We start from the raw sequence: 288,358 nt of genomic DNA, 5'->3' as shown, positions 1-288,358 counted from the left end.
ACTAAGAAAGAATTAAAGGTACATCTCCTGATTGTACTTGAAAAAGATGAAAAAGGGACTCTAGCTATTATAAATGGAGAGTCTTCAACATATAACACAAGGGTAACCAAAACAAATGTCAGATTTTTCACAAAGCCAAGAGCAAACATAGAATTCTGTGGGGTTTAATACTTGCTTCCTCAAAGTACTTTACATATCTCATCACTATTAACTTATTTCATTCATTAAAAAATATAAAAGAGAAAGTATAACATTTTTTGAATCACCAATATGGTCAAGGAAAGCTAGAGATATGACAGAGTTGTTACTGTTTCTGAGAACTGGAATGGGCTTTTTTTAAAGCCGTAGTACACACTGTCTTCTAGAAACCAGATATCACATAAGTAAATACCCCAATAAATCCACCCGTGGACTCTCATACAAACCCACTGAAACAGAGATAAATATATGTCTGCTGCCTGTGGCTTAGGATTTTATAAAACTCTTGCAAGTTCTATGTAGGTTACAGGCCACTTAACAATTTGTTTGAATTTTACAACTTATTCATATTAAAATAGACAATATGCTTTCCTGAAACAGGTACTTTCCAGTATCAAGATTCTTAAAGAAAAGACTAACATTTAGAATAAGATTACCTACTTCCCCAATCCTTTTCTGTTGGTCAGTGTAATTCATTGCCAGTCTGAGTAACCTTGGGAGGCACAAGAATTCCTACTCTGCAGCTTCTAATGCATATGATGTTTTAAATGTATTGTTGTCTTGTCCTCCAAATGTTTTAAATGCTCAGATAATTAACCAGAAAGGAAGGTAATTGCTTCCCCTTTTGCTAGTTGATTCCTCAACTCCTCAACTAGTAATTTGGTAACTCAGGTGAAGTTACAATTTTAAACAACTACCTCCCATTGTAGAACATACGTCAAACAAAAAGGTTTACAGAAAACCTAGTGTTTCTACAAGCCTATTGAACTAGTGCAGGTTTATATGTTATGTGATCATGATAAATAGAAGAAGCAGACACATGGGCAAGAATATTTCATAAAAAGTTCCTACTGGAATTTGCAACTTAACTCAGAAACAAAAATGACAATATAGTTTCTTTGAGAAAACAATTATGCAAATAATATATATGATTGAGTAGCAGTATAATGTCATTATTTTCCATCTTTGGATGGTAGTTTTCATAACTAATGAGCTGCACTGCAAGGAATAATCAAATGAGCTTCCATGCCAACTTTAATCTACTGTTCTGCTTTACTTTATTACATATCTCAGAAGCTTTTAGCAAATGTCTGATTTTTTTTTTTTTATTTCATCTACTTTAATCAGAACTGGCCTGTTGTTAATCTATGTAAAGGGTGTAAGGAAGAGTTCAGTTCCAGAAAAGAAATTAGATTCTAGAGCACAAAAATTGCTTTGCTCTTTTTTGTTAATCTTTTCCTGTTGGCATTGTCATACATATTTTCAGTAATAAAATTGTAAAAAAAAAAAAAAAAAAAAAAAAAAAACAAAACAAAAACCACCAGAAAAGATCCTTTGGGGAAAAAAAAAAAAAAGTGACTTAGTGTTCTCTATTTATCAAAGAACTTAGAAGTCTGATTGTGGAGATAAACCCAATGCTATTCCAAAACCGGGGAGTTGCACTGTTTGGATTTAGTGATCTCCTTGTTCTCAGCCATCACTGCATTTATTTCCAGCAAGTAAGACAGATATTGAACACATCTGACTTAAGGCATCTGCACTGTGGACGTTTACATATGTTCCAGTCATTGTAGGAGACTCTTAAGAGACCATAAAAAAGATATTTTCAGGGACTCTTCAGCTGACCAGTTTTAGATATCTGCCAAATAGGATGAAATGTGCATATGCAGTGGAGAGGATTTGCCTGAGCAACTCTGTTAAATGAAGAACTAAGAAAGAAAAGGCCAGGAAAGGGAAGAGAGCTATCCATAGAAAGGCATGCCATCATCTCATAGGATCTAAGTGAAGGCCTTAAGACATATTCAGTCTTATTCAGTAGTGGATGTCCAAAAAGTGAAATGTTTTCTAGAAGCAAATATTACAGATATTCCCAACAACATTTAGATGGTTTTTGACCTGAAATTCAGGTTGTGACTCAAGGAAGGCATTTATGAGCATGTAAAGGTGCTTAAATTTAGACACAGAAAAATTTCAGGCCAAATAATAATAAAGAGCTGGATACCTCTCTAGGTAGGCAATAAACTTCAGTGCTTAATTTAGGTACAACTTAGACTGCACCCTATCCTATTATGTCTACCTTTGAAAGGTAGAGAGTGAATAGTTATAGAATTACAAATCTAAATTCATTTTCTATAACAATACAAGAACAAATGTTATAGGCAAATATCTAGAGTGTAATGATGTGATAAGGAATGGTCAAAATGGGTTTTAAAGAGCAAATCTTATCAAACCAATCTGATTTCCATCTTTGATGAGGTAACAGGCCTTAGGATTGCTGTAAATGCCCAGACTCCTGTAAGATTTAGACTCTGCCTTATGTGACATATTGAGAAGCTATGACAAAAAAATGAACTATAAGAAGTCTGCAAAAAAGAGGATTCACTGGAAACATAGTGTTCAAAACATAGTGTTCAAAACATAGTTACCAAGTTCTCTTGTTAAGGGCCGTGTCCCTGGTAGAGCGGGTTACACAATGTTCTGAACTTGCATATATCCTACTGTGGCGGAAAAGGCAAATGTTACAGTGGGTTGCTTAAACTGGATTGGTATGAGTATGACACATAGCATAATCCTTTTTGTCTAGTTAGCAGTGGAAAACCCTCATCTGGAGCAGTACAGAAAGTTTTGGACACAAGATTTGAGTAAAATTATGGCTCAATAAACAAGGCTGTGTTCATGCAAGAGGCCAGGGAATAACAAAGTGATCAGAGAATGATTTAATGTCAAGAAAACATGATGAGGAAAACTGAAAGAGCTGTATTCTTGTAGTTACTTGGTAGGCAGCTGAGGGGATCTGTCTTTCTTTACACATGTGAAGGGGTAGGAAGGATAGCTACACTACATGCCATGTTTATACATAGGTGTGGTACTGCAAAAAGGAAGGACCTGTTTTGATATCCACCTACCTAGGAGAGATGCCAAAATTTGGTGCAGTTATCCCATCTCTTCTTTCCTTTTTCCAGTCTTCTGGACTTGCACACATTTTCTGCAAGTTCTTAGAAATAACCACTGACAGCTCTGAGATTTGCTTCAGCCACTCCCCTAACTAGCCTAAAATGAACTCATCTGGATCAGTATTTGAAAGCACACCAGTTATCGAGGTCCCTAACCTGATCTTTTCTTGCTCTACCATGGATTTATATACATTTAAGGATGTAATAAAAGATTGGACAGCTTCAATCAGAAATAATTTATTTCAATCATTTCAATCAGTTTCTATCATCTATCTTCCTATTTCTAAAGCTAGATTTGTGAGTGAAAACTAAGCAATATAATCAAATCTGGGACCAAAAGACCACACGTTGCTGCTCACTTTGTACTGGCATAGCTCTAAAATTATATATAAAAATCTGGGAAACAAAGCAAAAAAAAAGATTTCCTTAACCTAAATTTTCATAGTGCTGGAACAGTGGATACCTGAAATTTCTGTCTGGCTTTAGTTCATTTATAGATCTAGAAAATGGCAGATATTCAGAAAGATAATTATAATGCAGTTCTTGGGGAAAAATGGGACATAATTATTTGGGACCTACTTAGCAGATTAATTCTTTTTTATAAAGTGGATGATATCTCACACAAAAATGTAAAATACACTAGAGAAAAGATTAAAAGAAAAGAACAAAGAGTTGTGGATAATCCAGATACAATTATAGTGACATTTCAAAAAACTGCATTTTAGGAACTGGATGAGGAAAGAAAAATGAAAATCCTGTTTCATTTAAATTGGTAAGGAAAGTACAAAACTAAAAGTTTCAGTGCATCACTGGGAATTCTTTCATACAGCTACAGCATGCATTGCAAGAGATCTATAAGGAAATCAGTGGTCTAACCACTGCAGGAAGGGAAATTCACAGAAACATGCAAAGGGGAAAAAAATCACCTATTTTAAAATAGTGCTAATTATTTTCATGCTGTTTTCTCCTTTGCTGCCTTCAACATATTTTGTACCTCTCTATCCCAATTAAAATTAATGCCAGTTACATTACTTCATCTAGTGTTCATGTTTTGTACCCTGCTTTACACATTAGACTTTACATTACACATGTGTAAATCTGTATTGATTACAAAAAAAACTCAGCAAATACTCAGAACAGACTTTAGCTTCAAGACTGATTTATGGTGTTTGTAACAGAAATTTTGGCAAGAAACACCCACTCATGTAATTTTTGAATATGAACCAAAAAAATCTCACCAGTACTCCTAGATTTTTATCTGGTGCCAGTCACTAGGATAACTATGCTGATCTCTGCAACCAATTTAATCTCTGAGTATAAATCTAATGGAACTAAATAAATGGGAATTTTGAGTGAATTGCTCTGTATTTTAATCATCACTTACTATTTAAATGGTTAATGAAAAGTCAATTCCTCAAGGAGAAACTCAGGTTCATGCACGACTTCATTATACTTTCATTTTTTCTCACATACCAGAAGACTGCTCTGCAAGTAGTCTGTTAATCACCTAAAACTAAACATTAATCCTGTTAACCTACTTCCAGTGTTTGAAGCTTGTTATGTTAATGTCATAGCAATAATAATAAAAAAAACAGAAACCTTTTTGCACTCTCTCAAATGTTTTATTCCTCAGAGAGCTATTCATTGCTCTCAGAAGGTACAGTGTATTTGCAAAACAGAAGACTGCTTTCATTTGTGTATTTCCAGTATATCTAAGGTTTCCCTACCCCCTTTCTTTCTTTCTTTTTTTCCCTTTCAACTTTCAATAGGCTACCTTCCAAGAATCTGCTAACAAGTATTAACCAAAATCAAGATCACTCCTGAAACTGAAGCACAAAGAACAGTCCTTAAAATCAATTTGTACTGTAACTTCAACTCATCTTTAACAACCAAACTAATGCAAATAAATGTAATCAGTTTATATATGCAGAACTGTGTCATGGCATGCATTATGCTTTCAGCATAACTGTCAGGAATATGAACAGTTTTTAATGTTTTAAGTTTACAAAGTTGTTTAATAATTTCTATTCATAAGTATTCAAATAGGATGGGCCATAGGAGACACAGAACTTCAGTGTCAGTTTTTTGTGAAATTTAAATTTGTTCTTCAGGTTTTTAAGATTCCCTCTCCCTGCATGTTATTCATGAACTTCAGCATTTACTTAGAATTTGTTCTTGTTTTTCCAAATAACTCGACTAGCCATAATTCATTTTGAAGCAAGATGGAGACTCTTTAACTGTGTCTTATACTAGCATATTCCAGAGAAGGCAATAGTGTATTCTAGAAATAACTTCATGATTTCCATAGCAATGAAGTCTTGGCGTGTTCAGAACAGACTCCGTCAAACTCTGTGGAGTTTTTTCTTTCATAAATATTTTAGCATATTTTGTTTTACTCTGAAACATAGGAAATTAAAATCCTTAATCATCTGTTAGAACGTTGCATTATGAATGGCATCACTGTAAATTTTACAACCCACTGCCTCGGAGGTTTGTCAAAAACTTAGAGCACATAAGTAGTTGTTATATACCAATTAGGCAGGGTCTTAATGTCTGCTGTTGTTGTTATTATTGTTATTACTACTATTGTTCCCTTTCTTCTGTCTATATAAGTCAGTATGGCATAAAAGTGATGTGATATTAAAGACAAATTATGTATTTTCTTAGTATAGCAAATGGAAGAAAGTTAAATCTATTGTTAGTCTATTATTTGACAACAATTTCCAGCTGAAATTATGCTTTTCAGATAAAGTATTTTGTTTTGTTTTGTTCTGTTCTGTTTTCAGAAGATTACATACTGTGTAAATATACTTAGATGGATTAGATGGACTGTTGAGGTGTGTTCACTAAGCCCACCAATTGAGCTTCACCTCTCATTTTTCCCACAGCAGAAGTCTCTTCAAGGCACTGGTTTAGTCATCTAATATTCCTCTTGCATGGACCAAGAGCTACCATGTGCCCATCATGGACTGCCATCATAACTAAGTTAAAAACTTATGTACTTAGAATCACAGAATAGTTTAGGTTGGAAGGGACCTTTAAAGATCATCTAGTTCATCCCTTTCATCCCTGCCATCAGCAGGGACATCTTTCACTAGACCAGGTGGCTCAAAGCCACATCCAACCTGGCCTTGAACACTTCCAGGGATAAGGAATCCACAGCTTCTCTGGGCAACCTACTCCAGTGCCTCACCACTCTCACAGTAAAGAATTTCTTTTTTATGTCTAATAAAAAACTACCCTCTTTCAGTTTAAAACCATTGCCCTTTTGCCCTGTCACTGCAGTCCTTGGTAAAAAGTCTCTCTTCATCTTTCTTATAAGCCCTTTTTATATATTGGAAGGTTATCATAAGGTGTCCCCAGAGCTTTCTCTTCTCCAGACTAAACAATGCCAGCTCTCTTAGTCTTTCTTCATAGGAGAGATGTTCCAGCCCTCTGACCATTTTTGTGGCCCTCCTCTGGACCGACTCCAAGAGCTCCATGTCTTTCTTATACTGGGGACCCCCAGATCTGGATGCAGTACTCCAGGTAAAGTCTCACAACGGCAAAGAAGAGAAGAATCTCCTCCCTCAGCCTGTGGGGCCATGCTGCTTCCTATGATGCCCAGGGTATGAATGCTTTTCTGAGCTGCAAGAGTATATTTTTCATCCACCAGTAACCCCAAGTCCTTTTCAAGCCCTTCATTTTACCTACCTGCAATAACCACAAAAATGGCCAATAAAATACAGAGTCAATTAATAAGAGGTTTTCCAATGCAAAATGGATTAATGAGATGCAGAATTTGGGACTATTTGAAAATAGCAAAGTGTAGGGAAGATGCAATGGAGATGTATTTAGACGTTTTAGAAAGGAAAAAACATTCTTCATGAAAAGCAAAGTATTTCACTACATGGTACACCTTAGGATTTGACAATCTAGCCACACACTGGTAGCTTTGGAAATCAGTTTTTGACTAGAATGTGAAGAAATGAGCTACAGATTTCCTTATCTTTTCTGTTTGTTTTGAAAGGCTGTAGCACTTAGTGCTCGCCAAGAGTGGTCTTGCTGTTCAGTGGATTCAACGAGTGGTGATGTGGCACTGGACAAAGACATCTGGCACAGCTTGTGGAAAGGCTTTTTTTGGAAACTCAAAGAAAAAAAAATGTTTGTGTAATCCATGGGAAAGTTAATCCAACTGTGCATACTTACTTTCTGTTCATTAGCCAGCTTTTCTATTCCTGTTCTTATGCTTCTGACAAGTTCTTGTAAAACTCAGGCATCCTACGGAAAATTTTACTTGAGTCTCACTAGAAGTCATTCCTTCCACAGAACTTGCTTTGAACCTTAATACAAAGAAACCTCCTCAATTATTTTTAATAAACAAACTTTAGTAACTACTTGCAAGAAAAGTTCCATCCACAAATACAGTTTTTGGTTCTAATTGGAACTAGCTTTAGATGATGTTTCTACATCATCTTATCTTTTGAAAACGCAATGCCTCCATTTGTGTGCGTGGAGAAGTTAGTGAGTTATCTTCAAAGGAAGGGTAGCTGCGGGATAGAAGTACATTGCTGATGGGATCAAAACGTGAACTACAACAAAAAATCTAGTTGTTTACTCTTGTTCAATATCCTTGCTGAAATATCTGTGATGAGCAGAAAATGATAGAAAAGTAGCACTGTGTAGTCCTACTGCACTGTTTGTAACAAAGCAACAAGATGTTTACTAATTTCATTTTACTTAACGGCTACCAAAGCTTCTTCAGACCTTAAGTTCTCAATAGTGCTTCGATAAAAATTACCACTGTGGAGAAAGTTCTCAATGTATTTAAAAAGTCATACTATATATATTCATTTGAAATTATTCTGGACTCCTTTTCATAGTAATTTAAATAACTATATTACTTCTTTGGTTTATTTTCTTGATTTTTTTTCTCCTTATTCTTTTCCCCTTTTTCTTTTTTTTTTTTTTTTCTTATATGATAATTTGCAGTAAGATACATGTGGAACAAAAGTTGAATTTCCAATAGTTGATTAATTTCAAAGAGATAGCTCCATCTAGTGTCACAGTAAGACACCATTTTAAATCTTTATCTTTCCTGCACAAAGTAGAACTAAGCAATTATCACAGCTAAAATAATTAAGACTTCAAATACTGTCTCCTGTTAGAAGAACAAAATGTGAGGAAAGAGGTGAATATGGTATCTGAAATATTATACAAAACCAATTGTATAAAACATATTTCTGCATATACATTCTTCTTGAAGGGGCTGAATTTGCACCATACTATACTTTGTCTGCAATTAATTATAGGATTTGCTGACTCCAGATGCTCTTACTATTGCATGGAATAATTTGCTGGAGAAAAACATTCATCATCAATTCTCTAAATCATCATAACGTATTTAGTTTAGGAATGCTTCAGGACTCTGAATATGTATGTGCAAAGAAATTGCTCTAATGTGTCCAAGAAGGACTCTGCTCAGTAGTAACAGTCTGCAATAGAAAACATACTTAGGAAACCTGGGTGGTGGAATTTTAATATAATTAAGTGGTGGCAATCCAAAGATTATTGATTTCAGTCAGTCATTGATTTTGATGTGCTTACTTTTAAATTAACTAATGGTAGAATAATTTGCTTCCCTCACCTACTTGCAAATTAACTAATAGTAGAACAATTTGTTCACCTCACCTTAGATTTTGCTAGGTCATTTGAAAGTCTGTCAAAAACTCTTACTGGTACAATAAATCATGTTTGCCTGGATATAAAAGCAGTTATATGAAAAGCAAACCACCTGAATAACAAACAGAAAAGCTGCAATATATATACATTCTGAACTATTAGACATGAGATCTGCAATGAAGTATGCATAGAAGCTGCAATAAACCCCATCTTATTTAACATACTCAATTTTCTTGGGGAAGAGAAAAACACCACTTCAATTAGGTTTGCAAACAATGTTAAACTAAAGAGAATGTGGAGCAGAACTGGGAACAGGAAAAAAATGTGAGAGGAACAAGAAAAAAAAAAACAATATGAAAGCATCAAAAATGGGACTAAGGGTAACCAATGAGATTGAAAATGTCAAAATAATTTAAATGTGGGAGCATAATCCTAACATAACTAGCGAACAAAATTACTTAGTGATGGCACTAACAGCAGATTAGTTACAGACAAGTTCGCAAATGAGAACAGAGAAATCTTGTGTTAGGTCTCAGCCATACACAGAGTACCAAGTCATGTATGAGAAATGGACTTATTTCCTTCCACAAATCTTGATGAGCTTGGATGTCACACAGTTTAGAGTAATTAAGCTTTGAGCCTCCCCAGTAAGGGCAACATCAGATTTTCTATGATCTCCAAAGGTCATTGAATGAAACAGATGAACAGCATCTTGAAAACTAACATAGTTGTCTCCAACTGATTTCTTAGATTTCCATCAGTAAGACTGAAACTTCTTTCCACAGCTTTGGAAGAGTGCCATAGACCAGAATTTTTTTTTTATTTTCTTTGAATTAAGACTATATTTCTAAATCATTTGTTCCAGTAACGTTTTATGTTATGTTTGTAAAAATGTTTGTAGGTAAGGCGTTATATAGCCCAAATTACAAGCTCTCATGAAACTTTGCCTAAAAATTGTCATGTAAATTTTACCAGTGCTTTTTTATGCTAGAAGGGGGAAATATCCAGAAAATCTTTCAAAAATAGAAAAACACTATAGAACTTATCATTGTCAATATTTAGTTTCTTGATTCGATAAAACTGTTGGTAACTGAATAGAGTATACAATCCTGGTGGATTTTCACAAATACCTGGGCATATCTGTCCATTGGAATCAACAAAACCCAGAATCTAGGTTATTTTCAAAATTTTTACATCAACCTACAGGTTTGTGTATTGAAATACTAAATGTGTACTCCCATATCCCAACCGCATCTTCATTGTATTACATTTGTTCCCAGATTTACCATTCTTTTTTTAACGTATAAATGATAAAATTACATCCATGTCAAATAACATGGCAGATATTTTTCTTGTTTTTAAAGACTTTCACACAGTAGAGTTGAAAAAAAAAATAAAGAGTAAGAGCAACCTGAAGCTGATTTTTGTGGAAAGACTATTGATTAAAAAAGAGAAGTATTCATCATATATATGAGTACCTCATATGTACATATTTTATATATATATATGTATAAATTTACATATACACATCACCTTATCGCTCTCTGCAACTACACAAAAGGAGATTGCAGCGAGGTGTGTGTTGGTCTCTTTTCCCCAGTAACAAGCAATAGGACAAGATGAAATGGCCTCATGTTGCACCAGAGGAGCTTTAGACTGGGTATTAGAATAAAAGTTTCACCAAAAGGGTTGTCATGCACTGGAACAGGCTGCCCAGGGAAGTGATTGAGTCACCACCCCTGGAGGGATTTAAAAGCCATGTAAAAAGACAGTGTGGAGCTTAGTGACACGGCTTAGTGGTGGACTCGGCAGCATTAGGTTTATGGTGGGACTCAATGATCTTAAAGGTCTTTTCCAGTCTACATGATTCTATGATTCTATATCTTAGGTCTTAATTAGGAAGACAACTATATTTATGTACTCGTTTAGTTTACTGATATATAGACAAGGGTTACATGAACAAAAATTGTGATGAGATTATATTCACTTAAAGGAAGAAGAGGATTATTATTTCAAAACCTGCAACTGAAGAGGTCTGAAGGAAAAAACAGATTGAAAGTTGGGAAAGTGTACAGAAAACATACAGCAGCCAGTCAAGAACTTGTTGATATGTGTTGATTGGCATCTTTGTAACAGTAGAATTTCAGCTAGTCAAAGTCTGTGTGGTGTTTAGCTTTCTTCCAGAGAATCACATGATTTTAAGTTGAAGATGCCAAGAAATATAGAATCCACCTCCTCCTTTCCTAGCATATTCCATAGTTAAAATATTCATGATACAATTCCATACATATGTATATACATTTCTGAATATAATTTCTCTGCTCTTAGATCCCAGACAATGATACTGTGTTGTTTTTCTCATCTAGATTATATACTTTTCATATTTTCTTCTGATGACCATTATCCGATGCTATCAGGTCACATCTCTACTTTCTTTTTGGAAAAATATACATATATATATAAATACATTGACTGATCTAATCAGTCCCTTATCTCTCTAAGGTTTGGGGGTTTGTTTTGTTGTTCATCCATTTTTTTTTATTTTACTTTACCATTGAATTACTTTAATGGATCTTAGTGCTCCTTTCTCATTTTTAAATGCAATGTTAAAAATGTAAGAACCATAGTTTTGGTGGCAAAAATCAATTGAAAATAAACAAATTATTAAAATAGCAGGGAAGTCAATGTGTGTTGTGTGAATGCAACTGAGTGCTAATGTATTTGGGAAAAGGATCTCTCTTTTGCATTAGAGTCCGTAGGGATGGCTCTGAAAACATCGGTTGTTTCTCTCTCCTCTGGGAAAAGTTACCGTAACTTGTAATATGGTCGTGTAGTCTAAACCAAAATTTAGGTCTTTTTGTTTCAGTCATGAGTTGGTCAAAAAGGGTTTTCTAGAATGTTAAGAACAACAGCTCTCTGCCTGTCTACCTGAAAACTACATGTGGATGTTATTGCCACAAGAAAATGAATTTTAATGGACTATAAAAGGATTTTGTAAACAGCTCTGTTCCTTATAGAAGTGTGACAGAACTAGTTTTATATTTTTAAAATTACTTTGATGTAATAATAAGAAGTGTAACTAAATAATGTCACAGAATTATGAAATGTTATGTTTTACATATACAAAATGTTTTCACTTCAAAAAACAATTCAAATATGCAACATTTTTATATAGAAATTCTGTATGGACAAAATTAGCTAATTCTGAAGTACACTAAGATAAATGTTTGAAAAACTATTTTTTCTAAAAATAAGCCTAGAACTATATCTTGAAAACTGGATAGAATATTCAAAAATACCTAATTAAAGTGCTAGTGTTTTTTTACAAAATTCCAAAAGATATTTCCTATCTTTTTTTTCCTTCTTCCAGTTAGATGCCTGAACAATACTTTATTTATAATAATATTAAGGAAAAATATGTCAAAATTATTATACTGTATGAAAAGGAATTTCCTACATATACTGGCAAAGTCTCTTTATATGACTAAATGCTAGGAAGAGAAGACAGCAATAGCAAAAAAAAAAAAAAAACCAACAAAACAAAACCCTAAAAAAGTGATTTCAGACTTGACAGATTCAGTTGTGTTATATTAGGAATCAAAGTAGAAGATAAGATTTGTCCTCAGAATTTATCAGATAAAGCAACAACTTTACAAAACACTTAACCGAGGGCATAACTTCAGACATATTAATATTAGTGCATCCTAAGTAAATGAGGATGCAAAATCAGGCTGCCAGTGTAAAGCACAAATAGATATATGATGGAGAGGTGATAAATACATATGGTACACAACTGAAAGAGGAAACATGAAATTTGGATAACAAGTTTTATTGACTAAGTGATTTATGGTAGAGGAAGTATTCAGATCTGAAATAAGTATGTTCTGTGACAGACTTCCAACATCTCCAACTGTAGATGAAACATTAAACATTGAAAAGTGTAAGTTTTCAGAAAACTATGACAAAGAAGAAAGATGCCTATCTGAAATCCAAGTCAGGTCAAGGCCATTATTCATTGATACAGAATGGCCACCTAGTCTTTGCACAAAACTTCAAAGGCACAGGAATATCAAAGATGTTTTGAGATCTCCATTCTTTTGAGTATCGGAGAGTCTGTGCTTTGAGGATGGGGATCTTGGGGAAGCTATGCTAGTCTTACTTTTTCCCCTCTGATTTTCATGAAGCCAGTCAGTCTGGGGAAAAGGTGCTGGTGTACAGTATATACTATGCATACAGTAACCACAACGATATTTTAATTTCCCTTTTTATGCAAGCGATGTGTAGGGAAAATCTCCTCTTGCTTACACATTCTTTCATTCACAGGTGAACACTCAGACATCATTTGGAAGAGGTATTACTATCTATTTCTGTGTTTGTGTAATGTTCACTAATAGGGATTTTAGATCTTGATTTCATCATTTGAAAAACAGGTCTAGAGATGTGTAGACTGATTTTTCAGTTAACTGATCTTTTCTTTTCAGCAGTTAATCCCAATTTTTCTGCTTAACGTAAAAATTTACTTTAATCTGCAACGGGATATAAAAGGGGAAGATGGAAGTGAGGAAGAAAAAGGAGGAAAGAAAGAAGACAAAACTGTTGAAGACACATTCCTTCAGCTGCTTAATGAAATTTTGAGCATTACCATATAATGACATTCGCCTTTTTCCTAGATACAGATCATAGAAACAGAACAATCTTGACTTGTCCCAAAAGTGGTTGCACTTTACTCAAAATAAATAATTGTGGACAAAAGTGGAAGGGATAGTGAAGTTTGGTGGCTTTAAAGTAAACTGTCATTTACCAGGTTTAATGAATGATAAGGATTCCAGTTCTTATTCTGTATTTAAACTAAATGGGACATAGTTTACAGTAGAAGTCAGAAATCTTTTTACTGTGGTGGCTAGGAAGGAAAGAAAGATGCAGATTAATTCCATAAGCTGAATGCTGAACTGAATCTTGTTTCTAGGACACTGTGTCAATATTTTAACTATTAACATTTTCAGAAAAAGGGGAAACTGCTGTGTTCTTGTACTATTTTTTCAGCCAAAACTATCCAGTGAAGTTTAGTCAAATGGAAGGATTTTTTAAGAGAAGGGGTTTTGAATGACAGGTATAATATCTTTAATAAAGTCAATATCCCCGTAAAATTTTTACCTCAAGCTGTTTCTTATCTCTTCTTTGCTCAGTTTTGGGGTCTGTAACTTCAGAGTTTCTACAGTAAACAAAGAGAACATTTTTCCTAACTTCATCACAAACTCCTAAATCAGGAAAGTCTAGAAGGTATTAAAAAGCTTCAGACGAATTAAATAGATAAATTGATTTCTGGCTATGACAAGTGGTGGAAATTTTGAATTGTATTTGATAATGGCATATGCCCACATGCTTTGAAGATCTGCAGAGCTGAGTGACCTACAGGATTTCTGGGCCTGATCTGAGCCAGTAGGAACCCCACTGCCACATGCCATGGGAGCTGCTGCACCATTCCTGAGCACAGAGGAGCGAGCGACCCGCAGCACAGCTAACCTGGGCCGGCTCGGGCTGCGCGTGCCACGCTGCACCTGCAGCATGGTCTGCAGGGATGGGTTCTGCTGCACAGGTCGCTTGGAGCCAGGTTAAACTCAGCCAGCTCCTTCTAACAGGGGAGACTGACAGCAGCTCCTGTGCAGTGATGGCAATTACACGTCCCTACACCACCTTTAGCTAAAAGTGAAAAGATTGCTTCTGGTTTAGACTGTAGAAATGTTACTTCGTTGTAAGAAGCTTGAAAGATAAAAAAGGGACAATCTCTGTTATGGACACAGTCTGCACTTGATTGGGAGTGGGGTCTTGCCTCAGTGTCTTTCCCTCATACAAATGTTTTCTTTGATTTGGATACAGACCTACAAACACGAATGACTTACGCAGCTCTACTCAGAACTGTATTTCCATAGAAACACCAGAATTTTTTACACAGCCAAACTTTACTATACATAGGAGAATATCTTTCAAGAAAAAGCACCATCAGTTTGGATTTTGCCTTTCTAATAACTTTATTAGTTTATTCAGAACTAAAAGCAATTAAAAATGCAAGTAACATTAAAAATATTGGCATTATGTAATACAATATTAATATATGAAGTATGCATTATATTGTTAATAATTATCACTCGATATATTTTTAATATATTGCAATGTATAGCAATATGATGCCCTTTATTTTATTGGATAAATATATATATAGTCAAATATGTTTTACAAAAATTTTAAAGACAGAGAAAATTATAGAAAAATGAGGTAGAGAAGAAAGACAATGGATACTGTCAAGGCTACGATACTTTTATTGCCCCATACATTCCAAATAAGGATAATCTTTTTATGAAGACTTTTTAAGGTTGAGACAGATATGGCAAAAAATATTTCTATACCTACATGGGCCACAAAGAATATTTATTATTTTTCTTTATTTTCTTTCCTATTAGAAATCCAGTAATCTCTAGAATTTTATGTGACTTCATACAAAGCTGGTAATATACAAATGGAAAAAACTGCTTTTGAATTCCACAAGTTTTGGAACAACCTCAAATAAGTGCATATTTCTCTCAAGTGCTTACAGAAACGGATAAAAGGTCAAATGTGCAAATTACTTAAGAAAAGGAAACTCCTTAAGTAAGGGAAGTGTTATTAGCAAGTGGAAGGGATAAGAACATAGACACTTCTGGTCACAGTTTAAAGTTTCTTTTCAAGTGGTATTGCCAAGATTAAAGCTTTATAATTAAATTCTTATTTGACAAAGACGTCAATTAGTTTACTTAGTTGTTTTATGATTTAATTGATGACTATGACAACAGTTTATTTAAAACTTGAGCCATTTTCATAGTAAGATATAGGTTAGATTACTAACTTTTCATCCCACTGGGACCACCCTGTTATGAAAGGGCAATTCACTGTAAGACTTCTTTATGTTCAAACCTGCTCTCCCATCATACCGCCTGTTTTATAACTCAGCCATGTGGCTACTCCACATTTTTAAAAATAGCTGGTTTCTTCTCCTTTTTTCCCACTCTCCTTCTTAAATTTTGATCTCACTGTACCTGTGATAAAACTTTCACCACTGAACACTCCTTGAAGCAAGATTTCCCAATATATATTGGTGTCAGAAGAAAACAATAACTTCCTTCCCCTGTAATTACTCTTTGAAAAGTGCAGCTTCAATACAATGTACAGAAACATAAAAAAACAACTTCACAAGCAGCCAATTCAAGACACGTTATTCTTTTTCAGGCAGTCATGGTATGGTTGCTTGCTGTTTTTCCCTTTACATCAGTAAAAGAAGTACCAAAGTGATGCTTATATGAACAAAGCAAGCTTTTAGAAGTTTTTTTTACTCCATATGAAACATATTTATTTTTAAATATTTGTGAAACAGGTTTCACTCTGCATCTTCTGATGAGCCAGCAAAGAGTTTCTAGAAAAGGGGTACAGATCAAGGCTATTTCAAGCCTAAGACCCATATAGTTCAGCTTCATCTGCAGCAATGACACTCCAAGAAGAGTAAAAGACTCAAACTGCCATTTTGTAACTATTAGTGAAGTTCTCCAATCTAATGTCCTACTTTAGGAAGAGAAGCTTTAGGAAATACCCTGGGTAATCTTAGGCATTACAGCTGCATCTCTTCGCTGCTCTGAGACTGATGTCTCTGCTTGTCATCAAGCAGAATCCGGGAGATACCTCCAATGGAAAGAAATAGTTTTCTTTTCCATGAGTTAACAGAATCAGGAAGGACGCTCAAATGGAAAGACTTAGACAGAAAATAGATTTCTTTTCCTTCAGTTAATGGACATCACAACTAGTTCACCACTCTGGCTCACTTCAAGGCAGCAGGAATAGTAGGAAGGAATGAGAAGATGCTTATCAAGACATTGTATGCATTTTGGGTTTTATAACATTTATTTTAGAATATGTCATGACCTGAAGCTCCCTTGCAGGTATACTGAAGGCTGGTTTAGACCTTTCCAGAAATACATCAACCTCAGAAAGATTAATCCTTCCCATATTTCAGCTAGCAAAAAATGAGTTCTCAGATTTCCTGATGCCAATTGCAGAAATATTCCATTTGTTTTCAAAGAATCTGGACTTTTCATGAGAGGACTTTTTTTATTCTTTCTCCTATACACAAATTATCTGCAATAGTCTCTGAATTTTACTAATTAAATTATTATTCACAATTTTGTAAACTTACTATGAACATTACTTGGGGTTATTTGTATTTTTTTTTCTATCTTCCCTATTCATCTACTTTAGAAAAGGAATGAGGGAAAGGAAGAAACAAGAGTACTCAAAAACTGGAAAATGCTTCAGGGGTCATAAAACCTTTTCCTGTTGTTTAGTTCAATCTCTCTGTGATTTTTTCCTGTAAAATTCAAAATGTTCCTAACTACTCTAACCTAGGCAGATTACTATGTTGAATATATGCATGGAAGCAATGCAACAGAAAGTCCTTTATTTTTTGTAGGTAATATATACTTGTCAAGATAAATCATCTTGAACTGAAAACTGTGTAGGAATGGACATGTCAGTGATGACATTTTCACATTTTCACTCCAGAATTTCACAGTTCTGTTCATGAGGACTCAGTGAAACTTTAAGAAGCTGAACAGAACGATGATATTAGATACCAAATGCTTAGTTATTTGGGTTTTTTTCTTCATTTCTTTAATTTAAAGTCCATTCTCTATGAATCCTTCAGCTAAACCTGGCAGACTTTCCAAAATTATTGGAGTGCTTTGGAATATAGAGCAAAAATAGTCTAAGTAAATCCAACCATATGAAAGAAGATCTCTGTTCTGTGCCTCTTCAAATATTCTTTGATGACTGAAAGTTGGTGGCATGAGAGATGCCAGGACTTTTTTTGTTGGAAGCAACAGCACATAGTGTCTTCAACACCAAGCCTTTTGTTTCTCACTAAGCCTATTCCTGTTCCTATGTGACAGATACAGAAATTACTGTCTTACACATATTTAATTTTCATATAAAAACTTCTGTTCTGAAGATAAGTGCTACATTGTCTTCCTACGACATAAAAAATGCACAACACACTGGTACTAATAACTGCACCAGACACCAGAAATGTAATCTGATTGCTGATAAACAGAAGACCTAATGAAACACACTTACCTGAATTGTTACAGCATTGCAGAAATGTGAAATAAAGTGGATTGTCTGTCTGAACAGTGCCTCTTATTATTAGGTACACTTTCTGAGTTTTTCAGAATCCCTAACAAATGAGCATTAGAGATCTCTGTGACTAGGGAATTTAATTTTTTCATATGGATAATTTTTCTCAGGTTAAGATCTTTTGTTTACTTAGAAAAGCTCACTTCTCTAGAATTGCAGTAATTCTACTGCAACTTTACAGCTCCAGCAAATTGCTCTGCATGTGAATTTATGCAAGGTGTGAGAAAATTCTTACTATCTTTTCACACAAATATGAAATAAAAAGAGATGATGGAAGTTTGCTTTGGATAAAGCCCATAGGTAAAAGAGAACAGAAATAGGTCCTGATGTCTCAAATGCATATTCCTCAGGTACTTGCTGTAGATGGACAATTGCTGTAGGTAAAAAGCCAAAACTTAATCTCAGTACAAATCTGGCCAAAGGTGCAATTTTAAAACTATGTTTTGTGTCTATTTTGTGTTCTGTTGCTAAAAAAAATAAATTATCCAAACAAGGGCCAAAAGTTATGGAGAAATAAATCCCAATGTGAAATAAACCAGTCACTTTTAACTTTACTCAAGAACTGGGAATTTTAGATTAGGCATTCCAGTGTAGATATCTAGATATTTAAGATGAACCAGTCTTTAAGACCTCATTACCATCAACTGAGACCTATTCAATTCTGTCAGTAGTGCCAAGGCTGGTGCCAATTTAAATAGGTGCCTGATTTTGGTCAACTTCATAGCTTTTTTACAAAAAACATTACAGAGAAATAAAGTATTGTTTATATGAAATGCAAAAAGGAACTCCCCTCACTTACATGTCCAAAGCTCATTTCTCAATGGGAACTAAACTATATATGCAGGCAAATTTAACCTTGAAATTTGTGATTGAGAAAATTCTCATTTTATCAACTTTTCATAGTATTTCATGGAACTGTATTATGTGGGAACAATGTTTATTTATTTTAGAATCATCTCATAGATCTATTCAGATGAATTACTGTGTTCTCCAAGCTCTAGTTAAAACATTTAATAAAATTTCAAGATATATAATTTTGTTTCTAGAAAACTAATATCAGACTTTAAAGAAAAACTGAGATTATTTTTCCTGTAGAACTGAGTCCAAGGATTAACATTAAAGAATAAAACACAAACTTGTGTTCAGGTTACAAGCAAACAAGGGCAAATCACTTGTATACATTAATGCAGGTGGTATTTTGTATAAGCAAAAATTTTTCTCAAAAAAAAAGTAAAAAGGGTAAAAGTGATCATTTCTTTGCTGGCCAGTAAGGGTTTCATGTACCCTAGTTATACAATACACTTTAGTCACTCACAGGATATTAACTCCATCAGAAAGCTGGGAGGTTTTTTTCTGTACTGTATGTGCTTTGTAGACTTACTATCTGGACATAATCAGGGCTTTGAAATCATCAAGCCCATTTCATGTAAACTTGGAGGCTATTTCTCTCAATTTACTCTTTCTTTAAAAGCAAAAGTGCTCAGTTAGATTAATTTAATCTCTATTCTCAGTGTTTCACATGGAAATCCTGTATTTTGTGCATATAAACCCAACTGGTATTTTATACCATCAGCATACAGAACAAAGCTTCTACCTGCTACCACAGGTGGAAAAGAAAGGCATCAAAAATTATAAAAATAAAATTATTTGTACAGATGTATCGTATTGAATTCAGAGATGTTCTAAGTCTAGGACATTAGGATTAATTATCTTCTGCAGGGACCGCAAACTTGCAGTGGACACGTTTCAGTGCTTGTTGGTGGTGTGATCTGTTTAGATATTAACTGCTTATTTAAACTCATCATACTTTTCAAAATTTTCCATCTATAGTATGCATTCCCTAAAGAAAGGTAACTGATCTTGAAGTAACCAGAAACTACTTCTGAAAGGTGAGCTGTCCTCTGTTTTATCAGAACATCATAACAATAAAGTATTTTGTTTTCTGACAGTTTCAAGTTCTTTCAATTTATTGTATGGCAGGAATTGCTGTAAGGTGAATTTGCCCATATTTACATTTCCAGTTATGGAAGAGAAAGTACAGAGTTAGGTCAAAAACTATTATGACTTTTGAAGGACTGTTATCGTTTCTCCCAGCCTTACTGACCCATCCATGCTTTGTAGTGGGATGGACCCCATTCCTGTATGGTGTTGCTCTCCTGAGCACACACGTTTGGAAGATGTTTAATGTCACTGTGGCTTCTGCTCTCCTCAAGTCACAGTGATGCCTTCACTATTGTTCTTAGGTTCACATACAGAACAGAAATCTCCAGAGTCCCTTTGTATCCTCCATCAGTGAGGACAAACCACAAAGTTTTTTGTGAGCCTGCACTAGGATAAATGTGTATGTAATGAAGTCATATATCATGTTTAGCTCTGGTGTATTTTTCAATATCCGAGACACTGTTTTGTTATGCACCCATGCTAACAGAACAAATAGAAACTTTCCAAATCGTTCTACAGTGAGTCCCTGTTGAGACCTGAGAGCACCCGTATGCTCAGCTCCCTGGACTGGCCTCAGCACCCCACGTACTCTTTGGTCCAGGAGGTCTATCAATGCTCAGGTCTGGGCTTGCCTGAGCTGCATCACAGGTGCATGTGGTTCCAGTCCTGTCATCTGCTTATCTCAAATTTCCATTTGGCTTTCCTGAACTGACCTTGGACCTTTCTCTGAGGTTACCTTGTCTTTGAGGACCCTGGCCTGTTGGTGGGACCTGTAGCCTGAGTTGCCATGCTCTGCTCCCCTGCACCCTGGTCAGGGGGATTACTGCCCAGCTGTGCTGAGGGCACCTTTGGCTCCCAGCCCAGCTTCCCTGCGGAGTAGCCTCACTCTTGCAGCTCCTGACAGTGCCCAAGTAAATGTGCCCGTGTCTTGATGATATCTACCAGTACATGTTCATAATCACAATAATAACCTTGAAATATACAGAAAAATATACCTATTTTATGTGCAGAAATAGGGAAAGGACTGGGTAAGTGAACTGGGAATGTCTCTCCTTGCTTCACTTACTGAAGGCAACAGCTTCAGTGTCTTCACACTTCCATACCAACAAGACATTTGAAACTTTCAGTTTAAGAACGCAAATAGTCTGAGCTATGTTGGCAGTGTTTTGTGCCTGACTTTTGAACAAGAGATGGTATAGATACTATTATCAGCCTTTAGAAGTGATAGGCTATTGTAAATTTGTAAGGTGACAATGCTGTTTTTACTATTGCTCTTGCCTGGATTCATACCACTGCCTTAGAAATTTTTCCTTTTTTTCCTTTTCCTTTTTTTTTTCTTTTAAAGAGACTGTATATCACTACTGTGTCCCAGAACCAACCATTTTGCCACTTGGGGTTTCCTTCAGTCTTACTAATATAACTTATTTATTTGACAGAATTTCACATATCACCTATCACCTAGCTTTCTGCCAAATGTGGTGTTTGGTGTATCCTGTTTGTCACTCACTTCATTTTTAGCAGAGTTTAAGTTATTTGCAAGGAACAGTGCTGGAAAAGGAAACAGCTGAGGCATTGTACAGTCAGCCAGGAAGAACGGATAGTGGAGTCACTTATCTGTCTCCTCATTCTCCATACCTGGTTTTCTGATACACAGTGCAGAAGTGAAGAATTAAATTACATCTGCAGAAACACCAACAAAAAATTCATTTATGATATTGAATACGCATAATTACTACATTCTCCATGGAATACTTCATCTGACATAACATCAGGTAAATTATGTGATGGGAGAAGTAGCAGAAAGGACTTCATTTAAAGCAATATTACCATTTTAAGGCTGGTAGAAGAGCGGAAACCCAACATCTCTGCCTTCGGGTTTTGTATCCAGACCACATGGTTCCATCTTTCCCGCTTCAGTTTGGGGTGTTTTGGGGTTTTTTTGAGGGTGGTATGGGGTTGTCACTGCAGCTTTCTGATGTGGAGACTTCTGTTCCTCTTTGGCTTTTAGCTGTAGTCTTGTTGGAGCCTTAAATCCTTATGTATACACAGAGCTCCCTAGCTGACCCACACAGAAACAAAACTTAATTCAACCAGGTGATATACCTGTATTAACTTTCAGCTACTTTTGTTGATCTTTTCCTCCTTGTTTATCTCTGTGGTTTTTTTGCCCCCCAATGGTGTTCCATAATGCTGCCTCCGTTAGAGCTCACAGGAAAGTAAGACAGACCTGCTGGATGCATTGATGCCAAGGAAACGGTTTCCTTAGCAACAAAAACAAGGCAAAAGCTCCCAGAATTTTTTTGCTAATCAATGTAACTTCTATTCCCAGCTATAGACAAAGAAAAGGTAAAGAAATGGATCCATGAACTACTCTGTTACCACATCCTCCTACGTATCCCAAAAAGCTATATTTCAATGTTACTAGTACAAATTTCCATGTTTTGGAAGTATTTTAAATAAGAATTATCATGACTAAAAAAAACTTTTAAGTTAATTTTCACCATTTTGCTAATGAAAATCTAAAAAAGCAATAACTCACAATAAGTACATACACTCAGCATTCATATTGTGTCCAAATTGCCATGAGAAAGAAAAGGCCCATGAACAAGGAGTATTTTGTGCTCTATGACTAAGAACTAATGTAATTTCTAGCACCAAACTACTTTATGAGTTTCAGCACTAATTACGATTAATATTATACAATGATGAATATTGTTTGTCTAAGGGGAAAAAAAAGTTATTTTTCCATTTGACAGGCTTTGGAAGTGGCTATTTTCTTAGAACTTGTCGGGGAGGTATTCTCATCCCATTCCTTTCACAAAGAGCACTTATGAAAGTAATGAACTTTGAATATGTTTCCAAAAGGAAAAAAGTTAAAGCTAATGAAAATTATTTTGTCAAAGAAACTCTAAGAGCTATGCATAAAACTAATCATAATTTTTCTTCCTAAAGTTCTTACTTACCACATGTGCTTTATCACAGGAAAATGATCCCTAAAAATGACAGCTTTTAAATTCACTTAGACGAGATGCCATTAGATTGTAGCTGCTTACTCTGCTGCCAAAGCTGAATTTGGGAGCTGTTGAAAAACAGTGCTCATTTTCTTCTTCCCTCCAGCTCTCTCAACATAATATTTCCTCAACTCATTGCTGGGGTGTATCACAGGGAAAGCAGCCTGTTTTCAAGGCAGCAGGTGGAACTTTCTTTCTCATAAAATTTCCTAATTCCATAGAAGACATGAAACGCAAAGATCATTTCTGCATGTCCTATAAAGAATTTAATCCTGTGATAAAAAGCCTGTTCTGATATGGATGCTGTAAAGTGCCATGATGTGTAATGTAGAGCCAACATGTGTGGATTTGAAGGAAAAGTTACCAAAATACCTTTGAAAAGGGAAAAAGAAAAGTACTATTCAAATCTATTGGTATTCACACCCCTTGAAAAAAGAATCTGGGAACTGAACACTTGAAAGATGCAGGTGTAAATCTTATTGAGATCTGATTTTCCTGCTTACTTAAAATTCTTCACAAATTTAAATAAATTTAACAATTGTGACATTACTGAGTTGAAAATGGAGTAGATTCAAAATGTATTCTTGGAAGTATGATCCTTAGGTCCTGTTTACTGCACCTGGTTGATATACAAGATTTTGTTAAGAGTTGCAATGGACGTATTTTAGTTATAAACTAAGTCCTGTATTTCTGGAGAGTAAACAATGACAATATACCTTAAGGAAAAATTGCCATTTCATTAGTGCTTGCAGAATTTCCTCTTTGCTACAGAATTTTATTTATTTCATAATTTGCATTACAAGTCTGCTGCTCAGGTCCTACTCAACAAAATCTGTTTTGGAATGGGTTTTTTTCATCCTCTGCATAATCTACTATGGAAATCAAGAATCTTACACAAAGAAGTTAGGTGAACTGTGTAAGAGAATGTTTATCAGTATTTGCCACTGCAAGTAGTTATGAAATCAACGCAACTTCCTCACACACTTTGAATAAGAATTAGCAGAAATGTCTCAGTATATTTCCAAAGGTATTATCATTCTAGTTCAGATCATTGTGTTTCTAAAGTGAATCTCCTGGGTGTTGCTGCCTGATGTGCCTTGGGCTTACATCCTGAAGGATTCTCAATATGATCAGTGGATTTCTTCCATATTAAATTAGATACCCTTCAGCACCACATCTAATGTGCTCTAATTATTAATAAGTTTATAGTCTACTCTGAAATAAATAGCCCAAAAACACACTACTTATATGTACTGGCTGCAGCTGGAGTAGAGTTAGTCTTCTTAGTAGCTGGTGCTGTGCTGCATTTTGGATTTGATGTAACAATGCTGATGGCACACTGATGGGTTTGATTGTTGCTGGGTGATGTTTACACTGAGTCAAGGACTTTTTAGTTTTTCAGATCTTGCTAGTGAGAAGGTTGGAAGGGTATGAGAAATTGAGAGGGGACACAGGCAGGACAGCTGACCTGAAGTAGTCAAAGGGATATTCCATACCATATGATGTCATGCTGAATATATATAAGCTGGGGGCAGAAGAAGGAAGGGGAAGACATTCAGCAATATAGCATTTGTTTCCTGAGTAACCATTATGCATGCTGGAGCCCTACTTTCCTTGGGATGGCTGAACATCTGCCTGCTGATGGGAAGTAGTGAATGAATTCCTTGTTTTGCTTTGCTTGCGTGCATTGGTTTTGCTTTACCTGTTAAACTATCTTTATCTCAGCCCACGAGTTTTCTCACTTTTACTCTTCTGATCCTCTCCCCATCCCACTGTGGTGGGAGTGAGCAGCTGCGTGGGGCTTGGTTCCCAGCTGGGGTTAAACTATGACAGCATACACCTATACTGTGCTGCATTGATTGCTAATGTATGCACAACTTCAGTATAATGTCATATGAGAGGGTAAATGTTGACTTTGAAATAGTAAAATCCATACATTCATCAAGGTGCAAAGTGTATCACCTCATTTTATTGACATCATTAGACTGTACAGGAGATACTGAAAGAAAAGTGAATCAAGCCACACAAAAACTGTCCAAGACACTGTAATGACTGCTCACTGCATTCTTTATTTTTGTATGTAAACTGGTTTCAGTTATCAGTATTGAGAGTCTGATCTCACACTCTAAAACCTAGGAAAAGTCTTAAATATGTTCATTATCATTTATATATGGATTTAGTAGGAGGACATTATGCCATCATTACATTGTTATACTAACATTTAGATGCCCTGAAAGTTTCAACAGGGATGAGACCTACCAAGCAGGTGTAAAATATGACCAGAAGAGGTAAAAAAAAAAAAAAAAAAAAAAAAAGACTGTTGTAAGCAAGCATTGTAGTAAGACAATAACAGGTATCAATGAATCAGTGAACCAGTGCCTAGCCGTTTTAAAAGAATGTGTTAGGAAATGAGTTTAGATCTTGGGAAAATATATTAGAAGTGCAACAACACTTTTTCTTACCTCACTCTGTATGATTCTTTGAGAATCAGAGCTGCTAAATTGGATCAAAGTACAGCCAAACCATGCTTTGTTTGCCCAGAAGTTTGCTTGGTCTCACAGAGCAGTTCTCTGACTCCCTTTACTTATAACTATATGGCCTGGTATTATGAAGCCATTACTGCTACAGAACTTTGATAACATTACATTTACTGTCCCCCTTTCAGGATCACAAAGAAACGCTAACAAAAATAAGTTGCTCCAAATTATGTATAAACATTATTTTTACTTTTTTGTTTATTTGGTTAGTCACTTGTAAGATTGGTAATTTTTCTGTTTTACAAAAGATTTTGGGATTTGTACTTCTGTTTTTGTGACTAAAACATGCCTGAACAAAATACCAATCCATCCATCAAACTGCACAGCTGGTGCAAACCTGATACATCCAGGAGTCTAGCAATGTCTCCAGATGTTCAGAAATAACAGAAAAATAGCTAACTTTGTTACAGGTGAAAAATAATGCATTTACAGAAAATTCAGACATATAATAAATTTTTATAACTCAAATACAGATTATGTTCTATAATGAAGAACATACATGAGTCTTTTTTTTTGGAGGTAGATATGCCTAAATAGAAGCTAGAAAAGTCTGTATCAACTTGATAGGCTTTGAAAAAAAAAGCTATAATGTCCATTCCTAGCAAAAGGCTGTATTGTTTTTTGCATCTTGCCTGCATCAGGATCATTTCCTTTCTTTAAAGTTATAGAAGTGTTCTGGAGTTTGCTGATAAGAAGAATGTGAATGTCAATACTGGGCTGCTGTTAGAATCCTGTATTCCCTCCTGTGGCTGCACAGCCAGATCAACTGAGAGTCTGTCAAGGTACAGTTAAGACCCTTGAGAGGGGCAAAGTCTATATTTGGTAGAAAAAGTACCTCCACTAACCAGTTAATACTGCAACCAACGTTTCAGTGCAGAAGTGATAATTCGTTAAGTTTATTTGTTTTAAATCAAAACTTCCTCTAAGTAAATCTACTGTATTTTAACTATTGCACTGATAGAGGAACTTGAAAATTATCTGGAAGTTTTTATCTGCATCCTGTATGCATATTAGAGAACTGTGCATAATATATCTATGACAATCTAGCTATAAGTTTGTTTGTCAGATACTCCTAGATCCATATAATGAAATGTCTCTAAACCCTTTTTATTTGTAATACTTCAAATGCAGTACTGCCAACAGGAAAGTTCATCACAGATGTGTATTTTAAAAAGATTTTGGATTGTCCCAAACAATTTCTCATGCAAACAATGAAAAAAAAAACCAAACAAAAAAGAATCCCTAGAGTGTCTGAACTGGAGACTACATTTTTCGCTGGTTTTGTTGGGGGTTTTGTTGTTGTTGTTGTTTACCAGATTGTCTGCTTTTGAAAGTATTACATGCTTTTCAAGAGACGATACTGAGTATACCACTAATTACAACTGTGCAGTCTCAAAACTGGTTGTCATTGTTTTGCTTCAAATAATGGTTTCATTGCTGAGAAAGTACCCAAGTGGCTATTGTTTAAAGAAGCTATTGAAGCCAAGAGAAAGTGCTTAGTCTGGATAGATTTTCAAAGAGTGGCAAAGGTGACGTGGAAGAAGGCATATGTACAAGAGTAAGAAAAAGATACAAAGAAATTACTAAGGGAAATGTCATAAGAGCAACAGAGATAACAGGAGAGGAAAAGTACAGAGATCGAATTATATGCCATCTTACAGATTGCTTCCAGTACAGCATAGCACATTGCACAGGAAAATTTGAGCTTATGTTGCCATAGTGAGGGAGCACAGTGATATAGAGTATTAAACATACAGGACATTATTTTAATCTGTCTTGTTACATTCATGTAAATAAATCACTGGATCAGGCTGGGTACAGACAGCAGTGGTGGCTTTTCTGACAGCCAACTCCACTCTTGTTCTCCTCAGAAGATAAAAGTATGTTAAACTTTTCAGGAGGATATTATCACTCTTTGGAAAAGTACTTTTGATTTTGGTAGTGCATGACTAAATGAATAACAGTCTGCCAAGTCTTTATGCAATTTAACTGAGTAATTGCTGGTTGGTCATTACATTTAATGACTTTAAGATATTGGGAGCTTTGTACTGGGAGAAAAAATAAAGGCTAATCTTCTATAAGCAAGCTTTCCTCTTCTGCAAAAAGGGGGGCTTTACCTGGATTTTTATAATTTACATTGGTTTTTTAGACTGTAGACTGTGTGAATCTGTTTTTTGTGGCTCACTAGATGGTGCTGTGTTCCAACGTGCAAGAGCACAGCTCAGCATCGATGTGACAAAACCACTGTCACCCATGCAGACGTGGGCCGCTAGCTGGAGGTGGTCAGCATGCTCCACTCTTATGAGGTAATCAAATTATCCAGGAGTCTGAATTTAGGTGCCTAGTTTAAAAACAGTGGCCTGGATTTGGAGTTTTCATTTTACAAACAGTAATTCAGGGTTAAAAAATCAGGCCAGTATTTTTTCAAGCATGAGGAGCCCTTCTGTTTTGTCAGCACAGCTCTGAGTTTTCACTTAACTGTAGAAGCTGTCTGAAGTTTTAGCTCTTTGAGATTACTGTATGCGATGTGCATACAAAGTTATTATTTTCCTCTTGGTCCCATGATGACAGTGATTCTGAATATATTTCTAAGTAATAAGCTTGCTGAGAAACTTTGGAGCTACCCTCCACACCACAATCCAGGTAGTACATGCAGTTGCTTTGTTTTGCAGGGAATTTATTCGTGAAGTGTGTTGTCATTATCAGAAATATAGGCTTCAGCTCAGCAGAACACTGACCTATGGCCCTAAATGTCTTGCTAAATCAAAAACATTAGAGAGAAAGAGGAGTGCCTGAACATCAGAACAAGGTGTTCTGTTACCCCTCATTGAGTGTGCTTTTATCTCTTGCCAGTCATGTGGCAAACAGCTACTAAGAAATTTATAGCTAAACAAAGTTTTCATTTTCTGACTTGAAAACTCTTTGACGAGTCTGCTTTCAGCCTAACTGCGTGGTACAAATATTTGGGATATGACCTCTCTTAGAGCCTTTTATATCATGGTCAACTGTTTTCATTACGTTTTATCTGAAAGTATTCTTGACATAGCTCATATCAAGCAAACTTGCTGGCAAGATACATAGCTTGGCAGGGCTGTGAAGGCCACATCTACACTATTCTGTTAAAAGGCCCCAAACACCTGATACTAATTTCCCTAGCTATCCACACCATCTAAATTTTGGCAGCTGTTACACTGAAGACAAAACCTTGGGATTGCTTGGCTCCAAAGCATTACAACCATCTTTTTTCAGAGACTATTGATCAGAATATTCACTATCTGTGCCATATGGTTAGCCTTGAAGACCAGTGAAAGATTATGGTGAAAAAGATAAAGGATATATATGCTTAGGACAAGGTGGAAACAATTGCTTTCATGAGACAGAGGAAGAAACTGTTAAGGGTAAAATCAAAAATGCTGCAAGTGGTCCTCAGCAAAGAAGTTACTGTAGAACATATGGCTGTGGGTGACCACAAGGAGCCATCACTTACAAGGAAGAGAAGGAGAAATGAAGGCAGCAGTGAAACCAGCTGACCCGTGGCTGGTCACCCTCTTTTCACTGTTACATGACCAGTAAGCAGCAAACTTCCTGTGACTGGGTGGTACCACCCAGCTATGGTTGAGCAAAGATCACTACCAGAAGTCAGAAAGCTAGAGTTACAACAGTTTAGCAAGGCTGAACTTCCATCTTCAGAGGGGACTCCCTTGGCCCCTTTCATTGCTTATTTGGCTGCCAGAGATCTTAGCATCAGATGAGAAACCTAAAGTCAGCTGTAGCCAGTTTTCTCTTGCCTAGAGCAGTGTATCCTAACCTGAAGATTATAATTTCCTATGAACTAGATGAGGAAGAAGGAATTGCACCTCCCTCCTGTTCAGAAGTGCATCCTTGAGAGAAGGAGCATAGCTGTTTCCTTTGTTCCAAGCAGAACACACCACCCAGCTTACTTATGGTCCTGTGTTTTTTCCATAGAACCTCTTCAGAATGAAAGTAGAGAGCCAAAAGAACTTGATATGAACCTCCTAGTGCTGTAAATGGGCCTGGAATTAATTCAGCCTATCCCTAGAGAATGTCCCAAGGTGAGATAATTCCTAGACAGACTGCTGTAACAGGGACAGTGGGACTTACACAAAGAATGTTGCCTTTCTTGATCATTCCTAAAAGGATTGTTGGCTCAGTCCTATTGTAAAATAGCAACCAGTTCAACCAAAATCCTTATGTTGCTGCTTCCCAGGGCAGTGTAATCCCAATCATACCCCCTTTTGCCTAACAAGACCCGTTGTTTACTCTCGCAATGATATAGTCTTACAATGAACACTTCTTACAATGTGTTGCTGTGGTGACACCAATGTGGATGCATAAAGGTAGTGATATCATCACAACCATCATATCTACTGTCTCATGAATAGAAACATGAAGGAAGCAGATGAATGATGCCAGATATTCTGAGTAGAACATCTGTAGCCTAGATGTGGAAATATCTCAGGAAAATCAAGAATAGTTCCAAACATCATAGACTGGGTATTTTTCAGGAACAAGAATGTGTCAGGTGAGGCACACTACCCTGAAGAATCCTAGAAAGCAATCCAGTAAAGTCTTATATTCATCCCATTGTTATTTTTTAGGACATCTGTTGATCCAGATTTTGTTATTGATGAATACCCACTTTGTATAAATTTTCAGTAGTTTATCTGGACCTTTTGAAAGGCGTATAATTTTTTATTTCAAAAACATTCTTTACGTGATTGCCATCTCAAAGTCAAGCTGGAAGTTAATGCCATCCAGACATTTAGAATTGTAACACAATGTATAAAGTAACCATTCCCTTTGTAGCCACACTTTTTTTGGACTGTGCGGAGAGAACAGTCCAGAACAGTACACCAGATTACATTGACTCCCAAGCCAATTTTCAGATGTTGATCTCTGTCAGAAGAATCAATTTCCAGTAGGGTCCAGATCTGATGAAAAACATATATAAATTGCAAAGTTAGTCTCTTTTTTAATTTATTTTTTTCCCTAGATGCAATAGAAAAAGTACATCCATAGACTATTATGGTGTGTTAGCAAGATGAACACTTCTTCCTTCAAAGAAAGGAATTTCTGTGCTCAGTATTGCATCTTCAAATAATGTGTGGTTCAAGCATGTTTGCAGTTTTACTAACTCAGCCTTAAAGAATTTATTTAGTAAATATCATGTTAATTGGAAAAATCAGACTATGTGGGGCCTCCTGCCCTGTACTTTGCTGTATTGTTTTCTATTTGTTCTAATCACATTATCAGGTCTGCTGTCATTCTCTGAAAAGCGTTCGAGTATTCAAGAATAATCAATCAACTTAACTTAATCTGGGGGGGGGTGTGTAATCATCTTTCAGGTGAAGATTGCTGCATTTGGTGCTTTGAAGAACAAAGGCAAGAACCTTGTGGAACAGTTCTGCACTAGGAAAAAGTCCAGATGCTACACATAAATGGCTTCACAGAAATCCCATTAAACCTTCCCATTGACCTTGCTAGTATAAAATGTTTGATCATAATGAAAATTCTGTCTAGCTCCTAGCATCAGACAAAAATTACTGATACATACCCCTGGTTTCTACTAAAGAGAATACGTTATGCCAATGTGTGATGCTGCTTTCTGGTGGTGGCATCATGGAAACTGCAGGAAATAATATGCTTCAAGCTTTACTGTCTACTATGAAAGTTGAGAGGTCTCAGGTTCTTAGTACCAAAGCTTTCTATATTTGTTTTCAAATGCATGTTTATATATCTGTTATACTAAGTCAGTGAACAACAACTGACTACTGAAGCTAGGCTTCAGTTTAGTAGTTTATGTTTAGTAGTCTCGTTTGTCCTTCTTACAAACTGGCAGAAGCTTTTAAGGCAGAGCACTGAACAGTCCTACAAAAATCAGTTTTAAGCTTCTGCTCAGAGATGTTAAAACTAAGAGAATAAAGAAGCCTTATGATTTTGTGTTTTGAAAGCAAAACTCATTGTCTGACACTGTAAAAAATTGCAAGAACTTTAATATGCATATTCATCTCAGATAGCATGTTCAGAAAGTGGCTTTGAGGCACAGGCCATAGACCTGCACAGAGATCAAATAAAAATGAGTGTTCTCTGGATTGATGTTAAGCAGTTGGCACAGAGCACATGGCAGCATTGATGCCTATCTAAAGCCGAGGGCTAAAATAGACTTCTATCACCTTAACCTGGAAAGCGAGTTTTCACTGAAGTCTAACAAAAACTCAGACCTAACTTGCACCCTGTACTTCTCTTTCTTTTCAGGTGACAGTACTCCTAATATTTTCATAGAAGGGAAAAACACCAGAAGAACTTAAAAATAAAATGGTTATTTTATTCTCTGAATGAGTAGCCTGGTACCAGCAATATATTCCTTTGTTGCAGCCTAAATGCTCTCTACTTTTTCCAACTTTAAGCATAATTTACATAAAACTTATGCTCAAACTTCATGTTAAACTAAATAAAATTCCCATAACCCCTTTCTACTCCACGGTTATTGGAGCTTTGTGCTCCCATTTCCTTGTCATTAGAATGGATTGCATGGTATTTTTGAGTTCATTGGATTTTTAAATAACTGAAACACCGTACCTGTAGCTATGTAAGTCCTAATGTTTATAAATTTCTAGCAATGATCTGTCTTCTAAGCTGGAAGTCTTGTTGATGATACTCCAGACAATGCATTTATTCTAAAGTATTTGAATCTTAAATCCAATCAAAATGAAGTTGGGTTGATGTTTCCAGAGGAATCATTCAAGTAAGGTTTGTGCTAACTGTAAGGTTCCCTTATCTTACTCAACCTTGCCTATAAAAAGTCTGTTAGCAGAATAATCTGATACCCTTCTACTACTTTAGTTTGAGAAGAGGGTTAGGATCTTTTCAAAGAAGTTGTAAGGTCATCATCTCATCTCTTAAGCTGGCCAAACTTGTTCATCAGTAGAGGGGGAAAAAGAGCTAATTCATAATTTTAATTAGACTAACACAAATTACATTTATTCCTGCAAATGACTGATGAACATAGTCTTAGCCCAAAGCTAAAGAGTTCACTGGGAAGGTGGCATTATCTCTGTACCACATCACTGATGCTCAAGACCAGCAGTCCTTCTTGGCCATCTCCTAAGACATATACACTCGACAGCTTCAGAAACCTGCAGAAGGTAGGCCCAGAGCATGTATTAAACCCCAACAGAGCAGGCAGTGGGCTTCGTTTGAGTTGTTGGAGGTGAAGGGGACCAATTTCAGAATAGATATTCAGACTCAGACATTTCAGGTAGGAGCCCTGATCTACTGGGTATTACTGACATTTCAAGTATAACATATTTTTTTTCTTTCTTTCTTTTTTTTTTTCTTCCTTTTTTCAAGTCTGGTTCGGTCGTATTGGGATGAGAATTCAACAGTTTTCACAAAATATCTTCTCCTGTTCCCAGAAATAAAATCCACTACTTGGTCCCCATAGATTGAAGAAAATATGAGGTTACACAGATAGTTTTATATTTCCATTCAAAGGCTGATAACTGCAAAGAAATATTGTCTACTTTACTGTCAGTCCATGTGAACACATCTGGAGTGTTCAAATCCATTTCAGTTTTGCAGCATTAATCTCTTACAGTTTATTCACCTTCAATATGAACAGCGAAAAAAGGCAAGTGTTATGATAATGTGGGATGGATGGACCAGCCTTCAAATTTATGTCTTCATTATTTTGTCCTGTTTATGAATTTCCTAATTTGACTAAAATTGTGCAGCAAAGAATCAAACCACAGAAGCTGCTTTTTGTAATTGCAGTCTGGCCAGAATTCAAATGTAGACAGTTTTACAAAAAAATCTCAGTATTCTTTTCATAACATAAGCAGGAAGAATTGTTGGTAGGCATCCAAAATAACAAAAAATTAACCAATTGATCCAGTTAGTGTAGATTATTGATTATGGCTTTAAGAATTATTGTGTGGGGAAAAAAAGAAGCGGTGGGGAGAAAAGTTTTTTGGAATGATACCTTAAAGCATAGAGCTTATGGGAAAACATTTTTTAAAACATAAGATACAGGGTTGTTGGCTGCCTGCCTTTCAAATATATTTTTTTTCCTCTGCGATGTAGCCACAGGCCATTTAGGTGGCAATCAGATCCAGCTGTAACTGTTGCAGGTGAAGGGAGTAATGCTGTGATTTCTTTCTATGAGTCATCTGGGACTCCTGTAAGTTGTTGCTCCATGACAGATGACTGACAGCTTAGAGGTAATTGTTTCAATGGAAGGTGGAAATGATATAGATAGGTGAAACTACGATAAATTTTCTCTGAAGTCAGATAAAATGCTCTTCCCTACAGCAGCTGTTCTAGCAATGACCCCACCCTCTGCTCCCAAATGAAACATTTCAATGAAACCATCAGTATTTCATGAAGGTTCTTTCATTTAATTCTTTCATGAACACCAGAAAGGAATCTTAAAATCCACTTATAGTCTTTCATAGAAACAGTCTCTTGAGCTTTTAGCTTGGTTTGTGTGGGGTTTTTTGGTGAGCACCTTCATGCTTGCTCTGATATTCACTGGGGTGTTGGCATCTTTCTGTTGACCTCAGAGCCAGACGAGGCTCTCTCCAGTGGTTAGCAAGTACCCTTATCCCGCTGCAGCCTTCTGGAGTAAATACAAAACCTCCAATCTAACTTTTTACTTGAGATTTCCAAACGCAGTGTCGCTGCCTTACAGTGACACCTCGTGGAGGAAAGAAACACTCCGGCTTTAAAAATGTGTTATGCCTGTATCTTGTTTTTTTGAAATGCAAAGTGCACTGAAGTTATGTGAACTGCTTGATATAAAATACAGATCGGCAAGAAACTCATGTCAGTTGTGATTTCAGTTGAAAGAAAAAGCATAGTCTGATTTCATCCCAGGGTATTTTATGGTTCACACTTTTATTAGTAGTAGTGTCTGAACACACATCAAACTGAAAATTACCTGCTTCCTTCTCAAAGGACCATAGGAAGGAATAATGGTTTTGCCTAAAACTGTGGTAACCCTAGCAATTATATTGGGTTTTTACCTGAAAAGAAGCATTCGCAAAATCTGGCTGACCAAAACCTCTGCAGAAATCTAAATCTGCACCCAAACCAGGTCAAAAAGTAATGCTTTCTACCTTCACTAGTAATTTGGCCCAAAGGTGTAATCCCCCTTGCAGCTGAGGCTAGCCACCAAATTCGTCAAATCCTTCTTTCTGTTTCCAAAGTCTATTTTCAAGCTGCTCTAGTAAGTCTTCTATTGAAAAATTCATATTTCTATGATGAGAATTTCCCAGTTTCTTACAGGATACTATCCTGTCTTTTGTTTAACAAGAAGACAGATGATATATGTGAAATAAGTGTGATCATCTTGTGCCACTCAAAGGCAATGAAGGGAGAGGCACAACTGCCTGAAGTGCGAGTAACTACTCTAGCTATTTCTGTTTGTATTGATTGCTTTTTACCTCTTTCATAAGCTACATGAAAGTTTGATTACACATCTCTTTCTGCCAAACAGGCCCGGTAACACCAGCACAGTTTCCACTGCAGCTTCCTGGTGTATGGGTAGAGACATTAATCTATGTTATGATAAGCCATAGTTTACCTAGCTCAAGCCAGGAGTATTTATTTTTCATTTTAGCAGGAAAGCCTTTTTTTGGTACACAAAAGCGTTATAATCTGTGCTTAAGATACTTAAAATGCAAAAAGCAGAGGAGCTTATAAGGATTCTGATTAACAGAGATCCCTCAGACAAGTTATTTTGCCACTTCTCTGATCTCCCTATTTCTTTGTCTTGGCAACATCTCTCCTGAATACTGTTAAAAGTGTTTTTAACTTAGCTACCACATTCCAAACACCAAGAATAATGGTATGACTATGTAGTCACAAGGGAATTCAACTGCTAAGAGGTTATCTAAGACCTACAAGAACAATTACATTGCTTTTGTTGGCTATGCATGAGCCTGGGCTTTCAGTTAACCACAGCACATGGCTCTCACAAGCTGGGTTCATACTGCTAAGGTAGGCAGGATTTGAGTACATTAAATAAGAAGGCAGATTTGAGCATGAATATGAATGCTGAAATTATCCACTTGGAGAGGCTGCTTGCTCGAGGGGTGAGCTGAATTGTATGACATGGGTAGAACTGAGGTGCTCGTCTTGGGACCTGAAGTAATATAACATTCAGAGCAGGGAAGACTTCATTCTTTTTGTGTATCTTGAGGTTTCCTCATGCACCCTCTGATTGCCTGACTCCATGTTGTGAAGAAAATTTCTGTCAGAGAAACAAAGAACTTGAGCTTGGGGGAAAACAGATTTCCACCATAACAGCTGCTGTTAAGAGGGAGAGAAATATTTTTGCCTAGCAAGACATGGAGGCAAAAAGGGGTACAATCAGAGATCAGGGGTGTAATCATTCTCTCCACTGCCAGAAGGCAGAGCTCCCAGTCTCATTAGCCCTTCAGGACACACATGTCCAGAGCTTTCAAAAGCTGTTTTGTAGTGGTTTCCTTGCAGGCTGAGGAGAGAAGGAACAATGCTATAGAAGCCATTCCTTTCCAAGCCTGGCCTCGTGTCTGCATCTGGGATTACGATCCCTAGATCCTACAGCAATATGTTTACCTTTTGTGCCATGTTTTGAAGACAGGTGCTAAGTAAGTTTTGCTTTTCTGACAGTTGTATACTCTTAATTCAGTGGGACCCTGAGGGTTCAACATGTCTGTAAATCAGGCTATTCTGTTTTTAAATTGCAATTCTGTCAGAAAGCTTTTTACACACTCATAATTCAAAACCTTCTTTCCCAAACCAAAATTATGCTGGGGAACTGGATGAGTCATGGGACTGGAAATTGAATATGAAGCCTTTCATCTCTAGATCACAAGTTTAAATATGCCCTGGGTCACCAAGGCTTTGCCTTGTACTGGCTTTTCAGCACTGTAAGTTACAATGTATATGAGAATGGCAAAATTCCATTCTTCAGGGCTATGGAGAAATTGCACAAAGAGGGAAAAAGGCCCATGCTACGACAAGGTCCATTTGCTTTGCCTGAAAAAGCAGAGGGTGGGGCGGTATTTTTAATGGCTGCTTTTTTTTTTTTTTTTGGGGGGGGTGGGGGAGTGGAGTTGGTAGCAAAAATAAATGAATCTGCCTTGTGACTTGGGAAAATACAGATAGATAGATAGATAGATATACCTATTTAATTTAAAAGAAATGACACAACGTGAATTTTCCTCAACTTCACAGACAGTGGGGTGACTAAGCATCAGGGAGAATCTGACCAAAAGGGACCTGATAAACATGAATGGTTAAAATTAATTTAGGGCTATGTTACTGTTCTCTTATATGTGTGGGTTTTTTGTTTGGTTGGTTGGGTTTTTTCAATCTTGGAAGAAATCAGAATAAAAGTATTGTTGATTAGGAGTGTTATTATAGTTATCAATAATTTTAGAATTTTTTTTATTTGCACTTTATCAAGCCTTGCAGACTATATTTTTGTGTAGTTAAAACATTATAGATACATTTCTTTCAGCCCCCCTTTCCTAAAACACTGAAAAAGGGAATGAAGATCTAAGATGGAGAACAAGAAGTCAGGACACAATATTTATGATCTCATTCAACCTCAAGACGTTATCAGTCTGGAGGAGAAATTTAATCTTGAACATAAATTGCATTTCCTAAAAAAACATAATCTTGCCTTAAGATACCGAACGCACTGATTACAGAGAAGGTCTCTGTTTACACGTTTGTACAGACCATGCTGACTGTATTAGTGTCCTAGGAAACAAACTGTGCAGCATACAGACCTGCTCTAAGCACTAAGCAGAAAAAGAAATTTTGAAATCAGACCCTCTGATCTCTAAATCCTTTCAAATTCCTGAAGCACATTAGCTTTACTACTGCATGATGTGCACGGTAGTATTTCACCTAATGAAATCTGACTAAAAGTTTAAATGAGTTTAATGCATGAAATGTATAAATAAAATGTGGCCTTGATTAAATTTGGACGTGATACATAACTTAAATGGGTAGCACAAGAGCAGCTTCAGTATCATGTGTCCCAGCTATTTTTGGCTATGCTTTGTTAAAAAGGGAGTGAATTTTAGCATTTCACATACCTTGCAAAGAAAAAGTAATACAGGGAGGCTACATACAAACAATAAACTACAACTCACTTTAAAAAAAATAAAACTACATTTTTTTCTCTCATTTTATAATGTTTTAGAAGGGATTGTTATGTCAAAATGGATGATGTAATGTTTCTCCACCCACTTTGAAATAAAGTCTGTCTAGGACTGTCTGTGACACCCAGCTGACACACACCCTCCAAGCAGCCGTAGAAGTAGTACCAGCGCAAGATTTGTCACATTACCTCACTAATGTGTCTGAACCCTGACCTGTGGGAGCTCATTCATGGTGAAGAAGGTAATCCACCTTCTGTATCCGTTAAACCTTTGGCTCCTTTCCAACATCAAAACCAGGTTACCCATGCAGTCTTCTGTCGCAACCTGTGAGAAGCTGTCAATTCAAGTAATTTTACAGTGACTAAAAAGAAGGTGCTCTTTCATTGTTCATCTTTCACTGCAACCTCGGTGGTACCACCACTGCTAACTTCCATTCAGCTAAGATACTGTACCTAAGTGTCCTCCAACAGACAACTTTGTGCAGTAAGAAAATCCATGTGGCCAATTTTCAGTCCACAATTCCCATTTCATTTGTTAAATTTACATTTGGGCTATAATCAGCTACAAATTTCCTTGAGGTTAAATATTCCAAGGGGAGAAGGATTTTCTGGGAAGGGCAGAAAGTTATCCAACACTAACATGTATATTTTCTGTTACTGTCAAGCAGATATGTGACAATCACAATCTTGTATTTGGGAGTCATTTACTACACTTGTGAACACCCTCTGCCAGGACTTGTTTTTCTCAGCAAGTTCCCTTCTGGTCTCCATCAATTTTAACCTCTGTGTGGACCCAAAACTCAATCCTTACTCCAGTTCTGTTTGTCCTGTAGACCCAACACTGATTTTCAGTAACAGACCCACTTTTGAAGTTAATAAAAGTGAACCTGAAAATAGCACTTGCTGTTCACTGAGGAGCATAGAGACTTGCAAAGCAAATTTTACCTGCTGAAAGAAGCGTTGCAAATTCTCATCTAATGAGCACTTGATAATATTCTCTCCTCTGCTTAGGATCTTTGCTATATGGTTTGCACTCTACAGACAGTGGAAATGCAGATAGCAATCCCCTAATGACGGTAGAATTGACCAGGAGGAAAGTAAACTCATGTTCAGATTGTCCCAGGTGGTGGAGGTTCTCCTGGCACGTGTCATAAAGGCAGTAGAGATTATCTGAAACAAGCTAAGGGTTTTGTGCTACTAATGGTACTTTCAAAACAAAAGAGATGCTACTGTATTATGCAAATGGTTTTCAAGTCTGAAAGACAGCCAAAACTGCTCAAGCAACCCCATGAGGGGAAAAAACAGGTAATATTATACCAGCTTCTGCTGGTATTATTCTACACTCTGCATTCAAATGGATTTTTCTTTTCCTGGTAATCGGAAGTACTGTCTTCCCACGCACTATTTCAATAGGGCTCATCAGAGGAAGTACACCAAAATTTCCACAGACACACAATGCCATCCTTCAAAATTTTGCTTCTTCTGAATGAGAAGCAATTCTTAAAATAAGAATTATTCCTAACATCTTCAGAAACATTCTCCAGGTTACAGCTTCATACTAAAACTGTACCTTAAAAAAAAATGAGTTTGCACAATGAGCAGCTTGAGGTTTTTGTTTCTTTTCCTTTCTTTCTTTTTTTAAAGCTCACTTTGGATTCTGCCACTTCTGAAACAATGAACACTGTAAAATTGGATTTGAAACCACAGCATTAAATGCTTAAAATCGGATCCTTCTGTTGGGACCTGGGATAAATTAAGCTGATGTAGATTATTTTTAAAGAAAGGAAAAAATATGGGAAGCGGGTTTTGAAGCCCGAAGGCAGAGAACAAAACAAGTTATGCAGGTGATATAAACCATCTTATTTTCATTTTTTAAATGTTTTTCTGCTTCCATATGGTTACTCAGACTGGAAATAATTCTCTAGAAAACACATTTCAATGTAATAACTAAAATGATTTATATACATGTTTTACGAAATGACAGCAACTATAGCTATTGACTAAAATACACATTTTTTTCCCCTACAGTTGTGTGACTTCTAGCACATAGTGACTTTTAATATATGCATACCTTACAGAGATTGATCAAGTGCAAATGCAGATTGGTAAACAGCATTAGGTGAGATATTTTAAACTATTTCTCATGAAACTAAATTAATCATAGGATGAAATTAGCCGTGATTTTAATCCAAAATTTAGAAATATAAAACAAAATACCATCTGGCACTAGCTGTGATGAACTTCTGGGTGAAATGTTTGACAGTAAATTTTTGATTATTAGCAACTGGCTCTGTAATAAAATATTTATTAAATTATTATTAGAAAAGAATATTCAGAATATCAGAATCAAATCAGTGGAGAGTAAGGGAGAACCAGGATACCTGAGAGTCTTCATGCACTATTCCAAATTAACTATCTATTCCTTAAAATTAACTTAATTCAACACAGAAAAAATACTTTCTTCACAAATTATACTCAGATATTCAGGATGACTGTAGAATATTTAATGAATTCAGCATCACCACAGGAATGCTATTCTTCCTTCTTAGATCAGGAAAGAGAAAAATAGATTGGTTGAATTCCCATCTGTTGCCTTGCAAAAGGCCTGCACAGGAGCATGTTCCTCCACCTAGATCCTCCTGCAGCTCTGAATGGCTTAATATTTCTGTTGTCCCCAGTAATGCAGTTCCAAATCCCTTTCATGTGCATCATGCACTAACTATAGCAAATGGGATCCAAGAGTGCAGAGGATGCACATCTCAACCTTTCTATCGTCTCATTGCAGTAACATTTTGTTCCCAGTTTCAAGACTCACACATGCTCCAGACAATGGAACTTGCTCATAATCACAGAGCAAGTCTTGAACAGAGCAAGAAATAAAACAATCCATGATGCTGTTGCTGTTCAGAACTATGTTAGCAACTGAGAGAATCAATAGCTTTTAGATATCTGAAAAGGCCAAAATATCCATAGGAAAGAGATGTAAGAGTAGCCATAGGCTGGAAATCTTTCTAACTCCATAGGAGAATTAATATAATATTTGAGTATTCAGAAGGCAAATGTCTGAGGCTTGTGAAGGGGAACATAATGCGCCAATTCTGTGCAATAAGGATAGAGAGTCAGACATGCTGTTCTGGTTCTCACTGATCCATGTAAAATGGTTTGTATCCCTAGTCTGGTCCCAATTCCGTAGTCAACCATGGTTAATATTTTTAGCAGCTGCATTCTTCTGCCCAGGACCTAACAGAACTGGGTAGGATGGGACGACCTTGGTAGGAAGTGAGAGGAGGGAAAGGACAAGAAGTAAACGGCCAGGGACAGTAACCTCTTAATGCAGATGGTCAGGCAAGGTGGGACAGTCGCCTCCCCTGGCTGGAGCTGTTGCTCTGATCTCAGACTCAGTGCATGGTCTAGATTACACCGTGGGGCATACATCATTAGAAGTACAGATATGCTGCTGGAAAGGACAAGTCATTCCTGAATACAGCAAAATTTGTGAAAAATTGAATAACAAAGACCCACCATCTGAGTTAATTTATGGTCAGAGGGATATCTTATAATTGGTTCACCACTAAAATACCATATTTTAGATTTGTTTGAAATGCCTCGGTTTGGGTTTTCTATTTTGTTTTCCCTAGCTGCTAACTTTTAAAGTCTTTTCCAGCTTTGAGGAGTACTCAGAGTGCCAAATGGAAAGTGTAAATTTGTCACTAAAACTTTTCCAACTTCTTTCAGTAGAAGTTACGAGGAACTTTTTTTCTTTTCAAAAATGGCTAGATGAGGGTAAAAAACAAACAGAAGAAAAAGGGCATGTAGAGACTGGAACTGATTTTACCTTTAGTTAAAAAAGGGAAAAGGAAACAGAATTGCAAAATTCATGTTCCTTAAATATTTTTAACATATTTGAATTTCACAATAATACAACCATTTAAAAGCAACTCATGTTTTCAAAATAGTGTTATCCATGTTCTATACATGTTACATGACTACAGTGGTCTTGTTATGTATCTTAATAGTGATGATGTTGCCTGTTTTTCATAATACATCTACAGTGAAACCTCATATCCAAAATAAAAGGAGCATTGTAATTGAATTCTGTGGAGAAAAGAGCCAAGATATCATCCCTTCATAAGGGTGTTTTGTGTTTTACATAGGCAAACATTAAACAAATGGTGGTACAGAGCAATAACTTTAACAGAGAACAAATTCAAAATTAAGGAAGAGAACGTTTGAGAAAGCACTTAAAGCACAGTTCTACAATATATTGTGCCTCTTCAAGGTCCATTTGTAACCTTCTGTTTCATTTTTCAAAGTTGTTGTTGTTTTTTCAAAATCACAAAATAAAGTTTCCAGTAACAAATTTTTAATTCTTTGTGGTTTCAACAGCAGTGACAGGAACCATTCTGTACTACTTACATTTGAATTGTCACCATTTGTCTTCCCAAAAAATAAACTGAAGCATATAGGAGATCTGTGTTGCCCTCTTGTTATCTTGCATATCTATATATGTCTACTAAAGTATTTATTAAATTGGAATGGAATTTTTTTTTTGTTAAAAATTTCTGTTTCATTAGTATGGCCACCAATGAAAATTCATGTATTTCTATGAAACTTTATCTCTGCCATCATACGGTTTTGTAAAACTCAAGCCTACTTTGTCTTATAACAAAAGTCAAAAAATAAATTTAACAAAATGTTTTCAATTTTTTATTTTAAAAACAAGGTTAAAAATAAACTTTCCCAAAATAATTGATTTTTCCCTGTAGCGTCTTTTACATGGTTACTGTTGTGCTGTATGTAAACACCAGAATATAAATGAATTGTGGGGGTTTCTTAACATTTTGTCCACATTCCCAATAAACACTGAAATAATTTGTTGCCTGCAGTTATTTCTGGTAGTTCTATCATCTATGGGAAGCCAAAAGCTGTGAAAACCCCTTTTAAAAGTTTTTAACTTTCTATCATTAAGAAATGCTGTGCATTTGCCTCTTTCTTATGGAAGAAAATTATTATTCCCTCTAGCCTCCTCCTTTTAATCAAAAGCCCTTAGGAGTAAAGAGTAATTTATAAGGCAATTAATAAAATGTACCAGCATCAGTAAATCAAAATGAAGAAGCTGTGTCTGTGCTGGAAAAAATGGAGGAGGTAATTTCCTACTTTGACAATCTTACTTTTGGAGATCAAGACTGCAGAGCGATAGAATCATTTCATTGCTCTTGGCTTTGCACAGCAAAACCTCACCTCACGGGCAATTGTCACAGAATCTTAGAGTTTCATGGGCCTAAATGGCAAAATCGGGGTTTGAATTTTGTTTTTAAATATACTGTTTTGAACGTATTTGTGAAGTAACTGGGGACAAATAAATGACCCAAGATGTATATCCATTCTGTAGTGTCTCACTCTGTCTTGATTCACCATTTCTCTCGCAGATTTCTTGCAGTTCCCTTTTCTCTTTGTAGGTAAGTGTGGCTCAAAGCTAACATAATGGGTTTTCATTACATCCATGAACAAATGGCTAGTGAAAAGCAGCGTAAGCCTCTTCTTATACATTTTTTATATTCCAGAGGAAGCTACCCAGAATGACTTGCCATGTTGCCATTTGTCACATCGTATTACCTTGGCTACACTATGGTAACTTACAGCAAGGATGTGACTAACAATAACCACATGTAATGCTATGTAGTACCATCTTGTCTTCTAAGGAAATTTAACAAGGTATGGTTTCAGAGATCAAGACCTTTTTTGTAATTGCAGATTTTAGTAGCTAGATGACAGAAGTGGGGAGCCTTTAACCCATTAACAATCATCTTGTGTGCTTCAAAGGGTTCAGTGCTATTAAGCCTCATGTCCATATATACAATCTGTTTGTTCAATACGGCAAATTAAAAGTTAAAAGTGGAAGGAAATCTGGAGGCTGATCTTGCTCTTATTCTCACTGAAGTCAATGGGCAAACCTGTGCAAGTTCACCTGAAGAATGGGATCTCATTAGTCTTAAATCCAACAGCTCTGTAAACCTGAAGGAACTGTTGCTGCTTCAGGTCTTGAACTCCTGGAGTCAATGGGATATGAACCCACTATAGACAGTATCTAATTCCAAAGTGAGAAGGCCCAGATCCTCAGGTTAATTAAAATTTACATTTGCATTAAGGACCGTCTGGTCCTTAAATTAGATTTTGTTCCATCGGTGTGTGCAAAGCAAAATGATGCAATATTAAGCATATTCTGATTCCTAAATGTCTAAGGTACTCCTAACCTGTGTTTTCTAAGCTTGCTATGTAGTATGAAAATTGGTTGCTTGTCAGAAGTTAAATAAAATCAAGAGGATTAAATATATTCTTTAAAGTATTGTAAAATTTGCCTTGCTTTCTGTCAGTTAAACTATTGTTATTTGGTACACAGACAGGATTTAAGACGGCTCCTGCAGCATGGCAAGACATACACTGAAGACTGGCAGCTTGAGAAGAATGGGCTGAAAAGAGTTACTACTAACTGCTGCTTTCACAGGGTACAGAATTTTTCCCCTGAGCAGTTTCCCATTGTATGTATAACCTTCCTCGAATATAAAAACAGAATAATTTTGTTATAACCTTTTGTTTTATACAAAGCATGAAGTAATGACTTTCACTGCAAACCAGTTTAGTTGTACACATATGTACAATGGAGAGTCTCTCAACAGTAACTGGTCCTGTTTTCAGCCTTTATAATTTTTCAGATTCCTAGACTTGTGTAATACTTGTGTCACCAAAAGGATCACATGGAAAACAACAATACTGCAGATGTGATTTCAACCTTTACATAGAAATACTTCTATTTAGTACAGTTCTTACAGACTTCTATGCTGTTCTTTTTATAATATTAATTTAGTGATTACAGAGAATCTCCAGGAGTTAGAGCTTAGAAAAGTAAAACTAAATTTTGAAACTAAATCCCCAAATCAGGGAAAAGTGTTTTGAGTTTTCAGAAAAAAAAAAAAAAAATCAGTTGCCACGTTCTTATGTCACCACCGTTGCTCATTCCAGCATTTCCAGAAGAAAAGTCACTCAACTCATATTCTGTCATGGAAGTTTTACAGTGTTTTCTGATTTGTAAGGGAATATTTTATGCTTTTTCTTTCTTCCTGTTTAATTAATCTACATAAACTCTGACAATATTAACAGTGTGGCCATAATTCTCATTTTTGAAAAACTGTTCCACTCTCCCATAGTCAAGCAGTTCAGAAAGGTATCAAAACTTTTTAGTACCTCTTATCCCTCAGCTAATGAGTTTGAATTTTATTTGGATAACTCATATAAAGAAAGAAAAATTAAAATAGATTAAAGTGCCACTATGTGAAGGGGTAGGTTGGCAGGTCAGTAAATGGTGTGACTGACTTAATGTGCCCAAAATTTCCTTCCTACATACTTAGAAAGTTGCTTCTTCCTCTTTTTGTATATCAACTTCTCTTTTGAAGTCATGCTTTATTAGCTTTTCTTTTTCCAAGCTCCTATAATTTAATAGAGGACAGCAGAGAATACTTTAATCTTTAGATTATGCTCCCTATTTTATGTTCATGAGGAGCATATTAATTTATGTTGTCATCACTATTTGTTACCCTATGTCTGGTTCTGCCTGGTGCGGATAAAGTTTAATTTAAACTATTTTGGAGAACTGTTTACGTATCTTTGGATGTTTTTCTGATTTTTTTCCTAACTTTGTAAGAGTTCTAAGTTTTCTTGCCCAGAGGAGTATCTCCCGAGATGCTATTTTGTTACTGTACTGATTTCCCCTGAAGTAGGTTTAGCTTTCCTCACACCAGTTTGTATAGTGCTATGTTTTGGATTTGTGACCAACACCACTGATAACACACCACTGTTTTAGCTATTACTGAGCAGTGCTCACACAGAGTTAAGGCCTTTTCTGTTTCTCATACCACCCCTTCGGTGAGTAGGCTGGGGATGGGCAAGAAGTTGGAAGGGGACACAGCTGGGACAGCTGATCCCAGCTGTCCAAAGGGCTATGCCACATCATGTGATGTTGTGCTCAGCAAAAAACTGGGGGAAGATGAAGGGAGTGGAAGTGTTGTGGTATTTGTTTTCCCAAGTTACCATCACGCATGATGGAGACCTGGTTTCCTGGAGATGGCTGCACACCTGCTTGATGATGGGAAGCAGTGAAAAATTCCTTCCTTTTGCTTTGCTTGTGCACATAGTTTTTCTTTACCTACTGAACTGTCTTTACCTCAACCCACGGCTTTTCTTCCTTCTGCCATTCCAATTCTCTCCTCCATTCCTTTGCAGGGTGAGTGAGCAATTGGCTGTATGAGGCTTGGCTGTCTACCAGTGCTAACCCACAACAGTTAATCGCATTAGATGGTCAAGCAAATTATATAAAAATAAAATAGATTATGAATTGCATAAGTGAATCTAACTTAAGCTGAAACTTCTCCTGAGGATATTACAAGATTGTCGTATCATTTATTGCTTTATTGTTAATACCATTTTTCAAAAATTAGTAAACTTGTGAGGTAAAGAGACGCAATCAGTTTGTGAGGGCTCAGTCTGTGGGTAAAGGAAAGGTTCAAGTAGTTCACGTACCAGCTATTATTCAAGTACTTTGAACTGAGTCCTCTAAGATGTTCATTGTGAGGCTTCTACATACTGTAATAAAGTCATCCTATTGCTGTTGATCCTATACTACAAAAAGAGAGGGAACATCTCAACCACAGCTTTGGGACACATGAAGCTCCAGATAAACATCAGTCGATGGTCTAACTTATAAGAAAAATCTAACTGTAAATACAGAAAAAATTGTTGGAAAACTAACCCCAGCCCCACCCTGTCTGCCTGCAATAGGCTTGCAGTAGTACTCTATTTTGTACCATCACCATGTTACCCACTGCAGTATTTACAATACAAGGGGATTGCTTTTCAAATCCTGTCACTCTGCATTACATGCTAGATTCATACTTTAATTATATTCATATTCATGTGATTTCAGGGAAATTGTAGAATTTTGTTTTAAACTCATCAGGTTGTTGATTTGAGAAGGACGGACTTAACTTCTTTATAACTTCTAGATATTTCATAATTACTGGGTAAATACAATTTGAAATATCAGATTGTTCATAATTTATTGATCCTACTTAGAATGCATGAAAGGAAATTTTCAATAATTCATAGTAGATGACATTTGTCAGATTCCATTGCTGTAACAATTAAGGCTTTTCTTAGTATTTTTATTGCAGAGTAACTGATAGAAATTTAAAAACTGACAAAACAACAAAGAAGCCTGATGATAAATATCAGTAAATTTTGGTAGTCTTGAACCTCATCCCTTTGTAAACTTTAGTCATATAAAGATTTTGTTGGATAAGAATTCCATGCATGAGCAAGTTTGGAGGATAAGAGCTTTTTCTGACAGAAGTAAAAGTTTAGTTGTATCTTGTACCTACACAATACCAAATATATTGTAATAATGACATCATAAATGGGAAATAATGAAGAAAATGTCACAAGCTGTGACATTTCATTCATCTTATCTATGTTGACGGACAGTTTAAGGATGAGATGGAAGTTCACTGAGGGTCCAAATTTCTTACTATCTGCTAAGGTTGGAAATACAGAGTAATTAAGTTTGGGTTACATTGTGTTACTTGCCTTGCTTTCATCTAAAGTAGGGTGAGCTAATTTCATTAGTCAAATGAACTAATTTAGAAAACCTCCTAATTTTGGAGAGTAAAAATTGAGAATTCTTGACGCATGCTGAGATTTTCTGTCAGTATAGCTATTTGAGTTATTGAGATGAGGCTTTTGAATTTTTCTATGCCAGTAAGAACTTCATTCCACATAGTATGAACTTCATTCCACACAGTAAAAAATCATTTTCATATACATATCTACATATACAATTTCAGATACAGATACAGATACATGTATCAATTGAGGTGACCAACATAAGCTTGAATAAAAGGTAAAAATATAATTTTATGTTTTTATTTTTATGTTTCTGTGACAGTACAGTAGGAAGCTCCTCTCTGCATGTAGAACTGGCCATGGTCTATTTGGTAAAAAACAGAGAGTTAATACCCTCTTAAATGCTGTTAATTAGAAACAGGGACATTACAAGAAAGGACAAAGTAAGAATTCAAATGAGTGAAAAATCCCAAACAATCCTATGCAGTTTTTGTTTATCCAACAATACTGTAAATAGCAAGCTGACACCCCCAGTGTTACATTTCACCAGCTATCTGATAAACCAAAACAAGAGACACATTGGCACACTGGGTAGTCCTGTCAGTCACCCTAACTAGTACACAAATGGCTCCACAGGACACCCAGACTATTCAGATATATAGTTTAATCTCTATTGTGGGCAAGAAACATTTTTTTAATTAATCTTTTAAGTAAGTGTCTTTAAAGAAACATTTTAGCCCATTAAGCTGGGCCTCAAATTTAAATCTGAATAGTTCACTGAATTTTTATCTAACCAAATGTTAATAATACACATACATGCACACAACTTTTGGTTTGGTTAAACTTATATAAGCGGGTTTCCAGGAAAAAGACATTTGCAGAAAAAATCCAGGAGAGAGAAACCCTTTTACCTATGCTTCCTGGGGTGGAGGGGAGAAAAAAAGAATAAAAAAAAAAGTGTGCTACTTAGTGACGTGAGTGGATTTCAAATCCTGTTACTGAATGGATGTATAAGGAAAAGTTGCTACATGTAAGATGACAACATGTCCATAGGGTCAGGAAAAAAATTCAGATTGTAAAATGCTTTTCAAAATGAACTCTGAATCTTCATGGTTCCCCTTTTGCTCTGTGTTGTAAGCTGCCTTGTTTTATTGGGCATCTTACATCTATTTTCCTTCATGCCCTAAAACAGTTTTTTTGCTGATTAATCCTAAGAATTTTATGAATTATTTGGGGTCCTACCCCTCAATGCTTCTGGATATTAACAAAGACCTTTTAAAGGGGTTGCTAGATGGGGACTGTATTTTTTCAAGGAAAGCTTGGAAGTATTAACAAGGATTATTGCATACTTTAAATTCAAAACCAAAATAAAACCTAATACTAACTGAATGGTATTCAGAAATCAAAATCTTTAAGACACTATTGCTAAAGATGTCTAGACTAACTTGAAAACTGCATACTTGATACACATTTGTCATATTTAGCCACCAAATTAAAAATAAGACATTTTCAATTGAGATTAACATGCATTGTTTATTATTATTATTATTATTATTATTAACATATCCTGACACAACCTTCTGTTCACTAAAATTTTCCATTGAGGAGTGACTAGTGATATAATTCAATTCATAGAAAAACAAACACAGACTGGCTTATGATGGATTTTTTAAGACAGATATATATATATATGTTGTCATCTAACCTTTCACAGAGCAGGTCTACATGATGCAAAGCACCATTAGAGGCTTGACGTTATCACATTTACCGCTTCTAGTGTCTGTGCCTTTGTACTTCTACAGTGGGGGGATTCTATGACTAGCAAAATAAAGTAACAATCTGGTGTAAAAATCTTATGAAATACAGCAGAAAGAGATGAACATTTCTGTGAATTTTGTTCTATCTTGTAAGTACCAATAAATTACACTCCTTATATAAAAAAGTATATAATTTATAAATAGATACAGAATTTAAAAAAAGAAGAAAAAAAAAAAAAAACAAAAAAAAAAAAACCAACCAACCAACTGCAAGCCTTTAAGAAAGGAGAGTTTTAAAATACTTCCACAACTGATAAGTATGTTCTATAGACCACATTCTTCTGGCTTCTGGAAAAGGCCCATTGGATAAAATTTTTAATTCCATAGAAAGATCTGGTGGGTTTTTTTACCACAGTATAGAGAAAATTATGTCTATCAAGAGCAGCTTCCACTTATTCAGAGCTGTTAGGCTGTATTTGAAGCTGAGTGACTGCTCCCTTTTGGGCTTCAGGATTCACTAAGTAATGAAAAGATTACTGTGTTTCAAAAAGTGGCATTATTTGTTAATTTTACTAGACAGGAAAAAATACAAAATAATCTAAAGTAATAAAATGCTAATGCAATTCATTAAATAAATTTATATGAGTGGAGTTGGAACATAAATAAATGATAATTCCTGAAGTATGTGTATTTGTTTAAATTTTATTTTCATTGAAACACAAAAAATGATAAAGAATTTGTTTTGGTTTTCCATATCTTTTCAGTAAAACTGAACAACTAATATTGTAATTTTACTGACTTCAATGTTCTGAATGTTAAAATAAATTTATGCAATATTCAATTTATTCCTTTACACTAAGGGAAATAGAAGCTTTGCCACTCTGTAACTACCAAAACCTTTCTCAGATTTCTTTATAATATAGGATATTGACTTCACTAAGCATAATGAAACCTTCCTTCAATTGTGTTTCCACAGGTTTCTTTCCCCAGGTAAAGCTAAATTATTTTTCTTTTCTTTTTAAATGAACCAATACTGTGACTCTTTCTGGAGAAATAGATAACTAGAAATAATTAAAGTCTCTATCTCTCCTCTGAATGGTTTTTATTTTCTCTTTAGACCAAACAATAATAACAAATTAGAATTTAATATCTAAAATAAAGCTTGAGAAAACTTCCAGAGGGATTTAATTAGATTATAATACTGTAAGTCCTGTCAACCACTGCTGCATTCTCTTCCATAATGCTGTTAAGTAGGAATAATTATACTAAAAGTCTGCTTGCAAATTCCATAGGGCATTAGCCATAGCATATGGTTTTGAGTCTGGGTAGACTATTCCCTCATTTCAAAGTGCTGTATGGTATACATTTAGAAAGAATATTATTGCCTATAGTGTAAAACATATCTATCATTTATAGCTAGAAATTGCATAAAGACACTTTCCAAAATACATTTTTTATTATTCCATAAGATTGACTAGTAATTTCACAGTCTAATAAAACAGCAATGGTATTCCACACATATGTACTACCCAATAATGTTGATCATTTTCTTTTCCTGGCATCAGCTGAAATTAATTTGAATCTCTCATTAACAAGCACACTAACATAAACCAAAAACATAATGTTAAAAATTGGTTTTCCAGCAAATAAATAGGATCTCTTGCCCAGTGGTGATTAGTGTTCCCAGGTTTTTTTTCTGCATCTGAATGACTTCAATAACTTACCACTGCTCTGGAACTTATTGATTATGTAGGTCTTTTCACACCCAAGCTATAAAAAACAACAAATACTGTTTTTAATCAAAGCCACATTTTATCTACTTCTCTATTCTTCAAATTTTAGTAATTTGTAACATACATTGAAAAGGAATGTGGAAGTTTATTGAAACAAGTTTTGTTGCTTTAGTGTTTTCACTTTGAGTCATCCTAATTATTTGTGTATTACCAGTTGAAGTAGGTCATACGACAATGTTTGGTTACCCTGAGTGAACAAGGGAACAAAAAGACATAAATCACTTGTTCAGCACCGAGATCCATGGACTGTGGGTAATCTCTGAGGTCACTGTCAGTGGCCTGGTGCAAGCCCATGAATCCGTAGAGCATTTACATTGTTTTCAATCAGATCAGTTAAATGTTACACAAGCTGGTATGTGAGAAAGACTGAAGGTCAGCAGTGTTTTGGAAGTCAACGAACTAGATAAGCGCTATGAAAAAAAAAGAAGTTAAAATTTTACTAGGAAAGGCCTGGAGAGCTATAGCACAACCAGAAATAGTAAATCCTTCAATTGATTTGGGTCAAGTTGTAGCTACAGTAATAACTACACTTGACCTAGCCAGCAATCTGAGTTTGACTGTGGCATCATATTAATGTTGGCTTGTCCTTAGTAATTTAAAAGAATTGGAATATAACATTTCCCTGTTCTATATAATGTATTAAAGACATACACACAGTTCTGTGTCTTTACAGGTCTGTTACACCACCACTTATATTAACCCAGTTCTTTTAAAGCTAACTTGTCACCTGTTGAGTACATGTATGCTAATTTTGCTTGAGGGGATGAGGAAGGAAAGATCAGAAAGGTCTATTGTGAACTCTTGCATCATGGTTGAAGGGAAAGAGTGTTGACATTTTAACAAAGATATCTTTTGTCCGGAGAGTCATTAGATGTTGGATAGCAGTCAGCAGAAACAATAGACCTAATTGCTTTTTCACCCACTGAAGATCAAGATGACCCTACAGAAGTTAATTCATTTGGGTGGTAGAAAACGATGTTTATAAGGCTTGCAAAAGCATTTTTCTTCAAATTTTCCAGTGTTGCACTACAATTTGGATGGAGATGTCAATTACAATATGAAAAGAACTGCTGACATATTATCTGCTGTCTCCTCAAAACCTACGTTAAGCCATATGTCTAGGAGCTTGAGTCATCTCATCTAGATATATTTTAATCATACGAATCACTGGAGACAGACAGGAACACCTAGGCCAGATTCATTCCATCATAAAGTAGGGACAAAGGCTAAAATAGGTCAGGCAAACCCTGTCTTAGAAGTTCTGGCTTGAATCTGTTATGTAGTGGGGAGTTTAGTATTACTAACTCAGGTATAGAGATGCCTAAAGGTTGGCAAAACTTACCTTCACTATCAACTAAGTGTCCACAGCCACCTAAGCCCTTTCTTAGGAGGCTACAATACTTTTTGGCAATTTTTGTGTATATGAAGGAAATAATCCTGCCTTCCTTTTCCTCTTTAGTCTGCAGCCTGTGCCCAAGGAAGGAGTAACAGAGACACCAAGGATAACACCTTTCTTCAAGGCTGATAATGGAATGGAAAAGCTTTTTTTTTTTTTTTTTCTGAACACAGTTTCTGAGTAAAACATGTTGGCAAATCATTTGACATCCTAAAATCCCTATCACTTCTCTGCAGTTTTGCTCTACTGGCAATTCTGTTGAAATGCTCACAGCAGAACATTTCCATCATTCTTGAAAGCTGACTTTGGGCTCTTCCATGAATAGCAGAAGATTTTTAATTCATTAGTAATGCAGCGGTGAATATTTTGTCCCCTGTTAATTGCCCACATTTTTATAACTACCACATGACTTATTTGACAGATCATCTTCCTCACTGAGGGCATAGATTAAATGTGTTACTTAATAACTTTGCTGTACTTATTTGTGATGTGTAAAGTTTGTTACAAAATAAAGAAAAATGTGAACTAAGAATCAAGAAGTCTCGTTCTAAGAGTCACATGTTGTCTAATTCTGGAACCTACACATGCTAGTATGAGTAACTAGCTACCTTAAAATGTACTTGCTGAAATGTAAATGTTTTAAAATCCTAAAGTAATGGTTGTTAAGACACATATTTGAAACACTGTAGAAACTAATTCAAAGTGCATGTTAGTTATAAGCTAGCTTTACATTAGCCCTACAAAATAAAATCCCTAATTCAATTAACTTGACCAACCAAACTCAAGCCATGAAGTTCTTTTGGACAGATGTTCTACTTAACTACATTCTGATTTACTATATTAACTTGATATCACATACTGCAAGAGCAGTCTCAAGCTAATTTTTAATTAAAAGAAAAAATATGCAGACATAAAATTGGTTGTGTAGATCAGATCTGTTTAATTTAACTTCATGGCTTTGTCACATCATTTTCCTTCTTTGAAGCATGCTGGGTATGTGTAGTTTTCTTTCTATAACAGGGGTGATTCGTAATAATAGAGTGAGGGAGATGGTTTTTGGACTGTTTCTTCCCTCAGTTCTGTCTGTCTTCACATCATCACATTTCCAGGAAGAAGAATTGGCTGAAAAATGACTCTGAGTAAGCCCTGCTTAGTGCTTTTTCTGTGTAAAACTTAAAAGTGACATTATGGTATCAGGCAGCTGCTTTTTTTTTTGCTTTTTTTTTCCCCCCAGCCAGATGCAAGGGCAATGATATGAAACTGAAAGAAACCACAGCTCAATCGTCTGCCTTCCACTTAATTTTTCATACAAATTTAAGGTCAGGTTATGGCCTGGTAACCAGTGAGGTGTATGTAACATTAGAACAGTAATTCTCTGAAACTGATTATGAGGAGAAACCAGGGAGAATGGACAGGAGCCTGCTCTTGGTTAAACTAAAACTAGATCAGCTCCATTACTGTATGGAGTAATGGACTTCTTCAGATTTATGCTGCTGTTAAGTAAGCGCAGAATCTGTCAGTGGATAACAATGACACAATTCTCTTAGACTTTCAAGAAAATTATCTTTTATGTGCATGTACATGCATTTTATATACTTTGCATACTTATATATATATGTTTGGGTGTATAAAAGAGATATCTACATGTATCAAAGCATGCCAATATGCTATATGCTGCCACATATTTCTGACTAGATAGTAAAATCATTGTTTATAATAGAAAACTCATTATTTACACAAGCAAAAGGACAACTATCAGTACAGCAACACTTAAAGAGCTGCCATTGTTTTTTACATTTATTTGTTAAATAAAAGATCTCCCTGTGCTTGTTCTTTATGCAAACACGTCTCTCTTATTTAAGAAAATACATATATGTCAGGGATAAATATTCTTGGGGTTTTTTTCAGACATTTCTGTATTGACAGAAAGGTTATTTGAAAATGTGACAGGATCTATCGAAATGTACTTTCTGTCTAGCTTTATTGCAACAGTGCAATAAAGCAATGCTGAGCCTAAGTTGTGGGGATGTGCAGAGGCTGTTGGAGACCCCTCAGCAGAACTATAAAGGTTCATGTTGCAGAAACTAATCCTAAATTTTCAATGCACTGAATTTTCTTTTGAAGTCTGTGAAAAAAATTACAAAGGCTATCTATGATGGAATGTAAAATATTTCTGCTTTGATAAATTCATGAGGGAACCCAAGGAAACCTCAAAACTGTCCTGATTCTCTGTTTTCTTACTTGCCTTCTCTGAAGCTTATCTCCTGAGCTTCCAGCTGTGCAGGCTTCCTCAGAGATTTATATAGTAACTGTATGTACAGCTATATATAGCAGCTTCTTAGACTCCCTAACTCTCAAGGCCTGAAAATATAGCTAACTTGGGAATCCAGGAAAAACAGGGATCCCAGCTACCCTCTAGTCTCTGGCCTGAGCTATCTCCATGTACCCTGACTCTGGAATCCTGCAACTGAAGGCTGCAACAAAGAACTTGCAAACACATTTATGTAATTCTTGTCAGATATTGCCATGTATGAAAACTCATACTAAGCCTAAGCATACTATTAACAACAAAAGCCTGACAAAAATATCTGGCTGTTAGCCAGTGGTGAGTAACTGGGAGCCTGAGGTATTCTGCCAGCGCCAGGGAGCCAGTGCCATTCTAACAAGAACCAACAGGCCACCAGGTGCCAGCAGAGGATGCAAAGGACATACAGGCAGAATGTCACATACAGGCTCACAGTGAAAATAACACATTACAGTGTGAAGTGAAACAGTGAAAATTACTTTCTCTTTTTTTTTTTTTTTAATGTTTTGATTTTATCCTTGTATCACACAGGCCAAAAATTCTGCAAATGTGAGCATCTTCACTGAACCATAATGCCTTTTCCAAAAGTACGGCTGGCAAATCCACCCTTGCAAATAGTAGTCATTTCTTTATTTGACTGCAGAGAAACAAAAAGGGTCCTGTTCCTCTGCATTGCTTTGATTGATTTTTAAGACCTAAGTGTGAAGATCATCTCATTTAAACTTCAGTGTTAGTACGAACAGTTTCAGTGTTAATATGAGCTGTTTAATAATAATTCCTATCTGATTCTTGAGCATCAGTGGAGGGAGATACTAATCCCTTTTTACAATCATTAGATGGGTCTAAAATGAAAAAGTAGATCAGATTACAGCAGACATTTTAGATTTATGTCAAATCAGACAGTTCAGGAAAATATTCTGGTTAAGGCAGAGAAGATCCAAATAGAAGAGCTTCAAATGTAATATTGACTCTTCCACCCCTTCATTGACTGTGTACTGAATAAAGTTTATTTTACAGTGTTGCTTGTTTACAGTATCATACACTAAAAGGTCAGAGAAGAACTTAGGAAAAGGGACCTTGATAATGCATAAGATGAATCTGTTACTGTGTGAGAGAGTCTCATATTTATTCTAGCCAGTTACAGACAAGGTTCATCAGACAGACCAATTTTTTACAACTGAGTTAGTTAAAGACAGTGAAAAACAGAACTGGCTAACAAAATACCATGATTTTCTAGCATCTTCTCTGAATGAGGGTTCTGAAGGCAGAAAACTGCCCATGTTAAGATAATACTCATTCCTCTGTCAATGGGCAAAGTGATGGTGATTTTATTGCAAACATGTTCCCAGCCTCACTTACAAAACCTCAACGTTGCTGAAATAATTTTGATTTTTCCCATTAATTTCTGTGAGGCTTTAAGCTCCCCCTTTGGGCTTTTAGTACAATGGAAATGTTGTTGACATTCACAAAAGGTGAAGATATTGGTCAAAAAAGAATAACCCTTACGCTGTAGAAATTCAATAATATAATGCATCACAGATGAACAGAATAGCTCAAAAAGAGCAAATAATTTCCTGTTTAGATATTAAAGGAAGATCTAGCATTTCCAGCACTTTAAACAATACTGTATATAAGCTGTATAAATATGTAGCACATTCAACTTGCAAAAGTAGTGTATTTTAAGTGAAAATTTAAAAGTGCTGATATTTAATAGCTGGCTAATATATCCATACCATTTCTCGCTGTTATGCATTTTGTTTCAGTTCTGCATAATGATAACTTTCTTGTCAATCACTGAATGTCCAGGAATGCAAATAAGAAATTGCATCTGTTACTTGTAATTTCCCCAATCAAACTCTGAACTCTTTCCTTAACGTTTTCAACAATTCTAGCATGTGGTACTTGAGATAATCCTGAACCCGGTATGTTTTCCTGATGGCTAGATTTGCCTGTCACTAGTGCTTGCTTACCAGCAGTATCATATGAATGAGGTGAAGTTTCATTGGAAGAAGCATATTGAAAACGTGTGTGTATCCTGCTTTGCTACATCTGTGTAAAGTTTCCCCCCTCCCAATGCAATTGTTTTTACTTTCTTTTAATCTTGCAAAGAAATGTAAAAGTGGAATAACTGACCCCATGTTCAAAGTCATTGTCAAAGACAATGAAGTCATAGGCTTCTGTTTTTAATAATGTCTTGCAAAACACAAAGCATCATTAATCATATTCAGAGGATAAAAGACACACAGATTTCCTATTCTCAAACTTTTCTGAAGTCTTGAACATTTCAGTGTTGTAGATTTGCATAGATAACATCCCACAACGCCACACAGAAACTCAATCAGCAAAAGAAATGTGAAATAAAACCATTTTTATTCCGATGTCCAAAAACTGAGACTGTTTTATGCAAAGCAAAATAGACTAGAATGATTCTGTAATAGCAGTTCAACACCAGATGATGTCTGTAAATAGATTGTCTTATTCTTCCTTTGGGTATGGATTCAGTTAAACTACACCTACGAACATAAATAAGGGTGTCCATGCAAGAAATAAAACATAACAATCACATTGTTGTGATATTCACATTCTTACTTCTTTCCCAAATACTTCCACTTGCAGACAAGCCCTGTGTTTTATTGGTTTTAGATGAATGGCAGGAGCAAAACTGAACTACAAATTCCTCTAAATATCATTCTCCTAGCCAACTGTCCAGATTTTCACACCAAGCCAACTTGTGCCAAATCTGATTACCTTCAATTTTGAATTAATTTTGTCTGGAAATACAGTCTTAGTTCATTTGTGCATTAAGACCTCAGGAAAATAATTTTGCTCTAAAAGGAGGGAAATGTAATAGTACAGTTGAAATTTGGCCCTCTTCAACCCAGTGCATGCCAAGTTGGATCCAAAAGAAGAAATAACCCCAATACTGTGTTTAAAGATGTTGGTCTCAGTTCAGCAAAGTGTTTGACAATTGGCTTTACTCTGGCTTAAGCTTAAACATGTGCATAAAATACTAAGATGACTTAGGACAATGTTCTCAATATGCATGTAAACAGGTAGTAAAAAGGGAAATGTATAATGCACCTATAACATATGCTGCCTTTGTCTGATAAGCAAGAAAGACTCTCTAACTCTCCTGCAGTTACAGCTCATGTGGCCCAGACTAAAGGACTAGCTGGGTTCAGTGTAGTCTGCAGGGTGAAGCCTGTGTGTGAAGTCTTCTGCAGGGTGAAGTCTTCTCTGAAGCTCAAGTGAGACTGATTTCAGAACAACCAAGGTTTCACTTTCAGAGTGATACCGCTTTGCACTAGGATAGATACATCAGTAAAAGGTTTCCCAACACTGAAGTCTAGAGAACTGCAGTGTAATTTTTTTGCAGTGTAGTTGGTTGATAGGAGAGGGGGGCATCAGGAGTCATCAACAAAGGGGTGAAATAATCAGTATCAATTCGAGAAAGATGTAGGGAAAAGCCTCAGAGGGATTTCCACAAATTTAATTTTCACGTCCCATCATTCAGAAGCTGAGACCTCAACATGCTCCTCCCAGCACCTTGTATTCACACACACACCAGCACTCCACACACCCACTCACTGTTTTCTGTCTGTCCTCCAGTGGCCTTCACAGACCGACTGATTCATCTTCCACACCTTTACAGCAAGGAAGCATGTAGCACAGACAGATCATTTAGGTTACAGCATCCTACCCACATCTCTTCAGACAACCCACTCCAGCCTGCAAAGCTATCTGCTCACCACCTACAGTACTGTCTTGAGTCAGCTCAAAAATACTTTTTTCCATTTTCATGACAAAAATACCTCAGTCATTATTTATGGGTTGGAATGATTTCCACATAAACAGCTTTTGTACAGAAGTGTATTACAAAAGACTGTGACTCTAAATTAATGACTTGGCTTAAATGTATCAATGAATTAATGTTATGGATATAATTATTGATAAATATGTATTTGTGTGACTTCTGTATAGTGCACATGCTCAGATCTGTGAGAAAAAGAAGAAATATTTTTTTCTTCATTCTTGATAGCAGGAAAGTACATATCATCTACAATTTTATGCTATTTTTTTATTTACAGTAACCGTTTTCTTTATTAAATTATTTCAATTTAGTGTTAAATGGCCCTTCCTGCTAAATGACTTCTCTGTTGATATTTAGTAAGGTCGTAAAAAATTAGTAGGGAATGGGAAAATTCCCATTCCCTTAAATCTGAAGGGAAACATTTATTCATTGAAATAAAACTTAGAGGCCAGAAGTACAGAGGTTAAGTGAGAAGGTTCTACTTACTCCAAAGACTTAATGGGAAAAAGGTTTCATATATTTTGGTCTGGGTGTGTATAGTTATGGATTATTGTTTGGCTGCACGTGCTTCTCCATATTTACAGCAACTTTTGTAAACATTGCAAACACCTTCTGCAGCTGTCTTCAGAATTTGTAAACATCTAGACAGTAGTTTTATATATATATTGTGTTTATTCTAAGAAATTACTTTTTTGCATCTATAGCATTCAGTCACTATTAAGGAATGGTAATGGCAAGAAAAAATTCAAAATTGTAATTGTGCCTTTTCTCACTGAAAATCCAGTTCTTGGGATTGTCTTTATGCATTAAAGTAGTCAATGCATTGCATGATCTATTATTAAGTCAATTTGTATGATGCTATCATCTCAAGGTACTGTAAATCATGTAACAGATGTGTTGCCAAGTTTGTAAGATGTACAAAGCTATATTCAGAAGAAACAGTTAATAAGCTGCTATCAATAATCTAGTTAAATCATTCCTAACAACAAGCGGGATGAAATGCAAAATAAAACCAGATCATTGCTCTATGTTATCTATGCAACAGTTTATTTTTAACTAAAATATATAAAATTTGTGGCCCAAGCTCTCCCTTCCTACTGAATGAGTGAAGATAAAAATCATATTGCAGTGTTACAACATAAAATTCACAATGATGAGATCTTTAGATGTGATCCAGATTCAACAGCAGACTTTGGTTTTTCAGTGAAGAATAAATCTGTCTCTGAAAGCTGGGTTTCCAGAGAGCTCAGAATGTTTGTGGATGTATTGAGGAACTAGCTAACTGGGGTGGCTAAAACAAGGATGGGAAATGATTAAAAGTGGTGAAATTTCACTTTTTTCAAAATGTTTCTTTCTGGAATTCCACAATGCTTTTAGGGTATACTGTAAATTGTTTCTAGTTCAAAATACCATTTTTCATTTGAAAATTAACTGGGAAGTTTGGGGGGCAGGGAGGGGTTTCAATTTTTGGGGTAGTTTTGTTTAGTTCTTTGTTAATTTTGTCAAAAAAAAAAACCCTGGAAAATCTTTCTTTCCATTTTAGCAAAAGTAACATTTTCCTCCTACTATATTTTGTGGCTAGTTTAGTGCAGAGGATGCAATTTCTTTGCATCTCATATTCTTACTCATACACTTGAGGGGTTTTTGTGATTTTTTTACCTTGGTATCAAGTGCTTAACACCATTTTAAGGTCAAATATCAGTACATATTAAATAATATGAGCTGCCATATCAAGATTGAGAATCATTCATCACTATTTAGTTGTCATCACAATCGCATCCCTGTGGACTGAGTAACACACCACAGGGTGTATGTAAACATGATGGTGTTTTGCATTTGTGTGTACACTTGCATGTGAGGCCTTGCATAAACAAGACTAAAGACTGAGGTACATTCTCATTGGAAAAATTAATATAACCCAGCTTCCTATATTGCTATCTAACTGTACTGCAAGATGCAACTTTGATTATTCATGGAATGTCCTTAATCAGTGTTTTACTCTTTCTGAATTCTGTTGGGGTGTCCTTGAGTGTTTTAGACTTGACACAGATTAAAAAAAAAGTTTCCTGGGTCCCTTCATTGGATATTTTGCCAGAATTCAATCCAACCTATGAATATTTACTCAATATAATCAAAAATATAAATGAAGAAGTAGGCATGAGAGGATTTTTTGTTGTTGTTGTTGTCTTTAAAATGCAGGTTTTCTTCATTTCACCATACATTAACTTTTCATTTATTTTGGGCTCAAGTATTGTTTCTCACAGAACAAAATCTAAAAATCATATGCTGAATGGAATGAATGCAAGATGCAGTCTAGTGATAAGTAATTTGTGTTTAATAAAAACAAAGCTATTTTCTAATCACTTCATAATAATGATGACACAAATAAAACATATTCAATTTTAAAAAAAGACTCCAAAAGAATAATTCAAAAGTGAAAGAGTTAAAATAGTGAAAGATGGTGGGATGAAATAAACTAGTTGCAGTAGAGATCAGAGCCACAAAAATATAAGCTTCAAAAACTTTACTTATTTATTTCACAGGACTAGGAAATAGTACTGTCTTTCTTTACTGGGGATCACTGAGATATATATACTCCTGTTCCCATTAAGATTAAAAATATAAATTATAAAATCATCTTTTGCACTTAATCAATATTAATACAACTATGGGGTACCTCTGACTGTAGCTCTCTTTAGTTCTCTTTTTAAACAGTCCTTGGCACTAAAATAAGTGGTCCACACAAACTGCCCCCCTCCTCCTGTTCCCTGCCCCATGGAATAACAAAAGCATTCATTTGTGGTCAGCTGAACTGGGAAACTGGTCTGTGCTGACACTGCCTTTCTTTTTCTTATGGACTAGATACATTCTCCAGTCTGATTTATTGCTCAGCTACACAAGTGCTTGTGACACTGCAAAACTGAGGCAGTATGGGCAGGAAACAAGGATGTGGATAAAAGATGGGAATGCTTCTTTCACTAGCAGTAACTTTATGCCAGTTTAAAATGTACACTGAACGACTCTCTAAGGAATGTCAAAATCAAGCCTATGAGGGTGAAGATAAGAGATCTGCTGCCACCTCTTCTGCTTTGCTTTATTGTCAAATGCTACTGGTAAATATTGGGGGAAAATTTACACAGAGATAGCGTAATTCTTACTGGTGAAAAACTTCATGTTACACTGCAGTAAGTCCAAATAAAAAGGATATTGTTATGTTATATGTGTGAGCTCTTTTTCATCCAAATGAGTTTGAACAACAGCATCTGTACAATGAAAAACAAACAAAAAAGCCAACAAAAAACCCCACACCTCACCTAGGAGGATGTAATGTCTCTCTAGCCAAAGCACTGAAAATATATAGATGACTTTGTGAGTGTGGGTTCCATTCACAATATCATTATCTTTTTTGATGAGGGATTGTGGAAGGGACAGAGGAAATAGATCTCAGAATCTCATTACTACCCTAAGCTGAATGTTTTCATTTTTGCATTGTCCACTTACCAAACACTGAAAGTAGCTGAGATTCGGTTTATTACCGGTGTATTTCAGTATGTCATAATATTGCCTAGAATTAACATAAAAAGCCAACAGTGTTTGTTACAGATAATACCTGACTTTACTAAGAGAGAGAAAAAACCAAGAGTGATTATTCCTGAAGTTTCAGAGTTTATCTTCTTTTGAGTTTACTTGCGCTTTCCTTTGTCACATACAAAAAAAATCACATGATTCTAAACAACTTGTGTGCAGGTTTTCCGAATATAAATGTGGCAGAGTTGTTTTTTACCACTTGGCACAAGGGTCAGCCTTAGTCCATTACCTTTTTTCTATAGATGCTTGATTACTACTTGCTGATTTCTTTAACCTTGAACCATATAAATCAGTAAATCCTTTCTGGGAGCTGAGCCATTTAGTAATACAATGTTGAACATCTGTCTTTAGAAAAACTGTAAATTTATTTTATAAAGAGGCAATTCAGCATAACTAATAAATATGATTTCATGCTTTTTACTTCCCAGCTGGTTCTAGGCTCTGTAGTGTAATGAATTAGCAACTTCTGAAATCCATTGTAAGGGAATAAGCTACTAAATGAAAAAGAGAAGATTTCTGAATAATAACCTTGTACTTTACGGAAGTATTAAGGTGTACATTTCTCATGGGGACCACAAATCTTTGAGGCTTAGAGTTGTGCTGTATATCATCCTGACACTTTCTTAGCTGGTGTAAATATAAATGGTCTCAGTAGCTACAGTGAAGCATGTTTCCATAGCTGAATATTTAGCTTCACAGCTGTGTTTTGAATACCAGTTCTTTCTATAGTCTCATACCATTATTTATGTACCAGATTTCATAAAGAAACCTGATAATAGAGAAGTAAATAGCAAGTGATAGACCACAACTGAAATCTCATCCTATGGAAGACACTTGAAACAATCTGATAAATTGTGCTGTGAAATCGTTTTCATTCTTCAGATGGTATGAGACAAGCATGACCAGTCCAGATTTATGCCAGGCCCTGAAACATGGGCACCTACAGTTAGATAAGGTGAATTTCTCAGTCTCTGTTGAGAATGCATCACCCTCAACTCAGTGTTGAAGGAGAAGTGTTACTCTTCAGTGGCGGCAGCTAGAGTAACAAGAATGACTATCTTTGCCTCAATCCTCTGGCCTTAACATTTGGTTCTTTATTCAGACTTCTCCCACAAAACGTGTTTATTTTTATTTTATAAGTAAATGCCCTTTGAACATGAGAAAAGTCAGTCTAAACTTTATTCTTGTTTTCTTCTGATACCATTTGGAGACTACTTTTGATGTACAATGGTATTCCTAAGGAATCTTGTAATTTCTTCTCATATTATTGTAGGTGTCAGTGGTTTGGACTTGGCTGGGTTAATACACTTAGCCATGCTTCCCAGCCTTCAGGACCATTAACCTGAATTTGCTGTCTTTGTTTTCCCAGAGGTGAGCCATCAATTAGATGCATACTAACCAGAATAAGAGAGGGACTGGAGGCATTAGCACTTCCTTTCTAAAATGGGAGCACCTGCTGAGTGCTCAGTGGTAAATGTGAAATGGAGGAAAACGTCTAAATATTTGCTGGGTAGATACTTTGGGTAACTATCCATCCTGGGCTGCCCATTAGGCTTAACTGCAATTAGAGGGTGAGTGGCTATCACTGCCCTTAATTCGCTAAGAAAACACGAATTCTAATTAGCTTCAGGCAAAAGTAGGAGTCTCCCCAGAGGGGTTCTAGGTCCACAAGGAAGCTCCCAGTGGGATACAGCCTGAACATCCTCCAGCCTCGTAGCAGGCTGGAGACAGAACTTTATTAGAAACATCTCCTTTTCCCCACTGCTGTGCCTTCAGTACCACAAATAACAGCACATGGAGTCCGTTTTGTATAAATCCTGGTTTCAGCTTGTAAAAAATCCAAAGGATATTTTATGTTAATAGCAACATCATGGGCTCTGTCTTCTCAAGCTTTACTGGGGACTTCATAGGCAAAATTGCCATAGACTTGAATAGGTGATTTGCCTTTGAAAACTAGGCAAAGTAATTGCTTAAATAACTAATTTACATTTTCAAAGTATCCATAAAAGCATTCTCACTGCATTATTCTAAACTGTTTTAAGGGGTGGTTATGAACTACTGATGCTTTTTTAAGCTAACCACACTTTATTTCTTGGTTTGAATTGAACAAAAGCACTATTCGAATTTATGTGATTGGATTCCCAATGCTAAGAGTATCTCTGTTGCTTGTTGAGTGAGTCCTACCCAGCTTTCCTGTGCAAAATGGCTTATGAACAATTCTGCACCTAACACTCAGGGAATGGCATACCACTCAGATTATCAAAAAACAGTCTCTGTTCCTCACAGTCCTTTAACACACAAACTGTAACAATTCAACTTTCTAGAAATTTGAATTGCTCTCAGTTTCCAAAGGGATTTGCATATATTAATTTTATGAGCACAAAGATTCCGTGAAGTCTTTTTTGAGCCCTAGCTTGGAGTTTAAGTCTCAGTTTACCTTTATCAAAAAATGCTAGGGTCTGCCATTGCCTAGTTTGAGCTGTAGTGATTAGTGATTTAATGGTTCTTCAAATTTAATTATTCAGCCAGTGTGGTATTTAATCTTAGTTTTTGAATTGAACAGTTTCTCTTTCTTCAGCAAGATCCAGAACTCTTTAACTTTTTATCTTGAATTATCAGAGCATTAACCTCAGTGCTGGTGGACCCATAGTGGACTCTATGTGTGTATCCACCTGCTTGGGAGCACAAAAATGACACAAAGTACTTGCACTCCCCATCCCTGGTCACTCCTGCACTGGAAGGACAAGCAGAAAGCATGTCAAAGAGATCATCATGTCAGCAGGACACTGGAAGCAAAATAAAGAGTGAAGGAAAAGGTGGGACAGGCAGAGGAATATGTCTTCTGTAGAGATTACTCTTTGGCCTGTGATCACTCAATATTTATCATCCCCAAAAGAAATTTTTACACAAAGTCTGCACTCTTCTAAAATACCAGTCATTGCAAGTTTAGCAAGAACTGAAATGTTCAGCTACTCTTAGCAATCTTCCTAAACTTCTCCTGTTCCTCAGTTTCCACCATAAACTGCTGTCTTTTATATTCCTCCCAGTTTCACATACATGAAAGGATGTAATGGAGAAAGGAACTGCTGGATTTTTACATTCCTCCCATTGTAGTTCTTTGTTTTGGTTTTATTCAAAATGCGGACGACATGACTCCATTAATGCCATACCTCTTTCAGCCTAAGCCAATCACCCACATAATGATCAAAATCTTTTGCCTTTCATGTGGGACCTCAGCTGAAGGTTTTCTTACTCTCCAGAAGTTCTGGACCACTGGAACTTTAGTCTGACAATAGAAATTGGGAGGTATTTATGAATTCTGTACCCCTTTTACATCATTATTCAGATAGGAAGGAAGGGAATGAGGAAATGCAAGGGAAAGCAAGGCAAGGGAGGGGAGATCTTTTCCAACATAAAAAGTATCTGACATCAAACTGAACTTGCTGTTAAAGAACAAGGACAGAAAGATAAGAATCAATGATCTGCAGTTTTCCAGGACTGTTGTTGGTCTGTAGCTTCTTATCTTGGTTCATGTAACATTTTTAGAAATCTTTAATCCATGAAAATTGACAATACTAGATTTTATTTTTTAAAAAATGCTAGAAAACAATATAAGGAATATTGCAAAAGGTGATTAATTAGATGACCTATCAAACCCCTTGCAGATCTAGTTTATTCTAATTTCTTCACCTGGAATACAGACAAATGAGGTTATAAAAAAATCCCCTAAAATATTCAGTAAACTGGCCCATCTCTTTTCAGGTAGGTCAAGTGCTCTATGAATTGTCTATCCAGACAGTTAGATAATGCTTTGCTGCTGCCAGCAACAAGTGCCAGTATTTTGTAGAGAAAGATGAATGTTGTACCAGCTGAGGGGCAAGGGAAAATTAATTTTTTTTTCACTATTCCTTCTCTTCTTTTTGCTTTGGACAGAGACTTTGATGCAGCTCAGCGCTTGGAATGCTTAAGGTAGTCCAGGCAGAGATGGATGAATAAGGCAAGCAAAGGTGGATGATAAATATAGTTTATTTCTTGACCACATATGTGGTACATACTTCTTTAGGAACAGTCTGGCAGGGTCCCAGGTATATACTATTCATCAGTATATTACACTGTTGCATGAATGTACTTTTGTTTTCATTCTCCTATTTGTAAATCTAGAGACTGTATTTTAGGCAATTTTAGGGCAAATCTGTAAGCAGCCTTCCAAAATTTTGTATAATTTAACAATTGCATGTTGGCAATGAAAAGCTTTTGCAAAGTTGTAAACGCACAGCCAAGTAATGTTTTTAACTTCGTGAATAATATCACTTGTTTCAAAATGAATAAAGAAACGCTCAGGTATGTTCTGCTGTTGTGTAGAAAGCACTGATGAAACTGTCTTGGTCACAATTCAGAAAAAAAGTGCATTATCTAACTCTGGGCCTGATCTTTTCTGTTCCAAGCCACTTACATTCCTTATTTAGGATGCGCACTGCCTGCCCTTTGTGCAGGATGCACTTACTCTCAGGGATGCAGTTGGCTACAGAAGTCCCCAAGGTAAAATGTACAGTAAGCTGTAAAGGGACCAGCATCCTTTAAGTGCTGTGGGAAAACACCAGGATTATGTGCATGAACACCACCAGCGATTAGTTTTTCATGGATGGAAAATACTTTCCCTGAGGCAATAGAAACTAAATTAAATAAAATATAGTAATTCTGGAATCAGAGGGCATAACCAAATCGTTTCCTTACATGTATTTTTTGTTCAAACTTATTTCCGTTTTGAAGGACTGCCAAAATAGTCCAGCTTCTCTCTCCATAAAGTTATGTGCAAATCCCTCTGGAGTGGGTGTGGAAAGGGGAGTCAAATGAGGTATGTTATCAGGTAACATAAATAGTTTACAGTATTTAGAAATCATGGTGCCTTTATCTGACATGGGGAATTTTGCAAGTATCGGCATTAAAAGCAGGAAGAATTTAAATAAGATTGAATCCTAGCCTGCCAGAGGATGGTTCTTTATGATTTCACCCCAAACCTGCAGCCCCACTATTTTGCTTAAAAACATATTTTGGCTCCTCTCCATCTAAAATTTTGCTGATCCACTGTACTTGGCACAATTTTCTGTGATGATTTTGGCAGCCATTAGACATTGCCTATGCCTAGCATGGGAAAAAAAAAAAAAAAAAAAAAAAAGGGAAACATGGATATGCTTGACATAGGGTAATTTTTCCTTTCTCTTGCATTACTGATAGCAAGCACCACTTCATTTATCATCAATAAAGTGTAAGAAAAATTAATAGAAAAGATATTATGATTTTTTTTAATAAAATCTGACCATCTACATTACTGGATGCTAAGTAAGAGCTGCTTTTCAAAGCTATAGTACTCACACTACTAGTAGTTTACTCAAACTTTATAAAAATGTCTTTTATCAATTTGGATGCAGCAAAACTTTCCTAAGGCCTAAGTGACGTCATTATCTATCTGGCAAGTTCATGGTACATTCTAACAACTGAATAGCTCATTTATCACTCAACATAAAAAATGTGGAGTTGTGATAGAATCTTCTGCTTAGGTCCTATCAGTTTTTAGCTGCTCTTCCACACATTTCCGTTTCTTCTTCTCTCATCTATTTCTTACCTTTTGTCCTTGCAGTTGGTGAATAAAACCATGACATTAAGTCCGAAGACTACAGAGAGAAACAGATGCATCTTACTCATTAAAAACTTGGCCATTGTTGTAGAGCATCCCAGAAGACTACATTATTCACAAGTCTTACATTTTTCGTATACCAAAAACAAACACTGAAAATTTTAGATTAAAGGAAAGAGCAAATGAAAAGTTTCTCAAAGGGGGCATGAAGTTTATTTGTGGTGTCTCAAAATGCAGTAAATCAAATTATTAGCTCTTCATCCTCATTTTCCATCAAAAGTATGAAATCCTACATTGGGAGCACTGGGCTTGAGAGCAGAGCACTTGCTCATCACACTCGTCATTTTATGAAGAAACAAGGAAACTGATGTGACGCACAAAAAGGAAAAGGAGAAACTGGAGAGGCAATTGGAGTATATCTAAAGTTCAGCACTGGAATATCATCCTTATTTTCTGAGTTCAGATCTCTCTCAACTCTGAAACTATGGATCAGATTCTGATCACTGTTGCAGTCTGCAAACAGATTTATTCTCAAGTATGTCTGAAGTTTCACTGGCACTGGAACATGAACATGAGCCTGAAAGAGCATTCAGTAAAAATGAGGATGTTTGGCTTAGTCTTCAGGTTTGTCACACACAAAGAGACCTCTCATGGCAGGCACAGGAATCACCATGAAGCTACAATCATACACCTAGAAAAAAAGGATTTTACCTAAGCCAACTATGTAAAGAAAGTAGTTTCAAGTAAGGAAAATAGTTCCAAAAAAATCACAATGTTTTTATGTTATGTCTTGTTTTAATAACAGAATGCAGTGCAATCAAAATCAACCATAACTAGGTGAAAATCTTGGGAAAAAGGAGCATATTTGGTGAAAAAAAAGTTTCAATTGAACTACAGAAGGATTTATCAAGGTCCCATAGCAAGATTTAACAATTTCATGTTGCTAACCAACTCCTAATTTCCTTGTCATTGCCAGTGGTTTGTGGCTACAGTGCTGCAGTCAGCAAATATTAAAAGAGGTTTCATGCCAAAGCTGGGCTGGTCATCCCTCCATAGCAGCCAGTCTGAATATATATAGTACATGGCATCTCTCATGTATCCTGCTGATGATACAGGATGCATAAAACAAGTTAAGATCAAACAAGTAAAATGTATATTAAGATTAAACAAAACAATCTGTTATTTGTGACTTGATTTCAAACTGCCTTATTCAGACTGCTTCTATTTAATAAACAAATCACCTTTTAAACATTATCAGTGGGGAATACAATCAAATATATCCTGAAGCATGGTAAAAATTAAAATTTATGTGCAGCATGTACAGTTATTTTGAAGCCCATAATTTTCAACCAGTAGAAAATAGAATGTTGTGTGTAAGTGTGTCTAAAATCAGTGTTCATGATACAAGTCTTATGTTATGCACGGAGAAAATAACTAGCTTGGTCATTTTCTGTTAAAACAAATTCCTCCATCTTTAAAGAAATACTCTTGCCAACAGAAGTTCTGAGTCACTAGGAAATTCACAATTTAGCCAACGAAGAGTTTTTCTTAGAAAAATCATGGCTTATAATACATTTCTCAGCAATGTCATTTGTAAATTTAGGTGGAAGCCAGAAAGCTTGAACAAGATCTCAGAATAGGCAGTACTCCTAAAGGTTAGAGAAATTTTCCTGAAGAGCCAGCTTTGTGCAGTTTTTGAGACTTAATATTCTAGAGAAAAACACAGGCTGAGTGATGACTTTGATATGAAATCTTTCCCTCTTCCCTGGTATATTATTTCACTCTGGCTTAGCAAGCAAGTTTCTCAGTCTTTAAAGTACTCCCATTGAAACTATTTTGCTCTCATTAAATATTCATCGACAGCTGTTTCTGGAGAACTCCATGCCACACAGCAGATATATTCAAGAACTTGCTCTGAAACACAGTGTTAGATGATGAACCTTAATGGATGTGCTGTAGCTCAGGCGGGTATTTACTGCCATTTCCCCCCTTCCTTGTCTTGGAAATTCTTTCTTTTGAGATGTCTTCAGGTAGAACAAAAACAGTGGTTAAAACCTCAGAGTATTTCAACCATTCTTTCCCAGCCATACCCAGCAAATGCAAACCAAGTTCATTCTATGAGGGTGGAAGCAGCACAGAGAAGAGGTGCAAAAAAAAGAAAGTGTGTTATTCCATTCTGTTGATGATTTTTCATAGGCTTCTGTCATTCAAATTATCCTCAGATAAAGACAATAAGAAAATGGCTGATTTATGCATAATAGTTTCCTGCCTGCCTTTTGCATCTTCCCGCTATTTTAGGAAGCTGCAGGGGTATTTTGCAGCTCTTAAAGGAGAGTAGAGGAAGATGTGGCTTTCTCAGTCTTGTTCTAGTCAGTCCAGATTTTATAGGAATGCTCCTCTTGTTTGATAAGAACTGTCTTCTAGAGCAGGCCCACCAGGACATATAACTGGTAGAGAGTCCATACCATGACTCCTGGTGTACCTATGGGTGCATTATCCCCTCTGTCTTGGCAAGTCTGGGGAAGTTCTGCCAACATCCAGCAGCAGAAATACAGGCAACCATGGTCTGCCAGGGCAACACAACATCTGAGCTAGACTTCAAGTACCTGAAATTTGGACTTATGGACCTAAAATGTGAAAGTGTTACTCCTGTTCTTTTATGACTGTAGCTGCCACATTACTTATTCGCTGAATCTCTGATTAGGGCCTCCAGACAATACTGCAAATTAAAAAAAGACTTTGGCATGTAATAATTCTCTAAGAAAGTAGCGTAAATGCAGTCATCTTTATTAGTGCTCTGCCATTCCTGTCTGGTTTTAGTGGTTTGGGGTTTTTTTCTCTCTCTCGTGGCTGACAAACTTCATAAAGGAAGCAAATAGAGAAGTTATGTGACTGTGATAAGCACTTACATACTCTGACTGTTGACTCAGCAGTGTCTCTCCCCAGACTTCCATAACAAAGAGCAAAGAACTAACCCCTGGGGAAAAAAAAAGATTATAAGTGGTGTGTTGCTCTGTGAAAATAAACACTAAACAAAGCTTTTGGGGATATTTTCCATGAAGTTATTGTGTATAATTATCAGCACCCTAAAGAGAGCCAAAACGTAAAATCTTGGAAAGGTGCATATATTTCATGTTACCAAATGTACTTTGATGTACTAGGAAGTACAATTAACATAACTCAACTTATGAATCATCTTTCAAGTTGTTTATACTTATTTATTCCTACTCTTTTTTCCCCTTTAATTATTTATTCAGTATTCCCACAGAGAAGTATATGAGGGGGAAAGAATTATTTATATAATGGAGACCACATACTGTATAACGAAACATTTCATAAGTAGCACACTCATTCTTGTCTTTCATGAGTGTTCACAAAGAATGGTTTTATCCTTCATAAGGCATCCAAAGTAAACAATGTCCTCCTCGAGGAGTGTATGTTGACATGTTTGTGAAAAATGCACGAAGTCTGCAAGAGAGACATTGCCCTGGATTACAGCTAAAAGCCAATAAAGATGGATACTTTTGTGAGATGGGGAAAATGGTTGCATTGAGGATCTAATTCATGGTAAGCTTATTCAATTGAAATCTTTATATTTAGGAACAAATGCAGCATGTAACTATTAATCTTCATTTAGAAGGGGGTACTATAATAGCATTATGATAAGTGAACTGTTTGACTTCATTGCAGAAACAGTTGGGAATCTTTCAAAGAAACATTTTTTCATCTCCCTGCTGTTCATTGAGAATTAAATCACATGCTTCTAAACAGCACTGCACTGTTTCATGTAGGTGAATCAATACTGTCTCTTCGTCTCATTTCTCTGATAATAATCCTTTTTTCCATACTGGCTTATTTGCCCAGCAGTTGTGTTCAGTGTGTTTGGAAGCAAATTCTTATTTAGGAGGCAATTTTTTGGTGAGGATAGATTATTCTGTAATTATAAATGGTAAGATCTTTGAAAAATACTATTTCTATCTGAAAAGGCCTAAGTTAAGACTGGATTTATAAAAATCTAAATCTTTTTGCATTTAAAAAAAATGCATCTTTGAAATGAAAACACTCCACAGAATTGTGCTACTATTGTAGAAAATGCATACCAAATTCAGGAAATAAATATAAAAAGAGGTTTTTCAAAATACTCTACACTGTTGTTTCAGAAAAAAAAAAAAATCTGTTTGAGTGATCTTTGTGTTGAAACTTTCCATGTTGTGATGGAACATACAAGTCAAATTCAAATAAAACATTTTGACTGAATGAAAAGAAAACTTAACTGCTCCTAGCATTTTGTTTGTGGATTATATGGAAGTGCAGAGAGCTTGTTCTTAGTCAGAACAATCTCAAAACCTCATCTTCCAAATCGTAACTTCATTCTCCTGTCAGCTTTTGGTAAGGACCAAAAAATAGAATCAAATATTCACATTCACAAAAAATTATGGAACTTAGTCCTATATGCATTTCTGTTATATATATCTGCTCATCAACACTTGACTATTTAGCTGTATTTGATTCTTCTGTCATGATTTAAACACCAGTTCATTAAAATTTTTGTGGTTTCATATTCAGTTCACAAATGGAGGTCATCATATTAAAGAAATCATATCAAGAAATCAGAGTTTTGGTCAGCCCTTTGAAAAATAATTCTCTGATTTCAACTTTTTGCTTTCCATACTCTTGTCTGAAAGGGATGCCTTTTCACCTCCTCCATTATCTAGTTTTGGATAGATAGAAGAATGTGTGGGACTTTTTGTTCAGAAACCTAGGCAGAAATAAGACATTTAGACACCTCCAGAATGCAATGAATCTTCAAAAATCTGTATTTTGTATCTAGTTTTCTACAGTTACATGTAGGCAGTGGACAAGCATTTAGAATTCCTTGGTCCTGGTGTAATCCTCAAGTAATGGCAACACTCCATGCTGGGGCAAGAGTCAGCTTTGAAGCCACTGCCCTCACTCCCTAGTTCCCCTGAAATGCTTTTTCTGGACTTGCTGTCTTGTAAACAGTCACAGAGTACTCCAAAATGTGAGTGATCTGGAAAATTAGGCATCTTGGGGTGTGATTTGTGTGCTACACTGTTTAAATTTATTTGTAGCCTAAAGTTCTGGTCAGACAGCCCAGTTCCTTAAAAGTAGCATGCAAAAATTTTAGCAGCTAATTATGTCACCAATACTCTGTTCCTTACAATTGGCATTTAGTCTATTCTTTAAGTACTTTACCCATCTATAAGAAAATCTAGAAGTTTGGCGAAGTCAAGCCTTCTATTGGATACTATTTTGTTCTTACATAAAGCCTCTTGTCTACTATTTTTTCCTGGAACAATGAATATTCAGAATGCTTATAATGGGAGATATCTTGAGACATGTAAGAAATACACTTCATGAGATGAACTGGCATAGTTTAAATGAAGAGAAACAAATGTCCTGAGAAGCAGCTTTAGGGATGGGATCAGAAGCTAAGCACAGATTTTTTGGAATCAAAATCTTAACGAGGATTGATTTATGATTTATCATTGATTTGTGATCACAGTACAGATTATTATAAATTACCATCAGTAAATCTAGAGTGCAAATGAGCAAAAAACAGTAAATATATGTAATTCATGATGCTGCACAGCCAAAGGGATTGATTGAAAGAGATTGGTTTTAACCTAGCCTCTTCACTGCGCATAGCATCAGATTTGTTCCCTGGTGCAGCTCGCGTTAGCAAAGGATTGCACAAAAAAGGCCTTCACAACGGTTTCTTCTTTGTTTCATGCACAACAAAGCTAAGATTTCCAAAAGGAATTGAAAGCATGAGAAGCCCATCTGTTAGGCAGAAATCCTTATGGTGCCTTCCACATGGGAATGAGTTTTACTTGACACAAATAACCATGAAGCTGTTGTAATTGGCAAAATCTTTAGTCAGATAAGAAATGAAAAAGTTCACTTATTAGATTATATTTTTATTAGATGCAGTTTGGAATATTTTTATGTGACATGGCATAAGTCTATTTGACTTCAATAATGCTTCTGATATAAACTCTTTGCATTAAAAACTACCACCAGGTTTATTTCAAAAAATAAAGATGCCAGTCACTCAGTTTAAGGTGAATTTGTTGAATTTTTTAAAAAAATAATTTCTTCAAACCATCCTTTGGAAATATATGATATAATGCTAATGATCCAATGGATGAATTCTCAAGAAATGACCACTGAGCGTACCATGCTGGATGTACCACCCCATGGACATCAGTTTTTTTTATTTTGTTATTTCAAGATGTAAGGGCTTTTATGAGAACCAACTCTTCTGCAAGGAAAGTGTGTCTCCTTAGCACCTTTTGTAGTCACCTGGGAGAGAAAGGCTCAAAAATAAGCTTCAAATCTTTTATTTTTCCAATTGAAAGGCTACATAACCTTAAAAAAAGAATTAAAAAAGAAAAAAAAATCTAAGTACAGTGTTATGAAGTGTTGTCATAATGGTTTTCATTTACAGCCAAATGCCCTTTCAAGGTTTGTTTATTACTTTTAAAATCTCCCAAATTGATTGTTTGCTTGTGTGCATACGCAGGAATTTCTGTATATAGTTTGGAAGTGTTTTCTGCAGGGGAAGGTTAAATGTTTCCAATGTTTTCATGAACTACCATCAGATGTCTTCCAGATCACTACTGGTTCCCAGAGCACAGATTGAGGAATACTGCATTAAAGGAGACATTTCCTTTTTCAACTGACTGTGGAGGGATTCTAAGGGGATTTGGCACCTCAGGCTAAGGTTAACCTTTGTGAACACCATCTGTAGTTTAATTTTAGACACACATTTGGGGGGAGGGTGTTATGTGATCACAAATGGTTAAATGTTCATGGATAGGCAGTCCTTAAGCAAACAGAGCTCATAGTAAGAAAGAAATTCATCACAGTGGGCCAATAAAAGCTGCTATACAATACTCACACCATTATTTAGACCTTATTGAGGTCTTCATGAGACCACAGATAAAAGTGGCAGAGATGATTGACTAAGGCAGGGAAATAGCTACAGATTCTATATGGGCACAAAGAGCACCATTTGGTCTGCATTCTTGAATCTCTTATATTTAGCTTTTTGGGGACTACCTGGGCATCTCCAGACCTTTGGGAGGGACTACACCAGGGACCTTGGATGTGATCAGGACTACATATTAGCATACAAATTGACATGCTTCTGATAAAGTAAGTGGCATCTTAATCACTATGTCACAGTAGCTGTGTCTGGCATTTGCCACAGCTAGGGATATTGTAAGGCTTATGGGGTTTAGGAGCTTACAATAATTTTCCAGAAAACTTCCATCTACTGTGCCAGTGCTAGCTTTCAAACTAGAAGGATAAGGAACTAAACCAAATACATCTGAATAAATAGAAGCCACTACCCCAGAGCTTCATGCTCTGTTCACAGGGTGAGCTCAGGAAGCTATGAAAGCAAAAAGAGAAGAACTGGAATTGTATTCAGCTCAGTATGAGTGTCACAGGCCACCAAAAATTGTGTTTAAGTTCAATATCATTTGAAGAAATAAGGAAGAATTTGAAATTAAGTCTGGGAATGAGGTAAAACTTATTATTCATAATGGACTTTTCTCACTGAAATGGAAGGTTATAGTCCTTTTACACATGGAGTGGTTTTATTGTCTAACCAAAAGGGAGAACCACTTCAAAACACAGCGTGATATAAATGAGTGGTCAATAGTTGGCATGTATACCATATTTAATTCTTCTTTCAATATTCCCCCCTTCCCCCAAGCCCAGGTTTTTATGCTAAGCTCTGAAGTACCAAGACAGTTACTCTGCTGTTTCAAATTCCCACTTCATCTAGTCAGTAGCCAGAAAGCATGACGTTAACTGCCAAAATGAAAATCTCCAATAAAACAATGGGTTTGGACTGTGTTTCCTTCTCTATTAGAGCACTAGAGGTTAAATACATTTTCGTAAGTATTTGTGCCAAAGAAGCTTACATTTTCCTGGAGAGAGGAGTCTACCACATGCAGATATATCATCTAGGTCACAAAGTATTTTAAAAATTAATACTTCCTGTGTATGCAGAAACAAATGATACTAATCCTTCTTAACCAGCTACATACACATGTGCATATGTGAGCATATATCCCACATACAGTAATATATAATGAATAACATAATGTATAGTACACAAATCAGACTATTTTTATACTAACTTGACATTTTCAAAGCTGTTTACAAGGAAGAGGAAGGGAGAAAGCTTTTATTACTTGTAGGACAACTCATCCCAAAGATGTATCAGGAGGATAGGTACACAGTGTTGAAGCAGTGTAACTGTGCCAAAGCTGATAAGGGTTCAAGTCCTGAGCGACAAAAATGGAAGAAGGAAGAGACAAGCCCAGATAACTGGCTGATCAAATGGACTCCAAGAATCTTAACTAACAACACTACACTGATGAAGGGTAGAAAGACTGAGTCATCCTCTATAAATCACTAAGGAAATACCATGTTTGCTGTGATAATAGACATTAAAGCAGGTAAAAGAAGAAACAAAGATGATCTCTTGAACTTTTCAACAAAATACCCGATTGCTGCTGGGCTGCTGTTTCTTCTCATAATGACTCCTGTTTTTAGAGGCTGCCCCATCTCTCCCTTGTCCAGCTAACATGTCAGAGGCAAGACAGATGGAGCAGGTTATCAGTGGCCAATACTGTCAAGCTAGCACTATAACATACTCTTTGTAGCTACATCATCTGACACTACATTTTTGGTTTTCTCAGAAATCTGGACCTGCACTATACCATAATTTCAAGAAACATCATGTGTAAAAACTTAATCAATAACTAGAAACCAAACCCCTATTATTTAAAATATCTCAGACTATATACAGTTTCTTAAAAAAAAAAAAATCAGAGGCAAATTATAAAATCGTAGCTAATGGAAATGTTTCAAATATAAATGCCAGTGACACATCTGAAGGGCTTCTGGGCTATTAAAAGAATTGAAAGTTTTATTGCAAGATGATGACAAGAAGGAAAGTGCTATCATTCTGACTTAGGGTAGAGCTATTAGGAAGCCTGAAACCCTGAAACCAATGGAAAAAGGCAAGTCAGGCTCTAATATTTCTTCCATAATCACTTTTATATATACCAAAGCCACATGCTGTTCCATCAACATAACATCATACACAAAGGTGTTTCATTAGAGTGTAAGAGCTTCCATCTATGAGACACCATTCTTCTACTCTTTAACACGTGTGTAATGTTTACTTGCATGAGCAGGCTTACTAGTCTTCTTGGTGCAATTTGTACAGGCCTGGATGAGGTTCTGAGCAGGGATGTTTTCTCCTGTGGTCCTCGTTTAAGTGTATTTTATGTGTACTGTAAGAATTCCCATATCCACAGCTTTTTCCCCTGTATTTACACCAAGGGAGCAAAGGCATGATTGGTTTTGCTAGCTTCAGCTAGGAGAAAAGATTTTATTTGAAAGATGGGAAAAAAATCAGATTTCTGCCCAACAGTTCCTCAGGTAATGTCACTTTGGTTCATATGTGCATGTTTAAACTCTATCAATAAATAGATGAAGAAAAGCAATGATTAAGTATTTGTGAAACATAAAGCAGACATTTAAAGGAGAGTCATTAAAGACAAAGACAATTAGTCAGACTAAAAAAAACAAAACACTGAGATATGTATGTCTAGCCTAGATACACACAGTAGCTGCAGTCTGGAAGCATTTATCCTTGGATTACTTTTTATCTATTAATAACATTTGAAAAATTATTCTTACCCCAAGTCATTTTCATGAGGCAAGTATAATGTAAAAACTTGTACAGTCTCAAATGTAAATAAGAGCTACAGATGGTACTTGAAGAACTTTCCATATGTTGCAGTCTCTGGACTAAGGTTCCCATAGAATTTTATTCCTTAAAATTAAGAAAAAAATCCAGCTTGTACATTCTGAACAATAGAGAAAATGTGAATTTATTTTATTTTCTTTGCTGTAACTAGCTTTATGCAGAGATGAAGGGCGCTTGAAAAGAACAATTAGATGCACAAGGAATAGCCTAAATTGACATGCCCTGAAAAGGCACGTTATTCATAGCCTGACCCAAGCCCATTAAAAACAACTAGAGTCCTCTCACTCATCTGACTGCATTCTGAATCAGAGCTCTAGCCATGAAAAAGTACAAAATCATGCATAGTCGACTCCTAGTAGCTGATTTTCTTTTTCCTGAAATATGTGAAACTGCATGATCAGATCAACAGTGAGAATATAGTAATGAGAATGGTGAGGAAGAAAATCCCAGAGGAGTATATAATGTGGCAAGTCACGTTCATTAAAAGATCAAAACCAAAGGAGAGTGCGTAAATCACAAGGCAGCCTCACTTTGAGCTCTGGCTGTTAATGCAGGTTTTATTGCAACCCTTTTCTGTGACTTTCAATAAAAAAAGCATCTGCTGAACTATCAGCAGGATTTGATACATACACTGCTCCCAAAATACAGAGCACCTTCTGAAAGAAATGTGATCACCCCTGAGCAATTTGAACTGTTGAATCTTTTACTGCATTTTAAAAGAAAAATATGTTCTGTGTAATTCAATAATTTCCCCACTCCTTTCTTTTTCTTTTTTTTTCTCCTTTTAATGTTAAAGTTTAAAAAGTTATTGGTTCCTAAATCAAAAGCATACATATTGTTCATAAGACAGGGCACATAAGAGGAAGCCTGCAGATGCAGAACAGTAGTAATATGAAATATATAGCTCTTGCATCAATAGTGAGATTATAGCTTCTTAACTATTGTCTATGGAAGCTTTTTCTCACTACACTAATGGAAATGAAGTAGAGATGTGTGCCTTTCAACATCTTTGAAGGAGCAAAAGTATTACGTTAACCCAAGTATGTTTCCAATCTACTTTTCTGACAGTCAGCTCTGCTTTTGCATCTGTAGCCTTCACAGAAAGATACTTTCTTCTTCCTGTGTAAGCAACTTGAATAGAGCAGAATATTGTTAATATGCAAAATATTTGATGCTTCTTGATAAACATCATGGACAGACTTAACGTCCCAGCACTACGGGAGACACAGAAAAGCACTGTCAGTCCTCAAGCGATCCTTCAGCTTTTTGTTATGTTGTTAGCTGGCAGCTTTTCAACAGTATGCCAGTTACGGAGCAGGACCATCAGCAGCATGAATTTGGTGGCAAGCCCACTGAAATGCAGGGTAGAAATTACTGTTATCGTCAGGTACCATAAGAGATATAACATTACAAAGTCCTGAGGAAGCAAGTACTTGTGCGGATTATTTGCAAATAGGTCTGTTAGGTATACATAAGTAAATGTCTCCAAATGCACATAATTATCACTGTACTTTACATCTCTAGCTCTAAAATAATAACCATCACCAAAACACCTTGAGAGAAGTTCCTCTTCTGGCAACATTGAGCTTTTTGTGTGTGGATTCGTTTGTAAAACTAAAGACAAGGCTAGGGTAAGACAGTAAAGAGAGGGCTGAGGGTCAGCAAGGTTGTTTTGCTCATTTATTGAGAGAATCATAGCAGCTAATAACAGCCAGCAGGAAAATAAATGTACAAAACAATTTGGTAATGAGAGCTACTTCAGATGTAACTGGTTTTCTTCAATGAGCAGGATGGGTTTAATACAACTTTTACAAACCAGAAGGCTAGAGTTTACAGCTGTAGTAAATGACACTTTGAAATAATATGTACTGGTGAGACAAACATGAGGTTGTCCAGTAACTCTGCTCTCACTACTACAGCCCAAATTAAACTGTGTTATTGTTACAGGATGATTTAGTCTCCCTGAGCTGTTAAGTTTCACTGGTTTTCATTTAGAAGTTGCTGGGAGAAAGACCTAAGTGGAAGACTGCTCAAGAGAAGTGAACAGTGTGAGCCAAGTGTTTAGCAGAAAGTAGTCAGTGCACTCACTGTTTATGAGCTGGGTTGTGAACTTGCGTAGAAAATCATAGCTATATGCTCTAACATAAAGACCGAAAGAAAAATGTTGCTCAGCTTAAACAGCTGGCTTTTGGCTTGAAAAGGAACCTTAATGGTCGTCTTATTTCAATAGGAGTGCTGGCTGAAAGAGGTGTAGGTAGGGAAAACACCTGATTAGATGGCACACCTTTTGTTTAAGAAAGTTGACATTTTATTTTTCTTGTTAATAAATAGGAAAAAAAATCCAAAGATAATTAACTGTGTAATTGCCCTGTCTCCAGATGGAATAAAACATTATTTTGTGTAGTCTTTTAACTTAAAATAAGTTAAAATAATATGTATTATCTATAATGGTAGCAAACCTAACATGTTGCAAGCAGGTCTTCAAGACTTACTTGATATAAAGGGATAATAAAAATACTAATACATCGCTAAACCAGTTTGAAGTCACAGTGTCTCTCATTCTGAGTAAAATAAACAAGGAGAAGTACTGCTGTTATAACTGTGACAATCTCGAGACAAAAAAAGACTTGTGTGCCTGAATTGTCCAACATTTTTCAAATTTATCAGTTAATCCAATAAAAGAAAATGCTTTGTCTCACATTTATGTTTCATAACTACATTAGAAGGAATCATATATATATCAAATATATCAAATCATATATATGTAATCAAATATAAATGTGACCGAATTTTTGTGACATCAAAATAATATAGAAAAACACTTTTAGTCTTGATATAAAAACAAAGATTGTGACATTCCATCTATCCCTGTGTTGTTGTTTCCTCTAATGATTAAAATCACATGTTTAAAGCTTACCTGTATTCCAGAAAATGTCTGGAAATGCCAGGAAATCCTACATACAATCCCAGAATGTTTGTCAGGCAGAAGCCCAGTGGAACAAATTTTAGGGACATTTCAGACCACTGTGAAATCAGTGGGAAATTGCTTCTGGCTTTATTGACATCAAATTTTCATCTTCTATATCTCCATCCAATGACTACACAAAATTTTTTGTTTTAAAAAAAAATATTGTACTAATATAGTTGATATTTGTTTATTTTAAGCTATTTGCATGTCAGTGTGTATGTTCCTTACTGCAATATATGAGGCTCAATAATTGAATACAGTTCAAATTCAACAGACAAGATTTACTCACATAACTACCTTGTAAAGCTCCTTTAGAATGCAATGATGACAAATAGCTAGAATTACTGATGCCATTTTAAAGTAAAAAAAGCATTAAAAATACATTCTTGCCCAAATGCAAATAACTATGTTCATTTTCTAAAGCAAAGGGAATTTGTTGGAGTCTGCAGTAAACTCCTAAAAGGCTTTTGCAGAAAATGTAGTAGCTTACATTTGTTTAGGGATTCAGTTGTTCTTAAGTTCCAGTTTCATTGTTTAATCAAAAACTTGTTTTATGAGGTGATTATTTTTTTAGCACAGGATAAAACCATTACCTAACATTAACATAAAACACTTAGAAAAACATTTGACTTAACAAATGTGTTCATTTCAGTCCAAATACCTGAGTAATGACAGTTATTAATTTATGAACAGCCTCTTACCACAATAAAAAAAAGATAATGCGCATGATTAAACTATTAATTATTTTATTTCCTCCCAAATTACTTGCATCACACTTGGATGCACAATAAACTAGACACTTGGTGCTTCCAGTGGTTATAAATGGGAAGCCTTCAGCTTTTTTTTTTTCTTTTTCTTCATTGTGACTAAAATGAAACAAACCTGTTTAACATGATTAAAAATATATAGTTCTGTTACTTCTCATGACATTTGAATTGCTGGAGACATTCTGCTTTCCTCTTCTAATGAGGTGCATTAGTCAAGAGCTAAAAGACCTTTGACCCTAGGATCAAGTGCCTACCCTGCAGGGACAGAGCTCAGTATATGGGATTATGGGTTGACAGGAGACAGCTGGTAGAATTACCTGTGAATTCACACTTAAAGTAATCCCTGAGAATTGAATGTAGGTATGTGGAAATAACAATTATGTTCTCTAGTGATGTTCTCTAGTGAAAAGCCTTATAAAAACTTAACAAGAGTTTTGGGACCCCATCAATGGCTGTGCTATTGAATGAAGCAGTCAAGCATGTTTAACACTGTGCTCAACAGGAACTGAAGTTTTGTGAATGAGCTTAATCTCCAGTTGATTTTATTGCTGACTCTTTTCCTCTGCTAATGATGTCCTGTGTTGTATTCTAGTATAATACCACAGGATTTACTTGTTATCAAATAGCGAAAAACCAAATGGTTTATGTGTAAATGTTTTTCAGAGGAAAGTGATGACAGATACTTCTAAATGCTTGAGACACATGGATTGATGGATACATGGAAGTGGCAGAATAAAAAAATTTCTCATGCTTTCTGTACAGAAGAGAGATCAATTCTTAAAAACAAAATGCTTGGTACACTGTATATTTAATAATTCATATTTTAAAAATCTAGCTACCTTTTTTGAGTTATTTCTCCCTTTTGTTCACCCATTTGTAATTTATGACAAGAAATGTGCCATTTAAAAACATTTTAAATCATGATAGAATAGATTCCAGCAAGAATTCAGTTTTTTATTGACTAGTAGAATGAAAATATAGCAAAAAAATATTTTCAGCTCAACATAAGAATAATAACAAATAAATCTATTGATGAGTTTTGAACTTTCTGAGAGTTTAATTAAAATTAGTATGTTTTCTTTATTAAAATGTAATTGTAACCAAAATACCGAAATTTAAAGTCTTCCTAAATTTCCTTGAGATTTATTTAGGTTTTTTCCATTAAACTATTTGCTGAAATCAAATTAAGTTTGTCAGTTCTGCCAACCCTGTTCTTAGGGTTTTTTTAATGGGAAATTAATTACCTGAAAACATTTCTAAGTTTTACATAAAAAATTTTCTCTGGGACAAGACAGTGTTAAGAGCTCCAGTTTTTACATAAGCTGAAATAAGATGCTTCTGTCTGCATCTTAAAACTATACTAGAACCTCCCATACACCTTTTTTTTTTCTCATTTCTTGGGCTTAGACCAACCACTGCCATGACGTGACACATTTGTGTCTTTCCAGTGAAATGATCTGAGGCTTTTGCCCCTGCTCTGTACCTGAAAATCCTTATACTTCTTCAGATTACCTTAATTACAAAAGGCAAATCAGGAAGTCAAAACTGTAGCTGGGCCTGACACAAGAAGGGAAGATTTCTTTGCTGCCACTCTGTTAAACCAGAAGGACAGAGGTGAGCAGGATGCAGCTGTCTTCTCCTTTTCTTTCTGCTCTAAGGGACTGTCCAGCACTGAGACAATTTTCCAGTAGTATTATAGGGTCTGCTGATGTTGTAGCATGAAGCAACAATAAATTCCACCTGAGAAACTATTACCCAAACAATTGACCACAAAATGAATGTAGTATATCAATTCATTAAGTAGACTGTACATCTATTTACATTAATAGTACATTTACATATAGGTTGATTCAGATTTAGAAATATAAATTATTATTAGAAAAAATAAAATTAGAAAAAATTTATTATTAGAAAAATAAAATTACGTTGCTGAAATCCATAAGCCTCCAAAGGTCCTGGGGAGGTCCTTAAAGCATTTTATGGCCTTAATCGTACCTCCAGTTTCTAGGGAAAGAGGTGGTACAAAACCAGTCTGACTGAGTCAAGGCAACCAGAAGTTCCAGGAGGAAACTTGCTTTCTTGGCAGCACATTTTAGTCTTTTGTATTCAATTGCTGCTTGGCAGATCCAAGCACAAGTTTATCTCGATAGCCTAACGAAGTGTTCAGACATGATCACCATGGACTATTGCTGTTTCTCATGGAAAAGTACATCATTTTTTATATATTGTGTATACTTCAGGGTTGCCATTTTTAAAATTCAACTGTTTTAAAAACACAATCAGGATTTTGTCTCGAATGATAAATTACAATCTAAAGCTAAGTGAACTTGTTTTGTGATAATCCTCTAAGATCAACAGCTGCCTGGCTGTCTGGCTTACATTGGCTAAAGAAACCTAAATACAACCATATATTGCCCATTATTATAATTGCAGGGAAAGGAAGCAAATCTGTCCTCCTTTCTGGAAAACAAAATAAATTTGTTGCAAGGAGCACATTTATTTACAATTGCAGCAATCACAAGGATAGTAATAAAATAAATCCTGTAAACAGTGCAATTATTCTGTTTATTGTAAACTTGACATTGCATTCGGAATGAGCTCCTGAGAGACTTCCCTTCGCTTCCACAACTAACAAGATGGATGTTTCTGCACATAAAATGAAAGCTTCTGTCTGTGCAGTATATGTATGTTTGGATGTGGGTGGGTGTACCTAAATTCTTGGTACAGAAGCAAGTGGGTTAAAAAGCCACAAATTTAAAGCAAGTAAACAGAATGTTCCACGGAAGAAATGCATGGAATAGCAATACCTATTCTGCAAAATAAGACAATTTCAGGTAATCTTTTTACTAAAAACCAGCATCAGAAATATAGCATATTTAGGGCATTGACCGTATTAGTACTGAGGCCATCCTTTTTTTTTTTTTTTAGGTGCACTTATACACAAATAGTAGCATATAGAAAAATAACCCAAGTTGGAGTGATAAAAAGAGGAAAAGCATGACCTTAATTAACAAATTCTGGAGCACATCTCCTATGAAGACAGGCTGAGAGACTTGGGGTTGTTCAGCCTGGAGAAGAGAAGGCTCCAAGGAGGCCTTATAGCAGCCTTTCAGTACCTAAAGGGGGTCTACAAGCAAGCTGGAGAGGCACTTTTTGCAAGGGCATGTAGTGATAGGACAAGGGGTCATGGCTTTGAACTGAAAGAGGGTAGATTTAGACTGGATGTTGGGAAGAAATTCTTTACTGTGAGGGTGGTGAGGCACTGGAACAGGTTGCCCAGAGAAGCTGTGGATGCCCCATCCCTGGCAGTGTTCAAGGCAAGGTTGGATGGGGCTTTGAGCAACCTGGTCTAGTGGAAGGTGTCCCTGCCCATGGCAGGGGAGGTGAAACTAGATCATCTCTAAGGTCCCTTCCAGCCCAAACCATTCTGTGATTCTATGCTTCTACAATAAATATGAACATACCAAAAATAAAATTAAACTGATGTTGCATCCATCCTTCAAGCATTCTCCTCTGAGATATCATACATCTTTCCTAGTTTTTTGAAGCTATGCATAGGATTATGATGATAATCAGTGGGAAGGGACTATAACTGTTGGATTGTTTAATGGAAAAATAACTGAGGAGTATTATGGATTTCATTAGTCTAAAGCAGGCAGCAGCAACCCAGAGGAATCTAATGCAAGCCAGTCTTGCTGTCACAAACCCAATTCAACCCGGAAGGGTACGAGCTTTTCTGCAACATCTTACTATATTCCAGCCTTTACCAAGGGCCAAAACACCATCCTGGTTTCAGCTGGGATAGATCTAACACTAAGAACACAGTGAGGTAAATTGTGTGGAGATTTTGGGGGTTGCGGTTTTTTCTTGGTTTTGTTTGTTTGGTTGGTTTTTTTTTTTTGACTGGTCAAGTATCTTAGACAATTAGAAATACGTATTAAAAACATGTGTTTTCATCCCTGGCACAAATTCAATGATAAGGGTCATTAGAGAAAATTTTAAAATATTAAATGATTTTTTTATTTTTATCTGATAGCTTTGAAAGTTATATTTCCAAATATTTATAAATACATAAACATTTATTAATGAATTTAACTTTGGAAAAACTACTTCTTCCATTTCTTTTTTTAGTAAACAAATTTGTGTATCTTAATGTCAGATGTCACCTGTGCTGATTAGCATGATTGAAAAAACACAGGTAAAAGAAATTCATCTACTAACTTCTCCTAAACCTGTAACCTCTGTATGAGTTATAGCAGCTTTTAGGAGTGCATTCAGAATCTATCACATCCTTAAGAAAATTTTTCCAGTTGCTATTTGTTAAAAAATATATATATTTCTAGCTAGGGAAATAGAAATGTGCTTGAAGCAATGAAATTTTATGGCTGTCAGTTAAACAAACATCTTTGAGATTATGATATTATCAACAGTTACATCTCTTTGTGTATTACCAGTTGCAAAATTGAGCTATCTGAGTGTAAAATTTTTAAAACGTGATCTCTTCTCTTCCACAGGGGGCCAAGAATCAAAGAATCGTGATCTGAACTCACCATTCCATGGAAAACCAAATATAAAATATGTTCACAACAGGAGGAAGGTCACAATAAGAAAGAGACTTTGAAAGCCTTCAGAAATATTGCAAAAACAGAGGACTCCAACTAGCTTGTGCTTTACCTTAGCATTCTATACATGTTTCAAAATTGTTTCCTATGTAAATATAAATGGGCTAGTTTTTTCTTCAGTTTTTCATAATTTCTCCCCCATTGGTTTGCCTTTTAGGACTCTGATGTAAGTGCAGCTGTGGTTTTTTAAGAGGTGTTTACGCCATTTCTTGCACACAGCTCATCCATCACTTCACTTACATACAGCAAGAATTCCAAATGCAGCCTGAGTGGCACAACCTTTTGCCTTTCACAAAGCAGCTTAGCTGGACATAGAGCATCAGTGTGTCACCAACAGCACATTCCTGGATTGAATGCAGTGGTTTCTCCTGTATTCCAGAATATGTCAAAGAGCAGAAATACTAATGTTTACATATGCTATAGTGAAACTGGAGACTCATGATAGAATAATATCACTTCATACTCACCACAGGTCTTACAGGGGCTCTGTTTCAGGTGTCATCCTTGACACAAGAAGTTCTCCTTTGCTCCAACTTACTGTTCTTAATTGTTTCTAATGAAACAGTTTCTGGTAACATATAATCTGTTTTTCTTTCATATACAAGGCCATCTCTCTGGCTAAGTGCTATATTCAGATATTTCATAATAAAAACATATTATCAGTTTCTGACATGGCTCACTCCCTTAGACAAAGTTTGACCAACTCCAGTTAGAGCTGCTTCCACACACTGCTTGACAAGGCCAAAGAAGTCTGTCCAGAGTGATTAGTTTATATCTGAAATGGCAATTCACAAAAAATCCCTTCACCTTTGAGGGAAGTATACAGGTGGTACCAAATTCTTACCATCAGTGGGAGAAGATAGAGCAAAAATCTGTCCTCTGAAGTTATTGGATATGAAAATGTATCTGGTAGCGGCCCAGACTGAACACTGCGTCTCATAACCTGCTTGTCTTATACCAGGAAAAAGGCAGAATTTTGTCTGTATTTCCTTCTCCCCTTTTCTAAACTAAATTCACATCATAACTGAGAAAAAAATAAACAGTAATAAATAGTCTTGATCAGTCCTAAGAATATAGAATTGAAAAATATTATTTTTAACATTAATTTGAGATAATTGCCAATAATAGCATAATTTTAAAAGAAAAAAAAATAAGCAAAATCAGTCTTAAGTTACTTTATTATCTAATAGCTAGTGGGGAGCTTAGTGGGTGTACCAGCTGCAAGTCAAGGAAGCGCAAGCTCCAGATTGTTTTCCTAGGGACGGGTTTTCCAGTTTAGCTCAGGACTGGATATGCTTAGTTTCACCTCTGCAGAGGTGATTTCATAAGCACACCATTTAGAAGTCAGATTTTCAATACATCTCAAAGTTTTAAACTTGCATACTGCATCTCAGGTGCTCCTTCCAAAAAGGAAAATCATGGATAGCAATTTTAATAGAAGAATATAAAATCAAAAGAAATTCAGCACTCAGAGAAGGTAAGTGTAAATTAGAGATGAACAAGTGCTACAATATTGTCTAGTCTCTACCAAACAACCTGAGCCTGTTCTAGCTCAAGCTAAGAATCCTGGACTTCTAAATCTAACTCTAAGAGCTTCAACTTAATTCCAGGATGCTAACAAATATGTTCATTTTCACAGAGGAAGTGTTTGAACAAAATCTTCTATCAAGATAAGACTAACTAAAAACAATAACAATAAAATTATTATACAGTCACATAAATAAGTTTTTTAAAAAATCTAGAATGTGGCTTTATAATCTGCCATTTACCCTGTTGTGTTCTTACCTCAGAATAAATATGGGGTAGTATTTTGAGAGGAAAAGCCTGCATACAAGCCGACAAAGCTGGTAGGCTTTACACTGCTGGTGTGAACCATACATTACAAAGTAACCTTAAGAGGTACCTGTAAGGAAAAAAAGTAGCGGGAAAAAAATCAAATTTTTTAACAACCAAGTCAATTTAGAGAAACAAACTACATTTACATCAGAGAAATACTTACATTGTGTGACCATAGTGTTTTTTATCTAATACCAAAAGCTCAAAAGCCGGATTAATTCTATCATCAAACTGTAGCTCGCAAGTTGTTAGCTCTGAACTCCAGCACTTCAAATAATGATAGCTAGTTGTTTCACTGCTGAGCAATAAATGTGTGGTCATACCTTGAAGAACTGTTTCAGTGGGCATGGCAAATGGTTGGTGCATCATCTAAGTTAAGTGGTGAAATGCAATCCATGTTCTGTAAATGTTACAGAAAAGTTAGTGGGATTTGAAAAAAGTTCCAATCAAAAAGGAAAGAGGTAGTATATATTTCATAACATTCAAAGAAAGCCCACCCATAAAAGAAGAAGCAACTACAAAGCTGATTGAACTATAAATCTGCAACTATTAACACCACAATGAATTTTGGGGTTTGAGAGCAAATCATGCTAAGTAGAGGAGAAATGCAAAACCTTCTGCATTTGGTCTGTGGAAAACAATGTAAACATGCTAGGATAGTAGAGGTGACACAGAACAAGAATAAACGTATTAGGAATTGGGAGAGGTTTTTCTTTGATTTCATCTAAATCAGGATTTAACCTTCTCTGTTCTGCGTATATCTTCTATCTCCATTAAGAAGCACTGAAAACTTAAGGGCACTCTATTCCATATTCTTGTATTTAAGACTTTTAAAAATTGTTTTTAGGGTGTAATAGAAGAATAAATCTATGGACTACTTACTATCTGGCACTAGCCTATATAAGTACTTAGAAAATCTCTTCTTAAAAAAAGAAAGTAACCCCGAAGCAGAACATGCCTACATTTTCCTGAAGTTTACTTACAAATATGAAGTTTAAATTGCTTTTGTCCCCACTTCTTTATGTCAGTTTCTATATACAATTTCAGAATCCTTCTAAACTTTGGGGAAGTCCTGAACTAGATCCAAACCTTGGCTACTCTACGATTTAAAATGTAACAGAAATGTGTGCGTTTGTCTAATAGTATGGAAACGGTTCAACATGATTTAAGTACACATGCCACTTGAATTTATTACCCAGAAAAAACCTTCCTTTAAGCCTACCCCACATTGCCAGCTTTCAGCCAATTTACCAGCAGGGGTTTTTATTTATATTTTCAATAAATCATTGTTTTCTGCTAGCAGTTCTGCAATAAGCACTACTCATTTTTTCTGTTACATATATCTGGGAAACAAAAATATGAAATTACATGAAGATAGTCACTAAAGAATGAAGCACTAGGTGCCTTTCCCAGCACTGCTAGCTGGGCATGCCACTTGCCATGGTAATGGATCAGAGACAGAGCTGTGGAATTATCTGGGGTTCTGTTAGCTGCAACCAATGTGAACTCTGAAAGTACAGATCTCACCAGCATTTCCTTTGATTCCAGGCAGCTTTGTAGACAGCTAGTCTCAGAGTGAACCACCTTGGACAATTTTGATTTACTCTCTGCCAAAGGTATTTTTCTTCATATGGATTTGATCCTATGGAGCCATTCTTTTTTTTTTTTTTTTTCTTTTTTTTTCCCTCTTTTGGTGTTGCTTTCACATTTTAGGTTTGTTTAATGAGAAGATATTTTACAAAGATGGAAAGAAGCAGAAAACTCTTGTTCCCATCTCTCCATCCTACTTACCTTTCTTTAGTGAACTTTTTTCTCCTATCCAGTCTTTTTCCTTGTTTCTTCTGATCCTGCATAACAGTTATTAACTAGATTTTTGCTTTTACCTAAAGTCCTTATTTAAGAAGAAAAAAAGTAGGAAAAGAAATCTTTGACCAATGATTTACTGTCCAAGCCACTATCATCTCCCTTATCTCTCTCCACATATATTGCTCATTTTACCCAATCAAATTACAAAAGTTGCATTTGATTTCCCCTGTTCCAGCTGAGTTGTACTTAATACATACACTTGAGAAAAAATATTGTTTCCAAGTTATTAATGCTGCTTCTGATCATCTGAGCGCAGCTTGGGGCCTGCCTGTCTATGACATAAATTAAAATAGTCTGAAGATCTGTGTGCAACTGACAGTAGTAACCTTAAATAACTTCCTCCACTGTTGTTGCAAAGGAGAGACAGCCTCCTTGATCAGCTTTGTATTGACTAGAGAGCTAGAGAGTCACCTTACTTCAAAAGTGAGGCACCAACTTTAAGATTCTAGTAAATCACTGGAGCAGTTGAAAGGAGGTGTATGAAAAATCATGCTTGCAGTTTTTCTCAAGTTGTACTTACTATAAATATTGTTACACATGTATGCTACTCAATATATGCATCTGACTCAGTTTCATGGAGGAAAACCTTAGTACTTTGCTAGTAAGGTCTAGATTGGTTGGTCTAGATTCACCATTTACAATATTCTCACAGCATATGTCATATACTATATGACTGATACTCAACTACAACTAAAATGTTTTCTGTGTAGGCACATTTATTTTCCTTGAAGCAGACAGAGATCCTGTTTCTCCCACTTCACTTGATTAAACTGAGATGTCTGGGCACAGAAATCAGGGGAAAAAAAGCATTAGAAGACCTAAGAGTATATACCGTTTTGGCATAAGGCAACATTTATTTCTGAGAACAAGGAACTGTTATTCCTGACCCAGAGCTGGAGCCCTAGCCTCTTGTCTGCTCTGTGTCTTCTAAACTTGGTTTTATTAGCATTTTTTTTTAACCTTTGACTAGTTTCCCCTAGCTGGGAAATTGAAGAAATATAAACAAAGACAGACTGGATAAGCAAATGTATAGTTATAATGCACAGTTCTAAGTTTTTAATCTACATACATAAGGTTATTTCACCTGTCCTTAGGTGAGGTGGTAGTTTTTGTGAGACCTCCTCTTCTGCAAGACACTGACAAAAGAAGTGTATGTTATTGTTTATGCAAATTCCAAGAGGTAAGGAATCATAAAATGAATCTAGCAGAGTAATAGTGTCATGTTCATTATTGCAAGAGTCAAAGCACAGGATCAAAGGCTCAGGAAAAAACAAAGTTTGACAAAAAAGAATCAGTTGGGAGTAAGGGTCACAGTCAAACAGGAACAAAAGAATAAAGAGCAGAAGAAAACATCTGCAAGCCTTGCTTGGGGGAGGGGGGGGGAGATGGAGGGATGGGGGTGGAGAAGGAAGTAGGAAGAGGGAGGAACCTTTCCACATACTTGCCCTCAGAGGTTTGCATGTATTTGTGCAGTCCACATTGTTTGAACCTGATTTATAAAATAGTTGCATTTCAGAGATAATGTACATCACAGATGACCTCTCCAGGGGGGTTTCCCTTCCCCTTTAGGGACAGCGGGAGGAGAACTTTCTTGCCACAGAATGTAAAGACTTTTAGGAGCTTTAACCACATAACTCCCATAACTTTTGTGAGATATGTTACAAATGTAGAGACTGGGTCATGTAATTTGTTAAAAAATATAGTCTCCCTATTTCCTTCCAGGTTCTCATCTTAAACTTTACGTGTGGCTCCACTAAATAGCAGGGGCAGCACTATGAAAGAAAGAGCCAGAGGAGGCGAATTCATGTAGGGTGAGTAGAACCACACTTGCTCTGGCTCCTGGCAGAGACTCAGAGTAATGAGTCCCAGCCTGGGCAGCAACCAAGCACTTAGACAGAGACAGCATAGAATTCACCTTATATTTGTCCTTACTGCCCATAGTCATTTTGGGATAGGCTGCAGTAAGCCACTGCAAACCTAGGAAGGCTTTAATTTACACCAGTAGTGACTCTTGCAATCACCTTTCATTCCTGTGCCTTAAAGCCAGAAATATATATGTACCTTCTGCAAAGTAAGCCAGCGGTAAGGCCTTAATAAAACCATTAATTTCCCAAAGTGTTCACAAAAACTGAGTTCAGATAGCCAAGGCCAGCTTTCCTAGACTTCCTTTACAGCCAATGAGGTGAAAAATACTGGTTAGGAGTTTCCTTTAATATCTGAGGAGACTATCACTTTCTATTAATACAGAAGTTTCCTGAGCAGAAATATTCCTTTATACCACTATAGAATATTGCTGCTTCCTTATCTTGTCATGCTTATTTCCTGCAGAACAGGTTAGCAGTAGTAGATTGGTACATCTCCATGGACTAGTCATTACAGGAGTTGGAAAGTATCATATAACTCACTTTTTATCCTTTGCACTTTAGGAATGCATCAGGAAAACATCCTTTACATGTGCTTTCACAAATGAGTGTTAGAATATACAGAAAATGTTTAACAGGTAGAAATAGGGTAAACAATAGCACCCACAAAAGGGATAGTTCTTATTACTCCCTCTTGCATGACTGTTACGGTTTTACAGTGCATGTTTTGCTCCTTATAATATTTACTTGGCTATTTTTTTTATTCACCTACTCCTGAGGTAATGCTACTATTTGTGGCTAATGGGATGTTTAAAGAAGTGCAGTCTACTCATCAAAGACCTGCTTCTGCAGTATTCTTATCTTCTTCACCCCTGTAAAGTTTTGGAGACGTTTAATTTGTCACTGTGTGAGTCCTTTCACTGTGAATACTCATAACTGCTGTCAATGATTTCCAATATACTGCAAAGGAAAAAGAGCAAAATTGGGAGATGGTCTTTCTAAGATGTGACATTAAGCTCAAAATAAGAAACCTTTTCTTCAAACTCTGACTCAGACTATTAAAACCTCTTTTCCATCCAGCTCACCATAAATAGGTATTAGATGTGGTCACTAAGTAAACTAGAGTCACTAAACTTCCCTATAAAATCAATGGGAATTCTTGCAAAGTAGGACTGGTGAACTGTTTTGAGAAACAATGTTAAAATGTTTCACAATGGGAAGGACTGCCAAGTGGAACAAATTTATTGTGGGCAGTGGCAGATTTTTAATAACTTGAGATCTTCAGACTGATGACTGAAGAACATGTCTTAGCCAGACCCAGTATGTTGGGACCCAGAACCAGTTTGGTTATTGTGGTGGGCTAAGGTCGGCTAAGGGTCAAACCCCCATCCAGCTGCTCAGTCACTCCCCACCCCAGCATGAGAGGGGGAGAAAACAGGCTTAGAAAGCTTGCAGGTCAAGATAAAGACAGAGAGATTACTTACCAATTATTGTGATGGGCAAAATTACCTCACCTTGGGGAAAATTAATTAGGTTTTTTACCAGTTAAAATAGAGCGGTGCAGTGAGACAAAGACAAACATTAAAACAACTTTCTTCCCCCCTTCCCCAGGCACAGCTTTGCCCCTTCACCCCCAGCTCCTCTACTCACCCTGACAGCGGCACAGGGGGATGGGGAAGTGATGGTCAATATGTAATAGTCCCTCTCTGCCACTCCTTCCCTACCACACTTCTACCCTGCTCCAGCATGGACTCTCCCCACGAGCTTTAGTTCCTTCAGGAAATAACCATTCTGCCACAAGTCCTGCACAGGCTGCAATGGATGCCTGCTCTGCTGCCTGGTTCCACCTCCACCTCTTCCTCCTCTTCCTCTGATCTTGTTCCCTCCACTGTTTCTCATTCTTTTTGTTACCTCCTCTTCTCCCTGTCCAGCAGCATTGACTTTTCTTCAATGCTTTCTCAGAGGTGCCGCCAGCTTCCCTGATGGGCCCAGCCATGTCCTGCAATGCACCTGGCACAGGGCAGCCCTGTCTTCTCCCACAGAGGCCTCGCCTGTAGCCTCCCACTGCCAGCACCTTGGTGTCTACACACAACATGGTTGTCCACAAGGGAAGGGGGTAATATCCAGCAACTGGTACTAGAGCTGGAGCATGAGCTCTATGACATTAAAATTCTAAGTTAATCATACACACCAAGCGTTCTCATCTAAGCAAGTGCCAACTACTGATCGGCCACGGTTTGCACCCAATGCTTGTAATTGCTTACACCATTTATCTGTAGCTTCTCTGAAATGTGGAAAATAAAAACCATATTTTTATGGAAGACAAAGTCAGAAATTAAGATTAGTTTCTAAAACTGGATACAAATCCCACTTTAAGGCTTGTAAATATTGCAGATCATGTGGTTTTGACTGATCAACACTTTAATATAAATATCACCTATCTCAGAAAAGCCACATAGTTTCAATTTCTGCATTTTAATGTCATTCGCAAAACTTTCTGCAAAGAATTTGACATACTGTTTAAAATATATTAGAGAAATTTAAACATAAATATTTTATGACAGATAAAATATTTGCCTGTATATTTGGAATATATCAACAACATATTGTGTTATGCTGTCTTTGAATATTGAAATATGAAAAAGCAGCCTGGATGTCCTTAATCATGGTAACACTGTTTTATAAATATGGTAATAAATATTAAAACCTATGTAATGCACATATGGAAGATGTAAAGTTTTTGAGAGACACAGGGTCATTTCTGCTCTGCAAATCATGAACCTTAAGAGACACACCACTTAAAAGAGACAAAAGGGAGAAGAATTTGGGAGCAGGGTCAACATTTTATGATAGACCCACATAGGAGCTGTGGAAGATTTAGGTGTCTAGCTGCCAATTTATATGCCTAAATCTAAAGGTTACAACTCCAGCACCCCATCTAAGATGAAACCTAACCCAAGGGGTACCTGTGTCTTTGACTTTCAAGTATTCTAGGTGTGGGAGAAGCCTGTTCTGGGCATGTCCTTAAAGGCCACCTTCTCCCTAGGTTTCAGGAACACAAAGCATAGCTCACAGCTAAAACTTTCAGGATCTGCAAAATTCTTTGCAAAAGGTGGATCTGAATTTTCAGAGTATGTGAAAACCTCACACAGGTGGGTTTATTACTGGGCTCTGGTTTTTATGAGATAAGGCTCAGCTCCTTCTTCTATTTGAAAAACTATAATAATTTTTACCCAAACACTATGCTTGGAACAAGCAATTGGGTATTTTAGGGAAAGGTGTCCTTCTATTACCCTCTGTTGAAATCATAAGCTTAAAAAATCACCATGCAAGCGGGGAAATGAAGGAAAATATGAGTAAAACTGACTTTTTTTTATCATCTAGTAGGCTCTCATTTGAAAAGTTTTCCATCCTCTTCCAGCAATATTTGCCAGGTTCATGAATTAAGTATTTATGGGAGTAAAACTGGACTCCTGTCTTGAAAAATTTCATGTAGCAGAATTCACTTTGACGGTCTTGAGCTGAATAATAGCTCCATCATATCTCCTAATGATTTTTTCAGTCTTAAAGAATGATTCCTCTGCTTGAGACGTTAGTTTAAGTTTTCTACCAGGAGCTGGAAAGCCACTTCTCAGCTCCTATGATCCAGGCAAAGTAAAACCCATTGGGTAAATTCTTAGGGAAGAACAAATATAAGTCAAGTATACAGATTATGATTTCCAATTCTACCTTTAAAACCCTTATTTGTATTATTAATTAGAAAGGTGGGAGGACAATACAGTTTTATGGATCTGTAGCATAAGGCAGGAGAAATGCGATGGCCAGCATCTTTACTTAAAAATGCCCAAAAAAGGAAAATGATACATCATGGCTATTAAAACTAACAGGAAATCTGTTGTGTTCTGTGACATATGCAAAATCAATCGGTTCTATATGAATACAATATTAAAAAACAAATAAATCACCCAGCAGCATATAGTCCGTATAGTTCTTCCCTTTCAACTAATCTCTCCATATTCAGTATATGAACTTGTTCCACATGTTTGTTAGCCAAAGAGAAAGTTGCATGTAAAGGATCTCCTCAGGAGATATTTATGCAGTGATGAAGAAATCAAGTATTTTTTTTCTCATGCCGCTGGAATTTTTCTCATGCAGCTGGAACTTTGCAGAAAGACAACTGGTAAAGAACTAACCAGATCCAGGCAGGTGCCCATTGCTTGTTACTCATTGAGTGAGCAAAAATTTATAACTTATGGTTAATTTGTTTCTACCATGATTTTCCTACTACCAATATATTTGCAACATGAGTATGGTGCTAGTAAAAGCTAGAAGCTGACAGCATTTTTGTAGTAAACACTGAATGGAAGAAGTCTTTGAGTATGAATCACATATGAAAGAGCATCAGCAAAACCAAATAATGCACACACTTATGTGGAAAAATATGTTGGCCAGTACATGGAAACTGTATTAAGCCTGCAAGCAGAAAAAGGGACTAGGCTAATGAGGAGTGATGTGGCTAAAAAAGAAAATGGACTCTGTATGGTGATGAAGTGTACTAGTTTATAACAGTTAGGTTCCTGAATAGATGGAAGATATCCACTAGGAAGCAAATATAGAATCTTTATTCAGAATGAGAATTAAAAGTGAAGAAACTGAGAGGATGCATAAATCTGGTGACCTACAAAAATTATTTTGCATAGTTGTTTGTGCCAATCATTCTGCATAAAATTATTTTCTGCTTTGAGGTGTCACAAGCTGAACATTCAGGAAAACTAATGGCATTAGACCATTTTTGTATGAATCCATAGCATCCTACAAAACCAAGGAAGACAATTTAAAAGAACTCATTTTTGAGTCAGCCAAATATTGCATGGGAAGACTCCAATACTCTATCAGGGCTAAATAAAAGGAGTATATAAGTTTCCCCACAATAACTTTGCAAACATCAGTGAAACAGAGACAATAGGTAACAGCCAGCTTGCTTATTAACAAAATAAAAGCACAGATGTGTAAAGCCCTGAAGAGTTACAATAAACTTGATTTTGTTTTGACATACTACGGAAATGTAACAGAACTATTTTATATAAAAACAAAGAGCTCTAAACTTAAACTGTAAAATACCAGCTACACTTTATATATGCATATTAGATGCCAAAGGGGAATGGAGGTGGAGAAGTTAAAAATAAATAAAATGTCTTCTGTAGCAAGCTATTGCAGTTTATAGAATTCTTGCCTCTGACAACTTCCCAGGGTCCCTCAGCTGAATACTGACACACCAAAAAAATGAAAATAGCACCTTTTTATCCTAGGCTATAGTTTCCAGCAGAATCAATAAAGCTGAAGGACAACAGAAATGTGATTGCCCCATTAATCCACTGCCAAATTTAGCACAGCAATCATCTCTACAAACATCCTAATGAATTTTCAGGCAAAACAAAACTGTGACAGTTGATTTCAGGATGAATTAGTGCTTTTAAAGAAATTTTGAGACATAGTAGAATATCTTTCACTAAGTATCACCCATCTTGAATGTTTCCTGCCTGGTGCAAAAGAGGAGAGAGGGACAGATTTGTTTTTGTTTCATTTAAGACAGATAATAAACCATGTTTTCTTCTTTAAAAAAAAAAAAAAAAAAAGATTAATTTCTTCCCAGGGTAATAAAAATTTTCTGTGAACTCTGATCTTGCTCTTAAAGAGTGTAAACAGATGCGTACTTACAAAAAATGTGAGTCAAGATAAATAAGTTACATCTTACACATCAGGACTCAGTGAATTGTTCTTTGCTACAGTTTTCTCCTTTTTCAGTAACTTGTATATTTTAATTGTAAGTATACTGGGTCCAGGGCCCAAGATCCTGAGTCCATTCTTCCTTACACACCTGGAAATCAGAGTGGAGATGTGACTACAAAATGAGGGAAAATAACATCAGAACTGGGTCCCTCATCTCTGTATTTGACTCAGAAACACCCAGCAAACACTGAGAGAGAGGTGCATGAATAATGAATAATAGCTGTAAGAAGCAGGCAAGTGGCCTTTCCTCTTTTCTCAGCCAAATAGCAGAAGACCTTTAGAACCTGACCTACTGAAGAATAAGGCGTAAATCTGCTAAGCAGCTATGAATGTATGCAATATAGTGCCTTCTAAGGACTTGGGAAATTCTTTTCATTGTTCTGACCTCAAGAGGGTCAGCATTGTTATCTCCTGGCAATGAAACATAGTTGAGACTGTTGTTTTGTTTTTTGAACATTAAAGACCTTCTGTGACGAAGCAGGCAAGACTTGGACAGCATAGATTTCTCCTGACCTAAAATATGTATTGAGATCTTGGCTATTCACATAAGACTCATAAATGATAGAGGCTCCATGTCTTCTGAAAGCTTTGGGAAATTTAATGGCTTGAAAGACTCCACATACGGTCTATTAAAGCTTCTAAATATTAGAAGAAAGAGTTCCTTCTCACAGTCATCAACCCTAACTATGATTTCTAAAACAGTATCAACAAAACCTGCAGTAAAACATTATCACTGTGCACAGGCTTACTACTCTAGACTTTGAGGTATGTAGTAACTTCACCTCTTTTGTTTGGATAGATGCCATAGGAAAAGCGAGTCTAAGAGACCAGTGAATATTTTGGTCATTTGCCTTCCACAAATGCTCCACGATTCCCTTTCTGGAGACAGAGAGGAGATTATAACACTATTGGCTCTGCTGGCACAACTAAGGTTGATCCAGAGGGGGATGTATGTTCTAGAAGTTACAGTAAAAGCTTTTTTGTCAGTATGTAGCTTATACATCTAGTGAGCCTTTCCTCCACTTTGCCATGAAGCTGATTGCCATGGTATTGCCATGGGTTGGCATATAGTCTTCCTTTCCCACACAACAGGATTGTCTTTGAGCCACTGAAAATCCTTTTTTATTTTGCCTTTCTTACGATTATTGGACAGGACAAAAAGATACAGGTCATTGTGCTTTTGTAACCACTGAAACGCTGCTCCCACTTAAAAAGCACGTGTGGTACAGGCTTGGGAGAGGAAGAGTTAAAATTCCTACCTGCAGTTTAACTATCCTATTAAAAGAAGAAAAGCTACCAGCAGAAATGGGAGCACTGGCTGGTCTAAACAACTTCATAGCAAGTCATTGACTCTTCATATTCTTTTTCCAATACTGGAAATAAAATAGGAACACAATGAATTGATTTTGTTATCCTGCTAGTGTTCTGATAGGTAGATGCCATCCAATTTCATACTGGACACTATCTTCCATATAGGTGTTGCTTATACAAACAACATTATAATAATGGCAAATTAAAGTATAAATTTGTGCTCTGATAAATATGCTAAATATCAAATGGAGTTCTAATTTGGGTAGTGATCAGCAACTTTTGCCAAGAACAAGATAGCAAGGTGGGTGGACATATTTCTATGCAGCCTCTAGGGAGGGAAGTAACCCTATGCTATCCCACTCTTTCTAGATACATCTGTGATATCTCTCAGCACCCTATATTTCAGGAAGTCAGCCTGTTTGTGAAGTTATTGTAAGGTAGCAGCGGGCATAAGTAAAACACTGCTAATATAGTACTTGGCCAAAAGTAGCCTCCCCTGTAGGAGTTTGTTTATAAATTGCTTTGGTCCACTTGACAAGGTCAAATCCATTCTCTTAATGATGAATCTCATCTGTTCTGGTGCAGAAAGAAATGTTTTCTTTCACTTCTACGTGTGGTAAGAGCTCATTCATCTCTGTATGTTCTAAAGGGAAATCTAGCTACATCAGAGAGAGAAGGAGTATTCAGAGGGCAACTGATGGCCAGGAAGATATATTGAATTCACTTTCCTGGGACAGACATTCAAATGGTAACAAGTGATAGAAAACAGCTCTATATTTCAGCATGATGTGTGTTCTCTCTCTTATGATTAAACCCCCTGTGGGCCATCTGCATTTAATGGGTTAGAACTACTTTGTAGCTGCAGTTTTTTCCTTCCATGGCTCTTATTTATTTGAGAGGAGACCAAACTGCACTCTTAAAGTGCAGCATGTAGGAAACACTGCCAAAAGAATGAGAATGAAAAGGCAAATTTATGGGCCAGTGTTGTTTTAAGCATTTAGCAGTATAAATAGGAAGTGTAGATAAATGTAGACATATAAGTGACTTTCTGTTTATCTCAGTTACGCTATTTGCCTAAATTTCAGAAAAGAATTAGCCCAATTAGTTGATACAAGGGTTAATGCTCTGCCTCTGGACTAGCAATTTAGCATATGCATAGAACTGTTTTCAGACTAAAACTAACACTCCTCCTTAGAACAGGTTTCTATAAAAAGAAAAAACATTGCTCAGTCCATCTTTGTCTCTCTGATTCTTTAAAAAAAAAAAAATCAGACACAAATATGGAAACTATTGTAGTAAATTAGGTGTAAAACACTGATTTAATAAAATGCAGTGTTTTAAAACTAACAGAATGGACTACCTAAGAAAAAAACATTCATATAAACCAAGCAATTTTGTTCTAGGACAATTTGATTTAGCATTGTAAATCTATTCTATATTTATTCGGGATCATATTCTGCTCGCAAATGAAGTCATTGGCAAGATTCCCATTAACTTCAATTGGAATTTGATCATAAGGAGATTTTTGAGTAGAGTTAAGGAAATTTCATCCCTCTTTGCCAACACTGAGTTTTCTGGCTCTAAATATTCAATAAACTCCCAGCCAATGAGTGTATTTTACTCTTTTCTCTTTATATATACTAAAGCATTTGCTAAATAATACTCATTAACTCAGATCTCTGTTCCAGATTTTTTTCTAAAAGGCTTCCAAAATCATTCAGTGTTTTATTTACCCTATGTGTTTGAGTGATATCTGACAGATTTTTCCATATGTAAATGTGCATTTCATTATATGTTAAAATCATACTTAGCACTCTAGAAGCTGAGTTGTTCCCTTCTTATCACTTAGGAAAAAAAATGCAATGAACATGTTTTATATTGTCATTTTCACAATTAAAGATCTCCGTTGTTTTCCATTTTTAGTGATTAAAACAAAACCATTTGAGTAAATACAACTAGTTAAATACAGTCTTATAAGGATTCAGATACTTCTGGCCCTCTTTAAAGATATTGTTTTATGAAGTTTTCATTTTAACTATACTCTTGTCTTTCTCAGAAAGACAAAAATATTATGAAAGTGTTAACTAAGACCTTATTCCACCTACAAGCAGTTTGTTAATGAGACTGGATTTAACATTAAAAGAAGAAAAAAAAAGATTTTCCTGATTTTAACAAAAGAAGTCTTTAAGTCTCTTAGTCATTCCTCTCCATATGAATAAACTGCTATTCATATATGCACAGAGGAATTTTGGGGACAAGAACCTAAACTTTTGCATCTACTGGATTATAGCAGAAGACTTTGCCCAGCTGTAACGACAGTGGGATTATACTAAACTGTGTTTAGTACACATATGGATATTCTCACAGGAGTACAAGGCAGGGAGGATCAAGCCTATTACAATTATTTTTCATAATTAAAGGATGCAGAAACCATCATTGCCTCAGCTTCTGAAAGATGCAGTGGCCAGCTGTTAGTTACAGAGGGTTGCTGTAGTTAGAGCCAGAGCGTGGAAAAGCACTCATGTAACAGGCTCTTGTGAGCCATTAAGTTCTACCGTATAAGCCAATCAGAAAGCACGATTTTAGTCCTGATGTTATAACCTACAGTTTTCCAAATGATGCTTTTCATTGTAAAAGCATCATTTACTTTAACCAGTACTATTGCCTATACATTGATCTATTTATTAGTCTAGTCTACTGCTTATTCCTATGAGAATAATCACTGTAATGAAGGTAGACAGCATGAGCTAAGTTGAAGTTTTGAGCTATTGAGTGTGAGGCCTCAAATATCTCTTATTCTTTGAGAAGATAATGGATTTGGAAGAGTCACCTATTTGGGTGTTGTTGGTTTTTTTAATATATTGAAAAATCAATGATATCTCATGTGTGAACTGCATTTGAACAAGCAGATTTGGTGAGGTGTTATGTATTTTTTTATATTGTTATTTAAATAGAGTAAAAAATAACTAGAAGAAACAAACCAATATCTCAAATACATCCTATGTGAGAGTGTTGTGTTATGTTCTCTTTCGCATGCCAAAGCTGTACGAGGTTTAGTGAGTTTGTGGTGCAAAAGAGAACTACAGGAATATGGTAGAGTCACTGGCCCAACCATCAGCATGCTTTAATGTTCTGCCCTCGTGCTGCCTTAAAAATGCAGGGAAAGAAAACCTGGAATTCATGATTAGAGATGCTTCTGCCCAAAAGTACTCTTATATTTCCCAAAAAGTTTTTATTGGCAGTGATAGTCATACACCTACCAGCTCTGCCTCTTCAAGACTTATTTTTGTGGGGTTTTATACCCTTCTTTAAACCCATATTGTTCTTGCAGATGGAGATAGGAGAGGTAGCAATAAAATAAATCTTATGTTCACAGGTCCTCATGAGACTTAGATGGGGGAATTTAGAAAAGAGAGGGAAGGGAGGGCTGCACTGGGTTTAGTTTTCTTTCTTACTAAAGCACTGCACCCTGACTCTCCTCCCAGATTATTCTTCCATTCTCAGTCATCATACCACCACACTTACTGCACACTCCTTCTCTCATACCCACACCTCACAATCAGTGTTTGCCCAGCCTGCTGCATATTTTACACAACTTATATCTAAAATATGTTCTTTCAACTACCACAACTTTACATTCTGGATGTTTACTTAATAAGTTGGCTTATACCACCAATATTTCATATAATTCACCCATGTACCACAGCTGTTTTGTGTTGCACTGGAAACACAAATCAGTTGTAAGCCTAGTTAAACTAGATATATACTTCAGCTTCTTTGGGCTACTCAAAAGTGGTATAAAATAAATGGGTCCCAATCTTTGGATAACTCACTATGTCTCACTATCATTCTGATGTGAGCCAAATGTAAAAAGATCACTGTAGAGGGATAAGAAGGGTGTATTCTGTAGATGAGTGGGCCACTTGTTAATTGGGTATGAAAGTGCTGGGGGAAAAAAAGGTGCCTTGTCACAGGAAAAACTTCCCCTGGTTTTTAGAACTTTAGCAGTATAAGTGTTTTAAATGAGTTCTAACTCTGATTAGCCTGATTTCTAAATATCTCTGATATTTAGAAATTTGTTAATAAAATATTAATTTCTTTGTGTCATTTTGAAAACACTATATTTTATTCTTTGCAAACAAAATGAATTACTTCTATCATGCTAAAGTATCTCAGTATTAAATGACAATATTGGTCATATTTGTTAAATTATATACTTCAGGACCTTACCATGAAGTTCACAGTCAAAAAAAATGCCTTTAACATATTGAACTGGATTTTTTCAACACCTGAAAGTGTAAAATATTATGACAGTAAAGAAGTGAAGTGAGAAATAAAGTTCATTTCAGCTTATTCTCAGCAACAAAAGATGCCTTCATTGCTATGTTCCTGTGGTATGTAACACTACTGATTAAACTGTAGGTAGAAATCAGTTTTGTCAAACTTTTCTGACCATCTTTATGGTAAGGAGACTGAGTCTTTAGCTGCTAAATGCAGTGTTGTCCATCACTCACACGAGTCTTAAATCTTAAAAAGTACTTATAATTTTCATAGATAAATTTATATCTGTTCAAGAATTTGTTCAAATACAGGCTTAACATTTTCAAATTGTTGATGAATCAATCACTGGAAAAAAAACAACGCAGTGCTATGTCATCACAAATTCTTTACAGCAATAATTACAACAATATTTCACTTTCTCTTTTAACAGGATAGGGATTCTTTGCCCAGAAGTTCTATAAATTTACTTCTCAGCATTGCATGGTGATCACATATCTCAAACATTAGTTAAGGTACTTGGCAGCAAGGCTATGTAAATCACCTCTTTTTGTTTTTAGTGCATTTGCCACATGTTGAAGAAGCAGCAAAAAGATTAGTTGCTCATGCTAAGAAATCATTGAGTGGATAAAATCAAAGCACAAGAACACAAGTCCTGTCAAATGCGGGAGCATAGTCCAGTGGAAAATAAAATAATATACTTTTAATAGAAACTTACTCAAACTATTTACATATACTGAAATACGTTTTTTCTAGAATTTTCTTATTAAAAAATAACCCTACAAATAGCCCTGTTGGCTCTATTTCACTTTTTGTGGAATAAGGAGCTACTCATCTTGTTTAAAAAACCTGAGCCTGGCCTTAAGCCAGCATGGGCCAGATTCTGCCATCCTTACCAGAGCTGAATAGTACCTACCTTAAGCTGGGCCTGATTATGAACCAATTACTCATGTTGTGCTGAGCGGCTCTATGCATGAATGGGGCCATTGTGAATAAACATTTACAAGTGATTCACAATTTGGCCTATGTGAGTAGTCCCACTCACATCAATGCGTCTACTCATGGCGTAAAGCACTACTAAATAAAAGTGGCAGAATGTGACCCTGTTGTAGTACTTGACATCTAACATGAAGATACTTTTTCATTAGCTAAATGAAACACTGCAACCAACAGACTATCATTCATTCTTTGAAACGAGGCTGATGCAAGAGCACGACAAGCTTAATGCAGGCCTGCAACTCATCACACCTCAGGTTTAATGAAGGCTTGAATACCTGTTTGTCTAATGCATAAAGTTATGCTAGCAACATGCAACAAATAATTTCCATTGCTAAAATTGAGGATGAAGAATTAATTATAATTGTGTCCCTTTCACTTAATTAAAATCAGCAGGAAGGTGACATAGTATTTTATTTTCCACTTTGATTTTGGAGGCTTCGGGCATCTAAAAATATTGTAATGTTTTGAAAATAGATATTTATTCTCCCCAAGTACTCTGTCACTGCAATAAATTCCTAGGAATTCTTTAATTTTACTCTTGACATAAAAAGCCTTATAAAAATGAACTTTTTCTGGATTTCACAAGACGATGATAGAGAATTCTGCTATCAAAATAAGTAAGTAAATTGTAAGAGAGGTAACAATAAAATTGGCTTGAAGTTTACCAGCTAAGTTCTTGCTTCTTTATCCACTAATGATACTCTAATAAAAATGATCCAGTTTTCACTTTGACATGTTCTAAATTCTATACCTTAAAAATAATTATGTCAAAACTATGGAAAAAAAATTGTAAAAAAGATTATGTCAAAAAAAATAAAAGAAAAAAGAGAAACACACTTTGGAACTGGAGATCACTGACCTGCTTAAAAAAACCCTTGTATTTCCACCAATTCCATCCTTCTTTCTGCATGCGGCACAAGTGTCTATATAAAATTAGTATCTTTACCTGTACTAATAGAATTATTCTTTTGCTTTGAATCATAAAGTTCATTTTGCTACTGTCTAAACAGATCATAAAAAAGGAAAAGATAAATTCTAGCCAGAATACTGTTTCCCAGTTCCTCAGGCCAAAGTAGAAGTTAATTTTTGGAAGGAGAATAAAACTAGGAAACCACAAATTGGAGTATACGTATGTGTTAAACTCTGAGTTTATTACTAGTGGCAGATAGCACAACCTTCCTTTCAATCATTTGTGTAAGAATCTGCTGTAAAATTCCCATTTTCAGATGATCTTAATGGTTTCAAAGTTAAGTTTGTTTATTCCACTGGAAGATTACAGAATGGACCCATCTCCTATCCTTGTTTTCAAGTTTAGCCTCATGAGTGGGAGCAGAGACAATGTGGGGGTTCCTGTGAGTTTCTGCAAGTACTGATAGTTCTGCAGTTGCTGTGATGAAATGTGCTTCCCTGATCTTCCCTTCTCCCCCCACCCGCCCTCCATTCCTAACTAATGGCCAAAGAGAAAAGCAAGAAAGAGCAGGAGGTGCCCAGAGAGTCGTATCCTGTTCTAATCACAGCCATGCAAGTCCTTCTTTATTTCAATTAATTTACTTTGCCTTTATGAACCTGAGAGACTGTTGCTTTCAAAGAGGCTGACATTTCACTCATCTGAAGGAGCTTGGAATGTGACAGGGGAAAGGGAGGAGAAGTAAATCAAAGCAGATAGCAATTCTCCAGATGTAAAGTATTTTTCTTCTCCTCTATTTTTTTTTCCACCAGAAATGTCAGAAAGTCTGCTGACATTTTAATTCCTTTGTGATAGACTGGGAGCTGAGAGCCAAATCCTGCTGCCACTGCAGTCGAAGATTTTTCCTATTGACTTTAAAGGGAGCAAACCAGTCTTAGACTGAAAAAAAAAAAAAAAAAACTAACCCAAAACAAATAAGCAAAGTATCAACAAACTGTAACTAAAACTAAACTAAATGTGCTCTTAGAACATCTTGAGATCAGTTACAGACTGAAACTGGCAAGCCTTGTCAAAGTTTCCTCTTTTCAATTTGAAAAAAAACTAAAACTGACTAGTTTGGAAGTAACACTGCTGTTGTGGGTTTTTTCTAAATCTGGGTTCTGTAGAAAGTGTCTCAGTACTATTCCATGATCTCTTCTAGTCACCTCAGTTTCAAGATACTCTATCTGCAACCTTGAAGATTTTATTTAAACACTAGTTGACTTCCATAATCTGTGCACATCTTCTTCGAAAACTCTGTTATACACTGTGACCCTCCTTTTAGTGGTATGTTTGGAAAAAAATCTCATCTTTAAATAGGAATACACTCAGGCACATAAAATAAAGGAGTACCTTCTATTCTCATTACATTAGTTGTGCATTGATATAACTCCAACAAGGTCAACATGCATTTAGCAAAACAGCAGAACTGGCTCAGAACAGCAGCACAGTGCTGAGAGAGTTAGGTCTAGAAGTTCCACCTACAACATAAGCGATCATATATTTGCTTCTCTGCATGGTGTGCTTAGAGATTTACTTCAAGGTTTTAGTATAATAAATTTATTTTCCTTCACAGAGTTGTTCCCTTATGAAGTATTCAATTGTAAAACATTAATTAAAGGACTGCTAAAAACCAATGAAGTAGACATACTTGCTTAATAGTTTTATTCTTTCTTGCAGATTCTATAATCATATTTCATCAACTGGTACAACAAAACATATTTATATATAAAATCCAAGACAAAGAGGGCTTGTTGAGCTTGATGCATGGTAAATCTATTTGGTTTATTCTTGTTTTATTGTTAAATATTATATTGCATTTGTTTAAGCAGGTATTGTGTATATTGTGATTTCTAGCATTCCACACACAGCAGCTTATTGTTGTGTCATTTAAATATGAGAAATAAAAATGTTTTCAGCTTGCTATTTAAAAAAAAAAAAAAAAAAACCAAGGAAATTAAGAAAGGGTATGGCTGTATTACATGGCCCAGGAAATATTGGCAGCATGCTCTTTGGCTTTCATCCGTAGAACTGCAATGCTGGAGGACCTCCTTTCAAACTCCGGCTTGGTTTCAAAAGCATGTCCATTGGTTGCCCCAGAAAGTAAAGAGTCAGTGAAAAAATTATTGAGGGGCACGTGGCTGAACTGATTCTGGTGGTTTGAAAAGCCTGTGTAGCCAGAATCTGTCCGGGGTGAATGGGAATAAGGTGTCATACAGGAGGACGTATCTCGTGGCAGCATGCAGGAGGTAACCACAGAACCACTAGCCGCGTTCCCTGCCCACAGATTGTTCTGAATCTGGAACATATAAAATGAATAAGATTAAATTTAGAAAGTTCTTCTTTTGTTTTCTGCAATGCTTGGTTTGCTTAACACATCCATCATTAGTTCTCCTCTAAAACAAGCAACAAGTACTTAACTAGTTCTCCGCAATCATATTAGAAAATACCATGAAGACATTACATGAGTCAAAATATTGGATAATTCACGTAAGAGCAAGGGCTACCGAATCATATTCCTTGCTCTGTCATCCATTTGCTCTGTGGCTCTATCCTTGGCGTTTAACTATTGAACCTCAGGATGCCATCAGCCCAGCCAGTCAGTAAAATTAGTGGAAGCAAACAAATGACTTCAAAGAAAATATGTCATAGTTGATTTCACCATCAAAGCTTCTCCTCATCAGAATTCTTCCTTAGTGCAGTGGTAGGAAACAGTATAAAAGGGTGAACAAAACAAACCAGGATTTCTCAAGCAACAAAGCCCAACAAAGATTTGCAAAATTAAATACTGAGAATCCTTGCGTAATTACTTTAAAACAAATTAATCCATAAAATACAGGCACGGTTGATAAAAATTCAAGAGTTTTTCCTAAAGTTGTTTCAAAGATGGTTTTAAGATAAAAATCATTTTCATGATGTTTTTATACAAAATTATACTTGAGGGCATTTCTGTTTCAGCTCTCTCAGCTTTAACTGGCTACGCTGTGCATCCCTGGAAACGCTGCATGACAGACTAGGGCACAAACTTTGTGGTTACCAGCAATGTCTGCTGAAGATCTGGAGGAACCACGTATTCAAGCTTTGATGTATAATGCCTTCTTTACTTAGCAATCACTTAAAGCTTCATTCTGAGCCTCAGGCCTTCTACTATTTTCTATGCATAGATGCTACTTATGGATAGGTATTTTTCACTTATTTGTTGCTAGATGAACAGATAGTAAGAATTAGCAAGGCCTAGCACAAGTCAGCTTCTGTCATTGTTTCAAACTGTGCATTCTTTCATTCCTCCTCTATTCACTGTGCTTGAATCAAACTTCACACTCAGCAGCTGTCCTGTCTTTTTAAACTCTCCACTCCGTATGTCTCTGTCGGTACTACATGGATGTAATTTCTGACATACTCTAACAGTCATTTCTCACTTGTAGTCACCATTATAAAATGTACAGCTCTGTATTTCTTCTCCACTTTTACTTATATCTCTTTCCTGAGTACTGATTTTTTTAAATGTACAAATATCATGACACAAGACATTTTTAGCCCTCATTCATAGTACAGAACTTCTCAGCCAGTAACTATATACTTTTATGTTTTACCTCGCTAAAATTGTCTTCATCCTAAAAATCTGTTGTCTGTTCAGTGTATCAATTCTCTGATGCACTGGGATTGAGCCCACATGTCTTTGTTCTCTGCTGTACATTGAAGTAATTGCAATTACTCTTCAGTTAGCACTGTAAAGTGAATTTCCACTTCAAACTTAATTTTGTCTTCACGTTCCAAACCCATAGACAAAGGAATTTTGGCTTTCAGATATGTAGGTTATCACTTTAGCTGAGTGATTTTTTTCTGCCAAAGTAAGGTCAGGGGAAGTAATGAATTATGAAAGACACACACATACACAGAGAATGAAAACATATTTCTACTGCTGAGTTGTTTTTTTTCCCATTGCCCTATTACTTTCCAACAACACATACCCACCAAACCACCAGCAAGCTAGAGATAAATTATGGTTCACTGAACTTATCTAGCTGAGATCTAGTGCAGATAGCAAGGATGAGATAGTGTCTTATTTTAAAAGTTAGTATTTTGAACAGTTGTATTAGCAGCGGTCATCAGGAGCTTGCAAACTAATATGGGCTCCTTGGCAACTGCAGCAACAAAAAAGAACGAGAAAATACTCCGTTTTCATTTCCTGCAGAAGGCTGGGGAAAAGCCATGTTAACAACACATCTCCCCAAACTCTTAGTCTGCCCAACTCCTTGTTCGCACAGACGTGCATACATACAGGCACACGCACACTTCCACACCCACTCACATAAATGCAGCTTGCCTTTCCACACGCACACACACACACAGAGCTGGTTGGCCACACCTCAGTCATCTGCTCCTGCAGGTGATCTGCTGAGAGGTAATGGAGTGAAATAAGGTGCTTGGGAAGGATATTGAGAATTTTTCCTCCTTTGTGTGGGCCTCCTGAGATCTACAGGAGGAAAGAGGCTCAACTGAGAGTTTCAGAACTTTCTAGTTCCGATCCTTCCCTCCTCCGTTCAACAGTTTTTAGAAGACTTTCAAACAACAGCCCACAGGAGACCCTCTACAGCAGGGGTCCTCAAACTTTTTAAACAGGGTGCCAACACGCGGATGCAGTGGCAGGCAGTCATCTGCAGCTGCTTGGTTTCCCCCCCCCCCAACCCCGGGGGGGGGTGTGTGTCTGTAAATACTGGGGGCTGGATTGAGGACCCTAGGGGGCTGTATCCAGCCCGCGGGCCATAGTTGGAGGACCCCTGCTCTACAGCTTGTCATGACCCTCAGCTGCCTTATTACTCCTTAATTAACCCGCCTGAGCCAGTTTTGACTTATAATCAAACTTTTTTGCTCTTCAGAGAACAGGTGGTTTACCCGGAGATTAAAAGACATGTCTTATCTGGACATGTATGAACCACTGTCTTGCTTACAAAAGTTCGTTGCATTCAACCACACAGAATATTCCCAAAGAGAGCAGTACATCTCTAATGGCTCAAAATTCAGGGATTCTTTTGTGTCCTGTTGCCTGGAAGGTTTCTCCAATCCTAGTACAGATTTACAGATTACGACAAGAAGGAAGCAAGGGACCCTGAAAGAGCTGCAAAGTGTGGTAGTTAAGTGTGCAGCAACTGGGAGGTCATCTGCTAAGACTCAAAAAGCTTACTGCCTCCTCAGACTTAATGTGTTTGGAGCCACATAGAATAGAGTACAGAGGAAAGTAGTAAAAAATGTAGTCACTGAAAGCCTATAAAATCCAGAGAATATCTCCACTTTGCCTGAAAGCCCAAGCTGCACACATTCTTAGTCATGAACTGTGAAAATCAGAAAACCAGTTATCTGTAGAAAAATTGTTGTCTTTTGGGTTTTTTGTTCAGGAACATTAGAAACTTTTAATTGTACTTTTTAACTTGTACATGAAATGTATCATTTTGTGGGTACATATATGCTTCTTGCAACAGCATTGTTAAGACTAAGCAACTGTTGGGAGTGTTTTTTCTTTCTTCCTACAAAGCAAGTCACCCATTCCTATTTCTGGGCTGTTCCATTTCAGTTTGTTTTGCTGGTACAACTCTTTACTGAATTGAAACAGTGAGCTGATACAGCTAAAAAAGAATGTGGGGGGGAGTTGGAGACATTTCAAACACATGCACAGAGAACCTCATTCTTTTTTTATGTTATTTCCAGGCCAAATAGTCAGCCTTAAAACCTTCACAACAGGATGAATTTACCCAGGGAGACACTAGTTCATCTGTGAAGCATCTAATACAGAAGCTAATTCTGAAGGAGCTCATCATCTGCAAAGCTAACACACATGTGACAGTCTTGTCTACCTGACTTAATAAGATTTCTTTCTAAGAAACACTATGCCAAATGCTGCAGTTGCCCAGGCTGCACAGGTATAATTATGAGAAGAATTTTCCCAAAAAATCTGTTTAAATAGGAACGTGTATGAATTTACCTTTAATATAATCATGATGGGAAGACTTCAAGAGGTTCAGAAGCTCAATTTGGAAGTGCCCAATAACCTATGTGGTCTGGAGGCATCACAAAATCACCTTTTTCCCCCATATTTCTAGTAGTTTGGTTTGCAGCAAACTAAGTTTAGTATGACCAATTTTCCTGATATTTTTATCCTAGACAAATCTCTTTCAATTTAATTTCAGTGAGATTGCACAGGTGTAAATGAGAACAGACTACAGCTGCAAATCCTAAAACATACTAATGTCTTGTTAAAGAAATATGTGAACAAGTTATTAATTCCTAAAACTTTCAAAGGGATGCCCTAGGTTTCTTCCTTAGAAAAAGGAATCCAAACTAGAAAACTTAACTTGAAAAGTGTCACAAGTTGCTAGGAAAACTTTACATCTTCTCTCATGAGACAGTTATGTGTTTTGAAAGATTGTTTCAGTCATATCAATTTTCTATTCATTTTAGTTGGTCAGGTCACTTCACTTTTGACATTACATTTTCAGGTTTTAGCAAGGATTTACAACATAAATATCTTGTAGTGAAATTTAGGTGCAGAAGGTATTCCTGTATTAAAAATAAATACAGTAATGTTTTACAATAAGTCAAAATTATCAGACCTTCTTCTGGTATGTTGGAAGGAAAAGGGACATTATGTACATGAATTTAAAAAAAATATTTTTCCTCTTAAACTCTTGTGTGATCCATGAACTATATAAAAGGCAATTCAGAGACTGTGAATGAGGCTATACATACAGCACATCTCTGGTTTCTGTTAACATCACAAACAACTTGAGCTTTGCTCTTGTGGTTACCATGAAATTACCAGAGCCCTTCAATATATTTACCTACTGTATGTTTTATACACACACATACACACCCTTCCCAGTGGAAAAAAAAGAAATAGAATTTCATAGCTGTGACAAGAACATAACTGGAAAGTTATGGTTGTTAACATGGTTATGATATCATTTCCTAAGTATATGACCTTCTGCTTGACACGGCAGAGGAAAATTAGCTGAGGTAATTGGTCATCCCATCTGATGTTACTGCCTTTTTTCTGCTAAAATTTCAAGCTCCTGGAGCTTCAGTCTTCTTACACAGCACCTGGAGAAATAACATAAAGTCAAATCTCCAAATTTTCTGAGAGTTTTACTATCACTTACCCATCTTTGGTTCTCCCATCACCAAATGTCTTGACTCACACTATTTGAGCCACCTACCTATCCAGACTGGTGTCTGTTCCCAGCAGACACACATATAAGCCCACACAGCTTTTGTTTGAGTGGACATGCGGTTTAGTACTTCACATAGGAAATGTTAATCTCTTTTAAGATGTCTAGATATGAAGTAATAAATTATTATTGTTATTATATTGCATAATGTATGTTATGTTATATTGTACATTATTATAATTACTCTAGTAAGTAATATGGAACTACACATTGACTGTTTTCAGGCTGTTCCTGGGCATTGCAAGGGAGAAAACAGTGGCACTAACTGAAGAGTTAAGAATTTACCTAATTGTAGAAAAGTCAGGGACTGATTTGTTAAATTTTTGTCACTCCTCTCTTTATGTGAAGCAACAATCCTTGCGCTGCCAGAAAACATGAAACCTGTGCTTGAACAAGGAGCTACTTTAGGCAGATTAAATGAAATCGCTGTTTAACTGCTCAAAACTGCTAGTTTACAACTTATGACCTGCAGGCTACTTCTAGTCCATCAGCACAATTAATTTGGTCTGTCACTTGCTACAGTATTTTTTTTCTGGGGACCGCTTCAGGACATCCAAACTATGGGCAGAGATTTGCCTGTACTTCCTGAGTTTGCAGATTTGTAGATTCTCAGAATAATTTAAACTGACAAGGACCTCTAGGATTATTATTCCAAACCCTTGCTGACAGCTTAGAATTTAGATCAGGATACTGAAGCCCTATCCAGACAAGTTTTGAGTAGCTCCAGTTACAGAGATTCAATAACTTCTGTGGGCAACTTGTTCCAAGGCTTTACCACTCTCATTGTATTTTTTCCTTTAGACAGAATACTTCTTGGTATTATTTGTGATCATTTTATTGGAGCCATTGTACCTAATGAACACGAGAAGATCATCTGTACTGTATTGGATTCAGGCACATATGAGAGAGATGCAGCACCCCATTTTCAGATATGTCCATAAAATGCAGGTTGGCCCTTGGTAGTGAGAGGTTTAATGCTACAGTTCTAAAATAATGATAGATGCATTCAGTCCACATTTGGGCCTTACACATGGTGAACAAAATGACAACCTGTTCATTTGATTCCATGCTTAACAAGTTTGCTAAAGTGCAAAATAATGCAGGATTCAAAAAGTCATCAAGCTTTCATTCTTGTATGGGATGTTTTCTAGATAAACTGTAACTTCTCCATACTGCAATCTCAAGGCCAGTTACAATACAAATTAATTATATTTCACATTTATGATACAGTTAAAGACAAAATGCCATACTTTGAAAAATATTATTAAAAAAGTGTTTCTATCTCAGAAAAAAACGGATTTACCTTACAATTAAACCCCAGTTAAAGCTACTTACACACTTAAAGAAATACATGTTTCACAAAAAAAATATAACAAAGCGAGAAGCCGAATATTGAGACTGCAAGAAGGACCACATACAGTGATGATTTAGAACTAAGAAAAAAATTAAAGCACAGTGCACAAACTATTTTGTGTGGAACAGACACCACCCAAAAAGATTAGAAGTGTTACTCTTGTTGGAAGATCAGCCACAGCAGTGCAGCAGTCAGCACATATGCAGCGAGCAATGTACCATCCAGGTGGTGGCCCAGCCTGAGATCCATGCTGTCACAGCTAGACAGCATGAGTATATAATAAAACTTCTTTGAAGCTAGCTCAGATATGTCTACCACATCTACTCCTACTTAATCAGTGTACCCATAGCCTTAATGAACTATTGTGATTAACTGTCATTTATATGTCTATTACAGTTAAAAGAATTTTTAAGTCATATAACATGTGGTGTCTAATATATGCCATATGAAAGATTTAATTGGAGCATGTAACTTTGATTATTGCTAATGAGAATTACCCATATGTACTAAGGCTAGAGCAGAACTGTAATGATGATCCAAGGACTTAGTACATAACACATGTATACTGATACCATTTCTACACTCTTTGATTGCCAAAACATATCATGTGATGCCATGCTGTTCAACTTATTTGTTTTATCAGTCTGGTGGATGGAATGTAAACTTCAGCCTCTTCCTTCTATTTTTTGACATTTCAACACTCTCCCTTCTTTCTATACCTTCTGTATCACTCCAGTTCCTGTACCATTGAAATGCTTTTGTCTTCTTGGGATTCCCACCTGCACTAGGCTGTTTTTTTCCACCAAAAATAAAAAAGATTAAATTCAGTCCTATCCAACTATTGCCTGCATTTTCAAGTAAATAAAAGAATCAAACAATACCTTTTACATGTGATAGCCAGAGGGAAAGCATAATGGTGTGACAATATAAACCCTTCAAAAGAACTTAGAAGAACAATGGCAACAAATGAACCAGACTCAAAGAGCAAACAAGAAGAAAAGATGCAAAGTATGGAAAGAGTCTACCCAGGGGAAGAGTGTTGCCCCTTATACCTGCTTTTCAAGGATACAATTTCATGTTTATTTACATACTGATGCACTTACATTTATAAACATAACATCTTTATAAATTTAACTCATTCAGGGAAAGCTAGGTCTGTGTGATAACAGTGTAGGCTTTTGATCAAATTTCACTCTCGTGTGTCTGAATAAGGAGGGGATGCAAATGAAATTTTGTCTCAGGTATTTTGTTCCCTTGCTACTTCTCATACTTAAACATTAAACCTGAGAAGGTCAAGTACCCTTTATAACATTAGCCTTCTCACTAGGCATGGGACAGCAATAGTCAGGTAAAGACCAATAAAGTAAGAGAAGAGCAAGGCTAACTAATCATTTTATTGTTCCTTTCCTACCACACAATGTATAGATTTATGTAAGATGACTATAAATATCTGCAGTTGAACCAGGCATTGGAGAAAAATTACATTTTTAAAGATCGTCTTACCTATTTTACACCTTATACTTTAGGAAGAAAAAAATAATCTACTAGATTTTCACCAACTTTGAAGGGAACCGTCCCTTTGACTAAGTATTTGTCATTTGACTGAGCACAAATGTCTAATATTTATCCAATCACCAGCTGCCTCCCCCTGAAGGGTGTATCCTTCTCATAAGTCCTGTTCATCAGCACTGTAACAATGTCTCAGATATCCCATGACATCTTTATTAACACTAGACACTATATTTAGGTGATCAAATCAACTACTGCTTGTTTAGTGACATTTACTAGAATGAGTTGAAATAAACATCTCCATGAAGTGAATGTGCATTCATTTCCCCACTGATGTTAAGATGCCCCTCTCAGCTTTCATACCATCAGCACAATATTGCTAGTTGATGAGGCTCAAAGTGTCTGGGATAAAAGTTTTACCCAGTGAATTGTTTTCTGAGTGCACTTAAGATGACTTAGACTACAATGTCTTGCATCTGCAAGAGAAACTTGAAGCTTAAATACTGAAACTAATGAAATTTAAACCTTTTACTAAAATGAATGAGAAGTACCATATATAACACTTTCCTAGAAAAAAACTGATTTTTAGCATAGTGTTGTCAAAAGTTAGATATTTCATCTGAGTGAAAACTTAACAATGCTGTGGTATGTTTAATGCTGAAGCTAAATAAAAAAAAAACCACATGAATAACAGATGATTATCCTTCTCTGCAATCTAGGTGTTGCCAGTGTAATTAATAGAAGATGTATGTGTGCAGAATTTGGATAGTTTAGGACACACTGAACTTCTTGGTAGCCAGCTGAGCCACTACTTTGCACATTAAGTAGCACCTGAAGCCAACATACTGTGAAAATAATTAAAGTTATACTGAATTAGCAAAGCAAACAATTATGATCTAGGAAAAAACCTAAATTGTGTATTACTATTTTGAAGATAAAGATGTGTAATTTAATAGCAAAATTAGACTTGATTATAGAAATGTGGGTTGGACCAGGCCACCTGCAGAGACCTCTTCCAACCTCAAACATTCTCTGATTCAGAGCCAACCTTCTATCTGAAATAAGATTAAAAGATCGTTTCCTCACAAGAAAACATTTCAGGTTGTATAGTTGTACAGTACATAGCAGCAGCATGTTCTTAATCTGTACTTGATGAAGATAATTGGTAAAGAGAGTAAGCAGGGGTCTCCACACCCTCTGCTGACTGCAAAAGGGACTGATGTTTCTGCTGGAATGCAAGTGGGATGTCCATTTTGTGAACATAACATATCCACGATAGGATTCAAAACAGAAATCTTTAGAATGCAAAATCATATAATGCACACCAGAAATTCACATTTGTTCCCGTTCCTTCTGCCACACAACAGTAAATACCTCAGCTTGATTTGATCCTTTTTCAACATTCATCCTATATTTTTTGCCAGCAACAGAGTCTGTTTTCCCCTATGTTTATAAAGGCTTCATAAATAAGCTCTAGTGATCTGTGTTCCACAATCCTCAAGAAAAACTATTTACTCAAAAGTATGGCAAAGCTTGTTCAGTATTTACTGATTTCAGGGTCTCAATAAGAGTGCTTGTACATGGGGGCAGGGAAGGGGAAGAGAAGGGGAAGGGAAGGGAAAATATTTTATTTCTTTTCTTGCATTAACTACACTGAAATAATGGAATTGTTTGGGAAATCAATCTATAACACTAAAACCAAATATGCAGATAACAATTTTAAATAACTTTCTACCTGAAATGTGGGATACATTAATAGGTTTATAGCAAGTCAAGTACTGTATATTTATTTTCTTTAAGTGAGGCAGTTATAAATGATCATCTAGTTCAAAAGATTTGAATGTAGTGATGTTAGTGGTTGTTTAATATAGATTTTCATTCTCTCAAACATTCTCATTGGAAATGTTATTTATGTGATACAGACATGGTTTTACTGAAGGTGAGGATTTAAGAATGTGAAACTACGAAGAATTACCACCAGGTTAGCAAGAATGTGAACTTGCATTGACTCTTCTGTGATAATCGCCTGGATACCTGTTCATAGCCCAGTATACAGCAAAGGAGCCACCTTCTTCACTGAGGAGTAAGATGCCTTGTTTTTATCATGTAGCCAAACTATGCATGCAAGCACTCAGCTGAAACAGCCAATGTGAAGTGGACTCACTCCTTCATTTAGCTCCTTGTTCCTGTTCATGAAGTACAGTACAGTGCAGTACAACACAACTCTCACATGCAAGTGACCAGACTCAATTACATGTTTGTGCCTGTTGACCTGCAGTGTGTTAGTCAGTGATTGTAGGTGAGTACTACACATTTATGTTTATGAATGAGTATATATTTTATATTTCTATAAACATTAGTGATGCTTTATTTAAGATTATGGTACCAACATTTCTGTTTCAATGTCTTGTTTTTAAGAACTTATAAATTAATGGTAGAAAGTTTTGCCAGCCTGAAATTTAGTTCTGTCATCAGCCTACAAAACATGTTTTGTAACAAATTTATAAATAGAAATCCAATTAATTCACTCATCTTTTTAACAATCTGAAAGTACAGAATAGATATTTCATTTGGTTTAGGTTTTTATGATGATACTCTCATATAATTAAAAAATGTTTCTTTTTTAGAAACTTGAATTTTAGGACAACCATTTCAAGTGTTTACCAATTGTTTATATTATTCCATTATCTTATGCTCATGAAACTTCTGTCAGTTGGGTAAATTTCTAGATGAAGTCCTACTAAAATTACAAAATTAACTTGGAGACAGAAAATTTATTCTAAAGAACTGAGTCAGGCCCAAAGCTTAAGTACTATTCCTTTTGTCATCTGTTGTGATGCTATAGATAAATCAGGTAGCAAAAGATACTTGAATACCTTGAGTAAGATCTGTGAGTGATTGTGCATCTATGTCTTTGTGAATCTGCCTAGGAGTGCTTAAGGTCTTTTTGCACACCTCCACCTACATCGGTCTCCTCCTACTTAAACTTAAATACTGAGTGTGTCATGCAGTGGTTTCTGATGTAATTTGAGCTAATGCACAATTACATTATAAAATAAAAACAGGCAAAAGTGCCACCAAATCTGAAACTGTTGTACCCATATTCTGTGCTGCTGGAACACAAACCAGCTCTGTCCCAGGCATCAAATCTAGTAACATGCAACTTTTTCAGAGGTAAAGCAGTTTAAGCTGGGTAGATAACACACGGGCCCAAGGCCTCTGGTTCAAAACTAATCACATTCAGTCAATGTAGAGCATGACCAAAGCAAGCTCTTAAGGTTAGCAGAAACTCTGCTACCTAATGAACTAGAAGAGCACCAGGACAACAGCAGTGGAAGGATTCTGCCACAGGGACCCATACAAGATTTCTGCTTTGTATAGTACTTTTTTTTTTTTTTTAGTTATGTGGTAAAAGCGCTGGGAAGCTAAAGACATGAAAAACAATGGTTTCAGAATAAAAGTATTCAATGTACTAAAACAAGCAAGAAGAAAAACAATAGCAGAGAATGAAACAAGGCAGTAAACCAAGGGACTGGAGAACAGAGACAGAAGATTATGATCTTATTACACAGTATACCTTACGGGGGGGTGGGGGGGAACAACCACATGAAAACAATCAACTACTGTCTGAGAGAGCTTTTCTGTCTCTCTGCCTCCCTCTCCCAGATACATCCATTAAATTCTGATTGTACGTTGCCGTAGTAAGGTTTCATGCTAGGAGGAGACTACTTGTGTTCAATGGTCTGTTGAGGTCCGTAAAGAAATGGTGCCTGTTTAAAAGGAAGTTGTCTAGAGATCAGATAGTTTATGCCTCATCTTACTAAAGCATACAAGACCAGAGTTGTTAAGTGATTCAAATCCCTGCAAAATTTTACGTGCAGAGAAGATTTAGCTGCACAACCGCATTGCCAGCCATTCTCAGTACATAACTTATGCAAAACTCTGCAGCTCCTATAATTGTTTTAAAAAAACTTGTATTTTAAGAGTTAATTATTCATATTAGATGTCAAAACTGTTGTTCATGGTGGTAGGTTCTGTTGACATGGCTAAGGAACACTGAAACCTAACACAGGGACATCTTCATGCATCTTCTGTGCACATATGAGCCCAAGGATGGAAGAGAAGGTAAATGCAGAACCAAAGTACTACTGGTCTTTACCATACCTGAGGGTAGCTGTCAGTCCTTGGAAGAACAGATATGTCATAGGTGGCAGCAAAATGGCTCTTAGCTTGCTGGATCTGACCATAGCGTTCTCTTTTCCTCCATTTTGCTCTTCGATTTTGGAACCAAACCTATAGTATATGTGGAAACAATCACCAAGGTAAACTCAATTACATACTGTGCAAAGAGTTTTAGGAAAAAGCCAAGAGGTTTTGGACAGTAGCTTTGGAAATTTCTGTTTATCTAAGAAAGGGAAATTTTCTGTCTGAGGATGAACGTCTAGCAGTTTCAATCTTCTCAGTGTCAGACTTGCTTAAGTTTTTTCTGGATATTTTAAAAGTTTATATTATTTTCTTTCTAGCATCTAAAAAAAAAAACCGCAGAGGAAAGATCAGTCTGTCAGGAAGTGCTAATTCTGACAGAGTTCAGTTCTGTAGAGGAAAATCAATTAGAAGCAGCAAGTCAAATTGTAAAGAAACTTTCTCTTCATTTCACCCACCCACTGATTTGATATGACTATCTATGATCTGCCTCCCAGAGGTATATATAATCTTTACCAAATTCAGTAATGAAAAGGCAGGGAGAGCTGGCACCAGGACAGTAGTCTGCAATGCAGAAAAGGTTTCTATAAGGAAGGCTAACAGGGCAGGAAGATAAAAAAGAATTATGAGATCACTTTTAAAACTATTGTGACATTTTTTTCACATTTGTGTTAGGTGATAACTCTTTTTGAAAATCTAAAACTAAAGAATGACACTTTACATTTAGACTATGAAATAATTTAGACCTGAAACAATGTGTTCTTGTCAACTAAAAGCTATTTTCTTTATGCTTAAATAACCTTTGCACTGTTCTGTAATGTTTTGAGTATCAGACATTATCTCAAAACCTATTATATGCACATTTCTTGCTGTGTCTGATACCTGTCACTCTCCTGTGGTTTTCAGATTTATTTTTTTCTTTCAAACAGTTAAGTTTGGACTGGCTAAGGCTTATCCTTATGCATTAAATGGATTGCTAAAAAAGTAATTGTTCCTTTATAAAAGTAATATTATCTAACTAAGCCTTTATTGTTCAACTATGAGCAAACTCATTCCAACTTTTTTTAAATAAGTCACACTACTAACAGAACCATTACATTTTTTTTTTATGGAAACAATACCATTGGTTAGTCTTCCTGCTAAATAGATGGCGAATCTATTTGGATAGATACAGACAATAAACAATTTTTTTAATATATATATATAGACACTGCCTGTGAATCCCATTTTGAGGGGTATATTCTTATCCCTGATGGTAGGATATTTAAAATAACACTGGTTTATAATTCTGGTTTTGCCTTGATCTTTGGAGAACTCAACTGTCCTTTGATGCTGCTTAAGCATATGCTGTTTAATTCTGAAGGACTTGTTGCAAGTTTAGTATGTGCAATCTTTTAAAGTGTACTCAGCAATCAAAGCAAGGCCTGTGCAATATATGCTGAGTATATATTGTTAGGGACCTTGTTGGTAAATTTGTGTTATTTATGATGCCTGAGGCTCAGCAAAAAGAAAAGAAAAAAAAAATTCTGTCTCCACAGGAGGCATTAAGAACACACTAAGGGAATTTAATCTTGAGGCTTTTTCATTGAAAAAAGAGCTTGACAATCTCCTTAAAAAGGGTGCCAATTACTTCACTGACATGCAGCAGGAAAGAGAACAACTTAGATAAATTAGGTTCAGGTTGGCGCTCTCTGCGTGTATGCAGGACAAATATTAAATTGGATGTTGATGAAATGGCGGTGAAGGGAAATGTGGGTAAGGTATCCAGCTGATCACTCTGCTAAACTAAATCAAACAATTTGCTTGAATTTATAGAAACTAAAGGGAAAAAGCGCACATTTTTTTCCTTTGACAATCCCCCAAAATGTTTCTGTTTACATCACTTTACTAGAAACTGACTCTTGGCAGAGATAAAGTAACCATTTGCCTCCACAAAGCAATATAAAAATCTGCTGCTTGTTATCCTTGAATTGCCAGATGCTTGCCTCTAATGATGTAAGGCCTTTTAAATTGCTTAATCTTGTGACGGAATACTGTTGCTACTCGATAGAAATGATCACCGTTTCCTTTCATATTTAGCATACGAGAAATGCAAAGATCAATAATCTTTTAAGAAAGGGGAGAACAGGTTTAAATAAAATAGAAATAGATGTTCTGTGAAAGTTTGGTGCAGTCATACAGAGTCATAGTTTACTCTCATTTTTCATACTTTTACAATATGAAGCTTCTAAAACTTAGGGAAAAAAGGTGACAAAAAGTCAGTTGACCCATTTTAGACAAATTCTCCCCTCCCTCTTCTGTCAATTAATTTATTCTTGGACTAGGTCTCATTATTCCAGATTTATGCAATTGTAAGAATAGTATTTCAACATTATGCATTTCAACATTACGGTTGAATAGACATGAAAAGAACAGTTCTTTACAAATTAATCGGCTAAGTTCATTTCTGAAAGTGATCCTGGATTAATTTCAGTTGTATGCATGTGCACTGATGTCTATTTCTCTATATGCATGTGTGAGTATGTGTTTAATTACAAGTTGTGAAGTTGTTATCATATTCAAGTGACTAAATTAAAAAAATTAATCGCAGTCTATAAGAATCGACAGGACTTCCTATCCTCTAAATTGAAATTATGATTATTACCAGAATGGGGAATATTTCTAAAAACAGGATAGACTCCAAAATGCAGCTCACAGCCTTTTCTAAGAAAAGATCTCTAAACGGGTTAAGGGCTACACTTCCTGGATATTCAGCTTCTTTTCTCACCATTACACATCCAAAGCCATAAATGTTGTTGAGGTTACTGTACAAGCACATACCGCATGAATCGGCTTTGTAGGCAGTTAAGATACCCAAATACTGCACGAAGTGGTGAACAGCATGCTTTGTTCCAAAAATTAGCATAACATTATCCATCCGCTGTGCAAGTTTAAAAGACAACAAATGTACTTCCCAATTTTTTGATTTTTTAAGTTATTCCATTCAACAGTGATGAAAGGATTACATCCTTGCTTTACACAGACACATATATTTATCCACATTTATGTATGTGCAGTTTCACTGCATGCTCCTTAGATAGAAATAAGGAATTTGATTACTTTTTAGATTGTACTGTTCATGCCATAACACACACAGAATCCTCTGCGTCCTAATTCTGCATCATCATCTGTCTGAACTACATGCAACTCATCTCTTTAGCAGGATCTTTACATGTAACACACAATTTATTCACTGCCTGGAATGCTGACAGCAAAAAGGACTACCAGAGATCAAGACTGCTTTACTATTGATGTTATCTTCTCATCCTTTAAACAAGTTTCTAGAACAGCAAAACAAGCTATTTTTTAAAATAAGAAGTTATTTCAGTATTGCAGCATAACAGCTCATATCCATAAAGAAATAAAGCAAAACGAGCTATTTACTTCAGCTTTACAGGCTTTTGTACAAACCCCAAGAGTGTCATTTACTAGTTCCTACAATGCACAACTTGTCATGGAAATGCTGAAGTTTGGTTCCTACCTGGACTCTGGCCTCAGTGAGCTCTGTTCTGAGAGCTAGCTGTTCTCTGACATAGACATCGGGGTAGTGAGTTTTCTGGAATACTTTCTCCAGTTCCTCCAGCTGCAAACTGGTGAAAGTTGTTCTGTGTCTCCTCTTCTTACTGCTGGAGACATTGCTGTCACACTTATCACCGAGCTCATCCAGTTCCCCTTTCTCCTGCATCCCTTTCACCGGAGACATCCTGAGGTTGTTGCAATTGTCCATGGGCCTGCTCAGCTCTGTGTGAAGAGGCTGTCCTTCCACTTTAGTAATCCCATAGTTCACTGTACACAAGGTGGGGGAGGGAAATAACTAGTTAGAGAGGGGGGGCTTTAGATTCAAAAGTTCATATCAAACAGTTTCACAGGGAACCAGGTCCTATGCGGCTGCATGTTTCTATAAGAGATGGTGGAAGAGGAATCTGTAGCATTAACAACAGACAGGGTGAAAGTACTAAATCACACAGAATTTTAACTGAGAATTGTATCTGAAAATATCATCTAAAACCTTTCAGTATAAGGAGACTGCGTGAAAGTACTTGAGTACTTCTACTCTGCCACTAAACTGGTTAATAGTCCGTGAAATCAGCTTCAAGTATTGTTGCACAGATAAGGAACCTTAGCCCAAACAGATTTTCATATAAGATAAGTGGCATAAAGCTATTGACAAATGTGCCTTTAAACTTGGAAGCAGATGTAGAAAAACTATTTCTATGAGAGTAAAAAATAACTGTGAAGTAAACTAAATAGCTGTAAACTGACAAATCAAGAAGCGATTGAAACCGAAAATTAACTTTGCTTTACAAACTCAATAGATTCCATATACCTTCTTTCGGATTTGTAAAGTGGAATTGTTTCCAATTAAGTTTGTTATGCTTAGAAAATACAGAGACTTTCTGCAAAATGATAACTTATTAAAAGAGATCGTTTCATATACTTTGTATAAGGATTGCAGGAACTATTTGTCTTTAGGTAAAATCTGAGTAGGAGAGAGAAGAAATATTCCTCCGTAGCTTCTTAATCAGAAATGGAAATATTTCCTACTCTTTTCGATTTTTACACGTCTCACATCACTGAAAATGTCATGCGATATGTTACAAGATTCGAAAAGATTTTGGTTTTCTTTTTTTCTCTGACACAGGCGAAAAAAGTTTAGAACTCTATTGAATTTAAAATCGACAAAGATGGCATGTAGCACATGATAAGAAGCTTGCTTTGGGATTTTCTTACATTCTGAGTAATTTCTTTCCTTTCAGTCCGAGCTCATTTTAACCAAAAACAATTTTTAGACACTTGCTATCAGCACACATGTATATAGGAAATGCCCCAAAGCCCCCAAGGTACACATTAAAGAAAAACTTCAATGTATAAACCAATTTTCTGTAGGGTTGGTTGGTTGGTTGGTTTTTGTTTGGTTGGTTTATTTTTTTAAGTTGCACTTGCAGAAATCTGTCATTATTTCTCGCAAACTGTTTCGTACGTTCTGAAAAACTAATATTTCAATGCCTCTGTGAAGTCAAAACCTGTGAGATGTTGTTAGTCTCCTTACCGTAGCTGGTGTTAACCACATTTTCCGATTCTGCCAGGAAAATATTTTTAATTATTTTTTCTATACATGGTTTATATCCTGCTGGAAAAACGGGGGCTACCTTAAACGTTTCAAAAGTGAAACGTTCCACTTTCTCCGTGCCGATCATCTGGGAAAAAACACTCCCGGACGCTGGTGGCCGAGTTACCGAAGTCGTTTCGGTCGGCGTGAAGAGCCGCCGCTGCGCGTTATCGGGTAACGAGCCGAAAGCGGCCCCGCCGGCCTCACAGGGCGCCGCTAGGAAGCAGCAGGCGCGGCAGAGCGACCTCCCGCTCCCCCCGGTGCCGGTGCCTGGCCGTGCCCGGGGCGCCGCAGCCGCCGGCGCCCGCCGCTGCTTCCCCGTGCCCTTGGCGGGGCGGCCGCGGGGGACGTTGCACGGCGGCCCCGGCGCCGCGCGGAGCCGCACCGGGCTGCCGGGCCGGGCCGAGCTCTCCCGCAGCCGCCGGGCCCCGCGGGCCGCCGCCGCTCCGGCAGCGCGGGGCCGCCGCGGCCCACCCCGCCCGGTTCCCCGCCGCCGGCCTGGGGGTGCCCCGGGCGGGCGGCTGCGGGGCCGGGCGGTCCGTGGCTGCGTGCTCCGCGCTGCGCTGCCCGCGCCCCGTGCCGGCGGGGACAGGCCGCGGGAGCCGGGCCGGGCCGGCAGGGAGGGCGGCAGCCGGAGGGCAGCGCTGGAAGGAGCAGAGCGCTTGGAAGCGGGAGATCGCCTGCTCCCAGTTCCGGGTGGTACGATTGTTACTGTTGTTGCTATTGCTACTGTTATTACCGTAGTCATTATCATTATTGTTGTAATGATTTACTGCTACCTGACAGCCCCCGGCACGCCGGCACAGCGCAGCCCTGGGTCTCGGCGGGCAGGAGAAGCCCTGACCTCCCCGTCCATCTGCAGGAGGGGCAGAGCGTGGGAGCCAGAATAACCTCGGGATGGCAACTCACCGTTGTTGTCCTGGCAGGGTGATGTCCTCTCCAGCCTCACATGATGCTCAGCCCTTTGCAGAGGGTTGAAGGCCTGCACACATTTGCTGCTTGACGTTTTGCTATAAAAGGATTCGTTGTCCAAAGTTTCCATAACGTGCTCCAAAGTGCCTCCTGCTCCCATGTAAAAGTCACTGTTCTTGCTCGGCTGGCTCTTCAGGGCAAACTTCTCGCTCAGAAAATCCATAATCATCTAAGGCTGCTTGAGAGCCTCTTCCCTAGACAGAGGCTGGACTGTGAGCAGGAGAGGGAGGGAGAGTGGGTGACTGGATGGGAGGGAAGGAAGGAGGGAGGGAAAGTCTTTCGGCGCTCAGGGAGCTGTTTTGCCTCTGAGCCTTTGATTTGTCTCCTCTTGAAAGGGGGAACCCGAAGTTGCTCTTATATCTTGAAGCTCAGCGGGGCTCCTTATGCAACCTCCCATTTCTAATGAATATGAAAATAGGCAAGCCATGTAACTCCACCCCAGGTCCCCCAAGACCTAATCCCAACACAGGAGGGAGTTCCAGGCCCATTTTCGACAGACAGATCTGTTTCAGACAAACAGACACACACCATCCTGCGAAGAGGGTGAGGAGACACGGGGAGGGAGGGAGGGAGGGAGGAAGGACACATGAAAAGGACATTTCCCCTCTGCAACCTATTCACATTTCTCCAGGGATCCTGGAAAAAGAGTAATCCCTCACTTCCCTCCCTCTTCGCCAGCTCCCCGAGAGGCTTAGAGCAAGGTAATTTCAGGGGCACATACCCTCAAGTAAAAGATCTTCTTTAATCAATTTGACTGATACCTCGGTAGCTGCAGTCCTGTTCTCTGAAGCTGTAAAATTAAGAACCGGTGTTCCTTCTTTATGAAAAAGCTCAGAAGTTTGGTCCTAGAGAGGAAGTTTGGTCCTAAAGAGAGAAAGAAATATTATAGGCCGTTGTTTGTGCAGAGGGAACAAAGAATAGAGGAACTTCAAACTAGAAATCTATCCCATCAGAAACTGGCCTAGAAGAGAATTTGGCCACTGTCAGACAGACCTCCAATCTGCCTCTGTGTGCGTGTCTCTCTCTGTGTTTGTGCAAAGTGGTTAAAACGGCTTTTATTTTAAATCTCCTGAAATATTATCACTACCGACTTGGAAAAAAAAATACAGTTTCTAAATGAAAGTATTAAAACAGAGTCTTAGGTAATAAAAGAAAAAGAAATGAGCCATGTATACATGCATTCCTATGGATATTGAAAAGGCGCGTGGTTTTCACCCAAAGTGTGAGCTTTGAAGTGTTGAATTCCTTGGTCCTTTAGCACACAGACAGGATTTACAACACAGGCAAGAGAGAGATAGGGAACTATTTAGAAAAGGCCCACTTTATGGAAAAGAGCTGCTCCCTGCTTCCCGGTGAAAGGAGCGCTTGTTGGAGTAAAGGAAAACCGCGTCTGCAATCACTTCGGATGAGTATTTCGGCACCGTGGGCCCGAGCTTGTCTGTTCCATTAAGGCTGTTTTAGAAATAGTTTCAGTGGGCCCTTCCCCCATGTCCCCCGGCGCGGGGGCGGGGGGAGATAAGCTTTAACGAGCGGTTGAAGTATAGGTGCGGGAATGACCGGCCGGGACCACTGAGCATTCGACAGACCTGTGAGCCCAGCCAAAGGGAACGAGAAGGCCAGCTCGAGTCCCGCATTATCTCCCGGTGAGCAGCTCCTCTCCTTCCCCAGCTGGTCTCCGATTCGATGTTTCCCCGAAGAAACGGGTAGCCAAGTGAGGGATGATTGTTTCAGGTACAGTCGAGTACCTGCGAGCATCACCCGAGACAAGCACAGCCGAGCCTGCCCTTCCCCGCCGCCCCGCAGAGCCGGCCCGCCGCCCCCGCACCCCGCCCGCTGCCCAGCGCTACCTGCCTGCGGCTGCGGGAAGGCCGCCCCCGCCCCCGCTGCCGCCGCAGGGGTGCTCAGCCCCGCCGGGGGAGAGCGCAGAGGTGGCGCTCGGGGGCTCGGCGCTGGTCGGAGTGTTTTCGTGGGCGCGGGTGCTGCTTTGCCCGCCTGGGGAGAGGGAGAAGGGGCAGCCGTTCCCGAAAGCTCCCGGCGGAAGGGGCGCGCAGGGAGAGCAGTGCCCGCGGTGCGCGGCCAGGTGCGACGGGGGCCAGCCCGCTGCCTCCCCCGGGCGAGGGGCAGCGCTGGGCCCCGGAGCCGAGCCAGGGGTAATTACTGTCCCTGGATTTATTTGAAGAAGCGGTACGGTTCCTCCTTGCACCTATTGGAGCAACGCCTGCTCCAGCCTCGGGGAAATAGGTCCCGGCCCTGCCCCCCGGCCCTGCCGCCCGCATCTCCGTGTGCTGGCGTTTCGGCAGCTTGTGTATAACGGTGCCTTAAAAGCTCTAAATGCCTTGGGGGACGGAAAAAAAATGAGAAGAAAAAAAAGGAGCTCTCGGTGTCTTTTAAATGAAAGACACATGCAACGTCGTTGCAGCCTGCGATCCACTTTTGCCCCAATAAATGTCCCTCTTTAAAGGCAGCTATTAAACTCCAGGGGAGCCGGGGACGAGGAGCATCTCATGTGCCCGTAAAAAAGCCAAGAGCTCCCAGCAGCAGCAGGGCTTTTTCGAGAGCGGCTGAGGAAGCGCGGGTGCCCGCCCGTGGGGACACGCGTGTCCCGCTGGCGGCGACGAGCCGGCGACGGCGCTCGCTCCCTGCCGGGCGGCGGCAAACAGCCCCGCGCCTCGGCAGCGCCGCCGCTCCTCGCCCACCGCCGCGGCCGCCCCGGCCACCCCGGCGGCCGTGGCTCACCCGCAGGGCGGAGGCAGCGCCGGCCCGGCAGGGCACCGGGCTCGGAGCGGGTTGCGCGTCCTCTGTGCCCCCCGCCCCCCCGCTCCGCTGCGGAGAACAGGGCCCCTCCCTCAGCATCTTCACCCCGCGGGGCTGCGCGCGCGTTGCGCCCCGTCTCTGCGCAGCGCTCCCCGGCGAGGGCAGCGCCATGAGTTATGCACGCGCTCGCAGCGCCGGAGTATTGAAGGTAGAGAGCGACACGAATTACAACCGGATTTCAAAACCCGTCCCTCCTCCACCCCGGAGAAAAAAAAATATAAAAATCAGAGTAGTTCCACATCATTGTTAGCTCCAGGGGCCAAATTCTGCTCTCATTTACCTCTGCGCAACCCAGCTGACTTCAAAGGGAAGGGGAGATGTAACCTAGGGGAGAATTGGCGCCACGTATGGCGTTCGTTCTCTTTAAAAGCCTGAAAACAGAAAGCTGACTTCAGCGGGCTAAAACCATTTAAAAGGGGTTGGACAGATCCCGGGAGAGAAGGCGGCAAAGCAAAAAAATAAAATAAAATAAAATAAAATAAAATAAAATAAAATAAAATAAAATAAAAATCCTGTGCTGAGGTGAGACAGCTTTGAAAAGCATCTTTCTTCAGGGACTGACTCCCTCCGCCAGGCAGCCCCGGTTATTAAGAGCTGCGTGCAGATGTGCCGCTGTGTTTCCAGAGATGGACTATCTCCTAAACCTTCTGTGAAAGGGTGTTACGTGTGATGGAGAGACGTTTCGTGGCCAGAGGTGGTGTGAGGGAGCTCGCCCTTGCCGTGCCTAGGAGCTCCTCGGGGGAAGCCTGCCCCCGGAGACACGGCGGGCGCGCACACCGCGGGAGTCTTCCCCACCTCGGCACCGCGGGGCTCCTGCGGGGAAGGAGGGCTGCCTTCCCCCTCCGCTTTCGCATTCCTTCCCTTCCAGAACCAGAAGTTACAGAGACCCGAGCGCAGGAATGAGGATCCCGCATAAATCGCAAGCGTCTCGCTGCCGGAGAATGAACGGGTTTAGGAGCAGAGATGGGCGAGCCCGGTGCGGGACGGGCGGTGCGGGACAGAGCGGGTTCCCAAGCTGATGCTGCCGCGGCTGCTCTGGGCCGCAGTTCCCAGCCGAAACATTGCTGCTGCATGTTTGAGGGGTCTCCTCAACAGCCCTCCTCGCATTCTTGCGTTTGTGTATAGTGAGAACGGCATCACTGCGGGCGAGGGTCTCCCTTCCACATGCCCAGGAATCCCCATCCCCCCCGTCCCATCCTCCCCATTTCTAATACCGGGTTTTAACTATGGATGTCAGGACACAGAGAAGATACTTCTATTATTTAATTTATTTTTCACCAACACTTCTCGTTCCTCCAGAAAAGCTGTAACAGGAAATTTATTTAGGGACTGAATGGGAAGAAATCAGCGCTACCTGGGACTGGGCTTAACGAATTTTGGGGGTACTGTTAGCTTCCTTCCACTTACACACACTCCAGTTATCCGGGAAAATGGAAGGGGAAGCTACGCAGGTGAGAGCTGGGTGTTCCGGCTGGGGGAACAGCTCCAGCAGCGAGGGGCGGCCGTGGGCTGGCGGCAGGGGGAGAAGGGGAGAGATGCGCTTCCTTGAATGGGATCGAATACCCCAACATCCGCGGGGGAAAGGAGGGTCCATGAAATGCGAAGAGAACTATCTCGAAAAACAGGTGCTCAAATGGTTCAGTATTTCCACAAGCCTTGTTTTCTTTGGTGAGGCTTTACCTAGTTGCTCATTCCACGTTCGGACCCAGAGCTTTCATGGCGCTAGGTCGGTTCAGCAGTTCGGCTACAGAGAGACCCTCCGAGAGACCATCACCCCCGTTTCCATCGGACGGCCCTGGGAACGACCGCCCTGACCTGCGGAGGCGATAGAAGGTGTAGAAAGACATTACGCGACTTGCTCCACATCTCCCTCCCAGCGGAATGTGGCGAATTGCAAATTACAGATTCAAAATGTAGCTCGGCTGAGTTAGGATTTTCCAGACATCCTGTTTGTGAGAAGAATCATGTGAAGTATTCTTACTGCCAGCAAAGAAATCCTCGTGCAATACATCTCAATGAACACTGAAAGAAGCCGAGATTTGGGGGCTGTTAGACTTTTTTTGGGTGTCCCCCCCTTCCCCCCCCAAGTATGTTAGGCATCACTATCCTAAAGCCTAAAAGTAACGATTGCGTTTCGGATCTGCGCAGCCAGGCTGCGAAAAGGTCCCGATCCAAGCCCAGTTTAACGAACTTTCTTCTTAAAAGGCAGTTTATGTTCACCCCAGAAATCAAACAAACATCGGCTGGGGTGTGGGTGGGTACCCTTCCGCTTGGAAGGGAAGTGTCTAACTGACATTGGAATGATTGGAGTGACTTTACCAAAAACCTTGGGATCTGTATTTTCGGATGTAAGTGGAAGCGCAGGAGCCAACCGACTACGCTTCCCCTCGGTACTTCAGTTAGTTCTGCGGGGGCAGGGGACGGAACCGGAGAGTCCTGCTCATCTCGCACAGGGAAGACGATGTGTCGTTCCTCGTTACGCTGGGCCCGAGGCCGGGGCATATCCCAGCCACACTCGAGGCTCAGACGCTCACAGATTTTGCCCACACACCAGCCAACACGTAACGACAGCAGTCATTTCACGGTGCCTGCAGTTTGGCGCTTTGACAGCACCTCAGCTGCTCGGGATGTTTCCTGCGTGGCACCTGCGCAGATAAAATGAAGAAACTGCGGTGAACGGGAAAGTTGCCCCGTCCCTCTTTTCCCGTTGGGAAAGCGGGATGGCTGTCAGAGCTAGACAAACCTCGACACTTTCCTTCTTGCAGCACGTAATGACTCTTCTCAAACCGTCTAACATTTCTTTCAACACAAAGCGGAATGAGATAATATTTAGTGTGTGGATTTAATCTTAGCCCCATAGGAAATCTCAGCAAAGATGCTCTATAAAAGTATTAATCTCTTATTTTGATCTAGTCCAAATTATAATGAATCCTACTTACATATGTGCTATAAAAACAAATCCTACAAGAATTTAATCTCTGTGTTATCGGGCTGCTATTGTAGCCCTTTATCAAGTTTAGATAGGATTTGAAAGTCGGGCCGTGGGACTCAAAGCCCCGTGCAGTTTAACATTACCAGGAAGAAGAGATCTGTTCCTAAAGACGCTTCTCGCATCCGCTTTTTTTTTTTTTTTTTTTTTTTTCTCTCTCTTCCCTCTGCACTTCAAATCAGAGTAGGATCGCGCTTTCCACTCCGGATCATAGGGAAGACAGGCACAGACTTTCTCCCCCTCAGCCGAAGGCGCCTGTCCCACCCGCCTTCGGGGGAGGGAGGGGGGCAAACCTGCTGCCTGGATTAGCCCAGCCGGGTTTGTGCCCCAGCGGCTGCATCTGCCCTAGGGAAGCTGAGTCCTCCCCCCGCCCGCTCCGCCCTGCTTTACAGCAGATTACAGAGATACACGCAAGGCAAAAAACAAACACCATTCTTTATACCAAGAAACAGACGCCTTGGGAGAAAAATCCAAACGTTAAAAAGCTTACTAGTAGGTTACGCAGTATGTTATGGGTGAACATTGGCTTCTCCCCCCGCTCCCCGGAATTTATTTCCAAGGAAGAGGTGCTTGCTCCCCCAACGGAGCTGATTAAGAGTTTTAAATGTAGAAGTCTAATTAAATAAAGCTGTTTTGTTTTGTTTAGTTTTGGTTTTGGTTTTTGGCCGACGAGCTCATCCCGCTCTCCCATCGCGAACCGCTGCAGAGCGCTGACTGCAGAGCACCGAGAATTAGCGCACCTCTGCAAACGAGCAGAGCAGCAGAAAAGCCCTCCTTTGCCAGGTACTCCGTCTGCCCGCCTGCTGGCAGTTTGATTAATATTGGGACGATTCCGAAAATATACGGGCTACATTACCGGAGCGACCCCGCGGCTCTGAATGTATCAAGGGGCCTGGAGAGTGTGTGGGGGGCTGCCTTGTCATCTCAGATGAATTGATTTCTTCTAAGGCATGAAATATAGGTCGACATTCTGGTTTCTAAGCACGAAGCTAAAGGAAGGTGTGAGACAGAGGGACAGGGGCTAAGAAACAGATCCCTGTTCAGGTTGGAGGCACTAACAAACGGATGCATTGAGCTGCTTTGACAGGGACTGCTGGTTTTCAAGGCTAGCTCGTTTGAAAGAACCGTTGCTTTTCCCGCCCCCCCCCCCCCCCCCCCCAATGCGATGTGTGCTAGATCTGATTAAAAATGTGTAATTCAGCGATGCTGAAAGCCACAGAGCAATTTTATTCCGGTCTTTCAGCGCCCGGCTCTGTACAGTCTCAGCCTTATTTTGTCCTTTGCTGAGAGCTGCCTGTATCTTTTGAAACGCTAGCCTGCATTAAGGAGCATCTATCCTCGAGTCTTCAGACTCTCTGCCCTTCTTACCAGAAACAGCTAGATGAATACAAAAAAGGATTTAGTGGTTAACCGATATGCTGCTAATATTTCATCCACGGGCCTCCTCCTTCTCCTCCCCTTTTAAAACTTCAGCTCTTGGAAAAACAACATATTTTAAGTTTTCCACGTAAATATTGATATTGGCAAATAAAGCCAGCCCCCAGCCTATGGTTAGAAACAGTCTTCTTTTTGTTGCTACCCTGGGCAATCAAAATTAATCCAGTGTATTACAAATTGCCTCGGAATATTTCACTTTTCCTGACAAAACCCGTACTTGGCATATGTCACAGCCAGAGACCTTTTCCCCAGCCCGTTTGTGCGGTGGCTCTTCCTGGAGGGGTTCGGGCAGCGCCAGGAGGGGCCGTGCCCCAGCGGGCACGTCTCGCACTTGTGTCCGCATTCGCGCTGGGGCCGCGGGGTGTTATTAGGGACGGCGGGGGTGGTGCGAGCTGAAGCCTTACCTCGCCTCCTGCTGTCAGGTCAAGAGGTACCCTCCAAGAGAGAGAAGGTCGCCCTCTGGACCACTTGACACCACGGCCAGCACATCCCTCCAGAGCCGGGACAAGCCCTCCCCGCGCCCTCCGGGCGAGGCTCCCAGCTTCACCCGGCGCACGGCCAAGCTGCACGTTACCAGAGCGCAGCAGCCTCCCGAGACATCACCTGCAATAAAAAAAACCAGTGAAAACGGCACTAACGTGAGGCGGCTGCCCAAAGGGGCAGCTCTCTGCTATTGGTTTTTTGTTGGTTTTTTTTTTTTTACCCTCTTTTATTTTTTTTCCCGGCAGGGAAAGTCGCACAGAAATCAATGGGGTTGCACCCGCAATGAAGAATAAAGCCGTGGCTCGTAAACTGGGGAACGAACGTACTTGAGGACGCCCCAAACGCAGATCCCCCCGCGGGGTCCCCGTCCCCACACACACAGCGGCACCCCGCGCCCGCGCTCGGCCCTCGGTAGTTTTCACAGGAGCCGCAAATTAAGAATAAACTGCAACGGAAGAGAAAACGCCACCAGAAATTACCATTTCTTGGGACTGCGTGGTCGATATGTTCTCCTTTTCCCTGCCGTCGCTCGCCTAGCCGTGCTGTCCGCCCCGCGGCACGCCTCTTTTTCTCACATTAAGGGAACTGTTGTTTTAAAGGCAAATTGCTGGAGCATTTTATTAAATCGCGAGAACGGCAACGTATTAGGCAAATTAGAGACAAGCTTACGGCTGACTTGTGTTCTTGCAATGAATAACCTCTCGAACTTCCCACGCATGGCGATGGTGGCAGAAAACACGCAATTTTGAAGGGACAGCTCTCACCTAATTAACGGAGCATAGCAGGGAAATATAATTTTTTTTTCTTCTTTTTTTCTTACGTTCTCCTTTTCTAAGCATGGCTCTCACACACAGAAAATTAAGCTGTCTTGGAACAGAGGCATTTATCCTTTATTAGAATTTTAACTAAATAGCTATAGCGATCTTGACTAGAAAGCTGTCTGTCTTGTACCTCGGAATGTCTGTGGCGCACACCGGCTGTGGCTCAGTTAATTGCTGCTGCTTATTTGCGTTCAGGCTTGAAGTAGTGCCTCACGAAAAAAAAAAATATATGCTAACCTCTGGTTTCTTTGTCTAAGAGAAATTTAATAAATGAATGCACTAGGAATAAAGAAAACCCACCCCTCAGCTTTTAACAAACATTTTTTTTTATCATGTCTTAACTTTGTGAAATCGGCATTGGTTGTTATCAATACAAAATGCTCTTGCCTGCTTATTGTCAAAGAGATATCAATTGCTTTTCATCCAGAAGAAATTTTGCATCTAGCCGGGCATTTGAGTTTCTTTAGTGTTTGATGCAAAAAAATCCCCCCAAAACCTAGCTATATAAATAGCAATCAATCAACTAAGAAAGTAAGAAAATGTTGCTAACCCCAAACAAATCTATCATTCAAGTGAAGACCATGAGAGGAACAAATGCTAGTCCTTGGCAACTAGGTCTGTGCTAACCTCTTGTGTCAGCATCTATGGCTCAAAAATAATGGAGGAAGTCCATCTGTGCTTGTGAAGAACAATCCATTTGTCCAACTGCCTTGCAAATAACAGTGTAGTTCATAACATCATTCATTTCAACTTCCAGTCCTTGTAAGGATGTCCAGTCTGGGGCAGTTACACAATATTTCTACCAAAAATCTCTTTGCAAACTCAGTCCCTGTCCATTGGCCACCATGGAACTTAAAGAACATCTCTCCAGTAGGGATTTTAGTGCTAACAAACACTCAGCACAACTTGGTACCCAGCAAGTGCCTTGAAGATGGATCCAAGGACATGTGGTCAGCACTCCCCTGTACACCATCTACCTTGAAAACCAGGGAAGCAGTTCTCCAGAAGACCCAAAGCTGCTTTAGACTCAGCTATATCAATACTGGCAGGCCATACCTATATCTCTTTCCCTACTCTAGGAACACTTTTCTGCCCCTCTGTGAGAGGCATCCCATTCCTACTTAACTACAGCTACCATCCATGACCAGTTGGCATCCTGCTTTCATATATATTTACTGGACAGGTGATATATACAGGCTCTAACAAGTGCTGTAGTAGCTCACTGTGGGGCACGATTTCCATTCTCTAAGCCCTTATGCAATAATGAAATCAGTAGTGACTGTGATTCATCTGCTTTCCACAGACTACTGGTGAAAGCTCCCAAGCTTTTTGCAACTCCTATAAAAATAAAATTAGTTAATTTGTTTTTCACTTATGACTGTAAAAAGAAATAAACAAAACAACAAAGTATGCTGAAAGTATGCTGGTGTCTTCCCTGCCCCCCCCCCCCCCCCCCCCCCCCCCCCCCCAGCTAGTACAGCTAAATACAAACAGCTTGGATCTCAGATGTGATATCAGGCTACCCAATCTTTTATAATATGGTTGAGTTCCTCCTTTTTTGGGCCATGTGGTAATAGCTATTTTTCATATGTGTTTTTCTGATTAAAGAAAAGCATGCTAAGAAAGCACAGTGTCCCAGAATATTATCCTAGCTTTCATTAATGCTAATACGAGTAATTTCAGTGTGTATCAAAGATTGTACCTTCATGAATATACATTGTATTATCATAATGATATGACACTAAAATCAAAAGGATATTAATCCAGTATATTCTTCATAGTGTGTACAACACTTGTAGTGGGAGGCTAAGTGGCAGTTTTGCACCCATGTGTCTGAGGCCAGATTTAGACATCTCTTGTGGCATGTTTTTGAAAAATGTTAAACATAAAGTATGCTGGAGACTTCTTTAATGAATGTGTGTTTGAATAATAGTAAATAATTATAATTAATTATTCATAATCCTAAGTTGAAATGTGACACCAACTCACTTGCACCAAAGCAATGCCTAGGCTACAGATACATTGTCTCCCTGCTATTTACAGATCTGTTAAAACAAGAAATCTCTTTGAGCAATAATCTTTTGAGGCAGCACCCACTATTCAGTAAGAAACGTTTCCTCACAGTGTTTTGTCATTCAGGTACGGGTTATCTGACTACCATTAACACCTCATTTTCATTCGGAATATGCATTTTGGGGTGCATTTTCTCTGTTGCAGCAGGTAATGATGCTCCTAATGCCACGCTTCAAACGACTGGGGGTTTAAAGAATTAATGTGCAGACCTTCAGGTAAGTTGCACAGAGAAAGGCACTCCACGGATCTATTTAGGAGAGTCGCAGAAAGCTTTTTAATTCGGTTTGGCACATGACACCCATCAAAGGATCAATGCATAAATACACTTCGGTTGCATTTATGAAGTCGGTTGCTTCATTCTTATTTTTGAATGAACACCCTTCCACATTTCTGAGACCTGAGCTTCAAACATCCAAGGAAGGTTTCTTCAAGAGCTTATTCACATGAAGTCCCTCCTCTTTCATGTTAGACAATCTACAGGGATCAGAAAAATTTCTGAGGAGATGATGCTAGTGAGCTGTGAAGAGGTCACCACAAAGGCAGTAGTAGTGCATTTAGAAAACTGCAGTTTCAGGGATTTCTGGTGCAGGTTTTGCTGGGCTGTCACTGTGACTCGGGCGCTCCAACATCAGAATAGATTGCCAGAGAAACTTAACTTTTAAGAGCATGTTATTGTCCTAAATGGGAATCGCTGTATTGGGCGGGGAGAAAGAAAAAAGAAAAAAAGAAAGAGAGAGAGAGAGAGAAGGGAAAGAAAACCCAAGAAAGCATGGAACAGCTTTCTGCTGTGCAAAACAGGGCTTCATGTCAAATATGTCACCATGTGTAGCATTCGTGTTACCTCTGACCTTACATACTGTAAGAGTTGACTATGAATAGTAGGTATTTGTCCAGATCTAGGGTTGCTTCAGCTTATTCTTGAAAGCAATACAGATTTTTCTGCTAGATTGAACAGAAGTTTGCAGCTTGCATGTTTATTTGTATTTGACCAGACAGACTATGCTTTCAACACTGCAATTCTTAAAAAAATGTGTTGGATAAAATAAGATGACATCATCCTATTACACATCACAACGTTATGTAATGAAAACAACAACAAGTTTTGGCATATTTAATTCCTGTTGGGTGTACTACTTAACTTGACAATATCAACTTACAGAATAGCAGACCGAGCATTTTATAACCTGAAAAGGCCTGTCAGTGAATATTGTCAATCCAATTTGTAATTTAGTAAATTGTATGTTAAAAAGCTACTATTTTTTCCCTTTTCAAAATAAAATGCCTTTAAAAACGTTGCTAAAACATTATTATTATTTTTTTTATTTCTCACTCAGAAACACCTGGAAAGCAAAAGAGATCAGGTATGATGAGTTTTGTACAGCAGATCTTTTTTAGACATAGAGGTAGATATAGATGTAGAAATCTGAAATACAAGTATCTGTTATTTATGGCTGTGGCAATGTGCTGTATATTATGGACACTCTAGACAAATAGAGGGAATACTCTGCAAGAAGTGTTAAATTGTGAACTGCTTGATTTTGCTTTTTGGTCTCCAGCTAACACCCATAACAGTGGTGTATCTATTTCCTGACCACACTGCCAGGTATAGTGGCAGACATTTTTAAAGTAACAAAGTTTTTCCTACAAAACTTATATCCTTGATGCTACAAGTGAAATCACAAAAGCTTCAGTCTTTGGGGGTGACATTTAAAAGTCATTATATAGCAGATCTGGAAATCCTGTTTAACACTTACTACATACATTGGGAAACTAACTGGATAACATAAGCATCTAGTGGTATTTTATACCCTGCTGTCAACCACAGCATTCTTAGAGTCAGGCCAAGCAACCTTCACCAACCATCACTCCTCAGAAAGGTAGAGGAATCTCTTCTGAAGTAGGCTGCATTGACTTTTCAACAGTAAAATGATAAAACCAGCATGCTGATTCAAACAAGCAAGGTTACTTATTGGAAGTTTTCCATGAGATCAGCCATCTTTTAATCTGAAAATGAATGCAAGTATTCACAAAAATGGAGATAACTGCTTTCAATCCATAGTTATATGGGCATGTTAGCATAAAAAGCACCTCACAAAATAATGTCATATGTAATGGAAGTACATTTTTAAAACAGCCACAGCATAAGAATTTATGTTCTTTACTGACTGAAGTTTCAAGCCCCATTACCCTCCCCACCTCTCTCTCAGTCTGTAGGGGGTTGAGGCTGCACAATATTGGATGAAAACAGATGAGGAAATACTAAAGACAGACTTCTCTAGATCCAGTTATCAACTCCTACCCTTAAAGTGGAAAACATTAAAATTATGTTAAGCTTTGAAATCAAGGAACATTTTCTGTCCTGTAAGTTGATGGACAAAGCATTCACTAGAAGTAATGAGTTAGGTACCCATGAATAGTTGAAATAATATTTCTTCTCTTTCTCTAGATCCCCTTGTACCACAAAACATTTACACATGGGTCTGGAGGACTCCAGCTACATGAACAAATAAAGTTGGGTTAACAGTGTCATGTAGATGCAATGTTACATTACCCCAGAAAAAAAAAAAAAAGAGCTTGGTAAATTTATTTTTTTCTTTAACCCTTTACGAAAATGTTAGAAGTCTTTGAAAGTACAAAATTATAACAGGTTGCTTTATATTATGACCATAATTTAGGATGAAAGCTCTAGAGGACTTGTATTACTAAAAAAAGGTAAGTGCATCCCAACCTTGTAGGTTGCTGTGAACTTTTGCTGCTTCAGTAAAATATTCTAAACAGACTTCTCTAAGAATGGCATTGCTGGCTGTTATAGCTCACAACATAGTTTCAAGCATGTATTTTATTTGTGAGAAAATGAGAATTCAGTATTTTGATATGTGACATATATCACATGAGCATGAACCATTATTATATTTGCACATCTCAATCAGTTCTTACAAGCAAGCCTGAACTTACTTACTGTACAACAATCCTTGTAGGGTTAATCAGTTCTGCATTCTACACCACATGAACATACAAGCAATTGAAAACACAAATTATGATAACTTACTGACAGGTATAAGATACTTTGACCAGGAAAAAAAAAAATCCAAACCACTGTAACCATGTATAATAAAATAAGTCAAATGTAGTTAACTGAAACTGTTTACATTGGTAATAAACAAGAATCCAAAAATTGATATTCACAGGCTTAAAAAGAAACAGCTCTCCATATGCTCTCCATATTTGATGAAATCAACTAGTTACATTATCTCCAATATTCAGCTAGAATTTTTAAGCTTTTGCCTTTTCTTTCCTGCTCCCCATCCTCTGCTGAGCTGCACTGGATGGTCTCGAAATGATATCCGTTCCTTGTGAGATAGACTTAAACATGATTTTTCTGGAGTAGGTAAATTCTTTTCTAAACAATAAACAGATATGTGAAATTAAAACCCAAACAAACAAAACTCCCTAAATTTCAATGCATTACATTCTTTTAAAGATAAAACTATACATCAATATGTCTAATTTTATAGCACACAACTTTCATAATTATGTATTGCTCACTGTTTTAAAAGTAATACAATTATTTTCACAAGGTAGTGCTTTTTTAAAAAAACAAACTCCTTATCAAAATACAGTAACATTACTCACAAATTATCATATTTTTAGAAGTGCCACTATCTGTCCATTTTGAACATACTTTAAACACATGCAGAGTTCTGTAATGCTTTTGACACAGAAACTAACATCATTCATCCTTCAAGTGGATGGAGAACTAGTTCAGAAGATATATCTAAATAGCAAGTTATTGGTTTAGTACATTAGATCAAATAAAAGAGTGACTTCTTTTTTTTTCAAAGCCCAGGAATACTTAAACTTTTATGCTGAATGGTGACACAGCAAGTTTAGGAACATATAGAACTAGTGAAATAATCACTTTGTCATGCATATAGACACTTGAGTAATTTAGACATTAGTTTTTAAAAAATACTTAAGACAATTACTTAAATAAAAGAACCATTAGACCTGACCAAAGGTATAGTATTTCTTCTACACAAACTAACACTTTACAGATAGAAATATCTTAGATGTCTGTAAGGAAGAAAGCATCTGTAGAAGACAACTCAAACTTTGTAAGAGAACGAGATGATGTTCACAGGACAGCAGTTTTATTTGTATATATATATGTATATAAACTTAGTACGCTATCTTAGCTTATCAAATAACATTTTTACAAACACCTTTTGTGACCTATCAAAGTAAAAGGTTACTAACCACACATTTTTGGTAATTATTTTTGATATTTTAACTTTTAAGTATTTTCAATAGCAAAATTAAATTTCTCACAATGAATAGTCCCCCAAAACAAAACAAAGCTTAAACCATATGACTAAATATAATTCTATCTACTAATTTCTACAACATAGTTATACATATAAAACAGTAAGAATGTCTTCATTTTCATATGGATGCTTTTTTTTAGTCTGCTAGATCTACATGTCAGGAGCTTTTCCCAGCCTACAGTTCCCCTTTTTAATGAAGTTTTAAATTATTGCAAATGTATCTTACTAAATAGTTATTTTTGCAATCAAGAGCTTTCAAGCATTTTTAATATGATCTCTGTTCATTTTCTTATTGCTCCACAGATGTAGCAAATTTTTTTTTTTTCTTAAAATATTTAACTTACTCTAGGTGTACCTCATAAATATTTAAAATATTCATGTCTTGCCTTTACAGCATTTCCAGTTTCCTTGTGTTTGGATCCTTTTATTTAACATCTCAAATGGTAGCAGATATCTCTTGGTGCAGAAAGGCTTTTGTTAAAGAGCAAAGAATAAAGTTGTTTAATCAAGCAGTAAAATTGCCATTAATTCCTTTGACTGAGAACCACAACGTATTCACTGAAGGCTGAAACCCTCAAATTAGTAAATTAAGTGGTTAGTTAGTGAGACTTGAAAATAAATCTAACATGGCAATAATATTACAAAACATTGCATCCCTTTAATTTAAAGGGATGTTTTCTGAAGTTGCAAAAATTGTTAAACAACAAAAAAAAATTAATACTGGAATATGTTCTTTGTTAAAAAAAAAAAACAAACCATGGGAATAGCTATTGCATGTTTAGACTGGAAAAGAAGTTTGGGGCTAAATCATGCTTGAGACTGACTTCCCTATGCATTCATCTTCAAAGCTGTATCAATGATAGGTAAAGTAGACATACCAGTTATTCATTTCTATGTTTTGAAAAATCAAATATTTTTTATTATATTATTTTAAAAACAGAATAAATACAAACGCCAGAATAAAAAATTTGATAATAAATTTTAAAATTAGTTTAGAATTGGTAGAGTCAATTTAGCAAATCAGGATGCCAACCTCATCCTAATTGCCTAATCTGGATTGTTTCTGGACTAACAAATTTACTTGTTTATGAACCTGTCTGTGCTGCTAAATATTATTTTCATGATGGACTTCAGAAATCTGTAAATATAGGTTTTATGAACCTGTCTGTGCTGCTAAATATTATTTTCATGATGGACTTCAGAAATCTGTAAATATAGGTTTTCCTGCCTTTCCACTTATAACTATATGCAGTTCATTGGAATGGATATGTTGTCCTTCCATTACTATGAAATGTTTATTATTATTCCACAAAAAAATCCCCAGAGGCTCGCTGTAATTTGCTCCAAGAAACTTGTTAAAAGTCTTCCTAAGTTACTAATATATCCTTTTATTTTGGCAGAATAACAGCCACATCTGTCATAGCATGAATTCTACTTTTCTAAACTTCAGAGTCAAAAGTTCACTTTTTTTTTTTTTTGTAAAAATTTTTAATTGTAACTGATTTATGCATTGTTTAGAGGGTAGCATGGTCAAATATTCTGTGAGTAAAATGTAATAACTTATTAGTCTTGAGTGCATATAAGCTGTCTGACAAAACAATGTTTTACATGTCTGTGAGAATCACAGTTCAGGATTTGTGGACCTTCAGTAATTGAGCAGGATAACTTCCTCAGCCTGAATGTATTTTTGCATAATCCCAGAGGCTTTAAAGGTGTAGACTCTCTGCTCCCTTGAATGCAGGTTTAAGAAATCAGAGGCTATCCCAAAGTCTGACAGTGAGAACTCCCTTTTTCTTTATCCTGAAGTGCTGGTTACATTTCCTAGGTTCTACTTTAAACTTCACTGTACAGTAGTGACCTAGACAAACTGAATTAAAGCATAGACTACTCTGTATCCTTTCTTTCCATCCCTTACACAGTTCTCAGCACTTTCAGCCAAATAAAATCAAACCATTGTAGGGAATGATCAAATAATTTAGAATTAAATATTGACAAGACAGGTTTGTTGTAAATCGCTCCCTTTGTATGTCCCATCTTCCCATCTTTGAAATGGGCATAAATATGTATGCTTGCTCTTCTGATAAAGCACTATTGATATCTACTAAATAGCACTAAGAGATGGGTATTGTTATCAACACTGCTGTTGCAGTTATCACTCTAAATGGGGTGACGAAAGACAAAACTGGCGTGGAGATCCAACAGCCTATTCCCTGAAGAATTCTCAAAATGAGTCAGAAAAACACATAAACTTGGTGATAAAGTTTCCTTACTCCTATTCATATGATACCTAACTCTCAGACATTATACTTCACAGATTGCTTAGTGGCTTAAATGTTAGTTATGATTGAAAAATTGTGTCATAAACCAAAGAAACACCTAATTTACCATTAAAGTATTAGTCAAATATGAGAAAGGTTTTTGTTGCACTTGCAGTGAAGTAAGAGCAGTTTTGTACTTAACGAGTAAAGTAAGTATCTAGGTAGAGTCTTGCAAGAAGGAACAATATTACATATAAATTAAAACTAATCTTAGGTGGGTTTTTTTGTCAATACCTGTTTTTACAATACCTGTGTTTACAACAGGTTTTCTGGTTCTACAGTACTCAAACAGGCAATTTTTTCTTTCAGAGATATTTAATAAAGACAGCTTCATTAGCAAATGGTTAGAATTTTATCTAGATCAATGGGATGAGGGAAGACAAAGAGTCTAGTGAAGGATGACAATGCCACTTTGAATTAAGAGATTGAACACAGAAATTTTCCTTAAAAATAGTCTTCTTTTTCTAAATAATAATAAAAAAACCCAACAACAAAAAAACCCCAACAAACCCCAAACGAAATAAAACATTAAAAAGAAAAGGTAACAGAATCATTATATTTTTCTCACTTATATTTGTTGTCTTTTCTCATATTTATTGTGCTTTGCTTCTCCTTGGACATAAACACATTTATGCCTGCTCAGGGGAGGATTTACTGCTTTATAAGATTTTTTGATTTCAAGAATAGGGGAGAAAATAAAAAAAAGTGGGGAGCACACTTAGTTCAACATACAGAAAAATAAAGCAAATATTACCAAAGCCCTAATGATTGATAGCAAATGAAAATATTTTTCATATTTTAAAATATTCTACCAAGCACACACCTGCTATGTGCTGCAAGGTCAGATATTCAGGTATTATTAAAATATTAAAATCTCTGTGAGACCTTTTAACTGTTCTTCAGGGTGTACTTTATTTGAATGTGTTATCTCATGCCTCAATTTTTTTTTAAGAGAGCTTATATCTTTCTCTTGCAGCATTACTAATGATGTGAACAGCTTTTACAGCAAGCTTGGATTTGCAATACCTCCGTTTTTTCCTAAACTGCTATGTATCCTGCAAATGAATGGTTCATGTATTAGCATATATAACTGAATAAAAATACTATTATCAGACATTTTGACCAGTAAAAGAAAAGGTGACATTCACAGTTATATTTTGCTATAAATATAAAGAGATTTGTAAGGCATATATTTCATTAATATGCATACATACACATAGGTATGCGCAAGTGCATTTGTGATTTATGAATAATTGTAAGCATGATCATAATACTTTCTTTTCATGTTATCTTTCATGAATGTATTTGTAGCGGGCCTTACCCAAAGGCAACAACAGAAAGATACACATTGTTTCAAGATATAAGTATCTTTAGTAGATATAAGTTAGGACTGTTACATTGGCTTTACTCTATTTATAGAGTACTAATATTTTTGAATAACAACAATAATAATGATGATGATAATTACTTTTAATATTACTGGTACTAGAATTAAATAGAACCTGGTGAGTGTATTAAGTATAACTTAAGATGTAGAATAATAACATAATAACAACACAGTTATTCTAATACCCACTTATATGGGAACAAAATCTTAGCCAAGAAAAGCAATTTAATTTCTCCTATCCCAAACTAAGCTTTGGAAGACAGGCTGTAATGGTTATTTACGTACTTTCACTTAATTGTAATATTTGACTATATGAAGTTCAAGTAGAGTCTGAGAGATTTTCAGGTGCCTGTATATATCAAATAACCGTTTCTTTTGAGTATGTGCTGAAAGCTTGTCTTGGGTTAAGTTCACAAGCTTCTATTTCTAAGCAGTCACTTTTCTGTTGCTTAATCTGTTTTCTGCTATTGATTTGTTCTGGTCTTTTTTGGTTAAAGCCTGGGTCTTTTAACAAATGTCAAGGTTTACATATCCTCTGTTTTGATAAGTAATGCAATATGTAAAATGCTTTGAATGAAATTCTTGGTGTCCAAGAAGAAAAGCTTTGTTAAACAGGTTATGATAGAAATTTTATGATGTATAGTAGACGTCATAGGGCATTTATCGATCCACCTAACATTGTGTGTCTGGAGATATAATTTATTTCAAAGTCCTTACCATATTGTATTACTTAAGAGCAAATACAGCATAAGAAGGCATGGAGAAAAAACTTCAACATTTTAATAAAAGTGACCAGAACAAATCCTTAGCAGCAAAGCGTTTACATCAATTTAAGCTCTGGAAAGAAGCTAGGTTCAGCAGGTCTGTGAAAAAGGTAAATGCTACAATCTCAGAAAGGTTACTTTTTAATAATGTTACTTATGGCTGTACTGAAGTTGGATCAAAAATATATTTATTGTATTGCAATTTTACAATATTAATTTAATTAAATTTTTGTATTCCATACTTATATTTGAATAGCATTAAGAAGCCTCAGGAGCATCTTAAACAAAATCCCACATAACATGTAAAGATATATCTCCTTTCCATATGGAAAGATAAAACATACTCGTGATATTTTTTTTTTTTAAAAGCAAATAATTAATTTTGTCTGTAAATCTCCTTGACTTCAAGTTGGTAGGACTAGAGACTAATCTTAAAAATTTATAGAAACAATTAACTTGGACATATTTGTTTACCAAACATTGATGCTGTTCTAACCAGATCATGCTTGAATAACCTGAACTCTAAGATATGACACAGTCACATGCAGGAATTCAGGTAGATAAGCATTTACAAGAATAATTTATAAACATTTATTAATTGCCATTCTACACACTTAACATAAACAACATAATAAACCTAATGTTCCAAATACATTCCTGTAAAATATAACATTTTCCTAACTACAAACAGGACTTTTAGCACCATCAGTTATGAAAGCCCGATATTTATTTTGTCTTTTCAGCTCATTATCTATTTCCCAAATTTTGACCATTTAAGATGAAATTTCACATACTGAGTATGTGCCTTTGGTGAAGTATTCTGAAATGCTAGTCACTTCCAATAAAATATGTGAAGTACTTATGCTGCCCTTTGCAGAGGAGGCTTGAAGTATGCCAAGTAACAGAGCCTTGGCTTTAGGATCTGTCCAAATTTGGATCAAGTATATATAAACTGAAGTTTCCACATGATTGGAAGGGTTCTTGATTTTTTGGGCTACATTCCCTAAAATATCAGTCAGCATGGAAACGTGCTTTACCATGATGTTACACAGAGCTAAGCAAAACTATTCCTAAAAAGAATGTTGAAGATCATGGTAGGTCAGGGAACTTAAGAGCCTGTATGTTTCATGCTTTCTGTGGCAGATGGAATCTAGCTACAGGAACCATGGAGAGGATAACAGCCAGAGCTCCTACGGGAAGGAGAGTGAGAGAAAAGGCACAAGGCTGGAATTAAAACCTGGCAGAGAAATGAGACTGACTTGGGAGTTAGGTGAGAGAAACAAAGGCTAACTTGGCAAACTATACCCTGGCATAGCTGGCATGAGAGCTGACACTGAGAGCAGAGAGAAAATGTGGGGAAGAAAGTTGTGAATTGGCAAAGGGGGACTGAGTAAGAATAAAGATGGATTAAGGGGCACTAGAATGGATCCTAACTCTCAGAATTTACATAATTACAAGAAGTGAAAATACAGGACATGATAATAAAGGATACAGAGAACAAGGACATTAAGAGTCTGGACTCAAGATCTGCCTAAATAGTACACTAAACCAGGCCAAATTAGTGGGAGTGTTAAACTAGGACACAATGAATCTGAGGAATACTGACAAGAAATATATGGATACAAAAGGGAGTAGAGAGAGAGAGAAGGGGAAAAAGGTAATCAAACAAAGATCTGTGGAAATAAACACAAGACTTGATGGTGACTGTGGAAAGGAAGCCTAAGAGTGGCTGTGAGATGAAGCTTATACTGAAATAAGTTGGAGGAGCAGAAATAAAAGAAAGGATTACGGAACACAAGTGTGGAAAAGTCAGCAATAAAAAGAGACAAATTAGAAGTAAAAAAAACAAGGAAAGAAAGTCTTGGTGAAAAAAAATATCTAGACACATATTTGTCAGCCAATGCAACAACTCTGCAGTAGTCCAACATTCATTACAGGGTTTTTCTGTGCACTGACTTGAGAAATATTTTTGAAGCTACTTGACAAATATCCCACAGCAAAGGAAAGCTAAAATTGTTATTACCTCATTATATCATATGACAGAAATCCTTGTGGTAGGCCTAATGGTTCCAGGGTTCCAAGTGGGTATTTAAGTTACATGCAAGTCAACATTCCAGAATAGATTTTTATTTTTTAACCTGGTTTCTCTTTCAAAAAAGCACACATCTCCCAGGAACTCCCATATCCTACTAAAAGACTACCAGGCAGTAAAATTACACACTTAAAAATTAGGAAATGCCTCTGTGTACCTGTTATACATAGCTCTTGAATTATTTTAATAATTCAAAATACAGTTGATGAAATTACATGAGATAACATCATTTCTCTCTCTAGCCTGCTAAATTTATTGAAAGCAAGTTCTAAGTGACTTTTAAAATCTGCATTTAAATAATATTTTAAATATGCAACCTCAAAGTGAATTAAGCAGCATTTTGTAAATTATCATTCTGTAGTCTGTTCAAAAACATTATGTATGCGCTATCCATAGTTAACTAATACATAGAAAAATATATATGCATATCCACAATAATTTCAAATGGTGAGGAAAGCAGCATCCTTCAGCTGTGTTTAACAAATAGGAAAAAGCTCTGACCCTGCAGAATATGTCAAATTGCATGCTTGAGTATTCTTGTTATGCAAAATTATACACAAGTACTTTCCTGAACGAGATTTTCTTCTTCTTAATCACACTCACAACTAATCAAATTTTTTAAACACTTGGGCATGGAAATCAGTGGAACTACACTGATGAGCCAGGCCTACATGTGTGTTCCCTTAAATTGCGGGGAAAAAAAAAAAAAGGTATTAAGATTGCACACTATGAAACTAGGGAAATACTCAGATGTTATATCTGTGAATAGAAAAAAAAACAGTAAAAAATTGAATTTTTGCAGTATGTACTAGATGAATGTATCACACTGAAATCCAGCTTACTGGCTTTGATTAAGCCAGGATCTCACCTCAGAAATTCACTTCTACCTTCATGATTTTATGTTAATTTTTGAGAGAGAAGCCTTCTTCTCAAGCAGATAATATTACGAAAAATAGCTCTCTGCAGACATAAATGATGACACCTATGCTGATGTACTTCATTTCTAAACACAAGATTTATATCTATACTGGTTCCCAGTTTCATCTTTATAAACTGCTCATTGAATTTTTAATAACGTTTTTTCAAGGACTATTGCACTTCTATTGTTAATCAATATATCATCTCCCCAGTTAAGAAAAAAGAATCAGTGAATGTAAGAAACTCTGAAAGACTGAGTTAGACCTATGCTGTCACCAACTATTTTTATTTTGTGAATTAATCATTCCACCATTTGACACATCCATTGATTTTGTCAGCATACAGTAACCAGTTTGTCATTGGCATGGCTGTACCTGTGTATATCCATCTGTAACATTACCCCTTTGTTGACATGGCAGCTTCCAAATAGTTTATCCAGTTCACAAATGAGGAGAAGGCCCCTTCCCCTCCTAACAGTTAAACATACTGATGCTATCATCTTTCACCAGCAGATACATAAACATTATACAAGGATGGTATATATAATGACTATTACTTCTGAAGATAGGAAAATTGATGCATATAGATTCAAAATTATATTCTTAACATCAACTAACAGGCTAGCGACACAACTGCAAAAAGGCAAAACTTTTGGATCTGTGGTCAAATACCTTCTCTCATGTGGATAAAATATATCCCATCAGCACCACACACAGAAAAGTAGGTTTTAGTATGTAAGTCTGCACATGAAAAAGTTCCATTGTGCTGTGTATTTTTACATACAGGACACCAAGTAAAGTTCAGCACACTGAAGAATGTTTAAAATATAATGAAGAGTATTGTACAGATTAATTAATTTCTAATAAAGTGCCTTTTCTTACTAATTATTTTAAAGAATTATTTACCTGTCTGCACTGTAAGTCTGCAGGATATGACTGAGCTCTTGTTTGGAAGTCATTATAGAATTTCAAATATATATCTAGAGTTGTGCCACTGCTAAATTACCCTATCTTTCTGCATGGCTTTTTGCCTAGGTACCAGGCTATGCTAACATGTTTAAGGGTTTCAAGACTGCAGATATTTTGCATTCTTTCAGCCTATAACATAGATTTAATTAGTTTCTACTGGTTTACTCTGACTATGTAAATATATGCTATGAATTAATGTATGGTGGATTGACAGCTTTTATTCTGAGGCATATTTTGTATTCTGGTAAGATGTACAGAGATATTAGTATGTAAAAAAAAAAAAAAAGTGTTGAAAGGATGTTCAAAACAATATTCATGCTTTCCTACTAGGTATCAAAGCCTAGTAAATATTAATTACTTCAGAACAGTAGAACATGTTGTCACTCACTATAAGTCTTCATTTTCTGAGCACAAAAATTTTAAACATCTTTCATTGGACAAAATGCTTGTCCTTCAATATTCATGTGGTCACATAAGCTGATGTAGCTTACAGAAGAGACAGCTTTATTCCTAAAATTGTGACAACAGTTGGTAAACTGAGTTCAGCATTTTGCTGATGATAATATGTAGTTTGTACTGTAAATACGCTCTATAAATTTACAGTATTTCTACAAATTTCTAAGAAGAAATCATAAATTTTACTATTATTTTCTAGGGATTCTACTAAGCAAGGTAATGCTGAGAAATGAGAGGACTACTAAATAAGTACTTCCATATTTGATCTCATGCTTCTAAGATGTTTTTTACTCACTTTCTATAACATGGCAAACTAATTCAGACTGCATAAGAGGGGGAAAAAAAAAAGAAAGGAGAAAAATAAAAAAGACCACCAGACCACCAGAAAGCCCTTGGTAAAATATGAGTAAAAGCATGAAGAGAGAGAGCTTAAAAATGAGATGTTTACTGCACACAGGGAGTTTATAAATCCTAAATGAAAGACAGCAGTTATGGAACTAGAATATATAGACAATACTAATGCTAAGGAGAAAGATGCAGGAAACCAGGATTTTTTTAAAGACGTGTAGCTGTACCATACACTGTTTAAAACAAAGCTGAAGACTTTCTAAGGACTCTATCAATAAAACGAAGGGAAAAAAAAATCAAGGCAGCGGTTCTGTCAAGAGGAAAAAGAAGAATGGAGAGAAAGGTATAAAAAGGAAAGTGAAATAAAAATTATTGGGGTGTGTTTGTTTCTTTTTCTCCATTGAGTTTGAAGACTTTCCACTATAATAAAGGCATTACTAAACTTTACTTTCACTGATTAACAGAATGGTTAAGTTTGAATTTATCTGAGAAATGAAACTGATAAATGTTTTGTAGTGGAGACAGTATTTATGGGACATTTTTTGAATGAGGGATGATTAAAGAATTACAAGAATCACATCCAAATCTTTAATTTTTTTCCTGGAAAGCAGTGTTTTACTGGTATCAGAGGCTCCCTGAAAGACTAGAATTCGGGGAAGAGAAAAATTAAGAATTCTGGGCAGTATTTCAAATAACAGAGGCACAGTTCCCATTGCATTCCACTTTTAAATTCTGGTTCTTCTGGAAATCGCTGTCAAAAGATTGCAGTTCACAAGACAGGAAGCAAAATGAAAATAAAGTTTAAAATTTGCAGAGAAAAGAAAATGACAAAAATGTGATGACAGGTAAACAATGTAAACATGTAGGAGGTCCAATACTGGTTGACCAGAACCAGATTAGGATGACAGAATGGAGTTGACAATTGTCATAGTCTTCTCACAAACTGGATTAGTATAAAAAAAATCATCCTGTCTACCCAGGTGTAAAAAAAAAAAAAAAAAAAAAAAAATTAACTCCTAATTCTTGCAGAATATTTCAATGCCCATCTTGCCACTTGGTGCTGACTACACTACACTATTTAGGAAAGTATTAAACCAAAAAAATATAACTAGCAATTCACATCAATATTTATGGAATTAATAAAAATACCAGTGAGTGTAGGACTGATATTTGAATCTTGCATAACTCTGACTGTAAGCCACTAACCATCATGGCTGATGTATGTGTATTAAAGAGAAATTATACATCATGTAAAAAGAACTTTTTTTCTGTCATTTTTTACAAAAGGAAGGTAAATTTATGGGAAACTGAAAGGCAGAAAATATAATAAACAAAAGGTTGTTCTAACACACCTACTTTTGCAACTTGCTGGCACTAGGTAACAGAGATTAAAATCTTAGCAGTGGTAAGACAAGGATGACAAAACAAACCCAAATCCAAACAAACAAAAAACTACACGCAAAATACCACCTCAAGAAATAAAAAAAAAAATTAGTTACCATGGAGCATAAAGAAATAACTATGATTTCTGGAAGGAATATAAAGTAGTATGAGAACATAACATACTAATTAGTCTAACTGAACAATTGCTACGCTCTCTTAGGTTATATATATTTTTTTACTTTTTTTTTTTTTAATACTGGGTGAATTTAATGCACTGTCAATTTTCCCTTTGAACATATAACATGGAACCACATCAAATACTTTAAGTACATAAATGCTTTCCTTAAACTGAGATATACTATGTCCACAGCATTTCTTTTATTCTGTAATTCATTTTATTTTGTCAAGGAACAGAATTCAGTTATTTTAGGATTAAACTACCCCGTCCAAACTTTGAAGAAAAAATCTGTAAATTTCAGTGATAAAAACCTTAAAATTCTCTAAACAGGAATTCTAAGAACCTACCTTTGGAAGATAAGATCTATAAAAAGTACATCAAAGTTGGGCAATGCCCCAAAATATTTCTGAAAATCTTGACTTAGACTTTCTAAAAACCCCTCTGAATTAAAGGATAATAATTTGGAAGCACTATATGTTTTGTCTTTACAAAAACATGATCGTTCACATAGTCATGTCCCTGTAGTATATAAAATGCATTTTATTTCAGTATCATATATATTTCTGGTTTTTTTTTGAGTAAATATAGCTAAAATATAATTTATCCTGCATTTTTAGACCTCACTTTTCAGGCCTTAAGATGTCAACTATTTACTGATATAAATAGTGAATTATAAATATACAATATACACACACAATATATATAAATATACAGAAATATAAGAATATATAAGAAACATATGTTACCCTCAACTAATATCTCTGATATATACTAAAATCTCTCTTGGTTGTATAACACAGTTTGCCAAAGACTTCTTACCAATAATTAAAAAGAATTTTGAGCAACAACCAGGATTATGGATGTTGCAAAGTAAATTCAGTAACATTTTATTAATTAAAGCTTACTAAACCATTGACATTGAATACTCCTGAAAAAACAGTACAAGAACTTGATTTAACAATTTACTCAAATGGAAGCACCTCTAAGGTCACAGCATCTTTTCTAAGCTCTTCTGTAACACAAGTGCAGGCTAACTCAAAAGGAATACACAACTAAATCAGTAATTTAGTGATTGAAGCTTGGTTTCTAGGCTTCTTCACTGAATATTTCAGAAAGCAAAAATCAAGTACAACAGGAAAGTATATTATAATGAATAGATTATAAATAAAGGCAAATTTCTAATGTTTTCAGATTAGGGATACTATAGGGCTTATAATTTATTTTTGATCATTGAAAAGAAGCAGTCTTCGGCAAACAGAACTATATAATGAATATGTTTATACATGGCATATAAATTGTACAAAGATAATAGTAATGTCTGAGTTTATATATAATATGCATTACAATTTAATGTTTCATCACTTTAATTTTATATAGATATACATGCAGAAACATATATAGAAAGATGTAAGACCTGGGCCTTTTTTTCCTTAGTTCCTAGACTACTGAAAGGAGAATGAATATGTAATTGTGCTGTAGTAGATGTGTACTTTATGAAAATCATATATATAAAAGACACTGTAAACTGTCTCTCTGTCTGTCACACCTAAAACTCTGCCAGTTGACTGTTCTTCCTGCTTCTTTCCCAGTCTCCTCTTTTTGAAGGCATAATACAATGACTTTTTTTTTTTTTTTACTGTTCCCAAGCTCCAAACACAGGAAAATTCGACATGCCTATTTTTGTCGGAAAAGCTTATTCTCATTTATTTTTCTAGATGGAGGTATAGTGTAGGTTACAATCTAGACAGCAGTTATACATTAATATGAATGCAGTGTATATTCTTTAACTCAATTATTCAAGATATGCATATGTTTTATTCTGAATATATGAATATAACAATAATTTTGCCATTTACATCAGTAGCTTAGACATGTCTCACCTAAATTAGCAGTTAGGAAGCTCATCTAATTTAAGTGGTGGGGCTTCATCACTAGCCAATAGAGAGAAATGAGAAAACTCAGGACACAATTTGTTCTATTCTAAGATGGCAGGCAGGCAGAAAGAATCATATTCTTTCTCAGTGGATGTAACTAATTTATACTAGGATGACAAATTTTATCTAATCTAATTTTAGGAATGTAAGTGAATAAGCACAGATAAATTGTACTTACTGCTATTTTTTGCCTGTGTGGACTAATATAATGTAAATACATCTTTATTCCAAAGTCTTTACAAAGTATGTCGTAAAAATAGAGATATCAAGTATTTTTTGCATGTTTTCCTTGATTTTTAATTTGTTTTGAAAGTGAAAAGTCAGCATATATGAAAACAATCAAAAAAGCAAATCCAGCAATTACATATAATTTACAAAATAATCTGATTTCTATTTTGACATAAAACATTTCAAGAAACTTCACTACTTGAACGGTTTTAAGAATTTCAATAATTTTGCCAAAGTTATTTAATACTGCTTATATTTTCTGTAATGTACATTTTTGGAGTTTGGAAATTTGTTTTATCTGGAAAAGACATTGTACAGAAATGACAAAATATAGTATGTCATATTATTAGAAATATATTAACATTTTCTACAGTTATATTACAGAAAATAAACCATGAAATTCATGATGCTACCATTCTATGATTTTCAGTATTTTTTTTTTCGTTTTTTCTATATATACAGTCTTTTGTTAATTTGTGGGATATTAAAGTGGTAAAAATATAAGGCTTTAAAAGGATCCTCTGCCAGTGAGCTATAGTAAGTTCAGTGGGATGCCTATACTACAGCATAATTGGTAATCAACATGACAGAAATCTGTGGCTTGATTAGGATACATGTTCTGGTATTCAGTTAACAAAACATGCATTTTTCAAACCTTTTTGGAAAAAAATGAAGGAGAACATTAAAAAACCCACTATGTTTTATAATTTAGAGAAAAGAAAGTATTTTAAGAATACAATCATCAGAAGACCTAGCATACATCACAGGGAACTTCCTGGAAAATCACAGGAGGAAAATCTATTGATACTGGTGACATGGTTTTTAAACAGAATTGTAGAAAAAGTACTTTTATGTAAGAAAGAAACGGAAAGATAAGTAGCATGTGTTACCAGGGATTCCAAGCATGCTCAGTACCACCTAGCACTTTAAAGTGATCTTTAGAAGTGATATTGAAAAAAAAATGTAACTTACTTGAAGTTCTTTCTGAGTGTCTGTGTGGCTGCTTATTTTTTTCTCTGTTCTCAGTCAAAGTACTTCCACTGGCCATGGAAACAAGGTCTAAATCTGTGTCTTCTCTGCTTACAGGGCTTGCCTGGAAGCAGTGGGAGAGAATGTACACAATCATGAAACAAAATATAACATTTTCTGAATGCAGCTCACATTACCCCAAATAAACAAACAGGGTCTGTCAAACAACCTTCTTCAAAATGATACCACAATCCTTTATTGTTGCCTAGGCTGAACAAATGCACTATGTCAAAGCATTTTTGTAAATAAGAGCCGATCTTAAAATTGTGGTTTGTGATCTGAGTCAGTGCAACAACAAAAGAAAACATTTTAGTACAGTAATTTTGAAGAAAATCAATCTTGCAGATGGCTGATGAAACCTTAAACAGCTTAAGATCATTTACTGACCAGTCTATAATTTAAGTTATAGTTGAATGTCAGAGATGTCATACTGGATTATTTTCTGCAATATTTATGTTTTATCCAGGACACGTATCGGTTCAATCAGTCAAGGGCCCCAGTAAGTAATTTAATCTTTTAGGTTTTTGCTAATTAACCATAACCATCAGACAGCATTTTAATTACACTTTAGGTAAGAGTATTATATTAATTATAAAATTCTAACATCCAGTGGTGGTACGTTTTGGCTTGAGGCATAGTATCTGCACATAAATATGGCAAAACATAAATGAAAATCACATTTCATTTTAGCAATGGGTCCTTGTTTTGGGAACAGGTAGGACAAATGTTAAAAATACTGACCTGGAAGATAACATACACTGTGAACAGTAGATTGTTAGTTTTGCGGAAATGACTTTGCATTTACTGAACAAGAACTCCCTTTCCTTGAAATGAAAAGCTATTCAACACCAAAAGCATCCATCTAACAATACTGTTAACTAGATATTGAGGGTTGGTAACCATGACGGGGAAAAATCAGACACTGCGGAAGAGCGATCAACAAAATCTCCAGTGTAAAGTCAGTCAGCTGGAAATACTAAACATAAGGATATACTTTTCTAGTCTCTGGACCTTCAGAAGCGGAGTCCAGAAGATAGATTAAGTCCTTCCTCTATCTGGGCTGAAAAGCCTCAAATCCTTTGAGAAGCTAGGTGTCTGAGTAGGCTAATTTTTCATAAAAACAAACAAACAACAATAAAGGAAAGACTATGCTAGTGGTAATGTCACCAAACTTTTGCAGAATATTGTAGTAGCTAGAATGCTCGATCAGGAATTGAAAGACTGGGTCTCAACTCCTCCCTCGGGGGGCTGAAGCCTGCAGCTCCCTTCTTCTCAGGAAAATGTCGTTACTATAAAGTTGTAGGCTACTCTGGAGGAGACGATCTCCAGACTTCCTGTTCAAACCAGCTCACTGTACCAAGAGCAGCACTGCACCAATGCAGACAGGCTTTGTAGTCCAGTGTAACTTAGAGAACTCGGATGAAATGTAGACCTGGTTCATTTCTTTGTCTTTACCCAGTCACTGTTTAATGTAAAATTCATTAACAAGTTCATGCATTTTCAAACCAACAACTCCAAAGATACAGAGATTTTACCCTCTTCCTTAGTGACTGTGTACCCTTTGTGTCAGCACAGAAAGTTTATCCCTTGTTTTCTGATGCTTGCCTTTTATATGTTTAATAACCATGATTTTAAAGTTTTGCTTTGCACAAGTAGCAGGCTGTATTATTGCAGTTAACATCAATATTTTATTTTCTCTTCCATAGCAGTGTCAAGAAACTTTGAAAAGAGTAAGTAAAAGAGTAACAGTTTTACCCTGCCAACTCTTTATATTTTTCACCTTAATATAGTTGTTATAAGCTTGTGAGAGCTCCATATGCTCAAAATCTTTAAACTGAAAGCTTTTAGTATTTCATTAGTAAAAATAATACAATCATTGAGAGATTTAAATCAATGGAACTGATAATTCTTATTTCCATCTAACCTATTTCAACACAAAGCAGAAGTCTTCTAATGTCCCAATCCCAACGACTCAAGAGGCCACAGTATTTTAATCAACTAACCTTTCCATGGAATTATTATCCAACCACTATCATCATAGAATCCGATGTTCATCATCTTGCAGACAACAATATTCAGTGTTATATGCTAGATTTTAATAGGGCTGCCTGGCGCTCTGATGTAAAGTATTTGTTATTTTCTTTCAAATAAAGATAAATATTTTCACCCAATTACAGTCAGAGTAATATTTAAGGTTGTATTAATCACTGGAGCAAACTTAATTTCAAGTTTGTAAAGAACCTGACTGAAAGCCCTCTGAAGCTAATTAGAACCTTCTCTTTTACATCTATAGCTTAAAGCCAAAAATTTGGAAGAAATTTAAGGTACTGGTACACTTTTTCACAGAGTGCAGTACTGGACTTTCATCTGTAGTGATCACCATATTTAACCCTTTAGACTTTTTGCCCTTATGTTTTATTGCTACAAATCCTTTTTCCAATTGGAAATAATTTCAATCAGGAGGAATCTTTGCCTTGAATAAAACTCTGCACCTGAATATTTTTCTTTTCCTATGTTAAATTACCAAGAAATTCTGTAACCTTATGAGGTAAAAAGCGCTTTTAAATTCAAGTTATATCTTAATGATTTGGAGACACTGACTAATATTCAAGTGGTTAACCATGCAGGTAACTTGAACTATATACAAAGATGAATCAGGAAGTCTATCCTACTTGTCATTCAGCAAAATCATATTAATTTCAAGAGCCCAGTTTAAACTGTTAGTCAGCATGCCCTCCTAAAAAATTATGCAGTGGTAGTAGTAAGCAAAATTATCAAATCTTAGATTTACTGCAGGTTACTACATAGGGTTTATTCCTCAATGAGAAGGGCTAAGACTTTATTATTAATACTCAACCATTGAAATACCATTTTGTATCCATGAAAAAGAATGTCTTAAATTCTTGGAATGTGCACAAATATAATTTAGAAAATTATATTAATTTAGTATTTTCAGAATGCAGGCTTATGGAACACATTCAAATTAGGGATACTATTATACACCAGGAAACTTTATGATTGAGCACATGAGATATGAATAAACTACTGGAAATACTCAGGAATGCTTTCCTCATTGAAGTATCTTTTTTTTTTTTAATGTATATTTTCCTATTTTTTTCAGTTTACCAGAGCTTTTCCTACTTTTTGATAAAGATTGTAGCTGTTAACTTTGGTTTTGTTATAATTTCATAGCTTTTATCTGAGTTACTGTGCAAAAGCATTAGAAGTATGTTCACGTTTCAACGTTTAAAAGTTAAAAGAACCCATATAAATTTTAAAACTATAATTCTCCAGCCGTATATATGTACAAACCACATCATTATTTCATTGCCTATACAGTACTTCTTTCTGTATTAGAGATATTTTATTCATTTTTTCTATTTTTTGACCTAATGTTGTCTCTTTCTCTGGATTTCATTCATGTGGAACAGCTATGTAATTATGTGGCACAGGCTGCGACAATCCCATAACATTGCCAGTTATGTGGACACACCACATAATACTGTTGTGGGATTGCAGCAGTATTTTGTGGACAGAATTGCTTACTGTAAATAAGATACAACCTATCTATCTGCACATATACTTACCAATAATTACATAATATGTAATTTAGATAACCTTATTGGATTATCATTTGCTCAAATTACAGCAATTACTATTTCAGATTATGTAACAAATAACTATTAGTGCTGCTGCAAAACCCATTGTAATGGTCACTTGGTTCACGATTTCAGCCACTAAACTTTATCAGGAACCTAAGAATTGGACACAACACAGAGAAAAATCTTGGACAAAATTAAAAAAAAAATAGTAATAGCAACATTTAAGTCTTAAAAGCATTTTTCCAACAGTGAATTTTAGAAGAGTTTATGAAAGCATTTCCAAAACATGCATATTGCATAGGCGGTGAAGCTAAGGAAGACAAAGGTTAGAAAGGGCCAAGATTTCTGACTACAGAATGAGGCATATGACACATCATCTAACTGGGAAATACGTTTTATGCAACATTTTACTTTATGTATATGAATGTAAGACACTAATTCTGTGTAGTCTGCAAGGTTTTGCCTCATTTTTTTTAACATCCACAATCACATTTAGAAGAATATTGCTAACTTGGCAATAAAATGTAAAGTCAGTATGTGTGTGTGTATATATATATATATAAATAAAAAAGTATAAATTGGCCTGCAGGCCTCATAACGGTGCTCACTATCAAAGGAAATTTTGAGTATCTCTGACACTAAGTCTTTTCATTTTGTCAATCTTCAGATCATTAAATTGCTCATATTCCCTTTCCTCCCAATCCACAGGACTAGCCTTTTCCAAAAATACAAGTTTTTTAAATGCTGCAAAGGAAAGAATGCATCATGAAAAGAGTAGAGGGCATTTTATGATTTAAAAAAATAGAGAAAAGAAATTGTAGGAGTAAGTCTGATTTTATACACTGTTTTTAATAATGTCACTGTATTAATATGCACGTCCAACTTACTGTCTTTCAATAAGTGACACTGTGGGGATATTAGAATGATTTAGGTATGTGACTTACAGAATTTAAGAACATTTAAACTTGTTTCATTGACAAGAATACACATTTTCAGCAAATATAATTGGTGCCGAACGGTATTTAATTTTTTAAAACATTACTTAAAAGGTCAATTTAGACACTTTAAAAACAGTAACATTTGCTGTCTTAAAAACAAAATCAGTATCAGATCATGAACTAGAACCCTATATACACACATAGGTTCTTCTGCTCATTTTCTTCTGATCTCCATCAATGGCTGACTTGATGGCCAAATAGAGATATCATTAAAGAATTATATTAAATCAAAAAAAGTCCTCTTTTTTTAAATCAAGTATGCATTTGGAAACACCATTAAGGCATAGCTAAATTCTGAAAAATCCCACAAGGAAACAAGTTCTTACCGTAAGTTGTACTTGTCTACTGTCCTGTATTGTAGGATCTAACTCAGGCAAAAAATGACAGCTGGGAAAAATGTAGAACAGAAATTTCAGTAAAACCCACTGTACTGCGTTCACTAAAATACCTGCACAGAATCTTTTCCTGGAAACACTCTTGCTTAAGTAGAAATGATACTATTTAAAATAATTCCATGGTTAAGATGTATCAGAGTAATTAATATTAATTGATAATGTTAAAGTATCAGAGTAATTATTTTTTAATTTAAGTTTAAAATCAATAAATCATTAACAATTAATATTTTTATTCCAATGAAAGAATATGAATTAAAAATACAAATGTCAATAAACAACCACGTATGAATTTTTGTATGTATCGACATAAATTATAGCCACATAATTTGTCACATTACATAGGAATAAAATTGTTTTCAGTTACATAAATGTATAAGCTGTTCTAAACAGTCTACCAGTGATGTTCCAAAGGAGATCGGTGGGACTTTTGCCACATTCAAAAATGGTATCAAAATCTTAAAAAATGACAATACAAATATTAGCGCATAGCACACACCTGCAGAGGTAACACAATAACATTTTAAAAAACTGTTCTATAAATTTCCACGTCTCCTTACTTTCAAACATCATTACATGTTCTGTTGCAGTGTTTTCATTCAAAATAAAAGTCATGGCAATTTTTTTAAACAAACAGTTAGAGTGTTTCACTATTATGGAACATGACTGACAGATAAATATTTCCTAAAGAATATGTGCTGCATATACTACCTACAGTCATTGATACAATTTAGAAATGTGGAATATTTTTCCATACAAAGCATAACAATATGCAGTCCATTTCATCACAAATTAAATACTCTTTTAATGAAAATAAAGTTAAAATGCTTACACTAAATCCATAGTTTGCCTACTGACATCTTGTTTGGTTTTATTAGAGGTGCTTGGCATTGTGTCTACTAATGACTTCACTAAGATATCAATGGTTTATATTGAATTTATGACCAAAATATACTTACTATGTCTTCATGTTAGTTTAGGGAATGAGATTAACTTTTTCTTTAATTGTACTGATATTTTACCTGTTTAATAACCAAAATTAAATATAGAAGTAGCATGTTTACAACATTTTACTAAAGTATACTATGAACATGTAAAAGTTGGGTTTATGTTTTGAAGTTAAAAAGTGGGTCTTTTACTTCCTTAATCAAATCTAACAATATAGGTAATGTTACAGTTGATCTAATTACATAAAATCATAATATATATCAATAAATTTATAAAATATATGACAAGCACTTTTTTCTACACTCCTTACAATATAAAAATCACTGCATTGCTAGCATAAAGCTATGAAGATATTTATCATAAGATTCTGCAGTATTTTTCATTTAATTATCACTGTGGAAGAAGTATCTGTGCAATGACTACCAAAAAAACCTCTAAAGGCTTCCATGTTTGAGGCCCAGAAATATGATGTACTGCCTGCTAGCTACAAAGTCATATTTGTTTTAGAACTGTTAACCTAGGTTTCACTTTGCAAGATAAATTTAAAATAAAAAAATAAATAAATAAAGTCTAATTTAAAGGTAATGACCTCACCAGTTCATATTTTTGGAACTGGCTGCTTCATAATCCAAAAGCTGTGTATGAAGCCATTGACACGTAAAGTCTTGTCTCCTTTGTAATTTCTCATCTAAAGTAGTATCCAGCTGAGAAAATTCTTCTTTTTCACCTGGGGAGGAAAAAAGATACTCCTGTCTCATTACTTTTTTTTATTTTTTTTTTAAGATTCCCCACATAAACTTTGAGCATATTGCCTTTTACAAAAGAAAAAGGGCATTTACTTTATTTTCTTGCAGAGTCCAACTAACTCGAATTTCTTCAGTTATATTTAAGAAATATTTTTAAATCAATTTTGAATTGTATGGTTTATTTTCCCTTTTGATATTGAAATTGGCCTTCTGGATGCATTTATTTTTATTGGAAAGTAGAATTTTCTTTATTCTGAAATATATACAGAAATATAATATTATACATAAAGCTTGTCATAGCATCTGTGAATGTTTCTTGTTGTGCTATCTCCATCATTAAAAATACAATTCTGTTTACCAATCTGTAAGGTAAAAAAAGTCATCATTATATGCAAAAGTGGACACATGGCAATCTTATTCCTCTGCTTTGTCTTTTACTGAAATGATTTATTAAGAAATTTTAATGGCAATTTCTGATATTGGATTTCAAAGCAATCGCATACCCGATATTATTTTTCACAAATGAATACCTACTTTTGTATCACTGAAGATACCCAAAGATAGAGAATAAAATATTGACATTATGGATAAAAGCTGTACAATTCTGGAGGCCCTTCAGTTTTTGGGACTATTCTGCTGAATCCCAGATATGTTTTGTAGCGCAAGGAAGAGGATTCCAGAATTGGAAGAGCCTGCAGAGGAAGCATTGTTGTTGCATGGCGACATTCATGGATTAGAATAACTTTTCTTTTTCTACCCTTGTACATCAGCCTTACAGGTTATGTCTTTGTGGCACCTTTGACTGAAGGCTTTTATGGGACATCAGAAAACCTTTTTTTTTTTTTTTGTATAAAAGTTTTTTAATTTTCTTTTTAATGTTATTTCAGATGACACTGAGTTATCCTCCTCTTGCTGATTATTTGTTTTCTGCTTTCAAAGACTTTTCTTTCTCTCAGTGACAGGTCAATTCAGTAGCTACTAGAAGTTGCTTAGTAAACCGTAGGAGCATACCTGTCCTTTTGTCTTGAACCAGCAAAGAATGTAGGTCACCTCACTTTGTACCAAGTTCATTTGTCCACTATGAAATATTTAAGTATCAATAACTGTAAAGGAGGTGGGAGATGTCAGACTGTCTTTGAGGTGAATGGTTTCCCCACACTCCATATTTTAAACCTTAGTTTTCATTCATGTTTTCACAACAAACTGAAGTAACAGACTATTCACCAACTCACTTTTAAAGAAGTCTGCTGCATTCTCTGCACTAATTTTTAAACTTATAATTTACTTTGCACAAGCTGTGAAATGTAGTTTCTCACTTGCGTTTTACCTGGATTTGCAGTGAGCTCATTGCTTTCATCTTTTAGCTCTATGGGAATATTGTTAAAGTATCATAGCTTCTTATTTCATAGTCTGAAACACAGATGTCTTTTAGTTGTCCTTTCCATTTATCTTGGTATAGAGAATCTCTATTCATACCAAATCTGTTTCTTAGGCTGAACATGCTCAATTGCCAAACCCATACTTGGCCTAGTTAAAATAGGCAAGGTCCTGGTCCAGAACATGAAATCATTTGTGTCTTGCCAGTTCCTCACAGACTAGAGCTTAGGCAGAAGAATTTATCCTCAGTTGATGTAAAGAACTCTCATTTACCTCCTTAGGAAGACAGAAAATGGAAGACTTGGATGGACAGTCACCAAATGAGGTTGTGAGGCCTGACTAAAAAGGCCAAGCAATGAACTGCTCCATTACTACCAAATATTAAAATATAGAGAATTCTAATTAAAGAGTTCATAACTTCCTGGATTAAAGTGGGAGTTATTTCTCCCTTTCTAAGCATATGATATTGCTTTCTCCCATTCTTGGTTCAGAAGTACAGTTTTCTGACCTTTACGTTTTGAAAATGTATAGGTACCAAGTCTGCAACTACACTGGCACCCTTATAGCTCTTCAGATGAAGAAGATGCTGATTTATAACAGGGGTAAGAAAATTTTCTGCATGACTTCATAAGAGCAGTCTTGGAGATGGAGCCTTCTGTGTATGTTCTCCAAAGAGGAATAACTCCCCAAGAAATTATCTTTAGGTTTTTTCTTATCCATATTTACAGAAAAGTTGGCCCAGTATTATCATCTTTCTCAGAATAATTACTTCTTCCTATTAAAAGGATCAGTATTATTTATGTATTTACTAAAACGTTTGTTTCCTTTTCCTCCATTAAAATCGATGTAGGGATTTAAAATCAGCATTAGAAGTTCATGTCTGAATCTGTGATGGTCAAAAGAAGGTGCACATACAATAAGCTATGATAAAACTTATTAAAAATGAATATTTTTAACTTGGCAAGTTGTTTTTCCAAAATGATTAATAATTTGCCTTAGGTGCAGTTTGAATTTTTGACTGAATTGTTTGAAACACAACTGGCTTTATTTAGTAAAAATTTATTTTAAATTTGTTTTAATATAGTTTTGCATGTTAATTATTGAAACAAGAAAATGCCCAAGATAAAACAACAACAATAGTGGGTTTTTTCCCTTAAAATTATATATGCTATAAAACAAAGTATTGTTGTTCCATGTTAGTGTTAATAGCGGCTTTTTTTCTCAAATGGGCAGACACTGTTCAATAATTTGTTTACTAATGCTGCAGAAAACTGTATTCTGTTTTCTTGTTTGGAACATACTCATATTATTACTTTTTAATAGTAACATCTCTCTTTTTAATTCTTATAAAAAATACTATGTTATGAATTAAAACACAGTATTATCACTTTTCTATTCCACTTATGAACATCATGTGTTTGAGGATCTGGTGTAACAGTATCATTAACATGCATTTGCTTGATAGCTTTCTTAAATTAGAGCTCTGGGTTTTTTAAAAACCTGGACCTGATTTTGTTGAAGTACTTACACTCACAAATTCCACAGAAGTTCCAAAGAGCTGTAAGCATTATGCATCTTTGAAATGGATCAGACCTATAATCTTTAATTGTTAAACCCAGACAACTCTTAGAATATCAAAGAAAAAGGAATACATCAAAGAAGGCACAACTCTGTCAAAAACCAAATTAATCTCAGAGGTATTTAAAGTATCGTACCCTCATTAGATTATCACTTCTAAGCTTTCAATCTTTTTGACTTTTTTTTTTTTTTTTTTATGACACACACGTTAATAATTTAAGATTGGAATAGCCGTACATTTGGCATTAATATCATAATGATTTTTAGGTGTTGCCAATTAATCATCTGTACCCATACTGTGCACTGTAGGCCAGATCCAATGCAGCTTTCAGGGGCACCTACTGCCATTTTCCTACAGAATTCGGGCATCTAAATAAAGAGAACTTATTCAGAAGAGCCTGGGCACCTGAAATGTCCTTGGAACTGAACTTTACAGGAAAATAAGATATTCTTTTCTAGGTCCCCAAATCAACATGCAAACCCATAAGAACCTGAACTTTGGGATCCAGAAAAATGTTATCCTCTGTCAAATTTATTTGCTGGGCATGCTCTGAGACAGCATTGACTCATGTTCAATTTAAAATATGGATGCTACTTATGTACTCTACTATCTCTGGATATTCCATTAAGTGAGTTAAAGGAAAAGGGCTAAGAATCTGTGAACTACTTCTGGTGAAGTGCCCTAAGTTCTAGATAGAGTCAGTTTTCTTCTCATGGACTTTTCTTCAAGATTGATCCAGCTTGTGACCTCAGTTGTACCAGTCAGCTTTAAAAAGAGGACTGAAACACACCCAAAGGGAATAGCTTGGCATGTGGAAGCCTGAGATTCAAATCTCACCAGGCCAAGGAGTATTTGAAACCTATTTTTCCCACTGCCTAAGGAGCACCTCATACCCATGTTCCCCAATCCTAGGGCAAGTGTTCTTAATAGCAAGCAAGTATACAAAAAGAAGGAAGATGGTTACACAATGTGTACATTCAGGGGGATCTTTCAGATTCTGCATTCTAGCTTTCAGATTCTATGCCCTGGAAACATCGATCCTAATTGTTGTAAATCCCAGTTAGCTACTCAGCTCTGTCAATTTATATGCAAGAGGATACTGATTCAACCTGATTCAACACAGCGTTTTTTTTTTTCCAAATCTATTTGTTGATGGGAAGATAAAAGGTCTAACTAATATATCATGTTTCTTGAAACAGAGAAATGTGTAGAGAAGTCTGCATTGTATCCAACCTTTCAAAGTTAAATTCTGTGTTTAGAGGGTGATTTAATTCACTTCAAAACTTGCTTCATACAGAGTAGAATACAAATAAAGAAAGAGACTAAGAAAACTAAGACCTACAATGTGAAAGAAAGGCTTGGAATTTCTTCAGCATTCTAAGTTTTCCACCCTTAATATAAAAAATCTGTGACCAGAGTTAATTTTCTCAATATGTATTGTGGAAATGGTGCTCTTAATACAGAAATTAAGTAGCTGAGCTTGGATACAAAATTAATGTCTGTGCTATTAATACATTGAAATTTTTCTTATCTGTCAGTATTCTGGTATACATTACTGGTCAGCAATATATATTAGGAGGGCATGTGCATGTGAGTGTGTATGAGTGTACAAATGCTATAGAAATATTATACTTAATGAAAATTAAAAATATAGATATCCTGTGACGATTTTTTAATTGCCTTTATGTCTTCTATAGTAATGTTATAAATACACATTAATAAATAATCTTGAAATCCTAAAACTAAAATCCAACTTTTTATCTTTTCTCCATACATTAGTCAAAAACAAAACAACATCATTTCTGTCACAATCTGTATAATACTTGCAGAACAGAAAGAACAACAATATTAGTAATACTGGTATCATGGCAAGAAAACTGAAAAATTGGAAACAGACAGGAAAATAACGATAGAAAAACCACAGCTCCCCCACCTCCACCCCCACCTCAACCCAGAAACTTCCAGTAGAATGTAAAAGAAATCAGAAGAATTTCTTCTCTTCCACAAAAAGCTTGACACATTTGTCAGAAGCTTACTTGTCAGAAGTCACTAAATACAGCTAAGCATTACATAGCAATCACTACATGCCCCAAATACTGGGTTTGGAAAAAGAATAGTGGTCTTTAGCTCACAGGTATTCAGTGAATACATTTATATTAGCAATATATATAAGACTTTCAGACAGTTGGTAGTATCGTGTGGCATTATTTGATACAGAGTTCTTTTCACCTAAAATTATAGTATCTCCAGATAATGTTTGTTTACCTACAACTCGAGTCTGGAATTTTCAGATAACAAAACATATTTCTACCTTACAAACACAGAAACTTGTTTGTGAGAGCTATACTGTACAAGTTAGTTAATTCTAGGTGTTACTTTTTCATCTGAGTAACTTTTGACTAAATCAACTTCCATCTCTAGGATCAGAATGAATGAAATAAAAATACAGCGGTGTCTGAGTGAGCCCACAACTGAATAAAAGATGAAATAGAATTTTTTCACGAGACTACCACATCCGGTTACTATGTACAAAATTTCTTGATGCTTAAAAATGCTTTATCAATTACATCACAAGGAGTTTTGAACACGGGAGTGCTGATCAACCCACAAGAGCACATCTCCAAAATTATAAAAGCAAATAGTGAAAGGAGAAATAAAACATTTCTGAGTATTTTTTCTAAAGCTTGTACTTTTTCTTTTTTTTAACCAGATATTTCAGATTCTTTTTATTTCAGACTATAAATGAGGTCTACTATGTTACTATTCCATCTGTAAACCTCCTCTAATCTCTTCATCTGCTATTGTAATCATCTCTTTTTTACCACATGGCTATTCTTGGCTTCATCCTGACATCATTCTTCCTTCACTGAATCTAGGTATTGATCACACCGTCAGTTAAGACCATAGTCTTTATTTTGGCTGTCCTTTTCTTCCCTGTTTTCATTCCTGTTTTTTGCTGTCTTTCACACTGGGCTCTATTTCTGGGTGATTAACAACCAGTAACAAAGCTTCACCTACTTAGTTAATTCTGCTTCAGTGGTTATCATATTTCAGCCCATGCCTTCTGAGTTCTCTCTTTGGTATCTTACTATTAAGTTATGCAGAAGCTGAGACCTTTCATTGATACTCCTAAACCACTGAAACTGTACAAATTTCAGTTTCTGAATTCAAGGAAAACAGGATTTCATACTTGGGTCTTCCCAAACATTATTTTCTATTTTGCCACTTATTCTGTCTTGCCTCTGCAGAATACACCACTACTACTAGTTATCAGTAGTACTTAGTATTTATCCCTAGCTTACTGTTCATGCTCAGTTTGTTCCTTTCCCCACATTGAGGCAAAGCCATGTCTTACTTAATCTTCAATGGTGTACTTTCAAGAAACCTCATTTAAAGTTATTTCTCTCTATTCATATCACATTAGTGATGATGTTCTCCCAGTGTGTCCTGATTATTTATTTTCTTTCATTGCAGCCCTCTGATCACACAAACATATTGCAAACTATTACTCCATACTAAATTTCTTGTGTCTTTTACTCTTGTGAACATGGTATGTTTCCCTTTGAATGGCTTCATAAGCTTCACTTTCCTGGCACTGACTTCAAGGCAGCATTAAACATTGTTTCTTCCAATTTATCCAACTTCCACAACTTTTTTGGGCTGTCACCACTTTCTGTACTCCTCCAGTTATGTTAAACACAATTTCTCAATTATCTTATATAACCTCCTTCATAACAATATCATTTTCATATCATGATATTTCCTAAGACATATAATACCTGAGTTATCTATAAACCTAAAGAAATATTTCGCCTGAGGTGTGAACATAGGCAATTGCTGATTTCATTTTTTTGCTAATTTATGACTGTTCTGATCTGATTCAGGCAGTGAATTTTGGAATAAGAACTTGAAGATCTATTTGAAGGAAGACATAGGGATTGAATAGTGGAGGGCTAATAATAATAATGCAAGAATGGGTTGCTTGGGTCAATTAAAAATAAGTCACAGAGGTGGGAAGAAAAAATAAAGGAACAATTGCACACTGGTTTAACACAGATCCACAGTCTCTATTAAATTACATGAGTTTCCCTTGTCCACCAAATAAAGATTTGTATCTTAAAAAAAAATATCCAGAAAACAGAACAATATTCTGCCATTTGATTACACTGGTTAATTTTGTACTATTTAAACCATTAAACTTAGACTTAAGTAGACTACTGTTCAAACACATTCATATCAAGGAAATAATCAGAAAAATTGATTTATTTCTTCAGAATGCTACAGCAGTCATTTAGCACTGGAATTAAACAGAGTTATGGCTATTTACCTCAGTAAATGACAAAGCCCATGTCGATTTTTCACCATATAAAATCAGAAGAAAAGTAGAAGAAAAAGCAAGAGAATGAACTGCACAAACATTTGGAGATGTTGAGATTCTAATTTCTCTGAAACCTCCCAAGTTTGGAAATGCAAATACCAAGCTCTGGTGACTGAGTCTATGATTTTGCATTTATTAAAATTTTGATTAAATGCTACATAGTCACAGACTCCATTCAGCTGAAATATATCAGATGCTCTGGGTATCTTTATCCAAGCATCAGACTCTTCAGCCCCAGTACATAGTGGGTTTTTACATTGTGGTAATAGTATAAGAAACAGCATTGCTATTAGGATAGTAAGAAATTTTCATATTGGATTAATGCTGCTGTGAAAGTGAAGATAGAGTGTATTTTACTCAGGAATAAATGTAAAACAAGAGACAACAGATATGATTAAGAGTATATATACAGAAGAATTGAGTATCACACAAATTGAAAATTGAGTTTCCTCAGGTTCCCAAAACTTGAAAAGATGAAAGTTGCATTACAACTAACATTTCTCAGTCCAGCCACCCAAGGGCAGACTTGTTTTATGTATAGGTTGGGAAACAACACTAAACAGCTTCATGTTTGAAAAACTAGGTTGGTTCTTTCTTAAAAAACAAACAAAAATACCACAAACCCAAACCCCACTCTACAAAGGAGAAACTACAGGGATGATATTCTACCCAAAAGCACACAGAGAGTTCCTGATGTAAACTACTCCTTCCTGCAATCAACACTCCTCAAGATCCACTCAGGCATTTACAAGTTCAAAAGGCACATAAAAAACCTTACAGCACCATGCTGTGCTTTGAGAGTATTCTTTTGTATAGTTTTCTATGAACAGGGTGTTTTGTAGTCTATATACTACCTGCTTCAGCCACTTGGCACAGACAAATTTCAACAGTGCTGCTGCAAAGTAAATTTTGGAGTACAGCCAAGAGTTACCCAGAGATCTTTGGATAGTCAAGGCCCTAAGAACCAAAGAAACCAAGGAAGAGTAAAAAAATATTTTGAAATGGTGTGTTCAGCATTTCTATGCTTAGTTATCCATTAGTAAATGTAAGGAATAAATAAGACGGATGTAGACTGAGCCCATTTAGTTTTTTCTTACCACCTACACTCTCACATGATTTCTTTTTCATCCCCCAAACCTGCTTAGTACAGACCCTAACTGTAGTTTTTCTCATAATCTTTGGGAAATAATAAACTCCCTAATGATGGACGTTCTCTACTGAAAAGAGGAATGGATTTTATATTGCTCAGGAGAAAATTAATGGGTGCATAACAAAAAAAAATTACAGAATATTTTGATAGATTTTATTTCTATACATTCCCTGTTCTTGAGATTAACTGACAAGAAGCTTGAACAAAAGTGTTTAGTTGCTCAGTAATGAAACAGCATTCCCAAACAAGAAAAAATTATCACTTCATATGGAGGACAGAGGAATACCTTTCTCTAAATCAATAAACCAACCAAAATTATTTAAGTCGTCAGATCTTCCAAAAGAATTCTCAAAAAAAAAATAATACAAAGGAACATTTTGTAAGAATGAAGAAAGTCTAACTACTATGTTGTCCCCTATCAAGAGGGTAAAAAATACAAAATGTAGCAAATTTCATTGAGTGTGACAACCATTAAGGTAGGTTTTGTTTGTATTGAAGGACTCAAAAGTACAAGAAAGGAACAAAAAAATCCAAACCCAACAAAAATTTGTTCAAAATAAAAATTTTAGGTTTCTATATGACAAGAAGATACATGTGCCAAATATAAAAATATAATAAAAAAGTCATTACTCAGGAGCAGCATGAAGTTAGTCAATGAAGCTGACTTACACCACATTAATAATTGTCTCATAATTTTTATGAACAAGTAATTAAAATAGGTAATTCTATCTCATACCTTGGGAATGTACATTTTAAAAAGTCTTTATTATGTTTACCCTTGAAAATAAACATTTTTCCTAGATAGTTATCTAAATAATATATGACTTTTTTTTTTTTATGAACTCATGTTCGTCAACATGTGATGTACACAAGTACCATATGTGAGTGGTACTTATTAATGAGAGTGAAATAATGAAATTATTGTATCAATGTAAATTTGTAGTTCAGTTATGAATACCTATGAGGTGGTTATATATTGTATCTATTATGTATATATAACATTTTAAAATTAAAAGTTTTATTTTGTGTGGGTGAAACTATTTCTGACTTACTTTCTGATGTTGACTTGAAATACCTGTTGGTACTTGATGAATGTACTGCGACAATAATTCACAGCTTTGTCAGTGCTGTAATGCATAACAGCAGAACTACCCTACATTGTCAAATATACACACAAAGTCTACACAGACTAAGTGCAAGGCTGCTGTTGAATTTACTTTATAGTAAAACCCAGAGGTACCACTGAAGATCAGGCCTGTCATTATGCCAAACATTGTATAAACAAGGCTTGATTTAATGTTCATTGAATTAAATGGAAAAAAAGTCTCAGATAGAAATGGTTCTTTTTTTCTTAAGACTCTACATCTAAAGTGAGTTAATCCCCAAGTGTGTACAATTCTTACATATAGCTTAAAAATAACCATAAATACTAAACTTATAAGTGACTATAAATAAATATAGACATAAAAGTACTAATTCTTCTTATTAAGTTATACTTAATTGGCTGATACATCATGGAAGAAAATAAACAATATGAAATTCCAGTGTCTTATGGATCTATTAAAAAAAAAAAAAGGAAATTCCATTTTAAAGAAGGACATGTAAAAAAAGCAAAACAAAACCACAATTTGTTATGTTGCCCCAGGTTAATTCTTAATTCATATGGCTCAAAGAACTTAGTATTTTTATATATTTCTTGATTAATTGGATAGAAATTTTCAGCTTGTAAACACATGAAAAATGCAATAATTGAAACACCGTATATAATTTTAGAGAAACCAACACTTATTCAAGAGTATTCAGCCCCATGGGAATTGAACTGCTTTAATTATTTTGATTTTGGATCAGTTATAGTTACAATGGCACAGGTCTTGTGGGTTTTATTTTCTATCCATGCAGAGAAGTTTTGAATGATTTACCTCACTGAATGAAGAAATCAGAGTTGAAAAAGGAATAAATTAGCCCTGATTCATCCTGTTCTTTTATAGAATTTTTTTTAGACCTTTATTTAATTTTTTTTCTAATGAGAAAATGAACAAAACAAAAAACCTAGTTCTACTACTGAACATAATTTAATCTTCCTTAAGCTTGACAGTAAATATTTTATTCTTAAAGTAGGTGTGTTTAAATTAGTTTCTTTTTCACTAAACTTACTAGCTAAACTTGGTATCAAACTCTGCAACCCACTGACATATATTTCTATGTACATATATATAAAATTTTTTTGGAAAGGAGGGAATAAGTTAAATACCATGATGACTCTGAATAGGTGAGTTTTCTTCATGTGTATTCTGTTTACATTTGCAATAACATTCAAGACAGCCATAACTAACTTAAAAGTATAATCTATTTTATCTGTTGCTTAACAACAGGTAAACCAGTTGTCCATCCCTACCTTTGCAGCCAATTATCTAAGATCCAGCAAATAGCACAGGAACTTACAGAGCATTAAGGTCTGATCCAGAAAGGAGTGAAACCCCATAAACTCCAATTAGGTAAGCAAACTCCCACTTGAGATTAAATAACTTCAGTAGTTAGTCTTATACTATTTACTCCAGAAGAAGGGAACAGAAGCTTATATTATGAGTTTTACAACATTATAGACTAAATTAGGCTATTAAAATTGTATTATCTCACATGGGAATTTGCTAAAAAAAAAAAAAAAAAAGAAAGAAAAATATATAACTGGCCAAAGATTTTACCTCCACTGTAACAGTCACTGTCATGAAGAAGAATGAAGAGCATTTCATGGTCAAGTTTTAATGTAACAAGGAAATACGTGCTTTTTGCCTTGCATCAAACTTGTTTTACAAGCAAGATTCTAATATAGTTTCCCTTTCATAGAAGATATAACAATTTTAACACAAAGTAATCTAAGTGAAAAGGTGAACAGAATTCTTTAAAACAGTTAAGAGAAATATTGAAATATTCAATGGAAATATTTACAGAAATTTTTTAAATGTAACTACAAAAGTAAGCACAAAGCATTATTTTGTTCGTCAAGAACTTTCTACTTTTCTGTAAATCTAAATACATTGAATAGAAGCAGTATGTTAGAGGTACTGATAACAGAGGATAGAAAAAAGTGTACATCTGCAATGAGAATACAAAATATGTATGTAATCAATACAGAAACTTGTCTGTAACTTGTACCACAGTTCTTGAAACTCTCAGATCTTTGAACTTCTCCATATTTTGGTTCAGTGAATGCATCAATGGACACTAAAACTGGAGAAATGCCTGAATAGTACCATCACCCTCAAGGCAGCCAGGTCTCTGAATAGCCTTTCCTTCAGGATTCTGGCTAGAAGAGGAAGAAAACAGGAGAATAGAATGCAATGAAGTAGCAAAATAATAACGAAAACCAAGATATCTAATTTTCAATTATATTTAAAAGTCTTAATTCTACTCACCACCTCCTGGTTTCCAGATTCTTCAGCTTTCACCTGACTAATCCTGAATAATTACATCTCACAGTGCTCTGGGTGCTCATCAGTACTATTTCCTTGTGCAACTATATTAATTATGCAATGAAAAAAGGGGATTTGCCCCTAGTATTTCCATAATGAACATATTGTTGATGGGAAGTCATAGAAATATGTAACACTTGCACAGGGGAAATAAATTTCAAAGGGATTAGTATGATGCATGGATAACAGCATGCTTAGTAATATACTGAAATAATACTATTTGTACAAAGGTATAAAAACCAAAAATCCCAAGCAGCTATAACTGTGGAAGAAGCAAATTTTAAAATTTATTCCAAGTAAGCTTTCATAAATATTTCCATTTGCAATAAATGAAAGATGTTTGAAAGAGAATTTTGAATACAGTGCACACAACTCACATAGAATGATGACAGCCTATGCAGTGTTTTTAGCATATGCAGACCAGACTACAAGTAGAGTCCGACAAAAACTAAGAAGGCAGACCTGGCTAAGAGTCAGGAGTCACGCTTATTAAATTGAACTCTCAGGGGTATCATGCAATCAGGGGTCACAATCGAGGCAACAGAAGCAATGTCACGATATCAGAGAAAGGGCCAATTCAGACCTGCTCCCTGACAGGCAGTGAGGTCACGGCTTGCGGCAAATAACTGTATTAAAAGGGAATATTCTCTGCACACTTTTAGAACTGTCATCTGAACAAACAAAGCCAGGTCATTGGTAGGTTAAATCAGAACTTTCTGCCTCAGCAGCACATAGCTTCTTTTCTTTTTACATTCACTACTAATTTCTCAATTACCAAATATACTTCAGCTAATAAAGCATATTGTCAGTAAATTTAACTTTGAAGTACACAGTAGTGTTTAAATTCATCCTTCTTAAAAGTTAAATTCTATCCTGATCTCTTCATAAACTGAAAACTACTGAGCTTGCTTCTTATTAGAAAACAAAAAGCATACAAGTGCTTTAGCAAAATGACTCCACAGTCAATTTTTTAGTCAGCCTGATACTCAATCTGCATTTAGAAACCATTCAAAAAATTAAAATTATTCATAATTTGCTTGTTTAATGATGATTGTGAAAGAGAAATTAAGTTATTTTGTGTAGCTACATGGATTTTGTTATCTCATTACCTGCACTGAGTTATCTACAAGATTCTAAAAATACAGTAATTACTGAAATTATAACCATGTTGGATTAGCTAACCGGACAAGAAACCTGCAAAAGATGAACTATTCTAGAATGTCGTGTAAATAAAATTTTATTCAAAAATATTATATCTGTATGCAGTCTTTCTTAGGAATACAAGAAAAAATACCTATGTAAATACATATATATATATATATAAAAGTGGAAAAATCAGTATTTCTGCCTTTTTAATATGTGTAAGCCACATAAAATATCTGCAGTGCATACATCAAAACAGCACAAACCTACAAATTTCAAACAACTGCTAACATGTTTTCATATTGCAGGTGATAAGAATTGAACTGTGAAGTTATGAAGTTGGAAGATGTACATTATAGAAATAACAGTATAAAAGTTACATAGATATCACTGCATGATTGAACATCTTCACTAAAATATTTGATTTACTTGCAGTTCATTGTAATATCATTGTCTACCACACATACCATTTTATAGATTCTATGAAATTTCTAAAAGTTATAGAACTTTGCTATAAGGGTTAGTATTGAACGGCATAGAATTTTTAATACCTAGATTTCAATTTTGAAGTCGTTTTAATGTTTTGCTTGAAAAATGTTGCACACTATGCAAATATATAATGTATATGAATTACAATATTATTTATAAAAAAGAAAGAGACTTAAATGTGTGTTTCATATTAAATACATGAAAATGGCTTTTTTGTAATACTGTAGATCTCTAGCCTCATTAACACTATTAATTCTCCATAACACCACATTTCTCATTACAGAATAGGAGAAAATGAATTCCTGTATAAAAAACTTAAATCAATCAATGAAAAGCTCTGGGGTGAAGGCCTTCCTTTAATTCACCTCTGAAAGTACTTAAAATATGCATAGGTAGTACTACTAAAATTTATAGCTACAGGAAACATTTCTTTCACTGTACATTTAAAACATGTCATGTTGTCCAACTGAAATAAGTTTTGTACCTATAAAATATTTCTAAGAATACATTCTATCCCTTGTCCACAGCTAAGCATTTGTGCAATGCAACATTCATGACGCAGACTATACAATTTCTGTGGCCTATATGAAACTAACATTTGTATAGCAATATGATTTTAATGCTTGAAACACTCACTTTGGAAAATGCTTGGGGTATATCTCAAAATGCACTTTTAATAACCTCTTCATTAGCAATTAGTTTTTTGAAGTGTAAAAAGACTATTGGATACTGTTCAGAAAAAGCAAAACAAATAAACAAACCAACCCTTATTGACTACAGTCCCCAGGCATCCAAACAGATGGCAACAAATTCAACAATTACCTTTAACTAGACGTACTAAATCCAAGTGCTGTAACATTATTTTAGAGGAATTTAGCCAAACCTATTCTCCCTTACCCCCTCCAAAGAAACCATTTGGATTTAACTTGTTGCTAAAATTATCTCTTTTGCACTCTAAGACCTGGGTCACAACCTTACTTAGGGACAGGAAATAGTTATCAGGTCACTGAATGGTCAAATGAAAAAGGATTTGAAATGCTTCGGTACTCAGGGATCTATTCATCCAAAATGACTGCCTTATGCAGTACTAAAAGCTGTGGTTCTGAATGTGGAGTCAACTTCTTTACATATACAGTGGCTGAGATGCAGATGTCTACACTACTGAGCTTTTGGCCATAAAATGTCAAGGAAAGAAAAGAGGTAGAATCTCAGTAAGTGCAAATAAAATTATCTGAACTATTGTGTTACCTTATTCAACAATGAGAAAAAATAGTACTTAACCTCTGATGACAGTTCGGGTGAAATGTCATTCCCACTGAAGTCATCATTGGATAGTTACTAGCAAAAAAGCAGTAAGACTTTTTTTTTTTTTTTTTTTTAAACATGTAATTCCTTTTAGGTTAAAGATGGTAAATTACTATGCCATGAAAGCACAGGTGACAGCCTACACATTGTACAAAATTCAGGTTTTGGAAGTTTTTTGGAACACACACATACACTCTTAGCTTAGAGACCTCATTTACGTCTGATGCACTAATAAAGTCCTTAGACCACCACAAATTACCACAGTCTCCAAAATAGAGACAGGAACAAAGAGATAATACATAGGCAGGTGAAACGCCGTCAGAAAGCTTTAACATATGAATACAGGAACCCTGAAGACTAGAACCATGGTGAGAATTCATAAAATTAAGCTACTGTATAGTACTTAGGGCAAACACCTCTGTTCAGGAGCTTCAGGCAAATAGAAAAAAAAACATTTTTAATTGACTGTGAAAAGCAAAAATATTAATAATAAATGTTGTATGTCTAGGTCATTTATAAATATTCAGGCACTGAAGTACATGGTATAAATGCACATAAATGATGGTTTACATATTTATTTTTAAACATATACCATAATTCCTGGATTACTTCATTCCATGAAGGCTGAAAAAATCCTACAGTATCATTGATGGACAGGAGGCTAGAAAATTAGGCACAGATTTCATTTTTTAGTTTTATTTTATAATAAGAAACTGGGCCACTAGAACTATGTAACCGAAGCTTGAGTGTGTGCACTGTAAGGCCCCTGAAGTCTTTTACAACTTTTCAGCGTACCGCTGTTGTGAACTGGGTTTGCACTCTGCCAGCAGAGCAGCTCTGACCCATGGAGAGCACTCCTTCAGATCAACACTGCCTCAGGCTTTACTGCTTTCTCCAAGAAGTCTTACATTTCAGGCATCAAGTTGAATTTCTTCTGGAGATGATTAACCCAAACCCATGACAGATTTTTTCCAAGATATCCAACTCCTTATGTTTATTTTATCCTGGCTCTTTTTGGATGTACTGGACACAAGTAACCTACTCATTTTACATGTTAAAGGGCTGGTGGAGAGCCATTAATTCCTTAAAATGAGAAAATATTTCAGTGCGAGAGTTCTGTTGTGTGAGCTCAAACTATATAATAAGAAACAAAGCTATAGAATTTTGAGTTTAAAAGATAGATCCCCTTCCACACTACAGGTTTCTGTAACACATTTTCATCACATCTCAGGACAGATCATACATTCTCTGGAAATGCACTATTCTGTCATTTTTCTCAGTGCTGTATGGTTCAGAAACTGCTTCCCTAATGTGGCATACAAATTTAAAGCGTGGGAGATATGTAATAATTGCATTGGTATTGTAAACATGGCAATTCAGCTAGTAGAATTGCAGCAAAGCCAGATTTAGAATGTGGTTATTAATTTTTTCAGACCACAGCTCAGTAAAAGATGACTTAATTTAGAAATGGATGTTTACAAACAATGTACTTCCTGGGAGTTGAAGCCATTTATATTTTTCCATTGAAAAAAGCTGGTTTTGTCTTTTAGAAATTAGCTAACACAAATTATTAACTATAGTTCAATGTCTTTTTAAACGCTCTTAAATAACAAACAACAAACAATTTAAGGCACAGAAATAATGAACATTAGCATTCCACTCTCAACACCTTCTATTAACTCTCTTGCAGATATTTAAAAGTATCAGCAATTTGAATCAATATAAATTCTATTTAATTACTGCATATACCTTTTCTTCAATGTATTCATACTGCGTAATACAGAAAATCTAAGAAACTATGTTGATTATTATGTCACCATATTTTAATAAGATTACATATTTAACTCAAAAGTAACCTTAAAATTCCACTCTCTAAAGTCTCTAGTTCACATTTTTAATTAGCACTAGTAATAATAATCTATAAAAATGTTTCGCCATATTTTTCACTTGAGATTACAAGAAGTTTCATAATTGTGAACTATCAGAAAGCTGGAAAACAGATGACTTTAAACGGATCCTTGATATTTATATTCCAGTCATATGACATAATCACAAGATCATTTTACCTCTTACTCTTGTTCCAGTATGAAAAATAAATGTTATTTCTACTGACAATTTAAAGAGAAATGAATAAATATTTCCATAATTAAAAGCAACCCGAGAAAGCATAATCTGTTCATTATTAAATTTGTATTGGTGAAATCTGTCTTAACATTATACCCATTACATTTTCTTTAGTCACCGATTAGCATAAAATGACAGGAAATACAGTACTGCCAATTAGAACTACAGGTTCCCAAACTACAGTAAACATATCTTGACAGCATAGTCCAATGCATTTTTAATATAGTTAAACTTCCTGGTAGTGGTCATTGAGCACACTCCTGGGTAAAGTCAAGTTGTATTGTTTCCACTCCTTTGAAGTGTACGGTATAGACGTGCCACTGCTGGATATGGATATGACTAAAAATAAATGTACTATATGTGCCAATAAATCACTTAATCTACATAATTAATTAGAGCACAGTCTATGAAATTCTGAGAAAGTAAATGAATTATACCCAAATAGTACTTGACTAGTTTGATTGGACTTTCAGCTGATCTACTGTATCCTTCCAACTTGCTCTGCAGATTGGAATCCAGTTTCCCATTCCACTGAACAGAAATTATTTGGATAACCCACCCAAATTGTTGAGGTAGATGGATTAAAGAGGACTCCAAAAGATATACACTGTTCCCAAAGCTTGTAGCAAAACAATGTGCTAGGCCTCGGGGCTCATTCTTTAGTTTTCAGCTGCTGTGCCAGGACAAAGCACTCACACTGTTGGTTGGAAAAGTAGGTATCCTTCCTCTGTGTAAATGAAATTACAGACCCTGTAATTACAGACCCACAGCCGGCAGAGATGCTCTGTTACACAATTCAGCCAGGACTAACTGGAATTTCCCAAGAGAAGGAGTCAAAGGTATATTCTTCCTTCAATTCCTGATCTACTTTATCCAAAATAGTCAGACTATTTTACGTTAAATTAATAACTGAAATAGCCTCCAGACAGCAAGAGGAAACACAGTTAAAAAGCTTTCTAAAAATACGCTTTGCTGCAAAATAGGAAATGATAAAAATTATCTGTGTTTCTTACAATGTTTCCAAAATTTTGAGATCTTTGAAATGTCACCAGCTACAAAACACAAAAATGTCCAAGAATTTTCATTAAAAGAGTAAACAGGCATATTTCTTTTGTCAATGAACTAGCACTAACTGAAAATCAACAATTATGGTGGAAGCATAACCCTATCACATCAAAAAAAGCGGTGTAATAGACATAATCCCAGGAAGTGTCCAGCAAATCATCAGAAGTGAAAGTACATCAAAAGTCAGGCTTTCCTCTGTCTTCAGGTTTTTGATCAGGCTATAGCTTCTTAAAAGAAGCAGTAAACACATATTTATAGTTCCACATTCTGTGGCTTCACAACCTACTGAAGTTAATGTCACAATATATGATTTAAATAATAGTTTTAATGAAACTGTATTATACAATGACCACATGCATTAAATAAATTTTAAAGAAACTGAAACAGAATCTAGAGAGAAAGCGTTAGTAGTACAATATGCACTTTGATACTAGAAATTACACCAGAGATTAATTGTTCATAATTTACTTTCCTTTCAAAACATACAACTATGAAAGCATAACTGCTATGCTTATTGAATTCATATACCTACTTATACTCATGGTATATGCATACATATTTGTGTGCGTATATACACATATATTGTACAGATATGTATTGACACATACACATATATATAACAAACACATGCACTAACAAACAATTAATTACATTCCCATAGTTCACGCCTTCAAATGTTGCTTGTATTTTTAAATGCTTGGTTTTTGTCTGTCAGAACAATGCTTCCTCGTGCTGTTGAAGCATGTCATACAAAGGGGTTTGTCTCTGCCTAACTTCTGTGTGCTATTGCGGTACAAATGTGAAATAATGGTCCCCTGTGGGGATTTTTATAACATCAGTGAGTAAAGCAGGATTCTTCTAAAATTCAATAAAAATTTATGATGTCACTCAAGTTTTGAAAATGTATTTTCCTACAATGTTTATGTCAAATTAGAGATATGTGAATTGTCTCAGGGGATTAAATTTATGCAAAAGTTTTCAAAGTCAGATATTAGCATTTTGCATGCCAGCTCATCACAACTTCTGTCACATGAAAATAGTTGAATATTGCATCAACACTACGACCTCACTCTGTTTAGATATCCCTTTACAGATGCTGCATGATACTACACTATCACTATGATGCAGTAGCTTAGATGAGAAGGCAAATTATGACACAGCATAACCCTTATCTCATAAACACACAACCATCAGATATTAAGCTCATTCCTTTTCAGTCTTTTATACCTCTTATTTTGTTATTCTTTTTTCTTATTTGTATTTTTGAACACAAACTAAAGACGCAATAAAGACAGAAGACATTTTTTACACATTTTAACTGGATTACCTCTTAAATATTCACTACCATGACGTGTTCAGTTTGAAAATCTAAAACCACTCTAATTGTTTCACTTCTGAGGACATCCTGTTTAAAAAGTAGTGACTCTGTTATTTAACAGAATTCCTCCTTGAATGGAGGAAGCTTATTTCCACCATGCAATGGACTGGCCTGCATTCTCTCCTGACCTAAAATATGGTGTCCACAAGATTTATAGGTACAGAGTGAAAACAGTCCACCTTCTTGTTACAGAAAGAACTCCCATCACAGAACAGACCCAAAGAAATCTATTCCAGGCAAAAGAGGAAGAAATGGTCAAAAGGTGAGAGAGGGGAAATGGGAAACACACTTTTCTGTGAGTGAGGGAAGAAATGACTAATAACACAATTCTCTGAAATTATCCTGCAGGTGCTTTGCTTTGCAGTAGATAACATGCAAAGTGTTACCAAATTCTAAATTTAGAACCTTTTAGTTCTGTCTGACAGTATCTCATATACACATAAATAAATACTTTGTGCTGCACTCTGGCTCTAGCTTACAACTAGTGTTTTCTGACCATACCATCTGAAGTAGCAATGCCTCATGTAGAAGGACAATTTTATATTTTGGTTAAGAAAAAGGGTATTGCTCGTCCTCTTGAAGGCAACAGATTGTATGTAAGCACCCAATAAAAGATTGCTGAAAACAGAATCTCAGATTATTAGCTGGCCAAAGGAGTACAATGGTCCTTGAAATGAAAGATAAACAAGAGTGCCACTACAGTGCTTGCCTTTTGATGTCTAATCTGCTGTGGTGCCTTCTCTCCATGTATTCAAAAAGTAATTTTGGTAATCTTTAGAATGCATACATTGGCTTTCCTAAACAAAGGGAAATGTCTCCAGGCAGGAACAGACAAACTGGTGGCAGAAAAGCTAGGCTAAATGTACATTGACTTTAGGGTACTGAACCTGGGATCAAACTCCTCTCTTCAACATGGTTTTGAACATTCACACTACTGCTTGTAGGCTTTGAGCACCCAGTGTTTTGCAGACAGTCTGCATGTCCTACTTCTCCAGCATATGTCACATTTGAGCATATAAGCATATGCCACAGGAACAGATGTGAGACACCGGGAATGCTAAATCAGGCACAGTACATACAGACTCTATATTCTAGGTAAATTCATGCTTGGATCCAAGGCAAGTAATCATGCAAACATTTTTCCTCTTCAGAATTCACCAAGAGTTGTTTCTAACCAAATTTGAGCAGGGTTTATGAATGTGAGGCAAATCCAGACTTTCATATAGCTAGGTTAATTGACTGAATTGCAGTTTGGGTATACTCTGATTGCACACCTCTCTCAGACAGGTTCTAATTTCTATCCTTATTCAGTGAATGTTAATACAGTTTTATTATTTTTAATTTTACTTTGTGGGATTGGGAATAAATCAGATAGAGTATAGCTGTGTCTTTGAGAAAGATAAAAAGACAGAGGCAACAACTGACAACTTACTGAGCACACTATTGAGTTGCAAAAGGAATCAAAACAGTCTAAAACCAATGCCTCTGGAGATGCTCAGCTTCTAACATCATGGGTATTTTAAATTGACCTGGCCTTACTGAACCAAGGAGAGTTTTAACATGAATTTCAACAGTAAAACAGCAACATCAGTGTTTAAATGTTTTTGGAAAGCCAATTTTATATTTACATGCTGAAGGTTCTTTTCTTGTCTTCAAGAAGAGAAGAATGTCAAATGGTGGGGTTTTAGGGAATATATGTGAAAGTAGCTTCTTAAAAACGTATTACGGTTGTCAGGAATCAATGGCTAGCTTGAGAAAAAGTGAAAATAAGATGAAGAATTTGAAGTGATATTTCATTTATAAAATTTTATTCTAGTGCTTTGTATTTTACACCTCTGTGACATGCTTTGATGGTTTTTATGATGAAGATTTAATAATAATAATAAATAAATAAATTAGTCACTAGTTCATTACAAATTAATGTCTAGGAGCATCCCCCCTGCCCTCCCCAATGAATTGAAATGTTTCACTGATGTAACTTGAGATATCCAGGAACAGATAAAAACCTTAAACTCCTGCTTTCTATTTGTGCATATTGTTTTACGTTTCAAGTAGGCTTGCTTAAAAGACATTAAAAGTTATATATGCTTATATGCATAAAGCTAAGTAAAATACTTGTTCATACCTTCAAAGTAACCAGCATATATAGGCTGTGTCTTCCTTGGTGGTTTCACATGGAGATGTTTATTTTCATTGTTTTTGAACAACGCCAGGCACACAGCTGGGTCTAGATGACAAGAACAAGTTAAAATCAAAGGTCAGACCTGGCTCATTCATTCCTTCAAGCAGTTTTTCACCTTTTAGCCACTTAATAAATGAAAATACCTTTAAAATTAGGTTTTATATTCACAAAGGATTATACTTTGTAAAATAAAGCAACATAAATACACGTGCAACTGAGAACTAAAGTCACTATTTTGCAGGATTTTAACACTAGTAATCTTTTAGCTAGCTCATCTCCAAATTAAAAATAAATTCTAAAGCATATATTTCCAGAAAATATTAAAAAAATCCTGCTTTTAAAGCTTGAAATTAAAGCAGAAATATTAGCAGAATATATACCAAGCACTGTTTCTAAAAGCTTTGGTTCAGAACTATTCAGCAGGCTAAATCAAGTCATTTATACCTATAAAACATTAACAGGAGGAAGTTTATTTTTTAAAGGCTAAACTTAGAGATAATAAGCTAACCTTCTTTCACGTCCCATCTTTACTGAAATAAAAAATACTCCAAAAGTCTTTTTATACTACATTGTGAAATCTTGAGTAGTTTCCTGTTATTTTGAAAACTTTGCAAAGAAGCAAATGAACACAGAATTGTATATAAACCTAGACAAACATGTTCCTAGACTGGAAAAAAAAAAGAAGTTTAATTAAACAAGGCTAAACTATTGCCAAACCACAGAAGTCAGGAAAGGTGATTCTGATGCATTTTTTTTTTTATGCGAAGGAAGAATTGTTTGCTTGACACAGGAGGAAAGTAGGAGTTTAAGGGAAACTGGGTTAGGAAGAACGTGAAAATTCTAAGCACAGTGCAGAACAAACCAGCCAGTTATTAAAAAAACCCAAAAACCCACACCAAAACCCAAACCCCCCAAAAACCCAACCAACCAAAAAAAAAAAAAACAAAAACCTTGAGAAGAATGTAGAAACAAAAGCAGATACATAATAATGAGCAAAAGTATATAGGGTTTTGTAGGTATGACACTGAGCATAAGATGAGTAAGAGAAAGCCAAAGGAAAAAAATCAAAGGAATATGTTTCATATGGTTAGAAGAAGAAAATAACACAAGCAGAGAAACTCCTGAATATCTGAGGAACAATAAGCCAGAAGTGGTTTGTCTGCAAAGGTGACTACAAACTATCAGAAAAGAGTAGAAACTAATAAAAGTCAAGAGGAACAGCAATAGAACTTAGCAAGAAAGTAGATATAGCAAGGAAAGGATCTAAATTTTCACAAAGAATACAAGTGTAGCAAAAATGAATATGTAAGACACTGCCAGAACAGACAGAGCAGTAAAACATATGAGAAGGAAAGACTCAAAAGAGCATTCAGACAGAATACATTTACATGACTATTCACATCTGATGCTTCATTTAGAGTTTGTTACATGACCTTATTGGTATTTATTGAGAGTTTTTATGAGCATCTATAATACTGCATCAAAGTAAGTAGTTTTTTGTGTGTGTCCTTTATTTATGGAAATAAAGGATCAGAATGCCCTGTTAAATCATTTTTTTATTTATTTTATTTTTAATTCAAAAATTCAAACATTTTTTACAAAGTTTAACAGCAATTTATAAAGTTGGTTTTGACTAGATCTATAATTGCAGTAGACTCTTCAGTTACAAATTAATGGAACATAACGGGATCTGAAGAGCTCCGCTTTTTCTCAGAAAATGCTCTCTTGACACAAGCAAGACATGCAGGCATATTGGAACTTTGCCTTGTAAGCCCAGAGATGTCTAACTGGGTGTGGATACTTTAAGAGAGAGCAGGTTGAGAAAATGCATCAGAATGTTATGGTATTCTTTGTCAGCCCACACTGCAGCAGCATTTGGATGACAGAACGTTCTTAATGGTGTTGATTTCTCATAAAGCAGCAAACTTGACTAACAAAGGAATCAAATGGAAGTTAGGCCATGCCTTCTTCCCTAGGCAGAATTGGCAATACTTTACTTTGTTATCTCAAATTATCTAGAAGAAGCCCTCTCATCTTGTATGATGATTATAGCTTCCAAATTAAGCCAGACGTCAAATTTAAAGAATTTTAACCCACTTTTACTAACTAAAGTATAAATTCAATGAAACAACACAAGAAGTACAATAAATAATGATTAACTCCACTAGTTTTAAAGGTAATTATTAGACTTACTCTGATCACTTTATTCACAAACTGGATTACCAGATTTGTAGGTATTTTCACTTTGCATAGATGCATAAAGCATGCCTATTTTGGCATGTCTCCCAAGTCAAAAATAAATTTGTAGCAACCTAGTGTTCTTCATGGTAGCAAATATTTGGGTGAGTAGATCACAGTAAGATTTGTGATAAAAATATCTTGTGATAGTAATACATTGTATTTTAACAGTTCTCGCTGAAATGTTAAGTAACAGAAATTATAAAAATATTTTAGGTATGAATTATTATTGTGTTTTCTGTACTTGTAAGATAAATAGCCATACAAGTGCTATACATGGATAAAAAATTTACAGAATAATATTTTTTAAAATTACAATTTTTCCAGCACCCACTGTTGGAAACCAATAGTGTTAGTAAAAAGACTTCTAGCTTCTTCTAGCTTTATGCTGGTTACAAAGCCAGTGTTTCTCATCAACAGAAGACCAAAGACAAAGTGACAAAATTGATTAAAAACTCTTATGACAAAATGTGATTGAGGATTTCTACAATTCCTTAAATAACATACTTTTTGCCTATGTGGGTCTATTGAAATTGTTTCAAAATGTCTTAAAAACTTCATCTTTCCTTAATCCAGTCTCCCTCCCAATTCCATGAAAACTCCATCCAGTCCAAAGTTAAACTATACCAAGGATATTTGGGTGAAGTCACATGAAGTTACGAGTTCCAACCTAGATTTTTCAAAGATTTATTTGTGCACAAGGATATCAGTAGTAAAGAAGGTCCATGAACTGGGAAGAGAGGGAAATGATGGAAATTGTTCTTCTAAGAGATTTCTATCAGAAGACTTATCTTTGAGTCTTTGCAAAATAATTTAAATAATCTACAGGGATTTAACACAGTGCCAGACTACTTGAATTTGTACCTACCTGGATCACCTCAACCATTGCCTACAGCTCTTTTGTTATTAAAAATGAGTCCTTTTCTTTACCTAGTCCCAAATGTAGGCAATATTACATAGATTACTTTATAATACTAGTGCTTTTCAGTCTCTGAGCGAGCTAGGGAAATGAACTGCATGTACGCTTTGATGACAAGCAATCAAATGTTTTAGATTTCACACAGAGAACTGTGAAAGAGTCCAATAATTCAAAATCATACAAATATCTTCCTGGACCCTGGCATACTCATTTAAATGTGGCTTATTAGACAATGATCTGTGCTGGCAATCTAGGAACCAGGGAGGTAATTTAATGCACATTGCTTGGCTGACTCCAAATATAGAAGATAAGTTGGACAAACACAAGAAATGTTATAGAAACAATATGGAAGGAATAGTTACTGCCTGATCTGGCATCACATTTGTTAAACAACTTCTTGATAATATGTGAAACTGGAAGAATTAATATTTGTCATTCATTTTTGTTGTGCACTATCTCTAATTAGAAAACCATAAACATATCTGTGCCAACTTTAAAGAGCTGATAAATGAAAGTAGCACACAGTGACAGATACTTATCTATAAGATAATTAAATTTGTAAATTAATTTTGAAGAAAGACCACATTTTGTTCCATCGTTAAACAGCAATGAGAACTCCAACTCATCCATGGCTGAAGTTCCTAGACTATACCACTACATGGAATACACAGCAACAACAGAAGTAGCTTGCTTTCTGCTACTAAGAAAATATAGACAAATGGTCATTTATGTAATGTGTAACAAGGAATAATAATTTCCCCCAGGTTTTTATTCTGACTGTTGTTAATTCCACAAATCAATGTTGTGTAGTCAGATCATCTGTTCTGGAGTTGTGGCTTTTGAGGGGGGTGGGTTGGGATTTTGTTATGGGTTGTTTTTTTGTTTGTTTAATTAGTATTGCGTTGCTGTCTTAAATTCTAAACTGCTGCTAAAAATATTTGCTGATCTCTGTGAAATATCTTTATCATTGTGCTCTGGTTCTAGGAGTCAAGGCCCACTCCAGCTGCTTTTTACCTTTTTTTTTTTTTTTTTCCCCTACCTATGTGGCAGCAACAATTACCATCTGATGCGGTCAGTCACTGACAAGAGAGCTTTCCTTTGGAAAATAAATTGTTAAACAGAAAGTAATACAGCTCTAGGAGAGAGAAGCTGAAAGCAAGACATGGCTTCCAGCTACCCTAAAAGAAAAAGAAGTTAACTTTCAGAGGCTACTAAAAAATCCACTGAATCAAGGAAATTCAAAGTTAAGCAAGAAATTCTGTACTGCTGTGCCAAGACATCTTTAGGAAGATAAGATTGTTATGAGTCATAGATGCTTAATTTTTTTTAAGCATAGTGAGGTGAATTAATGTCTGCTGTATTTCAATTTTTAATTAGAATTTCCATAGAATTTTAGGCACCCCTGATAAAACAGGAATATTTCTGACATTATGCCAGTTTTACTTGGCTGCAAAATTTGTTTTCTTCCCACACTTTTTGTATTATCTTACTGTGGAGTAAAAATAGTTGAAGCAGACACAGCCTACATTTGGTATTGTTAAAATACAGGCCACAATCTTATTTAACTACATAAACAAGCATACATAACTGTAGCGGATTAGGGCATAACAGGCCTTAAGGCCATTAGCTGGTGGGACTGGTCTACTGCAATATAAGCATTGCCTGAATCACTCTGTGTTATAAGGTTATGCTACTTTAAGCTCTTCCTTGTAATACAAACCACAGGATTCAGTGCACTTGCCAGTATTTTCCATATTTTTTCCACTACTGAGAAGGTACATGGCCAGACATATGAGGTAAGATATTTCCCAGTTACTTCTACATATCTACAGTTTAACTCTGTATTTCAGCCAGTCACTCTCAGTTTTGTGTCTAGGCAATGGAGAACTATAAGTGCTTTTACAGTGAGATTCAAGTAGCCTGCTTTTTAATTATTTTAGGAGGAAATTAATAGCATTTAAGGTATCTATTTCTTTGCATAAAAGAATGCAGATGACTAGCTCAGATGTAGACTTCTATAATTTATCAAATTAATCCCATCACTGTTGTGCTAAGAGAAGAAAAATGTTTTAAATGGAAAATGGAAAGAAATAAATTCCTACACCTGAGGATGTTAAGAACTGAACCTGTTCTTGAGTGTTCAATCCAAGCTCCAATTCAGCAGATGCCTTAACTATATTAATGAGCAATTGTAAAACTCTCTGAATGGAAGCTGATTTAACACTTTGCATTTGTGAAACTAAGGCATAAGGCAAAACTTTGATAGCATATGGAAGCAGACAGCATACTCTGACAGGACATTTGTTTCTACAAAACCCATCAGTAACTTAGCAGTACTTGCAATAATAAGACCATTACCATAGACTGTTCAACAGCACATAAAAGATGTTTGGGATGATGCCAAAATCTTAGAATAAAAGCTAAAAGTTTATTTGTTAATAGCTTATAATTTATGTATCTAGAACTTTTAGATGCTTTTCTTTTTGTCAGAACTTTGTGTTTTGCTCTTAAGTCAGATATGTAGTAATAAATGGATATAACATAGAAAATAGATTTTTTACACCTTGCAATTCACACTTTAAGTGGATGCTGGCTTCTTATTTTCTAGTGGGTAGGAATCTTTATCACTAACAAAATTATTTAGAAGGTATTAGCACACCTTCTACTATGTTAATTCAGGAAGCTAAAATGGAAACAGTTGCAATTGTAACACTGAGAACCTGGAAATTCTAAGAACAGAAATAATAATACTTAAAATATATCCTATGACATTTCATACATAGCTTCAGTAAGTACAAGATGGGCAAAGCTCATTTCAGAGGAGATGAAGGTGATGGGATGCTAATTTCTATAGAAATGCTACAAGACAGTGTTGACATTTACTTATTCATTATGCATTTCAATCTGCTTTTAAATACTAGAAGGAATAAAGTCTCTTATGAAATTCCTGCTTCAGTAGGATTAAACTCACAGCAATGGCCTAAGATTGTGAACTCTTTCTCTCTAGGTATACTGGAATTGCAGTAAGTATTCTAGCATGAGCTGTACCACACAGAGATCCAAGAAAGATACTGACAGCCTAATGGCTCTGGTTACAGTTTCCTGATCTGGAGCTGGCTAGCCTCAGGAGGTATATATACTCTAATTTAAATGCTGTAAAGTCCCTCTGTTCAACCAGACCCTCAAAAAGACCCTGGCTTGCTCTCACCACTACAGAGGAGCTAGCTGATGTAAAATATAGTTATATACACAGAGATTCTTACATGAAGAATATTCCATCAGGATAATTTTTTAGTGCAACAGCTGAGATTTAGCATCAGTTTAAGATAAAAATACTTGTTTAGTTGATAAGGTCTACTTGGTCCTTATTGACCAAGGAAGGCCTGACTTTGCCAGTGTGGTATATAAGAAAGAATAGTTGGCTTGATAATCTTTGTACTGAAAAATAATTGAGTATCCAATATTTTCAGTCATATTTCTTGGTTCTGGAAATTACGCTTTCTTCCAATGTGAAAAAAGACTGCAATTTCAATAACTGTCAGATAACTCTATAGAGAAAAATTACATATATGGGTTATTTTTGTGCATGTGATAATAGTCAGAAACACAAAATATGTCTATATGAGGCAGTGTCAAGAAGACAAAATTTGAACCTATAAAAACATTATGCAAAAGTTTTTTAAATTTTTTTAAAAACTAGTAATATACTTTGAGAATATTCCAAGTGGTACATTAAAAATCTCAACACCCATATACCATATTGAATAATCTGAACAAAGTGAATATAAACATATCTAAAAAATCTATTAGAACTACAACAAAAATAGGATAGCAAATTTGATATGCTCAATCAGACATTTATGACTGGATTAATTACTACTAATGTAAACCAGAGAGCATATAGAAAAAAAAAGATGATATAACCTAATAAGCTCTATTCATTTAAAAATGATACAGAGGCTACCACATGGAATATATGTAAACAACTCAGCTACACAGCAGATATTTACTTCTTTTTTTTTCTAATGTAACATGGTAGGGCATCATGGGAAGCTAACAAGATTTAAATATAATAACTAAACTCCTATCCATTTTTTCTCCTTTAACAATAAAACATAGTTTGCTGATTACACGCCTGTCTCCACCCTCCCCCCCTTTTTTAAAAAATATAATTTAAACTAGAGATTTTTTTTTGTCATATTTACTTTTAGGAATGATTTTTAAAGTAGAACAAAATATACAAAGAAATATTTTTCTTAACTTTATCTGTAGGCTGAATTTTTTCCCTTTGAAGAGCAAAATGCCTTTCAATATTTTCAACATTTAATGCAGAAGAGATTTGCAAAGTTATACAAAAGATGAAAATTAACTGTAGCTTGTGATAGAATTTTTTTTTTAAAAAAAAAGTAAATAAAGAGACACTTTCCAAAGACTATTTAGAGTTAGGTCCTGTTGCCAATCAGGCTCTTACATATGTGAATGTTTCTTATACTAGCAGTATGTTCTTAATATTTTTATTAACGTATTCCATTAGTATATCATACTAACAGTTAATGATTCTAAGAAAGGTTCATTGATATAAGAAGTATCTGAGAAGAACCAGAAGACAATGACAGAGAAGCTGGATAAACACAATCTATTTCCACAATGCATATTTAATATAATAAATATGACTTCATTTCATATGTCTCTAAATGTCATTTTCATAATAATTCCAGCCTAAGTCAATAATTTTAACCTGATATTCGCCCAAGAGGAAAATACAAGCAGCACAAAATGCAGACATATAAATTCCATATCTAGAAAAAGAGATACATGAACAAAAAGAAACAAAATTTCTGTTTAGCATAGTTGTCACATACTCATCTTCAAAATACAGTAGAAAAATTTTAAAAATCTGAATATTTTATCACTGTAACAAGTTGATCTAAATTGAGTTGCTTTTACTGAATCACACTCCACCTTTATTCAAATTAATGTTTAATGTTGTGCAGGCAAACTTCTTAAGAGAAAGACACTATTTTGAGATTTAAGAGTAGAAAAGTTTCATCAATATAACCATTTTTAAACTGTTGACTTACCTAAATTTTTATTACTGTATTTCTGGGGCTTCATTTTATGGGACCTCTTCAGCATTAGCTGTGCAGTAGAAATATCTTTAAAACCCCTAGGGGAAGAGAATAACTTACTAAACATTTCACATGTATTATGTTACACCAGCTGCATATTATTGTATAATGCACTTTTCAGAAAGAATACAACGTGTATAGTATTTCTTATGCATAGCATGAAACTTATGAAACTTTCTGAATTACACAGATAGCTGCAATGCTTATCTTAACATTACATTATTGCAACTGTCTCCCAGACACTTGTAGATGTGATTAGAGTAATTTTTACTTTGGTAGAAAACAGAGATTCTTGAAAGGTGGAACTTAAGTAACAGCAAGCAACAGCCAGCTATACTGTATCTAGTCCTGGAAATCACTAAGTAAGCAAAATAGCTTAACATACCATTCTTCTAAAATTTTCTCTTCTTTTTCAGACATGAATGAAAATTTCTTTCTTCCCTTCCAGTCAGAGAGCTGTGACGTTTTTCCCTTCCTTGACCTGAAAACAAGTACAAGAGTGGTACTGAAAGGTAGGTAAAAAAGAAAGGGTCTCGGATGATTATTTTGCAGCCTTTGTTATTCTGCAAGTTGTTTGTGCCTTTTAAAGGCACTTTTGAAGCTTGGAAATAATACAAAAAAAATCTATTTTAATACTCCAGGAAGGCTTTATCTTGGAGAGTAATAAAAGTCTGCCATCAATTTGAAATGTTTACATTTCAATTACTTGATGCATATTTCAGTCCTTTCTCTCCAAAAGAATGCAGCTGTGTAAGAAATCCCTTTTAATCTTTATCTAGTCTTACGAATCTCTATTTCAACAGCTATGTTATGATATATGTGAAAAAATATAATTTTTATGATTTATAGTCAAACCTAGATAAATCAAAATACACATATATATTATATTCTTAATTCTGGTAGCCAATGAAAAATGACAACTGATATTTGGTTTTAACAAGTAAATAGCTTTTATCTCCCGTAATATATTAACCAAAAGTAGCAAAAGCATCAGAAAAGCCTCAAGTTCTCCTAATTGATTTTTGTAAAATTCAAACGAACCAAATAAAATGAAAAAAATATATTATTTGACTTACCTGCCATGAAACTGGCTATTTTCTGCTGAATATGAATGTGATCTTTTAACACACTGCCAGGTGTCCGGTGGGGACAATGACAAGCTATTTGAATGTTCACTGGAATTTGAAGGCCTAGAATACTTCTAAGTAAAAGAAAGAAGAAAAATGCAGTTGATGATTCCTGCAAATTTGAATTTAAAATGCACAGGTAAACCTGCACCAGGGTTTCAGTCTGTTACTGTAACAGAAAGGATTCTTAATGGTGACATGCCCATTATAGACCTTACTTTCTAAATTGAGCTAAAAGATTATTTTAGTTATGCGTAATGTCCCCAAATATAATGAATTTATAAGATTCCTTTATTTTAATTGTAGGAAATAAAACATCAGTAATATTACACTTGTAACAAGAAGAGAAAACCCTACCAAAACAAAAAGCTAAAACTTCAAAGTTTAAGAAATAACTAGCAGACATTACAGTTCAATGACCTTTAGCTGTTCTGAAAACATTCAGCTGTTGTCACATAATGCAGATTTTAGTATTTTTAAAGTAGTGTGTCAACTAGCAATTTTTAATCCATTGCCAAATGTACAGATGAAGCACATCATCTTTTTTTTCTGCTACTGTGAAGTAAAGTGTTGAAATAAATCCAAAATAAAGAAAAAACTAAGCAAATGAAAGAAAATCTAAAAGAAAAATTGCATCTGGAGATGAGGAGGAAGTCTGAGACTTCTAAAAGTAATTGTGTTTTTCAAGTCAATAGATTGTCTTATTAATCACCCCAGACTAGCATATCCTTAAGGAATGAATAAAGACTGAAGAGTAAGAAGTTTCTGTGACATGTTACCTTTGGCCAGTCCAGCTTGTTTGAGAGCAGGAGTGTTTTTGAAGGGAAATGGGTGGAATCTAGAATTAGCCATTCCTTCTCTATTGCAGCCTGCATGAATGAGTAAAGTCAAACAATGGACTGACAAAATCAGTTTAGTTTGATCACTTTTGCAAAGTCTCTTTTAAATTGTGATGCATACTGTTTCAAGTGTTTTCAAGTTGTATATCAGAACTGCCACCTGCAGAGCAATCTTCAAACACCTTTGGAGACGCTGTGTTGTATTGTTCTATTTTAAACAAATCAGATTAACAGTATTTGTGGGTTGTGGAGGTTTTGGGGTTTTTGCATTTGTTTTGTTTTTTAAATAAGATGCATCCCTTTCTTCTCAAATTCTTGTAATTTTATCCCAACATTGTTAGTAAATTCAAATTATTAAGAAAGACTGCTGAACTCTGAAAAAAGGCCTAAAGACCATGAACAGCTTTGTTTGCTGTTTTTGACTGAGCATTTTATATCAGATGTAGGTGCCTGACTGTCAAACTTGCTTTTGCTGAGTTGAACTGAAATAGTGAAGAGTTTTCACTGAAATTTGGATTAAAACCCTGAATGCTATATGTACTTATTTTTTCAACTAATTTATTTTTGATGTAACAGAATAATTGGCAAACTAAAATAATAGCTTGCAATGAAGAGAGGTGACTGAATAGGTGCTATCTGTAGTGTCAAGCACTTCATGGCAGAATTCAGTTTTCTTTCATAAAAAGAGAATTTAGATTTTGTTTCAAACTCAACCTGTATATGACATTTTTTTTATACATCCTTGAGTTTTTCAACCACGTGTTTTTTCAATATATTCCGATAAGCGAGAGAAGCAAATTACTTCCACACAGCAAGTAAACACCACGGAAGAATTTGGCTCCACTTAAACAGGGCTCAGTCATTCAGGCTGTTCTCACTTCAGCAACAAAGAGTTTGGGGTTCATTCCTTTTAAAATGTCTGATTTATAAAACTGGACTACCTTTCTCCTATTCATAGAATATTTCAGATTGCACTGATTTCTGACCCTAAGAAATTATCCTGACTTTGGATACTTTACTGTGTAGTTTGTGTAGGACTTTGCATGGCCTTAGATTGGTGAACAAGATTTTCCGAGCTCTCTGAAATTCTGACAAACTATATTCCACCTATTTTGAGAAGGTTGCTTCAGGTACTAGTCACATAGTTTGGTGACTCTAAGACCACTTGTTTTATTTATAAGGTAACTGTGAGCCACTATTCTTCCATTCTGACATAGCTTTTTAAAATAAATTTTCAATAAACTCTGACTTTATTTTCATGTCTTAAAAGGGATGCATTCTCACACTTTGACTCCTTGTTTCTGGAATTCTGTATTCTTTGATTACAGTATGATTTGGGTTTTATTCTTTTATTTAATAAATCTGGACAAATTCTACGCACTTATTATTAACAGATAATACCTCTTTACCACTCTTCTCCTTCTTACCATTTCAATTCAGGATAAATATAAAATGTTACCTTTTTACCACACGTCCCCTCTCAGGTGGTCATATGTATTAAGAAATCTATGTAAATATACCGTAGAGCCAGGCAACAAATAAAATCTATCACATTCTGTAACTGTTACATTTACCTACAATCCACTAACTTACCTCTCCTCAGTTATTACTCTTACACTGACAACCATTGAATGGTTGATTAAAAAAAAACAACTCACAGTTAAAATCTATTCCAGAAACAGGTTGTAGTAAATCAAATCCCAAAAGGTGATCATTTAAAGATGTGAAATTGGTACAATTCAGACACAGAAGACTGACAACTTCATATCTCAGCTGAGACACAGCTATGACACATTCAAGTTTTGCATTTACCTGGGGTTTATGGGCAGAACGGTCAAAATGAGTAACTATGAGAAAGGGAGACAATCTGACCAAAAACTTGCCTTGAAATTAGATAATTAGATGTTATTCTTCCTTGAATTTACTCTTCAACTGCACTATGAAAATCATATTTGTAGTTTTTCAGACAAGAATTTTTCACTTGTTTTCTAAGTGTGGGCATGCAATCGAGTCACAGGTAAATTCAATGTCTGTAAAAGATGTGTCTTCTATCTTGCTGGTATATAAAGCTATACAAAAATGGCAAATTTCTTAAGTATTTTTTTCCTCCTCTACTTGCAAAAGAATCAATACAGCTGGGAGAGAGTTACATGTACAATTTAAATGTCAATCAACTTAACTGGTGTGTACAATGATGTACAAGAATCACTTAAGCAGTGCACTGATCGAATCCTTTTGCTTTATAGTTGTACCATAATCCAATTAAAGTTCTTTGTTCCTAATATTTAGGTTGAAACTTTTCTCACAAATATTTTCTTAGCCTAGTGTCTGCCATTTGCTAATTTAATATTCCCCACAGTGTTTTTATTTCTTTCATAGCCTATAAAATGTCTTTCAGTGTTCTAACTGTTGAAAAGAAGTATCAATGAAAATATAAAAGCATGATTCAAAAGTATAAATACACAAGTATAAAAAAAAAAGATAATGATTTATTATTAAGCACATTAGGCACTCCTATGAATTTGTAGTGTATTATGGAATTATATCACACTGTTGTTTGCTTTGGCTAACAAAAATAAACACATAATTGCTTTTCAAATATATGCTCTTCAACTATTTTTATCCCTAGAGATTTTGACAGCACCAAGTTCAAGAAACTGTCCATACCTTTCTCATAAGCACAGTCCTAAATTATAATTAATGCAAAGTTTATGACAGATTTACCAATACCTAAGGCTAAAAACTAGATCAATTTCTTCTGACATTGTCCACTAGAAGAAAAACACACACCCACAATCATCCCAATTACAAAGCAAATAAAACTATAATGTTTAATTGTATGAACTACATAAGCAGTTATAGGCATACTATATTTATGTTTATTTCTAAAGCCAAATTAATTTCTTAATTTCATAAATACTGAGGTATATAACATATCTTTACTCAGGTGTAAATCACATACAATTGATTTAACACACATCATTTTATCTGAAGCTTTTATGTCATCCATAATTCAGTTCCATTGTTTGTTTCAAATCAAAGACTAAGTTTCAATTTTCACGAGCACACAAAACATACATAGACCTTTCTGATTTTTTTTTAAACTTCATAGAAATAAATTCACTTCAAATTACTGTTTGAAACACATTTTTAATACCTGGCAAAGTTTTCGATTTTTTTTTTTTTATTTGGGCCTTTTTTTATGACTTTATGTTAGTTTTCATTTAGCTCTTGCTCAGGACACAAACAACATACTTCCAAGACTAGAAAGAATACAGAAAACCAAATTCACTGTTAAACACAACACAATTATCCCTGATATTCTTCAACAAGAAGGTGTGAATATACTTGGTTTTAGGGTTTTCTTTCTGGATTTTAATAATAAAACTTAGCATTTGCCATTTCCATTTATCCATTAGGATTAAGAACTTTTTCTTCTGAATCAAAAGGCTTTTTTCACCCTTTAAGAATCTAAGCCTGCCAGGGTTCTTCTCTCCCCTTTGATTTTGTAGCTCGCCAATGAACTCTGGAGGCTTAGGGATTGTTTTTCATGGCATGTTGTATTTAAACTTTTTTGTTTTGTTATTCCTTCATTTTTCAAATATTTAATTTATCCCTTTCTTTGCAAAATGTAATGACTGTTTACCATCAAATATTAAACTTCTGTGATCTCAGAAACAGAATCCAATCCTACAACCACCACAGTCAGTGAGAATAGTTCTACTAAAATGGAGACTGAATGAGCTACCGAAAAGCAGAGTTTTAGTGCAAGCATTATTTAAACAATCTAAATCTAGGCGTGTTTTATATGCTCTGGATTATATTCTGGAGCTACATAATAATTTCTGATGATTATACATGTAACTTGGGCTGTTCTGAGTCATACTTAAATCATGAACAAAGAACAGTTCACAGGACACAGTCTTAAACTACACTCAGCTTTGAAGCACTCCTACAAGTAACTGTCCAAACTGGGAATAATCCTGTCACATATTGCCTGTCATCTCTCAGGTCAAGGAGAATCACAAGAGTATAATAAAACCCTAGCCAATTCCCAAACCTGTACTATGGTTGAAGCAGGGGATGCAAGAAGGCATTAACAATAAAGGTTGAAAAGAAAGGCCAGCATTTGTTATGTAACAACTCAGTTCTGGATCAGACCATGTATCTATCTACATCAGTACTCTGCTATGAGAAGAGTTAAGCAGCAAGTGCTTATGGAAAGAATGAAAGGAGCTGGACATGTTGAGGACAATCCTTCCCTCAGTATATTCTTTCAGACCTTGGAAACTGGTGGTTTAAGGACTTTCTGCTAACATCTAGGAAAAGATTCTTTAACTCAAAACAGTAGTCTAACTTCTTATGACAAATATAGTCACGCAGTTAGTGTGCTTGCAAGGTCATTTCTGTGTCAATCCAGAAAGAATGCAAATCATTTACATTTCTCAGAGGATGGTGAACTGCAAAAGGCCAACATGTTGGCTGCCATGGGAGCTGAAGCTACCCTAGGTTTCCAAACACAGTGGACCTCAGAACCACGAGATGAATCATCGTCTGATAAAACTGTGGAAGTATTTTTGAAAATTTGGGAGAACTAACTCTTTATACCTCTTTCCTTTCTTCCTTCACTTCATTGACTCATTCACTGTTTGCAGGATAGCAATGGATTAGCCAGAATTTTTTTTTATTGATATTTATTTAGTGCTTTTATTTATATAGTATCTTAAGATAAAAATAGGAAAATTGCCCTACAGAATTCAAACAAGCAGAACAAAATTAATATCCAAAAATCACTCCGAACTCAGAGTCATGACTGGCTCCTGAGCATTACATTAGAATAGGAGGAATGGTGGATGGGGGTTGGGGAGCATCTTTTATTAAGAAAAAAAATATTTCCACATTAGAATTTCACAGAAACAGTGTGTGGAATTCTTTGCTTTTAAAAAAAACATTCACCTCCCAGTTCCCCTGCCTGGTTTTGTCTAACCTGTTTTTCTGGACTTCTGTTCCCCACGGTGAGGCAGCCCATTAGTGGCATTTTCAGTCAGAATGGCCCTTTTTCAACAAGATTTCACTAAGTATCTTCCCTTTCTAGATTCAAATTAGTTTTTAGTAAGAATAATATGTAATATGAATAAATAAATAAATAATTCAGAATTAAACTTTCCACTAGTTTTCGCTACAGAATACAAGTTTAAATAAAGTTCTTCAGGGTGATGTCCTTGATTTCTACTTTCCTAGTTTTTGGTGAGTATATTTGAATAGCACAGTTAAAATCTAGTTCGCTCCAAGAAAATAAAAAAAAAGTTAAAATGAAAAGACAAGTGAAAGCTAGTATTTTAATCCAAGGCAGAATGTTCAACAGCTTTCTATGAGTATTTCAAATAAACTGACAAAATTTCTTCTTGGGCAACATGCCACATGAAGAACTATTTTTTCTAGCGTTAGATACCTTGCAGGTTAAATAATTGCTCAGACTGGGAGAAGGAGTGGCCAGGCAGAAGGATCATAACCCGAAGGTTAACCCTGTGGATATTCACAACAGAACAGGGCATACCACAGCCAGCCATGCTGTACTGTCTTTCATTTGGCAGAAAGCTGTAACTTTCTCTCTTGGTTCATGGCAAATATATTTAACTCTGTGGCATATTTTGTTCAAATCCTGTGCTACTGCAGGACAACATCTTTAATTTCTTTTTAAACTAAACTTCATTTCTGCCAAGGCCCAAGTATTCTTTGCTAGAAATGTCTTCTCTAAGGGCATAATGAAATTTTAACAAACTTCTTAAGAAATCACAAATTTTTAGCTCTTATAGCTGATACAAAAGGACCAGATCGCTTTTCTATGCTCACTTACATATTGATAGACTGCGACCAAAAACTTCTTTAGAAATTAAAGATCTAGATATTTTTGTGTATTTAGCCTTTTCTTTCATCCAGTCTTTTCAGGAATCAGATTACTCTATGGGCTAGCTTTTCTGAGAAAATAAAGTTCACGTGTAAAGCTTAGTTCAATGTCAGGAAGTTAAATGTCAGTTCAGGCCCAGACTTTCTAAAAAACTTCCAAAGCTAAGACAATATCAAATATGATCAACCTTAACTAAATCATCTATTAGTTGCATTATTATTCCATTTCTAATGCCACAAAAATTCAGTCTTAATTTCCACCATTTTAAAACTATATGTAAATGTATTGATTTGAACTATTTTATAAAAAACTGTATACAGACGTCTTTTTAATTAGACAGTTTAGTGAATATACATTTCATAGAAAATGGATCTCTGAACTCCAAGCAGTAGGAAAAAATAATCTTTTTGTCTGGGTTTGTCTTTCATGATTTTTCATATATTTTATGTGGTGAAGATAAATAGGTTAGCACCCTAATAAAGGTTATTTTAACCTTTGGCAATGCTTCTTTTTCAACCCTTTCTTTATATAAGACAACAGAATTAGGAAAGAAAGCTGGGCACGGCTACATTCTTATGACTGCTAAAACCAAACAATTTTTTAAGCCAAAAATAGTAGTGAGTATCATATGTATTCCAGAGAAACATCACAACGATTAATTGATCCCAAGAGATCTTACAGACTTACAAAAGCTGGTTAATTATTGGAGTACATTCTTGTAAGAAAATCAGAGGACAAACATAGTTTTGTAGTTGTCCATTTATAAGAAAGATATATTAACAGTTACTAGAAAAACACTCTGTTAAGAAAAACATTCAAGAAAATTTTATGGAGGAAACTTTTATCCAAATGTCTTTTTTCCAAACTGTTTAATAAACTCAGAAAGCTAACCGTTCTCTCAAATTCTAATGCATATCTATAAATTCAATATATGTATGTTTTTCTAAATACATAATACTAAAATTATGAAAATAATTTATTTCAGAATATAAAAAACTAAATGAATAATGACAATTTCAGTGACCCTGTAAGTTTTCGTTCACAAAAAAGTTTGAATGTATACATATGTAATTACGTCTCCAAAAGTCTGAATCTTATTGTAGTTGATGCCAGTCATTCGTGACCTACATGACCCAAACTTTTCTAGACATGCATTTTTGTCTTAAGCCTGACAGTGTTCAAAGGAAGCTCTGGGTCCTACATCTTTTTTTGAATACAGGAATAAAAAATACAGATGGGGTGAATGGTAACCTCAGCTTCAGAGGTTAGACATAGTTCAAGTAAGTATCAGAAATGTATGCTTCAAAAATCTTTTGAGATGTATACCCCCACTCATTTCAATAAACATCAGGATACTGGCACCTTCGGGCCACCCCTCAAAATGGCTCTAAGACCCCAGATGCAGTCTTTCCCCTTTAAAATGTCACAAGTCTTCAGGTCTTCCCCACTCTGACTCTGCCACATTACACAAACTTTAGGTGGTACGTCCCTGTAATCGTTTTTCCAAGTTCTTCTACCTCTGTAAAAACAAATAAAACTTTCAAGGGGCAATGAATTAAAAAAAAACAAACAACCAACAAACAAAAGAGCTAAGGGACCCCTCATCCCCACACCTTAAATACTGCACATTCAAAGAATACACAGTTTCAAAGGAAGATAACCCCAAATGTTCTATCAAGTTTGGGGACTGAATACTAAAAACACCATAGAAAAGAAAGCCGTACTTTAGCTTGAAGTTTTGTCAAAAGAAGGAATCTCAGGCAGAAGCACAGGGTAACGAAAAGTAGACTAGTCACAAGTTTATAGTCATCTAGCCTTTAATATATTTCAAAATTCACGTCAGATGAGAAATTTGATTCAAGACAACTTTTCCTTTTTGTTTAAAAGTCCCTATTTCCGAAATAAGAACAAAAAAGTATTTGGAAGATAAAGAGCAAAGGACGACTAAGTTGTAAGCATATATTTTTTTTGAAACTGATAATAAAGAATCTCTAATTACACTAAAAATGCATAATTCTAAAGAAGATACGTCTTAATCATCTCTCAGCTTTACTCATACTCTTCTTATACATTCCTAGCACTTTAAATCTTTTGGGACCTGCACTGCTACACTCGGGGAAATTCAAGACCTTCAGAATCTGGTTCTTTGGATTGGTTTCCTGTTGTAAACTCAAATTTGTGAAATGATCAATAGCTATTGCTATTATGATATAAAAATAAATTTTTCCAGTATTTTCCATAATAATAATAATAATAAAAAAGTTAAATTGAACACCGGAAGACGGTTTTAACAGTATTTAGCATTTAGGATTCCTTAGCCTACTCCATTCAAGGACAAACTCGACAAAGTTAAAAAGCTTTTTAGCTAAATTAAGATTGCTTTATAGGGTATATTTTTGGTTTTCTTCCTCTTCTGTGCTTCCACTATTAGAAATTCAAGAATTGCATGGCAAAGCAAGTCCATTAGAACCCTAGATCCTTTTCTGTGGTGCTGCTTCCTAGACAGTCAGCCCCTAGCTAACAGTGTTGCATGGGGTGACTCTAGCCCATATATCAGACTGCACTTACTCTTGTTGAAGATCATGAGGCTTTGGTCAGCCTGTTATCTAGCCTGTGCAAGCTCTAAAGAACACCCTGATCCTTCAGTATGCTGACTGCTGCCCCCAATTTGGTATCATCTGCACACTTACTGAGATTGGACTCTGTTCCATCATACAGGTTGTTAACTAAAACATTAACTAATTTGGTCCCCTACCATCTATGATGGGTTCCATTAATTGGATTAAAATTAATTCTGGATAAAAAAGTCCACAAGTTGGATTTTGCATCACAGAACACAACTGTTTGAGACTGGTAGTCCAGTCAATTTGCCATTTACCTTACGGTCTACTTGCTCAGCACATACCTCAACAAATTTTGAGAACAAGACTCTAGCAGACTGTCAATGGCCTAGCTAAAATAAAGGCATGCAATAAGCACTGTCCTCCCCTTATTCATAGTACCAGTCACCTTGTGACAGAAAGCAATGGAGTTGATCAGCCTTTGGTAAACCCATGCTGGCTGCTCCTAATCACCTTCTTTCATGGGTTGAGAAATGGCTTCTGAGAGCATTTGCTCCACAGCCTTCTCAGGAACTGAGATAAGTTTGACTAGCCTCTAGTTCCCTGGATCTTTCTTCTTGCCTTTCTTGAAGATGGGTGTGATGCCTGTCCTCTTTCAGTCACCAGTAACCTCTCCCAGTTGTCACGAATTTTCAAAGATGATAGAGAATGACCTTCAAAATGACAACAGGCAGCTTGTTCACACCCCTTGGATGCATCCCATCTGTTCCCTAGGACTTATTATATGTTCAGGTGAGCTAAGCTGTACTGTGTTTGGGTAACATCTGCTATGCTCTAAACTAAAAAGGATAAGCTCCAGGCAATGTGATGTGTATGAATTTAAGTGTGGAGAAGAAAGGAAGCTGACATCTCACTTTCCTCTTTTTCTTCAGAAGTACTGCTGTTTAACTCAAATACAATATTGGCTGCATCAATGGCCTGTTCTCACAGAGTACAGACAAGTCAGTCCAGAGAGCTCCTGAAATTTGTAAATAGGCATTACTAAACAAAAGATAAATCTTTTTCAATGGAGATCAATGTATGTGGACATGCTAAATATCAGACATTTTGCGAGATCCTTTAAACACAATCTATATTTACACTAAAATGTCAGTTTTAACATTACATAAAAATTAAAGAACTCAGGGAAGTCATATTCAATGATATGAGATTCTTAGCTCAGCTTTCAACAGACTCCAGATGCAAATGTACTTACTCATGGAGAAGAGCTGATGGCTCTGTTATTACTTCCATTTACAAGGATATAGTTGGCTTCAAGTGATTTTCCTTTGAGGCTACAGTAATGAATCTAAAACTCCACAAAGACATTTTTTCACTTTTATACATTTTTCCATTGCTTAGCTTGTATATTCAATTCTGATGCTTGACTTTGCCTTTACAGAACTAAGACTAGGAAGTATAATTAATGTCATTGATATACTTTGATATGTCACACAAGCTAAATATAATTTAGAAAAACACTATACCATTTGGCTAAATAAAGGCTCCAAATGGTATCTTTAGTGTCATGCATTATTAGTGGGCTTTCCTTTGGAAAGTATTTGTTTAAATCTAGCTATTTAACCAAGAATTAGGCAGAGACAAGCCATGAATACAGCTTTTGTTTAAAAATTAAAAGCATTTCAGGTGGCATCGAGAACTGAGATCTCATGGTGGAAGCCCGAAAGCCATCAGGCCACATTCTGAATGAGCTGTGAAGCTGCCTCAACTCCTAATAGCTGTGTTTGTGTTTATTTTATCAGATACTGACTGCAACAATCTACTTCCAAGACCAGGATATCTATCAGATAACTAGAAAACAGGATTTCAGCATTTTAGATATGTGTCATTGATGAAAGAGGAAGAAGAGATGCTTTATGTATCTGATGATGCCACAGACTGAGAATGGCATGCGATTCATTAACATAGCAGCTGAAGAAGCAGGATCACATCAAGAGACTGTTGATACACACACATTGAAAACATTGATCTTCTAATGTGTTACTTAGGAGAATTTTTCTCCTTTTTAAAAGAAGAGGATGGATCTAATCAAATTTTCATGACAATTTTTTGCTTTTCTACAACACTAACCTTATAAGAAATTTGACGAAAAAAGGATCATATTCTTTGCAGTATACAATATAGAAAGGGTGGATTCTGATCTGACATTTATAAGCAATTACAAGAGCTAGACATGTGTAAGAATGTCAAGATACAAGAAATGTTATGGGGACCTTCTAATCCATAGGCTACATTTATTTCCTGGCACTAGCAAGAAAACAGCAATCACTGTCCCAAGCCCACAATCACAAGCTCACAGCCTGAGACAAACCACACCATGAAGGATTATCTGAAAAGAAAACAAAACACATTGTAAGTGTCTAGTTTGGATACGTGATAAGCATACTAAAGATGGGAGATGTAAAGAAATTATTCTAACTGCTGTTTGCTTTTCAAGAGTAAAGTATGCACATGAGGTAGTTCATACTTTGCACCTCTGAAAAAAAGAAGAGGAAGGGGAAAAACAAAAAAGGGGGAGGAAGGGGGAAGAAAAAAGGGGAGGAAGGAGGAAGGAAAAAGGGGAGGAAGAAAAACCCTGCTACATAGCTGCCATGGAAGGCAAGCAAAAAAAGTAGAAATGACTATGTGTCTGAGTGTGGATATGTTAAAAAATGTGAAGGAAACTCCTGCTCAATAATTTCAAAAGCTGTCAAAAAGACTGTGATTTTAAAGTTCTACATAATCAAGTTCAGAAGCAGAGCAACACTGTCTCAGGGCAAAAGATTTATTCTCTTTGATGAAGGAAGCAGTGACAGATTTCTTTTTAGTTTGGTCACAACTTAGAAAGCTACTTCCTTTTTGAAAAAGTATGACTACATAGCTGTAAACTAAATTAAAAAAATAATGAAGTTTTGAAAAATACAGTACTTGCTTTCTTGTGCCATGTAACCCTCAATATTGATATTTATCTTGATGAGAATAAAAGATATGTTCATCTGCTGACTTACGGTAGGAAAACAATAATTTATTCAATGGTTACCGTTCTGACAAAATTGTCATAAAACTGATCATATTCAATTGTTTCAGGCTTTCTGACACACTGACAAGTTCAGTCATTTTGCACTTGGCTCACAGGATATTCTCATCAAGAAAACAACAATGCTGACTGTTACATGGTACAGAAAGTAAGAGCTGTGTCAAGCAAATGTGTTGTCAGATTTTGTCCACCAGAGGTAAAATGAGCTCTGCCTTGTAGATCATTTGCTACATGGATGGACTGCTGATGAAAGGTTGCCTTAAGATCAGCCTTCTGGACCATAGAGGCTGGAATTCTTCAGAGTCCACATGAAAGACATGAAAATATCACTAAATACCAGGCTCATACTTTCTAAGACATCTGTTGGCCAGATCTTTTATCTCATCTAGGATAGCCTGTTTGACATTGCACAATACAACAGACAAAAAACACTACTGCCATCAATTGCCTCTGAATGTCTTTGGCAACATATGGTAGCTGACATGAATACAAGAAAGTATCAGTAATTGTTCAGGTGAAATGATTACTAGTCATGCTATTCTGAGCAAGATAAAGGCTCTTCCTCCACCTCAATCTCATGCCATCCATCTTCCATGTGATATGGATTTGGCATCATCTTCTATGTGATATGGTGCCAAACTTGGACTAAAAATATACCACTGCTCAACATGCATAAATGAAGTAAACAGAAGATCTTTTGCAAAGACTAGAGTTTTCCACATGCTGTTTTGCAGCTTCACCTTCCAGAGAGCACTGAGTACGCTGAGTTTATAATGAAGATATTAAACAGCAATTCTGTGAAGACTGGTGCTTAATGACTCATTGCATTGTGGTATTTAAAAATGGTTTAAATAGGTGTTGGCACACTAGTGATTTTGTAGAATTCCAGATAACACTGAATAAAATCATTATGACTGAAATCTACCTTATGCTGGTATTAAAAAAAAACAAACAAACAACAACAACAAAAACCAAAACCCAAACCACCAAACCCCAAACAATGACTACACCACAAAATAGTGGACTACTCCAAAAAAACTTTTGGACAAGATTTAATACATTTGTATTGGTTTGCCATAAGGAAATGTTTTTCTGCCCTTCTCTCTCATTTCACTCACCCTATCAAACAGTAAAATCTGTACAAAATGGCGTGCAGATACTTTTCTCTTCCTTCACCCCTAGCATATGGGATCTCTTAGCCCAGCAATATGTATTCCTCCCTACATGCTTGTTTGAGACCCAACAGATAGCCACTGATGTCATGTACCATTATTTAGCTCTGCTTCAGCTCTTTCCTATGAAACACCGAGGCCAGAAAGGAGGGAATAGGAAGTAAAAGACTGTTCCCAGCTTCTGCTGCTTGTTTCTGCAAAAGTAGAAAGTCCATGTGACTTGGCATCACCCACCTGCAGAGAAGGAAACAGCTAAAGACACATGGAATCAGGCAATCTAGTACTGAAGATAGCTAGTCTGGGCTAGGCAGAACAGAGTGTATGGCCATTACAGTTAAGCCACACATTTCTCACAATCAAACTCCAGCACAGACAAGATATACGCTTGAAAATAAGAAAAAAAAAAAAAAAAAAAGAGGAAGGAAAAAAATGTGATAAAATTGCAGAGTATAATTCTAGTTGGAGCCATTAATCTTGAACACCGACATGCTCACTCACTGAACACAGTATATACTTCATGGGCACACACACAGTAAGTTTATCACATACACAGCTCTGTAGAAAACAGATGTTCTTATATTTTTCATGACAAGAAGCTAAGGTAACTTACTTGACATCAGTCCCCAGTTCAGCAGTGCAAATTAAAATGCCAGCTCATGGTTCTCCTATCATCATCTGAACCTAAACACTTTCTCTGAGAATTGCTCCCTAAACCCATTTCTTTTGTAATAAACTCAATAACAAGTAAAAAAAAAAAATAAAAGAAGAAATGTGTGGCAACACCAGAGGGTGACACAGTGCAAACCCCTCTGAAATAAGCTGGCCTTTTTTTCCTGCCTTCCCCACTCCTTTCTTTTCTTGCTGGCCTCAGGAGCACCTGCCCACAAGCAATTGCCTTGCTGACAGACAGATGGAACAAAACTGCCCATGTAGTTTTAAATTTAGCAATTAAAAAAAAAAAATATCACAGGATTATTTGAGCTGAACAGAGTGAAACAAGAACGGCTCAATTCAATTACAGTATATAAGACTCTGGCCTACTGGCTGAATAATTCAAAACAGGATATTTTCCTTCTTTAATACATGAACAGATACTTCCTTCCTGTGTGAAGAAATAAATCCTCCAACTTTCTGCTTTTTATTATTTTAGAAAGAAGCCAGGGATCAGAAAACATCAACTAATGAGACTGTTCTTTTTTGTATATATATTTCAAATTAAAAAGAAGAAAACCCCAAAATTTAAGCCAGATCTCTATGTTTACACACACACATTTCCTGTCTACCAAACGATGCCTGGGACTCCTGCCTTAAACATTTTGCATGTTCTTACAATAAGACAGCAATACTTAAAATGAATGGTAAAATAGCTGCTGAAAGGGAGAAGGAAAAAAAGAATACTCCAGGACATCAAGTCATTGGTAATAATTTCATACAAAGGCCAACTATTTTCTAAGGGAGAGGGGTGGTAAAAGAAGGCTGATACTCAGATGACCGAAGACTGATCAACTGTACACTGCCCTGCTCCTGTTAACAGCATACTTGGTTTCATAACTCTCTATGAGCCATACAAACATGTGGTCATAACCGGGATCTATTCCTGCCAGTATCAGGGCTATCACATCATTCTGATTTGCAAAATTACAGTGGAATATTGACAAATGGCCCTGGCAAAGATGCAGCAGCTGAATAAGCACATTTAGAGACATGGGTTAATGGAAAAAACCCTCTGTCATATCCTCTTAGATCTCAGATGGCCACATTACTATCAGTTTTCTTTGCTTTACCTGAAACCATTAAAAAAAAAATCAGCCAATGAATGTGAACAATTAGAGAAAGCAGGGCTTCAGACAAACATATAGTTAAGTCATCAACAGCCGTCTTACTATGTGTACGGAGTCTAGAACTTCCCACTTAGACTGTATTTTGAGGCTATAAAAGATAAAATTGGTTTAAAGATTCTTTTCCTTGCATACTGAATGACAATACTGATCCTGTAGCCATTTTTATTTTGTACTTAATTATCACTAAATTGAATTTTGAATGTGATGTTATTCCTCAGATTCCTTTGGAGCATGCTTTTATTTCTTAGAATGGAAACTTCTGAACCGATTTCAATCCTTTAAAACTAAAAGTACATGATTAACTCTATATAACTTGGAAAAATTACTAGTAACAATTTCTAGATTTTGTGCATTACAGGCCTTCTAAGTGTGGTTTTTTTTCTGATTTAACTGTCCTCATAATTTACTACTGTATTCAGACTTGTGGTTTTTTTAGCACACCTATAAAACAAAACAGCAGCTTGCTTCACCTCTGGTTTTGGGAGCATGTTTCTTTTACTGGAATACTGCAACACAATCTCAGCTACTTTTTCTATATTTTCAGCTATATTATTGCTCTCATTCTATTATGAAAATGAACAAAATACTCAAATGTTGCTGACATTATGTTACTAAAACACTAACAAGCTGAACATGTTAGAACAAAAGTAGTGTTTCCTTATTTTCATTTGATTGTCCTTTAACTGTAGAAATAGATGGGGTTCTATGGTGGATGTGACATTAACAGCACAGTAACTACCAGGGTATTACAAAGAGCAGGAAACAATTAATCCATGACGAATAAATTTAAATGAGCTATATATATACTAAATGCTTCTTTATTTCTGGACGTCCAACATGTTCATTCTAGCCCTGGTAGTCATTTCAATTTCATTTATTTCCAATACCTACACAATTGCTTAAGAAGAATAATATTTATTTTTTAAATGAAGTTTTCATGCTAATGACTGCACTTACTTCAGAAGATGTGAAATCATCTGCTTTTATTTCTTCATAGTCATCCTCCACTTCATCACTTTTAACAGCTGCAAGAACACTGGCCAGTTTCTTTCGCAAAAGAAAACCCTTCCAAAATGCCTAAACAAAAAATTTAAAGCATGTTATACAAAGCCATAGATCAAACCCAAATCCAGATTCTCTATGTTATCCCATTAGGAAGATAAAACATCTTGGGCCTTGGTTTAATAGCTCAATGATCTGTTTTTTGAACTTTATGTGACATTTAAAACTTCAAGACAAATTAAATGCCAGCATATGTCTAAAGCTCAGAGTACTCAAGAGGCTCTCCCCAAGTAAGCAGAAAGGAATCCTGCAACTCCCTCAACTACAAACCTGGGTCAACTAATTAATTATTTGACAATTCCTTTAGGGACTATTACAAACTGAAAGGAAAGGCTACATAAGAAAAGGCTGAGTGTCAACTTTCAAATTACTGAGAATAAAAATACACTTGTACTAAATGTCTTATAGTTTACAAGTAGCAATTCTTGGAGACATCTCATGCAAGTGACCTAGGTCAGTTACTCTTTCCTAACTGTCGAAGATCTTTATTTAAAAAAAAATATTACCAGTAGGCATAATCATACCTAAGAAAAAGGAACACGTTAGGAATTAAATGCTGGAAAAAGAGGAAGGGTGTAAGGAACACATGTCAAGCCGTAGAATGAGATCCATGAAAACACTTCAGAGATCAAAATGACATAGATGGAATTAAGAAATCTAAATTCAAGACAGCAATTTCCCCTCAAATGAGTGTTTGGCATCACTAGAGTTCAAGATGTCCTAAACATTTAAAACATCATGCAAACATTTTCCACTATGCTGAAAGCTGTAGTGTTGTCCACATTTAATGGTTTTGCAATGAAGGCACTAAAATAGGAAGTGTAAATCTCATTCTGGCTTAACGTTCAGATTATTAATTTTTAGGAAGTGATTGTCTAACTGCATATATTAATGAAAATGTTACTATTTTTACACACAGAATTCCTGATTATTATAAAAATTACTAAAGGTGTTTGAACTGCTTTCCTGTAATTTCATTGTTGTTATTTTCCTACAGATCTTCATAATCATTCCGATAAAATTTTCTGATATTACTGAGTAATCAAATGACAAATATATTTCATTCAACAAACAATTAATTTTTACAAATGCAATTAAAATTAGTATTTACAAAAAATAAAATATAAGAATGGATATGAGACATCTGAACCCCTATAAAATGCACAAAGATAAATAGTGTAAGACTCTTTTCATACTAACTTTGAAAATTATCAGGTGTGAAAAAAAATAAAAGGAAGCACATTTTAATCCCTATATAAATTTGTGAAACTTATCACTTTAATATAGAATAGAGGTCAAATACATAAGTTAAAAAAATGGATTAAATAAATTTATGGAGATCAATTGTTAATATACGAGCTACACACTATACTCCAGAAACGAATTTTAGCTCAACTTCCCAGATAACTGACTGTTGTAATATGATTCTCTATTTGTCCTGTTTCTTAGTACGCACATGTACTAAACATGTTGCTGCTGCCCATTTGTGGAATAGATACTAATGAATTACTTGGATTTTCAGTCTGAAAATGGAACTTAGGCTCCTAAATCACTTTGGCACCTTTGACATTTTTATAGAAGACTTACAATATCAAATGTTTTTAAGTTAACTTGAAAATTGAAACCCATAAAGTTCCATTTGCTTAAAAATGCAGAACCCCCCCTGAACCCTGGCAACTTGACAGGTAAATACTATATCTGGTTGGCAAACTAAACAGTCAAGGCATCGACTTCAATTCTTGCACACAATAATCCATTCTGTTTAACTGTTAGCTCAGTATCTACCATAGGACAGCCTAGGCTATGGTCTACTCCCAGTGGCAGTATGGATGAGGCAATCCTGTTTTTGGGAGACAGGGAGAGAAGGAAAGACAGGTAGGTAGGAGAGAAGAGATGGGAAGAGTAGTTAGTTGTATAGATATCAGACATGATGTACCAGTTATGCAGCATCTGTCAGTTTAATAGCATAGACATGCCCCAGTAAGAACACGAACACAATAGGTCTTAAGCATAATATTAGCATTAAATCAAGCAAAACTAATTCAGGGAAATACTTGGTGAAAAAAACCCAGAAAATATTTTTATGCTTCTATAAAACTTTTTGTAAAGAAGGCTCTCTTTTAGAAATATCAAGCTTATGCTGATTAAATAAAAATGTTCAATTACGAAACTATGAATAAAATCATAAACAAAAATAGAGAGATTATAAATATGCAGAACTAGTAAGTTTTTTCTTATTAAATTTTCAAAATAAGTAAAGGGAATAACACCAACCAACCTGGATTTGTGTGGCAGCTTCATGTTTCTTTCTCAAAGCTTCTATAAACTGATGATCCTCTGTTTTGGTGCAGTCCGTTTTCCTCCTGGCATGGTACTGCCGCCAAAGGGACTGGATGACTGATGCTGCCATATGTAGCCTCGTAGAGAAAAAAATATACCTTTATGATTGACATAACCTCACCAGTACAACTGGATTATCATAGCTGCCAGATTATAACCATAGAACACAGTGCTATGTGTTGAGACAAATGGAAGACTGTAAAATGATTACAGAAATTACAATCCAGATGTGACATATATGTTCAGAATCATGGGAGGATATTCACATCACATAGTTAATTGGATTTCCAGAGTTAAGAGGACTAATCTCTACTAGGCTGTGTTCCCTGTGTATTTACTGGAAAGGAAGAGTCTCCTCAAAGGAAGGATTAGGAGCAGAAGTGGTTTAACAATGACTGAATAAACTATTGGAGGGATTCGCTTATCTCCACTGTCCATATTAAAAAACAAAACAAAACAAAAACCAAAAAAACCACCACCAAACCACTAAAGAGAGCTAAATGCTGAAAACTTCATGAGACAAGTATCTCCAATGAAGCAGACAGGAAAAACGGAAAAAGTGCAATTTCACCTTTTGCCTACATTTACCCTTCAGTTTAACCCTACTGACCACTGGTTATATTTCTACATTTTTTAATGTGCTCATTGTTTAATAAGCACTGATTACAGACTATTTATATTTGTTCAGTGATTAAAATTCCTAAATATATGTTCAATTAATTTATACTGAAGGAGAAAAGTTTTAATGGTAGCTCTGCATTATGACTTCACTGTCTTGGAATGCTTTTCTCCACAAAATTCTCATTTCAATTGGACAGCGGGTCTAAGAAGAGATTTAAATCTTCCCCAAACTTTACATATTTAAAAATATTTTTCTAAAGAATTCATCTTTCATAATAGAGTACTGTACTCTTACTTTCAGCTTCCTGAAAGGCAATTAATTCTATTGTCTTCCTGAACAATAGATTTTATGACAAATTATTAGTGTCTTAAGCACCTACTAAGCACTACTGCATATTTACCCTAAGTCTAAACAGCATAAAGCATCACCCCTTCCATGCTTGCTCTTCATAACGTTCTCAAGACATATTTTTGAAACTGAATTCTTATAAAATTGTATCTGACTTTTTGTACCTTTAGGGCAAAAATTTCAGCTTCTCTTTTCCCTGAATGTACAACCAGAACCACACAAACCAGCAGTAAATGCATTCCAAAGAGGTAATAAACCAGTCTGTTTCATGTAGGAGAATATTTTGGGGCAGAGAACAAGTTGAACTAGCCCCTCACCCCAGCCTCTACTTTTAAGCAGCAGGCCGAGGCATGTTGGAGGAGTACCAAGGGCAGGGCAAGCTTTTAACTCTTTAGTCTTCACAACAGCAGGAGACTGGCCTAAGGTCAAGGGAGCAGGATGGTAGATTTAAGCAACTTTTACCTCTTGCCTTCTAAACAATATTGACTGTAAACTACACAGATGAATCTTGAATGCCTAATGAACAGCATATCAAAAAAGCTTTACCCCAATTTGTAGTTTAAACTGCCCCAAAATTCCTGCAAACCATTGAGCATTTTCTTCCCTAACATTGTGTATGTCATTGAATTGATGTCATAAATTGCAAAAAAAGAAGAAAAAGGTAGGAAACCAAGAGAGAAAGTTTTCAAATTTTCTTATTATACAGTATTTAAAAATTATTTTAAGTACATATGCATCTATATTGTAATATATCAACTGATAGAACACCATAAAGGATTGTTGTTAATATGGAAGTCTATGGTGCATCATCTTTATATAACTCTTTAATGTCTAGTAAGTTTAAAAATATTGTTTTCTTACTACAAATTCTGTCTCTTTTAATCCTTACTCCTATTGCCTATCCATATAGTCTATCTGAAAACAATCTGACATGTCTTACCTTTCTGTATCGTTCTCAAAATACTGAAAATCTCTTCCCATATTACTTGCTACTGTCACTGACTGTTGCAGTGTGACTTGAGATAATGTGTTATTGTTGTCTTTCCTCTCCCCACTGCAATTAACCCAAGATTCAATGCTTTTCTGCTTCATTCTCTGATCTTCTTTATTTTCCTTTTGGTGCACAGGTATGGAGGAGTTAATGAATGTGGCCTGAATATGGCCAGTAGTAATCCATCTTTCAGAAGGATCCCACAAGACCTGTTTATTTTCTGTCACACCCATGATAAAGAGGTTATTTTCCTGTAGGCAGCCAGTGGATGTTTGCTTTAAATGACTTTGCAGTGATACTGGTCCATCTCCATCAGTAACGTTTAGTTCACCATACTCATGTGCATAACGATGTTTAATACTAAGTTTCATCAATTGATTAAAATACCAGCATTGTTCCTGTGCAGAATCAATACAAGAGGCAATCCTGAAAGAAGATAAAAACGTTTTCACATGTGTTTCAGACTTAAATGCTTTTTAAAAAATATACTCCGTTATTTTCTAAACTACCTCAAGTATCCTTACATGTTTCCATATTCTTACAGTGAACAGTAATGATTCTGATTGAAAACCAGTTTCAGTATTTATAAATTTTAATTGTATTTTTCTTTTTTTGGTAGTATTTCAAATATAATCACATATACTAGATTGCTTATTTTACTCTTTTTTTTTTTTTTTTTTTAACTTTTCAGTCAGTTTGAAATAGGCACTTAAGTTGTGCATTTCACTATTAATTTTCTGTGTGGTTAGAGGCATAAGATGCCAAAAATATAAGAGGATTTGAGGCAATTTTGTTATAAATCCTGTAATATTCTTAATGATTCAATTTTATCTGGGAACTGTGAAAGCTAATACAAAAGCAACAGTAATTTTAAAATTTAGATTAGAACTACAGCAACAAAATCCAAACACAGATTCAAACCAACAAACCACAATGCCTAGAGAGAATTTCAGAAAACAGAAACCTTTTTTTAGTATAGATATTTTTATCAATAGAAGGGAAGGTACTAGACTGAAGCAACATTAATCTATAAAGCCTGGTGCTCATTAGTTCTTTGTGTTATACTATCTGACTGACAAAGAGGAGTAAGAGCGAATATGAACTAGTTGTTACAGATTCAGAAAGCTGCCTGTATTTGGACAGTGTCGATTGTATTAGGCAGCAGGTACTTTTGGAATTATGAAACTTTTCCTTTCACAGCACAGACAGATGCAGAGATCTGTAAATTGCAGCTATTTTCAGAGGAGCGCAAAGTCAGTTGTAGGTCACCAATCCAAGAGAAAAAGAAGAAATAAGATCAATTCTCTTGGGAGTCTGGAAAAATCAGGTCTTAAGATTGTAGTTTGAACAACAGAATTTTCCTGCCTGTTCATCATTCTTGAAAGATGAAGCTTTTGCAAGGTTTTATTGTGAAAAGAATTCTTGAAAGAGGAAGCTTTTACAAGGTTTTATTGTGAAAAGACTCTTTACTTATACAACTGTTTCCTCTAATGAATTTCAACTAAGGACTTTTTAGACTTTTAAGAACATACAGAATCAGATCTTACAAAAGTAAAAAAGGTCCTAAATCTTCCTCTGCTTGTGCAACCTCAGTGCTATTGGACAAAATCTGAATGGCTAAATTAGAAGCCAAATCCACACAGCCTAATTACACAACTCACTGTGCATTAGCTGTACATTTGATTGTCCATTATACATTACTACTACTCCTGTTAATTCCACAAATACGACAATTCCTAAAAATATTTAAACCAGTGCTTAAGAACCTAAAAAATTCTTGCTGTCTCCTACCACACAATAAAAATAGAAATTTCTTCAACATGAAATACTTAAAACATTATTTAAATACTTTAACTAATTTGAGATGACAAATTTGGTACAAGATCATTACCAAATTTCTACAAAACATTCTATGGTTAGAAGACCAAAAAGTAAAGAAATAAAAAACCTCTAAAATAAATTCCCACCTTCCCAGTCTCGTCCCCCGTTCCCACCCCCACCCCCCCCACCCCCCCCACCCCCAGTTGGTTTGTTTTAGTTTTCTTTGTTTGTTTATTCAAGGATTAAAATATCGTGGAAAAACCCGGAATGTTTTATATACTGGGCAAAACAAACTTCTGTATGAAAAACATATCTTGAGTATACTTTTCATTCTGAAAAAAAGACAAATTAAAAAAAAAAAAAAAACCACACCGTAACAGTGTACAGAGTGGAATACTTTTGCATCCTTTCCTCTGATGTAGGGGCATCTTGAGCAGCTCTTTCACCCTTCCAGTGGCTATGATATGGCAAGCAGAAATGGGAGGGGAGGCTGCAGGCAACTGAAAATTCAGGCAGGGAGTAATATGGTCACCAGGGATTATGTGTTGATTTTTTCACAGAAGCTGCTTTTGGGCAGCTTTTCCAAGCAGTGGTTGCAAAATACAGTCTTGTTGCTGTGGGCATGCACCCCATGTCCCAGCTGACACATTCCCTGGCAATCCAAAACCATACTCTGATTTTGTATGATTTTTTTAGGCTCCCCTCTGTCTTTCAGTGGCTTTCCTTTTAGGCGGTCAGATCAGCCTAAGTTTCAAGAAGCTGTAACGGAAACTGTATTGACATCTCAGAGAATTACAAGCAATGAAGTGGCTTGGTAACTGTGTTTGGGATTCTTCTGTAAAGGTGAGGTTCCAAAGCACAGATAACAAATATTAAGATGGAGCCTGAGGGCTAGGTGGCAGTCAGCTTGGTGGTTCCCTTAGGTGAAAGGGGATTTCAGGCAGCTCTGGAGAAAAAAAGAACCATCCAATAGACTTGGGGTAGAGCTATTGTATCAATGCACTGCAGCTTTCTCAGTGTCTCAAAAGGACTGCATTCTTGGCACTGAAGACTTGTTCCTGAAGACCACTTGTTCAAACCACAGAAAGGAAGCTGCTATAATGGAAAATATGCAGACCTGATTTACTTCCGTAATGGAAAAAACCCAAAACACATACAAGGAAGGAGAGAAGACCAGGTAAGAAATATGACAGTATTAAGACTACTTGAAAAGGAAATATTGTGGTATCAGAAAAGTAAATCAGTTGCTTGCCTTTCAGACCTCTCTTGGCTTTATAGGTCAAGGGGTCTGGTCACATTAACTCTTCTGGAATTGCTTCTTGGTTAAGATACAGCCAAGATTTTAAGCATAAATTGGCATCTAGACCAGAACAAGAAATGGGATTATCCTGATGGAAGCACCAGTAATCCATATACTGCCTGGCTGCTTAGTATATAATGAAATGTAGATGAATATGACAGTCTTGCTACAGCAAAATTTTTATGGCTTCCAGCTTTGACCAGCACATTCTCTCATGTTCAATGGCTACCCACAGCTTTATTTTGATTTTAACAAGTGGAAGTAATTTATGACATATGTAAATTTTAGCACAGCCACAAAGGATATACTGCTTTTTCAGTGGGAGGATGGGATAATAAGCCAGAAGAGGAAGGGATGGATCTTTCACAGCAATGTACCAACGTGCTAGATCTGCCCCTGATAGTACCCAAAGACCAAGATATTACTTTCGCAAACAAGTGCTAAGAGCAGAAAGTTACCTGTAGCTTTCTTACCAAAAAATACCTCTCAACTTGTGCCAGGATTTTCCAGGAACTTTGAGGAAAGATAAAAGCATTAGAAACAGATTTTAATCTATTTAGAAATTCAAGCCAGGCATTTATTAATGCCTGCTACAGCTTCAGTCCTAACATCAATCCACCAAGGATATCCATCACTGTCATCTTGGTTAATTTAGACCAAACCCTACTTTCACATGCAGTGTTTGGGGAAGGAAGAGTAGAGGTGGGGAGCAGCAAACCCTCACTGACACCACCTAGGAAGTATAAGGACCCATGCACAGGCTGACTTAACCGATATGGAAAAGAACAAGTTATCCATTCTTAAAGGCCTTTCAGTGGAGTTTAAATCAGCCAAAATGTTGGCACTTAGAAAGTTTAAGGTGGCAGCGGAAGCTTGCTTACAGAACTGACACATTTTGTATAGAATTGCAGATGCAATTGCAGTAGGAAATGACAGCCAAGTTGTTCAAAGAGCATCATTTTGTCCAAATGAGACAGTAAAAACTATATGGAGAAGTCAGCAGAACAAAGCTCTTGGAGGCAAAAAGGACAGTAGACAAACAAGCTGGTTCTAATCAGCAATGGCAGCTTTCTCCTGGCCATTGCAGCTAAATCATAAATAATATTCTACCCCTTTGTGTGCTAGTCAGAATTTTGCTTAATGTTATGTTTTTCCCTTTGCAGCTCTACTGCAATTTTCATAATTCTGATACATGGACTACTCAAATAGTACACTCCAACTTTAACTGAGCTTTTGTTTGTAATAGTGTGGTAAAATCTAATTTGCCTTTGGGAAAACTTCTATAATAATCATTATTGATGTTCAATTGCAGGTTACAAAAGTCCCTTACAAACACATGAAAGAAGTAACTGTTTACATATTTTCTCCTGTAATGCCATTTATTAAATTCCCCACCATTTTCACTGTATTATACATATAGTATTTATAAAGTCCAAGTTCCACTAGCCAGACATCTGCATCTCTGATGACTGAAAGCAAATTACTGCAGCCAAGGTGTCGTATTATTTTTTTTGATATGATTACTCACTACAAGACATCTAAAGATTATGTGACAGAAAGCATTTATTAGAATAAAGTTAAGTTTAAAATGTGTTTCATTCTTAAGCATGGCAAGAACAGTGAAGTTTCAGGCAGAAAGCACAGACAATTTAATTGGGCAGCAGTGGCGTATGAAACAGGGATTAGGGAAGCAAGCAGTGATTACTTTTGGCAGCTTACATACTTGAGGTCACACCTACAGGGGCTCATAACTTAGCAAGATGGGAAACAGACAGAAGTTTGCTCTATTGTTGGACTGTTCTTTAGCAATGTCACATTAGTTCTAAGTATTGCAGTATGTACATGTAATAGCTATGCTGTTAAGGCTTATATACAAACAAGTTGTTTAGAGTTCCTTTTATGAACTGCAGTTTTCAATGGTTTTCAAATCACCCATAAACTGTACTTTTAACCAGAGGGTTTTAACACGCAAGAAATTCATTTTAAGACTAAATTTGATAAAGATGCTTCAACCATGTCAAAGTCACCAATTTATAAGATTGTGAATGGATTCTCAAAACCTTAAAAAAACCACAACCCCCCCACCCCACCCCCCTCCCCACAAAACATACATTCAGGAAAGGAGAGACATTTACATAAATTCTGCTCCCTAGTATTGTTCTTCTCAAACACCTGCAAGCTTTTTCAAACAAAACTTATATATAACCATAGAAAAATTCTCAATTGAAGCGACCTCAGGAGGTCTGTAGTCTAACTTTATCCTTCAAAGCTGGGTTAGCTCTGAGATCAGACCAGGTTGCTCAGAGCTTTATCCAGTCAGCTCTTGCAAGCCTTCAAGAACAGAGACTGTACAACCTCTCTGGGCAACCTGTTGCAATTCATCACTGTCCTAACAGGAAAGGGTTTTTCCTGCTGTCCATTTGTACTGGGACTGGCTCGGATGCAGTTAATTCTCATTATAGCTGCACATACAGTGCTGTGTTTTATATTTGTGACTGAAACTGTATTGATAAAACATCAATGTTTTGCTGAACAGTGCTTGGACAGAGTCAAGGCCCTCTCTCTCCCCCTCAGCAAGTAGGCTGGGAAGGAACACAGCCAAGACAGCTGACCTGAACTGACAAAGGCTATATTCCATGCCATGTAACATTATGCTCAGCAATAAAACTTGGAGGGGGGCAGAGGAGGGAGTGTCTTTGCAAGGAAGCCATTGCTCAGAGAACAGTTGGGCAACAGTTTGCTGGTGGGAGGCAACTGCTTTGCATCACTTCCTTGCTATTTCTTTCCTTCCCCTTCTTCCCCTCTTTCCTTCATTTATCAAACTGTCTTTATCTCTTGCTTCTGGTCTTCTGATTCTCCCTCCCATCCTGCTGGCGGTGGTGGGAGTAGCGAGTGAGCAGCTGGTAGGTGCTTAGTTACTGACTGCAATCAATCAACCACACCAGCCTGAACCTCTCTTGTTTCAGCTTAGATCCTTGTTGCTCATCCTCCTGTCATGCACCACTTCAAACAGCTTGGCTGTATCTTCCTAAGCATGTGCTTGAACCCCCTGACCATTCAGTATCTTCTATGTATTGGTGACGCAAGATATGGGCACATTGTTCCAGATGCAAACTAACAAGGGCTGAAGAGAGGAAAATGATAACTTCTCTCAACCTACTGGCTATGATCCTGTAGATACAGCCCAGGATGTTCTTAACTTTCTTTGGTACCAGGGCACAACACTGGCTCACATTCAGTTCCTTATCTATGTAGATCCAGAGGTCCTTTTCAGCAGAGACATTTCTCAGCCAGCCAGTCCCAGACTGTACTGTTGCAAGGGGTCACTCCTTCCAAGGTAAGGAACTTTGCACTTGTCCTTGTTGAATTCACAAAGCTCCTGTTGGCCTGTCTCCCCATCTTGCCTAGGTCCTTCTGAATGGTAGCCTTGCCCTCAAGCATGTAAACAGTTTCCTCCAAATTGTTGTCATCTGCAAGCATGGTAAGTGTGCACTCCACCTCCTGCTCCAGGTGTTCGATAAAGATGTTAGAAGACAAGTCAGCCTCCGTAAGGTAGCATGAGCATTAATTATTAATAGTTAATGGATGACCTGAGGCTGACTACCCAACAGAATTCTTACTTGCCTAGCTGCCCATTCATGCAGACCATGGTTAAATGAACCAGTACATTTTATAAATATCATCTTTCCTTCCCATTTTTTACTATCTTGTAGAAATTTATGTGAAAGCTAGGTCCTTAGATTCTATTACAGCTCTCTCAGAAGTTATATCCTAATTACAGATTGGCATTTTTTTCTGCAAAGGATACTGATGAAATCAGTCCTAAATCTTAGACATAAGAAAATTTTATCTACCATATAGGAGGAGGAGGAGTACTTTTTCTTAAAAGGCAAAAAGGAGAGGGGAAAAAAAAAAAGAAAAAAAAAAAAGTAGTGAAAGAACACTTTTTCAAAATGTAAATACATTAGGAAGTATCAGCTTCCCACCTGCAAATCAGAAGCCAAAAGTCACAGAAGAGAAGACATATCTTAAGGGTTTAATGGAGAAACACATAGGAGTTCTAGGAGCCACCTGGACCTTACATCCAGAAAACTGCACTATATAATTTCTCCCAAACTAATTTAAATCTAATTCTTAATATGAAGCTCTTTTCAAATATATTTGTTTTGTGAGCTATGAAGATTTTATTGCAGCTTAGTAACAGCTAATAATACATCAATGCAATAACCTGTAGGCAGTAACAAGGTACCATGGATATACGGGCTTACAGGTAAATACAAAGCAGCTAGATTATGAAAAAAATGTGGCTACTTTTCCTGAACCAACAAAATACACAAGAAGTCCAGACTAAAGCATTGTTAAATGTCACATGCTTCACCTGCTCTGGGATAAAGTTCAGTACCTGCTAGGATCAAGGAAACTATCTTTCCAAGCATCAGCAGACATGTTGTATATTGAAAGGACTACAAAGATATTGTGAACTGGCTAGGAAATTAAAAGGAAGCAAGAAAGAAGACATGCAATATTACCAAGTGTGAAAACATGAGAAATTCAGATATTGCAAAACGATGAAGATAGCAGGTATAAACGACAAAATGCTACTTGCAATGTTGTCACAGTTTAACCCTAGTCAGCAACTAAGTACCATGGAGCTGCTTGCTCACTCCCCTGCACCCCCCTCCCCCCACCACGGGATGAAGAGGAGAATTAGGAAAAAGGCAGAACCCATTGGTTGAGGTAAGAACAGTTTAATCACTGAAATAAAATATAATAATAATAATAATATCTGTAATGAAAAGGGAGACAACAAAAAAGAGAGAAATAAAACCCAAGAAAAACAAGTCACACACAATACAGTTGCTCACCACCTGCTGACCAATACCTAGCCAGTCCCCAAGCAGCAGTTGGCCCCTCCTAGCCAACTCCCTTTTGTTTATATACTAAGCATGGCAGTCATTGGTATGGAATATCTCTTTGGCTAGTTAGAGTCAGCTGTCCTGGCTGTGCTCCCTCCTGGCTTCTTGTGTACTCCCTCATTAGCAGAGCATGGGAAACCGAAAAGTCCTTGACTTAGAGTAAGCACTTTTTAGCAACAACTAAAATATCAGTGTGTTATCAACATTATTCTCATACTAAATCCAAAACACAGCACTGCACCAGCTACTAGGATGAAAATTAACTCTATCCCAACCAAAAGCAGGACATATGTCTAAGATGAAGTCACTGGACAACTAACCATGGTAATAATAATAAAGGTAGCATGTATGACAAAATCAAAAACCTGTAAACAGAGCCATCTGATCAACTGCTTTAAGAGAAAAGAGGTCAAATCTTTGCAATCATTTAGAACATGAATAATACAGACATGGAAAACAAATGCAGGGAAAAAAAATACATGCATATTGCACCAATAGCCAAACTAGGTTTTATGAAGGTAAAGATGAAAATCATGTTAATATGGTTATACCACTTCCAGGATTTAAGCTACTATTCCTGCATGCCACTGTACTATCTTGTGTGTATGGATTCATTCAACTACTACTAACTGAAGGTTTTGAAACTACTTCAAAGGTTTTGAAACTGTTTTCTCAAACAAACAATCAAAAGTCAAGGTCTACATATTAAAATATCTGATTGAAGTACTCTCTGCACTGAAGTCAATGATTCTAATCTCTTTCTTAACATAATACATTTCTAGGCAAAAAGCTAAATAAAGTTTATGAGATGCCAAACTGCACTTAATAATACATGAAAACATATTTCTGGATGCAATTTATATTCACATAAATGCATACCTGAGTTCAGCAGCCTTTTTTTTTAGTAGAACATTTTCTTCAATTTGAACTTGACAAAGTTCCAGAAAAGTTCTTGATTCTGATCCTTTGATTCTTTCAGTTGTGGGTAAACTGTGACACCTTAAGACTTCACCATCAAGAACCTGTAAACTAGGAAGGACCTTAGACACAGAAGGCCTTAGAAAAAGAGAGTCAGAATTAGTTTTACAAAAAAAAATAATATATATCTAATGCTAGAACTCCCACTTTATTGATATAATCATCTAACAAGACAGAACATGACAGTTTCCCTAAGTATTTGTATATATCTGTCCTTATTTCATATGTTTATATATTAACTAAAACTTTATTCTTAATAAACCACAGAACTTAGCAAGATTTCTTAATGCTTTATTGGCACAAGGACCACTGCTGAAACACTGACCCCAGGGAGATCAATGGCAACATTCTCAATTCTCCAGAGCTAGCATTTTCCCTACTTAAATAACAAGAAAACTTGACACACTTGTGCATAGGCACCTGTAATGCATTTGATTAGTAGGGCACACAACAAATTAAGTCATGGGATTAAGATACAGCTCAAATTTTGTTGACACATTGAAAGGTTTAGATTTAAAAACTGCACAGAGTACTAAACATTGTCAGTCTTGCTGCATTTACCATTTGCATATACCAGACAAAGCAATATGATATTCTGTCTGACTGACAGGAAAAAGTTCACTTTTGAAATATTGCATTTGGGTCAGTGAAAGGGATGACAGCAGATATGACATTTCCTTGTTATGAAAAAGACAACTGGGGCCACTGATGTAAGAAAACAATATGTATCAATTAAAAAAATCCATACCATCAATGCTCTCTCTTTTAGGTTATTTTGAAATATAATCTAGTACTGCAACCTTTTTTCACATATTTTTTATACCACACCATGTTTGTTGAAAGTTCCAAGATTGCAAAATTGTTTAAATCAATACATCAACAGTCAATATTTTCATTAAGTTAGTTTTAAATAATGCTTCAGAACTCTTGAAAGAACACTTACTGTAGGCTGGAAGTCCCCTTAGTAAAGATAATACTGTTTTCAACAATTTAGAACTCCCTGACTATTCTCTGAAAGTAAAGGACTGTTACTCAGCTCAGACAACACAGACTAAGTTTAAAATCAGAGAATGTTTCTATAACTGAGATAGAATATTCCAAAACGTAGCTCAATAGAATAGAATATTAATTTTTTGCAAATATAAAACTTACATTCTCTGCTGCCCATTAATGTAAGAATAACACTGTCCAAAATACATTTGGAATAAAACAACGGGTGTAGATAAGACAGAACAAACAGGGAGAAATTACCAAAGCTGATGCTGAATAGTGATGCATCAAAAAAGTGCCATATCGAAGTTGATTGATGCTGGAAGTAGTGTGTCTTAGAGCTATGGGATCTCAACACTAGTTTTTCCAGCTGGGTTTCTCCTGGTGAAGGGCTGAGTCAATATTTCATTTAGTGAAAACTTCCTGGTGAATATTCTGTCACTTAAGAGGCTCTATTAATCATTACAGCATTGAAACACATTCCCCTAGGAGTCCTCAGACTGATCCCAGGGTTTAATTTTTAAAAAGCAATTTCTTACTACTTCACTTTTGTTGGTGTTATCACTGGCTGGACATGAAAGTACAAAACCAATTGGGAAATTTTACAACTAATTCCTTTGTTGGTATCAAGGGGTTATGTAAAGTTCACTGGAACATATTGCCTGAAGTTACGGTCAATGCTGTATTCAGCAAATCCATATTTTATAGTATCCCATACTTTAAATCCTTTAGACAAATGAATCTCTTGTCTAATCACAAAAGCTCTATTGGGTCAAGCAATCTAAAGTGTCAGTTCTTATAGTTAAATTGGAATTCAGAAAGCTTTTCCCCTCCAGGTTAGAAATGAAACAGTAGTTAGTGCTGTAAAATAGTGGGAATTAAAACAATGCAAATGGGAATTTAAAATATTGTCACAGTCACTGAATTTTATTCACAAAATTACCTGCAGGAACCACAGGAGTGCAAATAAGTCTGCTCATTAAAAAACAAACAAACCAACGAAAAATGTATTTGTAAAGCTATCTCTTAAACTACTCAGATATTTCCAACCAAAAGTTTCAAATAGATGTGTTTTTCCATTGGAATACTAATCAAAAATTTGTACAAAAATCTTCTAATGGAAGATGCACATGTAAGGGTGGGGTTTTTTTTTTGCTTTTTGTCTTAAAATATAACATATATTCCAAAACACATATACCCCAAAATTTGCTGTTGTTATACTAGGTAATCTAATATAGCAAATGTGAACACAATTTATCTAACCACATTCTTGTATAACATTGCAGTGTAAAGTCTCAAATTTAACTGACTTGATATTATACAAGGAACAATTTTGGCCATTCTTCAAAATTGCTTAGCTTAAAAAAATCATATTTTTCTAAAAAACACAAAACTTCAATCACCTGATATAATTACATCCAAAATAAAAGTCCAATGGTTGTGTCTTATTTTACTTCCTCAGACATTTTATTATGTCAACAATTTCCTAGGTAAATACTTTATTTCCTTAGCTGAAAGACTTGGTAATGATTTAAATTCTTAAGAATTAAATTCTTCTTTGTATGTTTAATTAAATGATGGTAAAAGTTCACTAAAAGACACTACCATTTCAACACATATTCTTGAACATCAACTAAAAATCTAAACTTGCATTTCCAACTTGTCGTTCTGCTCTTGAAGGCTGGTAGACTAGAAAGTATTAATTCTAAGGAAGATGAAAGAACACTTCACGTTAAATTTTTAATTTTTTTAAAGTTTTAAATTAAAGTTTAAAAACTGTCCTTTTGCTGAGCAATTCTCTCAAACGGCTTTAAGTTTTGATAGCATTGGCCCATACATACAGGATATCAGACCAGAGAATTCTCAAAAAAACAGGAGACTTCTACTAAAATACAAAAAAACCAAACCAACCACAAACAAAAACCAACCCCCCAAAAAACCCCACAACCCCCCCCCTACTCATGCACAATTTTATACATATGGCTTGCAAATACAATCCCATCACAACTACTCATATCAGAGATTCTGGTGACTGCGTCTCATTTCATATGTCAAGTTGCCTTTCTACTCTATCCAGTTTATATATATATATCTATAATAGCCTCTAGGACCAGCTCTTTAATTTTATTTTTTTTTTTTCAGATTATGAGTGTTATACCTCACTGGAGAGCAAAGAACAGCATTCCTTTTATACCTGTGTCTCTTTCATAATCATAAGAGCTATTAATTTTTGGTGTAAAGATAAGGAATTCTCAGAACAAGAAAACAGTCTAAGCAAAAATCAACCATTCATTCCAACTTTTTCTTCTTCTAAATTTTTTTTCCTTAAAAGATAGTAAGTCAAGGATTCAATGATACGTTTATTACAGACACCACCTTTTCTCTATGTGCAGTGTGAACTTGTCACAGCAGCAAGACTGTTACGCAGTGAATGGATGAAGTGATGGGAGTAAATAAAAAAAAAAACAAGACAGCAAAGCAGAAACTACAAGAAGGTACATGATAGACATGGAAGTAATGGTTCTGAGAAGGGCAAGTGAGCAGTGAAAGAACATAATTAATCAGAGAAAAAATAAAGGTTTGAAACAGTGCAGATGAAAGAGAAGGAGAAAAAGATTGAGTGGATGGTTATGCCTTTGTGTAGAAGTTTTAATGGAATGTGCAATAGGGTAATAAGGGTCAGACAAAAGTCAGTTAACAAAGGTGGTAAATTTGTCAGTAAAGAGGAATAACTAGAATTCATGTTGAAAAAGACGACACTGTGATCAATGGACAAAGAAGCAGTTACAAAGAAACAGCACAGAGAAGGCCTATACCATCTTTATAATTTCTTTATTTGCCTAAAAAAAACTGTCATAAAGAAAAATACTCATGTAGGATAATAATTAAACAGCATACAGAGACCACCGCCAGTTTTAGCACAAACGGCTTCTTATTAAGGTTGAAGTACTAGTTCAAACATCAAGATTTTTGTTTGAACAAAACTAAAAACTGGAATTCTTAGAAAATAAAGATCTCAGAATTGTATTTTGTTTTATTTTCATGTAATTGTCTTCCAATTTGTGGTAATGTTCATACTTACCTCATTTCTACTGTTTAACTAACATACATACACCAAGTTCTTGGCTGATTGTTATTGATGAGCAAGAAGTATATACGCCTAGTTTTTGCCTGAGTGATCTTTTGATTTAACAAATTTTTCTTACCTCCAATTCCTGTCTTGGAGAAGAGGATTTCCACTGAGTGACAGCTCCCTTAGTTTATGACAGCCACTTAGCCATGTAATGACATCTTTAAGGTCTGTATTGTAGTAGGAAAGAAAATTAAATATGAATTTGAATTTAGAACCATAATATTTCTCATAAAATCTTACATGAACGTAAAATGTACCAAACCCATGAAGTACAACAAACTATTCTGTTACTTATACTATATAGTTATAATTAATATCTATAATGTTCATGTTTGGAAAATATTTATATGTTTTCTGTATAAATGTCTCATAAATAAATTGGAGCAATCACATTCAAATAAATTCATAATCTAATAAAGAAGTTCTTGTTTGGATGAGGTTTTATGTTCTTTATACAACTCACCTAACAAACAGTTATTTTTGATATCCAGCTTTTCCAAAGATACAAATGAATTTAAAGGCACAAGCTCAGTTAATCTAAGAACAAAACAGAAGAGATTTTTTTTTTTTTTTCAAGTAAATAAAGCAACAGTTCATGAACAGAAAGGCACTGGAACCTTTTACAGTTATGACAATTTGCTTATTTACATATGAAAATACTCATTTAGCTATCCAAGGTGCTAAAATTAATTACTGAAATTTTAAATTGAAAGCATTTATTAGCCTTCTCTGTAGCTCAGGTTTTAATATTTACTCATTAATGTTTTATCTGGTAAATATTTAATTCTGTTTCTTGCATTTAGCGCTGGGGATCTGAAGTCTTGTAAAATTTACACAACTCAATTGGCTTTTCACTAGGCACCATAACTAGAATGAAACTAACAGAAGGCCCTGATTCTGGAGAATAAAATTTGCTTTTCCTCTCTCCCTTAGTTTCTCATTGGTCAAACTTCTTGTCAGTTTTTTTTTCTCTTCTCCACTCAACACATTTTCTAGATCCTGAAACTAACATAATTGCTGTCAGAGTTGTATTTCTTAACAAGTTAAGGCTGCACTGTCCTGTAATATATTTTCAGTGCTTCCTCTGTCTTACTACTTTCTGTAACACAGTGTCAAACAGGTGCCTGTTATACAGACAGTTATGGAATTGCTGTTCTGGCATATCAGAGCTTTTCTTGTGCAATAAAGCAGCAAAGCAGTAGTAAAACCATGACAAAATTCTTATTTGTAGTATTGAAGAGTAAATGCAAGAGCTGAAATGAGCTGAAATTCACCTGTACAAAGGACTTTGGACTGTAAGATGTGTATTACCTCTACTACTAAAACATTATTTTCCAGTGTTATTCAAGTTTCTTTACTTACAAAACTTGCATTGGTGCAACTAGGAATGAATGCTGAATGGTTCGGTAAGTTGCCAGGCTATTTCCAAATATCGCTTTTCAGTTTTAAAAGTTTATTTTGTTTTATGTTAAATGAAAGAGGGAGGAAAAATTAAAACCAAGATGCAAAAAAATCCAAGTCTTCAACTAAAACTGGAATGTTTATGTATAAGCACATACTAAATCAACTGTATCTTAAAAAAATAAAATAAAATACATGTTTAGATAACTTGTTTCACTTCTGTAAGGACAAGCCCTAAGCATAAGAAGAGAATGGCAACACCAATGGCAACGTGTGTGGTCACTTTATGACTGCTAATTTTCATGGAAAGCAGTACTTTCTGAGGGTTATGGTGCCACTGAAAGCTATAAACAAGAATTCTTATGGTCAGAAACATGACCATGCAAAAAACCAACACCCACTCACTCCACGAACTTACAAGTGGTCAGAGCCAAAAATGCTTACTTGTTGCTGGAATGTGTGGCCAGGCATTACAACTGAAAGGCAGAGCTAGATTTAACTCTGGTACACAAATTCTGGACCAAATTGGTTGTAGATTTTTTAATCTTACTGGTAATTTTACTATATGCAAAACAGAAGTAAATAATTTCCATGTTCAGTTGACAAGTATTTCTATATGACAACATAACATTTTAATAGTAAATTCAGAGAAACAGTCATAAAGCTAATTGAGTACACGTCACTATACTTCTATTTCCTTCTCAAACCATATTGTAAAGTCCTGGTTCTAGTCCTGTTTAGCTCTATTACCTCCCTGCCAGTTTTCCATGGAATCAAATAAATATCACCTATTAACTCTAAAAGGCATCGCCTTCTATGCAGATCTGTACATAGTACTACATATATCACCATTTTAGATTCTCATGACTAGTCAATAGTACACAAATATATATAGATATTAATGGCTAACAGTATGGCTGCAAAGATTAAAAATCCATGACTCAGATTATAGATTCACATATTCAGAAATATCCAAGAAAATAAACATTGTACTTTGCACAAGAGATGAAAGATAATGCAGTATTTTTTTATTTATAATGAGTGAGTTCTCTGGATCTTCATCAGTATATGCTGTGGTGAATTAGAAATTGTCTGCTGGACTATCCTTGTCTGCTGGTGGCATTATAAGAGTTAAAATATTTTCCCGTCATTCTATAGCTTTCCCTTTACTGACATTCTTTGTTAATTTTTTTCCTAAGAAAATTCAAACCAGAAAGACAAAGGACATTACTGAAAACTTAATACTACTTGACCTTGTCACATTAGCCCTGGGCATAAGAGAGAGGTAAATTACAAAGAAGACACAAAAGTAAAATTCACCAAAAAGCAAGCTATAGCTTCCTCTTTCTGCTCCCATTTAAGGCTGTAGCAGGACAGGACACAGACAGACACAGAAATTCTGTCAGAAAGCAAGACTTAAGACACTAGAAGAGTTCTAAGTATGCATCAGAGAAAATAACAGATTTCTATTCTGAACATGAATAGCATTTACTGCTCAGGATGGTCCAAATCCTCCTGTGTATCTTGCTTTTCCCCAGAAAAATTATCGCTGATGTCAATGAAAGGTTAGCAGGAAGGAGGGCAAAATAATTAAAAATAAGTGTATATTAATCTAGACCTTTAAGTAAAGCCCATATTACTTTCTCATTCTTTAAAAATAAAAATATTTTAATAAATATTTTAATTTGCAATAGTTAATATATTTATAAGTAGCAATCAAATATAATGTAGGAAATCAGTCAGCCACTTGTTTCTTGAATAATCTAGCAGGCAGTACTTCAACTGTATTGCCCATGGTGCCACATACTTAGAGATAAACTTATCACCAGTGAAGAATTACTGGAATTGATCAAAAATATCTAGACTGGTAAGGGTGGGATAGGGAAAACCACTACACATAAGTATAGCTTTTTAATGACTGACTTATTTCAACATCCAATGACATTTAGATTTATTATGATGACTCTGAAAAGTAGTCAAATTCTCAAAACATGATGGCTTGCAATGACAGTGAGTTCAATGCTTACATCTGAGAAATTAGGCAAAAAACATAGATAGCATATATATTTAAGCACGGAGAACAATACGTACTAAGAAAGAATTGAGCTGACATTTTGGCATTTCTATTATAAGACTTTTAGGAATAATATGCACCTAGTTGCAAAACCATGGGAGCAATACGTTCAGAAAGAATTTGATTCTGGCTAGATCTGTTTCCCCAAAAAAGGAATTTTTGCAGATGACTGAATTTTTCTAGATGTTAATTTTTTATCTATCACACTTAGGCTATCTTAATGAAACACAAGAGACATCAAAAAAAGAACTTTGCCATATTAATAAAAAAATTTAAGAGGGATAGATTTGTTTATTTAAAGTTGGAAAACAGAAAAAAAGAAAAAAGGGAAAAAAAAGTAGTATCTACCTGAACAGCAGATTGATTTAGTGTCTCACTGTGAAACTTTTAAATGAAGAAGACATTAACAAGCTACATAATTACGTGGGATTACATGTAAATATAAATACCACATGAACTCTTAACACATTAAATACATATTAATTTCAGTCCCAGCGACACGGTTTTTCTCTCCTACACTTAAATCTTTATCCACAGCAGAACAAAGAAAACGTGCCTTTTAAAAACTAACTTAACAGTGTGTTCTCCAGCTGCTGTAATAGAAGAGCATGAATCTTCGTAGTCCCAATTCTGCAGTAACTAAGTCAAAGAGGATACTCATTATTGGCTTTGGTCAATTGCACACTGACCAAGCATACGCTTTGTATGTAAAAGCCACAATAAAATACTTTAAAAAAACAGTAATGGTGAAATAACTGCCATTTTTATATTTGAAGGAGTTAATCACTACCTATTATATTATAATTCATTGTTGCTAGGGTGTAGGTTTAAAACAATTGATTTTTTGAGTTTTATCTTTGGCAGTTTCTGGTTTATGATACAGACAAAACATCTCAGGAATAAAAAAATCCTGTAAATTAGTGTAAGAATTTTCTTTTCACAGTACTCGATTTTAGAAAGAATACAGATTCACAGCATTACCATTATATGGGCTTCCTGCAATCAGTAAAAAGGAAATGGCACTCAGTGCATGCTCAAAAAAAATTCACAAAATTGCACTAGCTGTAGGATAAAAGTAAAGAAACAGCTTTTCTTTCAACAGCTTACTCCATTACATTCACTGTTTCTATAGAACATCTAGTTACTTATGCTATAGCCCACACATATGGAGCTGCTTATAAGTGTACATAAAGTGAGCGTAACAGAGCAGGCTACTGAAATGCCAGGAATTTTGAGGCTTTCAATATGCATTTAAGGCTATCTTGTCCTGTTTGTCACAAAGATTTGACATAAGCTATAGATACATCAAGGAAAGAAAAGGAATTGTTTGGGGAGGAGGTGTGTGGTTATTTTCAGCACATCCGGTTTGCTGATGCAAAAATGTGCTTTCTCCCAGTCCAGCTGAAAAAAATTCAGTGGACCAAACACTGTCTCTCAGCTTGGCCACTGGAAAACCAGAATAAGCACTACTACAATGGACGTTAAAGTTTGAAGGATTATGGGATAGGTGAGAGACATAAAGTACATGGTCAATCCAGCACAACCTAGCTCCAGAGGCTGCATTCAAGCTATGCCTGAGACTGTGCGACTGTGCTCCTGAGTTTGTCTTCTCCCTAGCAGGCATATGAGGCCTTCAAGCAGTTTGGAAAACTTTTTACTACACACAGCATAGCTACACCTTAATATTAACAAAAAACCAAAACCAAAACAAAACCAGAGGAAGAGGAGGAAACTGCAAGAAGATAGAGCCACATTACTGCACATTCCACAAAAAACTAAACAGGACAAGGAAAAAAATTGTGAAGAACCTGAATTAAATCAGTATGTGTGATTCAGAATCTAACACTTAACTAATAATGTTCTTGTTAATCGCAGGCAGACAACACTTTCTCCAAACTCCAGAAGAATTAAAAAAGAAAACCCTACAAGCCCAGCAACTTGAAGATTAGATTATTTCCAAGAGAGTACATGCATACTAATTAATTAAAGATGATATAAAACCAATCAAAAAAGTTATATAACAATATAGGTTGTATATACTGGAATAATACAAATTTTCCATGAAGGGTATTCCTTATAATAACAGGACTCAGTCTTACAAATCTTTTCTCCCACAGGCTCCCAGCTACAGTTGACTCTGCTGAACTGAATGTCACATAGGATGGGATTCATCTGTTCAAATGTGAACACCTACGTACAAGCTCATCATTTTAACTCTCTTAATAGTCAATGAAGATGAACAGATAGTTACGGGGTATGATTAGCCTCAAAGAAAACAGCTGAAAATGACAGATGAACCACACTTTAAAAGCATCTCCTGTTCACTAACAGGAGAGTAAAGTGATTAGTTCAGAGAGTATATTCTGTATATTGTAATAGAGTATATTCCATTTGTTAGCAGAGATCAATCTTCTTCAGAGTGAAATGGTCACAGCATAGAAAAAGAATTAATTTAAATACTAACTTAAAATTCATTTTACTGCTAACACATTATAAATTATAATTGTTCCTTATTTTTGTAGCAGTATTTAAATTGATAAAAAGGAGGTGGGGGTGGGTAAATCAGAATTTTGACTCCAGAATATCTGGTCATTCTAACTCTGCAATTGTACAGACTAGTTTAGAAAATGAACAGAAAGCTTATTACAGAGTACTTGAGTGCATGATCCAGTTTTATGCTGCTTGTCTTGATCCTTACTTTTTATACCTTTCCGACTGAATCATAAGAGTGAAAAATTAAAGCAACTATGCTTGTTTTGGAGGGCATTAACATATGTATTAAAATAAAACTCAACATTCTCATTTGTCCTTTTTAACTCTAGTAGTTGCACTTAACCATGCCTTCAGAGTCTGTTTTGAATAAGCTAGCTGTGAAATATGAAGTTTGACAGACATACTCTAGAAACAATTGCTAAAGAAAGGGAAAGAAAGAAACAACATGGTTTTAATAATGCCACAATACTCAAAAATTATTTTCATATAACATCTAATAGAAAAAAATACTTTTCATATTTAATGCTGTTTCAAATTTTCTTAGATAAAGGTAGCCAATATCATTACTTGTCAACCTCATATTTTCAAAGAATATCTGGAAAAGATAGTAATATTTTAACCATACTGAGAATTATACTTTTCAGGTAAGTGTTCTCTGTTAGCAAATTCCTCTGTATCCGTTTTTTAGGTGGAAGAATGTTTCTTGCTTACCTATTTTGAGACAGCAAAAGAATCTGCAATAAAGGCAACCAATACAAAGAAAGCATTCTCATAGCAGAAATGCTATTGTCATCCAAATACAGTTCTCTTAGGAGAACATGATTTTCCAGTCTTGGAAGCTAAACAGAAAAGAGATGGTTACTTAAAATTAATATAAATTAGAGAAACAATAATGGAATGCTTACCAGATGCTTTTCATAAATCATTACTAAATACAAGCAAAAAACACATTTTGGATAAATATATATAATTTCCTTGTTATGTACGTACCAGTTATCACACATAATTTCTGTGTATCAGGTGGTGAATATTTTTTAATGTCTTCTACCTAGTCTAAATAGTCAGTACAGGAAAAAAAAAAAAAAAAAAAGAAGGGGAAAAAAAAGTCAAGAGCCCAAGAGCCACAGTCTTTCTTTTTTAGCCAAGCTGTTATTTGCTGCTTATTGACAATGGTTTTCATCTCTCAGATTCATAAGAGAATCATTGCCAGTAAATATGACTAAGTGTACAGCTAGAAACTACCTTCCTATTTTAAATGCTGCAGCACAGACTTCTATCAACTTCTGGAAGATCAGCATACATTCAAACAGCCTGAACTATTATTTATACATAACGATTAATAATATTTTGTTACATTTTAAAAAGAGAATCAACATCATGTAATACAAACTGAAGACTAGATGCTGTAAACGAAGGAGGGAAATATTACTGAGGGCCACTTTTTCAAGGACTTAGGAGCAAGAAAGTACTTAACTGTTAGCCATTTCTACCTTTGAAAAACCTCCCTCTAATGAGGGAAGAAAAAGCCTACTGCCTAAGAGCATGAAATATCCCACAGCAGACAATGAGTGCATGATCAGCATTCTGAAAAATATGACTGTTAACAAAGATGTATGCACAACAGCCACTAAATTCAAAGTTTTTACCTCCTGGAGGTTATTGCCTTGCAACTTCAGAACTTGAAGTAGGCCACAATTCTCAATGCCTTCAACTTCTGTGAGATGATTGAAAGAGCAGTCTAGGTGAACAAGAGTAGGTGCCTCACAAAGACCTTTTGTGCTGATTAACTGATTATGGTCCACAATTAATTGCTGAAGATTTTTCAATGACTCCAGACCACCTGAAAATTAAAGATTTTAGCTGAATCAAGCCATAATGAAACAAAAATCTGTTGGTTTTCAAATACTAAGAAAACTGAACTTTCAATGTATTTATATTATCTATAGTAACCATTAATATATTAGTCCTGTATAAGGCTTAAAAACAGTTACTGTACTTTGACCCTATCAAATATACAATGCATATAGTTCAAATTTCTGATCCTGTTAACCAAGCAATAATAATAGTTCATAACCTCTTTAGCACTTCTGTTGGAATAGAACATTCTTTTAGTGAAAAACTATACTTACTATGCTTTAAGCATTTTATAACTGCTACTTAGAATCTATGGGCTATGTGAAATGCTAACAGCCCTCCTGAAATCACCCTTCAGAATGGAAACAGTATTTATGATTAAAAGTTATTTTTTATCATTTTAGAAGATTTTTTTAAGTTATCAGTGAGGTGAGAACAAATTGCATTAAAATATAGGCCAACATCACCTCTATTATATAAGTGCATCTTGTTTAAGGAACTATGGCATAAAATGTTTTTAATGACTAAATTTATAAAGAAAACTCAGTGCCTTTAAGTATAAAGCTGTATTTCTAGACCCATTACACTCTCGACAGATTAACTCCTGCCAACTAGTGCAAAGAGCAAGATTGTGTGTGATATCTACCCCAAAAAGATGCAAAGGAAAAGGTTCCTGTCAGTGTCTGTTTCTTTCACAGAACTTTTCCCAAATCATCCTCTTACAATGGCAAAGATCACACTGTCTTTCCATGGTCTTACACATGCTAGATGTTCTGCAATGGCACTGATGCATCTGACTTGCTACAGGTCCAAGCAGTTTTTCTGTATCTCTGTAGTAAAATGCCTGTGAAGGGACACCCTTTACAAAACATATCTAAAATAAGGAGTTTCTGAATTTACTTGTCTTTCATGTATTCTTCACAGGATTGTTTGAGGTCATACTTGGTCTCATCTTTCTCTCACCCAAGACTTCCCAAGTTCCCAAATGAAGCTGAGAAAGCTTTACAGAACTGAATGTCTTTGTGATTGTCCTCTGAGAATAAATTGGTTTATGAGACCATACGTTATTGAGAATACAGCTGGTACCATACGTTATTGAGAATACAGAAGAATTAAAAAAGAAAATTATCTGTAAGGAGAAGAAATTAAAAAAATAAATGCCAAAACTAGCAATACATTTAAAAAAAACCCAATCAAATATAGGCCTTCAAATCACAGTAATTTAAAAATGGAACTCCCCTAGTGGAAATAACAGTTGCCTGATATTAAAGAGACAGCATCCTAAATCTAAAAAAAAATATGCCACGCTGTAACTTCAAAACCCCCTACTTTAGGAAATAAATATCAAACCTTTAATTATTCTGAAAGAATTTCAAACATGCCCATGACATACTATTCTGACTGCAAGAGCCTCATCTGCATTCTTTTATGTTGGGATAAAAACAAAAAAGGAACCAGCACCATCTAGTGGTCGCAAAAGAATATCGTTTACAGGCAGCATTCACAGCTCCCAAGACTTTTCACAAGAGCAGTCCTTAAATCTCTACTTTTAATTTATCAGCATACCAGTACTGGAAACTTTAAAAGCTCTGAATTAGTCTGGAGTAGAACAAAGAGGAGAGACTGCACACACAGTAAGAAAAGGCATGGAGTTTATACAGGATCTGGAAATCTCCTATTCTGCATGCTGCACAAAGCACCTTTTCTACATCTTCTTCTCCTCATCTATCTTGTTTATAATTAGACTGAATGTCATTTGGAACAGACATGCCAAGGCCATATACATTGGGATCACAATCTATTCTGGAACCATCAAATGCAGTCCAACAGAAGTATACACAAGAGAGAATAATGTAATACATACAGATGGCATTTTAATGTTTCTTCTGCACACAGGCAAAATTAAAAATAAGCATTAAAGTCTTCTGCACATTTCCAGAAGATATTGTCTGTTTTACATATGATGGAACTAACAACAGCTATAGCAGTATATGGAAAAATACATTCTGTTGAAAAACATATGGTTTCAGCAAGATTTGTGGAGAACCTTTATATAAGTAGCTCTTAGCAATTTGCAAAGCGCAGCTGGAGTCTGTTAGCTAAGGACTTTATCTTAGCTATCAATAAAGTTCTGAAATAACTTCTATGTAGGACAAAGATGAATGACAAGAGAAGAGTGAAAGCTGACAGTGAACATGAAGATGAAAAACCACATAAAAAAAGCCCCAAACTGAAAGATGTCTGATTAAAAAAAACCCTCTATGTGCTTTCTCAAAAAAAGTAGGTCCAAAGAAGCATTTATGACTATCTACAGTTATGCACTGCTATTCTTAGCACTGCCAGGATTTTAGCCAACACACTCTGGCAATATAGACATCCTACAAAAAAGCATATTCTATGACTCATGTCAAAATTGTGTAAGAAAATTGTTAAGTAAAGCGTTCATCTTCAAAATACAAACATATGCACTGAACTTCAGTGTTTGCTGACACAATTACTTGATTTTTGATCAGTTCTTAACTGGAAAGGCATAACTGAGACATAGTTCTCATAATTTTACTGTTATTTTTAAGGCTTTTCTGGCAACAGTAATTTTTTCCCTACTGATGCTATATTTCAGTGAGAGGAGGAAAAAGAAAAAATAAATTATAGTATGCTTGAAGTTTCCTACAATAAGTTATTAAAACAGGAGTATTACAAACATAAATAAGCCTTACTTCTTAGGAAAAAAATATTTAGGAAAAGCTTTATTAAAGCTGAATGAATGGAGAATATTTCACAGTACTGCAGCTTCCAAAATTGCTGAGGGACATCCTGCAGGATTTACAGATGGAGGGACACATTAACTTCTTAAACCCCACAAATCCATTTTTGTGCATTCTAGGTGACTACTTATAAACAATATGTTTTTATATGAAATAAATCCTGTATTATACACCTGTTTTAACCAGAGACCCTCAAAGCAATTCTGGAGAGCAGAAAGACAGATTCCAAGCTGATTTTTGTGAACATTTACCCACTTAAATTCATTAAAGATTCAGTAAATATGGCAGCACACTGCAAAAAAACCAGAAAATACAAGATGATTTTACTTGACTTGGCCTGTGCAAAGATAGTACATTCCACACAGATGCCACATTCCTAAATGCCACCGACTAATACTGCATCATTCTTACAGTCATGTTGTGGACACTTATCAAATGAGATAAATCTGAATAAGAATCTTATCCAGCATTATTTGCCACAAGGATACAGATGAAGCTTAACCAGTTGATTTAATTGTTTCTCATTAGGGTAGTGATATGCTTTTACAGTAAACATGGATATTCCGGTACCTTTATTCTCAGGTATTATAAACTCTGTTCACAAGTACTAACATTCCAAATTTGCACATATTAGCAAAAAATATTAAAAATATCACTATTAAACCCTCTAAATCTACAGATTATCTTTTTTTAAGCTTTCACATTTCCTGTTTGCTGTGCCTTGTTATTTATCATGGAATCATATTATCCATGTTCATACTGTTTCAGTGGTTTTTTTTTTTTAATAGTGCAAAACTTTGTATAAATTTTTTATGTGAATGTTTCATCTATCATCTTAATAATTGTTCTACATTATCATTATTTTCCTGCTGTCCAGCAGGAAAAGAATGTATATCCACATACTTTAAAGAACTTCAAATGTTTAAATTAAGACAAATAAACCATAGCATCATAGAACAGTTTGGGTTGGAAAGGACCTTAAAGATGACCTAGTTACAACCCCCCTACCATGGGCAGGGACACCTTCCACTAGACCAGGTTGCTCAAAGCCCCATCCAGCCTGGCCTTGAACACTGCCAGGGATGGGGCATCCACAGCTTCTCTGGGCAACCTGTTCCAGTGCCTCACCACCCTCACAGTAAAGAATTTCTTCCCAACATCCAGTCTAAATCTACCCTCTTTCAGTTCAAAGCCATGACCCCTTGTCCTATCACTACATGCTCTTGCAAAAAGTGCCTCTCCAGCTTGCTTGTAGACCCCCTTTAGGTACTGAAAGGCTGCTATAAGGCCTTCTTGGAGCCTTCCCTTCTCCAAGCTGAACAACCCCAACTTTCTCAGCTTGTCTTCATAGGAGAGGGGCTCCAGCCCTCTGATCATCTTCGCAGCCCTCCTCTGGATTCACTCCAACAGGTCCATGTCCTTCTTGTGTTGGGGGCATCAGATCTGAACAAAGTACTCTGGGTTGGATCTCACAAGAGTGGAATGGAGGGAGAGAATCATCTCCTTTGACCTGCGGGCCACACATCTTTTGATGCAGCCCATGATTTGGTTGGCTTTCTGGGCTGCAAATGCATGTTGCTGGGTTATGTTTCTCAAAATCAAAATTGAAATCTTCTTATCTCCTTTCCATTCCCAGCTCTGCACTCTTTCCAAGTAACATCTTTAGATTTAGCATAACTAAGAGTACAACTAGAAAATCCCTTTTTCAGATTCCGTGTTTCAATTTATACAAAATTAATTAGTTCATCATATGCAATTTTTTTCCTAGGCCATAAGATTTTATTTCAGTAGACAAATCTTTGAAGATTTATCTCTGTTAAGACTATAATACTGATGTTATATAGCCATCTGTATTCTGGTGGCCTTTACAAATTTTACAGCATGTCATGCACCAAAACCCAGGTCCCTAGAATACAGGGAGGCTGTTAAATCTAGTTCCATTCTATCTGATGTGTTGCCTTCTTGAAGGAAATTTGTGACTTTCAAGCCTTGTGAGCTCCTTTTCAAGTAAAGATTTGGCAATTTACTACTACCTTTTCCCAACTGTTAATGTTGCTTTTGGAGGACCACTAACATGGTCCTCCAGACATACATCATTCTAAAAACAAAAAACTGGCTTCTCCACTTACATGCAGCAAAGCTCTTCGTTATTTTCACTGCACTACATTTCTCTAACATTTTGTCAGTAGAAAAGGCTCTGGATCCTGCTTGCATCTATACCATGTCTACATAACACAAGGCACACAATGCAGTATTTTTGGCTTGCCAAAAGCTGACACACAGTATCTATACCTTAGGCAGTTTACAATCCAAGCAGCAGCACAAATAAAGTGGCAAACACTTGTTCACTGCATGAAAAAATCCTGGCTGGACAACAGAAAGCATCTGTCTCCTAGCAGAAGGATTTCATGTATTGATGCAGCTGTTGAGTGGTCTGGGTGCATGTAAATTCTAACAGGTTGACTGCTTGCTAAAGGTACACCTATTGCCTGCCAGTTGTTGGACAAACAAATATAAAAAACTGCCTTTGTAAATATAATAGGGGTTACCACACCTGCTGTGCCTAAATGATTTTACCTTAGACTCTTCGGGGTTTTTTTTTCCAGCTTTGGTGCAATGAGCAGCAAGGAAGAGCCAGAGTGGAAGGAAACTATAGAATAACAGTTTGGAGCCTGAAAGGGCAGCATTTTAGTAGAAAGAGAGGCCATGGTCCAGTCTTAGCATGATACACGGAGTCAGACAAATAATATGATTTCTATATAATTACTTACTGTGTTAGGAACACACCGGAATTCTCTGCAGTTTCAAGGCTAAGCTTTATATTAATTGTTTCTGTAGTTAAACTGAACTCAGGCTACTCACATATCCCGAGTTAGTGCAGGTAATACTAGGGGTCCTTCTAGAAAGATTTTTAGTTCTCTTTGCCTGAGAACAGTTACATGACCTGGTAGATGGAATACACGGTAATAGCTAAACCATGCTGCAAATAAATGTGAAGTTGAGTATGCTTTAAAATGCAAGTCTGTTCTAAGTCTGTTTCCTCATTCTCCTTGGGCTTAGCAGTTGGCTGGCCCTGAAACCAAGGGAAATAGAATTTTGAATATAAACAGCACAAATATTGTTACACAAACTGGAATAATTTTACATTAATTTTCTTACCAATTCGGGTGATTTTATTGTAGGAAAGTTCAAGATTTTGGAGACTTATGCAGCCATCTAAGCCACAAAGTGATGAAAGATGGTTCTTATTCAGAATCAGAATACAGAGATTTTCTAGATTTTCACAGCTGATCATCCGAATGTTGTTTTCCTGCAATAAAGGAAAATGAGACTATTAAATAACATCTTAAGTGAAATAGCAGAATTAAGTGCAAAAATATGGTAGATTGTAATAATTGCTTACTTTTATCCTAAACTTCTAGCTAGGAGCAAGGGCATCTCTATTTTTTCCATTAGGAAATTGATAAATGAGTCATAGAAACTGCTGGGATAGAATAAAAATGTATCTCAAACTTTATTCTGGCTCTGAAAAAGCCTAGAAGTTAAAAAGTGTAAGGAGAAGTTAAGCACAGAGTGGTCTTTTCCATAAACACTGTCCCAGCTTCCCAAACCCTGGGAGACTGAACTAAAAATGGCACAGAAACCATCATATTTACTAGACATGCATGAAGACAGTTATGACTTTGCTGGAATCCTATTTACTAACAGTGAAAACCTGCTTTTAAAGGTATTTTGGTCACAAACACTGACACTGCTGTCAGTTAACGTTCTTCCCCCAAGAGATCTTGTTCTCAACATCCCTTTCCCCAGGCCATTTAATAATGCTTCCTCAGATTTTTATTTCACTATTTGCTGCCCTTGCTATTTTCTTCTGTTTTTTACCTGCAGATGCTCAAACACACAAAACTTAAAATTTCCTGCCTTTGTGACAAACTGATTAAGCCAAAGAGTCTAATTCCTATTCCAGAATTAACATGCCAACTAGACTTAGGTGCTACCTCCAGCTGCAGGCAGACATGTGTACAGGTTTTCCTTTGGAAGCCGTAACACTGATTCCTGCCCTTGGACAGCCCCTTCAGTTGTCCCAGTAAGTTAAAGCAGAGAACTGATATGGCTCAGATGTTGGGTTTTCTATCAATTGAAAGGAGAGGCAATATCAAGTAGGAATGAACGTCCAAGGGAAGCAGAGGCAGCTGCTTTAGCTGTGTGAGAAATAACCATGGAACAATCTTGGACTGTTTCAAATATCACAAAAGAGGCTGTTTCTTCATTAATGGAAGACAACTGCCACATCAGCTGGCACAGCAAAAGTATATATTATTAATAAAAATACTTTATATAATTATTAAAGTATTAATCAAGCATACTTAAAAGTATTTCTCAGGGTCTTCTCCCTGACTAAATTATCCTGACGCATCCCAGTGAGGCAATCCTGTATATGGTTTAAAGCATACCATATTAAAATTAAAAAAAAAAAAACACCAAACCCCAAAACAACTAACAAAACAAACCACACAACCAAAACTGTTATGCAAGAGACAATATCTGATTAAAAAAAAATAAATATCACATACCAATCTTAGTAGGACTGGCAGCTTACACTCTCATACTAATACTTTGCTCTTGTAATTTGAGGTACCCAAAATTATTGAATCCCAGAAATTATGTTCTGGATAGGTAAGAAAACTGAAAAAATGGCACAGGTATTTCAACCTGTCCTATTGCAATACTCTAGTTACTGCACAGACAACATTCCTTTAATTGTAATTATTATCAGCTCTCTTCTAATTTAATTAAACAAAAAACCCAAATGAATAAAAGCCCCATACTTTGGAAAGAACACCAGTTACTGAGCATGTAGAAACATTCAAGATTTCTACAAATAACAGCCATAGAAAAAACTTCCAACAGTTTGGGTTGGAAGGGACCTTAAAGATGATCTAGTTACACCCCCTCTGCCATGGGCAGGGACACCTTCCACTAGACCAGGTTGCTCAAAGCCCCATCCAGCCTGGCCTTGAACACTGCCAGGGATGGGGCATCCACAGCTTCTCTGGGCAACCTGTTCCAGTGCCTCACCACCCTCACAGTAAAGAATTTCTTCCCAACATCCAGTCTAAATCTACCCTCTTTCAGTTCAAAGCCATGACCCCTTGTCCTATCACTACATGCCCTTGCAAAAAGTGCCTCTCCAGCTTGCTTGTAGACCCCCTTTAGGTACTGAAAGGCTGCCATAAGGCCTCCTTGGAGCCTTCTCTTCTCCAGGCTGAACAACTACAACTCTCAGCTTGTCTTCACAGGAGAGATGCTCCAGCCCTCTGATCATCTTCGTGGCCCTCTTCTGGGCTCACTCCAACAGGTCCATGTCCTTCTTGTGTTGGGGGCCCCAGAGCAGAACACAGTACTCCAGGTGGTGTCTCATGAGAGCTGAGTAGAGGGATTATGCTTCTTTTGATACAGCCCAGGATTCAGTTGGCTTTCTGAGCTGCAGGCATATACTGCTGGGTCATGTTGAGCTCATCAATGAACTCCCCCATGTCCTTCTCCTCAGGGCTGCTCTCAATCCATTCTCTGCTCAGCCTATATTTGTGCTTGGGATTGCTTCAACCCATGTGGAGGACCATGCACTTGGCCTTGCTGAACTTCATGAGGTTCACACAGGTCCAGCTCTCAAGCCTGTCAAGCTCTCTCTGGGTGGCATCCCTTCCCTCCAGCATGTTGACCACACCACACAGATTGGTATAATTGACAAACTTGCTGACGGTGCACTTAATCCCACTGTCCATGTCACTGAAAAAGATCTTAAACAGTGCTGGTCCCAGTACTGACCCCAAGGAACATCACTTGTCACTGGTCTCCACTTGGACACCAAGCCATTTACCACAACTCCTTGAGTGCAACCATCCAGCCAATTCCTTATCCACTGAGTGGTCCATCCATCAAATCCATGTCTTTCCAGTTTAGAGACAAGGATGTCATGCAGGACAGTGTCAAACGCTTTGCACCAGTCCATGTAAATGACATCAGTTGCTCTTCCCTCGTCCACCAACACTGTAATGCCATCATAGAAGACCACCAAATTTGCTAAGCATGATCTTCCCTTAGTGAAGCCATGTTGGCTGTCACCAGTCACCTCCTTATTTTCCATGTGTCTTAGCATAGTTTCCAGGAGTATCTGCTCCATGATCTTGCTTGGTACAGAGGTGAGACTGACTGGCCCTTAGCTCCCTGGGTCTTCCTATCTTACTTTTTTAAAAATGAGGTTTATGTTTCCCTTTTTCCAGTCAGTGGGAACTTCACCAGACTGCCACAACTTCTCAAATATGACGGATAGTAGCTTAGAGACGTCATCTGCCAGTTCCCTCAGGACCCATGGATGCATGTGGTCAGGTCACATGGACTTGCATGCCTTCAGGTTCTTTAGAAACTGATCTTCTGCTACAGTGGGCAGTTTTTCATTCTCCCAGTCCCTGCCTTTACTTTCTGTGATTGGGGCAGTGTGGCTGGAGCATGTGCCAGCAAGGACTCTGACAAAAAAGTCACTGAGTACCTCAGCCTTCTCTATGTCCCAGGCATATTAACTTTCTTGTGAATTTGTGTTATTAAAGCACATGAAATAAAAAAATGTGAATAGAGTTGCTTCATGTAAATCGTCAAGTTCTGGAATTAAGATGCATCACAGAGCAAAATGTTCTCTTTAGTCATTAAATTTATAAGGCCATGTAAGACACTGTGCAGTAGCAAGTACCTGGACATTATGTCTCTAGTGTAACTCAATATACTGTTCCTTGAGCATATATGCGAGTATTTTAATATTCAAGGTGTGTATTGCAAAGGACTCTTCGTTCTGCCTCCTCCTGCTTAAGATGAGCATCTGCCATGGTAACCACATCTGCCTACTTAGGAATCAGAGGGAATGAAGTAACAAAGATCTATCACTGTGCCATACCTAACGCTAATCCTAGATTGATACTATCATGCACTTTTCTTAGTTTATCTTGATTCATTTGCAGGATGTTGCTTTAGTACAATGCACATTATTATCTGCAATGCAAATCTGCTGGTATAACTTTGGGGATATTCCTATAGTCTTAAGGCACTACAAGTTACATATTCAGTTAGATGCAACTGCACAGCCAAGTAAGCAGCAAAACAGGTAGTCCTCCTGGGTTGCAATAAAGAATCAAACACACTTGGTACCTCCATGTTGATATACTTTAGGTCTTTGCAGTTACTTAGTCCTTCCAGTGCAACTAGTCCACAGCGCCTCAGGGTCAAAACTTGAAGATTTGAACACTTGGATAACATGGAAAGGCTGCAAGCTGGCAAATCTTCAAGTGTAAGTGTTGTGACCTACATGCATTTATTGATAAACAAAATTAATTATTTGTATATTGAATATTCATTATATAATGTCACATTATGGTTATTTTCTTTTTTTTTTTAAAAAAGAGACCAAAACTGCATTCTACTTACACTTTAGAAAATGCAAGTAACTAATGTTAATACTTTCATATAGAAAAGGATGGCAACGTTGGGTTTGATGTGTTAAATGGGAGAAGTTATTATGAAAACAATCTGTTTGATTTCAACATCCACCTTAAAATAAACACAACTTATACTTTAGTAATGACATTGCTTTGAATGGATGGAAGATTAACACTGAGCAAAACAATTAATAGTGTGAACTGTTTCCCATCATACTATCATAAATAATAAGTGACTGTGCAAGAACAGACAAAAGTAGTTCAGATTAAGTTTGTGTAGTCTAGTATGTCATCAAAGAGTGGATACCAAGATAGGAGCACAGAGCAAACATACAGTGGTAAGTTACTAAGTGATAGGAAAAGTAAGTGCTGGGAACCAAGAGATGTTCTTTATGGAAAAACACCATTTGTAAGCTGATCAGCAATGACTTGCTTCTGGAAGAGACTAGTATTCTCAAAACTCTGAAGGGGCTAGATGAGCAGGAGCTGAAATCCAGACCCTCACACAAAGGCAAAACCATGTTAATTTAGCAGAAAACAGGAGATAGGAGCTCCTGCCTTTTATAGGCTTAATATACTATCAATCATCTGAAGACTAATACCACAGCAGTGTGCTTTACAGTGCTCATAGGAGTTGCAAAGTGATTCTCATTGCTCTTATTTTGCACTTGTGCAGAGGAACTCTCACTCTCACTGAGATCTGTAACCTGCTCTTTCAAAACAGCATTCTGCTGATATACAAGGAAAAAAAATAAATAGCATGGCTTATCATTTCATTCTAAATCTTCTATATAGTTACCTGCTGCAGAGTACTCCAGGGGCCACTATGAATTATCTTTTCTGTACTTAGTGAAGGCATCTTGCTAAATGAACTTTTCCTTGGTTTTTTTTTTATAGTTGCTTTCTTTCTTTGGTTTTCTTCATATACTTTAGACCAAGATTTACATGTGTTCATCCAGTTTATTCTCTTTTTTTCAATATCATCAGGAAGAATTAGTCTGCTGGAACACTCAGCTACATCTTGAATTCTGTTCCAGGTCTCTCTGACTTCCTCATTAGCATCTCCCATTAGAAACATAGTTTTCTTCATTGTGTCAGACTGAGAAAACTGATCTTTGACTTCTCTAGTACTAGCATCTGGCTTGACATTTGGTGGACTGCTGTGTATATTGTTTGTCTTATTTTCTATCATGTCATTAGCTCCAAAATTAACAGATTCATCCTTGGAAGTATGAATATCCAAAGCTTTATTAAGAACTCTAGTTTGTGAGTAATTTTCTTCTACATGTAGTATTGAATTCATGTACATGTTCTCATTATTTACGTGAGAAGAGTATTCCCTCTTCTCTGAACCTAGCATATTTGGTGTTGGTGTCAAATTTCTTTCTGCTGGAATCATCCAATTATTTGCTTCATCCATCATTTCAGCCTGGTCTTCTTTTTGTTCTTCTGCTTGTTTATTTAGTTCCTTCTTCTGTTCTCTTATTATTTCCATATTTTCTGTCTGCTTATCATTTTTTATGCTTTCTTTGTTTTCTTCACTGTCACTCATGACAGCTTTTGCTCTTTTTTCTCCTAGTTTTCTGTGTTCTTCTCTTATTTGCAGCTTGTTTTCTCTTTCAAGTCTCAGGCTTTCTTTCTTTTTCTCATATTCCTCACACCTCCTCACCCATGCCAAATATTCCTCTCTTTCAGGTTCTTCTTGTCTTTTTCCCCCCTCTATTTTTTGCCTATTTTCTTCCATTTGCATCTTCATTTTTTCCTCTTTTTCTTTCATGTCTATCTCTATTTCTTTTAGTATCTTCTGCTTCTTTTTTACTTCATCTTTCCATTCTTTTAAGATGGGAGCATATTTTTTATGGACTAAAAATGATCTAAATCTAGCTTGGATTTTCACAGCTGCTCTATTCTGTTGTTCTGCCAGGTGTTGTCTTTCTTTTGCTTTCTGCTTTTCCAAGGCCTTTTTCTCCTCTTCCATTTGCTTTGTGATCCATTCCTAGGCCAAACAATTAGGATATACTTCAAACACACTTAAAATAGGACAGGTGTTGGTACATATTTATCATTAATAAACAGAATCTGGGGTATTAACTGTTCCAGAATAACATTTATTCCCAAATATATGATAGTAACCTCCCAGTTCTTTGACAAAAGCTTATTGTAGACCTCATGTTGCATAATTTTGTCTCTCCAAGCTTTCTTTTCTTTCTGTAACTCATCTTCTACTGCAGTTTGGTGTTTCTGCACAACAAATTAACTTAAATGAATATTGTATGAAACCTGGAACATCACAAAACACCCTCTTTCCAATCTCCCCCATCTTTTTGACTTTCTAACAGTCTACTTTTGTGAATGCCTGAATTAAAATGAGAAATTCAGCTGTGTGAGTATCAAAATAAACAACTAGAAACTTGCATCAGTAATGCAGATTGGGTCATGTTCTGAAAGATGCATACCTTCAGAGACTCAGTGTATTGATATTGACCCAAACAACTGCCATCTTCCTCTCCAAATTCCATGCTACTATTGAAGATGAAACCTACTTTTATGAAACAACCATTCAAAGTACAGGTAGATAACAGAAACATTATAGAAACAAACACTCTGAAAGTAGCAGTCTCCCTTTAATTAGACTGGTATGATGCTGGTAATCTTAAAATCTTTCAAACCGGAATTTTGTCCAGTAAAGCTAAAGAATTTTTTTTCACTGAAATTGTTTCTAAACAGAAAATGAAAGTTCAAGTCTATTTTCTCACTACTTGCAAATAAATAGCATTTCCCTCCTTTCCCAACATATTCTCAATCAGAAAAAAAATCTCCAAATGATTTGGAATTACATCTGACTGAAAATTATCAAACAGTAAGCACCTAAAAACCAGAGGCTGATCCAGAATCACATAGTTCTTGGTGGAGCCAAGATAAATCAGTACCAGCCAAATCAAATACACAGCAGGACATGAAGGAACAAGTACAAATAAACTACCATTTCCAACTTGGAGCATGAAGTCTCCCAGGTGCCTAAGCACTGCTTTTCATGCATATTCAGAAGCATGCCGTTCAGACAACAGGAGACTAGACTTCTAGATAATTCTGTAATGGAGGAAGTTAGTCACTTCTCTCACCTCCAAAAAGAGTGCACTAGTGACAGTACTATCAAAGTGTCTAAATAGGGATGTGCCCTAACTTGTCTGGAGAAAGAAAGCCATTCTACATCCAAAAATGGTTTGTGACATCAAAGAACAGAGGAAGCCTTATTAATTTTGTGGCCTATTGAAAATGGAGCTATATCAGACACTGAGCTGGCCTTCAGACATCAAAGGTCTTTTCACTTACTGAGCTCTTCCTTAATTTTGGTGACCTGAATTACCTTGCTGGGACCAAATTGCCCACTTCTTTCAGAAAGCTACAAATTAGTTAACTGAAAATGCAGTGTTAATGCATCTCTCAAAATACAAATATTTAGGCTAAATAATAAAATATTGTGGCCCCACATGTATAATGTCTGAGGGTTACATTTCTTCATGTTCTTATGCTCTTGTGGAGAGCTATCAAATTTTATCCCTCAGCATGCATCATGCACTACAGCAAAACGCAACTAAATACTCTGAGAATGTGACCGGTCAATATATGGAGTCATGTTCTGTTGTGGCAGAACTCCGTAGATGAAGTCTGACTCAATTTCCCAGATACAGACAAGAAAAGGGCATATTGTAACTTTTACCTAGATGAGGTACAGCACCAGCATTTCTGAAATTAGTAATTTTGGTTCAGATTACTCCACCTACGATTTTTCATCTAAATATGAAATTGGGTTGGGAGGTCCAAAGTAATGAAGTATTTTCTATTAAGGCACAGTGACTATTTTTCATTTGCAAATAATTTAGCAAAACTCTCATTTCCAGTACTTTGGCTGGTGTCACAATATAAAAACTGAGTAAGGGTAAAGCCTAAAGAATAATTTAACATCTAGCATAGCAAATTCATTTACTGCTGAACAAAGTGGTAAACACATAAACCCCTATGGATTATATATATATCCATATATATATATATATATTATATATATAAGTCTTACATCTCGCTTTGGTATCACAAGTAGACAGAGTTTAGGACAGTTATACAGTTTGGGATAGTACTCTCTTTTTCACATTATATGTTGAATTCACATAGTCTAGATGGGAACAGGTTGGCTTCAGTATCATTAATTACCTTATGAAGAAGCTCTAACTTTATTCTTTCAGCCTCAAATTCCTCCAGATGCAGCACCCTTCTTCTGTGTTCCTCTTCATTCCGTTTTTCATGTGCTTCCCTCTCAGCTTTCCACTTTTTCCTCTTCTCATCTTCAAGCTCCTTTTGTCTTTTCACCCAGTACTCAAACTCCTGTCCACACCTTTCTTCTGCTTCACAGTGAGTAAGGCTTATGCTCATTTCAGCATCAGCTATGAATTTGTAATCAACCAAGCAAACCTTTTATTTAACTTCCTAGTAAATATTGGGGGACATTAAACAGTCTTACTGACAAGAAAAGGATTCTGTGCTGATACAGCCAGGTATATATATCCCCAAGGAAATCAAAACTACAATATGAGTCTTTTCTATCAAAGAAGTCTTATTATCATGATGCACACTTACTGACTCTGCTACAATCGTACTTATTCTATCAATGTATATTTCAGGATTACACTTTGGCTTCAGGATTAATGTCATCTGTAGCTATCAGCAGGGGTTTTATAACAGTTGCACTCTACCTCAAAACATGCAAAGGGTACAGTGAAGTGAAATGCTCTCAGCCAGTGTGGCTATAAAAAAATAAAAAAGTTGTGGCCACAGCACAGCCTACTTAGTGTCTCCAATCTGGCTTCCATTTGTATTCATAATTATTTAAATAATTTTTGGGTAGTATTTTTTGAAACAAATTTCTATCAAAACATTAAAGACTAGGATACTTTTGTGATCCTGAAATGAGATAAAAGCACAGGTATTTGCTCATGTCCAGCTCATGAAATTAAAAAATTATTGCATACTGGGCTGTGTCATTCTTTACAAAGAATGTTACAATATTTATGAAAACAGAAAAGCAGGAAACAGTGATGTGACACTAAAAAGATCAGCTCACCCAAACAACTAATGCATTTGCTTACCTGTAACAAAATGGTCATCAGTGACCACTTCACTGGTGGACCGACTATTATAACTAGGTGTTGCAGCAATCTGCAAGTCTTCATCTTCAGTTTCAAACCGTACCTAATATAATTTAATATTGTCATTAAAGAACAAGAAAAAATTAAAAGCATAACATTATAAAAATCTTCCAGAATAAGAATAAGCTTTTCATGATATGACAAGCACAGTAATACAAAATCTACTACTGACTGGAATCCTTAGACATTGAATAACGCAAATGTACCCATCAAAATATTGTTTGCTAGAGTAATAAATATTGGATTATTTCTATGTGTTTTTTTAATATATTTTGCATTTTTACCTGAAAAATAAATGTTTGCGTTTGGGATTTGTTTTACTTTCTGTGGAACTAAGCACTATTTATGCATTAATACTGTTATGCACATAGGGGAGGAGATAGTTACAAAGTAAATTTTTAAGAAGTCTATGTGAAAATAATGCTATAGGCACAGAGATTGCTATATTTATTTCATTGTTCTTTACTGGCAAGAAGTAATCTATTCCTTCTCATTTATCATCTGTTCATCACATGCGTGGGGCATATGTTAATATTTGTAATGCTGCTGAAGTCACATAAAGTAATTGTGCTGTTCTAAACAACGGTCTTCGGAGACTCATGTTTGCAAACGTGCTCCCAATAAAAGCCAGACAACAAATTAAAAGTGATTGAATTAAATACAGTTTTATGTTTTTCTTAGAACTTTAGCAAGTTATTTAATCGAATCGTATGAAAATATAAGAGAACCTAGGTTCATAACTCTTGATTTGTCTTTGAAAGTTACAGACATTATGTTTACCTTTTCTATAAAATAATGGAATATATTAGTAGCAAGATTAACAGTAGCACATCCTCCTGATCATCATAAAAGTAATGATTAGAGAAGTTTAAAAGTGTTATCATACTATTGAGACAATATTCTGCAAATAATTAACAATAAAGAGTTATTCTGTTTTGTTTAATTTTGGCTTTTGTGCTCAGCAGCTCAACTACTGACACAGAGAATTTATTCCAAATTTTAAAACTTATAGATGTAGTATATTACAGCTGATATCCCAGTTCTAAAGAACAGCATATACAAACTCATCTTAACACTTTATGGATAGTCTGACAGCAACAAAACTGAACACATCTACCGGTCTCCTCAGGAGGCCAACAAAGCAAGTGTAAATTATCTAAATTACTTAATAGATTCTTTTCTCAATATAAATACTGTTTAAATGGAGAATACCTCTTTTTTAAATTGATCCAGATTTTCATTATATTCAGAAGCCAATTCTGCCAAGTAATCTGAAGCATGGCAAGAAACTACTCCATAGATGTTACCTAAAGAAGAAATAAATATAATTTAGTACATAAAGAGACAATCCCTTACCAGCACTCAGTTCTGCTCTATATTGCTTAGCTACTATATTTCCATAAACTAAAATAAAGGATTGTTTTTCCTTTAAAAATCTTACACCCCCATCCCATTTTTACTCAAATATGTATGGGAGTCATTTCTCTACATTAAAAGCAGCAAATACATGTAACCAAAACACACACTGATATTGTAAGAATCCAGTGACAGCAAGTATGAAAGAGAATTTCACAGCACAGAACACAGAACAACATTTTCTGTGTAGAAAAACACAGTAGAACTTGTATTGGGCAGGTCAAAAACTGACAAAGAACTAAAAAAGTAATTAAAAAAGAAGTGTCCATTACAAAAAACAGATAGAAAGAAACCTTCCTCAAATATTAAAATATATTGACAATATTGAACTTTTGTTCACAAAGACTGTTACACTAAATGAGTGTTAAACCCAAGATGATGTGAAAAAGAACAGAGAGGCCAGCTCTCTGGCACATAAGACTATGAGCTTGTCCTCAGTCACAAGCTGACATGGCAATATTGTTCCCCAATGACAAGGTCATTTCATTTAATGCTAGCTTGGATATCTCTAAAGACAGACTTTAAACACATCCTATGTGGTTCAATTGTATCTGAACTCTTAGCTTCATCTCCTAATGACTTCATTTCAGATTAAGAGTCTGGCCTAGGTCCTGATCCAGGGAATGATCCTGCACCTTACCTCGATCTATGGTTTAGCACCAGATGAATTTTTAGAAAAATTCAATTCATACTCTGATGTTAGACAGCATTGCATAGGTTTATTCCTAGAGATTTCCAGCATGCATTCAGAAGCTGTTGCAATAGGTTTCACTGCTTGCTTTACTTAAACATTTGCATCGTTTTACTGATGATTGTTAGTCAAACTTCGACTGGCGATACAAGGTGCATAAATATTTTATTTAACTGTGACCCCTGCTTACTTGTCGTTTCTTCATCTTCTAAGTCTTGCAGTATAAGTTTTTCAGCATCTTGATTTCTGCTCTTTATAAAGTTTAAATAGGGGAGAACTGATTCTGGCAAGTCATCTGAAATCTAGAAAAACATGGCATTTGACATAAATTCTACATTTTCATATCACAGCCATTACCAGAGGTAAATACTTGACATGCAAGAACAAAGACTCACTTTTGGCTTCACCTATAAAGCACTGATGGAGATTTAGTACCTGCTGCTAACAAAATTGTTCCCAGTTCCTGTACTCTTCGCATTGTCTTACCACCCACTGACCAATTAATAATTCTCATTTTTAATTACATTCTAATTAAGTTTTGATTGGAACACATTTTAGTAACTTATTTTCTACTATCTTCAGAAACATGTTTCAATTAACATTTTCTTTATAATTGTGTTGGACCAAGAAATTATGGAAAATGTTAAGACAAAAATTAATGAATACCTATGATGCACAGGATCTTTTTCTTAAAAATGTTCAGACTCTTTAGAAAATAAATTAATTTTAAATTTACTAATGTTTAAAGTATGCATGCAAACCAGATGCTTCAACTTTCTTTACTGCACACTTCCTATTCAAAAGACCGCCTTTTACTGCACGGATTTGGGAAAATGGACTGCCTTCTCTCAGATGTGTAAATTCAGCTAAACATTGCTAGCATTCAGCATGTAAGTGCTTAAATAATTCTCACTGATGCCTTTGCCTATCTTTATGTCATATTAAACACATGATTTATGGTCACATATGACCAATATCATGTACCCCAGTATCCTATGGACCGATCCTTTTGCTACAAATCTGAAAGATTTAAATAACTGAAAAGGAACCAAATAACTGGTTGGATTTCAAAGGAAAATCTTTCCCCAACATAAGAAGCCATCCAAAAAGAGAGGACCTGAAGCACTACTTTAGATGAAATTAGTATCTGGAAGTCTTAAAACATGAGTCAGTCTCTTTTTAAGATTTAAATACAGATTTAAATAAAGAATCATTGGCTTATTCATCCGTATTTAATTTAACCCATCAGCTTAATTAAAGCTTCCAGCTTCAGAGGATTCTAAAACAAATCATTATCTCAGCATCTGATTTTCTTACTTAAGCAGAATGCCAATATCCATCTCATTTATTGGCTTGTCACCACTGGAGGTTACATTTTTCATGAAGCAATATTACTGAGACTACTTTTAGAAGAAATCTTCAGGCTAGCTATTTCAGGAAAAATTTCCTTCACGAGAGAGGCTTTCCTATGTCCATATTACTTTCAAGCAGAAATAGAGTAAGTTTTAGCCCACTAAATACTTACTGTCTCACTGTCACTCAAAGCTTCTTCTAATACCTCTGTGTCAGAATTATCTGCTTCAAGGGAAGAAACACTAATTCTGCTTAATTCTGTTTCTATTTCTTTTTCAATTCCTTCAGTATCTTCTGACATTCTGCTTTTCAAAGTGTCTTATCTGTTTTCAAAGCTACACAAAGAAAATACAAAGTTTCAGCAGTGCATGAACCAGTGGGTGCTCATTTAGATGTATTTATTGAACATGAAAAAGGAACAGCAGTTTGTTCTGAACAGCTCACTCCATACCAACAAGCAAAAAAACAAGAAAAATGTGGTTTGTGATAAAAGAATCCGTCCTCAGTCTACCTCTCTAAATTTTGCAAGTGTTACAAAATTTGAGTGTTAAAAACCTCTGCTTGATTGCTGCTCCTTGTGGACAGGATCAGTGGTATGACCTAAGCCTCACAAGGCTGTTCGTGGTTTTTTTGCAGCCCTAGTAGCTGCAAAGAAAAAAAAAAAACTTCAAACAATAAATACATATTAACAATTACGAAATAAGACTAAGAACCTAGGAAGCACTCCATGAAGTTGCAATGATACAGAGAAAGCCATGAGAAATGGCCCAATTCACTGAAGTACAAGACTTTATAGACAGATCGTGATAGGAGAGGAAGGGGTCCCTCACAGTCCTCCGTCCCTCCGCAATGCGGACCCCTCTCCTCAGCCGTAGCTCCGATTAGGGGATAAGGGAGGCAGTCTAGACCCGCTACCTCAGAGGCAGCGAGCAAATGCTCGCCCCTCGCCGGCCCCTGGAGCAGAAGGGCGGCGCTGACCGCACCTCAGCCGTGGGGGGGGGAAGCAGTCCCCCCCAGATCAACTACAGCTCCCAGCAGGCCCCGCGGCGGGGAGCCCGCCCGCCCACCGCCGTTTCCCGGAAGAACCGTTGAGCCGCTCTCTGTATACTGGGAGTTGCAGTCCGTTCCTCAAGGCACCTATAGCCCTCCGCGACCTACTCGGTGTGGCTACTCACCTCTTGTTCAGCCGAGGTCCCACCGGAGTCGCCGCCTTTCTAGCTGGCTGCGGAGACCGCCCGCCCTCCCGCCCCGAAATGCCGCAGTTCCCAACCGCCCCTGGTCAGACCCTCCGCGGGGAAGCCCGGAGCTCCGCCGCCGTGCTGTTAAACCGGGAGCGTCTCCACGGCAACGGGAAGCAGCGGCCGCGAAGGCGAGCGGCTGGCGGGTGGCGCCGCTGGGGCGGGCGGCCCCCGGCGGGAGCTCCCTGCGTCAGCGCGGGGCACAACAGCGGGCAGCCCTTTTCGTAGTGTTTGTTTGGTTTTGGTTATTATTATTATTTAACGTATTTTAAGCAGTAGACTGGAATTCAGTGTTCAGAATAACTTGGAATCAGCAAATAATTGGAAAAAAAATAATAACCAGACCAAATTATAGCAAAGGTGGATTAAAATACAATGGTTTGGCGTCCTGTTTGCCAGGAGAACTGCAGAGGCATGAGAAATGAGAGCCCGCCAGGCAGCCCTTCGGCATTCGCGGGCCGGGGCGCCGCGGCGGCTTGGAACGGCCGGCGGCCCGCTGGCGCCGGGGGCCGGGGCGGGGGCCTGCGCTGGGGGCGGACAGCGACAAATGAGAGTTAAAAATATATATCAAAGAGTGCAGGGAATGGCTCATACAAATGACATGAGATCTGGAGAAAATGGCCAGTAGTTGGAGAATTAAAGGCTCCGTGCAATTCAGTCTAGCAAAAATGATACGGGGCAGGGAGGGTGCAGATGGTGATAATTTCGGTATGTAGCGGTGCTTGTAGGGTATGCATCTGCCCTTAAAGTCTGATTATGAATACCAAGGTGCAAAGGCAGGTTAACAGAAAAATATGAGCTGAAAGGTAAAGACAGGTTTTACATACAAAATGAGCACCTTTATGAGCAATGAGAAGGATCTGCCCAGGATGGTAGGCATTTTTCCCATCTACTGTCTTTAAAATAAACTGAGTACCTTTCTGAATGACTTACAGATGTTAACTGCAAAATACAGGATTCATGAGCAATCATTTACTATTTTGTCACTAGTATTAATGGATGAGTAAGACATTTAAATCTTAAAACAATGGAAACTCACGCATTTGAAATCCACCCTGCGATTTCTCTCACTTTACAGCAGCAAACTTTTCAATGTGGTCAAGTCTTCAAGCACTGAGTTGAATGTGCACTTGATAGTTGTTTTGTAATGTGCGTTATGCTGTGATCATGGTGACTGAAGACCATGGGCACTGTGTCATGCCTTTAGCAAACAACTTTGCCAATGAAAAAGATGTTTCTGTTGGCCTGTTACCTGTAACCAGGAGGTCAGGACAAATCAACACAAGAAAACTTCTCTATGTAAGGATGTGGTTAAGTTGGACTTCAGGTAAAAAACATCGTTATGAGACTGTGCTCTTTAAGGTAGGAGAGAAGTTTTCAGAGGTGGTAAGGATTTTCTTGTAACAATGTAATGTCAAATTATATAATTTTATAAAGATAATATTTCTATTTTTCAGATAAACTGAATTGTTATTAAAATGGCTCAAAATAAAGCATTGAAACTGCATGGTTATTACAACAGACCTATTGCAGATGGCAGTTTTCAAGTGAAGTATGTAACCATTCAGGGGTTTTTACTAGAACGATGCATTGCACTAGTGTTTTAATACATTCCAGTTTTGAAAATTCTGATGAAGCTTAGTTACTCTTAAAAGTAGTGGATCTTCTTCAGGGAAAGTGCAAAACTAGTTATCTAATACTGTCCATAAGTTTACGTGGTGCATTATTGACCCAAATCCACTGCTGAGCTAGTTTGAGAAGCTTACAGCTTTTTTCATTGTGCAGTTCAGCAACAGAAGTTTTATAACCCAGGCAGTGAGGATCTCCACAGGCCAGGCAAAGCTTGTGTTTGCTGAATCTTTTCTTCTATTCAACAAATTTGATACATATGTTACATATGTTTTGTATGTAAAATAAGTTGTTAATGCAAGGTATTTTGTGACCGCAGAAGCTTCATCTTTGTCATTTTTTTCTGTTTTACAAGTAACAGAAGACATAACTTCTTATTGTAATCAATCTGTAGTAATTCTGACAGCAGACGAGAACAATTCCTTTCAAACAAATCCCTTTGCATTAGAAAATACTTTCTGAAGAGTATGCCTATGCTGGTTATGTTCACACATCTGTGCATATCTGTGTGCCTGCCTGCCTTACATATGAGAAGTGTAGCACAACTGCCGTTGGCAGCCATTGCAGAAACCATCCTCTAACACTGCTGCTGTTGGACTCCTCTCAGCTTGTACCACGAAGCCAGGCAGACCAAAATGCCAGGGTATGTTTACAGAAGAGGCAAGACAGGCGAAAGGGAACAAAGGGAAGCGGGGGACAAATAATACAAGTTTCACTCTGCAAATATCTTGACAGGCCCAGAAGACATGGTATCCCATAATGATGATGATGATGATGATAATAATAATAATATATACATATAAAAGTACTGCAGCAGAGAGTCTACAGTGCTAGCGATCTTTCCCATTAAAATATGCTAAACTGTGCTCAAGGTGAGAATGCTCATATGACTTCACTGCAGTCCTTTTGACAGCTACAAGTGTTTGCAAGGGCTATAGAGTTGGTACTCAGGTTCTAAAGCACACCTTACATGTATTTCAGGGGCAGTTGCTATGGGCAGGGTTTCTGCTTGCCCTTTCATTGGCCAAGCACCCACTTGCTATTGATGACAGATGATTTCTTAATTTAGTTTAAAAGGTATTCAACTTTTCACACCCTGTTACATTCTGCAACAGAAATTGGGGGAAAAATTAAGTGGGAATGACTGGGAGATTCACTTCACAAGCATAAAGTTTTACTTCAGGGTTTAGTCCAAGACAGTTGGTAGCACTGTTTGACAGCTGTCATGGCTTTGCTAGAATTGTGTGCTGGATCGTGCTGAAATCATTAGGCTGTATCTGCTATTGTCAATAAAACTTGAATCAGGTTGTGTAGACAAAGGAGGGCTTATATCTTTACTGTCATTCTTTCTCTTCATTTCAGCTGGTATCCTTAGTAATTAGTAAACTAAGTGTAATGAAGAATGTACGGACAAGTGTATGCCAGGCTATGTAACTCTTGCCATCTTTGCGACATAAATCTCGCTACTACATGCTGCCTCCAAATGTCTTTAGTAGTTAAGAAAAAAATGCTAAAAAAAGAAATACATACACACAATGTAACATTAAAAGAAACTGAGACCAGACACCATCTTGATGCTTCTACTGTTGCTACTATTATCTTGTTCAATGTATCAGGTGACTGTTTAAACTTATAAAGCATTACCTGAAGAAAATAAATCCTGTTGTAATTGATAGGCTTAGTTATATCTGTTTCGTATTAAACTGAATATATGATTATATTTTCAGCTGTGATTCAAAACTGAAAACAGAAGAATGAGAATAAGATATAAAATACCAATACAGAAGTACTACTTAAATGTCTTCAATGGAATTTTCTTGGTAAAAATTCTGTTTTCAATTTCTTATTTAGCAGCTTCAAACTGATAATTTAAAAATGTTTTGAATTAAAAGAGTAATCCTCCTTTCCCCACCCCCCGCCCCACCCCGGCTTTGTGTCTTATGCTTTAGACATTTGGTCTGTGGCTTTTATTTGACAGAAGCAATTTATTGAGTGTGTTATGTGAGTATAAATATATTTTTTTCTTTTGTTTCAAATGACTGCAGGATAAATCAACAGAAACAGTGATAGATTATTTTTTTTTTCACAAGGTGGCAGTATTGGATTGAAATGCATAGGATTTTTTTTGTTCTGTATATTTTTCATTGTTAGTATGATTATCAAAATAGGGGAAAATGTATATCATTATATCTACAATTTATATATCATTATAATTTATACAATTTATTTCTGTAGGTGTATGGCATATAGATGAATCACTATATAAATAAACTCTATTGATCTTTTCCTTATATAATTTTCCACACTGCATTTGGCCTGCATTTGACAAGGGTTTAGATCCCTTAGATGAATATGTGGGTGAAATAAACACAGGTTGGAGCTTGGGCCTCTCCATATACATATTCCTTTTTCCCAGGGTGTCTATCAAATCGTTTCACAGAGAAGAAAGTTTTGGGTCACATAACAACAGTTGTGCCCTTAAAGAGTTGTCTGCATTGGCTATGCCAAGGAGCATCAGTTCGCAGCTGATGGGATGGGAACCATGCAATGCAGTAATTCTGGGACGAAGCATTTGAGATGGAAGTAATGAAAACCCCTGCTACTTTCCATATCTGTGCATAAATGGTAAAAGTAGAAATAGAAAACTAGCCAGTGACAAAGAGGGAGGATAGCATTGAATCTGTTCTATTTAATGAGAGCTATATCTTTGTCCACATAGTATTTGTACATGTGCTACTAATTTTTGGCAAACAGGAAAAATCTGTAAACTTGTAATTGTTCTCTGATTTCATTGGGAGTGGTTCACATTGTTCAACTTAGTATGTTCTGTTTACATCTCATACGTTGTTACCATCCTCTGAATTTATTAAAATATCTCTTTTTATTTCTGTGACTGTAGAGAGCATAAATAATAATAATACCCTTTTATCATACAACTATTTCATCTTTTCAGTAATTGCATTGCAAAGATTGAATTGTTTTTCTAGAATAAGTTTGTAAATGGAAGTCTCAAAAAAGAAAAAAAGAGAAGTGACAGTATGAATACATTGTGTTACAGTTTCTTCAGGTGAGAACCAGCTAGTGGCATATATTTCTTGTCTGTTAGTTGGAATTGGATCTGTTATTACTTTTACATCAGCTGTGAGATTCCTTGGAAGTGTTGTGGAAATCAAATGTCTACTAGTTAGAGTAAGTGTAAATCAGACTCCAGCTTTCTCATAAACTGAAAGGGAGTTTTGTTTTTAATTTAGTATTGAAATTATGCAGAGTACTATCTCTCAGTATGTGCTCATGTGCTTAGTATGTGCTGAAGAAATAAAAAGTTTGCCCCAAAATATGGAAATTGAGAGTATGGTTATAAAGTTGTTACCTATGCAGACCTACCTGGATACTCCAGTTACATACAATTCCTGCCTTTTAAGGGAAGAAGACTTTAATTTTTAAAAATTACACTGTAACTATACATTCTTATGATCACTTTGATTACATTTTTTCCTTTGCCTTTTGTTTATTGTCACCCTTTTTCAGTGATCTGTTTTAGACTATGTGAAGGCTGAAGCAGAGAACTGTTCTACTGATTCATTTGTTAAGCACTATAAATACCAATTGCCACAGCAGTAAGAGGAGCCCAGGTACTATATCTAGACATCTTGTTCCTTCTTCCTGCTTAGGTACTTAGGGTACTTAGGTACCCTGATAATTCAAACAGGAAATAATGAAATGAAAGTTTTCTTCAGTGGAGCGTAGCTGCTTAACGGTGGCTTTTGTTCTTCATGTCCAAGACAGTTACAGCTTTGTCTTTAAGCCCAAAACAGTGAGTTGTGCTCTGCCGGAAGCATGCCTCTTAAACTATGATGTCACTTTCTAAGGGTTTCCAGGAAAAAAATATTTCTTACTTTTGTTGGAATGACTCTAAATAATAGTCTTGAAGGATTATACATGAGCTTCTGGAATTTTTTGTTGCATTGCTCACTTTCAGTATTATGTTTGTACATAATTTGGGGGTTTTATTTCAGTATATGAGTTTTCAAATCCTGGTGTTTGTTACCCAGATGGCAATACTGGTGTTGATACTCCTGAGGAAAGAAGAGATATGTAAATAAATTATGTGAAACTGCTGATAATTTCAAAATAGTTTCTTGCAATTAATTAAAAAAATGCTTTTAGTCAGTTCTCACTGTATGCTGTATTACTGTTGGTTTGAACTTAAGCATTCTACATGTCAACCAGACATAGAAGATGTGGAAAACTTAATTTGAGGAATTCAGATGCTTCAATGATTTTAAAGGGGAGTGCATGATAATATATTTTCAGTTTCTCCTCTGCAACAAAACATACTCTTCCTGTCCAGGAATGTGGAATCAAGACTGTAAGGGACAGCTTTATTCCTTTTTGAGGAATGGCCTGTCCCTCTTTCCTGGACATCAGCAGAGGAAGGAGAAGGCATTAGATGCTAACCTGTGTCTGTTAGCAGGTGACAACAGTACTCTACTATACAATTGATAATAGGAGTCATTGGTATCATGGCATGCAAAATATACTAATGAATTACTAATTTTATAGTTTGAGCCTGTATTTTAGGTCCAAGTAGAGATCTAATATAAGGAATATGTATCTTCACTTTTAACAAGAGGAAGCAACAGTAAATACCAACATAACTGTTGTCACTAGTAACTTCTGCTTTGAAGCTTTATTCAGTCATTTAATTTTTTTACATATAGCAACTCCAATAGCTTGAGCACTCCTCACAATATTATATGAAAGGTAATCTATACTGAATCCATACTGGTCCTGCTGCTTCCCTATTCCATAATTCCAAAATATATGGTTTGAGAAAACCTCCCCTGACAGTGGTTTCGTAAGGTTCATACAGTTCTCCCAATCCAGCTGCTATTCAGGCAGGGTATAGCGCAAATAAATTAGTTTTACTCCATCAAAATGCATCTATATCATCAAGATTTTTTTCATTAAATGTTAATTTATAATGGTGGAGCCCTCCTTGTTTTATGTGATAGTTTTGCATATTGAAAGACTTGAACTGTCAGGAATGATGCATTCTGGAGTCAGCTATTTGTGCTAGGAAAATTGGTTGAAAGATTGCAGTTAAATTTGTTTTATAGTAACTGTAATTGCAGTTGATCTCAACCTTAATTAAGTGTTGCTGAAGTATAATAAATGACGGTAACATCATCATTCACTGTGCAAGGTTTTGAATTTTGTTCTTAGGCTGGCTGTAGCAAGGGGAATGAGTTGGAGAAGCCTCACTTTTTTCTTGTTTTGCAATGAAACCTTTCAGTGGCCTAGGAGTTCTCCTCTGTATGTATTCCCTGCTACAGTGTCTATAAATCACACTGTGATCAGCTTGCCCACTTCAATTACTGCTGAAGGTGTATTTTAATGGGCTTTGCAAAGATGTCTAATCAAGGGCCAATATGAATTACTAACTCCCCTAGCCCAAAGCAACACGCCCTGGCCAGATTTGTGCTCACACAAGTTTGTATCACATTAGATATAGAATCAATTTTGGTTTTATGCTTATTATTATATGCCTCTGTGCTTATTAAAAATGAGAGATAGGAATTACTACTTCAGGACAGAACAGATGCATCTAACTATGTTCCCTGGCTCTTCGGGCTCCATTCAGGCTAATCACCTTGTGTCTGTTAGTGCTATGTATGTGATTTGGGTCATTTCATTGATCTTTTGCTTTCAACTTTCCCATTAGTGCAATGGCTATGACATGTCTTAGATCATTTTGGCAAATTGGTTAGAATGCTGCTGCTTGCAAGTAACCCTTGAAGAAACCTGAATATCAACAAAAGATCAAAGATTGTATGATCTGTCCACACTCTTATCAATATGCATATATCAAATGCTATAAATATTTATGAACAGGTCCACAATCAATGGAACAAAAGAATTGATTAAGTTATTTCTGAATATGGGAATGAGAATCTGGCTGAGCAGGTACCTCTGCGGAACATTCTGAATGCTGTGCAGCACAATGTAAGGAAAAAACCCCACAAAATATCACCACCAAATACATTGCCTCAACCAAAAATGTGTATAGCAATCAGAACTTTTAAAAAAACCCTCTGTCAGCAAAATAATAATTTTTCAAGATCTGCTGCTAATATCTGATGTGAGTGGGCAGATTCCTTGCTGTTATATGGAATATTATGGATGAGATTAGGCTTTTGAAGGACTATGTAGGAGCAGGAGTTCAGGTCACTGAAGTTTACTGCTGATGAAAAAAAGATGAGTTGCCTAATATCTTTGACTGCTAGATATCATGAAACACTTGGTCTGCTTAGGTCACAATACTGACCTGAACCATGGACAAGCAGAGACACTATGAGGTCAAAACAGAGCTCCTACTGTGAGAGCATTTAAATAGGTATTGCACTGAGACTCAGAAATAATGCTGATAGCCTCAAATGAGCTTGCAAATCAATACTGTCAGCACACATACTTAATTATTAATCATAGTAATTTTTGTGGCCTGGCAGCATGTAATTTGTTTAATTTGTTTCCTTTTTCAGAAAAGTCCTTTAAAGCATTTGTATAGGATCAGTTCTTCTAGAAGTTGTTAGCAATGTTTTTGACCAGTGGCCTGCTATCTATGCTTCAACTTAATTCTGCATCATGAGCTTTTAATTACACTACAATTTAACAGTTTAATATGGTTTAATATGCTTCTATAGACCAGCTGTGAGTCTGTTAATATAACTTCTTGCAGAGGTGAGTTTCATAGTTCTGGACGAACGTTGAAGATAACTTACGAGTCTGAAAGAAAGTTCCTTTCAAAAGTGTATTTTAAATTCATATTTTTCTGAAGTCTATACTGTCCAGTGCATATGATGGGAAATGATACACAAGGGGGAATCATCCCCCGCAGAAAACTCTCTCTACTGAATACAGAGGGAAACTATGTAGCTAATTTAATCAACTAATAGCTAGCAGTAGTTGGGGTGAAAATGCCTCTGTGCAACAGTCTTTATACATATTAGAATTATCACATTACAGGATTTCTATTCTAAATGGAATGCTGTGGAAGATACAATGTCACACAGTGGGAAAGGAACAAACCCAAGGAAAATAGTACTCAGATCCCATGTTCATGCACAAAATCCAGTCTGAAGAAATGGTTTTGTGATGTCCCAAGTGATTCAACATACAGTATCGTAAGAAATAAAAAACTTGTCTTGAAGACTGTAATTTTTGCTACTAAATGGACTTTGGAAAACAATATGTACAATATGTTTTCCACCAAGACTTGTTTTACAAATGCCAAAGTATTAATAATATTCATTATTTTGTCTTTGGTCACTCTGAAGCCTTGGCTTTTACTTGTTAGGTGTCAGTCATGTAGGCAGTTCTAAATTAAGGATACTTCAAGAAAACAGGAGTTGTGCCTGGTCGGTATCACAGGGACATTTAGTAGTAGTTTAAGAAGTAGTAGGTGTCTTGGCATTCTGAAATCCATGCTGGGCAAATCAATGATGACAACGGAAAGTGACAGTCTATAAAAAGCATACAGTACATTTTCCACTTGTAATGACTATTCATTACTTACAGAACGTCAGCAATGTCTCCACCTGTTTTTATTATCTGTTTCCAGAGCATCTCCAGTACTTTACAAGACAGAAGGAATGAGCAAGGCATTGAAATAGGCTATGTGTTTCCTGAGATCAGTTCATGTTAGCATTTACATGTCTTAATATCAAGGGACTAGTTTGCATAGGACCATCAGATATCATCACCTGAGCTGGAGCAAAGTGATAAATATCGTCTTCTATAAACTCTCCAGTGTCAATAGTACTATCCAATGAGAACAAAAATTCAATGGGCAAAGGTTGTTTCTTGAGAATGCAGGAGAGTAAATAATAGAAAGGATGTTGTCAAATGGCATCTAGTTTTGTCTTCCCTCACTCATCAGTTTGGAATTGTTCCCTGTTTCTACAAACCCTTGTCATTATTAAAAGATCACTCCAAAGTATAGAAAGCATTTATTTATATATTTTATCATATTTATAGCTACTTTAAGCTATGTAATAATTTATACTTTGTGTGTAAAAGCAATATAATAAGCATAGACTGTAATCTGGAAAATACCCATGTCCATTTTGGGATGCATAATGCATGAAAATAGTGAAAATTTGAAAATATTCTTTCAAGCTTTTACTTGTAAGGTAATTTCTCAGTTATACTCACATAAAAGCAAATTCCCTTTTGATTAAGTCACAAGCTCTGGAACATTTCCATACAAAAATATCAGATTTACTTAAGAACCATCTGTTTAGCTCGGATAATTTTAAAAATGTTATAGCTAACTCTCTGCAGTACACATTACTAATGTATTTGCTTTCTGGCAAGTAAATATCAGAACCCATCATAACATGCAGAAAGTTCTGAATATTTTAAAAGTATGTTCTTATAAAGATGCAATATGAATTCAAAAGTTGAAATTGTTTTTCCTGAAAACTGTTCATCTGTACTTGCTTAGGGATGTGAAGAATATTTAAATATATGTTTTGAAAACAATGTTTTGATCTTAACTGTGATTACTATCAGCCTGCTGATTAGCCAAGTAAGAATAGTTTTAAGCAAAACCCCACAAAATACTAATATTCTGCTGGGGGTAAAACTCAGTTCAGTGCCATTTGGCTTTGGCAGGCTTTCTGAAATTTTGTAAAGCTTTCCATCAGTTTTAATTAGAAAATCAAGCACTGTCTGCCAACAAACTTCCATGTATTCAAGGATCATCACAGATGTTGGTGTCCAAAGTTTGTTGTGTGAAATATTTGACCTGACTTGTGAAAGCAAACAGTATTGCAAGGACAGGAAGTAGTTAAAGAGAATGTAAAATCTGTAGAGTAAAAGACCTCTTTTGTCCTCTACTTGTACAGAACCTAGTCCATGAATATGCTAAACCAAACAATACAAAATCATGAAGCCATTCCCCCCACATATCTATGAGAAAATTTTATTGGGTAAAAAGGAATAAAGCTTTCAATATCAAAACAAAGTCATATGAATAATGGCAACAAGAATTGATTGTTCACTCCACGGACACCCTGAAAGTTGAGTATTGTCAAGCAGGCAAAATAATTTTTAATATCTCAATTTGTGAGGTTGAACATGAGAGTAGTTCATTTTTACTCAGGGAAAAGTATGACCTATTTTACCTCTTCCATATGTAGTACCTTCCCATAGAGGTACGTAATAGAAATATTCTGGCTATGGAGTGGGTCAGTTCAGTAATGAAAATGTTTCTTATTCATACTCATCTAATCCTCGCTAGCGCAGTATGTGAGTGTCTTGTGATCTTCCACGTACCATCATTGACACCTTCTTGTCAGATGGGAAAGAGCTGTTATCCCCATTCAAGGAGTTAAGACCAAGAATCAGAGAATCATTTAGGTTGGAAAAGACCTTTAAGATCATTGAGTCCAACTGTATTTAGATTCACAGGGCACTGGAACACTTAACTGAATTGCGTGACACTTGAAATAGATTCAAGATACTTCTGTAAATGTGGGTCCAAGTGACTTGCTGGAGATTACACAGCAAGCCTGTGCCAGAGCAGAGATTTCAGTTTGTGTGTGTCTTCAGGCACATGTCCTGATAATTCTTCTTTTTATTCTTCTGCATTATTATTCATAGGAGCCAGTTTAGCAGTCAGATTGACTCAGTCAAGAGTGAGTAGCAACACTTTTTTTTTTCTGTTTTTAACTCACCCTTTTTACTTTCTCAGATATTTTTGATCTCACTAACTAACTGGTCAGCTATTCAGAAACATCAGAAAGAATAAGATTTAGCCAAATGAATCATGAACTCTTCTGAGCATTGCTGTGATGCAAGAATTATCTGATCTGTGCCTATGACAGTCAATGAAGTGACTTCCACCGAAATTTTCATCAGGCTTTACACACTGTAATCATTAAGATATTAACATTTGGGCTTTAATATCTTTGTTTATTGTTCATGGCTATGGTAGTATGCTACAAAATTGTGTGTGTTAAAGTCCAAGGTACTATGCTGTTTACTAGCTGGTTAATAAAACTTCCCGATAAACTGAACATTAGTTCCTGAGTCTCCAGAACAACTTGTTCAAGGTGTTGTAAATACTGTATAGTATACTGCACTTTGAAATGGAAGAAACCTTCTATCCAGTTCAGTCAAGAAAAAATATTTACTAAACATAGCTGATACTTCTTTAGGCCTTTACCTTTCCTTCTAGTCTTTCTCTGTTTTATCCTTGTCTGTTATACAATTTAATCTCAAAAAATGTCACTGAATCTTTATAAATAGTGGAATTTTATCAGCTTTTCCAGGAAGTGTTGTATTAGACATCTTTCCTTCTTGCTGAATGGCTCTTACTATTCTTTTAATGAAATTGCTTCAGTGGTTCAGGTGGAGTAAGCTTGAAACCCTAAAACACTGTTTGTCCTCTGAGCAGTGAGGTGACCTGAAATATCTTGAGGAGAACTGGGAAAGACATGGTTTTACAATGATAGCATTGTGAATTATTTTTTGTCTAAAACTTCCCTTTTCATTAATCATTTTCTGATGTTTATAAGTTTGGTAACTTCTTTTTATTTAGTCTAAAAGATTTCAATTGCCTGCCACAGGCTGAATTTCTTATTTGGAGAACTTAATATAAAAGAAACATGTCAGTCCACAGGTGTATGGCATGCTTGGAACAGAATCTGAATTCTAAGCTTGTATTTTTTGTTCTGCCACCAGCAAAAAAAATCTAAGGAACACAATGATGACGTCTCTCACACTTAAGTTTTTATTTGCATTAAGAATAACAGATACCTGTTAACTTTATGTTTGTAATGGTAGAAGAGATTTTGATCTCATTGTTGATGTAATTCAGTCTGAAAATACAATTTCAGGAGGATATTAAATAATAATTAAATAAACACTTATTTTCAGTAATCTTCATTTTGCAATTTACAGAATACTTCAGAAAATTAATATGAAGAATCTGAATTTTAGTTCATAAATATAATTCCAAAACATCAAAATAACTTAAATTCACTATAACAAACATTATGTTTAAAAATCCCAACAATCTGGTAAAGTAATAGAAGATACTTTTTCATTAGAAAGTAGATCCATTTCATTGAATAGCTGTGTAATACAGAGCAGGATATAAGAACCATTTTTCACTTGCTTTTTTTCCATGCATGTAATATTCAACATGGAAACTAAATACAGAATCATAGAACCATACAAAATAACATAGATCCAAATGGACATTTGGAGACTATGTGGTCCAGTCCCCTGCTGAAAGCAGGTCCACTTGGATCAGGTTGTTCAAGGCCATATCCAGGTAAGTGTTGAGTATCTCCAGGGATAGAGGTTCCACAGTCTATCTGGGCAACCTGTTCCTGTGTTTGACCACCCTCCCAATGAGAAACTTTCTTTACATCTGACTGGAACCTCCCATGTCACAGCTTGTGCCCTTTGCCTCTTGAGCTGTCACTGTGCACCTCTGAGAAGAGTTGACTCCATATTCTCTGCCACTTCTCAATATGTAGTTGAAGCCAGCATTAAGAATTCCCTTTAGGCCCCTCTCTTCCCAGCTAAGCAAACCCAATTCTCGGCCTCTCCTCCCTGTGTCACATCCTGTCGACCACCATTCTGGAGTTCTCTGCTAGAACTGCTCCAGTATGCCAATGTTTTTCTAGTACTGGGGACCACAAGACTGGATGCTGTACTCTCTCACAAGAGAAGAATTATTTCCCTGAGCCTGCTGACTGCACACCTGCTGATATATCCCAGGATGCAGCTGGCCTCTGCTGCGAGTGCACACTCCTGACTCATGTTCAATTTGTTTTCTAGCAGAAGCCCCAGGTACCTTCTGCAAGTGTGTTCTTCCCAGTTGCTCCCCCCCCCCCCCCCCCCCCCCCCCCCAACCTGTACTGTCAGCCCACTTATCCAGCTTGTTAAGGTCCCTCTGAATAGCAGCTCTGCCCTCCAGATTATTGACTGTTCTTCCTACATATTTGCAGAACTGCTGAAGGTATGGCTTATCCCATCATTCCTGTCATTAACAGGTGGTTAATCCTGGTTTTGATCCTTGAGGGGTAACATAATTAACCGGCCACCACCTCAGCTTTATACTGCTGATCACAATCCTTTGAGCCAATTTTCCTCCCCATAGTCCTCTTATACTGTCCTTTTATCATCACTTTGAATATAAAGATATTATGGGAGACTATGACAAAGGCCACCTTAAGGTACTTAGTGGTCATTACTTTTTTTAATTCCTACTAAGCCAATCATCTCATCATAGAAGGTAATCAAGAATGGTCACCCTTGGAAAAGGTGGCTGTTTCCAGTGACTGGACTTCTTCATGTGCTTAGAAAGAGCTTCTGGGAGGATTTGTCCCATCATATTCCAAGAGTGTAAGGTAAGGCTGACCGCCACGTGGTTCCCCATACAATCCTTGTACTTTTTGAAGATAGGTATGACATTTCTTTCTCTGCAGCTATCAAATCTCCCACACACACCATAACTTTTTGAAGATAGAAAGTGGCTGCTCAGTGGTATCAGCCAGGTCCACATGGATCCATGGGCTTGTGAATGTCCAACTTGTTGAAGCACTCTAGCTTCCTGTACCATGGGTTATTCTCCCCTCCTTCAAGACCCTCCTACTAGGCTCAAGGACCTGAGGTGCTGGAGGACAAATATTGCCTGTAAATACCAAGTATCTTAGCCTTTCCATGTCTTTTATCACTAGATTCCCCACCCCATTGAGCAGTGGTCCACATTTTCCTTAGACTTTTTCTGCCAGTCTACTTTACAGAATACTTTCTTGTCACTATTCACCTCCCTCAATGTTGTAGTCCAACTCAGTTAGCCTCACACAGGGCACCAGTTGTTGCAGCACTATCAAAACTAGCCAGCTGCAACAAGGCTTTTACCATCACACATCAGGTTAACTTCAATAAGTAGTTCCCAGCACAGCCACCAATCCCCCACAAGGTTTCAAAAGTTCACCTACTGTCCATGCCATTTCTTCATCCTCTTCAGGCCAGTCCACCCTGCTTCTTGCTTCTGCTGCATCTAGAATCTTTCTTTTCTAGACTTCTCTTCCAGCCAGCCTCTCCTCATCCAGGCCCTCTTCTTCTCCTAGGACCTCTCCTTGTCTCTCCTACATCAGGGGCACTTTCTCCCTTCCCTCTGCTTCTTCCAGGTCTCCCTTCATCTAGTGCCCCTCTTCCTTCAGCCCTCCTCTTCCACACCCCTTACAGCTATTTAACTACTTAGCAGGAACCAGCCACAGCTGCACATTATCCACATCAGCCAACCCACGGCCCCTGAAACAAGCCCACCGCTGTATATTATCAATGTTAATTAAACTGCCTTCATTCCTCTACAATTCCTCTACACCTCAAGAGTTTCAGCTCCAGATGAACATTGGCTTTCCTGCATCCATCCCTGCATGCTTGGATGGTGTCTGTCTTTTCCTCCTGGGGAGCCTATTGCTATTTCCACCTCCTGTATACAGCCTTCTTGTATTTGAGACCAGTACCCAGCTACCCCAGTTTTGTGTTTGAGACCAGCTGACCATTATTCATACTAGCCTGCCACACTTGCACAAATTCCTGCACATCAGCATGGATAGTTCTTGCACTCTGAGGAGGTTGTCCTAGCAAATCAGTCAGCTATTTGGGACCCCATTGTTCTTCATGGTAGTCTCAACGTGATCCTGCTAGGCAGATACCTGAGCAATCACTTACATATTTTAGGATTTTGAAGTCCATAGTCTGAGTCCACAGATGACACCCTCGATCTTGCATTTCCAATGAGTTCCTACATGTTTGTGAGTAACAGAACCAGCAGATCATCTTCTCTAGCTTGATTGTTGATCCTGTTTGTTTGGTTGATTGTTGACCTGCATTGACCCAGTATTAAAAACACACTGCAGAAATCTCCTGGCTTGCTTGCGCCAAGCCATATTGCCCTTCTAGCAGGTGGTTCCTGTGAGTGCAGCGGCCAGCAATCATGAGGTTTCCTCTTCCAGTTGCCTAAAGAAGACTTTGTGAACTTCCCCTTCTTGATCAAGCAGTCTTTGGTGGATACCTACTATGACATCACCTGCATTGGTTTGTCCTCTGATCCTTGCCCATAAACAATCAACTGGCTTGTCAGCCCTCCAAGAGCTACTTTTTCAGAAATACAAAATACTTCAGCCAGTGTGAAGTAGCTTCTGCAGTTATACAAATAGTTCTATTCGGTCCTTGTGGGATGGTTCTTCACTAGTCTAGTGCATTAAATTGCATGCAAATCTAATAAACGCCTGTTCATGTTTCACTGGTTTGTTACAATTAAAATAATTACTTATGCACTCCCCCTGTTTTAAAAGGATATTAAGGATGTGATTATCTGGGTAAATGCAGCCATGTAAAAGCTGGACAAGTATTCTAGTACATATGGAGAGTAAGGTACTCCTGTAGAGTGATTCATCCTACTTTTCCTGGGTAGATATTACAGAATGACATCCTCTAGAAGCACCTTAAATTTTCTGGTTTGAGTGGGAGCCTAGCTGCACTACCTTATAGTTTCTACAGCTTGAAATGGCTAACACTAGATTAATTGGATCACACTTCAATATTACATAGTCAAGAATTTAGGAGGCCCCAAATAAAGACACATGTGGAATCTGATTTTTTTCCTAATGCATCTGTATTGTAAAACAGTTGTCAATTATATGCTCACATACTGGCTTTCCACAATAGGCTAAAATCCAAATTCTGTAAAAATGTACTGTGATCTGTACCCTAATATTATTTTAGGATGACTAGAAGCAGCGCCTGTTGTCCTCAGTGACAGTTTGGCATGCCCAAGTGAGAGGAGAATGTGCTTCAGTACATAAGAAAAAGCTATACCATACTACCAATACTACACTACTACCCAGACCTGCACCAACATTCACAATAAAATGTACATACTGGCTGCTAAAATGTCCAGCAAGCACACAGATATTGAGATAATAGACGTGTGTGTGTGTGCAATAAGATCATATATATAATTGGCAATACTGCCACATATGCTGCTGGTGCTTAACAAGATAAAATAGTGCTATAAAAATATCACTTTTACTATAATATGTAGAAAAAAAGGAATAAGAAAGAATAGAGGAGAAATTTTGTAGGGTGGAAAGTTAATTTTTTTAATGTTTTGAGAAAAGAAAATGGAAACAAGTATTTGCCAATTAGTGCAATTCTGATAGGCAGACACTAGAGGACACAGGGAGCTTAAGAATAATACAGGACATAGAAAAACAAGATTTACAGAATGCCATAACATACATATCTTATACATAGTTCACACTTTAAGATATATTGAATAAGTCTGAAGGTGATAGCCATGTGGCACTACACTGTCAGAGAAATTATGTTCAGAGACAGTGTGTTGTCCCATGACTGGCATGGGAAACTGTGTTAAAACTCGATAAGATAGTGAGTGGATCCAGTTCAGCTAATTCAAAAGTTGTATCACCAAAATTAGGAGATTGTCCCTAAAGGGATTATTGGTGTGGGAGTGCAGGGGGAAATTATAACTGCATAAACCCCCTCCACAAATTGGTATTAGAGACTGTAGTTGCACAGTTGCTTTCGTGTGGCCTAAGAGCACTCTGCTGATAAAGAGATCATCCTGCTGCCTTTAGCCCTGCTCCCAGCCCTGGCTGGGCACTGGCACTGATACACATGCAGCTTTCTGGGGAACTGGTCCAAAGCCCTGACTGGTCTAAAACATAATACTACAATAAAAAACATGATGCATTTATGGGGTTTTTTTGGTGGTTTTATTTTTGTGTTTGGTTGGTTGGTTGGTTTGGTTTCCGTATTTGGTGGGTTTTTTTGTTTGTTTGTTGGGTGTTTTTGGCAAATACTTCTCCAGTGTAAAATATTTATACATTTCAGGGGTTGGAATTTTTGTTCTGCCTCTCAGTACATAGAGTGTCCTAACCCCTATGTTAAAATAAGGCTCCTTCTTTCTTCCTTAGTATCTGCCTGACCATGTTACGTGCCTGGATACACAATGGTTAAATTTCAGTAAAAGTACTCTGAATGCTCTGACTCACAGTGTCTCATGACTTAAAATATCAATGCGGCTTCAACTCTTTGAGGAGAATGAGACTGAAAACTCAGGTTTCCTAGCTCTGTATTCGGTACTGCAAGTATTATAACACTAGATAGTATAAGGGGACGGAATCACTGTCAGTATTACATCAAACAAATAGTCATGGTGTTCACTGTGAATAATGCTTGGGGAATTTTCCAGGGGACTTAAGGAGAGTTCAAGTGGCTCTAAATAAATCCCACACTGCTCAGTTTAGGCTTGAATTTTGATAGAGCTACAGTTACAAGCTAGATGCCACATACCAACAAAGCAGGCACTTTGAAATTGCATAGTGACTGAAGCTCCCAGAAAATTTTTGAACAAGGTAGGGAGGCACAAATGAGCTATATGCCTGCCTACACGGCTAGGCAGTCCTAGAAAAACAGTGGTGTGAATGTCTCCTGGTTATTTTGTTCTCATATTCTGAAAGAAATAAAAATTATATGTATTTGCTTTATATGTATTTGCTTTGCACTTATATTCACCATACTGCTCAGCTTTTGGGGGAACAGAATCTGCATTTCCCAGAGGGCATTTCTAAGTTGTGTTTGGTACTTTTTACAAAGCTAATTTAATCAATGTGAGTTTTTCTGTCAATGTCATGTGTATGTTCTAAAAGGGGAGCTCCCATAATACTATAGATAAAGCTACTCTGCTACAAAAGTCAGGGGGAACAGGTTCAGATATTTTAAATATTAGTTTGGGCTAGAACAGATGGGGTAATTTCAGGTATGGTCTCCAAGAATTTGAGGATACAAACTTAAAAGAACAGGACAGATCAAGGAGATAATTTGTCTAGGATGAAAAGCTCTTTGTAATGAAAAATGGAAACCACTTTTTAATAGAAGGATAGTAGCAGTTACAACACTATCATCCATCAACAAAAACACCTAGAATGAAAACGTAAAAGAAAAAAGTAAGGTGTGAACAGTTGTTTTTTTAGAGTGAGTCAGAGCTGCTAGCTCTTTGAATAATCACTAGCCAAGCTCCTGTTCTCCATTCCTACAAAAATATTTAGAATTCCAAAAAGACTACAGTAAATATTATCCTTCTTGCTTTAACACATGTAGTGACATTAACATATGATCCCAGCGATCTAATAATATTTCAAAATGGAAGGTGACCTTTCTTTCTTTAAAAAACATTTTTAAGCCTCAATTATGCTAAATACACATGCAGGCAGTTCTGCACAATGCTTTGATCACAGAACTCATGGAATTTATCCCTTATGACAATAAGGTGATTAGAATGATCTGTATATTTCATATTTTGTAAAATAAAATCTCCCAGCTAGATTTCCATCATTTATTGTCCCTTGAAATAATACGTGTTTATATTTCAATTTTTCGCAGCCTGAACTATTTTTAAGTAAATCAAATTTGTTTTATATTGACTTAAATAAAGAGTTTCCAAAGACAAAGGATCAATGTTTAATTCCAGATAAACTGGATAAAGCATTTAAATACCCTGAAAAGACTTTTTTCCTCTGCAAATTACTGGAATTTGGGCCTCTTTAAATGATCGTTTAAAATACTTCTGTCTGCAAATAAAAATCAGTGTTCTCATGCATTAGCAGTTTCAAAATCTTGAACTACTGGAAAGTAACTGTAAAATTAGCTTACAGTAAGTGTTGTCTTTTATGTAAACACATTTTACACTGGGTTTATTTTAATTAAAGCTTTTAATAGTCTTAGAGTGTGCTCATTCTTAGGGTTTGTTAAATGTGAGATAATACTTGATTTGTTTCTTAAAGTAGATTCTCATGTGAGAACAGTGGCTTTCATTATAAAAGTTCATGTGTAGCCTTCCTGGCTGAAAAGAAAAGCTTACAATAAAACATAGAGGCTTAAAAAAAGACTGGGGGTGGAGGGGAGCCACAGATTGAATTTTTTAAAAAGCTTGTAGAAAATGATCAAATCTTGTATTTTGTGGGTGCTTAGCTTGGCTGTAGTTAGTAATACTGCATGTCTTGGGGTTTTGGTGTAGCTGCAGCTGGATTAAATTTGCATTACTGTGTGGGTTCCCAACTGGGTCTGTATGTTTTGCAGGCCCAGCCCAACTCATTATTGCCAACACTCAACAGGGCACCTATTGTCAATGAACTGTAAGTTCAAATCCAGTGAATGAAAACGAAAGCTGCAAGAGAGTTGATTGCCTCTTTGCCTGTAAACGCTTTATTTGGATTATCAGACAGAATGTATAATTCAACCCAAATTCAATTCCATTGCAGTGTGCTGAGACATCATGAAGTGCAAGGGGAACTTAAAGGGCCTTCCAGAGTAGGCAAAGGACTTGACAGCTTCGGATGAACAGCCTGCTAGTATTAGACATTTATGGTGACCATGGGAAGTGCAGGGACTATAAGAGAATTTCCACCTCTCCTCTTTTTGTTGAATGTAGGATAAAGAATTTAATGGTGTCCGAAATGGCTGGGTGGTGCAACCCTTATTATCTCCATTGTATGAAACAGATGCAAATGGTTTAATGTTTCCTGAGCCTTAGTCCTACCCAGATCTCTGCCTGTAGTTCCACACTTTCCCAGTGCTTTGGAAGCCACGGGTTTACTATTTGGCTATTGGTCTTATTTTAATATGGTTGCAGATATCAACCTGACGTATTGAAGTCTAGTACAGCACATGATTCTTAGATGCTACATTGCTTGTAAACACCATGAATTGACAGTGAGTGTTTGATCATGAACATCATCATTCTACTTTGACTGAGGAAGGCGACATCCATATTTTTGAATGACTACGTTGAAACTGGTTGTGGTTCTTCAGTCTGCAGCACAGCTTGGCAAAGCACTGTTTCATTTAATAGGTGTAGTTACAGGAAAAAAAATGTTGCAGAATGTAAATAAAGCCTTTCCCAATGGCTTTTCAGTCTGAACCAGGGTTCAGTGCTGGATTATTTGATAAACACGACTGTTACAACCTTTGTTACCTTCATCTCCAGTATGCTCAGGCTGGGACTGGGATATGTTCTCGTATCACATTGATCATGCTCTTATTTCTAAGTAACACCATTCATCAGTAATTATCAGTGATGTTTTATATGGTTAGGTGGATTAGATACACTCTTAATGTTTCTGTGAAACCATCTTACTTCCTTTGCCAATTCAGACACAGTTATGTATCATTCATTGAGCAGCTCAAAGGAATGGAATAAAAACTTCTGGTAACATCCCTACGTTCACCACAGAAAGTAAAGGCAATAAGTACGTTTTAAATGTCCCTAGTCTCAATCTAGCATTCGTTTTGCTACTCCTAAGCAAGCCCTTGTTGGAGCTTTTCTTGTGCTTAGGTATTCTGACCATTTCTTTTCTGTATAATATCTTACTTTACTAATCAATGGTATGTTTATGTAGCAGCCCTTCCTCTAAGAGGCTTTCTCCTATCCTCAGTCATCTGCTTTCACTAGTATAATAGGAAGGAACCTTCAGATTTTCAAACCTTTCAAACCTTCCTCTGGCAAATCTGGATGAGAGTGGCAAAGAGATGCAAAAGATATGAGGAAGGAATGACAGATGGACCCTCAGGCAAGGATGCGTCTGCATGTCCCTGCATGCACACTTGTAGCCATGTGTGCTCACAAAGGTATTACAGCATGGCTATGCAATCAGGTCTTCTTTTCCTAAGAAATGCTGCTGAAGTGTTAGACTGTTAGCATACTTCCTAAATCTGCTGCCCTATAGCTCCGTGTGATGTGATCTCCACACTCATTATTACACTGGGTTATGACTGTATGTAAATAGCTTGAAATACTAATTTACTAGAAAGAAAAGTATTCTTTTTCATTCCTTCTGACAGATAGCTTTGTGCCCTTATATTTTTCAAATCCTGAACATAACCCCAGTAAGTTCAGTCATCTGTGGTAATTCACACTAGCTAATTGTGTTCTGATCCATATGTTAGAAGTAGTGATGTTTTAGAGAAACTAGACTAAAAGTAACAGAGGTAGTCTGATATTTTAAAAGCAAATAGCAGAGTCACTGGTATGCTTTTTCCAAAGTGCTAAAGATCATGTCAGTGCTAAAGATCATAGATTTCTAAGTGATTCTTGCTTATATACACTAGCTCAAAACCTCCAGGTGGTGATTATTTTTTTTTCCTGCACAGACTTATTATGTTTTGCTGAAAAATAAATACATACGAAAGATCTGAGAGCAAACATATTTAAAATGTTGGCATGGCTCTGCAAACACGAAGGGCAAAAAGGCCACTGGAATATTTCTCTATATTTATTTATAGCCTTTTCAATTTCCTCCCACTCAAAGACATATTGATTTTAAGTGCATCATGAAAAAAATATATCTTTCAAATAATGCTGTAATTGGCTTCTTTGCATTGCACTCGTTTCATTGTGCCCTGTGTAACTGTAAAAGCCAAAGAGGAATTCTTCAGGAAGAGGAAGGCCAGGTTCTTCTTTACCTCACACCAGTTCACGTGGGTATAACTCCACCACATTTAGTGGTGTTCCTCAAGATGAATAACAGTGCAAGCAAGAACAGAACTTGAATCACGGTGCTTTCTCCAGCTTTTTTGGAGAAAAGAGGAATGTCCAAAGAATTGAATGTATATATTCCCTCTCCTGCCTTCATAACAATAGATGAGTATTTGTTCATGTGTCAAAATGGGATGAGAACTCCTTTAGATTGTATTTTCTATAAAATATATCGTGTAATATACTGAATGTGTTATTTACAGGTAGGATAAACTATTGTGAGTATTTTTAGAAATGTAAATAGAAAGGAGAGGTTTAAGCTTAAAAAAATTATTCAAGACCATCATTAGCTGGATCTTGATGTAGAAACAAAGTGTTGAAATCAGCTTTAAAGCACTGCACTTAGGACAATAGGCAAAGACTCAGAAATTCTTGATTCATTTTCCTTCTCTGCCATTGATATGTTGGGTCATTGTAGGCAAATCTTTTAATCTCTTATTGTTCCAAATCTCTCTCTGTAAAGTGGAACAAGGACACTTCATTTTTGTGTTCGTCTGACGTATTTGTTTTAAATGTTATGCCTTTTGGATATAGTGCTTGCTTTTTAACTCTGTATATTTGTTTAGTGGTCTTTGTTGGGAGTCACTGGGCACTGCTGTAATAAATAGTAGTTCCACTGTTATTGGTAGGGTTAGTTGAGTCGGGTTCTCCAATGGTAAAAGTCAAAATTCACATGCTAGGATCACAATAAACTCATTTATAAAATTCAAGTGAAGCTGCTTCAAATCCAGCCATCAGCAAGCTATGTCTGCTCCTATTAGCAACAATCAGTGCTTCTGCTCTTTATCAGTGAGAAGGTGTTCAGTGCTTTTGTTGAAGCCAGTTAAATCCAGACAAGGGCCAGACAGCTTCATCCACAGATCTGCACAAAGCTTATACCATCAATAGTAAATCCAGTCTAAGAAGACACAAGTTTGGATAGCATTTCTGTTTATATTACAAAGGTATTTTTACTAAATGCATTTTAGTACTGTGTTGTTAGGTTTTCTGTAGACATTTTCATTAGTATCTGGCAAAGAAAAGCGAGAAGTTTATGAAAGTACAGAAAATAAAATTCTTCTGAGTATGTACTGTCAGATGATAGTACAATGGAGTAAGTTTTGAAATTTTTGGGGGGTTTCTGGTTGGAATCTCTAGTATTTTTAGCTGTTTGCTTTTGCTTTGTTATGCAAAATTGCCTTTAAAGACCTTCTTTAATAAAGAGATTATTGATTGCAATATCCCCATGCTGACAGAGGATTCTGGTGGACAAGATCATTTGAATGTTAAACTAACTTACTTGTGGTGGGTAAAATCCAGACTAGTTTCTTATTAAATTTAGCCCTCAATGACCAGGAGGAAAGCCTGACACAAGACACATTTTTACGGTCTGTGAATCAAAAAAAGAGTTACTCTACAAAATATCAAATGATACGTAATCTCTTTGTCTTATGAATTCTGACATCCAATAATGACAAGGCAGAGGGAGTTTCAAGGTTAAATCTGAATCTTTTTCATATCTTAAGTCAGACTTCTGACATGTTTCGTAGAATTTATGAATGTTCTTGACAAGTTCACCTCAAAGGCTGGAGAACTGGGTCAGCTAAGCTGTCCAAAATACAAAATTTCAAGATCATCATAACTAATTAGGTTTACAGAATTCTTCTAGACAACTCCTGAGTCACGAGAACTCCTCTGGAAGTGTGAACTCTAACAAACTGGGAAAAACCCTGTTAGGATGATTCCATTGATAGAGGCCAGATTTGGTTTAAATCAGAAAAGCTTTGACCCCATCTTTCAAGTTAGCTGGACTTTTTTTCTTAGTTCTTAAAAAGATTGTTTTCTCCACAGCCAAAAGAATACATGATCTCAGAAGGACCCTCACACCAACAGTTAGTTTTTGATTTTCCTCCTGTTATCCTCATGTTTCACGAAGGAAATGGAAACCTGCAGCTTAGCTCTGCCTCTTTAGAGGCAGCAGTCATCAACAGTTCTTTTTTGCTTCCTACTTATATGATCCAAGGCGAAGGTAAATCAAGCACTCAAGATGTAACTAAGAGACACAGGAAGTGTAATGCTGTTGAAATTTTAATGGTAGAAACCTGCTTATTGCTATAATCTCAGGTCCAAGATATGTATAGCTAATGAAGTGCTATAAACTTACTTACATACCTTTTGTGTCCCTTACTTGAGTGTGCCAAGTGGCACGTCAGGACAAATATTTCCCAAATCAAAAGGTGTGTTAGTATTCTATTTCCTAGCTCTGTAGTTTCAAGTTTTTTACTGTAATTCATGGCATGACTAGGTTTTTAATTTTCTTTTTAAATTCTAGTACTTAAGAAACGGAGACCTCAGTTTTTAATTTTCACACCTGAAAACTTTATTTTGGTCTTTTGACATTTAAATGCATTTAAGCATGCTGTTTCATGGAATAAGTACAATTATTTAATCCCCAGACTTTTACTTCATGCAAAATGGAAGAAAACATATGTGAAATCTGTATGAAACAGCTTCTAAATGTGAGAAAAGGCATCAGTCAGCAACTAACTCAACAGGATAGTTTATTGAGCTGTGGTGGCAGGTCAGCCCAGCTAAGCACTCAGTAGTCATCCTTGAAGACCAGCCTTGCAGGCAAATTGTAAATACACATAATAACAAAAGTTTCTCTGCACTCTGTGATGACTATGAACTGTTGTTCAGAGAATGTAAATGATTTCTGTAAGGTCACACGCAGGGACTCAGGCCATGGGTACACATTATGCAAGAATCTGTGCAGCTGGCAGAGCGCAGTGAACAATGTGGCAGCAAGAGCAAGCAGGTCTGAACAGGGAATGATGAGCAAAAGAGATTCAAACCATCCCTACTAAGAGGTTGTTCCCTAACCTACACCTTAATGGTAGCGAAAGAAAATTATAACCCAAATCTAATGATTCTGAATTTATACTTAATCTGCTTGGCTGTGATTGTAGGCCAGTACTGTACATGAGAGGGTGTGTTTGTAAAAGCAGTTTACCTATGACACAAAAATGAGGTACTGGACTGTTTCATGGCATTAATGAAAAAAGTTTTTATGTGGTTTCTAATAAGTTTTAACCTGTTCAAATAACATCACATAATAGTTTAACATATCTTGTAATTGTCTTCAATAATTATAAACTAGCCTTAAGGGCAGCTGACTAACAGCAGCTCCCAACAATCTTCTTGCATCAGCAGCTACAGAAACAAATTCAAATCCTGGGATGAGAAGGTCAGCTCCACTGAAATAGATGAGGCCACATTCAGCCCAGGCTTCATGCTTAACAGAGAAGCATCTATGTGTTTCCCCTTTAGCTTCAAGTAATTTTCCTAAACAGGACACAGCCTTTCTTCCACTCTCAGTAATGCAGAGGTATAGAATTCCTGTGTGATTTCTATTCATAACCACACTGCTGTTGGATTCTTTGCCATTAAAGTCACCATTCATAATTTTCAGGTTTGCTAGAAATTTCTTTGAAATGAATTTGCACTATACATACCTGTCCTGTGTATTAACACAAGACTGGGTCTGTACTATCTTTTGTTGAACCTGAGTATATGACTGACTTATCCTGTGGTGCAGTGAGGCCCTTGGATCTATTTTTGAATGACTGATGGAAAGATCTGTTGACAGTAAACAAGATTTTTCTCCCAGAAACTGCTTAGCCATTAAACCAAGAAGTTTCAGTTACGTCTGAGATCTATGGAAAATTTTTAAATACTCAGGATCCCTGAAATACGGAATAATAAGCTGCTTTTCTCCCAGTGAGTCCAGGAAGTTCTAGTAAACCCTCAGGTGTTTGTAAAAGACACTTGAAATGAGGTATGCATGGACGTTATTCTCTGGATCCTTCTGCCGCAGTCCTGGACTCTGTTCACCATCAGGGCACAACAACAAACTTCCTTGTCTTTTAGGAGTGAAAGCTGAAAAATCATGTTTACCTAAAACCGTAGGTAAGGCCATAAATAGCTGAGGGGAGTGTCACAGCCCCGATTTAATTGGGGAAGAGGTCTGCTTTTGATTTCAGTAAAACTACTTATCAAGCAATAACCAGGCTTACAGGATCAGCTGAGTGCCCTGAGGTTAATAAAAAATCTGAAATGTAAAGAAATAAAAGAATCTATATTTAACTAAAGTTAACATCAGAAAAAATGAAGGAAGTATAGACAGACACTACAGAAAACCAAAGCTGTGGGTCTGAAAAATCACTAGATTTTTCTTGCTTTCTTTTGTTTAACTGTATTTTATGAGGTTCATCCATCTCCACGACCAAAGCTCAGATTATTTCTTGTCTCTAAACCCAAGCAGAATCCACCAGCTAGGTCTTGTCCATTGAGGTGCTTAGCCCAGCCAGTGTCCTCAGAGCTCACTGACCACATGGGATTGCAGACAAGCAAACTTGTGTGTGCAATTGCACACTCACCCAGCACGTGGAGGACTTGTGAGTGCTTGCAAATTGGGTTTGGTGGAGATAGGACCAAGGAGTGGAGCTCTGCAGAATGCGACAGAGAAAAGGAGTTATGGGTTTGTTTTGTGCCAAGTTAAACAACCTTCTTCTTTCTCCACTTTGCCTCTGCTCCTACCATGACAGAGTGGCTTCTGAAAGGGAAGGAATAATCCCAGACTGAACTCAGAGGTAGGGACATGCAGGCTGAGAGCAACAAAGTTCAAATAGGGGAAGGGAGGCATAAAAGGCAAACTCATTTTCAGCTGAAGAAGTTTGAACATCTTCAATGGCTAACTTTGTATTTCCTCTCTATTGAGAGAGGAGGAGAGCAGCAGAAATTTCCTGTGATGTTACTGAGTACACAAGGGTGGTACACCCTTCTGGAATAAGACACAGCAGCAGGTAAAGGTAATTAAGCAGGTTTAATAGCCCATTTAAGAACCAGCTCACTCCTGGGAGAGTGTCCCAGTCACTGGATGAGACAGTCAAGCTTTCACTTGTTGCCAGTTTGTGCTCTACTAAATCTAGTGTTATTTTCCTTCAGAGCATTGCTATTCCAAAGGCAGAGGTGAAATTTACCCTCTCACACACTCTTTTGGAAACTTAATGAGGAGTGGGCAGGGCCCCAGATGCAGCTGGAGGATTGCTAGGTTGTAAGACAGCCCCCGGGCAAGTGAGCAGAAGTGCTCTAACCACTGAGTTATCACCATCTACAGCTGGGTTTTAGGAGGAAGGAACAATCTCTGTTCCACCTTGGCTAGAAGGACAGCGGTAGCTACCTTTAAGAAAGGATTCAGGAGCTCTGCCTTCCAAGAGGAACAAAATGCAGTCAGGTAGCTTTAAAAAAGGTGAAAATGTAGCCACTCACCCTCATGACTTTGGCCATTTCATTTTCCCACGTGGTGTTTTCAGATTTAATTGTGAGGGGTTCTGAAATGTATCCTGGTGCTGGGCCAAAAACCTGCACCCGTGTCTGCATCTGGGCTGACTCATTCTTCACTCATGTTAGACAAGCTTGATAGTAACACATGTTATAAAAGCTAGCCTCAGACATGGTGTCTCTACCGTGGAAGGACCAGTATTGTAAGACACCAAGATTGATTCCTTATAGACATTGCAATGATAATGAATGTTTCAGACTGCTTTCTACATGCAGACTGCAGTTTTAATTTTGCTTTGAGTTGTCTTTATGTGCTTGACAATGAAATGTTTTTCATGCTTATCACAGAGATAAGGAAAAATGAGATTCAGAAAGCTCAAGTAGAAATCTCATACATTTAAAGTCAAGCAAATAGGTAAATGCTTTCTGAGTAAGAAAATATGCAATTTGCCCATGATGATAACAGGAGGTTCTGGCAAAGCACACACAATCTGGAGTGAAAACTTGGGCCCTAGAAACTAGTAGAGTGTTCTTTGACTTCAGCATGCTTCGGCTTTCACCACACATTTTTTTAATGCTCAATACTTTGCCTTAAGCACGTCATCTCTCCCTGCATGTGTGAGAAGCATGTTTTCATGCCCAAGAACTTGTTTTATATATTTTTTTTTTTAAATAAAATATACAGGATTGAAGATTTACAAAGTTATTCAGGTCAAAAACTACCTAGCATTACAACATTTTCATTTTTTCTGTATTCAGAAATGTGTCATATTAAATAATTCCATTAGGGTTAATCTCTTGGATTTCTATCCTCTCCAGTCAGTGGATGTTTACAACAGTGGTTCTCTTTACAGAAGTGATGCTGTTGCCATGCTATAAATTTCCTGTGAAGACGATCTAAAGCTTATGACGACTTCTACTCCCAAGGAAAACCGTACAGCAGAATTAGCGAGGAAGTTATTTGTCCTGGGCCGCAGAGCCTGACAGCGGAGCAAGCAATAGAATGACACCCATGTAGTCCTTATTGGTCAGCTACCATATATATGCAGGCGAGGGTTTTTTCTGACAAATAACCTAAGCCAGAGATATTCACATCTCCTCATGCAGTGTTTTTCAAGGGGCTGTCTCTCTGTTTCAGAAATAAATGAAATGATTTAACCGTTCAGTCCCCCCTGACATTGACTGGATTTCTGTTGTTCACTTTCATATATCACTTTTGAGTTACAGGAACAAATTTTAGCTTTGTCTCCAATTTTTATCTGTACAGTGTGTCTGAGGAAGAGCTATTATTCACTAAGAAAGTACAGAACAGACTTGCACAGTTTCTGAGGCAGAAGCTGTTCCTGTCAAGATAAGAAGGCAGTAATGTTCAATAGTTTGAAGCAGAATCTCCTACTAAACAGTTTTCCCTGTCTGTGCTCAGGTGTTACCAGTTGGTTCCTTTTTAGGAAATCTGAACCCATTTGGGATCAGGAAAAGAAGTTCAACCTCATGTTGGGCCTGCATGGTGTGTGTATAATGCTGGGCGCTGGAGGTGATGGTGGCAGCATATCTGTGCCTCCTCATTCTGCTGATGCAGCTGGTCAGGAAGTGGGTGGGTGGGGAAGGAGGTTAATTTTACTGTCTCCAAACATGTGAGACTCATGAGTAGGGCCTGGAAATTCCGTTTGTCTGACCTGATGCTCACAAGATTAAATAAATAAAAAAAAAAAAAAGAGAAAAAGAAAAAGAAAAAATTTCTTTCTACTCTATGATTTCTGAGTCTCCAGACTACATACAGGTTTCATGTTCAAGCTTTTTTCCATGTATGGTAGGATTAGAGCAGCATACTGTTATAAAGAAAACCTTAAATTCCTACCTAATTGTACCATTTTGGAGCAAGAACTTAAAAAATAGCAAATATTATGAAGTTTTCAATAAGGCAGTGGGAACTGGCAACACAGAGAGGATGGAGCAACAGGCTGCCAGCCAAGCTAAAATGTCGAGAAAAGAGGACAATTTGTCACCACTACAGTACATTACTATCCGAGAACAAGGAAAAAGTGAAAAACTATGCTTGTCACTCTTAGACGAAATTCTGCAAGATCAGAAGAAAAATCTTTGCTTTTGTAACAGTTTGCTCTTACAAGCTAGCTCCCAGATGCTCACCCCTGTCCTCTGCAATGAACTGTTTCCCCCTTGCCTGCAGCTGCAGAAAACAAGTCAGACATCATCACCTCCGTGCTGGAGTTGCTGAAGTGCTGGCAGCTGTCCCACAGTCTGCTGCACCTGCCTGTCCTTGTAGCAGACTCAGCAGAGAATGGGATGTGGAATCTGGGACCAGCACACTTTCTGCTCCCCTTCAGAGGCTGTCCCATACACTTCAGCTGGAGCAGTGAGCAGAGAATCACATCTGCATCTCTAACACAGAGAAGATGAAGATGTATGCCTTATTCTCTGCTGCCCTAATTATTGGAGTAATTACTTTCAGCAGCCCAACAGAACAGATTACATTTTAAATTAGTGAATTCAATTCGGGGTAGAATTTGCATGCTTTTTTTGTGATGTATTCTTCCCCCTATTTACAGGAAAAATGTATGAGAAAGCATTATTCATTATCCTAATTTGAAAACTCTTCTTTATTCAATTACTAGAAAAAAAATGTAGTGGCAAAATCTCCTTTTATGAATAAAAGCATTCTTAAACCAGCACTATCAGAATGGCTAGCAGTTTATTTTAAATTAACCCATTATACCTTCATCTCTCTCATAAAAACCTTTTTACTCAATGAGGCAAAGATTTCTTTGAGTGTGTTCAAAATAAAATAAAATGGCTATCTACAAAATTACTTCTTTGCATACACAAACACAGAAAAATCTTATGTAAATGCAGATATTCTTCTTCAAGGACTGGAAGTGTATCCACCAACATATATTATCAAGTGCCTTGCCATCCCTAGAAGAATTTTGGAACTGACCGTGCTGTGAGTTTGTGTTATGAAAACACAGGATGACATAGTCCTTAGTCCAAAGATGCATAATATGACGGTAGGTTGAATAATTAGCTCAACCCCTTAATGAGAGAGAACGTAGTTATTGGCTCTGAAAGATTAATGCTTAGATTAAATTGTAATTCATATTCTTGTCTCTCTTTCCTTCAGGAGGAAGTATATCACACAAGTATTTATGTTTGGTGACACTTATTTACCCCTTTTAGTTTTTGACTGAGCTGTAGTGGCAGGTGCATTAGATTGGAGAAGAATCACATTTCTCTTACATCCTACCTTTACACCTACCTACATGGAAGCTGATGTCTTTTGTGTGAGATGGTGGGTAATCTTCATGTGGTCATAACAGTGGAAGGACTCATTAGGGCTGAAAAATAAAATTAGGGATTTCCTTCTGTTAAAAAAAAATAAATGTAGTTATACCCAGGGGATGACATCAATGGCCCAAATAGTCAATTCCAGGACTATATCGTATGTAATCCCAAATGAGTGCCTCAAAGATGGAAAGTGCAGCAGACGTGAGAAATAAAATCAATTGTGAAGAAGCACCAACATTCAAAGCTAGAAGTACTTTTCACCAAAAAGCTTCGTGCTAGGTTTCTGCAGTAAGCCACTCATATCTTATAAGTGGCTTTGCCCAAGGCACTTCTGAAACCCTTGTATAAAAAGAAAATAGGAAATATTTATCTCAAACTGAAGATTATCTCAAACTAATTGTTAACTTGAAATTCTGGCTTAGGAGGGGTTTAGACTTACAATTTGCAACTGATTTAGAGATTGATCAAATTTGTGTTAGGAATATAAAACCATGATTCCACAAACACTTAAAGTTTTGGAGAAGGCAAATAGACTGTTCTAAAATAATACTACAACTGTATTACAGTTTTCTTCTTAATTTAATGTAATAATGGCTGTAATAATGACTGGAAAAATACAGTCTATTGTCTTAGAGAGAAGCTTAAAATTAAAAGAAGAAAGATCAGACTTAATAGATATTTTCTCCATTTTGTGTCATAATAACATGAATCACAAAGGAATTGTGTTACAAAACCACACCATCTCACTGAGGAAGAAAGAATAAAGTCTTAAACCTGTAGCTTCTTAAAAGATTCAGCAAACGTGAGCTTCCCAACACGCAGGTGGTGGTGGGGCCATGACTTTGTTGTATCTCTAGTGCAGGCAGATGGGTTAGGTACTGCTCTGGACTAAATTAGTGCCTTCATCTACTATTTTCCAGGATGATTCATACTTCCCACAGTTCCAAATAGTTTTTGTGATTTTTACCCCTTTTCAGCCACTACTAATTTGTGCTAACATTGTGGATGGAAACCTCCTCAAGCCTAAATTTTTCTGCTGTCCCAAGAATATTCCCTGCATAGATCATGATCTTCTCTCTCCATGTGATTCCATTAGAGCACTTCATAAGCCGTTATCTTTTGTCCCATGATATGTTCTTCCATTGGAATGTCTTAGCTCAGTATTACTAAGACAAGAAGTACCTCTGGAGAACTGGAGTAGTGGGGCAGGGAAATAAAATATAACAGTAGTTTCTCAGATATCACTCACCAGTTGTCTTCATCAAATACACAAATCACAAAATGGACTGTGCAGTGTCCCCAGGTTTGTGTCACACACACTGTGATCTCATTGTGTTCTGTGTATCTGCAGTGTTTTTTCTACACATACCATTAATCTTCAGTGTGATTAATGGAATTTGAGTAATTTTTAGCTATGGATCCTCAGGAGAGAATTATATTTTTGGTAATCCTGGTCATTGTGTGAGGACTTCAGCCCTTAATACTTTCACTAAGAAGGTCCTTTAGCATTTTACGGTTTGCATTTATGCTGTGAGCCAATGTAGCTCAGACTGTGACTGACCAATTAAGACTTCTCAAGTCTTAAACCTGCATGAAACTTAATAGTCACTTTCTACAAAGCAATCTCTTTGCCAGTCCTGTTTCTTTTTTCCCCAAGTGTTGTTCTTATTCCTCTAATAGGATTATAATTTACAACACATTATCTGAATTTTTAACTGCTATGACCCTTGAAAATGTCTGTGTTCATCGACATTGTCACATCTACTTTGTACCAATTACTGAGTAGGATGAGGGGGCTTGACTAGTTAGTTATGTCATCACTAAAATAAACATTCAAGCATGGTGTAAATGCAGGTGCCTGTGGATTACAAGAATACGATAGGGTTTTTGAACTGGATTATTAAGGTTACTAAGTATCTTTAGTCATTGCTGTACGTAGTGATAATTGAGAGTGCAGAAATGTCTTGTAGAAGTAGCTTGCTATACTTCAGGGTCATAACTTCTAGTTTCTAAATTACCAGTTTCTTAGGTTCATTAATCTAATACAATGATTTAAATTTACACAGTCACTTACATTTACAAGGATCTGCACATACTTTGTTAAAACTTCATCTCTTATTCACCTGGATAAGTCATTCTTAAATGTAAGACTCTTCACATGGATAACAAAGTTGAAACCATATACACCTTACCTACAAAAGCATTATAAAAGAAATTAACTGTGTAGGTACTAGTCAGTTACCCCAGCTGCACCATTTGATTTCATGTTGTCATTCACTGTATTGCCACAAAAGTCTTTCTCCCATATTTAGGTTTACTGGAAGTTTATTAATTTTAAATATTTTAGATTAGGACAAATTTCAATACCTCTTCTCTTCATTGGTAACAGAAAACAAAGAAGATTTAAAAAGAATTTTAGACAAGAATTTTAAAAGGTTGTAAAATACTTTTAGGACGTCTTTTTTTTTTTTTTTTTTTTTTTTTAATATATATAAGGATTTTTACAGTGTGTTACATTGCAGAATTTTTTCCTGGTCAAAAGAGTAAATCCTCTCTTAACCTCTGGGTTAAAGGAGTAATCCTTTGGATACATTTCTATAAGATCTTGACCTATACATCTTTAAGGCAATAAATACACATACACATGTGTATATATACATAAACTGTTTTTACTTCCTGGATTAGCCATGTTATGTCTATTGTGTCACTCATGAATCAGCTATAGCATATTTCTATGACAAAACAAACGCTAATTAGACATCTTCTGTGTCAGCATATCTGCTGCCATTAAAGGAAGCCATAGATCTTCTTTTGGTCCATATTAAAAATAGATAATTTTTTTTTCTACTGCTGTATTTGGAAAATTGATGCAGAAACTTCTGTCTAGTCTACATCCAAAATTTATTCCTGGCTGTTGGTCTTATGCCAATGTAAATAACCAAAAAAACCAGTAGAATCTCACTGTACTGGAAAAATATTAAACAGGTAGGTATAATGGACCCAGGATTGGGGCTTGCCATAGTTCTGTTGTTTAAGCCAACTAATTATCATCTGAGTTACTACAGTTAGCTGTACCTTACTACTATTAGGCTTTTGGAAATGAGTTTCATGAAGCCACTTAATTACATGTCTGTACTAAAGCAGTAGAAGCAGCTGCTGGATAGCTAGTACCTTTTTGGCCTATTGAGGAACCATTTTGTAGTCAAGCTTGGTTCTCTTGGAGAGCAAATAAAGTTATCTATAACTAAAACCATTAGTAAGCTTCTAGCAGTATTATTTCTCTCCTTTTCCAGATGATCCCAAGTATATTGGATTAAAAGACAGTGTTGCTTTAGAATCACAATGAAAATTTTGGCACTGTCAGGTCACCCAATGATAATGCTAGAAACATTTCTGAGAGGACGTTATAAAGATGCAATGGCATAAGGTCAGCTACATTTCTCGAGGTAAACCAAAACATATTAAAGATTAAAAAAACACAAACACTGAAACAGGGAAACTTCAAAAACATGTTTTGCCAGGTTTCTTTTACATTCTTCACTTTGGAGAAATGATTACTTCTACTCAGAAAAAGAAGAAATATTGACTTGTTTTGTTTTCTGGAGGTATACAAAGCACCTCACAAAGGAATATTTCAACATTTTCAAAAGTAAAAATGTGAATTTTGCAAGTCAAAAAGATCACAATTTAAAAGCTGAAGGTGGATGTAGTACAAACAAAATCAAAACAGATTAAAAAACTGATTAAAAACTGATATTTTTTTGCCCCCTCCCC

The 288,358-nt window shown here is 36.2% G+C and overlaps 3 protein-coding genes and 1 long non-coding RNA gene across 4 annotated transcripts; 2 read left to right on the top strand and 2 right to left on the bottom strand.

Annotated features, from left to right (window-relative positions):
* Positions 1–87,906: 87,906 nt before the first annotated feature.
* Positions 87,907–135,755, bottom strand: ALX1 (ALX homeobox 1). The gene is made up of 4 exons (XM_080394215.1): positions 125,063–135,755; positions 122,525–122,829; positions 118,966–119,094; positions 87,907–107,014 (listed from the first exon to the last, which is right to left on the bottom strand). The coding sequence occupies exons 1-4, from the start codon at positions 125,292–125,294 to the stop codon at positions 106,694–106,696; spliced, it is 987 nt and encodes a 328-aa protein (XP_080250341.1). The 5' UTR covers positions 125,295–135,755; the 3' UTR covers positions 87,907–106,693.
* Positions 135,756–135,766: 11 nt separating this feature from the next.
* On the bottom strand, positions 135,767–252,828 carry LRRIQ1 (leucine rich repeats and IQ motif containing 1). Its single transcript, XM_080394214.1, has 26 exons — positions 252,615–252,828; positions 251,280–251,391; positions 250,195–250,289; positions 248,923–249,025; positions 247,991–248,220; positions 245,948–246,022; positions 244,581–245,777; positions 243,495–243,647; positions 239,454–239,604; positions 233,322–233,515; positions 232,387–232,514; positions 226,171–226,244; positions 225,781–225,874; positions 221,486–221,662; positions 212,519–212,995; positions 210,547–210,685; positions 208,164–208,283; positions 192,589–192,678; positions 191,759–191,883; positions 191,068–191,163; positions 190,635–190,720; positions 182,340–182,441; positions 160,605–160,737; positions 158,997–159,057; positions 154,014–154,134; positions 135,767–139,142 (listed from the first exon to the last, which is right to left on the bottom strand). The coding sequence occupies exons 1-26, from the start codon at positions 252,741–252,743 to the stop codon at positions 139,003–139,005; spliced, it is 4,602 nt and encodes a 1,533-aa protein (XP_080250340.1). The 5' UTR covers positions 252,744–252,828; the 3' UTR covers positions 135,767–139,002.
* Positions 139,070–147,320, top strand: LOC308066665. Its single transcript, XR_013929244.1, has 2 exons — positions 139,070–141,217; positions 141,286–147,320. It is a non-coding gene; the product is annotated as an uncharacterized lncRNA (long non-coding RNA).
* A 988-nt stretch (positions 252,829–253,816) lies between the features above and the next one.
* Positions 253,817–277,661, top strand: TSPAN19 (tetraspanin 19). The gene is given in 11 exon segments (XM_080394216.1): positions 253,817–257,129; positions 257,259–257,310; positions 258,368–258,498; positions 259,326–259,400; positions 261,205–261,234; positions 261,238–261,315; positions 262,350–262,493; positions 263,816–263,899; positions 265,067–265,084; positions 265,086–265,127; positions 265,131–277,661. Coding segments are annotated over 11 exon segments (735 nt in total). The 5' UTR covers positions 253,817–257,063; the 3' UTR covers positions 265,146–277,661.
* The last annotated feature ends 10,697 nt before the right edge of the window (positions 277,662–288,358 follow it).

Source organism: Falco punctatus (assembly GCF_963210335.1).
Source record: "Falco punctatus genome assembly, chromosome: 6".
Classification (NCBI taxonomy): Eukaryota; Metazoa; Chordata; class Aves; order Falconiformes; family Falconidae; genus Falco; species Falco punctatus.
Note: the sequence above shows the minus strand (reverse complement) of the source record. Positions and strands in the feature narration are given on the sequence as shown.

Bases quoted from the DNA above. Each gene is read 5' to 3' on its own strand.
- ALX1 (XM_080394215.1), bottom strand. From the start codon at position 125,294: ATGATTATGGATTTTCTGAGCGAGAAGTTTGCCCTGAAGAGCCAGCCG. The intron at 122,830-125,062 runs GTGAGTTGCCAT...CCTTGTGTACAG, and splicing joins ACCCTGCCAGGACAACAACG to TGAACTATGGGATTACTAAA. The intron at 107,015-118,965 runs GTATGGTAAAGA...TATATGTTCCAG, and splicing joins GGACTGACAGCTACCCTCAG to ATTCAGAACAATCTGTGGGC.
- LRRIQ1 (XM_080394214.1), bottom strand. From the start codon at position 252,743: ATGTCAGAAGATACTGAAGGAATTGAAAAAGAAATAGAAACAGAATTA. The intron at 233,516-239,453 runs GTAAGAAAATTA...TTTAATTTTCAG, and splicing joins CAATAAAATCACCCGAATTG to GTGGTCTGGAGTCATTGAAA. The intron at 191,164-191,758 runs GTAAGTCAAATA...ACTTGTTTTCAG, and splicing joins AATAGCCAGTTTCATGGCAG to GTCAAGGAAGGGAAAAACGT.